The following is a 288358-nucleotide window of genomic DNA, read 5'->3' as shown; positions in this document are numbered from 1 at the left end:
GGAAGATCCTCTGGAGAAGGAAATGGCAACCCACTCCAGTACCTTTGCCTGGAAAATCCCATGGACGGAGGAGCCTGGTATGCTACATCCATGCGATCACAAAGAGTCAGACATGACTAGCGACTTCACTTTCCTTTCACTTAAGGCCTGATTAGGGCTTCCACAATGGCTCAGCAGTTTAGGAATCCATCTGCAAGGCAAAAGACACAGGAGTTGTAGGTTCAACCCCTGGTCAGGAAGAACCTCTGGAGAAGGAAATGGCAACCCACTCCAATATTCTTGCCTGGAAAATCCCAAGGACAGAGGAACCGAGTGGGCTACAGTCCAAAGGTTCGCAGTTCAGTTCAGTTCAGTTCATTTGCTCAGTCGTGTCTGACTCTTTGCGACCCCATGAATAGCAGCACGCCAGGCCTCCCTGTCCATCACCAACTCCCGGAGTTCACCCAGACTCACGTCCATCGAGTCAGTGATACCATCCAGCCATCTCATCCTCTGTCGTCCCCTTCTCCTCCTGCCCCCAATCCCTCCCAGCATCAGAGTCTTTTCCAATGAGTCAACTCTTCGCATGAGGTGGCCAAAGTACTGGAGTTTCAGCTTTAGCATCATTCCTTCCAAAGAACACCCAGGACTGATCTCCTTTAGAATGGACTGGTTGGATCTCCTTGCAGTCCAAGGGACTGCAAGATTCACAGAGTCAGTCACAATTGAGCAACTGAGCACAAGGCTCTGAGTAGTCAGATTTCAGCCTACTTTTTCTACTCATGTTGCCCCACTTTTGTGCTCACTTACTCCCCCTCAGCAGTATTGACCTCCTTTCACTTTCTTCCACTGCTGGGCCTTTGAACAGGCTGTTTCCTGTGTCTGAATGTTCCTTTCCCCCATCGTTTGCCTGGCTTTCTCCTCATCCAACCACTGACTCAAAGACATCTTCCTTATCCATCTTCTCTAGGTCCCCACCTTTCTTCCAGCCACCCTACCACTGATGATCATTTTCTGTCACACAGGACTATGCATCTCCTGTGTATAATTATCACTGGATATGCTAAATACTCTGTCTTCTTTCTAAACTAGCTAAAATTAATTGAATAATTATTTGTCAGCCAATTTCTGTGTATTTACATTTGTCAAACACTTGGATCTTTATTACACCAATATGAAGCAGGTGGCATAATTAAATGCTCTTAGGTCAAGAAACAGAGATTTACTGAAGTTAGTTTGCTTACCAATGCTTCAAAACCAGGTAGAGGGCCAGGATTTAAACTATGGAAGTCTTGATTCAGAGTCCATGCTCTTAATTGCAATTCTTATGACTCCCAACCCTCACATATCATTTATCACTCATAATTAAAAATAAAAATTTCAGGGATTACTGTACCTGTGTACATTATTTAATTGTATCCTTGTTTATTTATTTATTTAATGGCCATGCTGCACAGAATGCAGGATCTTAGTTCTCACCCCCTGCAGTGGAAGTGCAAAGTGTTAATCACTGGATGACCAGGGAAGTCCCTCACTGTAACCTTATTTAACACACATAAAATAATTCACAATATTGGCTAAAATATCCGTAGCTAGCTAACTACAGATAGTTACACATACACATGACTGTGTTGTTCAGTTGCTCGGTCATATCCAGCTCTTTGCAATCCCATGAACTGCACCATTCCAGGTTTCCCTGTCCTTCACCATCTCCTGGATCTTGCTCAAACTCATGTCCATTGAGTCTGGGATGACATCCAACCATCCCATCCTCTGCTGTCCCCTTCTCCTCCTGCCTTCAATCTTTCCCCGCATTAGGGTCTTTTTTAATAAGTTGGCTCTTCGCATCAGGTGGCCAAAGTATTGGAACTTCAGTTTCAGCATTAGTCTTTCCAATGAATATTCGGGGTTAATTTCCTTTAGGATTGACTGGTTTGATTGCCTTGCTGCCCAAGGGACTCTCAAGAGTCTTGTCCAACATCACAGTTCAAAAGTATAAGTTCTTTGATGCTCAACTATCTTTATGGTCCAACTCTCACATCCATACACAGCTACTGGAAAAACCATAGCTTTGAATAGACAGACCTTTGTCAGCAAAGTAATGTCTCTGCTTGTCAATATACTGTCTATGTTTGTCACGCCTTTTCTTCCAAAGAGCAAGTGTCTTTTAATTTCATAGCTGCAGTCACCATCTGCAGTGATTTTGTAGCCCAAGAAAATAAAGCCTATCACTGTTTCTGTTGTTTCCCATCTATTTGCCATGAAGTGATGAGACCAGGTGCAATATCTTTGTTTTGGAAATGTTGAGATTTAAGCAACTTTTTCACTCGCCTCATGTACCTTCATCAAGAAGCTCTTTAGATCCTCTTCACTTTCTGCCATAAGGTTGGTGTTATCTGCATATCTGAGGTTATTGATATTTCTCCCAGCAATCTTGATTCCAGCTTGTGCTTCATCCAGCCCAGCATTTCTCATGATGTACTCTACATGTAAATTAAATAAACAGGGTGATAATATACAGCCTTGATGTACTCTTTTCCCAATTTTGAACTAATCTGTTGTTCCATGTCTGGTTCTAACTGTTGCTTCTTGACCTGCATACAGGTTTTGCAGGAGGCAGGTAAGGTGGTCTGGTATTCCCAATACTTTAAAACTTTTCCACAGTTTGCTGTGATCCACACAGTCAAAGGCATTAGTGTAGTCAATGAAGCAGAAGTAGATGCTTTTCTGGAATTCTCTTGCTTTTTCTATGATTCAACAAATGTTGACAACTTGATGTCTGGTTTCTCTGCTTTTTATAAATCCAGCTTGAACATCTGGAAGTTCTCAGTTCATGTACTGTTGAAGCCTAGCTTGGAGAATTTTGAGCATTATTTTGCTAACATGTGAAATGGGTGTAATTGTATGCAAGTGTGAACATTCTTTGGCATTGACCTTCTTTGGGACTGGTATGAAAACTGACATTGCCCAGCCCTTTAGCCACTGCTGAGTTTTCCAAATTTGCTGGCATATTGAGTGCAGCACTTTCACAACATTAACTTTTAGTGTTTGAAATAGTTCAACTGGAATTCCATCCCCTCCACTAGCTTTGTCCATGGTAATACTTCCTAAGGCCCACTTGACTTCCCACTCCAAGATGTCTGGCTCTAGGTGAGTGATCACACCATCATGGTTGTCTGGGTCTTGAAGATCTTTTTTGTATAGTTCTTCTGTGTATTCTTGCCACCTCTTCTTAATATCTTCTGCTTCTGTTAGGTACATACTATTTCTGTCCTTTATTGTGCCCATCTTTACATGAAATGTTCCCTTGGTATGTAATTTTCTTGAAGAGATCTCTAGTCTTTCCCATTCTATTGTTTTTCTCTATTTATTTACCTTGTTCATTTAGGAAGGCTTTCTTATCTCTCCTTGCCATTCTTTGGAACTCTGCATTCAGATGGATATATCTTTCCTTTCCTTTTCTCCTTTGTTTTTTGCTTCTCTTCTTTTCTCAGCTGTTTGTAAGGCCTCCTCAGATAATCATTTTGCCTTTTTGCATTTCTTTTTCTTGGGGATGGTTTTGATCACCGAACCTCTGTCCATAGTTCTTCAGTCACTCTATCAGATCTAATCCCTTGAATCTATTTGTCACTTCCACTGTATAATCATAACAGATTTGATTTAGGTCATACCTGATTGGCCTAGTGGTTTTCCCTACTTTTTTCAATTTAAGTCTGAATTTTGCAATAACGAGTTCATGATCTGAGCCACAGTCATCTCCCAGTCTTGTTTTTGCTGACTTTATAGAGCTTTTTTTATCTTCAGCCTCAAATAATGTATTCAATTTGATTTCGGTATTGACCATCTGGTGATGTCCATGTGCAGTCTTCTCTTGTGTTGTTGGAAGAGGGTGTGTGCTATGACCAGTGCATTCTCTTGGCAAAGCTCTGTTAGCCTTTGCCCTGCTTCATTTTGTACTCCAAGGCCAAAATTGCCTGTTACTCCAGGTATCTCTTGACTTCCTACTTTTGCATTCCAGTCCCCTATGATGAAAAGGACATCTTTTTTTGGTGCTATTTCTAAAAGGTCTTATAGGTCTTCTTAGAACCGTTCACCTTCACCTTCTTCAGTATTAGTGGTTGGGGCATAGATTTGGATTACTGTGATAATGGATGATTTGCATTGGAAACGAACCGAGATCATTCTGTTGTTTTTGAGATTGCACCCAAGTACTGCATTTCTGACTCTTTGGTTGATTATGTTTATATAAAACATACCTATATATCAGGTACAGTGCTCTTCACATTAATACTCATAATCTAGAACTCAAAGTTAGGCTAAAAAGAAAGAAAAAGAACAGAATTCACTAAGGAGCTAAAACAACTGTAAACCCATAAGTGAATGTTCAGCCGTACTACTTATTTATGAAATAAGATGCCATTTCCAACCTCTCTAATTAGCAAGGATTAAAAACAAATAATACCCACTGCTGGCAGGCGTACAGGAAAAAGACTTTGTCATGTGTTAGTGGTGGGAGAGAAAAAAGTTTACAGCCTTGGGGCAATACAAATTTGGAAATATGTATCAAAGAATTGCAAGTTTGCCTTGCATTTGAATCAAAAAATCCAGTATTAGCAAATTAAAAAGTGAAAGTGAAAGTCACTCAGTCTTGTGTGACACTTTGTGATCCCATGGACTATATAGTCCATGGAATTCTCCTGGCCAGAATACTGGAGTGGATAGCCTTTCCCTTCTCCAGGGGATCTTCCCAACCCAGGGATCCAGCCCAGGTCTCCCACATTGCAGGTGGATTCTTCACCAGCAAAGCTACAAGGGAAGCCCAAATTAACTTAAAAAAAAGAAAGAAAGAAAAGTACAGAATCAGACTTTGAGATTTGGGCTGATAAATTTTTACTAGAGTTGCTTGTGTATATAAGCAAAAATAAAATGATGACAATGTAAATATCCAGTTATGTCAGTTAATCAACAAATATTTACTGTATAGCTACCATGTACAAGAGACTGGGTGACATGCTAGGGATGTGATAGTGAATGAGTAGATGGGAGCATGGTTCTTAACTTCTTAGAATGCAGTGCCTTGTGGGACTGATTAAAGACACACTGTTAAAGTCCACACTGGGGAGTGTTAATTAACTATGTTAATAACATTGTCATGAGGGCACCTGAAAGCAAGATTTTGGAGAATATTTATATAATGAATAAAGACCTATGAAAAAAAGAATGGTGGCAAAGCTAGATAGCAAATGAGTCTGATTTTGTGTAAAGTGGATAATGTACTGTATATCAATGTATAAAAAATGTATATAGGGGAAAAAAAAAGTAGATTAAAAAAAACACCAGAATTTTGTGTCTATTGCTAGGCAGTGGAATTAAGAAATTTTTCTTTATTTTCCTCAAATTTTTCCATACAAATATTTTATTGAGGGAAACACTAATATTAATACCAAAATTCCAGGGTAAAAAGATGGAAACAATTTTGTAATTATATGGTAATAGATGTTAACTAGACTTATTTCTTCCCCTGCTCATTGGCTGGCAACTCACCTCTCTCTGAATGTCACAAAAAGCATTACCTCTTGCTAAAATCACACCAGAGCCCCACTTCGCAGACATGATGAAGGGCTCACCTCCTGTGTCTGCCCCCCAGCTTCATAGCATCTACAGTGTTATGCCTCAATTTGAGGCAGTTTATTCTCCTGAAGTGCATGAAAGCACTGAGCTCATCCTTAACACTCAGAATTTATAGAACTAGTTAATTATTGGCTAACTGGTTAATTAATAATCAGAGACATAAAAGACTCAAAACAAGAAAGCTCGCAATGAATACAAAATAGCACATCATTAAAAGGGAGGCAGCCTTGCAGAATGGAAAAATGTTTGGTCTCATAAATTCAGTCACGCCTGGGTCACAAGCCTGTCCTTACCTCTTTATCTGTTGCAACCTTAGTTGTGTATACCCTTGGACTCTTAATGTCCTCCGAGGCAAATTAAATATGGAAAGATGGTGAAACTATTACAAGATAGTATGAATAAAAGTATTTGTCACATAGTAGGAGTTTAGGATAAACTAGTAGATTGCTACTCTCAAGTTTATACTTGACACAGGATATGGTTTATAGTCTTTTTTTCCCACTGTCTCTGTCTTTGATTTTTAACTTCTAACTTGATTCATTGACACTCTAATAGGATTTTTCAAGTCTGTGTCTCTGAAAGTCAGTGCTCTAAACTGACTTTCAAATTTAAAAATAAAGCAAACTTGATTTCAGAGGAAGTGTATACGTGTGTGTATGAGAGAGAGAGAGAGGGATTTCATTTGTTTACACCATAGGCTTTATTGTCAAAAAATATTTGGCTGAACCCAGGCTCCTTTGTTTATACAAGGAAACAGAGGGAGAAGGAAGAATATAGATAATTTACTTTTAATTACAAAACAGTTTTACAGACACTCTATTGAGCACTTTACATACAGTCTTTTAATTCTGACAGCAATGTCATAGGGAACTCATTGTGCTTCCTTGCTTTTTGCACAAGAGGAAATCCTGAAAGCTTAGAGAGGTTCAGAGTCATGTCCAAGGTTCTGAATTTGTCCGTATTAAAAACTGAATTCAAATTCAAGTCTGAGTCAAAAATCAATATTGAGAGAGGTGAAATGAGCTGTGATGTACAGGTCCTAACTTCCAAGCATTTGTGGTTCCTGGGCCAATTTAAATACCTTTGCAGCAGGAAAAAAAAAAAGAGTAGCATGTGACCCCATTCTCCACCCATCTGCTTACAATCCTGTTTGGAGACGTCACTTCCATCTGTAACCCACTGTGAAGGTACGTCATTAATGAGACCCTGAGAACAAACAGAAAAGGTGCTTCTTCTCATGGCTCTGCTACAAGCTGCCTAGTTGGGATTTATAAGTGGCTTTGATAAAATCTCTGCATGGCAAAGTCCTCATATTTATCTTGAACTCTTAAATAATGGCCACCCAAAGCCTTGAGGACTGAAGTAATAGAGGGCTGAAGATAGAGATCAAATACACCTCCACATTGCAGGTGTGTGTGTGAGAGAGAAAGAGAAAGAGAGAGCTTAAGCATGTTTATGTGTGTGTCGGGAGAGAGGCAGATGTTTACACAAATTAGGCTAATATGAAATTCTACAGCTTCAAGTAATGTCTGATTTTTATTAATTCAATCCCAAGGTGGATTAAGTTCAAGTAACCCTCCTAGTATCATTGAAGAGTCTTTCACAGTGTGCAGAATTTGGTGGTTTGTGTCTCTAGATGCCATCTTCATCCTAGTTGTTGAATCCATTGTATCACTTTCAGATGCCAGCAAAAATGGCACAGTTTCAGTTGAAAGCCATCACTCTCTCTTCTTTGGTGAGAATGTTGGAAAACAATGGTGATAACTACAATTTTGCCGGCTGCAACCCACCATCTTTGACTAGTAGCACATAGGTATGAAAAGACTTGTATTAATTAGATCTAATATCATCCAACCATCCAATGAGTTAGCTAGAATGACTTCATTTTGTAGCAGAGAGAAGAAATGCTCAGAAAATGGAGGTAACTCACTCTGGGTTGAAGTTTTAAGCCACAGCAGAGCCAGGATGTGACATGACACAGTTGTTTTCTGTAACAAGTCTTTCACCATTACTTAAAGTTTTTACCCACATACCTTTATTAAGATTTTTAAAAGTAAGATAAGTAGACTGAAACAGTATGTGTGCTAAGTCACTTCAGTCATATCCAACTCTGTGTGACCCTATGGACTGTCGCCCATGGGGTTCCTCGGTCCATGGGATTCTCCAGGCAAGAATACAGGAGTGGGTTACCATTTCCTACTCCAGGGGATCTTCCCACCCAGGGACCAAATCAACATCTCTTGCCTCTCCGTGACAGGCAGGTTCTTTACCACTAGTACCACCTGGAAAGCCCCAGACTGAAACAGCATGAACTATTAAATGGAGAGGCTAGATGACCACAAAGAAAAGAGAAAGCCTGTGCTGTTGTTCTTCAGTTGCTACGTCGTGTCCTACTCTTCGTGACTCCTCGGACTGCAGCCTTCCTAGCTCCCCTGTCCTGTTTCCCAGAATTTGCTCAGACTCAAGTCAATTGAGTTGATGATGCCATACAACAATCTCATCCTCTGTTGCCCCTTCTCTTTCTGCCCTCGATCTTTCCCAGCATCAGGGTCTTTTCCAGTGAGTCAGCTCTTCTCATCCGCTGGCCAAAGAACTGGAGCTTTAGCATCAGTCCTTCCAGTGAATATTCAGGACTGATTTCCTTTAGGATTGACTGGCTTGATCTCCTTGCTGTCCAAGGGACTCTCAAGAGTCTTCTCTAGCAGCAAAGGTCAAAAGCATCAATTCTTTGGAGCTCAGCCTTCTTTATGGTCCACCTCTCACATCTGTACATGACTACTGGAAAAACCATAGCTTCGACTAAAGCATGTGAGTACTGCTTAGATTGCCAACGAGAATTAAAGTGATGGTGTGTGTGATGATGGAAGTCATGACTGAAGGCAAGAATGCCCATGACGTAAGTAGAAAAGCCTGTGTTGATAGAGCTTGTAATTATTCTTGCCATCTCTCCCCCAAACCACCCAATTTGGTCCATGAACGTCACAATAATTACCTAGTCATTCAAACCAAAACTACAAGAGCCATCCTTAATTCCTCTTTTACTTTCCAGCCCACATCTAAGCCATCACCATCCACCACTAACACCCTGGCTAATAAACAATCATTCCTGACCTCCAAGACAACACAGTTTCCTTATCAGTCTCCTCATCTCCACGCCTGCCCTCTTGCCTCACTTTGCCCTCCGCGGAATTCTACAGCGAGATTCCTAACAGCTAAAAGCAGACTTATTTTCCTGTTTAAAAATCCTGCAATATAGTTGATGGTATGATACAACTTTTGTTCCTTTTAGGTTTAGTAATGACATTAAGAGTATGCCTAAAATGAGTTGTTGTTTTGTTTTTCTTTAAATAATATTTAAAATAGGACAATTTAGAGATGACATTTTCTACACCTGGGATTTGCTTTAGAGTCCTCTAGGGAGTGATGACAGTGGCTGGGACATTCATAGAGAAGATTGGCCTCAAAAGCTGGGTGATTAATTACATTAACACAGGGTAACTTTTAATAACTTAACTCTCCACACACAAAAAAATGTTAAAAAAAAAAACCTACTGATGGATTGTCTTTGAAACCAGAATTAAATAAAAATATCCCCCCATAGCCTACAATGTCATGTGTGATCTGACCGTGACCTGCTTCTCATGCCTCGTTATGCTCCTTTCTCCTTATTGTTCACTCTGCTCCAGATCCACTGACCTTTCTGGCCTTTGAAAATGCCAAGCCCTCCTTGTCTCAAAGGGCTTTGAACTTGCTCATCCTTCTGCTTAAGATTTTTTTCTCTGTTAACCTTGAGGTGGCTACTCCCTTTCAACATTATGTCTTAACTCAATGCAGCCTCCAAAGAATGTCTTTTCTGATCCCTCCAGAAAAGTTACACACTATACCCCTTTGCCTTGCCACTGTATTAGCCTTTTTTCTTCTTCTATATCATTTAAAACTACCTCAGAGTGTTGTTTTTTTTTAATGTGTAAAGTTTTTACACATTATTTTTTTTGTCTATCACATTATCTTTTAACTCCCTTCAAGGCAAGTAGTATTTTGTCCACTCAAATTGTCCAATATTACAAAACTTCCTAGTGCATAGTAGTTGTTCAGAACATGCTGGCTGAATATTTACATATTGGTTACAGTACTGCTCAAACTTAACACTCCTTGGTGATTTTATTAATTGTTGTCACAGTAAGTGGGCAGCACTACTGGCATTTAGGACCCAAGGAATCACAGATGCTAAAAGTCTTGTGGTGCATTCTGTCCAATGAGAAATTTTCTGCCCCAAATTCCAATAATGCTCTCACTGTAAAAACCTCAACTGGAGAAAGGCCATCAGGGATGGTGGTGTTGGGGGAAGTTTGACAGTGCAGAGAGTAGTATGACATGAATGGCTAGAGGAAAAACAGGACTAGGCTAGGACAGGCCTAGTAATTTAAATAATTTAAATTTTATTTTTAAAGAAGTTGCATTAGCCTTCTATTGGCTACCTAATGAATTACTCCAACTTAGCTACTTGGAACTCTCCAAGTTCATCATCCCACAGTTCTGTAGGCCAGAAGTCCACATGGACTAGGCTGGGTCCTCTGCTTAGGGATTTACAAGGCCAGAACAAGGTGCCACCTGGCAGGGTTTTTACCCGGAGGCTCTGGAGAGTGATCTGTCTCCAAGCTCCTTCAGGTTGTTGGCTGGATCCAGTTCTTTGTTGTAGAACCAAGACCTCTGTTTCTTTGTTGCTGTCAGCTGCGGGCCTGTCTTTTCTCCTGAGAGATACCCACTTGTTTTCTCCTTCCTTCCAAGTGACCACCTCCAGCAACAGGGGGTCAAGTCCCTCTCAGGCTTTGAATCACTCTGGTTCTCCTTCTGGCACAACCCTCTACCTCCACCTGGAAACATTTCTCTGTTTTTAAAGACTTACATAATTACATTGGAGCCACCTGGATAATCCAAGTTACCTCACTTTTAAAAACCTGTAATCTCAATTCTATCAGCACAGTTCCTTTTGCTATTGAAAATAGCATACTCATAGGTTCCAGGAATTAGGTCATGGACACCTTTGGTAAGGCATTCTGCCTACAACAGGAGTTATTGAACATTTCTAAAGAGGCAAATTAAATTACTCAAACCTGTTTAAATAAGCATTCCTTTCTCATGGCTATCTTTTAGCAACAGGCTTCCTTCTCCTCCAGGAACTATGGCAGAGATGCCTGCAGGGACTCTGCTGGGAAAGCCATTATAAGCCAGCAGCCACATGTCAAACCAAGTGGTGCTGCGGCCCCAGCTCCAAACAGAGCAGAGAGGAAGGGAGTGTGCCTGCTTCCACAAATGGTGGGGCTCAGCTGCGTCTCCATTTCTGGGAGAATTTACGAGTGGAGCACATGCCAGGGAGCATGGAGAGCTTCTCTCCCATAAGCAGATGCTGCTGATCCCCACACAGAAGCCACCTCACTTTCCAGCACTCCCAGACACTGCCTGCCAGATGGCCACAGCTGAATCCACAGCTGAATAGATATTTGCTGTTGGCACCAAATACACCTCAATGGGACTGGTTAAGGACCCGAGGTGGTATGGCAGGGCATCAAATACACACAAACAGTAGAAATGCTCAGGATGTGCCAGGTACTGTGCTAAGCACTTTGCAGGTGTTCTCAGGTCGATGGTGTGATTTTTATACCCCTTGTATACAAGGAGACTCCAAGGCTGGGAGACGTTGAGTAGCTTGCCAAAGATAACAGAATGTATAACCAGAACAGATAGAATTTAAATGGAGGTGAATATTATGTGATCATAGTCTCCAGAGTCTGTGATCTGTGACACTGCACTAGCTGTATCTGATATCCAGAGCCCTTTAGCCCTCGGCCCCAGACTCCACTGCATCCAACTTCACTTTGCTGCAGCTCACATAGCCCAAATCCTAGCAGCTGCCCTCTGATGAACCACCCTTATTTATAGGTCAGTGGCCCAGAATATTTTCCTCCTGTGGAATAGTGTGTAAAGCTTGAGGAGAGGAAAATTGACACTAACACCATAAAGGATAATTGTCATCATAAAAAGCTTAGAGAACTGAAGCCAAGTATAGAAATGACACCAGAAGAGGGATGCAAAATGAAAGGAAGTGTTGTGTGACTCAGGAGTCACCTTTGGAACACTGAGTACCCAGTGTGGAGTTACACATGAAGGGCAGATGTCATCATCCTGAGCATGTATTGAGTGGAATAAAACAGGAACTAAATTATACCCATTGCACAGATGATCTTTTTTAATTCTCACACTATCTTTACAGAAAAGTTTTTACTCCTTGTTTATAGGTGGAAAACTGAGGTTGAATGATGTCAAGTAACTATTTCAGGTATCATGACTGATAAAGGCAGTTCTGAGATTTGAATCCATGCAGTCTGACCTGAAAAACAATTTAAATTTCATGTTTTTTGTTCCAGAATGTCACAAGATATTTTTAAAGTTAGTTCTTTGGGTTGATCCACTCTGTTTTGGCACCACACTGCGACTGGTATGAATCAGGTGAGCATATGCTTCATGGAATGATGCCTACAGATTAAGAGATGTTCTACTTTCTACCTATCCTCCAGACTTAGGATGCATTTCATAAATGATTATTGAGTCAATTAATTGAATCAAGCTGTAAAAGTAAAGGCATGGGAGAGATAGTCTATTGTTGGATTGCCAAATCAGAAAGTCATGGTAAGCATAAAAAACACAATCTAAAGGGAAAGATGAGGTTATATCTCGAATTTAAGCTCTTAATCATGCCCAACATGCTATCTGGTGTTACCATGAGGGCACAAAATGTGACTTGGATCATTTTCTCCATAGGGCTATCAGGTGAATACTGCAGATGCCAGTGTGGTACCAACTCTGGACTCTATGGCCATTATCTCTCAGGTTGGCTCAGGACATGTTCAGGTATTTAAAAGGAAGAGAAACCTAGTGACTACTATAATGTGCAGGTTACAGAGATACATCTGACCAGGATGCATACCAATTACTGCCAACTGGGAATTTTTAAGAAACCCGCTATTTGTATAAATGGCCACAGATAATGAGCATTCTTCTTATATTGATATATTGGACACTAAACTTCTACCAAGACTGGCAAATTAAGCACATATGTATAAAGTTTTTTATATGAAAAATGAAGATAATGCACTCTCTTCACAGAGTTGTGGTAGTTAAAATACACTTAGAAATATGTCTGACAAGGAGGAAGTAGAATATATATGATTTGAATGAGTTAAAGGAATCACAAGTATTTACAAAGGAACACAATAGAGATGCATTAAAAGTTTGTTTTTTCCTCTCTTTTTCTTTTCAAATTATCAAGTGTTCCAGCTGGGCTTCCCTGGTAGCTCTGTTGGTAAAGAATCTGCCTGCAATGCAGGAAACCCTGGTTCAATTCCTGGGTCGGGAAGATCCGCTGGAGATGGGATAGGCTACCCACTCCAGTATTGTTGGGCTTCCCTTATGGCTCAGTTGGTAAAGAATCCTCCTGCAGTGTGAGAGCCCTGGGTTTGATCCCTGGGTTGGGAAGATCCCCTGGAGAAGGGAAAGGCTACCCACTCCAGTATTCTTGCCTGAAGAATTCCATGGACTGTATACTCCATGGGGTTGCAAAGAGTCGGACATGACTGAGCAACTTTCACTTTCACTAGCTGTCTTTCACCAGTTGCTATAGCTACTTGTTGAAACTTAGGGGCATAAAACTCATAGATAAAATGTTACAGATTAGGATGGGTTGCAGCTGGATGTTTCTGCTAAACAATATCCAGAACCTCATCTAGGGCTGGAATCCTCTAAAGTCTTCCTCGCTTACATATCTAGCTGATCTATCTACATCATATATGATTCTATTGATATATCACATATGATACCTAGAACTACGTCACAGTACCAACTACGGACTGAGTGTTTAGATGAAGCCATCAGAACAATCAGCCAGAACATCTACATAACTCTTCCTGTAGCCTGGGCTCCTTCACAGCATGGTGGCTGGATTCCATTGACAAGCATCCTGAGAGGAAGAAAAGTTGAAGCCATACTCTGTTCAGGGAATGATGAGAGCAGTTCATTCCCACTCAGATTCAAGAAAAAAGTGTACAATTCACAAAGTACACTTATCACTATGCTAATTATAACATAGAAAGGGTACTATAATCAAATAAATTAAACAGGGTAGGACATGATATTTGTTGTAAGATTTTTCAGAGCCTTTAATATTTTCCTCAAATCTTGTTTTGACTATGGACTTTGTTTTGCAAGATCACTGTAGAGGGCTAGAGGTCCCTAGACTATACTTTGAGGAACACTGAGATGGATCCATCATTCTTAATTTGTGTTTCTAAAGAATACAGTGTAATAGAGACAAGTAGTCTTTCCCCCAAAAGACTGAGAGGAAAAACAAAGGTTACTTACGCACTGTTACACGTCAGTCTCCTTATTTATGTCTCACTATTTCGGCATCTATTGCATCACCCTGTTCTAAGATATATTTTGAGTTTGCATCTTCCCAATCTTCCTTTTTAACAGTAACAATTTAACATTTATTAAGCTCATATCATGGGTTAGCCCCATGTCAAACACTTTGCATAATGGCTTCATTTAATTCTCTAAATGACCCTGAAATATCAGACCTATCCCCATTTTCTAGATATGAAACTGAGGCTCAAAATTTTAACAAATTCATCCAAGGTCATAGGTAAGTAGCAGAGGCAGGTTTTAAAATCAGGTCTCAAGAAATCTAGTGAACTATGCCAATACACAACAGTCCGGCATTTTTACTTCACAGCCACTTCTGTAAAAATTATGGGTGAGCCTTCACATGCACAGATTACTCATTAGTTAATTAGTGAGTGGTTAATCCATGTCCCAGCTCATACTGCACACCAGCTCCTGAGCCATTTTCAACTTTCTCACTGTGGACATTAAAACTGGATGATGATGAAATTGATGATGTTTGTGCTGCTATTGTTGATGATGATAATGGTGATAGTTTATTCATTGTTTTATTGTTATTTATTAGTATCACTTTATCATTGGCTATAGAATCTGACTTTTGGCATTTTTTCTAGCTTCAATTAGTGTTTTCTTTCTCATCTAAAACTGTAGGGTTTTAGATACCAATCTGACTTTTTAAAAAATTTTATTTATTTTTTATTGAAGGATAATTGCTTTACAGAATTTTGCTGTTTTCTGTTGAACCTCAACATGAATCGGCCATAGGTATATGTATATCCACTCCCTTTTGAGCCTCCCTCATATCTCCCTGCCCATCCCACCCCTCCTGGTTGATACAGAGCCCCTATTTGAGTTTCCTGAGCCAAACAGCAAATTCCCGTTGGCTATTTATTTTACATATGGTAGTGTAGGTTTCCGTGTTACTCTCTCCATACATCTCACCCTCTCCTCCCCTCTCCCCATGTCCATAAGTCTATTCTCTATGTCTGTTTCTCCATTGCTGCCCTGTAAGTAAATTCTTCAGTACTATTTTTCTAAATTCTGTATATATGTGTTAGAATATGATATTTATCTTTCTCTTTCTGATTTATTTCACTCTGTAAAATAAGTTCTAGGTTCATCCACCTCATTAGAGCTGACTCAAAGCCATCAAGTCTGACTTTTGATTCCAATCCCACAGCTATGTGACTTGAATTAGTCACCTTTCTGATATTGATGTCCCTTATATGTAATTCAAGTAGAATAAAATCAAAGCATTTTCAGAATAATATCTAAGGATTTTCCAAGGATTGAGATAATTTACTTTAATCACCTAACACAGTATCTGGCACATAGTTGCAAACTTAAGATTCTCAAATTTAGTTTCTACTATAATTGCTTTTGCCACCCATATTTGTTTGGCAATGATGTTAATCAATTCAGTTCAGTCGTGTCTGACTCTTTGCGACCCCATGGACTGCAACATGCCAGGCCTCCCTGTCCATCAGCAACTCCTGGAGTTTACTCGAACTCATGTCCACTGAGTCAGTGATGTCATCCAATGATCTCATCCTCTGTCATCCCTTTCTCCTCCCATCTTCAATCTTTCCCAGCATCAGGGTCTTTTTCAATGAGTCAGTTCTTCGTATCAGGTGGCCAAAGTATTGGAGTTTCAGCTTCAGCATCAGTCCTTCCAATGAATATTCAGGACTGATTTCCTTTAGGATGGACTGGTTGGATCTCCCTGCAGTCCAAGGAACTGTCCAGAGTCTTGTCCAACACCACAGTTCAAAAGCATCAATTCTTCAGCACTCAGCTTTCTTTATAGTCCAGTAATGTTAATGACCTTACCAAAACATTATGCTCTTTTGACTGCAAGATACCTACCAGTTTGGGATATTTTGTTACTTTAAAAATTTCCATCACTCATTATCAGAGAAATGCAAATCAAAACCACAATGAGGTACCATTTCACGCCAGTCAGAATGGCTATGATCCAAAAGTCTACAAGCGATAAATGCTGGAGAGGCTGTGGACAAAAGGGAACCCTCTTACAGTGTTGGTGGGAATGCAAACTAGTACAGCCACTATGGAGAACAGTGTGGAGATTCCTTAAAAAACTGGAAATAGAACTGCCTTATGACCCAGCAATCCCACTGCTGGGCATACCCACTGAGGAAAAGCAGAATTGAAAGAGACACGTGTACCCCAATGTTCATCACAGCACTGTTTATAATAGCCAGGACATGGAAGCAACCTAGATGTCCATCAACAGATGAATGGATAAGTAAGCTGTGGTACGTATACACAATGGAGTATTACTCAGCCATTAAAAAGAATACATTTGAATCAGTTCTAATGAGGTGGATGAAACTGGAGCCTATTATACAGAGTGAAGTAAGCCAGAAAGAAAAACACCAATACAGTATACTAATGCATATATATGGAATTTAGAAAGATGGTAACAATAACCCTGTATGCAAAACAGCAAAAGAGACACAGATGTATAGAACAGTCTTTTGGACTCTGTGGGAGAGGGAGAGGGTGGGATGATGTGGGAGAATGCAATTGAATCATGAATAATATCACATATGAAATGAATCGCCAGTCCAGGTTTGATGCATGATACTGGATGCTTGGGGTTGGTGCACTGGGATGACGCAGAGGGATGGTACTGGGAGGGAGGAGGGAGGGGGCTTCAGGATGGGGAACACGTGTATACCTGTGGTGGATTCATGTTGATGTATGGCAAAACCAATACAATATTGTAAAGTAATTAACCTCCAATTAAAATAAATTTATATTTAAAATAAATAAATAAAAGAACACTGGAGTGGGTTGTCACGCCCTTCTCTAGGTGATCTTTCTGACCCAGGGGAAAAAAAAAAGTTCCATAGTTGGGCAAACCAGTCTCATCTTTTGATTCCAAGTTATGATGCAAAATGCCTTAAATTACACCAGTGTTATGCACTTTCCCTCTTTGTAATCTTAAAGACTATAATCACAAATACATGCATATGAATACATATGGAAACATACAGACAAATATGTAGTATTGTATACAAACACATCAGCAGGGTGAGGGACACCTTTGATATATGCAGTTGTTTACATTTTGAATATATTATCAAAGCACTGAAATAATTTCTGAAGTTCTGAAACAGTGGTGCTGCTGGCAAATGAATCCCCACTTTATCTACTACTCTGTCCCAGGCTATAAAAAAACAGTATTATTCATTGATAATTTCTCACACTCTTTCCCGCTGCTAACAAAAATGGATACTTTCTTTAATCTAGAAAACACACTGTCTAGCATTGCTTGCTTCAATTGGCCAAGGGTTCCATATGATCAAAGTCACAGCCTGTAGGTGGACAGCTCCCATCTCTTTGCAAAAAGATTCAATGGTCTGTAATTTACAAGCTTACATCTACTGAGGCTTCAGTGCATTTAATTTCACTGGAGTATGGGCAGCAAGTAGAGTATATGCCCAAATATAAGTCGATCTTCTGTATTTCCACTGTGAAAATCCAAAAAGACATCAAGTTAAGTTATTGAATTATTAATTAGATTAAGATCCCTTTATCATTCAAATGAAACCTCAAACTTTCCTCTTCCTTCTTCAAAATCACTGTCTTTGTGTCATCTTAATACAGATTTTTTGAGCACATAATTTTCATTTCCATCAATGTCTAACTGTCAGAGATTTTGAGCTCTTAGAGGATGATGTCACTTGCTTCCTAGTAACCATTCCCATAATATGCCCTTCAGTTGCTTGTGTTTTTCCAGTCCTCCTATTAGCATGAATTTCTGACCTCTGTAATATAACTACTTACTCTATTTCTTTTTAAAAGTCTTCTTTAAGAGGTCTGTTTATAATAACATCTAAGCTTGTAATTGTGAGGAAAGAGCTCACAAGAGCTCAGAAATAATTGCTAAATTGTGTTAAATTCCCTTGCCTTTTTTGCTAATTTTTAACTGATTCTGCCAGTGACCTCTTTAAGCAAGCCAAACTAGTATTGATTGAGGTCCTTTCTGGCTAATGTGCAGTACTTTATTCAAGCTACAGTAATTGAGAAAGTGCTCTATAATGTGAGATGTTTTAATTGGACTCAAATATGAATCTTCTAGTAAGGTGAGGGTGATGTTTCTTGAGGGGAAGGAAAACATTGCTTCATATGTAAATACTTTTTTTCATTGCATAAATCTCACTATACTCACTCTGCCTTTAAAGAAGAAGAAGAATAAAAAATAATAATGTTTTGTGGCATTCTTTTGCTCTGAGCCTAGCCTCTATCTTTCTCAATGCTGTCCTATAGACAACTCATTTTGTAAGCTACTCTAAGACTGACTCTACTGTGTACATTCTTCTGTTTAGCATTTATTCTATGTAAGCATTGGGATAATTTTTTTTCTTTATTTTTCAAATACCACTAGATAGGTGTTCCCAACAAAGTATGAAGCAGGTATTTCTATTCTCTCTATTTTGAAGAAAAGAAAAACCTAGGCTTAGAGAAATTAAGTAACTTGCCAAATATCACACCTAATCAGTGGCAGAGTTGAGTCTCAACTTCATGTGTGTGTGCTAAGTTGCTTCGGTCATCTCAGATTCTTTGCAGCCCTTTGGACTGTAGCTCCTCTGCCCATTGGATTTTCCAGGCAAGAATACTGGAGTGGGTTGCCACACCCTCCTCCAGGGGATCTTCCTGACCCAAGGATCAAGCCAGCATCTCTTACATCTCCTGCATTAGCAGGTGGGTTCTTTACCACTAGCTCCTACTGGGAAGCCCCAAAATTCATGTGTGCCTGATTCCAAAAGTGTGTCTTTGTATTAAATATAGTATACATCAGATCAGATCAGATCAGTCACTCAGTCGTGTCCGACTCTTTGCAACCCCATGAATCGCAGCACGCCAGGCCTCCTTGTCCATCACCAACTCCCGGAGTTCACACAGACTCACGTCCATCGAGTCAGTGATGCCATCCAGCCATCTCATCCTGTGTCGTCCCCTTCTCCTCTTGCCCCCAGTCCCTCCCAGCATCAGAGTCTTTTCCAATGAGTCAACTCTTCACATGAGGTGGCCAAAGTACTGGTGTTTCAGCTTTAGCATCATTCCTTCCAAAGAAATCCCAGGGCTGATCTCCTTCAGAATGGACTGGTTGGATCTCCTTGCAGTCCAAGGGACTCTCAAGAGTCTTCTCCAACACCACAGTTCAAAGGCATCAATTCTTCAGCGCTCAGCTTTCTTCACAGTCCAACTTTCACATCCATACATGACCACTGGAAAAACCATAGCCTTGACTAGATGGACCTTTGTTGGCAAAGTAATGTCTCTGCTTTTGAATATGCTATCTAGGTTGGTCATAACTTTCCTTCCAAGGAGTAAGCGTCTTTTAAGGCAGTCCTGTCACATAGTTTTAGACATCTCTAGGAAACAGAAAGGTTGTTTTATAGTTAGTAAATGTATAATTCACTGGCCCCTAGTTTCTCTATTTCAAAAATCAAAAGATGACCCTGCAATTTCATTCCTAGTTTTGTAAATAAGAGAAATACAAATATATGTTCACACGAAAACTTGTACATAAATGCTCATTACAGCTTTATTCATAATGGCCTCAAACTAGAAACCACCATATATCTGCAAATATCCACTAATGTGTGAATTATTTTGCAAATTGTGTTACAATTCAATGAAATACTATTCAGAAATGAAAAGGAGAAAACTACCGATACATGTGACAGTATAGATGAATCTGAGAAGCATGTTGAACAAATGAAGCGAAGCACAAGAATATACAATGAATGATTAATTCCTTTTATATGCAGTTCAAGCATAGGGTAAACTCACCTATACGAACAAAAATCAGATCAGTCATTACCTTGGCTAGAGTTTGGGGTTGATTGCAAACAGGCCCTAAGGGAACTTCTCAGGATGATAGGAATATTCTGTACTTTGATTGTGGTTGTATACTTGTCAAAAATCTCTATAAAGTACATTTAAATGAGAATCTTTTATTTTATGTAAAATATAAAATATATCTCAAAATTGATTAAAAATTAAAGAAGGGGATTTATGATTAAAGCCAGAAATATTTGGGCATTAAAAATAAAAACTGGCTAATTTGAAGACAAAAGTATTGACAAAGGCAATAATGAAAAAATGAGAGACCTTGAAAATAGATGATTCAAGGGAAGAAGTGGACAGCCTTCAAATATTAGTCACAAGTTTATATGTAAGAGGGAAGAGGTTTGAACAAGCATTAAACATGGCAGAAGATGGAGATTTTGGTTCAACATAAGGAAACTGTTGTAACAATCATATTTGCCCAATGCAGTAGGCTGTCCTATGCAGTGGTAAATTCCAACAGAAGTGCTCAATAGAATTGGGATAAACAACTATAGACAATTTGAAACGACAAATTAGAAAACCTATAAATAAATGGAAAACCCAATTTCTTTCTAGCTATCTGTAAATTCCAGTTCAATTTAAAAAGCACACGTAAGCACACCTAATTGAAGGGCAGCTGTCCACATGCCAACATTTGGAATAGTTCATTAACTTAAAATATGCAGAAAATTGTTCTTAATTCTAAAAAAGCATTTGGGCCTCCTTATGAATGAAATATGTTTATCCCTTTACCTCCCCTTTAATGAGGTGTTTCAATTCATCATATTTCATGAAGTTCCTATTAAAAGTTGAGAAATTAGTTCTAAGGCATAAGGAATATATATATATATATTCACACACAAGAGTATCAATGCTAACTTAATTGCTGGGGAAAGGACCACATATATTACAACCACAGCAAGTATGTAACCAAAGAATCAGTTCAGTTCAGTTCAGTCACTCAGTCGTATCCGACTCTTTTCAACCCCATGGACTGCAACATGCGAGGCCTTCCTGACCACCAACTCCCGGAGTTTACTCAAACTCATGTCCATTGAATCAGTGATGTCATCCAACCATCTCATCCTCTGTCATTCCCTTCTCCTCCTGCCTTCAGTCTTTCCCAGCATCAGGGTCTTTTCCAATGAGTCAGTTCTTCCCATCAGGTGGCCAAAGTATTGGAGCTTCAGCTTCAGCATCAATCCTTCCAATGAATATTCAGGACTGATTTCCTTTAAGATGGACTCCTTGGATCTCCTTGCTGTCCAAGGGACTCTCAAGAGTCTTCTCCAATATCACAATTCAAAAGCATCTATTCTTTGGTGCTCAGCTTTCTTTATAGTCCATCTCTCACATCCATACATGACTACTGGAAAAACCATCCAGCTTTGACTAGGCAAAACTTTGTTGGCAAAGTAATGTCTCTGCTTTTTAATATGCTCTCTAAGTTGGTCATAACTTTTCTTCCAAGGAGCAAGCGTCTTTTAATTTCATGGCTGCGGTCACCATCTGCAGTGATTTTGGAGCCCAAAAAAATAGTCTGTCACTGTTTCCCCATCTATTTGCCATGAAGTGATGGGGCCAGATGCCATGATCTTAGTTTTCTGAATGTTGAGTTTTAAGCCAAGTGTTTCACTCTCCTCTTTCACTTTCATCAAAAGACTCTTTAGTTCTTCTTCACTTTCTGCCATAAGGGTAGTGCCATCCACATATCTGAGGTTATTGATATTTCTCCTGAACCAAAGAATAGCACATGCAAATTGCTCTGGTGAATGAAAGGCCTGCAAGAACCTAGCTTGCAGTTTCTGCCCTTTGGCTATCTCCACCAAGATATAAGAGGTAGATATAGCCAAAATCAACATGGTGTAACCCAACTGAATAGCTGCTCCAAAGAGCCTTCTCTTCTTGAAGATCTCTAAGAACAGCACTAATCTCTATGATCTAACATAGCCCTTCCTTGCCAAAAAAATACTTTGGTTTGATTTGATACTCTGGTTGGATCAGGGGCCTTTTCAGAGTCTTTTAAGTGAACTTCTCCACTATAATAGTTCTTATCTCACAGGCTGAGGCCCTAATGTATGGGTTGTGGAAACTTGCAAGAATGTCAATCTCATTATCCATTAGAGGACTAGGGAAAATGACCACAAGGTGGGTCCAAAATCAATGGACCCACCACCTACCATAAATCATATTTTGGACAAGACTTAATTTATTATTTGATTCCCAAATGACTTCACTTTTAAAAAGAGAAGCTATGATGATTCTTTGCTCAAAAGTTTCCTTGGCAAGTTTATAGACCTAGAACTCATTGACTGAAGAAATGACTAGGTCTCCAGAAGGAAGAACCCTGTAACAAGATGATAAGTATATACTGTAATAGTGTCTCCCCAAGAAACCAGTGAGTGTTAACTCAAATTCCTCATCCCAGGGTAATTAGTTCATTCTTTTCTCATCCTAAAGTGCCCTTCTTGAATGAATCAAATTGAGAAAAATTTGAAAGTCTCCAGAGAAAGGAGAACTGAAGAAGAATTTTGAAAGAAAAGACAAAGTAAAAATGCCTTTGATTTCAGCATAATATATTTTAATCAATTTTTACCCAAAATCGCAAGTGACTGTAGACGACTGGGAAAAGGGGACTACACAGGCAGTGCAAGGACAGATGAACAAAGACTCTAAATTGATATTGATACTCATAGATTTAAAGAATTCCACACCCCACTCCTTCCATCCACTGCATGGAAAGAGACTCCTGATTCATCCCCAGTCTCTAGCACCTCCTTCTGCACTACTTCTTCTAAAATACAAAGCAAACAAAAATGCTTTCTCCCTCATTAATATTCAGTTCTCAAACCACAGTATTGAAATTACTGATTTCTGACTTTTCATTCTAAAAGGCAAGTTTCTCACCCCATGGAGATCAACTCATTCTTCCCTCATCCTGAACACCCTTCTTGAATGAATCAAATTGTGAAAAACTTGAAAGTCTTCCAGAGAAAGGAGAACTGAAAAAGAATTTTGAAACAAAAGACAAAGTAAAAATGTCTTTGATTCCAAAATACTATGTTGTAACTAATTTTACCCAAAGTAGCAATATAATGCATAGGTTATACTATACATACATACATATATATATATATATATATATATATATATTTTTTTTTTTTTTAAATGACAAGGTAGGATCCTGCTACTCTCCTTATAAGACTATGGATAAGTCACTTAGTTTCTCCATGAAACTGTTTCCTCATCTGTTAAATTGTTTTTTAAAAGTTCAGTTCAGTTCAGTTCAGTCGATTAGTCATGTCCAACTCTTTGCAACCCCATGAACCACAGCACACCAGGCCTCCTTGTCCATCACCAACTCCCGGAGTTCACTCAAACTCACGTCCAACAAGTCGGTGATGCCATCCAGCCATCTCATCCTCTGTCATCCCCTTCTCCTCTTGCCCCCAATCCCTCCCAGCATCAGAGTCTTTTCCAATGAGTCAACTCTTCACATGAGGTGGCCAAAGTGGAGTTTCAGCTTTAGCATCATTCCTTCCAAAGAACACCCAGGACTGGTCTCCTTTAGAATGGACTGGTTGGATCTCCTTGCAGTCCAAGGGACTCTCAAGAGTCTTCTCCAACACCACAGTTCAAAAGCATCAATTCTTCAGTGATAGCTGTCTTCACAGTTCAACTCTCACATCCATACATAAGTTAGATAGATTCAATTACATGAAAGTTCCTTCCTTTCTCCAAACCACAACTGTTTCTATAAGATTTTAAAGAACTTCCTTCTGAAATGTTTGAAAATTTTTGAAGTCTCCAAATCAGTGTGATATTAATGAGTTTTCTTGCACATGGTTATACTTTATCCCCTTATAGCTACATGATGCAGTGAATTTTGTATTACTTTTGAATCTCTTCACATTTGAAACAACCTATATATTAAATCTTGACTTTTTCAAGATATTGTGCCATTAGGATTCAAAACAAAGTAATTTTCCTGCCAAGGAAAATTTCCTAATCCAATTTTTCTCCCTTTGTTATCTCATCTTTTCATCAGAGGCTCCATTCAGTCTGTTACAGAAATGAGGCAGTGCTTAGGGTTGCCCCCTTGCATGGAGTATGAAATCACTGGCCACTTTTTCCAATGTATTTGAACACAAAGACTTGGTATAAAGGTTAAGAATCCATGTTGATATTATCACTCGGGTAATCAAAGAAGTAATTACAAAATGCTCTTGGAAGACAGGCAGCATGATTCAGCCTTGGAAAAACAATTTATTTGCCTTTTTATTTAAAACACACACACACACACATTTGGCATGGGTCCATGATTAATTTAACATTTACTCAACATAGCAATGAAGGAAGACCTCTTTTTATTATACACAAGTTATTACAATCGAGTTGAGAAATGATTGCATATTTAAACATGTGATTATATCATAGTTCATATGCTGAATATATGAATTACTAATTAAGAGAATTATAATGCTTAGGGCTTAGCAAATACACTCCAGTAATATCTTTTTGTTTCAAATCCTTTGGCTGACTTGCTTCCCATAAATCCACAAAATCATTGGGCTGAAAGGAAGCACTCCAGAAATTTTTGAAGTGTGCTCTGTGGAACCCTAGGGTTCCCTAAGACTTACCCAAAGGAGACACAAGAAGGAAAAATAAGGCCAAGTAAGTGAAGTTTCAAGGCCTTTGACCTGCTTCAACTTGAGCAGCTCCTTTTTATAGAATTGGAAAGCTATTTCTGCTACTAAGGACTCTATTTTTTTTAATTTAGTTTTCTAAATATAAATCCTTGTGTCACATTCCCTCCACATGATTATCTCATCTCTGCATGAATCATTCAAGTGATAGGACTCCCTCAACTTTTGAGGCTATCAGCTCTATTTTCAGACGGATCTCATGAGGTCTTTTCTCATTTGAACAATGGTACGTATCCCTTCAGTGTACAATCTATACTTGAATGAATTGTTTGGAGATTTCCAATTGTGTGTGTAACAGGTTGTGTTTTCTAAGGAAGTGGCTCAGAGATAGAGATTAGTATACAGGGTGTTTATTAGCAATGTCCTTGGAATCAAGACTTGTGGAAGAATAATAGAGAACAGGGAAGAGAGAGGAATCCAGGTGAGATGCAGGTACAAAGCTCGCCTTACAAAGAGCTCTGGAGCTGAGGTGAACAGCCTCCTTGATTAAGAAAATTCAGAATTCAATTTTACACACTCTACTCCAACTCTTGCTATTGTTCCATGCTTGAGGGTTTTTTAGGAAATAGTCTTTTGTGTGTCTTACTAGGTTCAGCTCATGTAAAGCTGTGCTATGATGCAGCTTAATCCTAGCTACAGGTCTAGGGTCAAGGAGAGGAGTGAAGAAACACCCTGGGGACTGTTGTCATCTTTTGGAAGTGAGGTCTTTGAATCGCTGTCAAGGAAGGGGAATGTGCTGCTTTTTAAATAAGTAGGGATGTGTCACTTCTGCAGGCTCAGATGGTTCAGGGAAATGCAAGAAACCAAGAATTTCCTCAACTTAGATGTCCCTATCTGAGTTTTCTTTTCCAACGAAGGTTCTGACCCTTGCATAACAGATTTGCCTTGTATTTTTTTAAAAGAATTTATTTTTAGAGCAGCTTTAATTTCACAGCAAAATTAGTAAGAGGAAGGTAGAGATTGTCCCTATTCCCCTTACCCCAACACATTCCTATTTCTTCCCCATCAGCATTCCCACCAGAGGATGCATTTGTTACAACCAATGAAGCCATATTGACACATTATTACCCTAAGTCCATAGCTTACATTAGAGTTCTCTCTTGGCATTGTACACTCTGGGTCTTGACAAGTGTACAATGATACGTATCCAACACAATGACATGTATCCATCATTGTAGTATTGTACAGAATAAATTCACTGTCTTAAAGGTCCTCTGTGCTCTGCTTGTTTATCCTCCTGATCCCTGGACTCTGGCAAACACTGATCTTTTTACTGTCCCCATCATTTTGCACCAAACAATAAATGAGCTCATGTTGTTCCACATCCCTATCAGCATTTAGTATTCACAGTGAATTATGCTACAGACCGTTCTAATAGTTATGTAATAGTGTCTCTTTGTTTTAATTTTCTATTTCTTAGTGTATATGATATGGATCATTTTTTCATATCCTTATTTGACCTCTGTATATCTTCTTCAATGAGATATCTGTTAATATCCTTAGTCCATTTTTTAATCAGGTTGTTTGTTTTCTTATTGTTGAGTTTCAAGAATTTTCATGGTATATTTTGGACAACAGTCCTTTATCACATGTATCTTTTGCAAAATATTTTTTTCAATCTGTTTCTTAGCTTCTCATTCTCTTGACATTATCTTTTGCAAGAGAGAAAATTTCAATTTTAATGAAGTCCAGCTTATCAAATATTTCTTTCAAGGATCAGGTATTTAGTGTCATATCAAAAAAAAAAAAAAAAACAATAAAAGATCATCATCATACCCAAGGTCATCTAGTTTTTCTCTTCTAGGAGTTTTACCATTTTCCACTTTATATTTAGGTCTGTGGTTCCTTTTTAGTCAAGTTTTATGAAGAGTGTGAGGGTTTTGTTGTTGTTGTTTGTTTGCTTGCTTTTGCATGTAGATGTCCAGTTGTTCCAGCACTGTTGAAAGACTATCTTTACTCCATTTGAATGATTTAAGTAAACCAGTTGAATAAATCCTTGTCCCCTTATATGTTGCTTAGCTCTGCTGTTTTACTACAGAGGATGAAGACATTTTCCTATGCTGCCAAGGATACCCTCCGGCTTTCAACAGACTTTCAATTACCTATTAATCACTCTCAGCCTCTGCTATACTTGTTTAGAAAGAGAAAGGAAACTACTGTCTTCTGTTGTTCTTGTGGATATTATATCCCCCAGTTTACTCAAAGGGCCAACACACTGCAAGAGCTAATGCATTCTTTACTACCAGCATACAACCCCAATCCACCATGAGTAGAAGTTTAACAACTGGTCCATCACTTTGTACCAGGGGTTCTCTATGTTCTGCTTACTACTGAGAACTGCCTGTCATTGCCTGACAGGCAGCTAGGGATCTAAGTCCAACATGCTACCTTATCAACTGCTGTCTCACACCACCACTGGCACCAATTTTGCAGGTTTGTTTCTCCAGGAAGCCAGTTTTTGTTCAGGATTACTCTTGGCATCAACAGCTGTGAAAGGGAGAGGAAGGAAACCAGACTGGGCAGAGAGGGAAGTCAAGCTGAAATGCCAGTTTAATGACAACTTTGACCAATCTTATTAGATTTTTAGTTAAAATGGCCCATAAGAATCATCCCACACTGATCTGAAATAGACTAGTGTTTATATGCTCACTTGAGGGAGCCTTTGGATGTGAGCCACTCCAGGACAATGGGCAGAGGAGCTCCTAGTAGACATTGTGTTGGCTTTTTCTCACTTAGTCCTCACATTAAAAGTTTTCTTTTCATTTATCTATTAATTTATTCAAAACTTTAAATCTGTGAATCCATTTTATATAGAAAATAAATGCATATCAGAGAGAAAAATAACCCATTTGAGCTTATAGTTTCTGAAAGGAGTTGCTAATTCAGCTGAGTCCTGAAGGACAAGCAGCACACAACACTACCATTTCTGCACAAATATTGAACATATACTTCAAGCTTCACACATTGAAATTGAATCACTTCTCTTTCCTCATCCCAGTGATAATGACTCTGTCTACCAACTTTCGCTCAGGCTGACATCTCTGGAATGGCCCTTGATTACCATTATTCTTAAACTGCCCCACATCCAGTCCTTCATGAAATCATGTTGGCTCTACCTTTTACATACACAAGGAATCCAGCCATCTGTCATCATATCCCATGCCATCACCATGGATGAGGCAGCATCATCTCTCACTTGAACTGGTACAGGTCTTCCTGATTCTATTACTACAAGTTTCCCTGATTGTCTTTAATCTATTACCAATACATCAATTAGAGTGATGACTTTATTGTCAAAATCCTGCACTGGCTTCTTGTTTCACTTCAGTTCAGTTCAGTCGCTCAGTCGTGTCCAACTCTTTGTAACCCCATGAATCGCAGCACGCCAGGCCTCCCTGTCCATCACCAACTCCCAGAGTTCACTCAAACTCACGTCCATCAAGTCGGTGATGCCATCCAGCCATCTCATCCTCTGTCGTCCCCTTTTCCTCCTGCCCCCAATCCCTCCCAGCATCAGAGTCTTTTCCAATGAGTCAACTCTTTGCATGAGGTGGCCAAAGTACTGGAGTTTCAGCTTTAGCATCATTCCTTCCAAAGAACACCCAGGACTGGTCTCCTTTAGAATGGACTGATTGGATCTCCTTGCAGTCCAAGGGACTCTCAAGAGTCTTCTCCAACACCACAGTTCAAAGGCATCAATTCTTCGGCGCTCAGCTTTCTTCACAGTCCAACTCTCATATCCATACATGGCTACTGGAAAAACCATAGCCTTGACTAGACGGACCTTTGTTGGCAAAGTAATGTCTCTGCTTTTGAATATGCTATCTAGGTTGGTCTTAACTTTCCTTCCAAGGAGTAAGCGTCTTTTAATTTCATGGCTGCAGTCACCATCTGCAGTGATTTTGGAGCCCAAAAAAATAAAGTCTGACACTGTTTCCACTGTTTCTCTATCTATTTCCCATGAAGTGATGGGACCAGATGCCATGACCTTCATTTTCTGAATGTTGAGCTTTAAGCCAATTTTTTCACTCTCTTCTTTCACTTTCCTCAAGAGGCTCTTTAGTTTCTCTTCACTTTCTGCCATAAGTGTGGTGTCATCTGCATATCTGAGGTTATTGATATTTCTCCCGGCAATCTTGATTCTAGCTTGTGCTTCTTCCAGTCCAGCATTTCTCATGATGTACTCTGCATATAAGTTAAATAATCAGGGTGACAATATACAGCCTTGAGGTACTCCTTTTCCTATTTGGAACCAGTCTGCTGTTCCATGTCCAGTTCTAACTGTTGCTTCCTGACCTGTATACAGGAATCAGCGAACTAAAATGGACTAGAATGGGTGAATTTAACTCAGATGACCATTATATCTACTACTGCGGGTGGGAATCCCTTAGAAGAAATGAAGTAGCCATCATGGTCAACAAAAGAGTCCGAAATGCAGTACTTGGATGCAATCTCAAAAATGACAGAATGATCTCTGTTCATTTCCAAGGCAAACCATTCAATGTCACAGTAATCCAAGCCTATGCCCCAACCAGTAATGCTGAAGAAGCTGAAGTTGAACGGTTCTATGAAGACCTACAAGACCTTTTAGAACTAACACCCAAAAAAGATGTCCTTTTCATTATAGGGGACTAGAATGCAAAAGTAGGAAGTCAAGAAACACCTGGGGTAACAGGCAAATTTGGCCTTGTTTCACTTAGAGCACAATTTAAAACCCTCCCTATGGACTAGAAGTTTGAAATGATCTATATGTTTCTTTCTGTGTGACCTCACTGTCTAATACTCTTGTGCTTGTTCACTCTACTTCCAGCATACCTGTTAGTATATCACATATATGGATTGGCAATGAGAAATGAAACCAGTTCTGGATGGATCAGAGCAGAAAGAGCTTTGCATGATATAGCAAAATGACTGGACATTTTTCTTTTTGAAAGTAGTAGGAGATATGGAAGTATTTCAAACAAGAAAGTAAAATAATTAGAAACTTGCTTTGAAAGATAATTTGATAGCTCATATCAAAGATGGACCAAGGAAATGAAACACAGGAGACAAGAAAGAAAGATAGAGTTGTTCCAATAACACAGGTAAAAGAAGATAAAAGTCAGAAAAACAGTACCAGCAGCAGAGACAGGAGGAGACAATCAGAGCTTCAGGGATACTTAGAGTGATATGATAGATGGCCCTTGAAGTAACTGAATGTTTTGTACAAAAGATGAGTAAGAGGGATTTCCACGATCCTGGATAGCACAAATGGAAAGATATGGACACCATTCATTAGGATAAGCAATAAAGGAAAAGAAACAAATTAGAAAACAAGATGCTTTCTGTTAGGGATGTGTTGAATTGAATGTACCATCTTTTCCTGCAAATGAGATATTTTGGAAAGAAGTTAATCAGACAGTTGAAGTTATAGAACTGAAATTCAGGAGATAGATCAAAGCTGGGTATATAGATATTGGGAGTCAACTTAGAATAATAATTGAAATTAAAAATAGAAACTTGGTTAAGTCAATAGTCAAGTAGAAGTATAAGTAGCAGGTCACTCACTCAAAATTGACAAGAAGTTGTTGAAATTTGGAGTGCAATTGAGTTACCTTTAAAAAAAATTATTTCTTTTAATTGGAGGATAATTTGTTCACAATATTGTGGTGGTTTTTTCCATATATCAACATGGATCACCCACGGGTGCACATATGCCCCCCCCATCCTGAGCCCCCTCCCACCTCCCTCCCCACCTCATCCCTCTGGCTTGTCCCAGAGCACCAGCTTTGAATGCCCTGCTTCAAACATCAAACTTGCACTGGTCATCTCTTTTACATATGGTAATATACATGTTTCAAGGCTATTCTCTCAAATCATCACACCTTTGCCTTCTCCCACATAGTCTAAAAGTCTGTTCTTTACATCTATGTCTCTTTTGCTGCCTTGCATATAGTATCACTGTTACCATCTTTCTGAATTCCCTATATATGCATTAATATACTATATTGGTGTTTATCTTTCTGACTTACTTTACTCTGTATAGTAAGTTCCAATTTTATCCACCTCATTAGAACTGACTCAAGTGTGTTCTTTTTTATAGCTGAGTAGTATTCCATTGTGTATATGTACCACAGCTTTCTTATCCATTGGTCTGCTGATGGACATCTAGATTGCTTCCATGCCCTAGCTATTGTAAACAGTACTGCAATGAATATTGGGATACATGTGTCTCTTTCATTTCTGGTTTTCTTGGCGTGTATGCCCAACAGTGGGATTGCTGGGTCACATGGCAGTCCTATTTCCAGTCTTCTAAGGAATCTCCATGCTGTTCTCCATAGTGGATGTACCAGTTTGCATTCCCACCAACAGTGTAAGAGGGTTATCTTTTCTCCACACCCTCTCCAGCATTTATTGTTTGTAGACTTTTTGTTGGTGGCCATTCAAACTGGCATGAGATGATGCCTCATTGTGGTTTTGATTTGCATTTCTCTAATAAAGAGTGATGTTGAGCATCTTTTAATGTGTTTATTAGCCATGTGTATGTGTTATTTGGAGAAATGTCTGTTTAGTTCTTTGGCCCATTTTTTGATTGGGCTGTTCATTTTTCCCGTATTGAGCTGCATGAGATGCTTGTATATTTTGGAGATTAATTCTTTGTCAGTTGTTTTGTTTTCTCGCATTATGAAGGCTGCCTTTTTACCTTGCTTATAGTTTCCTTCATTGTGCAAAAGCTTTTAAGTTTAATTAGGTCCCATTTCTTTATTTTTGTTATTATTTCCATTACTCTGGGAGGTAGGTCATAGAGGATCTGGCTGTGATTTATGTCAGAGAATGCTCTGGCTATGTTGTCCTATAAGAGTTGTATAGTTTCTGGTCTTATATTTAGGTCTTTAATCCATTTTGGGTTTATTTTTGTGTATGGTGTTACAAAGTGTTCTAGTTTCATTCTTTTACATGTAGTTGATTGATTTTCCCAGCACTACTTGTTAAAGAGATTGTCTTTCCCAATTGTTTATTTTTGCCTCTTTTGTCAAAGATAAGGTGTCCATAGGTGTGTACATTTATCTCTGGGCTTTCTATTTTGTTCCTTTGATCTATATTTCTGTCTTTGTGCCAGTACCATACTGCATTGTTGACTGTAGCTTTGTAGTATAGTCTGAAGTCTGGCAAGTTGATTCCTCCAGTTCCATTCTTCTTTCTCCAGATTGCTTTGGCTATTCGAGGTTTTTTTGTGTTTCCATACAGACTATGAAATTATATGTTCTAGTTCTGTGAAAAATACCATTGGTAGCTTGATAGGGATTATGTCAAATCTATAGATTGCTTTGGGTAGTATACTCATTTTCACTATATTGATTCTTATAATCCACTAACATGCTACATTTCTCCATCTATTTGTGTCATCTTTGATTTCTTTCATCAGTATTTTATAGTTTTCCATATATAGGTCTTTTGTTTCTTTAGGTAAATTTATTCCTAAGTATACTTTTATTTTCATTGCAATGGTGAATGGGACTGTTTCCTTAATTTCTCTTTCTGGTTTTTTTGTTTTGTTTTTGTTTTTTTTTTTATTGTTAGTGTATAGGAATGTAAGGGATTTCTCTGTGTTAATTTTATATCCTGCAACTTTGCTATATTCATTGATTACCTCTAGTAATTTTCTGGTGGCATTTTAGGGTTTTCTATGTAAAGAATCATGTCATCTGCAAACAGTGAGAGTTTTACTTCTTCTTTTCCAATCTGGATTCCTTTTATTTCTTTTTCTTTTCTGATTGTTATGGCTAGGACTTCCAAAACTATGTCGAATAGTAGTGATGAGAGTGGGCATACTTGTCTTGTTCCTGATTCTAGAGGAAATGCTTTCAACTTTTTGCCTTCTCCAGGATAGGTGTTATCTCCTATCTGAATTTTTGGAAGAATACACCTGTGAAGCCATCTGGTCCTGGGCTTTTGTTTGTTGGAAGATTTTTGATTACGGTTTTGATTTCCATGCATGTGATGGGTCTGTTAAGATTTTCTATTTCTTCCTGGTTCAGTTTTGGAAGGTTACAGTTTTCTAAGAATTTGTCCATTTCTTCCAACTTGCCCATTTTATTGTCATATAATTGCTCATAGTAGTCCCTTTTGATCTTCTGTATTTCTGTGTTGTCTGTTGTGATTTCTTCATTTTCATTTCTAATTTTATTGATTTGGTTCTTTTCCCTTTTTTTTCTTGATGAGTCTGACTTATTTTTTACTTCTCCAGATGATTACCAGTAAACAAAGATGAAAGGAGCCATCTGGGGATCAATAGATAAGTATTATTTATATCCCAATAATTCTTAAAACATACTACTCTAAGAAAAGTTGGGTTTTCCTAAAACCCTACCAATGAATGTATCCTGCAAACTATATTGTCCATGCTACCTTGCTGATGAGCTGCTAGGTGTATTTGGTCAGTGGATAATAATGGTGGAAGATTAAGTGAGTGAGAAGTAAGAAAGAAGCAGAATTTTCTTCTGTCTTCTCTATGGTTGTGGGTGTTTTAAAACAATACCTGAGTATACTCAATGGTCTAGCATCTGAGTACCCCTTTCTCTATGGAATGAAACAAACCTGTCTTAGATTCTAGCTCCCACCAGATAGGAAAACTCTGGGTTTTGCTAATACTTTTCAGCTCTTCTATCACTTGTGTAACCACAAAGTCTGTATATATTAAGCTGTATTAAACTCTGAATTATCCAGTCTCTTTTCTTAACTTGATGTGACATTGATTCATATGTTTGAAAAACATATCTGGAAACTAAAGACAAAAAGTATAAAGGCTCCTACTAATCCTCTTTCTCAGACAGCAACCCTCAAATAACAAAGCGGGGGGTGCATTTTGACTATTTTTAACAGCTCTAACCTGTCATATGTATCAGTTGAATAGTGAGAAACTGGGAGAAGGGGATGGAGCGAACAGGTCTATTTCTCACCTGAGACTAGGGGCTTAAGTTGAGTCAATCACATCTGTGGGCAGAGAAAGAAAGCCACGAACTTCTTTTATAGGCTGAGAAATTACCCTCTAGTAAACAAAATCTAGGGTCTTGGCCATCTAACCAATCAAATAAGACAACATCAGAGTGAATAGAATAGTCCTGCATGTCTTCCTTTTGAAGGACTGAATCACAGGGAAAGAGGAGCACTCATGTGCTCATGCTCACCACACCATCTTTGAAGGAATGGAGGCTCCAGTGCCTTCCTTCTACTGAGGGCTATGGTCTGGAAAATTAATTCCTCCCTGAAAATAACTATGGATCCAGGAAAACTGGTGTGATTGAGTCCAGAGAAAAACTGAACTTCAATAAGAGGGAAAGATCAATAAGATTAAATGTTCCAGAAACCTCAAATTAAGCTAGCAATTGAAAATTAGTTATTGGATTCACCAACCAGGAGAGCTTTGATGAGTTTTAATGAGCAGTTTCAGAGTTATCATGGAGGCATTAACCAGACTTCAGTGACTTGGGAACTGAATAGTAAAGAAGTAATGCCAATGTGACTGGACAGTTCTTTTAAGAAGTTTAGCAGGAAAGGGTTTACAAGGGTGAAAAAGGAATGAAAAGATGAACAAGCAAGCCTTAAAAAGTAAAAATACTTATATGTGTTTACATGTTGATAAGAAAGACACCACAAAGAGAAAAATATTGAAAATAGAAGAAAAAGAGACTGCATTAGTGAAGCAGGATCACTCAAGGGTCAAGAGAAAATAGGATGGAAAATACAGTGGACAGATGAATCATGCAAGAAGCTTCTTTTTTGTCTTGAAACAATAAAATGAGAAGTAGAGATAAATATAGATGCACATCAATTTGTTGAACTCTTTTAAACATCTTAATAATTTTCCTTTTAAAATTAATTCACATGTATTATTGCTAGTCAAAGACCTTGATTAGAATACAAAATCAAAATAAAAAACAAAAACATTAAGATTAATGTTCTCTCACTGATATGATTACAGCCAAAGGACAAATATCCCCCACGTCCTCTGGTAGATGAAGCCATTTCCCCTTCCTGTTTCCCTGACTTTGCCCATCTCTATCATCTCTGCCAGTGATGGTAGTGCTGAATTAGCGTAGAACAAAGAAATTGTTTCAATGGCACATATAATAAACCAGCAGTTTCCATATGCATTATCATGGAATTACATGGAAAGACTACTTCATGAGATAAACAATATTAAATATTTTACTGCAAAATATATTGCATGTCTTGCTGTTGATTGCCTCAGGTGCAGTGTTCTCCACCACTAGCACTGCACTGCAGAAGATTCTTATTAGTGGCAAACACATGGGGCAGGAGTCATGTCTCTGTAGTGAAGTCATACAAACTGTGCCACTTCTACCTTCTGGGGTCTTTCTATGTGAAAACAATCCAGTGATGTCAGCAACCCCAGCTGTATTTCACTGGGTCTTAAACTCATTTCTAGGGATGCTGTAAAAGTGCTCATATGAAATGAATATGGTCCTGTCTTGTCAACCACCAGATTGGAAGTGATGACCTGAGCATAAAGGTTCTGCACCCATTATCAGAATCCCTCCTCTTCCTTACTCTCTTCTTCCAGGATCTCTATAAAGCTATTATTAAATGGAAAACATCTCAAGAAAGATGGCAATCTTGGAAATAACAAACCCAAGTTAATAAAATTCTTTCAGAGCACACTTAACTCTGAGCAATGAAACTGAATCTGGCTAAGGGATTATTCAGATACATATATAAAGTTTTTGACTTGGGCTATGGCAATGGCAACCCACTCCAGTACTCTTGCCTGGAAAATCCCATGGACCGAGGAGCCTGGTGGGCTGCAGTCCATGGAGTCGCTAAGAGTCGGACACGACTGAGCGACTTCACTTTCACTTTTCACTTTCATGCACTGGAGAAGGAAATGGCAACCCACTCCAGTGTTCTTGCCTGGAGAATCCCAGGGATGGGGGAACCTGGTGGGCTGCTGTCTATGGGGTTGCACGGAGTCAGACACGACTGAAGTGACTTAGCAGCAGCAGCAGCTGGCATCATGACAACGTATTTTCATGCTTTCTTCCATCAAAAATTTTAGTGACGATACCATCATAACTAGCTTGATCTGGTAGCTGGCATCATGGCTTTAAAATATCAACATTGAAAGACTCCTTTTATAACTTTTCTTAAAATATGGTCCATGGACCATTTGAGTTAGAGTAACTAAGGTAGTTTATTTTAACATAAACCCTTCTCTGGTCCTAAGAATAATATTCTCTGGAGAGAGAGCCCTGAAATCTGTTGTTTTAATAAACTCCCCAGGATTATTGTTTGAAATTATTCATTAGGCTTTAGTAATTCTTTAATCAGTTAACTTTTTTAGGCTTTAGTAAACTAATAAGTACTGTCTCAGAAATCCTCCACTCTGATATCCTCACTTTGCTGTCAAATTTTATTAAGAAATAACATACACAGAAAAGAACACAAAGTCATAAATTTTTAAAAAGTGAATGCATCTGCATAGCCAGTATTTATGTCAGAAAACAGTAATAAATCCGAACTCCTGAAGGCCCCATGTATCCCTTTCTAGCCACTGTGCCACTGGAAGACAACCATTCTCCTGACTTGTCACACTGTCAGTTTGCTTTACCTATTTTTGAACTTGATTTAAATGCAATCAAATAATGTATATTTGGAGGGTACTGGCTTCTCTCACTCAACATTATTTGGTGAGATTCATTTGCACTATCGTGTTTCATTGTACTTGTTGCTGATCTTTGCTATCCAGTATTCCATTGCATGAATATGCAACTTAACTATCCTTGCTATTGTACATAAATATTTTTGTTGGTTTGAGCTGTTCCAAAGACTGCTGCTATGAACACTTTTGTACATATCTCTTACCAACATATGTATGTATTTCTATATGTCTAAGGATTTGTAGTTGTTCACTCACTAAGTCATGTCAGACTCTTTGTGACCCCATGGACTGCAGCATACCAGGCTTCCCTGTCCTTCACTATCTCCCAGAATATGCTCAAATTCATGTCCACTGAGTAGGTGATGCTATATAACTATCTCATCCTCTGCCACCCCCTTATTCTTTTGCTTCAATCTTTCCCAGCATCAGGGTCTTCTTTTCCAATGAGTCAGCTCTTTGCATCACATGGCTAACATATTGCAGCTTCAGCTTCATCATCAGTCCTTCCAGTGAGTATTCAGGGTTGCTTTCCTTCAGGATTGACTCCTTTGATCTCCTTGAAGTGCAAGGGACTCTCAAGAGTCTTCTCCAACATCACATTTCAAAAACCTTCTTTATGATCCAACTCTCTCACATCTGTACATGACTACTGGAAAAACCATAGCTTTGACTATAAGGATCTTTTTAAGCACTGTGATATCTCTGCTTTTTAATATGCAGTCTAGGTTTGTCATAGCTTTCCTTCCAAGGAACAAGTATCTTTTAAACTCATGGCTGCAGTCACTGTCCACAGTGATTTTGGAACCCAAGAAGATACAATTTGTCACTGCTTTCACTTTTCCCCCTTCTGCTTGCCATGAAGTGATGGGACCAGATGCCATGATCTTAACTTTTTGAATGTTGAGTTTCAAGCCAGCTTTTCCACTCTCTACTTTCACCTTCAAGAGGCTGTTTAGTTCCTCTTCACTTTCTGCCATTAGAGTGCATATCTGGGGTTGTTGATATTTCTTACTGCAGTCTTGATTCCAGCAAAGGATTCATCCAGCCTGGCATTTCACATGATGTACTCTGCATAGAAGTTAAATAAGCAGGGTGAGAATATACAGCCTCATCATATTCCTTTCCCAATTTTGAACCAGTCTATTGTTCCATGTCTGGTTCTAACTGTTCCTTCTTGACCTGCATACAGGTTTCTCAGGAGACAAGTAAGGTGGTCTGGTATTCCCATCTCTTTAAGAATTTTCCACAGATTGTTGTGATCCACGCAGTCAAAGGCTTTGGCATAGTCAATGATGCAGAGATAGATGTTTTTCTGGAATTCCTTTGCTTTTTCTATGATCTAACACATGTTGACAATTTGGTCTCTGGTTCCTCTGCCTTTTCTAAACCCAGCTTGTACATCTGGAAGTTCTTGGTTCACCCACTCCTGAAGTCTAGCTTGAAGGATTTCAAGCATAACCTAACTAGCATGTAAAATGAGTGCAATTGTACGGTAATTCTTTGGCATTGCCCTCCTTTGGGATTAGAATGAAAACTGACCTTTCTCAGTCCTGTGGCCACTGCTGAGTTTTCCAAATTTTCTAACGTATTGAATGCAGCACATTAGCATCCTCATCTTTTGCTTATACCTCAGGGTAAAATGCTTATGCCTAGGGATAAATACAGCTAAATTCTAAGGCATTTTTTTCAGCTTTAGGGTTATTTTGTTGTGTTGTGTGTGTGTGTGTGTGTGTGTGTGTGTGTGTATTTCTTTCAAAGTGATTGCACCAAGTTTAGCACCAACCAGCAGGATACAAGTTCCAGTTCTACATCCTTCAGCCCCTCATTCAGTGTCATGTGTCCTTTTCCTAATACTCACTTACTTCATATTACTCATTCACCAATATTACACTGTGCTTTTAATTGGATTTCCCTAATGATAGTTAAGCACTGTTTCCTATGTTTATTGATTATTTCAATATCCACTTTTATGAATTCCTTATTCAAGCCTTTCACCCATTTTTAAAAACTGAGTTGCCATCTGACTTTTTTGCTTATTGTAGCAGTGCTTTCTACATTCTGAATTCAAGTCCATTGTTGGATATATGTGTTGTTAATATAGTCTCCGATCATATGGGTTGTTTCTTAACTCTTTAAAGGGTTATCTTTGAACAAAAATTCCTAATTTCAATGTGGATTAGTTTATTATGTATCATTTTCTATGTCTTTTCTAAGAATTGCTTGCCTTCCTCAAATTGATGATAATCTCCCACATTTTTTTGCCAAAGTTTTATTATTTGTTTAATCTTTTATATTGCAATGGGATAACTGGCTGGAATTGATTTTTTATTTGGTATGTTATGCAGGAGGTATCTCCTCTTATATAGAGAGAAAGAGATAGATAGATAGATATAGATATAGATAGATAGATACAGATATATAAAATGAAGAAAGGCTAAGATGGCCCCAAGATTGTCCATGTAGTACAAAAAGCAGCCAGATACCGTGTCACAACCCACCTTGCTACCTGCTTCCTTTTATTCATATGATTATAATTCTTAGTACCGATTCTCCAGGCAAAACAGCCTCACCAACTTATGGTTTTATTTAAGTTCTTATTTCCTGACCACCTTTCTGATCTCAACCACCTCCAATTCCCCTACTCCTTAACCTTCTTATCACATTCATGGCAAAACAGAGATAACAAAAGAAGCTAAGTCCTCTAACCTCTGGGCCATCTCTGCGATATATGGAGTACCATTTCTCCAGCAGGACTATAAATCATGATCCCTGGATACCCTGGTTCCATGCTAGTCTTGGTCAGTATTTAATTACCTAGACAAAACAAGAATTTCAACATCTTTAAAATGAAGGAGTAAGAATAAGATCCCCTGGAGAAGGGGATGGCTATCCACACCAGTATTCTTGCCTGGAGAATTCCATGGACTGAGGAGCCTGGTGAGTGATGAGCTACAGTCCATGGGGTCGCAAAGAGTCAGACACAATTGAGCGACTAACACACATACACACACACAAACACACACACACACACACACACACTGAAGGAATAGGCTGAGGTTGGCTCCAAATCTCCTTTCATTTCTATAAAGGAAAAAAAAATTATGATCCCATTAGTTTAGTTTCAAAATAGCCAGTCTCTCTGTAATTATGGCATTGTATGACACACTTTCTCCTTAATCATACACTGAAAAATAAGAATGTCTGGATATTATTAAAACTTAAGGACATTCTGTGAAAGCAACTAAAAGTATTTAAATTCTTGCAATCCATAAAAAGCATCTTATCTCCTTACTGCAGTTTGCCAAAGGATTTCCATTTTAAAACACAACTTCAGTCTGACACCTTCATTAAACACGCAGATGTGTTGTTTGATGTGTTTTTCCCTTCTAAAAAATCCCGGTTTCCAACCAGGTAGGAAAGACAGATTGAGAATGAGAGCAAAGAATGAGTTTTATTAATGATTGCTGCCTGTTTTTGTATACATATCTCAGTTCATATCCTGAGAAATTCTTTTTCACTCAATCCGTTTCTATTACAGTCCTGCATTGTGTTACCACCTCATTATCTGTCTGAGAGACTGATTCAAAGTGAGGTTTAACATGCTGAGCATTTGGACAGCAAAGAGCAAGAATTTTTTTTTTTTTTTTCTAGCAGGAAATTCCTGGGAGGTCCCTGGCCGCTTTCTTTTTATCGCTGACAAGTTGGTTTTGATATTTGAAAATGTAGAGATCAATACTGACTTAGCCGTCAAAATGACTTGATAGAAGAAACTCTCTAATACTGTGCCAGGAAAAATACCTCATATCTTTGAGACTCATGCTATAAACTTTGCAACAATTTCTGAGTGTCCCTCCATGGGAGGATCCCCTGGAATAACTTCAAAGATTTAAGGAAAGCATTTTTACCCAGTTCTAGACCAGACCCACTCATAACCCTCAGACCCAAGTCTAGACTTCATTGAATGTGGTATTAGAGATCCGTGAAATACTTTCTTTATTTTAAAAGACTGAAAGAGGATGGTACTTATGGGCAATCAGGCTGTTCAATGTAATTAAAATTCTACATCCCTTTACTATTGGAAAATTTTTTAACAAATTATTTTAGTTACTCTGGTTCTCTCACCCTGTTCAGAAGCTGTGATTGAAAGATAAGTACTAGAAATAAGAAAATAAAGAATGAATTAAATTAAATAACCCTGAGCAAATAAGGTTAGTTTAAAAATGAGTCCCCAGTGTTCTGTTCTAATGGTGGGAGTGATTACATGTGTCTGTGCATTTGTCAAAGCACATTCAGCTATATGTCCAAGAGTCCATTTTATAGTACATAAAAGTACAAATATATAAATATATATATCTTTTAAATTTCTTGATGTTTAATTGGAGGACAATTGCTTTACAATATTGTGATGGTTTCTGCCACATATCAACATGAATCAGCCATAGGTATGTGTATGTCCTATATGTATGTCCCCTCCGTCTTGAACGTCCCTCCCACCTCCCACCCCATCCCACCCCTCTAGATTGTCACAGAGCACCAGATTTGAGCTCCCTGAGTCATATAGCAAATTTCCACTGGCTGTCTAGTTTAACATATGGTAATGTTTCTGTTTTAATACTACTCTCTCAGTTTGTTCCCCAGTTCCTTCCCCTCATGTCCACAAGTCTGTCGTTGTATCTCTGTCTCTGTCTCTGTGGCCACCCTGCAGATAAGTTCATCAATACCATCTTTCTAGATTCCACATAGATGTGTTAATATACAATATTTGTCTTTCTCTTTCTGACTTACTTCACTCTATAATAGGCTCTAGGTTCATCCACCTCATTAAGGCTGAGTCAAATGCATTCCTTTTTATGGCTGAGTAATAATTCCATTGTATATACGTACCAGAACGTCTTCATTCATTCATCTGTCAGTGAACATCTAGGTTGGTTCCGTGTCCTATCTATTGTGAAGAGTGCTGCATTGAACCCTGAGGTACATGTGTCTTTTTCAATTTTGGTTTCCTCAGAGTGTATGCCCAGTAGTGAGATTGTTGGATCATATAGTAGTTTTATTCCTAGTTTTTTAAGGAATCTCCATACTGTTTCTCCATAATGGCTGTATCAGTTTACATTCCCACCAACAGTGAAAAAGGGCTCCCTTTTTTCCACACCCTCTCCCTTTTTTCCATACCCTCTCCAGCATTTATTGTTTGTAGATTTTTTTATGATGGCCATTCTGACCCATGTAAGGTGATACCTGATTGTAGTTTTGATTTGCATTTCTCTAATAATGAGTGATGTTGAGCATTTTTTCATATGTTTATTAGCCATCTGTGTGTCTTTTTTGGAGAAATGCCATTTAGGCATTTCTTCTGCCCACTTTTTGATTGTGTTGTTTGTTTTTCTGGTATTGACTACAATGAGCTGCTTGTATATTTTGGAGATTAACCCTTTGTCAGTTGTTTTATTTGCTATTATTTTCTCCCATTCTGTGTGTTGTCATAAAATTACAAACTTACATTTAAGTGAGTCCTTTCAAAACAAAGCAAGGGTAATGAATCATTCTCCTAGATGGAAGACAGAATGCTTCTAAGGTGACATGGTGGGGAGAGATATTGTCTTGACTGGGGCTAAGGTAGCTGAGGATCCTGATGGAAAGAGATGCACAAATGTGTTAGGGTCACCCCATCGGGGAGATACACTGACCATCGTCAGTCCTTGGGGAAGCCAAGGGAGACAGATAAGAAGCTAGAAACCAGAGGTGGAAACCTGAAGTGTCACAGCTGGTCCTTCAAGCAAAGGCGGTAGGGTGGAGATGGCCCAGAACATCATGGACACTGAGAACAGACATTGTCAAGTGGAAGCAGGAGACCTCAGATTTGAAACCTAGAATTCAGACCATAATGGGAAGCCAGGGCAGGTTTTACTGTATTCTATTTTTTTCTAATAATTTATTCAAGTAAAGGAGTTTTAGCCCCTGGCTCTGCACTAATAGCATTTTGAACTGGCTCCTTTTCTCTGGACTTCAATTTTCTCATTGCCAAAATGGGAAGACTGAGATGGGCCATCCTCTTGGTCCTTTCTAGTTGAGAACATCATGTGAATGAAAAATTTAAGTCAGAGTTTCTCTTCTGTAAGTTTTCTCCCAATGTACATGACACAAATATTGTTAATACAGGTGTCAAAGTCTCCTTTGTGATAGACAGAATACCTCCCGTGTGGTTTTGACCTTTCAGCCACTTAATTTCTATCTCTGGAGCAAGTAGAGGGTGTAGAAAACTAAGTAAGTTTAACGCAAATTATCTATGATTAGTTCTCAGCTTTTCACCCACGCCATTTTACTTGGTTAACCTTGGAAGTGGTGGGTAAGAAGTATAGACTTAGATGGGCTTTAGATATGTTGGACCCAGCTGATTATATGTTTATTAGAATTAGGCAGAGCTTTCTCACTGGTTAGGGGATGTGTGCCACAGGTATCCGTGTCCCTCGAGTATCCTCTTGATGTTGTGGGATGCTGAAAGAGCTTTTGATGGCTCTGGCTGTGCTTGTGCACCCTTCATCCTGGCCTGGCCAATCATAGTGCCCCATTCCTTCTTTCCTGATGCAAAGAGATTGGTCCAGGGGTAGACATTACCGTAAGCAAGGATAATCCATCTAAGATATAATCTTATCTTCAATAAGATTTAATATAGAAAACTGAGAGAAGAAGAGGGAAAGACAAAGAAGGAAATGAGGGGAGAGGAGAAGCAAAAAATAGAAAAAAGAAGAAGAGGAGAGAGAAAGACAGGAAAAGAGAAGGCAAGAGCTCTCTTCCTGATATGAAAAGCTTAAAGAATATTGAATGTAAGGAGCCACCAGGTCCATTTTTCTGCCCTTATAGACTGAATAAAGCTAATAAGAACAAACTAAAGACAGAGAGGAATAAAGAGAGGGAGAAGAGAAAGAACTCAGAAAATTATTATTACACTGAATTTTTAATTACATTACCTAATATACCTTTTTTTGTTGTTGTTGTTGGTCTGTTAATTTCCAGATTTTCTGTCACTTGTGGTAGTCCTACCAGTGCAGTGGATGGCACTTGATGCCCTGGGTGCATCATTACCCAAATCTTTCCTGTTTCTGAGATTTATACACAGATGAGGTACCTGATTTCATTCTAGGAGTCTACAATCAGAACACTCACCAGCTTCTGTTTCCAGCAAAATGGTAGAAAGATTATCATTATACCCACTGGGATGATGTGAGAAGAAATTTTACCACCTACATGTTGAACAAATGAGAGAAGAAAGTTACCATGTATGATGTGAATTACTGGGATCATGAGAAATTCAAAACAGAATATTCAGGCAAAACAGTGTCATAGCCTGGCACAGTAAATAAGCTAGCCTATTAGTTGACTACACATTCAAAAGGGACTTTGTGGGGAGATTATATGGAGACTGTAGAATAACTTTATTTTTAAAGTGTTATTTTTTTCAATAGTATAATCCCTCTTTCACATATGATAAACTGGAGATTTAGGAAATGTAGTAACTTGCCTCACTGGTAAGTGGCCACGTTCATAATTTTAATGAGACTTATCTCAATTTTAGCCAGTATATTCTTTACCATATCATTGCAGGATAGAAGAAGATAATTGCCAGTCAGAAAAATGTATTCCCTATTTATGATCTCAGTCTCATGAGGTAGATAGAAGCACTCTGGGGCATATCCATCCTAAATAACTCCTACTGTTTCCCTCAAGTTGTATCCCCTTGTATATCCATGCCTACAATGGGCAGACTTTATTTTTTCCCCTGACTGAGCCATGTGGCTTGCAGGATCTTAGTTCCCTGACCAGGGATGGAACCAGGGCCCTCATCACTGAGAGCCTCGAGTCCTAATCACCTGACCACCGGGAAATTCCCAAGCAAACATTAAGAAAGAGACTCTGGCATGTTCAATAGGGATTGAAGATACACAAAAGGAAGAAGAATGTACAGACTGGCCCTCCCCTGAGGAATGCACATTCTATTGGGGAAGACAATGGTGAACAAACATTTACAGTATGACATGACATGCTTCTGTGCAAGGCCAGAAGCACAGTCAGGAGCTAGGGAGCACAGGGCAAGTGACTCATGCTTCCTGGGGGTTTCAGGAAAGACTTCACAAAGGAAATTCTATTTGAGATGGACCTTGAAGGCACATGCAGAAAAAGGGAAACTTATGGACCTACTGTGTTAAAGAAGTATCTAACCTCTCTGTGGTGGGCAGCTATTTTTAATTTGTCCAACATACTATATTTCTCTCTCTCTCTCATCCCTATATTAATAAAAATGAAGGAAATGGCAATCCACTCCAGTATTCTTGCCTGGAGAATTCCATGGACAGAGAAGTCTGGTGGTGGGCTACAGTCCATGGGGTCGCAAATAGTTGGACATGACTGAGCAACTAACACACACTCACACACACACACACACACACACACAATACACCTCTTTAGAAAACCACCCTACTTTTTTCAGTCCAGAGGTTTTATTTGTCTCTAATCTCTGCCTAATAAATCAGAGTTAAGACAGTGATTCATTTAGAGATTGAGGCATGACCTACATTTGACCAAATAAGAATCACACTAGTAATTTTTGCATTAATTAGTTGTTAGAACATAAAGATTTCCTCAGAGCATCTTGTTATTTGGAAGGATGTCAGTCTACAGGGGCCATAGCTTGTGTGTATGTGAGGAGGACTTGCCTAAGAATGAAGTCAGCTTCAAAAGGACTAAGGAAAGAATTTTGATGACTTTTTTTAAGTACCCATAACTATCTATAACACATTTATACACCATAGGTAAATTAACCAAAAATTTCAAATGATAAATACTTCACACTAGTACAGTGAATGCTACTTAAGTAATATTTGCATTTTATCTGGGACCTTCCAAGTCACCTTCTTATGCCTATTAATAGTGGGAGGTTTCTATACATAGCACATATTCAAAAAGTATTTGTAAGTCAACTATATGTCAGTAAAATTTTTTAAAAAATCATTTGCTAGTCATATCATCAGCCATCAGCTGTGAGCCTGCTGGCATGAAATACTGGTATTGGCCTGGGGATATAGATAAATCACAGAGAGCCCTTCAAGAATAGAGATAGGCACAGAGCAATGAGAGAAAGAGACCAAAGAGGACAAGATGGTCGGATGGAATCACTAACTCAATGGACATGAGTTTGAGCAAACTCTGGGAGATGGTGAAGGACAGGGAAGCCCGGTGTGCTGCAATCCATGGGGTCAAGAAGAGTCAGACACAGCTGAGCAACTGAACAATAGTCAATGCAATGTCACATGAGAAGATAATATGAAGTTTAGTCATAGATGTTTTTTTTTTATTTTAATGCAAAAAAAAAGAAATAATCTTTCTGTGGGAGGAGAAAACAAGCTTCCTGCAGGAGACAAGAGAAACATTCCACGTTTCTGACAACGGAAAATGAAGCAAGAGTTCACAAGACAGGAAAATGGGATTAGAGCTTTCCAGAGACAGAATCAGTTTGTTCTCTAGGCAAAGCGTAACTAATAATGTGTTCAAGGAAGAGCAGGTTTTTCTGTAGTAGAAAAGCAAAGCGTGGATGGTGAGATTGGTCTGAAATGCATCTGAAAAACATATTGAGATTCAATGATAAATGTGTTTATGCTGCACCAATCAATTTCACCCTGTGAAAAATAGGAAGCCCAAAAAAAGAAAAGTATTTTTTTTTAAAGAACCAAATTGCTCAGATTTAAATTTTGAAAGATGCATCTGGTTGTAAGAGGGGAGATTTGATATTGTGTGAGGCAGAAATAGAATAGAAATAGGGATGTAAAAACAAGTGTTACTATAATAGACCAAGAGAGAGATGGTAGGGCAGACTGAATGAGGGAAGGGTACAAGAAGGAAAAAACCGGTAAGAAAGGATGACACAGTGCTCGATGAACAACTTGGGAGAGGTAATTTTACCTTTTTAATTTTTCTTGCAAATGCAGATCATTGTGTCAGGAAGTAGAGGGGCTCTAGGTGAACTTGACCCAAACACCTGCACATAGCAAACATTTCAGTGGCAGGCATTTCACCTACCTTTGGGGGATCCTACATCCGCCTTAATCAGAAGTCTTTCCTGCAGGCACTGCCCAGTGAGCTGGAGTTCTTTCACTGAAATAACATACCCAGAGCCCATCTAGCAGCCAGGCTCCACTGAGATTTTCAAAATGTAATTATCATCATCCTCAGTCAATGTACACCTATTACGCGCAAAGTACTGTATCACACGAGCCTCCTAAGTATTAGGGAGTTCTTACAACCATCCTATGAAATGAGCGGTATCATAATCTCCACTTTCCAAGTGAGAGAAATAAGGCTGAGTAAGTTCACATTCTGTTTTGTTTTCTTCTTCTATTTAAATCATCTTGCATGTATATATTAGACTCATTTTTTAAAATATCCTTCATATGTTTTCACACCCTTATATAATTTTGTAACAGGATTATTAGGCTTATACTAAATGGCTGTATCATCATTTACTCTGGAGGTATTTAAGTCACTCCTGTTTTTGTTTTTTTTTTTTTCCTGGTGTGGTAGATAATGCTGAGATAAACATTCTTATTTAATGCAAAAGAATGGATGGATCTCTGGTTATCCTTTGCAATGAATTCTTAGAAATAGATTTACTAACATGAACATGTCTTAGTCATAGTATCTTTCTCCAAATTTTGGAAAGAGTTTCTAAAAACAGCATTGCAGTTAAGTGATATTGTAGATTATCAGAGTTTTAAAACAAGGTTTGGAGAAAGAGCTGTTTAATTTAAAAAAAAAAAAAAAGCTGGTAATACAGTCAATTATATTTCTCACTAATTCAATTGGCCTTTTCCCCCCATCATCAGTGACAGACTTTATTTTCTTGGGCTCTAAAATCACTGCAGATGGTGACTGCAGCCATGAAATTAAAAGATAATTGTTCCTTGAAAGAAAAGCTATGACCAACCTAGACAGCATATAAAAAACAGAGACATTACTTTGCAGACAAAGGTCCATCTAGACAAAGCTATGGTTTTGCCACTAGTCATGTATGGATTGAGAGTTGGACCATAAAAAGACGGAGCACAGAAAAGTTGAGGCTTTTGAACTGTGGTGTTGGAGAAAACTTTTGAGAGTCCCTTGGACTGCAAGGAGATCCAACCAGTCCATCCTAAAGGAAATCAATTCTAAATATTCATTGGAAGGACTAAAGCTAATGCTAAAGCTGCAATACTTTGGCCACCTGATGCAAAGAGCCGACTCATTAGAAAAGACCCTGATGCTGGGAAAGATTGAAGCTGGGAGAAGGGGATGACAGAGGATGGATGGTTGGATAGCATCACTGACTCAGTGGACATGAGTTCCAGCCAGCTCAGGGAGATGGTAAAGGACAGGGAAGCCTGGTATGTTGCAGTCCAATGGGTCGCAAAGAGTCAGACATGACTGAGTGACTGAACAACAAAGCCCATCGCCACCTAATCATAATGCTGTCTTAAAGTGAATCCTATTCGAGCAACAGAACAATCCAACGTCATAAATCATTTATTACTGATTTATCACTTACTCCTTTTTTCTTATGCTATGAATTTTTATTATTTCAATATATTTTATTTGTTGACAATACATGTTTTAACTGTGAATGATAGTTTTGTAAATGATTTTTAGCAAGAAAATCACATAGCAATAGAAAGTCTCAAGATGTTCTCTCCATAGCATGAGCTACTTTCAAAATTGTTATTTCTATTTCTTCAAGAATAGATTATGTACTTAGAATGAGGTTAGATTTAAGGGATGAAGATTTGTCTTTAAACTTATTTGTATACCTTTGAAAAAAATAAAATAAACTTATTTTCTTAAAAAGTCAAACTCACAGAAACAGAGAGTAGAAAAGTGATTGCCAGGGGTAAGGGGTGGGGAGATAGGAATTGGTAAACAAATACAAATTTTCAGCTATAAGAATAAGATCTGAGTCTTATGTATAGCATGGTGACTACAGTTTATAACACTATATTGTATAATTGAAATTTGCTAAAAGGATAGAGCTTAAACATTATCACATACACAATAAAGTAAATATGTAAGATGATGAATATGTTAATTTGATGGGGAAATTCTTTCACAGTGTGTAAGTATATCAAATCATCATGTTGGGAATCTTAAGTAGCTTATTTTATTTGTCAGTTCAGTTCAGTCACTCAGTCATGTCCTACTCCTACTCTCCACTTTCACTTTCATCAAGAGGCTCTTTAGTTCTTCATCACTTTCTGCCACAAGGGTGGTGTCATCTGCATATCTGAGGTTAATGATATTTCTCCCGGCAATCTTGATTCCAGCTTGTGCTTCCTCAAGCCCAGCATTTCTCATGATGTACTCTGCATAGAAGTTAAATAAGCAGGGTGACAATATACAACCTTGAGGTACTCCTTTTCCTATCTGGAACCAGTCTGTTGTTCTATGTCCCGTTCTAACTGTTGCTTCCTGACCTGCATATAGGTTTCTCAAGAGGCAGGTCAGGTGGTCTGGTATTCCCATCTCTTTCAGAATTTCCCACAGTTTATTGTGATCCACACAGTCAAAGGCTTTGGCATAGTCAATAAAGCAGAAATAGGTGTTTTTCTGAAACTCTCTTTGTTTTTCGATGATCCAGCGGATATTGGCAATTTGATCTCTGGTTCCTCTGCCTTTCCTAAAACCAGCTTGAACATCTGGAAGTTCACGGTTCACGTATTGCTGAAGCCTGGCTTAGAGAACTTTGAGCATTACTTTACTAGCGTGTGAAATGAGTGCAATTGTGTGGTAGTTTGAGCATTCTTTGGCATTGCGTTTCTTTGGGATTGGAATGAAAACTGACCTTTTCCACTCCTGTGGCCACTGCTGAATTTTCCAAAATTGCTGGCATATTCAGTGCAGCACTTTCACAGCATCATCTTTCAGGATTTGAAATAGCTCAAATGGAATTCCATCACCTCCACTAGCTTTGTTTGTAGTGATGTTTTCTAAGGCCCACTTGACTTCACATTCCAGGATGTCTGGCTCTAGGTCAGTGATCACACCATCGTGATTATCTGGGTCATGAAGCTCTTTTTTGTACAGTTCTTCTGTGTATTCTTGCCACCTCTTAATATCTTCTGCTTGTGTTAGGTACATACCATTTCTGTCCTTTATCAAGCCCATCTTTGCATGAAATCTTCCCTTGGTATCTCTCATTTTTTGAAGAGATCTCTAGTCTTTCCCATTCTGTTGTTTTCCTCTATTTCTTTGCATTGATGGCTGAGGAAGGCTTTCTTATCTCTCCTTGATATTCTTTGGAACTCTGCATTCAGATGCTTATATCTTTCCTTTTCTCCTTTACTTTCCATTTCTCTTCTTTCCACAGCTATCTGTAAGGCCTCCTTAGACAGCCATTTGGCCTTTTTGCATTTCTTTTCCATGGGGATGGTCTTGATCCCTGTCTCCTGTACAATGTCACGAACCTCTGTCCATAGTTCATCAGGGACTCTGTCTATCAGATCTAGTCCCTTAAATCTATTTCTCACTTCTGCTGTATAATCATAAGGGATATGATTTAGGTCATACCTGAATGATCTAGTGGTTTTCCCTACTTTCTTCAATTTAAGTCTGAATTTGGCAATAAGGAGTTCATGATCTGAGCCACAGTCAGCTCCCGGTCTTGTTTTTGCCAACTGTATAGAGCTTCTCCATCTTTGGCTGCAAAGAATATAATCCATATGATTTCAGTGTTGACCATCTGGTGATGTCCATGTGTAGAGTCTTCTCTTGTTTTGTTGGAAGAAAGTGTTTGCTATGACCAGTGCGTTCTCTTAGCAAAACTCTATTAGCCTTTGCCCTGCTTCATTCCGTACTCCAAGGCCAAATTTGCCTGTTACTCCAGGTGTTTCTTGACCTCCTCCTTTTGCATTCCAGTCCCCTATAATGAAAAGGACATCTTTTTTGGGTGTTAGTTCTAAAAGGTCTTGTAGGTCTTCATAGAACCGTTCAACCTCAGCTTCTTCAGCATTACTGGTTGGGGCATAGACTTGGATTATTGTGATATTGAATGGTTTGCCTTGGAAACAAACACAGATCATTCTGTCATTTTTGAGATTGCATCCAAGTACTGCATTTTGGACTCTTTTGTTGACCATGATGGCTACTCCATTTCTCCTAAGGGATTCCTGCTCACAGTAGTAGATATAATGGTCATCCGAGTTAAATTCACCCATACCAGTCCATTTTAGTTCGCTGATTCCTAGAATATCGATGTTCACTCTTGCCATCTCCTGTTTGACCACTTCCAATTCTCAGTGATTCATGGACCTAACATTTAGGTTCCTATGCAATGTTTCTCTTTACAGCATCAGACCTTGCTTCTATCACCAGTCACATCCACAACTGGGTATTGTTTCTGCCTTGGCTCCATCCCTTCATTCTTTCTGGAGTTATTTCTCCACTGATCTCCAGTAGCATATTTGGTACCTAACAACCTGGGGAGTTCCTCTTTCAGTATCCTATCATTTTGCCTTTTCATACTGTTCATGGGGCTCTCAAGGCAAGAATACTGAAGTGGTTTGCCATTCCCTTCTCCAGTGGACCACATCCTGTCAGACCTCTCCACCATGACCCTTCTGTCTTGGGTGGCCCCACAAGGCATGGCTTAGTTTCATTGAGTTAGACCCCGTAGACTATACAGTCCATGGAATTCTCCAGGCCAGAATACTGGAGTGGGTAGCATTTCCCTTCTCCAGGAATTACAAGCATACCTTGGAGATATTTCAGGTTCAGTTGTGTGGGTCGCACAATAAAGCAAGTATCACAGTAAAAGGAGTCAAACAAATGTTGGTTTCCCAGTGCTTATAAAAGCTATGTTTACACTATGCTGTTCATGTTTACACTATACTGTAGTGTAAGTGTGTAATAGCATTTTGTCTAAACTAATTATCATCTGAGCCTTCATTGCATTGTAGTCAGAATAGCAAAGATCACTAATCACCAATCACTGTCACAAATATAATAATAGTGAAAAAGTTAGAAATATTGTGAGACTTGACAGAGTGTTACACAGAGACACAAAGTGAGCAAATGCTATTGGAAAAACGGTGCTGATAGACTTACCCAATGCAAGGTTGACACAAACCTTCAATTTGTAAAAAGTGCAGCATCTGCAACGCACAGTAAAGTGAAGCACAATAAAGCAAGGTATGCCTGGATATGAATATTAAAATAAAGTCCCATGTTTTCTTCCCATATTACCATAGATTTGCTTGACCTACCAAATGAATTCTGCCCCCATAGGAGGCTTCTTGGCTTCCATACGCTTTAAGGATGCTGGAAGGAATGAACTGTGCCACTGAGGCTGGTGCAGCCCCCACCAATAGCCTTGCTTTCTAGCCTCACAGCTCAGGAATGCATCCTTATTAAACCAGGCTCAGAAGCTCAATGTGTCTGCTTTGAGTCACTGAAAATTTTCCTGGAATATGACATCTGCAGTGTTAGGGAGAGCACAACTTTGTTGTGTGGCATTTAAACTTTCAGCAGGATCACAGAACATCTGTTATTTCAAGTTGGACTTGATTATTTTTTTTTTAACCGCCAGACTTTCAGACCATACAATACCAGCTTTCTTCAAATGTAACTCTTAAGTTCCTTTTATGGTAAAGTTTAATATGGTGAACATATGGAAGGTCTGAACGTCTGCCAAATGTTTTAAAAGACAAGGTTATAAATACCCCGGCAGCGAGCTTTGTTCCTTAATGTATGGCTCTGTTACTCAGAGTCAACGTGGAAGATAAATCAGAACATAGAGCTGGCTTGGGCATTAACTTGATATTTCTGGCAAGTGTTCATAGTATCTCATGAGAGAGAGAGAGAGAGAGTAGTGGTTGTTCTGAGGTAACATTAACAAAATGCAAAAAAAAAAAAAAATATATATATATATATAGCAAAGAGTGAAATTACAGCTTAACTAAAACATGTAAAATGTGAATGCACAGTCCAATTTTCTCACCGGAAAATTGAAGCATGAAGAGTCATCAGGAAGCCCATGGGACTGGATACTACACTATTTGCCTCTTTCCTCTAGGCTTGGAATAGATACCTCTTAATTTCCTGGGTAATGGATCCCCCCATCCCACCTCAAGCTCAGCTCTTCACTAATCCCCAGGACTCTATTCTCAAATGACCCTCTGCCCAAATTTGAGCTCATCCCCACCTGACTCAGCTCAAGACCCACCACGATCATTTCTCTGATTCTGGTCTTTCCCTAGAAATGGGGATTTGCTGACCTGCCCTTGCTCCTCCCAGTATCTGACATGGCTGGTCCCAGTTGTGGTTGGGCTAACAGTCAAAAGGGCCCTTACGAACTCCCACAACACAGGATGCACTATGTCAAGCCTGGGCCAAACACATCTTGGAGACGAAGCCTCTCAGGTGAATAAACCTCAGTATGGCATAAGGAAGGCTCTTTGCATGAACTTTTCAGGTCACTAGGATAATGTTGAATGGTCCATGTCCTTCTCACGTAAGTGCACTTAGTATCCTGAATGGTGAAATGTAGCTTCCAATGAGTCCAGAAACAGCCAAGACTGAGTGCATGTATGTGGCAGAATGTGATTAAGGGCAGAAAGCTAAAAAAGGTATCAAGAGAACTTCACTATTTTTTTCACTTCCTGGTTGAGAGGCATTTGTTCTTTTTTACATACCATCTAAGCCTGAATTTCCACATTTCTAAAAGGGGAGTCATAACAAACCTGACTTACTTAGAACATTAATATGAGTCTCACATGACATAGAGCCTGAAAAAGCTCAGAAGAGCCTAAAAAGTGCTCTCGTGCTTTGTATTTATGAGCTGAAGCTTTCTTGTGTAACAAAGAACCTTCAGCTCACAGTGGATTAGAAACACAGCTTCATCTCTCACACGTGATACCTGTTGTCTGTAGGTGTCTTGGCACTCTGCTCCAAGTGTCTGCTTCACTCCAGGATCTAGGGTATCTCTGCACCCAGAACTGTTTTCTGGTAGCTGAGGGGAAAAAAAAATAGTAGAACCCTAGGGAGGTTCTTGAACCCTTGTCTCCAATGTGGCATGTATCAAAGCTGATCATATTTTGTTAGCCAAAGCAAGTCATACTAAGAAACCCAACCCCAATTGGGTAGAGAAATATACATATCTCACAGGAAAACAAAAAATCTGCCCAAACTCTCTCGTTTCTGCCTTACCTGTAGCCCTTGACCAGCTATGATGAAGTAGCCTAGAAAGAAGGGACTCATCTGAAATTGAATACATAAGGATGGAATAGAGGATAGGTTTTAAGGAGACAGTTCGAGAGAGGAAAAAGACAATAAGGAATGAAAAGAGAGTAAAAAAAAGAGAGAATAAAACATCACACACAACACTTCTGTCCCAGAATTTGTGGAGGAGATGTTGTAATTAATAGCACACGGTTAGAGGTGCATTTTTAGTGAAAACAAGGGTTCACACACTTGGTCTATCAACAACTGTGACAACTTACATTAAACTCTGGGTCTCACTGAGCCTTGGTTGTGTGGGTGCATGCTAAATCACTTCAGTTGTGTCCAGCTCTTTACAACGCTATGGACAATGGCCTGCTAGGCTCCTCTTTCCATCGGGGTTCTCCAGGCAAGAATACTGGAGTGGGTTGCCATGCCCTCATCCAGGGGATCTTCCAGACCCAGAGATTGAACCCAAGTCTCTTATATCTCCTGCATTAGGCAGACTGGTTCTTTATCACTGGTGCCACCTGGGAAGCCCTGCACCTTGGTTACTTGGCTGTAAAATGAGACGCAGGTAGCCAAGTGCATCTCATAAATTTCAATGAGATAATTAGATATGGAAGTGTAAATCATAAACCTATCAGGCAGAAATAAATATTAAAGCAACATTTGGGGTGGAGAGGGGGCAATTTATTTGGTTTTGCTTATTCTAACAACAATCATGATAGAAAGACCCAGTAACAATCATTCTCTCCTCCCACCTACCCCGCCATCGACCACCACGTCATCCATACACATATACAACCTATATCTCCCTACACAAATGATTTAAAAAATTGAGACCTCCATAAAGATAACAAAAGCATTTGCTGAAAACAGCTGGCAGGTATCATAGTCCTGTTGATAATTACATAGATGTTATTTACCCTGCTTATTTAACTTCTATGCAGAGTACATCATGAGAAATGCTGGACTGGAAGAAACACAAGCTGGAATCAAGATTGCTGGGAGAAATATCAATAACCTCAGATATGCAGATGACACCACCTTTATGGCAGAAAGTGAAGAGGAACTCAAAAGCCTCTTGATGAAAGTGAAAGTGGAGAGTGAAAAAGTTGGCTTAAAGCTTAACATTCAGAAAACGAAGATCATGACATCTGGTCCCATCACTTCATGGGAAATAGATGGGGAAACAGTGGAAACAGTGTCAGGCTTTATTTTTTTGGACCCTAAAATCAGTGCAGATGGTGACTGCAGCCATGAAATTAAAAGACGCTTACTCCTTGGAAGGAAAGTTATGACCAACCTAGATAGCATATTCAAAAGCAGAGACATTACTTTGCCAACAAAGGTCCGTCTAGTCAAGGCTATGGTTTTTCCAGTAGTCATGTATGGATGTGAGAGTTGGACTGTGAAGAAGGCTGAGCGCTGAAGAATTGATGCCTTTGAACTGTGGTGTTGGAGAAGACTCTTGAGAGTCCCTTGGACTGCAAGGAGATCCAACCAGTCCATTCTGAAGGAGATCAGCCCTGGGATTTCTTTGGAAGGAATGATGGTAAAGCTGAAACTCCAGTACTTTGGCCACCTCATGCGAAGAGTTGACTCATTGGAAAAGACTCTGATGCTGGGAGGGATTGGGGGCAGGAGGAGAAGGGGATGACAGAGGATGAAATGGCTGGATGGCATCACTGACTCGATGGACATGAGGCTGGGTGAACTCTGGGAGTTGGTGATGGACAGGGAGGCCTGGCATGCTGCGATTCATGGGGTCGCAAAGAGTCAGACACAACTGAGCGACTGAACTGAACTGAACTGAATTATGGACCATATTCAGTATATGCACATTTCTTTCTGCAGAGCAGATGCGGGGAGGGAAACTCAGAAAACTGGCTGCACAAAGCTCAGGGATTTTTGGTTGTAAGCAATGGAAACAGAAGCTAAGCTTAAACTAGAAAACTTAACACTTTCTTAAGTTTGAACCTTCCTTCCATAATCAGAAAGGTTGTAGGTATACATGAACTGAGTCACAGGAGATGAAAAGATGCTGTCACACTTATTATCATCTTCATTACCCTCACCCTCCTTTCACAGTATTTTCCTCTCCCTCCTGTTCTTTCTCTCCCTACTCCTTCTTCAGCCTCCCTCCCCTCCCAATTCCCTTCCTCCATTACTTTTCTCTGTATCTCCATTTCTATTTATGAGTCTCATTCTCTACTGTTTCAGGTATGGTTTCTTCCTGGAGCTGGGAAAGTGGTCCTAGTTAGCAATGAACCCATATCCTTAAGTTTATAATGCACAAGGAAAAGTAGGTCTTTTACCCTCATGCTGCTGCTGCTGCTAAGTTGCTTCAGTCGTGTCCAACTCTGTGCAACCCCACAGATGGCTGCCCACTAGGCTCCCCCATCCCTGGGATTCTCCAGGCAAGAACACTGGAGTGGGTTGCCATTTCCTTCTCCAGTGCATGAAAGTGAAAAGTGAAAGTGAAGTCATGGAAGAATCTGCTTGAGTCCAATGGTCACCCTTCTATGCAACTTTGTGGACAGGCAAATGATGTAAGACAATGTGCTTGCAGGAAGCAGCATGCAAGATTATCCCCTGAGAAACAAACAGGGTGGTCCGGCACAGCTCTCACTGGAACAGGACAGACACAGCAACAGAACCCCCCTGAGGGCATCTACTATTTGTAGCTGTCATTGCTACTGTCCTCCCTATGACTAACAAGAATGTCTACACTTAACAGTCTTTAATGACTTCAGAGCAGCAACTGTCTACCTTGCCTACACTAATCAATTAATATGAGCTTTCCACCCCAAATCCCCAGGCTTTGAGGAACCCCAGGTTACAGTCTATCCGCACAAAGTTAGGAGAAGCCCATGATACACTTGGCACTGCTATTTGATGATGCCTACAGAGCATTACTGGAGAAGGCAATGGCACCCCACTCCAGCACTCTTGCCTGGAAAATCCCATGGACGGAGGAGCCTGGTAGGCTGCAGTCCATGAGGTTGTGAAGAGTCGGACACGACTGAGCGACTTCACTTTCACTTTTCACTTTCATGCATTGGAGAAGGAAATGGCAACCAACTCCAGGATTCTTGCCTGGAGAATCCCAGGGATGGGAGAGCCTGGTGGGCTGCCATCTATGGGGTCTCACAGTGTCGGACACGACTGAAGCAACTTAGCAGCAGCAGCAGCAACAGAGCATTACTCCTGAAGACTAATAAAAAATATCACTTTTTTTTTTCACTTCTCTTCTGCAATTCACTGGAATTACAGAAACAACTATTACAATTTTCTATCTACATTAAAAAATTAAATGCAAAATGAGTTAGGTTAGAGTGCAAGTGTTATGGTGAGAAAGTTATTTTTAAAATGCATCAGTGGCTCCCACACAGTGGGACCTTAATAAATGTTTAATAATGGCTATATTAGTTTACATCCTATAATTGTTTCTGCCATTAAAGTGCACTTCTACCTTCTAGAGGAAAATGACAAGTGAGAAGAGTTAAGATTTGGAAACAATATGCCATTAAGATGATATAAAGAACATTTTTTCCCCAGCCAGAACCAATAGCTCAGGGGTTTGAACTTTTTACTTTCTTCTTTAGTCACACATAGATTGTGTATGTAGAGACTATAGGATTCATCTAGTGGCATCCAGCACTATTTTATTCCTCTCTCTCCTAAGTGTTGTGATTTTGGAATAATCTGTGAGCAAACCAGTACACCAAACATTTTCAGAATGCCCCCAGCAAACAAATAAAGGTATCAAGTGATGTGGGCAATGCAGAGATGAAAGTGCTGAGAGTTCCTGAGAGATGGGAAGGAAAGATTTCTGTTGAATACAAAATATGTTGTAAAATTGTCTGATATGATTATTGTGTGTGTGCTGGTTTTATAAAGCCTGACATTCATACAAAATAACAGAAATCATGTTTTTTGAGGCACACTAGCAAGCATCCATTCAAATTAATTAATGCTCCATTTAAAACTTAATCACTTGGTAAGAACAACAAATTCTTACACAGTGTATTAGATAATCCATTAAATTCCTCATTCCAAAATATCTAATGTGTCATTGTTTTGTACTAACCTGCAGAGACAAGTAGTCAGCTAGCTCGTTCCTATCTTTCTTTTGTTCCTATTCTTTTAAAATAGCAACATAACTGACATTTTGAAAAACAAGTGCTAGGAATTATAAATAACCAAAGAAATAAGAAAAACTGGGGAGATATTTCACATTTTATCAAGCATTATTTACTACTACCCATCCTTTGAGTTGTTTTTTCCACTAAACTCAGATGTGTGATGTACCCTTCTGTTTCATTTTATATTATTGCAATCCCTAGAGTAACACATTCCCCTCTTTACTGGCAATTAAACTTTCTGAGCTACTATTCACAAGATATGAAATCAGACTTGATCTTCCAGTAGGGAAGATCCTGTGTTTGAAATATTTGATGTGTTTAAAGAACCATAAATAGTTCTTTGGGCTTCCCTGGTGGCTCAGTAGTAAAGAATATGCCTGCCAGTGCAGGAGGCATAGATAGGTTCAGTGTCTCAATTGGGAAGATCCCCTGGAGAAGGAAATGACAACCCACTGCAGTATTCTTGGCTGGAGAATCCCATGGACAGAAGGCTATAGGCCATGGGGTCACAAAAGAGTCAGATGTGACCTAGTAACTAAACAACAACAACAAAAAAATAGTTCTTTATATCTGGTTACATAGATATATCCTATGGGAAAACCCAAATGAACTTTTTCACCATCCAATATGTGTAGGTATCGAAGACAAGAATGATGGACGGCAGCTGGTGTCAGGGGTTTCCCTCATCATTTCATAATGTTAGCTGTGAGTGAACAATAGAGGATTCTAAGCATTGATGTAATCCAATATGTTTCTTAGAAATATCACTCCGGTGATTAGCCAATGGACAAGATGGACTAGACAAGATCACTTACAGCATTGAAAGAATGAATATAGGAAGATCAGTAGGGAGAAATTTTGGGAAAGCCCAAACCAGGCAGTAGTGGAGCAGACAGGGGATTTGAAATCCATCAAGGAGCAAACACTATTGGACTTATGGGACGATGGAGCATGGGGCTGGGGGATTCAAGTATGCTAAAGAAACAATTGGGTAGATAGATAGGATCTGGAATTACTTGTTTTCCCATCTCTTGTCAGAAATTCTTAAAAGGTGGTATGATCCCTGAGAAAATATATTCATGTGGAAGTTAAGAGAAGCCCACTGAAACCACACTGTTCATGGGAAACCAGGCCACCCAAATTCTTATTAATGGCAAAAGACGGGACCTGGTTATAAGCTTTTAAAAAAAAGAAAAGAAGGAAGGAAGATTCTGCCTTATTGTTCAAGAAATGTTTAATTATTGGCCCAAATAGAACCACCACTTTAGATTGAGGGGTGTGGAAGTTACCTATATATTACACTTAGAGTCAAAAAGACAGAACTTAATTTTGAGCAATAGTTATAAGGCTTATAGCCAAAACTTTATGTGATATGACTATTAAAGTACATTACATGGGTTTGCATGTTTAAGTCTTGCAACAATTATTTGAGACAGGTACTATTATTAGCTTGACTGGGGTTTGACTGAGTGACTTTCACATTCACATTAGGGATAAACCAATGAATTGCACATAAAAAATCTTACATCAAAAAAGTGGTTGTGAAGGGATAATTTATCACTGTAAACTCAGACTTAAGGTATGACTAAACACGAGTGTGCTAACCTTACGGATGTGAAGTCAGAGGGAAAACAAAGTGACAAAAGATGTACGTTAATTTTATTTCTACTTCAAACGTCTAGTTTGAAAACAGTGATCCAAGAATTTGGCACCTTGGGTTGGGTTTTTGACATGAGAAATTAAGAAATTATTGCAAAATACTCTTTAAAATCATTTTTACTTTATCATTTTTCTTTCAAATAGCAAATTCTTTTGGAGAAGGAAATGACAACCCACTCCAATACTCTTGCCTGGAAAATCCCATGGACGGAGGAGACTGGTAGGCTACAGTCCATGGAGTCACAAAGAGTCGGACATGACTGAATGACTTCACTTTCACTTTTCACTCTCATGCATTGGAGAAGGAAATGGCAACCCACTCCACTGTTCTTGCCTGGAGAATCCCAGGGACAGAGGAGCCTGGTGGGCTGCTGTCTATGGGGTTGTACAGGGTCGGACACGACTGAAGCAACTTAGCAGCAGCAGCAGCAGCAGTAAATTCTTTATGGAATAGTTTGTTGTTATTAATATTTATAATAATTGATCAATGATTCTTTGGTTTATAAACATCATATGGAGAAGTTGGGAGGACTAAATGCTGTATTTGATTGAATAAGTTTTCATGAAGATCTTTGAATAAGTTCTCATGAAGTTCTTACATATCTAGATTTTATATCTATAATGTATGTGATCATTGAAAGTTAACAATTTACAAAACCATACTAAAGAGCATAGCAAAGTCAAGAGACAAAAAGGTGAAGAATCTATATTTTTTTACATTTATTTTTAATTGGAGTATGATTGCTTTATGATGCCATGTCGGCTTCTTCCATACAACAAAGTGAGCCAGCCACGAGTATACACGTGCCCTCTCCCTCCGGAGCCTCCAGCCCACCCTCCACCCCATCCCACTCCTCTAGGTTGTCACAGGGCACTTGCTGAGCTCCGTGTGGTACACAGCAACTTCCTATTGCTCAGCTGCCAAGCTGTGTCCCACTCTTTGAGACCCCATGGACTGTGGCCTGCCAGGATCCTCTGTCCATGGGATTTCCCAAGAAAGAACACTGGAGTGAGTTGCCATTTCCATCTCCAGAACTTCCCATTAGCTATCTATTTTACATATGATAATGTGTATGTTTCAACACTACTCTCTCAACTAGTCCTACCCTCTCCTTCCCCACTGTGTCCAAAGTCAGTTTTCTATATGTGTCTCTGTTCCAGACCTGCAAATAGGTACCATTTTTATAGATTCCATAAATATGTGTTAATATGTATTTATTTTCCTCTGACTTATTTGTGTAACAGGTTCTAGGTTCATCCACCTCACTATAATTGACTCAAATGCATTCCTTTTTATGACTGAGTATGAAACTGCATTTGCTAACACGGCTAGCCATTTGTGAGACTCACCATGTCGATATTCATTTCACGCTGCCCTGATTATATCTAGCACTCTGTTTCTCTGAACCAAAATTTAGCCTCAGGATCCTTCTCAACATAGGACTTTAATTAGCCATTACTAACGAAGAAGACTCTTGAGAGTCCCTTGGACTGCAAGGAGATCCAACCAGTCCATCCTAAAGGAGATCAGTCCTGGGTGTTCATTGGAAAGACTGATGTTCAAGCTGAAACTCCAATACTTTGGCCACCTCATGCCAAGAGTTGACTCATTGGAAAAGACTCTGATGCTGGGATGGATTGGGGGCAGGAGGAGAAGGGGATGACAGAGGATGAGATGGCTGGATGGCATCACGGACTCGATGGACATGAGTTTGGGTAAACTCCGGGAGTTGGTAATGGACAGGGAGGCCTGGCATGCTGCGATTCATGGGGTCACAAAGAGTCGGACACAGCTGAGCGACTGAACTGAACTGAACTAGACAGAGTTTTGCCACATGAGATGAAACTTTGTTTCCATCCAAAGGATAAAATACCTATCCTATTGAAAATGACACAAACATGCTTCCATAAAGGTGTCTCACTTAGGTAAATGTGAACCTGTTTCTGCAAACTTTTAAGGAGAACAGCTGCCCCCATGTCCTGAAGAAGTGCTGGGGAAATTTTCTTCAGTCTTCTTTCCAGATGTAACCCTCTTAATAGCCTTTGTCCTGACTGTTAAAGACCTGAGAAAACTCTCTGCTGTGAAAATCTCCTTCAGAGACTGAAGATCTATTTATAGGCTGGGAGAATTAATAATAATTCTACTACCTAGGCAGTAGGTGTTTGTTAGATTTAAAAAAAAAAAGCCAGCATTCGCTTGTGTTAAAGGGTCAACAGAAAGACTTTAGGACCCACCACCTGAGCGCTTCTGGACTGCTGCTTCTCACACAGGCCCCATGATGCATTAGAAAGTCAGGAAAAGAAGCATCACACCTTTATTTGTCTCTGAGCTCAGAAAAGGTGGTGTGGAGCCTGAAAAGTGTCTAGAAATTAAAGCCAGGTAAATAGGTTTCATAAATTAGTTACAATAGTTGTTACTACCTCTTGGGGATTGTGTAGGTAACTATCAGCAAATGGCTGATGTTCTAAGACAGAAATCAAACATACCTCTCTGAAGGGATCATGGTGTCCTGAAGCTCCCTGAACGCCGCGACTTGACAGTAACGGTTGATGTGCTCAGTCGCTTCAGTCATGGCCCACACTGCGACCCCATGGACCGCAGCCCACCAGGCTCCTCTGTCCATGGATTTTCCCAGGCAAGAATACTGAAGTGGGTTGCCATGCCCTCCTCCAGGGGATCTTCCTAACCCAGGGATGGAACCCGAGTCTCTGGCGAGTTTCCTGCCTTGCAGGCGAACTCTTTACCTCTGAGTCACTGGGGAAGCCCCAGTAATGATTGATAACTTATCCAGAGTCAGAACAAGTCCATCCAGAAGGTGGGAGGAAGTGGTCTGCCGTGGACATCTAGTAAAGGATAGTCACAGAAACACATGCTGGCAACGTGTAGAAGTGTCTGTGTAAAGATGTCCAGGAGGTGAGTCTCAATGAAGTGAGGAGGAATCTTAATCAGAGATTGCTTTGCTTGAAATAGGGGAGGGGGGTAGAACAGCAATTCTAGAATTCAGTGACCTTCTTCAGATACATTCAGATAACATCTTTCAAGGAAATAACAATGTCCCTAAATCCCTAAATTATTTTTTCCCCCTTAAGTCCAACCTGTATATTTCAAAGCAGCTACTTTGAAACTAAAATATCTAATTATGAATAAAAGTCTACAGCTCACCTCTTGAAGAACTGCCCTGACTGGGTTGTTCTAGCAGCAAGAACAAATTCTTTTCATCAATAATCCTGTCTAAAAGCCAACATTTTATGCTGAGGAGGGCAGGAGCAGTTTGAATCCCACGAGAAACTTTTTTGACTTTAATTTTTAATTAAATCGTTTCTTGCCTGCAATAAAATAGTTTAGGGAAAGGTCATCCACAAAAAAAAAAAAAAAACATGATTTTAAAAGGAGCTGAGAGAATGAGAATAGGAGATGCTTAAAATCTTCTCTAATTTCCCACAATACTTTTAGAGAGTGATTCAATGTTTAATTAAAGGCAATCAGCATTTATTAAATGCATACATGTTGAAAATTCTGAGCTGGGGGTTTAATTTGCTACCATCTCAAAATACCCACAAGGTCTGATCCTAGCTTTATGTTGATTTTTTTTCAAGTGAGGAAACTAAATGTGGGTGGCATGAAGTAATGTACCCCTGGTTGTAGATCTGAAAATGGGAACATCTAAGACTAAAACCTCAGGTTTAGTAATTCAATATTATCTTTCTCAGCCATAATCTTTCTCAGTGAAGGAAAACACAAAAGAAACTTGAAAAAACACAACGCAAACACTTAGTAATATGTGCAGCCAGAATCTGATAGAAATTCAAATTTTCTGAACATTTTCCTCTGAAATATAACAATCAGTCCTGCCACTTTTCTTAAATTGGAAACTGTAATGCACTGGGTTAACAGTATTCTTCTTTTACTGATACTTGATACATCTTTTTCTCAGTAAATGTATTGTGTTTGAGCATATATGCATATGTGGGTGTATAATGTTTGCTTCTAAAACAAGAGGACTTCTGTATTATTCTCCTCAGATGCCCGTTCAAATTAGCCATAGGGGAAAAATTATAAAGTGATGAAATCACGCATTCATGCATACATTCTTTTATTGTCAACAGTACTGTGATCAGTTAACAAGGTAACACTGGTAAAAAAAAAATCATTTTGATTTTAAGTAGAATTACATCTCACTATTCTTCAGAAATGCAGAGAAACTTCACATTACTATGGATGGCATTTTTAGATTTTTAAGAACATAGCAGCCAATCATTCATTTCTCACCCCCGCCCCCCACCCCGCCTCTGGGGGAGAACTTTGTTGCACACTAGAAACTTATAAATCAAATTCCAAAGAAATTAAAATACTTATGGAACATAGGGAAAAGAACTACATAATTAAGTGGTTGTAGTGGTTTGGAGCACTTAGCAACCTGATAAACACTTAATATATTAATAAGATCGTCATTGTCTCTACTCCAGTGGGGTGCTCTGTGTGAATTGCTCTTATAAGCCAATCAAAATCACACTTATCCTTAGGAAATAAAAAATAGTAGCAATGCCTGAGACGCCTATAGTGTATTCATATTTTTAAGAGTTCACTGTTTCATTAGTCCTCACAAAAGCCCCAGGAACAGCAATAATTTTTCCTCTTTGGAGAAGAAGACAGAGAACCAGAGACTTATGCTGGCCGCCTAATTTGACTACTATAGTCAGTGGAAGAGCTTTGACTTACAATACGTTCATCTTCTGAGGCTAGAGTCACAACTTCCTACCACAGCTGCCCACAAAGAGCTCCAACAGTTTGATTACTTGAACCACTACTGGCCCATAGTGCTGTAGACTGCTTGCTCATTTCCTGACCAGACGTGGAAGTGCCTGCTCTGTGCCCAGGACAGTGCTGGACACTGGGCATGCCGCACTGAGCAAGCACGGTCACCGTGTACAGGGCCAGGTGAATATTAAACAAGGCAAAGCCTGATGATGGAAAGACGATCAGTTGAGCAAACCAGACAATGTATTTAGAGTGTGTACGGATCAGCAGGTTCTGGGCCAAAGAGACAGAAGGAGCAAGGCTCTTTGATATGAGTCCTATGAGCTGAGGATGGAGGAGTAGTGTCAGACTATAATAGGTCCATTAGGCCATCAGGATTTAGCATATCTCTAAAAGTCAGTATGAGGTGACTAAAGGGTCATAACACTGTGGGCAGAGAAAGGGTGATGTGATTACATAGTAGACTGACAATCTTAAGAAGAGTCTACGGAGTTGGGATCTCTGAAGGCAGCAAATGATATCTCCACCTTATTCTCAGCTAAAATAAGCAATACCAGATCAAATAATCAAACCTTTTATTTTTTCCTTTTTAAAAAGGTCTCATGGTGCAAAAAGGCTGGGGTAAGGCCGCAATATTTATTATCAGTCCACAAATACTTGGGATATAAAAAAAAAATTGTGTGTAATTTCAGGAGTGGAAATAATCTGAGAAAAGCCCAAGTCATAGCCCTTCCCCTTACGGGCAAGGAAACCAAGGGTCAGGAAGTGAGTTATCAGAATTCACAGAGCAAGTGAGAGTCAGGAGGGGCGTTTTCTTGGCTGCCTTAGCATTTTCCATTTCTAGGGAGATGTGAGCAAATTTCCAGGGGATTAATCTCCCCTCTTCATTCTGCACTGTTTGCAACCAAGATGCTACAGTACCTTTAGATAACAAAGAGTAACAGCTCTCAGTTGACTGGCAAATATCCATTTCAGAAGCAGTGGGGACATTAAATGCAGGAGGCACGTACACATTTATGCATTTTCCATATCAGAAAATGACCTTGTTAACTGTCATCTTCCCATTGAGCCATCTCCCTCAGCACAACATATATTAAATTTATGAATACAAGGTATAAATATAGTCACTAGCCATTCATTCAGCCAGCATGTATTAATCACTCGTGTGCATAGCACCATAATTCAATTAAATTCAATTCACATTTATAAGTATTTGGAAGGCAGCAAGAGGAAAGACTACCAAATACAATTTTGAATCACACCTTCAGTACTTCCTGAGGGAAATGTTAGGTGAGACATATAATAACCTCTGCAAGTCTCAGTTTCCTCCTCAGGAAAAGGAGGATAATAAATAATGACGTCATTGTGGATAGGAGCAAGTATATAAAGTCATTCTGCACCTAGTCCTTGCACATAAGTGCTTAATACATGTTTTCTAAGTGTACAAATGACTTAAAAACACTTTGGGCTTTTTTACTCTTCTGTTCTTGATTCTCTGTTTCTGCACAGATATTTTGGTATTTCTCTACTAGGAGACCACTTAGAACAGAAATTGTTCATTTGTTGGGTGCACCAAAAATGAACCCATTAGTGTTAAATTGACTCAAGGATTATGAAGTGAAATCAGAAAACTGGGTTCCATTTTGCCAGGACTTGGAACACTGTCCCATGCAGAGAGGAAACACCGCTCCTGTCTCAGGCACTTAAAGATTCTTCTAGACCCATTATATTCCCACCATAAAATGAAACTGATTAACGGCCATTTTAAAATTCCTTCCTGCCACACTGTGGTTTGGCCAGTGCATGAACTGCTAACTGGCTTCCCAGAGTCCCCGACTATTTCTGTGCACACAGAACTCAGCTCAGCTGGGGAAGCAGCAGTGCCTGATTACATTAGTCTTGAGTGCCAAGGACAGGATGGCAGAATCCATGAACTGCTGGGAGAGCCATTTGTGTACTGTATTTCTTTGACCATGTGGCTGTTTTCCCCATGTGTCAATTTCTGGTTAGAGTTTAGGATGTGCTTGACAGTGCTCACCTTCAAAATGAGGGAGATGGCTCATATTTGAAAACTGTCCTTACCATTTGATCTAATAGACACTCTCTTTATGTATTTAAATGTGAATAATTCTACTGCTTCGTGGTACACATACACAGACACGCGCACACACACACAAATATAAGTGCACTATGTACTTACACTGTACTTATAAAAATATGCAGATGGATATAGTTAAAAAGACATGGGGTTCAGAATCAGTTGAATTTGGAATTGATCCTACACTCAATCTCTTGCCAACTCCATGACTTTGAGCAAGTTATTTTGCCTCTCAGAGCAGGGCCAGGAGGAAGGTGGTGTCAGAGAGACACCTAGGGTGTACACTTTAAGAAGGCATACAAATCCCTGACAGTCTACCTCCTGGCATACTCATTTTGTATCCCAGGAGTCTTGTTTGCCCCACCATCATGCTGGCACTATCTTGGAGCTTCAGAATCTTATGAATCAAGACATGTAAAGCACTTACTGTACTACTTACCACAGACACCTAGTAAATGGTACCCTTTAACCAGAAACATTCACATATATGGGAGTGAGTGTGCCTGGTGCCATCAAAACCACACCCAGCTGTAGTGCCTGGCTCCCTTCCACGCTAGGGCAGAGTAGGTTCTATGACCACCAAGGGGTCATACCAGAAAGCAACTACTAATAACTTGGCAGGAATTTTGAGATACAGATTAAATAGCAACATGTGAAATTTCTGGGGCAGTCCTGGTAACCCAGTCCAGCCACACTCCTCATGGAACCATCAGACTAAAGCAAAGGAATACCAAAATAACATTTGGAATAGCTTTCCTGCTCATTTGAGTTAATTTTAGGGAACAAGTAAAATACAAAACCAAAGTAATATTCCACAATAGAGTCACTGTTCATTTCTGGGGTAGTTTTTTTCCTCTATTATTCACACTTGCACATAATTTGGCTTGCATTCCATTTAAAGATTTCCTTTTTTGCTGTTGTCTCTTACTAAAGATTGCATCAAGACTATTACTCCATGTCATTAAATGTTTTTACACTGCAATTGCTAATGGCTAAAACGAAGGCCATTTCATAGATGTAGCATGACTACTGGATTTTATAGTATTAGGTTTTGAATTTAGGTCTGAAACACATAATATTTTGATGACTATCTTGTACTCATTTATCAGACCACATGTTTGTTTATGTATTAATATTTGTCAATGGAATTATGCATCAAATGTCATGAACATGTTTAAGGCTTCTTAATACCAGATTTAATACCAGACCACCTGACCTGCCTCTTGAGAAACCTATATGCAGGTCAGGAAGCAACAGTTAGAACTGGACATGGCCCAGCCCTGCCTTCCGCTTCCGGTTGAGGGCGGGAGAATGCTGCTCTGTGCCGAAGTGCCTCAGTCCTGCCTAGAATGAAGCACATCAACTTGTCCTTTGCAGCATGTGGGTTTCTGGGCATTTAAAAAAAAAAAAAAAAAGAACTGGACATGGAACAACAGACTGGTTCCAAACAGGAAAAGGAATACGTCAAGGCTGTATATTGTCACCCTACTTATTTAACTTCTATGCAGAGCACACCATGAGAAACACTGGGCTGGAAGAAGCACAAACTGGAATCAAGATTGCCAGGAGAAATATCAATAACCTCAGATATGCAGATGACACCACCCATATGGCAGAAAGTGAAGAGGAACTCAAAAGCCTCTTGATGAAAGTGAAAGTGGAGAGGGAAAATCTTGGCTGAAAGCTCAACATTCAGAAAACGAAGATCATGGCATCTGGTTCCATCACGTCATGGGAAATAGATGGGGAAACAGTGGAAACTGTATCAGACTTTATTTTTTTGGGCTCCAAAATCACTGCAGATGGTGATTGCAGCCATGAAATTAAAAGACGCTTACTCCTTGGAAGGAAAGTTATGACCAACCTAGATAGCATATTCAAAAGCAGAGACATTACTTTGCCAACAAAGGTCCGTCTAGTCAAGGCTATGGTTTTTCCACTAGTCATGTATGGATGTGACAGTTGGACTGTGAAGAAGGCTGAGCACTGATGAATTGATGCTTTTGAACTGTGGTGTTGGAGAAGACTCTTGAGAGTCCCTTAGACTGCAAGGAGATCCAACCAGTCCATTCTAAAGGATATCAGTCCTGGATGTTCTTTGGAAGAAATGATGCTAAAGCTGAAACTCCAGTACTTTGGCCACCTCATGTGAAGAGTTGACTCATTGGAAAAGACTCTGATGCTGGGAGGGATTGGGGGCAGGAGGAAAAGGGGACGACAGAGGATGAGATGGCTGGATGGCATCACCGACTTGATGGACATGAGTTTGAGTGAACTCTGGGAGTTGGTGATGGACAGGGAGGCCTGGCGTGCTGCGATTCATGGGGTTGCAAAGAGTTGGACACGACTGAGCGACTAAATGGAACTGAACTGAACTGATGCAGATTGCTGGATGTCTTTCCAGGAAAGTTGTACCAATTTACATTACCCATAGCTGATGCTATAATGTATCACAAGAGGACATCTTCACTGTTCCATGGTTGGCAGTTGAGGGAACAGACTGAGTCTTAAACTATTTAGCCGGGGACAAACCTCCTACTTGTGATGACTCTTCTCCACTCAGCCACCAGCCTGTTTCCTTAGCCACTCTACTTGTGTCCCATCCCCACAGCTATAATGCCCCTTTGGTTCCAACAGAAAATCAGGCATCCGTCATAACTTTGCTACCTCATTCTTCTATAAAAGCAAACTACGGCATAAAAGAGTGAGTAGGCTGCGCTGGACACAAAGCAAGAGGAGGCACTGCAGAAAACTGACCTTCTGTGTCAAAGTACAGCTGGATAAAAGACAAGAAGTTTCTAGGAATTAGTTAAATATGTGAAAAAACATTTTGCACCTCAAAAAGTGAAAGTGGCTGAAAAGGTGGATCTGAGTCATTTATTTAAATTGCTTTTTACTCAGCACAATGTATTTTACTTTTTAAATTCTTATTGAAGTCTTGTGACACAGGCTATTATTACTCTCATATTAGGTGAGAAAATAAGTTCAAAGAAGTTCAGAGAAGTTCCATTCCCCCCACCCCCCACCCCCAGAAAAATCAACTAGTTAACCGCTTACCCTGGATTCAAACCAGCCTGACATCCATGGTTATCTTCTTTGTCTCAAAATGTACTTTGGCACCAGGCAAACTAATTTGGATAGTTGGACTTCATAAGTAAATATTTTTAATCTTTCTGATCTCAACATTGTTTTGAAGTGGTTGAGCTTGTCCAACTCTCTCTCTCTGAAAATAATGACTGGTGGTAACTCAGTGTTTCTGCTCTTCCAAGGCATTTTTCCAAGAACGTTACTTCTAAGAAGTCATTTAAACCTCAAACATCCCCTCAAGGTAGTTACCATCATTCTTCTCATCTTACAGTGAGGAGGAGGAGGCCCACAAAGGTTGAGAAATTGGCCTGTGGCTGTGCAGTGATTGAATGGTATAATTGAGCTTCTCTCCAGATCTTCATGATTATGTTCTGCTTCAGAGGTATTCCTGGCAACACCTTACATCCCACTGTTGACCCAGAGGTGGAATCTGCAAGAACCTCCTGGAATGCATTGAAAGCATAAAAGCAATGGGTAAAACCCCATAGGCAAGTGGTTTTAGACCTGGGACTTATCAGAGATTATCAAATAAGTATAAAAAGTCAGCTGCCTCTATATCATTTGCACCTAAAATGTATTCAAAATGACCGACCTTGGTGGTGCCTTGCCATCTTTCCTGTGCTGGGTTTCATGAGTCTGACCTTTAGACACATAATGCTGCCTGCATATCCATGCCCTACACCTGGCCCCTATTAGAGTGAGTACATGCTCAACATTAATTGCCTGAATAACTCCAACCGCAGAATGGCAGATGAATTTAAGCAGCCAACCATCCAACAAAGAAATTTCCATTAATATTCACAGAACTTAGAGTGCAGTAGAGCAAAGATTCAAATTGATGTTGGTTTTAATCTGGTGATGAATACATTCCTATACTTCTTAGCAGGGGTGCGGGAGGTTGGCAGTGTGTGCAGATGGGGACAATTTCTTCCTGCAACCAAAATACAGCGATTCCTTGTGCTCTAGTTTGGACACAGCCAAGTTCCATCTGCAATATGACCTTCAGATTCAGGTGAGAAGATTTTAACTCCTTTAAAGACCTGGGTAGTTCCACATGCCGCTGCAACATTTAAGTGGAGAGTAAAACATATGGTGCTTCTTCCAGATAGTTTTTCCTTGTTGAGCATATAGATGTTTCTGTATCTTCAAGTATCTGGCACCAAATAGCAGAAGAAAAATTCAGGTGATAGATTACATTTTTCCTTTTACATCCACACATTTTTGTGGGGCATGTGAAATGGTGTGCTGCAGGGATCTATTTCTGGTTTGAAGGAATAAACTAACCTACGAGTGTTTTCCTATTTTCTCCAGCCAAAACAGAAAATAGCCACACACCACACAATCTCAGGGCTTGATAATATATCTCACCCTGCCATGAAAAACTAGGCATATTATTTAGCAGAAAGAATAGAGGTTATTCGTAGGGTGGGGGAAGGGGAGGGACAGTGTTATTTCTTCATAACATGAAGAAGAACTTTGAAAATATTTGAGAAAAGGAATAGAGAATTTGGAAAGAACAAGGCTGAGGAATCACACGGATCTTCCATTTACCAACTGTGTGAAGTTGAGATAATTGCAAAACCACTCTGATCTGTGACTTGAATTTTAGGGAAAGCAAAATTCTATCAGTTGCTATAAGAAGATGCTATTAGGAGATGGCTTACACTGAGTCCTGAGTGGCTTATATTGACCCCTTCTTTTGTAACATTCTTCTAAGCTCTTTATATAAACTAATTCACTTTAGATACAAAATAACCCAATGAGATAGGAACTATCACTTTACAGATGGGGAAACTGAGCCTCAGAGAGATTGAGAGTTGGTTTATATAAATGACAGAACTGGGGTTTGATAAAAGGCAACTTGACCTTGAAATCAGCATTCTTAAATATTATACAACATTGCTCCCAGTATATCAGAAATGATTTATAAATGTCTGCCACCTCAGGATTATCTGTTGCAAAGTTGACCAAGTTCTCTGAACAAACTCTTCACAAACAGAATGCTCACAGGTGTAATCCCCAAGAGTGGCCCCAGGGTTTCAAACTTGAGTTCCAAATATTTCATATACATTTCATGTACCTTATGATTCACCTGTACATGAGGGAAAACACAGCACAGAAGTAAAGAACACGGGCTTTGGAGTCAGGTTGTTTGGGGATCTAAAGCCCATTTTGTTACCTAGTAACTGAGTAGTCCATGCACAGGCTTAATTTGTTTATCTGCTTGCTTTGTGGACTAATCAGTACTGTAAAAATAATACCATTAAAGTTCAACAAATATTACTGATTGGGACGATGGAGTCACAGTAGCAGTACAGAGTAGTAGAAATAATTGTAGTTGCAATGGTAATCCTAGTAGTAGAAAAATGGGTATATAAGGTTGCAAGGGCCACAATAACAATGTATGCAGTACTACAGACTGAGTGGCTTTAACAACAGAATTAATTTTCATCCATTTCCTCTGGATACTGTAGAGATCAAGGTGTTGTCAGGGTTGATTTATTCTGAGACCTCTCTCCTTACCTTGTAGATGGGTTTCCTCTCTCTGCATCTTCTGTGTGTGTGTGCGTCCTAAGCTTCTCTTTTTATAAGAGCACTGGTCATATCGGATTAGGACTATCCATATGACCTCAGTTTATCTTAATTACCTCTTTAACTACCCCTTCTCCAAATATAATCACATTCTGAGGTACTGGAGGTTGCTGCTACTGCTGCTGCTAAGTCGCTTCAGTCGTGTCCGACTCTGTGTGACCCCATAGACGGCAGCCCACCAGGCTCCTCCATCCCTGGGATTCTCCAGGCAAGAACACTGGAGTGGGTTGCCATTTCCTTCTCCAATGCATGAAAGTGAAAAGTGAAAGTGAAATCGCTCAGTCGTGTCTGACTCTTCGCAACCCCATGGACTGCAGCCCACCAGGCTCCTCCACCCATGGGATTTTCCAGGCAAGAGTACTGGAGTGGGTTGCCATTGCCTTCTCCGTCTGGAGGTTAGGACTGCAATATAGAAATTCTGGGAGGCACAATTCAGCCCATAATTTCAGGTCTTACACAAGCCAGTTTCCTGTAAGTCAAAAATCCTTCAGAATGGTTAACATTATGTAATTCAGGACACTCAACCTCAGAAGTAATGATTTAAGCAATTCAAATAAGACATCAGACAGGTGGCACTCCACCAAGGAAGCACCACAGAATGTGTGTTTTAATGATGATGAGGATGGGAGGATACTGGTATTTGAATGGTGGGAGGGTGTAAGAGAAACAGTCTTGTACAAGGAAAAATTATCATGCATTCTGTATGACTTTTGAAAGTCCCCCAGGTAAATTAGGTATATTGAAACCTCTTTATAATCATATGTACCTAGATTCTAGTCCATTTCTTGTGTAAACATGTAGAGTTTATCTCATTGCTTTAAAATGCACTGAATTTTTCAGAAATACAACTTCTGTGTAAATTGGGAAGGTAGATTTTTAAGATCTTACCAAGTCAATTATACTTCCATTAAAATAAAAATATTACAAAGACTTATTTACCTTTGGGGAAGTCATATTAGTTACAGAAATACCCTCTACTGATGTCTATACTGCCAATATGATATATCTGTTCAGTCTGCATTTTTGGCTATTCCATTCATGGTGATTTTATGTATGGATGTAGGTATCTTACTACTTCATTATCTTCTATAATGTCATGTCACACATTATAACTTAACTTATGGGAAAAAGTTATTAATATTATCACAGTAATACTTATAGGGAATAGTTATTACTTTATTATAATCTATCTATCATCTTTAATTTCTCTTCTGTATTATGATTAGGGCATTGTACCAATTTTATAAAATTTATGTAGATAATCTATATTATTTATGAATTGCATTTCAGGATGACAAAGGGAGTATTATAAAACATGTGTTATAAAAGGAGGCACTGGATCAATAAGATTTAAAATAACTACACTCATCAGTGCACCCAGGATTAGAAAGTCTACAGTGGCGAATGGGTTGAATATTGCACCCTGGAATTGAATCCAAATCATCAAAGCCAAAGGGGGAACTGAGTCTGAGAGAGACCAAGTGATTTGCCAAGGTCACAGAGCAAGAATTAGAATGTCTGTATTGTAGAAATGTTGGTGGTATTAGATCTCTGACTCTGAATGAGGTTTTCCACACTAGCTTTCCTGGTAACCCATGAGCATGCATAAAGGGCCTTTGGATTTGAAAAGGAAAGCTGAGTTTAACATCCAAAGCTTGAGCACCCTAATATGTCACTTCTATTGGTGGTTTTGTTTGTTCATGGCCCTAAATTAATTTCTCAAGTTTATTCACTCAGCTTGGAACTCTATGAAGGAAGAAGATAAAACACAGTAATTAGCTTATTGCCCTGCAATTATTGAAAACCTATGATGGCAGTCCCCATAGGAATCTCGCTTTGTGTTACACTCTTGGAAGAAAATGTTACTTTATGCATAGCTTAGTTTTGCTTATTTTATGGTGAACCACATGATTCTGCCAACAAACTAAGTTAGAACAGACAGAAGCACTCTCCTTTTAGCTTTAGATGAGCAAACTGCATCTCTTATCTTCACTACAATAATCCTGGTTCAGAGAAATATCTCTGTAAGTTTGAGCCATTGATTGACAAACCAAATTCTGTCAAAATCTGCAGCAATCCTCTACCACATAGATGATACAATTCAGATTCTCCGGAATGGCATTTGAGCCTGCCCTTATGATTTCCCCATTGATTCAGCCTCATCTCCCATCCTGTCTCCTCTAATCCAGGTCCAATCCAGCCACACATACAGTAGGAGATTCATTATCCATCATGGCCTCCCATATAGACTGTTTCCAATGCTGGGTTTCCTAGTCTACACAATATTAAATTTATCCTCAATATCAAAGACCCAGCTCACATGAGAAGCACTTCTGTTCATCATCTTTCTTCCCTTTCCCCTCATGTCTTCCCACCCTATCACATGTCACTTCAGAACATCATCAATGATGAGCCAATGTCTGTGGATCCCACCGAATCAAATTGTGAGTTTTTCAAAGGAAAATACTTTTCATATTTATCTTATAGCCCCAGAAATGAGGACAGTGTTTGGGACATTGCAGCTTGGTCCTATTCGGTGAATAGAATAACTGATGAGTATCCAGCGCAGAACGTTTGGCCTCCTTATAGAATCATGAGAGAGAAATGATACTCAAGAACTGGAAGCAGTTAATCAGAATACTGGTAGAAACTTGTAAAAAGTGGTTATTTCCTTAAAAGATATAGGCTGGTAAGTCAGCCTTGGTTCAGGTAACTGTTCATGAGTCTGGGGCAGAAGCATTCAGTAGAGACTTCTGGTGAGGCCATATGATGCTAGAGGGCCCTCCCTCTTCCTGCTGAAGCCACCGAGGCAGCCAGACACACTAAGAGGAGAAGAACCCTCTCATGAACAGCTGGCAAGAGGAGATATTGGTGCAAACTTTCTAGGGAGGAACGTATACATCTCTGTGTTCAGTTCAGTTCAGTTCAGTCACTCAGTCATGTCCTACTCTTTGCAACCCCATGAATTGCAGCACGCCAGGCCTCCCTGTCCATCACCATCTCCCAGAGTTCACTCAAACTCACTTCCATCGAGTCAGTGATGCCATCCAGCCATCTCATCCTCTGTTGTCCCCTTTTCCTCCTGCCCCCAATCCCTCCCAGCATCTGAGTCTTTTCCAATGAGTCAACTCTTCACATGAGGTGGCCAAAGTACTGGAGTTTCAGCTTTAGCATCATTCCTTCCAAAGAACATCCAGGACTGATATCCTTTAGAATGGACTGGTTGGATCTCCTTGCAGTCCAAGGGACTCTCAAGAGTCTTCTCCAACACCACAGTTCAAAAGCATCAATTCTTCGGCACTCAGCTTTCTTCACAGTCCAACTCTCACATCCATACATGATTAGTGGAAAAACCATAGCCTTGACTAGATGGACCTTTGTTGGCAAAGTAATGTATCTGCTTTTCAATATGCTATCTAGGTTGGTCATAACTTTTCTTCCAAGGAGTAAGCGTCTTTTAATTTCATGGCTGCAGTCACCATGTGCAGTGATTTTGGAGCCCAAAAAAATAAAGTCTGACACTGTTTCCACTGTTTCCCCATCTATTTCCCATGACGTGATGGAACCAGATGCCATGATCTTCGTTTTCTGAATGTTGAGCTTTAAGCCAACTTTTTCACTCTCCACTTTCACTTTCACCAAGAGGCTTTTTAGTTCCTCTTCACTTTCTGCCATAAGGGTGGTGTCATCTATGTAGAAAATTTTATTAATAAAGATATGAGCATATTCCTTCTAGAATTACTGATATGAGACACCAGTGAAGAAATTAAAAATTTTAAAGTAGGGGCTAATTCTAGTAAACCATGTGATGTCTACATGATGAAATATTGTGAATCATCAGACGCTTATTCCAAATGATAAGAATACCAACCACACAGCTAGACAATTTTAAACGTTAGCCATTTTCATTCCCATTATCAAGATATTTAAGATATATGGTTATTATCATCCCCAGTTTACAAAGAACCTAGAGTAAAACCAAACAAAAAACACGTTGTCTTGCTTAACATTACATGATTACGTAAAGCTGTGATTCAAACCAGATGTGCTGAATGAAAAAAAAATCTGTATTTTTCCCACTTTACTGAATTTCTTGTAATACTTTCAGTGACATGGAAAAATGTTCAGGCTATAGTGTTACATGACAAAGATGATTATAGATACATGCACTGATTTAAGACCATGAAGTAAAAAAAAAAAAAAAGGCGAGAGAGAGAAAGAGAAAGAAATAATAAAGTTGGAACTTGGCTATACACAACTTTTCTTTTCCTTTTATTTTTCCTGTTCTTCCTATTTATTCTATAATGAGCAGGCATTACTTATATAATGCAAATATGAAAATAATGTAGGATAAGGAAATATTCTAGTATTATTGTAGATATCAATTAAGATGGCATTCGCTTGTCATTTTCAGGCAGATCCTAGTGTACCCACTGAGCAAAACTAGGCAAGAGAGGGACTTTATCCTGGTCCCAGCAGGTCCTGCTGCATTTATAGCAGTATCACAGAACAGCATGGGTAGGAGAGATGGGGTGGTCAAGGTGACAAATGATCCAGTATGGTTGAAGGTAGTAGCAACCAAGAAATGCCATTAGACTTAGTGATTAGAAGGATACTGGCAGCACGTGCCATAGTCGGTGGGGTATCAGGCCCAGAGCCAGACCACAGGGTGTGAAATGAGGAAAATGTCAGCAGGTGTATGCCGCTTTCAATCAATGGGAGAGTAATAGCATGTCAATTGAAGTGTGCCCAAGTTTATGTGGAGCTTGCCCATTGTGATTCAACAGTCATTTTAAATTTCTCAACCGCAAATATTCATACACATTTGACGGGAGGTAGAAATTGTTGTTGGTTTTTTCCTAAAGAAAGGTCTAAGACTGAGCCATTTTGGATTGCCACCTGAATACTCTGCTAATTCCTGGAATAGAGTGTTTTCAATGGCCTCATCTTGAAAATGGGGTTGTCAATGCAATAGGAGTCTCGGTGTGGATTAACTGCTGATTTGAATCCTTGTGAACTAAACATTTTTGCTCTATGTAGCTTTCTAAGAAAAGAATACTACAGGAGAAGCAACTGCCATTAGCTCAGCCTGCCCTGGGAGAATTTAATGAAGAAAAGCAACCTGGGGAGAAAATAGCACTTTTTAGATACAACCCGGATACATCATTTTCACCGGCTTCCCCATCCTAACTTGTCTAAGCAGGATCCCTTTTTCTCCTGAGCCTGGCAAGGTTTTCCAATCCGCCATCCTTTCTTTAAGTGGCCGCCTACAATTTAACATATTTATTGGCATCCTCAAGTGAGCCTTCAACAGAACTGAGCCATTTAAGGGTTTGCCCTCATCTTATTATAAATTAGGTTTGAATATCTCTCAGTATGCACAACATTCCTCAGCTACCCAAGTTAGAACTCCTTATTAGACTAGGAAGAATTTGCGTTTTAATTAGTTTTAACTCTGGTGTACGAAGCCCACTGAGATTACTACACTTAGTAAAATTTAATTAACTTGACAAAAGATCCTAATTGTTTTCGTGCCACTGGTCCTTTGCAGGGCTAAAATTAACGCCCTCCAAATTAAGCGGCCACCACAAAGCTTCATTCTGACTGCCCTATATTGAAAAAAAATTCAAATTATAATTCATGGGAAGTTTTTGTTTGTCAGACACCAGGATTTGGGTGCAGAGGCAGAGATTTACAGCCCCCCTAGGAAGAGCTATCTAGGGGCAGGGATGGGAAGAGGGCAGCAGGAATGAGCCCCCCCCGCCCCCGACCACACACGCACACACACACACTCTCTCTCTCTCTCTCTCAACTTCATTCTTGTAGAAAGCTTTGTGGAAATGAGATGAGGAACATATTGATTTGTTCAACTCCTCAAAGACTGAAGCAGATATAATATATCATGTGAATTAATAATGAAGGCTTATAAGTAAAAAATGCTGAATGAATAAATATTCATTCATTCATTTAGGCCTCCAATATGCATTTCCCAAGTGCCTTTGGGGTCAGGTGCTCACAATGGAATACCTGACTGTAAGAACCTGGGCCTTTGCAGTGTCATTCTCAATGTGTAGCTTTCCTTTTTGTCTGCTCACTCCAGCTAATATCCTATCGCCTTCAAGACCAGCAACATTTTTTGCTTACTCCTTTGTGTTCCTCAAGTGTTTTATCTTCCTGTCCTCATAATGCTAACTGCATTGGAGTGATGTGTCCTGACACTGTGTGCTCCTGCTGTTGGCTTTTCTTTGTTTGTGGCAAAGGAGGTTTTAACCTAATCAATCTTGGACTTGGTACAAGAAAATCTTTGTATTTCAGTCTTCTCTTCAGAAGTGATAACAGCCGCTTGCTGGTGGAAGCTCTGAAGGATTGAATGAGAGCTTAATATAAAAAGAACAAGATTCAGCATAGAGTTGATGTTCAGTATTTCATTTTGAGTGTCACTCCTAAGAACCAAGTCAGTTCCCTCAACTCTGATCCTACTTGGCCTAACTTCACTGTATCCTTCCTTCGGACCACCATATAATTTGAGAACGCTCAGGCCTTATGATTAAGCCCATTTCATGGTATATTTTTGACCTGAGAACATTGTCATCATCATTATTACAACTTATTTAATGAACACAAGACTATGCCTGTTTCAAAAGTTGTATCCATTAAGTGTGGCTAAAATTTTTAAAAGAGTTAATAGTTAATATTGAGTATAAGCTTCAGCATTTCAAGAGGTCCTAGTTCTGCTTTGTTGCAGAATCAGGCCACTCTGCCACATGCTGGAATACGGTGGCGATGCCCAAGGCTGTACTTTCTTTGTTCTATTCTAACTTGCTGCCCTTACCAAATTAGCAAGGACTCTGAAAAAGTTCTTCCATTTCACCAGTTTTTTTCACTTCTTTTCTACATTTCTGAAAAGGCAGACTCCTCATTTTGTGTTTAGTAACATCCTCCTCCCACTCCAAAACATCCTTTTTGGAGCGCATCTTTCTTCTGCTGTTGCTGCCAATCACAAGTGTCACTAGTGGTAAAGAATCTGCTTGCCATTGAAAGAGACATAAGAAACTCATGTCTGATCCCTGGATTGGGAAAGGTATGGCAACAGACTCCTGGGGAATCCCATGGACAGAGGAGCCTAGCAGGCCACAGTCCATAGGGTCATAAAGAGTCAGACACAGCTGAAGCGACTTAGCCCGCAGGTATCCCAATCACAGTACTCCATCCTTCTGCGTGTACACATGTGAGCCAGGTCTGGGGCCGCTGCCCCAGCCCAGTGGCCGCAATGACTGCATAGTGATGAGTGTGTCAGCAGTCAGGACTGTGTACAGACAAGTTAAGCTCTCCATCTCCTTCAGGCTCAGAAGAATAGGCCAGTGAAAACCTGGAGTTGGCTATGCCTGGGACTCTCTTGTCCAGCCACACGGAGGATGCCTGACTAGGGAAGGAAAGATAAAGGGCCATCTACCGAGAAAATTAAAGCTAAGACATGTAGAAAGAGAGACCAAGAAGGAGAAGAGAACTGGAGAAAAGAGAGGAAGATGACAATAGCCCTAAAGTCACTGGAGACATTTAGCTCTGAACCTCAGACTTTCTCTTTATGTAAGAAAGTAAATCTTTCCCACCCCTCCCCTCCCACTCTCCTCTTTCCAACCCCCACCCCACCCCTTGCCCTAGGTTAGTTTGAGTTAAATTTCTTTTACTTACTACTGAAAGACTGGTTTTTTTAAAATATTTATTCACTTATTTGACTGTGCCAGGTCTTCGTTGCCACAGTCAGGGTCTTCCATCTTTAGTTGCAGCATGAGAATGCGTTGTTGCAGTGTATGGGATCTAGTTCCCTGACCAGGAATAGAACCCAGGCATTGGGAGCATGAAGTCTTAGCCACCGGACCATCAAGGAAGTCCCCCACTGAAAGACTTTTTCTCCATTCCTTTGTACCTTCCACCTCTTTATCATGCCTTCCTTCAAATCCTTTTCTTCAAGGAGGACATGAACAGCTCCAAAGATGAGGCTGCCACCAGTGCAGACATTTATGGGAACGCAGGTCAAATGCTGAGTGCCCATGAGGGTGCCACCCTTCACCCTGCCTCCAGGCTGTGTACATCCTGAGCACACCAGATGGCACGTTGTTTCAGGGACTTGCTCTGTGCTCACTGATGAATTCTGATGGGGTCAGCCTTAGAGAATCTCAGCCTCTTTCAGCACCAAGGCCTTTACAAATTTGAAGGACAGCCAGAAATAAATGAAGACTCTTCCAAATCACTGCACTGCAAACCACACATCAGACTTATGGCTCAGACAGGGGCTTTTTTCCTGCTGAAGCAGATAGACCTTCCTGGCAGTGTCCCCCCTACAAGATACAGTTCAACTTTGCACCACATTTTAAATGAACCGAAGTCATCTTTGTTATTCAAATACCATATATTTCTAAGGTCAACCATTAGCACAATATTTATGAACTTTGACAAGCCCACATTTTAGCACAGGGGAGAAATGTGTATGTGATTGATATCCACAGCCATATCCATAATTATATCTATACCTTTACCCGTTACCCATAGCCATAGCCATTATCTGTCTCTCTCCTTCTTGCTCTAAATTTCCCAGGGACCAGAGTGATAACATTTATATTATTATAAAGAAAATCATCCCTAACCTTGTTTAGTCAATCCACAGCTACTCTCACTCAACAAAACATTAATGAGCACCTACCATGTGCTGCTGAAAGGTGTCAGGAAACAAAGATAAGGGAGACAAGCCCCTGTTCTCAGTTTATACTGAACCCAGTCTGCCCTCCATGTCATACTCACATTTTGCACTTAAACTCTTTCTTCTTTCTTCAGTACCCACTGCTTCCTGATGTGTTTATCCACATTCCTCCCAAACTTTACAATCTTATGAAGTCATCTCTGATCTAGCCAATGTGGACACGGTTTCTTTTCTAGATTTTCATAGTTTATTAGCTGTCTGTCCCTTTGGAAATATAATACATTTGGTCATTTAGTAGTTATGTATGTGCATGTCATCTCTGCAAATAAATGATTCTATTATAGAAATATAGACATCTATGTATACATATGTGTGTATAGCACATAATACACAAAAGTGTGTGTGTGTGTATGCATCCTAGGAAGCTCCAACTCTAGTTACTGTGCTCAGTACCAAGTCTGACACATTGAAGGTGATTAAAGTAATAAAAGAATGTTCAGTGATCTTACAAATGACTGACTCAAATTCCCCATTGAGTGTAGAATCCGTCCCACTAAGAAATGCTCTTTAGAGACTCTTTAATGCCTCTCTGAGCTTGTTGTATTCCCCAACAAGAATGCTGAGGTGTGTTTGCACTGGACAGAATGAATTGCTTCCCTCTGACTCAAGCATCTGTTTGAGGGGTAAAATTAACAAGTTCCTGCAATGACCACCAAAAAGGATTATATTGATCTCTGAAATTGGCAGGCACATGTCCTACAGATGGAATATTCATTTAAGAAAATTATAAGGATCAATAGCTTAAAGGTTATCAAGAGAGATCACAGATTGTAATTTCAATATATGGCCTGCCACAAGCTAATGAAAAAGGAAAGGCCCCATTTGTCACATCCGGGTGATAAATCTCCCATGTGACTCTTTATTAAACTTAAACTCACACAAGCTGTCGGCAGCTGTGGCCTGGGCATCGTAAGCTGAGAGATGGGGTAAGGTTTACTCTGTTTAACAAAAGTACCATCCCAAAGGAAAGAAGTGAAGGCAGAAATGGTTAAAGGCATGAAGCACATGCCAAACTTGGCAAAACAGACTTTCACAAGTGCTATCAAGTCTCATACTCACAGGAGCCTCAGGGGGCAAACAATGTCATTCCTGCTTTTCAGATGGAAAAACAAAGTCCTCAAGGGTGGCAGGGCTTAGCACAGTCTGTGAATGCAAGCGGAGAAGGCAATGGCACCCCACTCCAGTACTCTTGCCTGGAAAATCCCATGGACGGAGGAACCAGGTAGGCTGCAGTCCATGGGGTTGTGAAGAGTCAGACACGACTGAGCGACTTCACTTTATTTTTTCACTTTCATGCCTTGGAGAAGGAAACGGCAACCCACTCCAGTGTTCTTGCCTGGAGAATCCCAGGGACGGGGGAGCCTGGTGGGCTGCCATCTATGGGGTCTCAGAGTCGGACATGACTGAAGCGACTTAGCAGCAGCATCAGCAGCAGCAGCATGGATGCAAGAGGAAACTGGGGTCAGAACCAGCATCTAACTGATTCTGGGGTCCAGAATCTTAGCACTAAGCCTTATAGAGCAAAGACTCCTCAGGACGGCATTCCAGAAAGATCATCTCAATCCCCAGCTGGATCCACCAATTTCCTCCAGGCTGACATTTGTTCTCCCAGCCTCAGTCCCTCCTCTATGAAGTGGGAATAAGATGTGTGAGAAAGGTATTTAAGTTCTGGAGGATTCTTGAAGCTTCTGCATGTCACACTTTGAAATGTCAGAGCATTTTATTTGTGTATTCAGATAAAATATTTTTACTGTAAAGATGAAGGTAATGTCACATATTGGAGAGAAGGCTTTTATTTTTTTTTAATTTTGTTATTCATCTATCTAATTCATTTATGATCTAATCCATGAACGTTAACACCAGCCCTGGGAATATAGCCCTCCTCCATCTCATGGAGATAGCAGAATTCATTTGGGATTCTTGGTTTCCCCAAAAATCCATGCTTAGGGTCCTATTCCACTCACTGTGAAATATACAGGCAAATCTCAGATCTAATCCCTCAAAAGTTTAGAACAAGAAAGGGAGATGGTATGAATATAGATATAGTATAGATATGAACGTTAATCACACACACACATTTCTCCCCCTGTGTTAAAATGTGTGTTTGTCAAAGTTCCTGAGGGCACAGAATAACATGCCTCCTGAATCAGAACCCTTAAGACTTAGGCAATGGAAACCAGTTTCCCTCTCTGAGGGTGTGTTGATGGCCCTAACACACTGTCTGGAGCTGCAGAACATTAAAAAATGGCAGATAAGAGACATACTGGGAGATGCTTTGGAGGAGGTCAAGGAGACAGAAGTCACACACTCAGGGCTCACTCTGTGGCAGGCCCCGTGCCAAGTGTGCTGCACGCAGCACTTGGTTGACATGTCCCGACATCATGAGGCAGGGCTGTGATTTTTGCAAGTGAGGCCACGGAAGCACAGAGAGTAGAATTCTCTTCAAGGGCACGACTGGGAGGATGGGGCCCTGGGGGATTGACATCACCACGGTGCCTCTGCAGCTGCAGAGTGCGTGGAGACATCCTGCCCTTACCCTCCAGGGATTCATTCCAGCAGACTGTATGGGTTTTTAATCCCTTGGGGATTTAGGAAGTGACCAGAGGAAATAACCAGCCATGGTAGATGAGAGGTGGGCATAGGGCCATTGGGTGTGCATCTCTGGACAGAGAGCCTGGAAGGAGGAGGGGCAGTGAGAGGCTCTGGCAGCCTGGCCACGACCTCGGAGGGGAAATGGGCTCTGCGCCAAGCCTTGTACTGCAACTCCCGCCTCCTGGGGCTAAGGCCACAGACCTTGCCCTAGGAGCACGGCAGTGCCGAAGAAAGGCCTTCTCCTCCTCTGGGCTCCTCTGTTGTTTCTGGATCCTTCACCACTTTTGAGCTCTCTGGCCACACTGGGAAGTCCCACTCCAGAAACAACCTGTGAAAGTTATTGCTCATCTTCTCTTCCCTTCTTTGCCCTCTGTGTTAGCCCTCCTGCATTTTTAAGATACTAAAATATTGTTTGTCACAGCATTTTCTTTAAATAATAAATTTATGGCAGCAAAATTGGAACAGCCTTCGAAGCACATTCTTTGAGATGAACTTGACGTGATGTATTACCACATGTAAAGCGGGAATTTCGCACACAAATGACTCACCAGGACCTGAAATGATTAGATACATATGAAAAAAAAACAAAAAACAAAAAACAGCAGTAATGCGAAAGGCAGGCCCCTCTCTGACCTTTGCTTCCCACAGTCAATACTAATCTTGTTTCTTTTTAATGACATCCATAGCTCTTGCCTAATGAAAAATTTCCCACTCTGAGTTTCTGTCAAAAGAATGCACAAGAATGATGCACGTGTCCACATCTGGGTACATACAGGAGTATTTGGGCTTCCCTGATGGCTCAGCAGGTGAAGAATCCATCTGCCAATGTAGGAGACATAGGAGATGTGCATTCAGTCCTTGGATCAGGAAGATCTCCTGGAGAAGGAAATGGCAACCCACTCCAGTATTCCCACCTGAAAAATCACATGGACGGAGGAGCTGGGTGGGCTACAGTCTATAGGCTCTCAAAGAGTTGACCCCGGCTGAGCAATTAAGCACACAGCCCAGAAATAAGGACAAGCCTTCATAATAGCACACACTTCTTTTTCAAAAGCTGATGGTAGCAATTCCCAATTTGTGTTTATCTCAAGGGCAGTAAAAAATTACAGCAAGTTGGCATAAAGAATATGATTCTTTGGCCCTGATTTAATAATACAGGGGCAACTTGAGAGGCATAGTTCTAAATTATCCTTTTAATTTATTTTAATACATTAATCAGCCATGGAAGGAAGTGAACGTAATTACCACACTTTTGGGGAGACCATACACTGTCTGCCAGTTGACACTTGAAAATAAAGGTGGCCCTCTTGAGCAAAATATGGTTCCTTAATTTTGTGCTATTGCATTTTAAGTCACCTTTGAGATTTTGTAATAGCCTATAATTGATTGTTTTAGTGAATTGCATCTTAATTGAAAAGTATAATGTCTAAAAGCTATTTTAATTAGCAGTTATAACTGCATTTAGCTGCTGCAGACCCAAAGAAAAGAAATAAAGAAATGAACAAATAAGTACATAAATGATTTGCCAGCTCTGTCTCATGGCAGTGTTCTATTTCAGAACATAGAGCTGTGAACTGGAGCTCCAAGGGTAGTTACAGAAAGACTAAAATCAGCACCTCTTATGTGACTTAAACTTCAGTCCACGAAAAAGTGTCTGATTTTTCACCCTAGCCATCATACCCCACTGAATTGTCTTCAGTCACTTACCCAACTGCTGTTTGAAAAACCAGGTCTTCTGGACAATGCTAATTTTAGATTTAGAATCATGGATTCTTTACATAGAATTAAAGGAGTATGCTTCACAAGGGATTTTTTTTTTCCTGTATCATTTGAGGGTGGGGAGGATGAAGACCTATAAAACTAATGCTTTAAATCTGCTTTCTAGAAATCTGATTTCCTTCAATATTGCAGTATTGAACAGGTCAGAAGTCACTCAACTCTACATTAAAATCTCTGCATTTACTATATGTAAATTGTGCCTCAATTTAAAATACACAAATATTAGGAGTACATAAACCTAATTTACCTAGATTTATGGCCTTCTTGGCTAGTTTAATGTGGCATTCAGTTCTAGTGGGGAAACAAAGCTAAAGGTTTTGTGCCAATTCATGTTTACAAAGATGATTATCATGTAGCACCTTCTATATCCAAGGCATGCGTTTTTAAATGAACCAAACAAAAATGTCTCCAATTTTGGGGGAAAAAAGTTCAGAAAACTTGCAAAACCAAGTGACATGGAATTGTACAACTTTAAGCCTCAGGGGAAAAAAACAGAAAGAAAAAAGAGAGAGGGGTGGGAGTATAAAACTGAACCTGTTTATAATATATTTAACCAGCCAATTACGCTGTTAGCCCACAATAGCAAATTTCTCTCCAAGTACTGCTTAGCTGTTTCTCCATTCGGGGCATTAATTTTCTTCCAATTTGCTACTGTTTCATAAAGTTTTGTCAATCATAAGCATTTTTTTAGAAGATTGAAATGGCAAGTTGATGGTTTACTCTAAAAGAGGCAAACACCAGGGAAAAAAACAGCTGCAGCATTTAAACATCGATAGAGAACAGCGAAGTAACGAAGGGGCAAGCATACAATTAAAGGGAAGGAAGTGCTCTCTCAGAATGAAATCCTGAAGTGGGGAGTTCTCTAATTTGTAAATCTATTGAGGATTGTTTAAACATGTTCCCTTTGATCAGTGAAAATCCTGGTGGCCATTTGCATTCCCTGTGAATGTCCCCAAACTGGTATCTGCAAGCTTAGCAGAGTTGAACACAAATGAAATCAAGGCAAACCCAAAACACTCGTGTGTGTGTCATTTCTGCAAAGATTTGAACATGAGCAAAAATGGTGTGGATCCTAAAAACAGTGAATTGAAAAAAATCAAAGAATGTTACAGGTGTCTTAGAAGAAAAAGAAAAAACATATGTATATATGTCTTGGAAGAATTCAAGTCCAGACTTCCCACATTGTCTTTTCTTTCTTTCTTTGAAATCTGTAGAAGGATAGAGTGAGACATGAAAGCAGAACACCAGTATTTAAATCTCTGCATTAGGAAGCTGGGCATATCCGAAATAGATCTGGGGAGAAGGGTGTGTCTGCCACAGAGAGTTTGCCACAAAAGGCTTTCCTTGCGCTTCACTCTCTTTGCTTATTCTGTATGCTTTAATTTACCAACTCTGTTACTGACATCATCAGATAGAAACACTCCTCTGGTATATGCTGCATATTTTCATTTTAAGTGATTTCTCTTGGCTTAACCCACACAACATTTTCAAACCTTTCTCATATTTCCCATCATTTGGTGGTGTGTGTGTGTGTGTGTGTGTGTGTGTGTGTGTGTGTGTGTGTATTCTTATTACCAGTGTTCTTTAGTTTGCTCTGTTCTGCTATGGTCTCTTGCTGCACTTCCAGTCTATAAATTCCACTGGGTTCCACTGTCATAAGCTGCCTTGGGTAAAAAACCTCGCCCTTCTTTTGCTCCTATCTTTGCACATCTCTTTGAAGGGACTTTTCCTAGTTTGATCATCTGATAATAAATCTACCCAAGTATAATACTAGTCACAGTAATGTCCATTCACCTCTTTGGAAGTGGCAGATGGATCAAATGAGTGGGTCAGGAAGAGACTTAGCAGACAGCTAGGAAAAGGTTCAGTTGGGCAAGATGGCTATAAACACTGATACCCAATGATTGGGGGTGTCCAGGGACCCCCCTCATCACAGGTAGGAAGCAAATGGAGAATGTGATACTATTTGCCCCCAGAAATCTGGGGCCTTCAGCTCTGACCTCTGTGCATAGCAAGAGCAACGCTTACTCTCTGTGATGAGGGGTAGATGGGAATCCAGGACCATGGGACATTTCTATTTATTTCTTTTAAGAAGAAATTTTAAAAGGAAAGGATTATCAGATGAGCAAAATTTCCCATTAAAACTGCAGATGAGTGAATGAAAAACTCTTACCTGGTGTTTCACAGCTGGGAAAACTGAAGAGAGATGCTCTAAATGACTAGGCTTCTGCTACACTTTACATTACATATGCACTCATCTATTATTGACAGACAAACAAAACCTTTTCCTTTTGAAGAAACACCCTATGCCAGTCCCTGTGCTAAGTGCTAGGACAAAGTGACAGAAAGGCATGGCCATGGCCCTCATAGAGTTTACAGGTTAGTAGAGGAAGCACTCATTAGAAACTAAGGTACGGGGGATTTGGTTTCGTTTTGGCCAGTGTGAGGAAAGCAGTTAATTGTGAGGTTCAAATTCAAATAGTTAAATTATTTTTCTGATTGTGGAAAAATGCGTGCTCATTCATAAAGGTGGCATCATACCATGTGAGCTGCTCCCTAAGCTGCTTGTATCACGGAACAACTGAAACCTGCAGAGCGTGTTTTCCAACATCAAGATAGGCTTCTATTTTCTGAAGGGCTGCTTGGTAGTTCATTGCACAAGTGAACCATTTCCCCTAGTTTTCAGTTATTTCTCCCTAAATCATAATACTCCTGTTTGCATCAGACTGTAAATAGGGTTCTTTGTGATTTTACTATGTGTTTTGGAAGCACATTAGACAAAATGTTTGAGAACATTTTATAAGCAATGAACACAACACAAACTGTTATTTTTCTGTTTCCTTACTATTTCAAGAATAGACTAGTATTTTGCTTCACAGAAATGGTGATCAAATCCTGGTTCTACCAACCAAATGGGGATTTTTGTCTTGTTTTATTTTTCTCTCTCTCTACTATATGCTGCTCCTCCTTAAAATCAGTATACTTACATCTCAGGGTTCTCCCAAGGACTAGGGCTATCAGTTCAGGCTAAATGCCTGGAATGTGAAACTGCTGATACATGTTAGGTGTGTTCATTGCTGTCACTGCACCACTCTGGGCTCTTGTCACCTCTAGTACAGTTTACTCCTACCTGGACTCTCTTTGACTAATCAGTCACTCCACACTGCAGAAAGGCCTGAAATGCTCATAAGTGCCTGTGTGTATGAATTCAACTAGTCTTCCAACAACCCATAGGAGGATACTATACCACCTTAGAGGCAGAGGGGCTCAGAGAAGTTAAGTAAATTGCCTAAGATCATTCTGTCTATAGGTAGTTCTCTAAGGTGGTATACAAACTAGGAGAAGGGAAAAGTTAAAGTTAACACTAAAGAGATAGGCAGAAGCCATATGACAATAAGCCAGTTTGTGCATTTCAATATAGAACATGAGTTCAAAGACCTCGGCTCCACTACAACTGCACATAATAGGATCCAAGTGGAAGAAATCATCACTGAGGGGCCGGCATGTTAAGACAGGAGTAGTATAGAGTGCCTGAGGCTCGCGGTCACGTCACCAAGGTTTGAACTGGCCTGACAACAGTGATAGCATCACTTACTACTTATTAAGCGTGTAAGATACAAGTCACTGTCAGAACTGGATCTAGAGTCAAGATCGAACACCAGGACTGCAGCGCTCACCACCTTTCTGAGTTATCCCTACGTGAACAGAAATGTTCAGTGTGGTCTCATTGATTAGACATTCCAGGAAGAGAAGAGAAGAAAACAAGCTCCTAGTCATTCCTGTTATCCACATTTTAATTCGTAGACATTTTCCGAAAAAAACAATAAAAAGAACAAAAATTATCTCCCCAAAGTATCCTTTGTCACAGAATTCTTTTAAGGAAGACAGGTGCTGATAGAATGCAGTCATATGTAACTGAGTAGCTTACTATGGAATAAAGGGAAGACTATATATTATGATAGACAGCAGCATGTGGAGGAAAATTCCATTGCCACGTGATAACTTCTGCTTAGATAATACATTAAAACCCTAAAAGAAGTCTCTAAGGAGTGTGGTCTGATGGGCTGGGGTAGAGGAAAGCCCAGCATAAATAGCCATTTATGTATGAGATCATACACCAGAGTTGCTTTCATAAAGACTGAAATGGCTAACCAGGAACCCACCTGACAGCAGAATGGAGTAGACCCTCCATAATGCATGTGTGTGAGAAGGGCTGATATCTCAAGGGGACCCCCATAATAAAGATGCTTATGTTGTTTCCGAGAAGGGTGATACTACCTTATGCTGGAGAACGCCTCAGTTACAGAAATTCAGATTTCCCACTTTACCCACACTCATTACTATCAAGAAATGCCCCCGTGTTTGATTGTGTTGAAAACTACTGGTTAGAGCTGGAATCAAATTATAAATTATTCTGATTTCTTGCATGATGCATACAAGTTGGCAGAGAAGCATTCCATTAAGTCTGAAATCACTTACTTAAAAGAAGATTCTAAAACAAATCAAAAGGATCATTTTACTCTGGTGTAGAATGGAGTACCATGTAATACTACACTCAGTTGTGTCCGACTCTTTGTGACCCCATGGACTACAGCATACCAGACTTCCCTGTCCACCATCTCCCAGAGCTTGCTCAAACTCATGTCCATTGAGTCGGTGATGCCATCCAACCATCTCACCCTCTGCCATTCTCTTCTCCTCCTGCCCTCAATCTTTCCCAGCATCAAGGTCTTTTCTAATGAGTCAGCTCTTCACATCAGGTGGCCAAAGTATTGGAACTTCAGCTTCAACATCAGTCCTTCTAATGAATATTCAGGATTGATTTCCTTTAGGATGGACTGGTTGGATCTCCTAGCAGTCCAAGGGACTCTCAAGAGTTTTCTCCAACACCATAGCTCAAAAGCATCGATTCTTCGCACTCAGCTTTCTTTACAGTCCAACTCTCACATCCATACATGACTACTGGAAAAACCATAGCTTTGACTAGACAGATCTTTGTTGGAAAAGTAATGTCTCTGCTTTTTAATAAGCTGTCTAGTTTGGTCATAACTTTTCTTCCAAGGAGCAAGTGTTTTCTAATTTCATGACTGCAATCATCATCTGCAGTGATTTTGAAGCCCTAATTCTGTCATTGTTTCCACTGTTTCCCCATCTATTTGCCATGAAGTGATGTGACCGGATGCCATGATGTTAGTTTTCTGAAGGTTGAGTTTCAAGCCAACCTTTTCACTCTCCTCTTTCACTTTCATCAAGAGGCTCTTTAGTTTCTCTTCGCTTTCTGCCATAAGGGTGGTGTCATCTGCATATCTGAGGCTACTAATATTTCTCCTGGCAATCTTGATTTCAGCTTGTGCTTCATCCAGTCCAGCATTTGTCATGATGTACTCTGCATATAAGTTAAATAAGCAGGGTGACAATATATAGCCTTGACGTACTCCTTTCCTGATTTGAAACCAGTCTGTTGTTCCATGTCCAGTTCTAACTGTTGCTTCTTGACCTGCATACAGATTTCTCAGGAGGCAGGTCAAGTGGTCTGGTGTTCCCATCTCTAGAAGAATTCTCCACAGTCTGCTGTGATCCATACAAAGGCTTTGGAATAGTCAATAAAGCAGTAGTAGACGGTTTTCTGGAACTCTCTTGCTTTTTCGATGATCCAGTGGATATTGACAATTTGATCTCTGCTTCCTCTGCCTTTTCTAAATCCAGCTTGAACATCTGGAAGTTCATGGTTCACGAAAAGGGAAGACCCATGCAATTGACAGTTATAATATAATGCAGTGTGATTAGCTCTATGATATTTTTGTTTGTCCACACAATATGATAAGAATGATACAGTTTATCTTAAAGTGCAAAGGATAAACGGAGACAAGATCACTCACAGGCCATGGAGCCACTGAGACTTTGGCTAGAATGGACCAACTCCTGAAGGTCAAGACAAGGATACACAAAGGAAGTGTTTTTAGCACAGATATATCACAAAACAGCTAGCAATTCTGAGAACACTCTCTGCTCTAAAATATGTTGCTTCCTGAAAACAGAAAAAAAACCTCACAAAAGCAGCATCTGCCTCTCAAGTTGTTGTAAAAGTACAAGGGAGCATATACAAGACCCAAGCAGTATGCCTCCTGCACAGTGTGTGACCACTGTCACTTTTTTCACTACTTACTCAGAATCCCTCAAACCACTAGGCCACCTCTGACCATGGTGACACTAACCCTATAAATGTGGATCTGTATTTAGAGAGAGCTAAGCTCTTGAATATCTTCCAACTCCTCTGACATTCTAAATATGTGAAAGGAAAATTCTACCAACAAGAATCCATTTTAGCCTTGCCGTTTAGACCTAATTATGTCACCATGTCAACTTAACATGTCCACCACTAAGAATTACTGAACTTCAAAAAGTGGCTTTCCTAAATACGTGACTCCTTTCTACTTCTCTCTTTATGTCAGTTTCATAAGTTCCGTTTCTATGAAATAGCACACCTCTCTATCTAGCTCATAAAACCAGCAGACACTTTAGTTGGAAAAAAAAAAAACTATCATTTGTGGCTTTTTATGATAGTTACTATCTTAATAATTAATAGCAAATCAATACTTATAGTCTGTTAATAAGTTTTAATTCTGGTTTGATGTAAGCTTTGAATCTGAATTAATGAATACCTCATTAATAAAATGGAATTAATATTAGTAATAACTATTGCTTCTAGCAGGTCAATACTGATAGATGCCAACAGATCCTACAATAATTTAACTAGATCCTTGAGACAGGATCTATTAGCATTTATCTAACAGACTTCAAAGCCTGTACTCAAGCATTGTGTGGCTCTTAATCCCAAATGCTTCCCCAAGAACTTGCATGTTCTCTGTTTGTCTCCTCCCCATAGCATCCTGGACCTGCGTGAGATACTCATGACAACTGCTCTTGTATCACTTATTCAGGAGGATGATACAATTTACCAGAGAGAGAAAGAGAGACAGACTTACAGAAACAGACAGTGAGAAAAAGAAGTGGAAGGTAGGGGCACCCAAAGATCTGAAGGTGTCCTCACTCTACTACTATGTTGAGAATGCTGGCATTTCACTAGCAAAGTTCCTCTCACAGTTAAGAACTCACTGATCATAAAAAGGAGGCAACTTACCTTTCTACGTAGAATAATACAGCCACTTAAGTCTGCAGGAAACCTTTCTAAACCACTTGAAAAACATGAAGAATTAGGTGTCCGACCCCATAGACCTACTTTCGGACTTCCTCTGAAGTCTGAAGAAAAAACAGTGTTCCACTCTATGGAAGAATTGTATTCCCTAATGGTGCCCTTGGCCAAGCTTGTATGAAGATTACTACCATCACTGTAACAGATTTGAGACTAAAATATAGAACATTGATTCTAAAATATCATGGGGAGAAAGCTGGGAAATGGCAAAAGGGGAAGAAAGCCCTAGCTTCTTAGATTTTGAAGGGCCCTTGAAAATCACACGGATCTACACCATGACCTTGAATCCTCCATTGCTTTCAAGGCAATTACCCAACACTTTCTTAAAACCTCCAGATGCAGGAAATTCCATTACCTGCCAAGATAGTGCATGTGCTTTTTTTCTGACATTGCTAAAAGTTCTTGCCCCTATTTAGATGAAGTTCCAACCACACCCAGAATAAGTGCTGTCCCTCTCAATCATGATACACATTAAATAAGACAAGGGGGTGTCACCCTCCCTCCCCTAACCCCCTAAGTATTCTCTGAAGTGAAGAGGCTGGGCCTCAACTATTTCTGGGAGAAGAGATTCATTGCAGAGTTAAGGTAAGAGAAGCTGTCAGGAAACAGACTGAAAAGAATAGTACTTTATCACATCTTGAAGGAAGAGAAATACATCCCAAGTCTTTTGTGGTTTTTTGGATGCAAAAGCAGCTCTAGTTCCTAATATGATTTGTCAGCCCAGGACTGATATTACATCAGGGTGATTTTCCTTACAGGCATGTAATAATGAGAGGAAACAGGCATTATTCATAGGAATCACTGTGCTTATATGGAATACTGTTCCTCCAAAAAGCCCATGCATTTAAACTCTTTTCTTCCTGTGCCTGCCTTTCTGGTCTCCACACATAAATGTTTAATTCTCCTTCTTGTCATCAATCAGTTCACTGCTTTGGGAAGGGTCTGTGGATAAAAGCCACTGGGTGAGGTCTGCCTGGATCTCCTGATGCACTCAAGGCACCGAGAGCTTCTAAAGAGCTGGTGTCAGGATGGGGCCCTTGATGAATGATTCCCTGGGACATTCTGACACCCCTGCAGGGATGGGGGAGATAAGAGCCCAGACAAGATTGCCAGAAAGCCCTGCTTTAGAGGAGTGAGGTCAAGGTCAAAGACATCAGCAAGTCCACCACAAATCCAAGGCCAAAGTTTCCTCTGGGGCAGCAGTGTTTGCCTGCAAGGCCAGGAAGAGAGCAAAAGATCACATTATGGTACTCAGAGGCAAGTGGGAGATAAGACAGATGGAGTTAAAGGGGAGAGCAGAGACAAGAGGAAAACTCCACAAATAAGTGAGGCAGAAGGCGCCCAGGGATTTGTACTGGAATGTGTGATTCCATCTATCAGAGGAAGGACTGTTTTGTGTCACTAGCCTTTGGGTCTGCTCACTCGGGGGGAGGGGTGGTCATCTGCTTAATGCAGGAACATCTCAAAGTATAGGACTTTTTTTTAAATTGAAGCTCTAAATTTTTAAGAGCTGGAAACAATATTCTCCCTGGCATGTGTTCTTAACCAAGGAAGGTGGCTCTGGTCTCTCACTTCAAGAGACCATCTCAGGCCAGGAACAGTCGCTGTCACAGACAAACTCAACACATGATCCACTCCCAGAAGAGAAGGAACGAGAATTTGGTCTCCTTGAGTTTATCCCCTGAATATTTAACCTCCACTGGCCGCACCCCATCCTTCTCCCCATGCTGCTTGAGCCTAGGGCTTTGTCTCTCTCAGCTTGGATTATCACAGGAGGCCTCTGCTTGGCTCCATGGCATGTGTCCTATTATCCTCAAGTTAGTCTCTAATAAGAGTGATCCACACCAATCACAACAGTGTGTGTGTGGTGGGAAGTGGGGTGTTTGGGGAGAAGGAGAGAAAGGTTAGCATCCAGTGAGTATTCTTTAAGCGTGAACCAGTTTAAAAATATGTATGTGTGTGTATTGTTGTTGTTCAGTCACTCAGTTGTGTCCGGCTCTTTGCGACCCCATGGACTACAGCATCTGAGGCCTCCTTGTCCTTCACCACTTCTAGGAGCTTGCTCGAACTCATGCCCATCAAGTCAGTGATGCCATCCAACCATCTCATCCTCTGATGTCACCTTCTCCTCCTGCCTTCAGTCTTTCCCAGCACCAGGGTCTTTTCCAATGAGTTAGTTCTTTGCATCAGGTGGCCAAAGCATTGGCACTTCAGCTTCAGCATCAGTCCTTCCAATCAATATTCAGGATTGATTTCCTTTAGGATTGACTAGTTTTATCTCCTTGCAGTCCAAGGGACCCTCAAGAGTCTTCTCTGGAAGCACAGTTCAGAAGCATCTCTTCTTGGGTGCTCAGCTTTCTTAATGGTCCAACTCTCACATCCATACATGACTACCAGAAAAACCATAGATTTGACTATAGGGACTTTTAGCGTTAGAGTAATGTCTCTGTTTTTTAATATGCTGTCTAGGTCTGTCATAGCTTTTCTTCCAAGGAGCAAGTGTCTTTTAATTTCATGGCTGAAGTCACCATCTGCAGTGATTTTTGAGCCCCCCAATATAAATTCTGTCCTGTTTCCATTGTTTTCCCATTTATTTGCCATGAAGTGATGGGACTGGATGCCATGATCTTAGGTTTTTGCATGTTGAGTTTTAAGCCAGGTTTTTCACTCTCCTCTTTCACCTTCATCAAGAGACTCTAGTTCTTCTTCACTTTCTGCCATAAGGGTGCTGTCATCTGCATATCTGAGGTTATTGATATTTCTCAATCTTGATTCCAGCTTGCGCTTCATCCAGTCCAGCATTTCTCATGATATACTCTGTATATAAGTTAAATAAGCAGGGTGGCAATATACAGCCTTGATGTACTCCTTTCCCTATTTTGAACTAATCCATTGTTTTATATCTGGTTCTAATTGTTGCTTCTTGACCTACATACAGGTTTCATGGGAGGTAGGTAAGGTAGTCTGGTATTCCCATGTCTTTAAGAATTTTCATGCATATGAACACATAGCTGTGTGTAAACATGTATACATTTATTTATTTATTTCCTTATTTATGTATATAAATAAATAAATATGTGTTGATATAGACATATACCATGGAGATCCAACCAGTCCCCCCTAAAGAAATCAGTCCTAAATATTCATTGGAAGGACTGATGCTGAAGCTTAAACTCCAATACTTTGGCCATCTGATGTGAAGAAGACTCATTGGAAAAACCCTGATGCTGGGAAAGATTGAAGGCAGAAGGAGAAGGGGATGACAGAGGATGAGATGGTTGGATGGTATCACCAACTTAATGGGCATGAGTTTGAGTAAACTTCAGGAGGTGGTGATGAACAGGGAGGCCTGGTGTGCTGCAGTCCATGGGGTCGAAAAAAGTTCAACATGACTGAGTGAATGAACTGAACTCAACTGATAGACGTACAGAGAATAGTATCTATCCGGCTGCCTAACTATCACTTGAATGCACGTTGTGACTATAACATAGACCCTTTATGCCATAATTCTTAGACATCTAGTGGAAAAAAATGTCCTGGTTATAGAATTTCTTAAAGGTCCCTCCTGGCTATATATTTCTCTGGCATTTGTCTGTTTGAAATTGTGTCACTTGTCAGAGGGAAAAAATGTTGACCGTGAACTTTATTGTCCAAGGACTATAACTTGAAGCAATATCTGTCCATTCATTCATTCATCATTCAGTAATTATTGAGGTACAGACTAGGCACTGTATGATAATCTGGAGTTAAAATGATCAGAAGAGTTTAGTGTCTGCCCAAGAGGCTCAAAGTTTATTGGAAGAGATAGGCAAATAGAAGGGTAGATTTCAATACACTGATAATTTTTGGTAGCAAAGCAGTGCTCCAAATACTTTTTATCCACCTCCTCAAACGGAACATATCTTCTTGTATATGCCAAATAAGATATGGAAATCAGAGACTGATATTAAGATGTGGTTTTTCTCAAACAAACAAAAAAAAAAGCCCTTACAAAATTATAGCAACAGATAGTTTAAACTAAACAATTAAATATTTCTTGACCTTGCTTTTGAACATTTTGGTTTTTTTTTTTTTTTTTTTGGCCATGTGGTCACCGTCTCAGCTGAGCATCCCTCAGTGCTAGACAGTCCTATGAAGGTAGCAAAGTCAGCTGCATTTTGAGTGTTTTGAGCTCCCTAATCAAAGACCAAGAGACAGTAAGAAGACACAAGGAGTAATATAAAAGCTTAAGGGAACAAGTGTATAATGTTTTACTGTCCCATGGAGCCCCACTGCATGGGAAGTAGTGAGGGAACTTCTGATACATCCTATGGGAGAAGCAGCACAGACCACAGCCACGTCATCCTGAGATCCTGCTGCTTCTGGCTGGAGAAGAACCACTGGGTCCCACCCCTGAGGGGCGAAAGCAAGGAAGGAGAGGCAGGAGCTATTCGCACATAAGAGGAAGACACCAATGACTCCCTCATGGAACTCTTAACTTGCTTGGATTGGAAAGAAAAGATGGTCAAGAGCCAAATGAAATCAGAATCATGATAAGAAATAGCTGAAACTGAAGGTTTAGTTTCATCATCTATAAATAGTGACAATAATACACACCTCTTGCCAACCAGGTGCAAAGGTGAAATGATGACATTTATAAAGCCCAGTATGGCACCCCACTCAGGTACTCTTACCTGGAAAATCCCATGGACAGAGGGGCCTGGTGGGCTGCAGTCCATGGGGTCACTAGGAGTCGGTCACGACTGAGCGACTTCACTTTCACTTTTCTCTTTCATGCATTGGAGAAGGCAATGGCAACCCACTCCAGTGTTCTTGCCTGGAGAATCCCAGGGACGGGGGAGCCTGGCTGGCTGCCATTTATGGGGTCGCACAGAGTCAGACATGACTGAAGCAACTTAGCAGCAGCAGCAGCAGCAGCATGAAGCCCAGTATCCCCTACTTACTGCAAAGAATTAAAGTCTGGTGACTGGCAGCCCAGCATTCTCTCTGTGAGCATGCTCTTACCCTGTCTGTCTTGAATGATCTTGATGACATTCCCCCGCATTCATCTTCGATGAGTCCTGGAGGCCCAGACTCCTTCCTTCTGATGCACATTGTCTCACTGAAGCAGAAGATACCCCAGTTCTTTCCATCCCAGCCTCTCCTTCCCTAAATGTGGAAACCAGCCAAGAATGGAGGAGCCCTGATCCCTGGGGAGTTCTGAGGGAAGCTGAGCCAATACCCAGTCAGTTATCAGACAAGAAGCACAGCAGACAAGCTTTCTCTTCCCAGGAGACCAAAGCTCACCAGCAAAAGGGATTCCAAGAAGGAAATGCAAAGCCTCGAATTAGACACTTGGCTGCCTCAGGCATCCTCACTGCCTTGCAGTATACTTGAACACCTGTCACTCCTTCCAAAAGTACAGCTGAGAGCCTTCTGCTGTTGTTGTTATGAATAGAGAGTCTGAAGAATCTGGGGGCAGTACAGCAATGGAAATGAGAAATTAAGATTCTGAAAAGCAACAGGGTATGGTTGGGAGAAGCACAGATACTCTGAACATGAAAGGAAAAAGCACATTGGACAATAAGCCTATAAATTAGTCTTAAGTTTAGGGTAATCAAGTGCATGAAAATTTAAAAGACATAATTTGACTATTAGTTTGGCAAATTGAATGAACAAATGAATAGAGAGATGATACCTAGTAGTGGAAAGTATTTTGGAAACTAGAACCTTAATGCATTGTATAGGAATAAAACCAGGCCACCTTACTTATCAGTGACAGGCTTGACAAAATTTTAAACGTGCTCTGTGCCCATTGGGCTTCCCAGGTGGCTCAGTGGGTAAAGAATCCATCTGCAATGCAGGAGACATAGTCAGATGCAGGTTTGATCCCTGGGTCTGGAAGATCCCCTGGAGGAGGGCATGGCAACCCACTCCAGTATTCTTGCCTGGAGTAATCCCATGAACAGAGGAGCCTGGCAGGCTACAGTCCATAGGATCACAAAAAAAGTTGGACACAACTGAAGCTATCAAGCACTCATGTGTGCTTGTGCCCATCAACCCCAGAAATTTATACTAAATGAATCACTGGGTAAATATACTGAAGAAATATTTATGCTTCTTCTTTACTCACATTCTACTTCCAGAATGTTTCTGACACTGCTGGTACCCAAATACATAGAGGTGGGTAGGGTAATTCCATACCAAATAATTCTCAGACATTAGCAGGGGCCTTACAATTTTATTCAAATCAGATACTATCTACCTGGAGATAGCACCAGAACCCACAGTTCAAGGACTCGGTCCCACAAGACTGCCCCCACTTCCAGTCACTAGTCTAGGTTGTCAGCTGTGCTTCTGACCAGCTGGCTATTATTCAGAGTTCCCCACAACCCCTTTTTGAGTTTGATAATTTGCTAGTGTAACACACGGCATTCAGTAAAACAGTTTATTTACTAAATTATGGGTTATTATAAAAGGATACAACTCAAGAACAACCAGAGGAAGAAATGCCTAGGGCAAGGTATGTAGGAAGGGATACAGAGTGTCCATGCTCTCCCTGGATATGTCATATTCCAGGTATCTTCATGTGTTCATCAGCTCTAAAGCTCTCTGAACTTGTACATAAGGGACTTATCTGAAGATTTTACTATGTACATATAATGTGAGTACCATTGGCTATTGGTGATTGATTGAATCAATCTCCAGCCTCTTTCCCCTCTCAGAAGGTCTAGACTGGACTAAAAACTTCCAACCCTTTAATCAGCTGGTTCCTTTGGCAACAAGCCCCCATCCTGTAGTTATCTAGGGGTGTTCCAAAAATCACCTCATTAACATAAATTCACGTGTCATTGAAAGGGAATTGTTGTAAATAACAGAAAACACCCATTCCACCTTTCTGGATCTGAAGTTATTTCAGGAACCCATGAATAAAACCAAATCATAGAATAAAAGATACCCTTTCACTCTAATCGCTTATTTACCTACTAACTAAATAACAGAGATTATTCTAAGGAATTTACATGCTTCATCTCATTTGAGCCTCGCAACTTCTCCAAGGGCAGATATGATTAAATATTATTATTATAATTCATATGGAACGGTATACAAGTCAGGCAACTTCATTATCCTTTCTCACACAATTAAGTTTTTTAATTAAAAAATTTAGCGAGCAAACAGAAACATTTTAAATGATATCTTGGGATTTTTTTATTAATATAGGAAAAACCAAAAATACAGAATTTGATAGGAAAACATACCATTAAAATTTTATACATAATACAATCTTAACTATAAAAAGTTCATGTAAAGTCATGCATAAGGAGATTGGTGAAAAGAATGCAGCAAAAAATTTGTAGTTGTTTCTTTGAGCTGTGAATTATGATGATACTCAGTTTTATGTTCTTCCTTTAAAACTTCAACATGAACCTGAATTAATTTGAGAGTAACATTTCATAACTATAGGTCATATGCTCAGATAAAATACTAATTTTTAAAGAGTATAAGCATAAGTGTTTAAATAAATACATTAAATATGTGAGTAAATAGTAGTACACAGTTTCTTTTACTCAGTTTTACTGAGGCCTGAGATAGTCTGGTCTTGTTTCTATTCCTGTTTAGGATAGAAAATGAAAAAGAAAAGGAAAGAAATACAAAACAATGTATTCCTGGAATGCTATAAAAAACCAAAACCAGGGTTTTGCTAAATGCTAAATGCTAAAATGCCTTTTTGACATAGGATCTTAATCTTGTCTCCATGTTATAATCACTTGGTGAACTTTATAGCTTACAGAAGCCCAATCTTCAACACCAAGTAATTCTGATTTAATTGGTGGGATATGAGACCCAGAAATCTGTGTTTTTTTCTTAAACCTTCCTAATTGCTACTGGAACTTCTCTGGTAGCTCAGATGGTAAAGAATCTACCATCAATGCAGTAGACCTGGTTTGATTCCTGGGTCAGGAAGATCCCCAGGAGAAGGGATAGGCTACCCACTCCAGTATTCTTGGGCTTCCCTGGTGTCTCGGATAGTAAAGAATCCACCTGCAATGCGGCAGACCTGGGTTCAATCCCTGGGTTGGGAAGATCCCCTGGAGGGACTGATGTATAGCCATGGCTGAAAATCATTAGGTTGCATCCTTTAAATTCCAAAGGCTGTTTCCAAAGCCTGTGACAAGAATTTCAGAGTGTAGGTGTTGGAAATATTGCCCCAAGCCTCCCTCCATACAGATACAGTCAATGGCTTGACCTAAGCCTATTTCTGAACCAGACACTATTGTAAATTTTCTTCTATCTTCTCCTCCATTTTCCTTTTCAAGTTGCAGACAATGCTTCAAAGGGTATCTTAAGATTTTAGATGTTTTTCTAATCCTTTACAACATACTCTTTTTTTTTTTTTTTTGAGATATAATTGACACTGTGTCTAACTTGAAGTTGTGCAATGTTTAGATTTGATACATTCATATATTGTAATATGATTAGCACAGTAGCCTTCAGTTTAGTGCAGTCACTCAGTCGTGTCTGGCTCTTTGCAACCCCACAGACTGCAGCACACCAGGCCTCCCTGTCCATCACCAACTACCGGAGCTTATTCAAACTCGTGTCCATCAAGTCGGTGATGCCATCTTGTCATCTCATCCTTTGTCATCCCCTCCTCCTCCCACCTTCAATCTTTCCCAGAATCAGGGTCTTTTCAAACAAGTCAGTTCTTCACATCAGGTGGCCAAAGTATTGGAGTTTCAGCTTTGCATCAGTCCTTCCAATGAATATTCAGGACTGAGTTTTGTTAGGATTGACTGGTCAGCTCTCCTTGCAATCCAAGGGACTCTCAAGAGTCTTCTCCAACATCACAGTTCAAAAGCATCAATTCTTTGGCACTCAGTTTTCTTTATAGTCCAACTCTCACATCCATACGTGACTACTGGAAAAACCATAGCCTTGACTAGAATGGCCTTTGTTGGCAAAGTAATGTCTCTGCTTTTCAATATGCTGTCTAGGTTGGTTATAACTTTTCTTCCAAAGAGCAACTATCTTTTCATTTCATGGCTGCAGTCACCATCTGCAGTGATTTTGGAGCCCAAGACAATAAATTCTCTCACTATTTTCATTGTTTCCCCATCTATTTCCCATGAAACGATGGAACTGGATGTCATGATCTTAGTTTTCTGAATGTTGAGTTTTAAGCCAACTGTTTCACTCTCCTCTTTCACTTTCATCAAGACGCACTTTAGTTCTTTTTCAATTTCTGCCATAAGGATGGTGTCATCTGCATATCTGAGGTTATTGGTATTTCTCCCAGCAATCTTGATTCCAGCTTGTGCTTCTTCCAGCCTGGCAATTCCAAGGCAAACCATTCAATATCACAGTAATCCAAGTCAGTAATGCTGAAGAAGCTGAAGTTGAATGGTTCTAAGACCTACAAGACCTTCTAGAACTAACAACCATAAAAGATCTCCTTTTCATTATAGGGAACTGGAATGAAAAAGGAGGAAGTCAAGAGATACCTGGAGTAACAGGCAACTTTGGCCTTGGAGTACAAAACGAAGCAGGTCAAAGGCCAACAGAGTTTTGCCAAGAGAACGCAGTGGTCATAGCAAATACCCTCTTCCACCAACACAAGTGAAGTCTCTACACATGGACATCACCAGATGGTCAACACCGAAATAGATTGATTATATTCTTTGCAGCTAAAGATGGAGAAGCTCTATACAGTCAGCAAAAACAAGACCAGGAGCTGACTGTGGCTCAGATCATGAATTCCTTATTGCCAAATTCAGACTTAAATTAAAGAAAGTAGGGAAAACCACTAGACCATTCAGGTATGACCAATATCAAATCCCTTATGATTATACAGTGGAAGTGAGAAATAGATTCAAGGGATTAGACCTGATAGAGTGCCTGAAAAACTATGGACTGAGGTTCGTGACATTATACAGGAAGCAGTGATCAAGACCATCCCCAAGAAAAAGAAATGCAAAAAGGCAAAATGGTTGTCTGAGGAGGCCTTACAAGTAGCTGAGAAAAGAACAGATGCTAAAGGCAAAGAAGAGGAAAGATATAATCATTTGAATGCAGAGTTCCAAAGAATAGTAAGGAGAGATAAGAAAGCCTTCCTCTGTGACCCATGAAAAGAAATAGAGAAAAACAATAGAATGAGGGAGACTAGAGATCTCTTCAAGAAAATTAGAGATACCAAGGGAACATGTCATGTAAAGATGGGCACAATAAAGGACAGAAACACTATGGATCTAACAGAAGCAGAAGATATTAAGAGGTGGCAAGAATACACAGAACTATACAAAAAAGATCTTCATGACCCAGATAACCACAATTGTATGATCACTCACCTAGAGCCAGACATCCTGGAATGCGAAGTCAAGTGGGCCTTAGGAAGCATCACTATGAACAAAGCTAGTGGAGGTGATGGAATTCCCCTGAGCTATTTCAAATCCTAAAAGATGATGCTGTGAAAGTGTTACACTAAATATGCCAGCAAGTTTGGAAAGCTCAGCAGTGGCCACAGGACTGGAAAAGATCAGTTTTCATTCCAATCCCAAAGAAAGGCAATGCCAAAGAATGTTCAAGCCAGCACACAATTGCACTAATCTCACATGATAGGAAAGTAATGCTCAAAATTCTCCAAATCAGGCTTCAACAGTACATGAACCATGACCTTCCAGATGTTCAAGCTGGATTTAGAAGAGGCAGAGGAACCAGAGATCAAATTGCCAACATCTGCTGGATCATCAAAAAAGCAACAGACTTCCAGAAAAACATCTACTTCTGCTTTCTTGACTGTGCCAGAGCCTTTGACTGTGTGGATCACTACTGTGGAAAATTCTGAAAGAGATGGGAATACCAGACCACCTGACCTGCCTCCGAAGAAATCTGTATGCAGGTCAAGAAGCAACAGTTAGAACTGGACATGGAACAACAGACTGGTTCCAAATCAGGAAAGGAGTACATCAAGGCTATATATTGTCACCGTAGCCTTAACTACTAGCTAACACTTTCATCATGTCACATAATTATCACTGCATTTTGTGGTGAGAACATTTAAGATCTAGTCTCTTAGCAACTTTGAAGTATATAAGACAGTATTGTTGACCATAATCACAATGCTCTGCTTTAGATCTATAGAACTTATGCATCTTCTGATTATATTTGTATACCCTTTGGTCAACGTTTCCCCAGTCCCCCCACCCCACAGCCCCTGGAAACTGCCTTTCTCTGTTTCTACAAGTTTAGGTTCTTCAGATTCTGCTTATGTAGTATCTGTTTATCTCACTTAGTATAATGTCCTCAGCATCTATCCATGTTGACATAAGTAGCAAGATTTCCATCTTTCTCATGGTTAAATAATATCCCATTCACATCTTCTTTGTTCTTTCATCCATTTAGGTAGTTTATATAGCTTGACTATTGTGAATAATGCTATAATCAACATGGGATGAAAATGTCTTTTTGATACTGTTTTCATTACCTTTGAGATTACTGGACAACATGATAATTCTTCTTTTACTTTTTTGGGAAACCCCCATACTATATTTCATGGTGTCTGAATTTCACAGTGCCTACATATCTCAGTTGGTAAAGAATCCACCTGCAATGTGGGAGACTTGGATCCGATCCCTGGGTTGGGAAGATCTCCTGCAGAAAGGGAAAGGTTACCCACTCCAGTATTCTGGCCTGGAGAATTCCACGAACTGTACAGTCCATGGGATCGCAAAGAGTCGGACAAGACTGAGAGACTTTCACTTTCACATTCCGACCAACAGAGCACAAGGATTTGTTTTTCTTCATATCCTTGGCAACAGTACTTATTATTTCAAGTCTTCTTGATAACAGCCATTCTGACAGGTGTGAGGTTATAGTTCATTGGGGTTTTGAAGTGCATTTTTTTGATCATTAATGATGTTGAGCATCTTTTCATGTTCCTGTTGGCCATTTATATGTCTCCTTTAGAAAAACGTCCACGCAGTTTTTGTGCTCATTTTTTAATAAGATTGTTTTTCAGTATTGAATTGTATGAGTTCTTTATATATTTTGGATATTAACCATTTATCAAGCACATTGTTTGCTCTTGAATAACTTCCCTAATCCTCTGGAGGAGGAAATGGCAACCCACCCCAGTATTCTTGCCTGGAAAATCCCATGCACAGAGGAGCCTGGTGGGCTATGTCCATGGGGCCACAAAGAGTTGGACACGACTGAGTGACTGAGCACATGCAACTTACCTCATATTAATTCTTTGGTTAGTTCTTTTAACAAGCTTGAATATTTTCATGACTCTGGATATTTTATATATTAAAGTCCAAAAAGGTTTCTATCAATTTCCATGCCTTCCCATAGCATGAGTTTGCTAGTTCATCACAAGTAAATGCCAAATTACTCCATTTTTCAGTTTTTTATTTTATAGCAAATGAAAACATTCCATCTGTGTCCTCATTTTTGACCATAGACTGTTCTTCCCTACTTGAGAATTTTTCTGTACCAATGTATATTACCATCTGGGATTGATTTTATTACCAATATGTGTACATTCTATAGGTGTTTCAGATATCAACTTTATTGATGATTTAAAGCCTTTTTTTTTTCTTCTGAATCTCACTTAATTTTTTTGTTTCTTTTACTTTACAGCAGAGAACATTTTCATTTTATGAGAGATAAAACTGTGGATTTTTCCTTTAAGATACTATCACTTCAAAATGCATACATAGTTTATCATAAAGTGTCGATTTTTATTTTTTGTGCTCAGATTATCTGTTAGTCTTTTATCCATTAAGAATTTATATTAGCACATAGATGTAAAGGATTTGTTGAAATTTTATCCCTTCAAAAATTAACTAATTTTACAAATATCATTTATAAAATGGTCCCTGCTTTCTAATTATATAATGCCATGTTGAAGTCATATGGGTACCTACACAAACAGGTTTTCCCTTCTGTCTCATCAATTCATTTGTCTGATTTTGTACAAGCACCATGCTGTATTATGTTTTTGCTGCTGTATAATATAGTTTTATACCTAAAAGAGAAGGCAATGGCATCCCACTCCAGTACTCTTGCCTGGAAAATCCCATGGACGGAGGAGCCTGGTAGGCTGCAGTCCATGGGATCCCTAAGACTCGGACACAACTGAGCGACTTCACTTTCACTTTTCACTTTCATGCATTGGAAAAGGAAATGGCAACCCATTCCAGTGTTCTTGCCTGGAGAATCCCAGGGATGGGGGAGCCTGGTGGGCTGCCGTCTATGGGGTCGCACAGAGTCGGACACGACTGAAGCAACTTAGCAGCAGCAGCAGCATACCTAGAAGAGCTAGTATTTGCCATTTCATTAAGCCATTAATCGACATGTATATGCCCCTAAATATTTTATAATAATTTTATTTTGCTGCTGGCATTTCCTTTTGATGTTTTATTTAGGATTAATAAAATATATGCATTAACTTATAGACTAAAGACATGTTAAGCAAATGGCTTTTTTGAACACTCAGTGAAATTTTCTAATACTCACATTGGGAATCAAAGAAAAAGATGATTACTAATTACTAATACTCACATAGGGAATCAAAGAAAAAGATGATTACTTTGTCTGCATGCGTGCATGCTAAGTCACTTCAGTCGCGTCCAACTCTTTGCCACGCTATGGACTGTAGCTGGCCAGGCACTTTGTGTCTCTGCTGAGGACTTAATTTTGATACTGCTCCCTTAGAACTGAGTTTCTTACCTCCCAGAGGTCTGAGTGTTATGGAGAAAAATCACAAGATTTTCATTTCTACTTTCTGACAGAGACACTAAACGAACAGAGCAATAACAAATCTATGACTGGCACTGGATTTAGATTTTCCCTGCAAACAAAGCATGCAGTGCCATGCTGAGGTTGGATGTGTACTCTTGCCTCATAAAAGAAAAGGGTCGAGGCAATTACACAGGGCAGTCACGTTGAGGTGCCAGCCTTTTTCCTGCTCAGTTCAAATATTACTGCTTTTAAATGTCAGCATATCACCATTGTAAGCATGTGTACTTATTAAAACTTCTTCCTGAGCCATTTCAGGTGGACACCTTGGAACATGGTATGTGTTTAAAATGTTAATCACAACTCCAGAACAGTGAAGCTTGGATTGGAGCTGAATTGTCTAGGAGATAATGAAATTTAATTAACGTCCTTCCATAGGCATGCTGCAGTGTTAGGCATGTTCAGTTCCCATGAGGGTGGGATGTTTTTAAATTCCCATTTCACAGATGATGAAATTAAGTTTCAGACGTTGGGAATTGAAGTGAGTCTCAAAGGACACCCAAGTCACTGCCCCAGCCTTTCCTTGCTCATGGGCATTGTCAATATCTTGCTAACATTGCAGAGAAGCCTTGTTGAATACACACGTCTGTACACCTCTGAGGATATTAGCTCATGCCTCTTCCTCCAAAGCGAGCTCAGTCCATTCCGGTCTGACTGTTTAAAAACAAACAGAACAACACGCTTGATACCAAACCACAACTAATTTCCTGACCCTTTCTGACCTGAAACTTTATTTGTGTCTACTATAGTCAAGGAAGAAAATTCTTCTCTCTATTCACATGTGACTCAGAGGCAACTCAGGGGCCAAGTCATTCCCAATGAGTGACAAACTCAGCATTTGTGAGATGAAGAAACTGGCCCCTGTTCTGATGTCTGTTAGGAACTCAGAGTGCCCTGTCTCCTTTTCTAAAGACCACCTCCTTCATCCTAGGGATATCAAGGACACCTGTTTCCCCTCTCCAAATGTCAAGACTCACAAAAAGCCCCTGGACCTCACCCTGAGCCCAGGGAGGAAAAAAAAAATGTGTCCTCAACATCCATTTCTGAGATCTCTGTGTTCTAGGAACATGTAACCTTTCCTCTTCCTATAAAGTAGAGGGAAGTCAGAATTTTACACCATTGTTCTTTTCTCCTTTGGAACCTCTCAGATGATAGTTTTTCAATGTCTTGTTTGATTCACCCTGTAGTCCCTCAGAAAATGTGTGGGTGACTTGTCCCTTGCCTGGTCTTCCTGAAATCTCATTTCTCTCTGCTCTGCTTTAGAGAGGAGATGGAGACCAGGTCATTTCTGGTTATGCCCTCTAATGAAGGCCTGGAGTAACAGCATCAGGGTAGGGGATTTGATGTCAGGAATGATCAACGTCCAATCAGTATGAAATTATTTTCTGACTCCAGCTGACCACGCACTTTTCTTTGCCGCTGCAACTTCATTAAATGGAGGAGTGAATTTCCAACAAGTAAAGGTCAACATTTCCATTCGGGCATTCAAACATCTCCAAGATGGGTTTGAGGCTTTAGTGTTCTATTGATTCAGCCATCCCCATGCTGAGCATAGAACTTTGCCCGGAATAGATGGGCTGTGTCAATCAAGGCTTACCAGTGGGGCTATTTATTTTCCCTTTGATTCACAGGGCTATCAAATATTGAAGTTGAAGGGGATGGAGGTAATTCTGCTTTGGTATAAATGTGCAAATGGGGCTTTATTTTCACAACTGTTACATTACTGAAACTAAAATTCATGAAGAACACTTTGAAATGGCAAGGCTTTCTCCTGCAAGCATTTGATTTATGTTTAGCAAATATCCACTGAATATAAAAAAACTCCAAAGCAGGGATCTCCAGAGGAGACAACTGAATCTGTCTAAAAGAAGCTATCATAATTAGGTGGCATAGAAATATAAAGCACTTTTGATCAGGGAAGAGGCAGTCGGTGATTTGGAATATAACAGAGACTGGTGGCATTTGTACATGCAGAGATGAAGGATACTCTCCTGCTGGAAGAAATAGTAGTAGCTTACCTAAACGATAAAAATACTCACAGCAACTTCTTTAGTTTTATACTTTTTTGTGTACTTCTATGGTGTGTAGTTGCATCCTGTAATGCTTTTATTTTAAAAAGCTATTTTTATACTACACTTGTAAGCTTCTTCTCTCAATATTGTAAGCTATATGATAGATGTTGTTTATCAATTATTTTTATGAACCCTGTATTTGGGAGCTTTTTTCCAGGTTTTCTCCTTCTAACCTCCATAAGATGAAATTTGCACTCTGAGTGGTTCATCCCCACTCCCCCCACCCCACACACACACACTTAAGATTCAGGTTTTCTGGAACCTTGGAAATTCTTTGTTCTCCAAGTCTGCCTCTGTCTTTCCATTCCCAATTAACGGGCTTTAATTTCAAGCATATTCAATTAGCAGTGAATATATCAAATCAACACTAAAGAAAATGATTCAATCACTGATAATCATACCCCTCTACCCAAAGGTTACTTATAACCCTTCAGATAAAATGCCTGCCCTTTACTTTGTAAGCATGCCCACATCTCCAGCATCTTTACATCTCTAGCATTTGGCTAATTGATTTCATAGATTTTATATTTTATTTTATTTTATTTTTGGTAAAGAGAAGGATCAATTTCTCCCTCTTTACTATCTTCTCTTTTGAACTTTTCTTTAGAGATGTTCAAATTCTGACTTTCCTGAACCAGAATTTAATGCCTATGTTTAATGTAAAATATATATGCCATCTCTTTAAAAAAAAGTATGAATAACCATTGACTATATAGGATAATTGAGATATTACTAAGTCTACATATGTGTAAGTTCTGTAGCAGGAGAAAAGCCTGAGCAGGGTAAGTCATATCCCTGTGGTGTTGCTGTGTGACATGAGTTACAATGGCCACAGCTCCTTCTACCCTTTGTGTTTGGAGACTGGCTGTGCAGAATGCAATCATGAGCTCATCTTGACTGGTCCCCAAGGTGATGCTTCAGGCGTGCCTAGGAGCAGGTCCTCTGGCCTTTTCCTCACCTCGTCATCTAGCTACCTCAACTCACTCTCTAGCAGTGACCCTGAAGAAGTCCCCACTTGTCTAGGAAAAGCTGTGCATTGATGGTGACTCTGTGCATGCCTCCACTCTGTGTTCATGTCCTCTGGTCCTAGAGGAACCCCTTCCCTGGGACTTACCTAAGGCTGCAGAGACATGGCCGGCAAGGTGCATGAAGGTTTTGCTGAAGATCTGCTTATAGCAGAGAGGACAGACTATTCTGCCCCTCCTTGGAACACAGACTGCACTCAATGCCTCTACAGAAATCAGACTTTCTCATCCTGGTTCTTTTCCTAGTCAAGATGACTTCTTCCAAGGGTGATTGATAGCTAGAGTCCCCGTTCCCTTTAAGAAACACTCTCCCCACCCAATATCCCCAGCACCTGCTCTAGGAGACCCCCATGAGACCCCATCTCAGCACACAGACACTTATTTCTCAGGATACGAGTTACTCAGTCTCTCATATCCCCATGTGTGAGATGACCTCAATGTATGCCAATTCTCTTTAGTCTCTCCTTCCTAAAGGCTTTAGAAAATCTTGATGCCAATAGTTTCCTCACCATGACCAAAGAAAGCACAGTCCTTGCACAATAAATCAGTTCATTCAATTCATCCTGTCTCTCCACAGTAATATGCAGCTCATCTTTCTTCTTGATTCCATTCTTTTCATATCATCATGGACTTTGGAGATAGAGATTAAATTCAGCAAACATTGTGTGAGTATCTGTGATGAAACTGAGCTTGAGTGAGCACGGTGGTTAGGACTAATTTTAAGAAGAGAGGTCAGAGGAAAGGTTCTGAATATCTTCAAGGAGAAGAGTAGCCTGTTTTAACTGGAGTATGTGAGGGGATGTCATGGAGGTAGTAGCATAAGAGTTGGCTCTAGAATAAAGGTGATTATCCAAGAACAAGCACCCACTTATTATTCAGGTAGATGCCAGGAATATTCTCTATTTGTATATCACTGATATGGTGATGTTTCCTTTCACCTGACACTACAAGCCTGATACCCAACAGCTCTTTCCATCAATTCTTACCTAGAGACTCTGGCATACTTTCTCTGTGTCGTAATATTTATCTTTCTAAGAACTCCCATACACTGCATGGAAATGTAAATTGATTTGGAAGTCTCGCAAAGCAATTTGGCGTTAATGGATTGAGAGTCTTAAAAATGTTCACAGAGGGTTATTATGAGCCAGCAATTCCACTTTCAGAAATCCATCCAAATGAAATAACCTAAGACATAGGGGAAAATAAACATGCCTAAATATATTTGCAGAAATATATTTATCACACCATAGTTTCCCATCCTGTTGATATAATAAAAAACCTAAATAGATAATAAAAGAAAGTATTAAATGATAACCCATCTATATGATGGACTGTTATGCAGCCATTAAAATAGTGCTAATGAAAAATTGGTAACAAAAAATACATGTGATATACTTTAGGAGAAAGATGTAAGGTGAAGAAATGTGCATGGGATATGATCATGATCATGCAAAACTTGCATCTGAAACAGGCTAGAAGCAAATAAGTAGAGTGGGGGAAAGGAAAAGCTCTAAAATGTTCCCAGCTGGATTCTGTATGGATTGTTCTCAACTTTTCTTTCTACTTTACTGAATATTCTCGATACTCTTGAATGGACAGGCATCCTTTTTTTTTTAATGTATAATATCTACAGTCGATTTTTAAAAGGCACCTCTTCATCAAAAAGTTTCTCTTGTTCTTGCCAGGCTATGTTTTGTACACAGGCACACAGCCCAGATGTCTCCACTTGCCTCCCTTCATTATCAGGCTTGAGTGCTCATAAATTTCACGTTTGAGGCTTCTCAGCCCACACACGCAACATCAGTCACTGGGGCCAACTCGCTCCCTCCCTGGTAGGGGTCATTTCCACCCAGCCCACCCACAGAGCACAGAGAGTCTGGCTACTTTAATATACAATAAACATACATATTTCTGTAACTTGTCTAATGTTCTTGACCCCTGCATTGTACTAAAGAGAAAATTCCAACTTGTTTGATACAAACTTTGGTCTTGATTAAGCTCTTAGTCCTATCTGTCTCTCTCCATTGTCATGAGTTTGGTGTCCCATAAATGTCAATATCAGCTCCTTTTGGAAGGTCTCTGCAACTGACACTCCAAGCCTTCAGTTATCTTAGTAAAGGTGCACAGGTGTTTATTTCCATAAACACCTGAAATTCATGTTTAGCAAAGCCAGTGCATTCCTCCCACCTCCAATGGACTCTTTCTCACATTTTGTAATGACATGTTCATTGTCCCACGTCTTCCGCTGCCCACGGCTCTCATCTACGCCTGATCATCCAGCCTGAGATTTAGTGCAAGTAAGGAAGTGAGACTGCTTAGTAACCTCCTCCACAGTTTGGTCTGCTGCTAAAACATACATTATCTGATGCTGGTCACTTTCTTGTCTCTTTCTCGCTACCTTTGTTTTTCTTCCCTCCTTCCAGAAGAACTACAGCATGGGCAATTTTGCTGTGTGCAATTAATCAATAATCAGACATGCATTGAGGGCCTGCCGTATGCAAAGTGTAGTGCCAGCTCCATGGGAAAGTCAGAGAAAGAAAAATGGGTATCCCTACCTTCAGAGACTGAGTTGTCTAGTGAAGGAGATAAGATAGGTTTGGTTAGCATGTACACCTAAGGCATAACATGTAAGTGATACAGAAGGAAGGAAAGAAAGAAGGAAGGAAACTAATGTTGATTAAGGCCCTTTCATGTGCTAGGCCGGTAAAAATCCGCTACAGAGAAATAAAGCCAAAACTTTGAAAGAACTCCATAAATATTCACAACTGTATTTGTCTTCATAGAAAGAGCAGAAAGATAAATGCACACTCAGTGTGTGGGGGGAGGGATGAATTTGTAGCAGAGTTTCAAAAATCCAAGCTTAAGAGATATAAGTTTGTATAGATAAAATTAAAGTGATAAAATAAGCAAATAGAGATGGCATGTGGACAAAACATTCACTCATTCCCTCATTTGATATATTACACACTTGTTATGGGACAAAAATAATTCTAGGATTTCTAAAATGGTGGAATAAGGAGGCTGGTGGATAGTTTCCCCAGCAAAAGAATAATTTAACTCATGGAAATTATAAAAAATAAAAACAGATTGCCTAAGGTATCTGGAAATCGTCCCAAGGACATATTCAAATGAAGAAATATGTATTTAAGAAAATTTACTAAGTTTCAATATGTAAAACAAGAGTCCGTAGCATCTGAGCTAGGACCTGCTCCCTTTCCTCCTAGCCCCGTGTCACAAAAACTCTACCCTGGGCACTCTACTCTGGAGTCAAGAAGACAGAGTTTCCTTCTTCCCCAGCTCATGATGTGGGGCTACTGGTCTACCCATGATAGGCAGGCTACCTCTGGTTTTTATCCCTCACCCCTATGTCACAGGGGCTCTATTCTCTATTTCAATTATCCCTCATTCCTAAGGGGAAAGAATGCTTTTAGCCCCAGCCCTCCATCAATTCCTCCCCATCACCTCTGCCCCAGCTCATTCATAGAGAGGAGCGGCTATGCTGAAGAGGCAACTGAGAAGACTGTGAACTTCTGCTTCCACATAGTGCCCAATAATAAAGCACTGATATCACTCATGGAAGAGTGGGTTCCATCCCCAGTTCCATCCACATTTCCCCTGTGACCTGGAGAAAAGCAGGTCACAGGACGAAGGCTTTACACTCTGCTTCCTTACCTATGAGTGCTGTGGTCTGAATGTTTGTGTTTGTCCCAAACTCATAGTCCTGAACCTCAAAGATGATGGTTTTCCTGGGTGGGGCCTTTGGGAGGTACTTAAGTCACAAGGGCATAAAAGAGGCTTCAGAGAGACACCTTCCACCATATGAGAACACAGTTAGAAGATACTGGCTATGAAACAGGAAGATGGTCTTTACCCAACCATGCTGGCACCCAGATCTTAGACTTTCAGCCTCCAGAACTGTAAGAAGTAAATGGTGTTGTTGATAAGACATCCATTTGGTTCCATTATAGCTGCCCAAAAGGACTAAGACAGTAGATGTTGTGGAGAACAAATGAGATCTTGGTGGAGAGTAGCTCTATTGTAGAAACAAAATGGCAGAGTCAACAGAAGTTTAATAGAGAGAACCAAGGAAACAGAAAAGAACATAAGCAAAGCATTATTTGATATAATTCACAGCAATATTTTCCACAGTCAGCTTCCCAAAGCAAAAGAAAAGCAAAAAATTAACAAATAAACTTACAAGCTTTTGCACAGCAGAGGAAACCATAAACGAAACAAAAAGCCTATAGAATGAAAGAAAATATTTGTGAATGATGTGACCTAAAAGAGATTAATTTCCAAAATATGCAGACAGCTCAAAAAGCTCAATTTAAAAAACAAAAACAAAACACAACAACCCAATCAAAAAAGATGGGCAAAAGATCTAAATAGATATTTCTCCAAAGAAGACATACCTATGATCAACAGGAACATGGAAAGATGCTCACCAATCCTGATTATTGGAGAAATGCAAATAAAAATTGTAACGAGGTATCACTTCACACCAGTCAGAGGCCATCATTAAGAGCTCTAAAAATAATAAATGCTGGAGAGAGTGTGGAGAAAAGGGAACCCTCCTACACTGTAAGATGGGAATGTAAATTGGTGCAGCCCCTATGGAAAACAGTATGGAGGTTACTTTAAAAACTAAAAATGGAGTTACCACATGATCCAGAAATTCCACTCCTGGGCATATATCCAGAGAAAACCATAATTTGAGAAGATACATGCACCCCAATGTTCATAGCAGCAGTGTTTACAATCCAAGACATGGAAGCCCCCTAAGACATAATCTATTTAGCCGGGATACTCACTTGAATAATTTGTTTCATCACACAACTTTCTAAGTTCAGCTGTATCCTCTCCTCTGGAATTATTCCGTGTTGTTAAGGCTCTAAAAGTTCTGCTCTGGTCACAAAGCAAAGTCCCCAACCCTACCAGAAAAAAAAATGTATTTTCTTAAGTTTAAGTGAAGTAGCAACTAAGGTGTGAGAGGGCAGGCACTGGTTGGAAACCCCTCGTTTCTGCCCACAGCAGGAACGAACAAGACCGTTTGGGGCAAGTCTGCTAGCCTGGAGTGGAAGTGCAGGCACAGATGATGGGAATACACTTACACAGCTGTATGAAGAGACACAGTTGGCTTCCTGCACCCCCACAAATGCCAGATGGGCCTAGGAGTGACTAATAAGGATATACCAGGGAAATAGCCCTTCTCATATTCGAACTGAAGAAGATCTCTCTAACCACCAGAGGTTTGGCACCAACACCTCCAGCCGTCCAATTCCCCTCTTTGAGCATTTGAGTGAATTCTTCTCCAAGAAGGGTTGGCTATCTGTTGCTTAGACTACTAAGCAGATGGAGTGTAGTTTATAGTTCAATCAGGAATCCAAATTAAAGTCGTTGGCTTGTTCTTAATGGGATTAATGGGAGTTGATGAATTCATCCTGGCAGCTTGAGAAGCTGCCTGGTTTTGGCATTAAGCCCACCCTGTGTTAAGTACACATAGGTATGCCAAGTGGCAAGATCCCCTTCTGGGATTTCGGATCTGGACCAGGAAGCCTGCTGGCAGGATGGCACAAGATGAAGATGCTCTTGTTTATTAAAGCCCCAACATTTTGTATCCTAATACAATTATTTTTTTCATTTATTTTATTTAGGTGTAAGTTATATGCAGTAAAATTCATACTTTAAAGAGCAGAGTTCTGCTAGGCTTGATAAATATAGACAGTCACATAACTACCACCATAATTTAGATATAGAAGAAAATTCCTCCATTTTTCTTTATAGTTGACTTCTCCCCCACCCCCAACTCTTGGCAAACACTGGTCTACATACTGTTCCTACAGTTTTGTCTTTGAAAAAAGGTCTCAGAAATGGGAGCATGTAATATGTAACCTTTGAAGCTGGCTTCTTTCACTGAGCATAAATGCTTTTGAAATCTACCCATGTATTTAACCCTATCAACAGTTCATTCTTTTTGTTTGATGTACCACAGTTTATCCATTCCCAGTCATTTTTATTTTACATGGTTAAACACTGAAGAGTAGGTGTACCTCACTTTATGAAAAATTGCTGAAAGGTTTTCTAAATTGGTTGTAATATATTACACACACCAGCAAGGTGTGAGAATTCCAGCTGGCCCATGTTCTTACCAACACTTGGTTTTTTGTTGTTGTTTTCGTTGGTTTTATGTTAACCCGTTCTGAGAGGTGTCTAGTGGTAGTTTTCCTGTGGCTTCAATTTGTATTTCTTCAGTGACTAATATATTAAGCACCTTTTCATGTGTTTATTGGCCATCTACACATTTCCCTTACTTTAAAAGAAAAGCTGGATTTTCTTAAAACGGGGCTATATCAAAATATTCATTGTAACATTCAGAATTATAGGTGTCTAGGCCTATTACACCCAAACCCAACCCTAATATTCTTGGATTTGGTAAGAGTATTTAGAAATGAAAAGAAAAAAAAAAAAAAAAAGAAGAAGGACCTTTAGATTTTAGTCTAAATCCCTAACAATCAATGTATAAGCAATAACCCTAACCTGTAATTCTATAATATCCCTGTAAATACCACCAGTAATGGAAAGCTTATTTTCCAAAGACATACATTCCGTAGTCCTTCTTTACACTGAGAACAATGTTTTTATTGCTGTTACTCCCACCCCCTGTCCCACCTGGAGGAAACCTAACCCCATCCCATAGGATAATCCTTGGGATTATTGTCAGTCCTAAACATACCCAGACGGGTCTGTTTTGTAGACTAACAGGACTGTACCTTTGGCCTTCATTCCTGTGAAATGGTTTTAAGATCCTTTATCACTTAGATATCAATTTGTTAGTGCTTTATGACAACTGGGATTTTCATATCTAGAAAAAATTCTATAGTTGTGATGTGACCGGGGCAGACAGATATCTATCATTCCCCCCTTTATTCTGTTGAACAAATAAAGGACTGTCCTTGGAATATAAAATGATTATTAAGAGAAGATTTTTGTTTTAGCTCTGCTGGTTCTTCGTTGCAGTCCACAGGCTCTTTGCTTCTGTGTGTGGGCTTTCTCTAGTTGCTGCGAGTGGGAGCCGCTCCCTAGCTGTGGTGCGTGGGCTCCTCTTTGTGGTGTGGTCTCTTGTTGCAGAGCACGGCCTCTAGGGTGCACGCTGAGTAGTTGTGGCACACAGGCTTAGTTGTCCCATGGCATGTAGGGTCCTAGTTCCCAGACTGGGGATTGAACTGGTGTCCCCTGCATTGGCAGGCAGATTCTTATCCACTGTACCACCAGGGCGGTCCCCAGAGAAGACATTAATGCCACACTGAAAGCTCTGAGTGGGCTGGCTAGGATAATACCTGCAGTGACTCTAGTCACACCTTTTGTCTGCTCAACACAACTAGTGTCCTCCTTCCTCTTGTATCACTTTTCTCCAAGAGATCTGCTCCATATGGTACAATGGAGGCTGCTTTTTTTCCCATTCCCACTCTTGTTTAATATGTCGTAGCATTTACTGTGTCACCATGTTACCTAGACATTTTAACCACTTTTGATAGCTGTATATTAATTCATTGAGAGACTGTGCCATAATTCTTAGCTCATATCACATGCTAGACATTTAATTTGCCTCTGATACCACTGATGACTCTTGTGAATACACACATGCATGTATTTTTTTCTGTATTTGGGTGACATTCCTGGGTAGATTCTCAGAGGTAGAATGACTGCTCCTATGACATTTGGGGTTAGGGTAAGTTCAGTTGCTCCATTGTGTCTGACTCTTTACGACTCCAAGGACTGCAGCACGCCAGACTTCCCTGTCTATCACCAACTCCCAGAGCTTGCACAAGCTCATGGCCATCGAGATGGTGATGCCATCCAACCATCTCATCCTCTGATGTCACCTTCTCCTCCTGCCTTCAATCTTTCCCAGCATCAGGGTCTTTTCCAATGAGTCAGTTATTCGCATTAGGTGGCCGAAGTGTTGGAGCTTCAACTTCAGCATCAGTCCTTCCAATGAATATTGAGGACTAATTTCCTTTAGGATTGACTAGTTTGATCTCCTTGCAGTCCAAGGGACTCTCAAGAGTCTTCTCCAACTCCATAGTTCAAAAGCATCAATTCTTGGGCACTCAGCTTTCTTTAAGGTCCAGGTCTCAAATCCATACATGACTACTGGAAAAACCATAGCTTTGACTATATGGACCTTTGTCAGTAAAGTAATGTCTCTGCATTTTAATATGCTATCTAGGTTTGTCATAGCTTTTCTTCCAAGGAGCAAGTGTCTTTTACTTTCATGGCTGCAGTCACCATCTGCAGTGATTTGGGTACCCAAGAAAATAAAGTCTGTTACTGTTTCCATTGTTTCCCCATCTATTTGCCATGAAGTGATGGGACTGGATGCCATCATCTTTGTTTTTTGAATGCTGAGTTTAAAACCAGCTTTTTCACTCTTCTCTTTTACTTATATCAGGAGGCTCTTTAGTTCCTCTTTGCTTTCTGCCATAAGGGTGGTGTCATCTGCATATCTGAGGTTATTGATATTTCACTTGTGATTCATCCATCCTGGCATTTTGCATGATGTACTCTGCATATAAGTTAAATAAGCAAGGTGACAGCATACAGTCTTGACGTACTCCTTTCCCAGTTTGGGTTAGGGTACAAATTGCCAAATTGATTACTGATTTATACTTCTGTCATCAAAACACCAGTGTGTTTGTTTCTATGAATTCTTGCCAGGACAAGCACTATAATTTTAGTTGTTTTTGCTTGTTTTTATGTTGGTTTCATTGAAATACAGTGGTTTAAACGCTACTTTAGTTTAGTATGTTTGTTTGTTTACTTGTCAATGATGCTATATACATGATTTTTTTGGTTTATTGCTGGTCGGTGAAGTTACTCTTTTGTGGTTTGCTCATAATCTTTACTCATTTATCTATTAGTACTTTACTGATGATTTGAGTTATCTGTATGTTAAAGATGGGATCCCTTTACCTGCTGTATTTCATGGAAATATTTTCCCTCTCTCTCTTTGCCTTTCTAGTTCGGTTATCTTTGCGCTAACTGTTCCGACTGCTTGAAATGCTCTTACACCACATGTCTGCGTGATTAGCTATGCCTCCCCTTCACGGCTGTACTCAAATAACAGCTTCTCACTGAGAACTTCTCTGGTCACACCATTTAAAATTTGAATAGCTTCTCTTCCACTCGACAATTCTTTTCCACTTTCACTGGCTTATTTTTTTCCTCCTTACCACTTTTTACTATACAGCTATATATAACTTTAATTATAGCTATAAATATTTATATATAGTATTATGTGTTACTCATGTGTCATGCTTACTGCCTGCCCTCTCCCATTGCTAAAATGAAATAGTAGTATACTTTTGCTAAATATTAATCAAACCTGAGTCTCCTTATAGTCTCCATCCCACTCTATTAAAAAGAAAAAAAAAAAAAAAGCTGACAAAATGTTTTGTGCCAAGAATACTGGAGCGGGTAGCCTATCCCTTCTCCAGGAGATCTTCCCAATCCAGGAATTGAACTGGGGTCCTCTGCATTTCAGGCAGATTCTTTACCAGCTGAACTACCAGGGAAGCCCATTAAAAGAAAAAAAGTTGCCAGAATGTTTTGTACCTCTAGCCTCAAGGATATTTGCCCTGGAGAAAGCAGACATAGCCTGAAGTCAAATAGCTTTTCAAACTGTTTTATGAAAGATTAAACCCAATGAGGAAATAATAACAGTGGGAGGGGAGACATTTAAGCTTCCACCTCTGGTCTCAACGAAGACAAAAAGGTGTGATACTCATCTGATGGGACTGACCCACAAAACCCAGAGGTACCTGCTGAGACTACATTGAAGTAGAGATTACAGACTATACCTCCATTTTTCAGAAGGTTTCCAGACTCGAGTGCAACCCCAAACAGAAAGTTGAGGGGCAATAAAGCCTGGGGTGGAATTCATCCAGTTTGGCAGATTGGACATGCCCCCATAGATTAAATAGACTTAAAAGAAAAAAAAAAAAAATGGACAGTGGTATTCTTTGCAGTACCAAGGCTGCAGTCTGAGATTAAAAACCTATACAGTTTCCCAGTCAGAGTTGGTTGCAGCTCAACCCACTTTGAGCTGCACGCATCAAAGCAAAGCAATAGAATGTATGTACTCCAGGTAGGATGTTTTGCCCACTGACCCCTGACCCGAAAGGGACTTTTTCAACCAACTGTGGCAGGCTTGTGGGGACCTGAAGGAAATATATGAACAGGATACAGAGTAAGACAAGAATTTGATGGTGATTTTCAAGAAACTGGGTTTGGGGCCTCCTTTGGGCAGGATTGCTGTCATACCCTGGTCAGTAGTAATGGCAAGAGGAGTCTCAGACCTCTTGTTTTCCAATCTCTGTTTACTTAATGGGGAGTCCTGTGGGTTATGAAATGACTCACTTCAGATGGTTTTTTATTTTCGGTCACATCCTACAGGCTCCATTCCAGACCTGCTGAGTCAGTTTCCAACAGGATCCCAAGTTAGTTCACATGCACATTCAATTTGTAGACGTGTAGGCCTAGACTGGTGCCTACAGAAGGCTTCTCTAGGCAAGCATTAGAGTTCAGGGCTGAAGTATATCCCCCGAGGCACTGGCCTTGGGTGGAGAATATAAGAGAGCTCTGAAAATTCAATTCTCAAGATAAAAAAATTTAAGGCAAACTTTTTTTTTTTTTTTTTTGGAGAGTCAAAATTAGTCCAAAAAATACAAGATGAAGAAAATATCAACTCTCTAAATAAAGGCAAAATTGGTATTACTAATTTTTCTTTTCCTTCTGGCTCCAATATTGCTAGATAAAGCACTGCTTTAAAAAATACAGATGTGTAAGTACCACCCTATTCTAAAACAATTGGTCTTGTATGAGGGCAAGATATTAGTAGACAGGGGAGAAATTTTCCTCTACCCTTCTAGATTCTTCTAGTTGGTCTAAGAGTCAAATTGATGTTAGACATATTAACAGGAGAAAAGCAAACATTTAATAACATGTATATGTGGAAGAGACCCAGGAAAATGGAGAAATGTGTCAAAATGGCTGAAACCCTCATCCTTAAATACTATCTTTAGCTAAAAACAAAAGAGGATATCGGGGTCCTTCAAAGGGGAAGAACACAATTCACCTGGAGATGAAATAGCAAATGTTTGGTTAAAAAAAAAGGTTTGCTGGGCTCTGTGGAGGCAGTGGGACACAGAGAAGAATTTTAACAAGCAGACTCTGCCGGGTTCCTCCTGTCTACATACCTTGTTCATAGTATGCTATGCTATGCTAAGTCACTTAAGTCGTGTCCGACTCTGTGCAACCCCGTAGACGGCAGCCCACCAGGCTCCCCCGTCCCTGGGATTCTCCAGGCAAGGACACTGGAGTGGGTTACCGTTTCCTTCTCCAATGCATGAAAGTGAAAAGTGAAAGTGAAGTCACTCAGTCCTGTCCGACTCTTCCCAACCCCATGGACTGCAGCCTACCAGGCTCCTCCGTCCATGGGATTTTCCAGGCAAGCGTACTGGAGTGGGTTGCCATTGCCTTCTCTGAGGACCTCAATTCTTTCATCCATAAATAGCCAGTGTTGCCCAAACTCTCAGGAGACCACTGAAATATCCCTTCTTTCCCCATCCTCTGCCCAGTCAACATATTTGAGTAATATGTACTATTTACATAATATACATTTATCTTTAAATAACTCATTGTTTATCTAAACAGATGTATTTTTAAAGGTTTATGCACCCAGATCCAGAGGGGAAGGGATTGGATTTTCCCCACCAGCAAGTAATTACTGGGTACAAACGATATCCTATAGTGTTAGTGTTAGTTGCTCAGTCATATCTGACTCTTTTTTGACCCCATGGACCATAGTCTGCCAGGCTCCTTTGGCTGTGAGATTCTCTAGACAAGAATACTGGAGTAGGTAGCCATTTCCTTCTCCAAGGGACCTTCTCAACCCAGGGATTGAACCCGTATCACCCACATTGCAGGCAGATTCTTTTCTGTCTGAGCCACCAGGGAAGCCCAGATATCCTATAAGTCAGTTTAGTTTTGACACTGTTATGGAGGTGGTGTTGTTACCAAACCATGGGACTGAGGGAGGAAAGGAACAGGCCGAGCTGACTCCATCTTGAAAAAGAAGGAAACTCCATCTTGCACTTCCAGTGAGCTTTGGACCATGTGCCTAGTAGCCATGGGGATAACATACCTACAGCCAAACTGGCCTCCCAGACTGATAAACACCAGACTATACCAAGATTTCCCATCGCCAAAAAGAATGTGATAATCCCCTATGTAGTCAGTCACCTTTGTAATCTTTATGGCACCCATTGGTGTAGGCTACAATGTGTAACCCGCTGACCCTTCTGATTATGAATCATGGCTGTAACCTGATTGTATCTCCCTTTAACACTTTCCAGGCTAGATTTAAGGAATTTGGGGATGTGGGCTTTCACAAAAACTGGTCAGGGTCCTTGGCTAAGAAGAGACTCTGCCTTGTGCCCACTGGTGTACTAAACTGCGCTCTACTATCTGCACTGTCCTTCTGAGTGCGTTTGTTTCCTGGAGTGGGTGGCTGAGCACTCAGGCCTTGAGACTATCGCCCCTCCCCTGCCCTATCCCAGATGCCAGTCAAAAGTCCAAATTGTCACTTGTGCTTACCACTGACTGACTAGAGATCGGTGGTTCCAACCACCCCTTCCTTGGGTTTGATTAATTTGCTAGAGAAGTTCATGGAACTCAGAGAAACATTTTAGTTACTAGATAACTGGTTCATTATAAAAGGAAATAACTCAGGAACAATCAGATGGAAGAGTTGCAGAGGCCAATGTAAAGGGAAGGGGCATGGAGCTTCCATGTTCTGCAGCACCACTCTCCCGAAATGTCACATGTTCACCAACCCGGAAGCTCACAGAGCCCTCTGCTTTTGAGTTTACAGAGACTTCATCACATAAATATGGCTGGTTAAATCATTGGCAATTAAATCTGTTGTGGTTGACCTCTCTCCCCTCCCTGGATGGTCAGCAATCAGCCCCTGGAACCTTAGGTGTGTTCAAAAAGTCACCTAGTTAACACTACAAAAGATACATCTATCTCTCTACACTAAAGGGGTTCTAGTGGTTTTAGGCTTCCTTGGTGACTCAGAGATAAAAGATTCCACCTGCAATGCAGGAGACACCAATTTTATCCCTGGGTGGGGAAGATGTCTTGGAAAAGGAAATGGCAACCCACTCCAGTATTCTTGCCTGGGCAATCCCATGGACAGAGGTGCCTGGTGGGCTACAGTCCCTGGGGTCAAAAAAGAGTCAGACACGACTGAGCAATTAACACTGCATTACTACAAAGGGGAAAGTGGATTCCAAGCAGAGGAGAATTGTGTTTATTTTATCAGTTTACTATTTTAAAAGAAGACGCTATTCTCTCTTTAGTATTGCTGCTGCTGCTGCTGCTGCTAAGTTGCTTCAGTCATGTCTGACTCTGTGCGACCCCATAGACGGAAACCCACCAGGCTCCCCCGTCCCTGGGATTCTCCAGACAAGAACATTGGAGTGGGTTGCCATTTCCTTCTCCAATGCATGAAAGTGAAAAGTGAAAGTGAAGTCGCTCAGTCGTGTCCGACTCTTTGCGACCCCATGGACTGCAGCCTACCAGGCTCCTCTGTCCATGGGATTTTCCAGGCAAGAGTACTGGAGTGGGGTGCCATCGCCTTCTCCGTTAGTATTGCTAATGACATGTAAATAAACCTTTTCTTCCAACCACCAGAGAAATGTAGAAATGCACATTCAAACTTGGAAAACAATGGACAAGGATGGACTATTCCTCATAGCCTCCACTTGAAAATGAGTCCAGTTGACACTCTGCATTGGCGGGTTCTGCATCCGCAGATTCAACCACACAGATGGGTTTGTTTTTTTTTTTAATTCCAGAAAACTCTAAAATGTGAAATTTAATTTGCTGCAGGTCAGCAACTATTCACATAGTATTTACATTGTATTTACAGCAATTTACATAACATTGACATTGAATTAGGTATTATAAATGATATAGAGTTGATGTAAAGTAGACAGGAGGATGTGCTTGGGTTATAAGAAAATACTCTGCCATTTTATATAAAGGACTTGAGTATCTGCAACAAAGTTGAGAGGCGAGTCTGGGAGAACCCGTGGGACCACAGTCCTTACACAGTAAATTGCAGTATCCATTTCTTAGAGTCAGTTTAAAGCCTACCCTAAGGCTACCAGATCAAAGTCTTCAAAAGAAAAACCAAATCTCTCTTGACTTCACTTTGGATCAGAGGTCACCTCTTGCAGATGCTACAAAGATCAATTTATGGTAGAAAACAGCCCAAATAACATCAGAAACAACAATAAAATCTCTCATTTGTGCAGCAAGTCATACATTAATTTTCCTATTCTAGATCAGTCATTCCTAGACTTCTTGGAGGAATGCCAGACAGACTACATATCCCCACTGTATAAAAAAAAAATGAGACCCACAGACGGTAAGTAGAGTTCCAGGGCTAGGAAGTCACACAGATTGTCAGATGACGCTTCAGTGATCTGCTCTGTGCATCCAGGCCCAATTTGATCTGACTGTATGCTGGGTAAATATCCAGTCATGTCAAATCTAAATCCCAAGCATTATTAATGGTACTATCAAAATAGTACCATTTTGATGGAGGCGGAGTGGAGGCAAGGTACCCAGAGGAATCCCCATATACACATTTCCAGTAGTTTAAAATGCTATAATACCTAGGTCATAAAATGAAGAACTTATTTTCCTTTGCCCATTCATCCTTATATTCCTGCCCCAAACATTTGCTCAGCACCTGTCCTGGGCTAGGGATCCAAAGAGAGAGAGAGAAAAAAAGGTGGGTCTCCCACTGATCTAGTTTGCTTGGTCACCATCATCAAACTAACCACCTCTTCACTAATTTATCTGAGAAAACATTTTGAAAATTGTATTTCCAAGCACTATTATTTCATTCACATCCCAGTTAGTGTTTGGAGGAAAAAAAAGGAAGAAAATTACCATAGCATGAAATAATTTCCAATTTCCTGAGTGCTAAATGAAGTAAAAATTGTGGTTAAATTAAACTCATCAGGATTGCTATTAAAAAAAAAGTATTCTAATAAAATTATATGTCTTCAAATCTAAATATTTTCAGAGTTATGTCTATTAAAAAGGATTCCCATTGTTTGAACAAATGAGCAAAGATATATCAAATATGAAATGCACTGTATTAAACATGTCAAAGTTTGTGCAGTTCTTGACAACCTCATCCCAATTTCATGTATCACTTGATACATAATTTCTACCTAATTAAACACAATTCATAATCAGGTCAATTTATTTATTGTTTTCTAATGAAACATTTAAAATCTATTTTACCTGGTGCTTTACCAATGTGCTATACATTGTAGTCAAACAGCTGAATTCATCGATCAAGTAATTAGCCTTATTATATATATATGTAAAGGTATAACATATACACGGACTGCATATATTATAAGTAGCCTGGCATGCTGCAGTCCATGGGGTCACAAAGAGTCAGACCCGACTAAGCGACTGAACAACAACGACTCTATACATATATTTGGTGGTAGTAACCTCTGCCTGTCCTAAGCTATGGAATGCCAGGCTATGTTCTACTGTTGGCTCAGGCTAGAATGATGAGACAGTGAATTGATTTTGAAGAGGAAAAAGGAGGTATAAAGAAGAAAATTCTTCCCTTACATTGTTCAGCAACCTAGGACTGAGAAAAGGTTACTCATCCTAATAATATAATTGCTACCTTATTTAAAGCATTTGCCCTGTTCTAGAATCTGAGTGGCTCTAGAAATATGAGCTCATTTATTCATTACCACCACAGGCCATGTTATTTTTTGCATTGCACATTTGTAGAAAAAGGCATTCAGAGAGGTCAGTGTACCTGGCCAAAGTCACACAGCTAGTAAGTGCTGGAGCCAGGCTTTACACACAGTGGTGCAATGAATGCCCACCCAACAAGGCTGGGTAGTATACAGCTTTTACTCTTGAGCTGAAGATTTGAGGTTTGTGAGGTTTGAGCCTTAGACTTGTGTTGCCTCTGTGAGCCTGTGAGAGATGATCATGTGCCAGCCATCAGCTGATTCAAGTGGCAAATAACTGTAAAATCACATGTAAAAATGTATCACGACACCTGGAATGAAGAATGCTCCGTGATCCTAAAAATGATCAGCCGAGTTAGTCTGCAAGATGAAAATTCAATTCTTCCTCCCAGTCTACTGGGGCCTGACAAAGACTCTAGACATTGACCTTTTCCCGCCAGCACGGTTTTATTGCAACGAAGAGGATGAAATATCAAACTTCTCTGTGAAACATTTTACAAACAGCTATGACATGCCTTATCAGTTTCTTTTATATCTGATTTTCAACAGCCATCTTGTAAAAAGACTTCAAACCCCAGCAGAAAGAATTCACAATCCTGTCTCATGAATCACTTTGGACTTGGAAGGCAGGCTAGGCATTCAGAGCTGTGACTGGATCCAGTTGTCCAGCTCTGTGGTGAATGGCAGCTCAAAGGACCGTCCATCCCAAGTTCTTACTGCCAAGCCTGAGCTAAGTCACTGATGATGAGGAATAGCTATCACGGTTAGCTCTTTAAAGGATAAGCCCTTGACACCAGGTGGGAGAAACAGGATCCATTCTTATCCGGCTCTGACAATCACTTCCTGTGTATGTGTTGAAGAGATGTTTAGCCTCTCTGGTCTAGTAAGGTGAGGATCATAGCATAACCTTTGTCTTCTCATAGGAATCAGTGTCGTGTATCTAGTACACATTCTCACACAGTACAGGCTCAAAAAAAAAAAGCCTCATTAATTGAAGAAAAAATTAATGCATTAATTAATATCCCCTTCTTATTTTCAAAGCATTTGACATACATGAATAAGGTTTATGCCTACTAATTATCCTTATTAATAAAACTAAAGCCAGCATTACTCTTCAACACCAGAGGGACTTACATTACTATCAAAACACTCCTTTATAGTTGGGAGAGAGCAGTGAAACCCAATTAGACATACAGTCACTCCTGAGACTTCACCCCCTTGATAAGGCTTACTCCGCATGCCCAGCCCTACTTCTCTAGTGAGCTAAATGGCTCACCATATTTCTCATTACCTAGTTCCACTTAGCTGCCACAGAAGCACCTGCGATTTACAAGTCCAACCCAAACTTAATTCAACTTCTTTGCCCCCACACCACTTCTCCTTTTAGATTCTCAGTCTCAGATACCAAGATCACAATCCACTCAATTTCTCAGGTAAAGAAAGCTTAGTATCACACAGGCATTCTCTAATCAGTCATCAAATCCCAATCAGTCTGCCTTATTGGGTACCATCATCCATTCAAGTATTGATTGCACAATGCAAAGGACTGGGCATAAAATAGGAAGACAAAACCTCTACCCCCTTGAGGTTTACATTCTGGAGGGGCATTCAGAATCACAGACAAAAGAAAAGCCAATAAGCAAAATAAGTTTACAGAGTTCTAATCGAGACAAAGGAGACCAACAGAGGATGAACCACTTTAGATGGAAAGGGGGGCACATTTTGTCTGTATGAGGAAGTAATAGATGGCCAGGGTGGTTGGATCACAGTGCACTGATAGGAGAATGGAGGAAGGTCAAGTTGGTGAGATTTGCAAGGCACTAGTCATGTAAAGCAATATTTAAGACTTTGGAAAGCCAGTGAAGAGGTTTAAGGTATGAAGTCAGGTGGTCTGAGTTGGGTGTTTGTATCCCTCTGGCTTCTTTGTGGAGAAGCTGGGAGCAGATCAATTTAAGAGGCTATTTCCATCCTCCAGGTCAGAGATGATGATGGGCTAGGCCAAGTTGACAGCAGTGCAGAAGCAGCAAAGCCTTGCCTCTTTTCCATCACCAGTTTACCGAATTACTTTAGAATACTTATGTCACATTTTGACATTCATAAAAAGCCTCCTGACATGCCTCTAGGTCTATATGACCCTAATGTGTCCACACTGCCTGCCAGATAGATTTCAATACTCTTCTCAGAGATCCCAACTCACCCCTTGCTGTCCTCCAGAGGCTCTCAAAGAGATGAAGGACGTTGCATAATCAGCCAGGAGCAATTTCAAATACTGTTGACCAGGTCCCATCTGATTCACAAGGCCATCCTCTCCGGGCAGCCTGAGTGTGTAATTTTTAATAAGGTCTCCAAGAAATGTAGATCATCTGCTCTCTTACTTTCCCCATCATGCCAGAAACACTGGCTCATAAAATGCGACTTAGCAAACACAAGGTCTATCCAGAAAGTTCCTCCACTCAGTCAGCATCTCACTGTTTTCTGTTAGGCCTTTGATTTGTTTCCTTCCCTCGACCCTTAAGGATAGGAAATAGCCAGATGCATTGTCTGGAGAGGCAGGTGGGCACAGAGGTAAACAGGTGATTAACAGGATAGGTATTTTGGAACAAGTCTGCAAAGACTAGAAGATATCAAGGAAGCTTCTTCATTCTGTATCCTTGAGAAACTACTACAGGGTCTACAAAATACGTTTTGATGAGTGAATGAATGACGGATGGAATAGTACCTACCACTGAAGGACAAGAAGAATGAAGCAGGGCCCTTTCTTGAGCTGAATCCATGTCATAATGCAGAGATTCCTTTATATCGAAATAAGGGAGGACCACTTAAACTAAAGCTTGCTTTTAAGGGAATATGTTCCAAATGAAAAAGGACTCCACTAGTCAGGAAAGACACTTTATTTGAGAGCTTCTAAGAGGGTTCTACAAACAATAGAGGCTTAAAGCGAAAAAGAAGATAAAAAGGAAAAAAAATGAAAAACAAGTATTTTAACTATTGAAAAAGTAAACAGCCTTTTAAAAAAAATTTAAACACAAAAATGTGAAAATGTAGTCAAATCTAATCCAAATACATTCCTAGAAAAAAGGATCATCCACAGTGACGGGGTTACTTACAGCTGTATACTTGTTTAAGTGCTATTCATTTTCCTTTTGAATTATTTCTTCACTTCAAATTCAATTGGAGATCTGTGCAAACCTAGCAAAATATTCTTTGGATTACAAAAACTATATAAAAAAATGAACAAAACTTGTCATTTTGGAAGTATTGAGAGTGTGCAATCCTTCACTGAAATGAAAGATTCCAAAGTGACATCGTCCACAGAATTTATTCCATTGAAGTGTTCAGACAGTTTGATTCAAATGCAAAGGAATGTGGAAGTGAGCACTTCATCAAAACATTTCTCTTTGTATGCATTTTGACTGAGTCATAAAAATAGTCTGTAGCAGGATATCAAGAAATTGCTTGAAACAAACTCCCACAATAAAGTTTAAAAAAAGAGAAGATAATCTAAAAATTATCTGCAATCCAAGAGAAAGCATGTGCCCTGTGTCTAGGGGAAAGAGAAAAAGCACTTCCAGCACAGCGTGACTGGCGTGTTCTTCCCCCAAGTATTGCTATGTTTTGACCTTTGGCCCTACAGAGCAGGTGAAGTATCTTTCACAGAAGTCCCAACCCCTAGACAGCAAGATGGGACCGCAGGAGACTGCAGGCATCCCTGCATCAGAATCCCACCGTGGTCCCTGTCCTCATTCAGAGCTTATGGCCCAAAGCATATTTTAAAACAAAGGTTCAGAAATGAATTGCTCTTTCTTTGATCAAACTTTGAAATGCCACATTTTAAAAGGAGTTACAATTATAAAAGGAAAAAGAAACAGTTTCAACTGTCAGAGTCATTATGATAGCCTGGCAAGATCAAAGTAAGGAAAAATAGAATAACACTGGAGGTCTGATCTGATAACTACACGTGGCAAATGTGTATTTTTTACTCTTCACCCCCGCCAACCCCCAAATGCTCGGTATGGGGCAATAACATCCACATCTTGAACTTTAGAGTTCTAATAGATTCATTCCCACATGGATTCATTTCTCATAAGCATCAAATTACTGATATACAAGATAAGTCCGTATTATATAACAAGTATTGCAAAATCATAGACTGACCTAGATCTTTAGCATCCTTCTTTGATAGAAGATGTGTATGAAGAAAACCTAAGAAGCTAACACCAAGAATGTACAAAAAGGCTTTACACAATGTTACAGAATCTTGTCTGAAAAAAAAATTTGTAAAACATATCCAATTTTAAATAAACAATAAAATCAGCAGACTATAACAGATCATAAATAGGGTTATGAAAAGATCACAAATATCTTAAATTAGAATTATAAATGGGTAATTAGAAATACTTAATTGTTTTCAATGTTAAGAATCAAACCCAGAATTAAAAAAGAATCTTTTTATTTCAAAGGTTGCTTCTTATATTGAAGCTCATATTAAAGCAACAGTACAATGTTCATAAAATATAAGTGTGATGCCGTAACATTTCTTACATGTCAGAATACTGATATTCGTATGTATACTAAAATAAGAACTTTAAAATTGTACAAATAGATACATTAAAAATGACATAGAAATAGGGCGCCTCTCACTGAAACAAGACAGTTATATCTGGCACATATTAGTTTAAGATGAAAGTAGAAGCAAAAAGATTTACAAGAATCAGCAGTAACAAGATTGATGCTCAAGAGACATAATTGTACATTGTATTGTACATACATTGTATGGGTTTAAGCTGGCTGAATATTATATATTTCAAGTTTAAAAATGCACTACATATAGAGTGTCCATAGTTTAAGGCGAAATTACAGCTCAGAACTGTTGTCCTTTCTAATTTTGTGGAAGCATCTTTGACAGATTAAAAACAAAAAGAAGAAAAAAAAAGAGTTCATTGTTCATGACACATAAACAATTTCCCTTCATTGTGAGTTCACCATTAAGACTTCCCCTTCTCTTAAATATTTTGTATGCCAAGTGGTTTTTCTCTAGCCAAGTTGATAAACAACTTCAATATTTGCCTTTTTGTGAGAAAAGGTACTTCACAGTATTTACCACTTTGATGTCCTTGCAGTTTTATTAAATGTATCCTCTCTGTAAAACTTTGCTTGTTTTAAATGAGCCTTTCCTTGATTTAAAAAAATACCTGTTTACATATCTTCTAGATTCCTCAGAACGCCAGACACAGTTCTTAAGGCCAAATTTGTATCGTTATTGTTAAGAGTCGTCATCAAAAGTGTCTTTGGAACCGTACAAGTCCGCTAGTTTCTTAAACCGAGGGCCCCAGTTCTGTAGGTAGTCATAGTCCAAGTCTGAATCTGTGGTAGCCGACTCTAAGGAGCTCAGGGACCCAGCCACGGAGCCCCTGCCTTCGTAACCATAGATCTGGATGGAGTCATACGGAGGGGCAGTCGGGTCATTATCCGCCTCCTGTATTCTCGTGTTGATGAAGTCATCCACATCCACGCTGTTGGGCGCTGGCCGCAGCCCAGGTCTAGGCATGTACTGATACTCAGGCTTGATGTCTTTGCGAGGGATAAATCCATTGATACCATCAGGGTTCTGGAGGGTGGCGATATCAAAGGCTTCTGTGTCTTCTTCCCCACCGCCCTCGTCATCATAGGTGATGATGTTCTCACGGACATCTTCTTCCTCGAAGACGATGAGTGGTTCTTTCTTTTGCCTTCTCAGGGTCACGAACAACACTACAATAACTACAGGGAAAGACAAAGAAAGGAAGCAAAGGTTAAGTCCAGTCTTCTGGGGTTCTCTTCCCAGGGGAACTCTGCTTACCTTAAAGCATGGCGTACACAGGCTTCAGAACAGGGACCAGTCTATGAAATGAGTGCTTTACCTAGAATCCTCAAAGATTTGCAAAAGCTACCTGTCTCTTCCTCTGCAAAAACACTGCCAGGAAAATATTATCATCCAAACAAAGTGGCAAGTTGGAACTATGGTGAGCTTTTTACAAATCAATCTGATACTATTTGGAAGTCATTTCCCAAAGAATTAGGAAGATTCTAAATATGTCTGTCCGTCTGCAGCCTCTTAAATGTGGGTTATGCCTGTCTCTTTTTGCAAAGGAAGGCAGCTGCCTCTCCAAAGTTTACAAATGAGGACACGAGAGACTTGAGGTGCTGTTCTAAAAGAGGTTGCAAGAGCTCTGAGGTGAGGCCAGCACTGAACCCACTACACCTTTATAAGAAACTGAATCATAAGCATGGCTAGACTCTCTTCAGACCACCATATAGAAGAGAGGTAGCTTATAAAGACCCCCAACAGACAAATGACAAATTTTCTCTATTTGTTTGAACAGAAAACAGTGTCAGCTGAAACTCCAGATGAAACCAGTTATTGTCTCTTCTCCGAGAGAGGGGATTCCACCAAACTCAGGCCATCTAGGTAAGTGAGCAGAGTTGCTTACAAAGAAAGCTCAGCCACTGCTTCATTCCTCTGGCAATCCCCCCCACTTCCCCGTAAGAGGCTTCTACAGTCTTTCATTGGAACACATGGGCTTCCCTGGTGGCTCAGTGGTACAGAATCCACCTGCCAGTACAGGAGACATGGGTCGGGAGGATACCTTGGAAAAAGAAATGGCAACCCACTCCAGTATTCTTGCCTGGAAAACCCCATAGAGAGAGGAGCCTGGCATGGGGTCACATGGTGTCTATGGGGTCATAAAAGAGTTAGTCACCACTTAGCAACCAAACAACAGCAACTACATACTCAGCAAGACTGCAGAAAATGTTTGTGACTGAACTTGGCAAGTGACCTTACAGCCTCTTTGGATCCACCATCACTGTGAGATGTAGAATGAGGGTGTGCACTTGCCTAGACTCTGAATGACTTCCAGTGCTCACTAGGCAGTTTTTCCCCTGTGCCTAGTTCCTAACAACACCTTTACCAGGATCACTCCTTTCCACTTTCTTTGCTTGGATAATTTTTAATCTTTCATCACAAAAATCCTTCCTCATATCCCATTCTGATGCCAGACAGGACTGCTGGTATCCATTCTATGTATCCACCTGGCCATCACCATGACACGTGTTACCCTGTTCACACATCTGCCTCTCCCACTCGATGATGAACTTTTCAGAACATTTCTGTTTTCTGTCCCCTCTGCTTGGACTATCCATCCATCCCAGCCCCTTTCCTCGGATGGAACACTCAGCATCTGATAGGTGTGTTACATCCTCCAGGAAGATGTCTCTACCTTCCCACTCAATGTCAGGCACTTTCTACTCTTGTGCCCCCACTGCCTGTTATGTTCATATCCCCAACATGGTGCTCACCATGTGCCTCTGTATTTATCTGCTCATGCCTATTTTCCTCAATAGATGATAAACTTTTTGATCACTGAAATCTTGTATAATTCTTCTCTTTATCCCTCTGGGCTGAACCAGGGCCTGGTATCCTGAAAATACTCATTAACTATTTGCTGAATTCAACTTGTTGGCTCTTCCCTATGCATCGAGGATCCATTAATTCATTCAGTAGACAACTAACCATGATGGAACAAGTATATATTGATGTCTGACATACTTAGATTTGAATCCTGACTTTTTTGTCATGCATGAGTTCTGAGACTTTGGAACTACTGATGCAATCTTCCTGAGGCTTTCCTGCTATTACAGAGTAAACTATAGATGGGACGACGTGCGGAAGAGGGGCACCAAACTCAGCGGGCAAGTGCAGGGAAAGCTTCTCCCAGGTCCCTCCGAGCTGGGGCATATACCCAGATATTACATATGACATCTGGGGTGGGGGGTGGCGGGGAGCCAAGATCCAGCTTCAGCCGGGCCAATGTTCATCCAGTTCCTTGAGTCCTCCATAGACCGTCTTTGACGTCACAATTACTCTTTCTACCTCTAACTCTTCTCATTCTTCTTGTAAGGCAAATGGTTGTTCATATGCTATATCTCTGCCTAAATTGCTCTCCTGAAAAATATTCTGATGTTCTACCTGGGCCTCTGTTGATGCCCCCAGATGTATTCTGCTAGCAGTCTGGTGATGCCAGCAGTTTGCTCAATACAAAGTTCCCCCAACTCTGCTCTAATGCTTGTTTAGTCACCTGCTCCCCCCCGCCATACCCTGAAATAGAGGAGCAGGCAGATACCACTTCTCTTTTTGTCCCAACTTGCACCCACAGTATATAGCACATATAACTTGGGAAATATACGTGTGCCAAGGATGGGCATCTGGTTGAAAGGCCCTTCCCACGGGTGCCCGGGGAGATCCCTTACCCAGGAGAATGACGATGCAGGCAAGGATGGCGATCAGCGCCCCGGTGCTCAGGCCGGCGTTCAGGATGTAGGCTTCTGCGTTGCAGGACAGCAGCGCCCCATTCACGTCACACCCACAGACTTTGATGGTGAGGGTGTTGGTGCTGCTCATGGGAGGGATCCCGCCGTCACTGATCACGATGGGCAGGAGGTACAAGTCCTGCTTCTGCCGACTGAACCCTCCACGCCGGGCATACACCCCCGCGGTATTATCTGTGGGAAGAGGGGAGACAAGGCTCACTTGGAGAGCAAGGCCAGGAAGTCACAGCCTTCACCCTGCTCCATTCAGCTTGGCTGATCTGAGCGTGCTCTTCTCACCACCAAGGCTAACAACCAGAACCGCCCCACTTGTTCTTTAGTCTAGACATCTATAGAAGCCGCTGCCACTTGGCATGACAAAGATCCCTGAGTTTTGTCCCATCTGGAAACAAAATTCAGAAATTGGCTCTTTTTTATTTTGTCAATATGAATGCTTTCAGTGGCTGGGCACCATTTTCTGTTTGAGTGTGTGTCCTTTTCCTCAAATACAAGGACGTATGGGCTTCATTGTATCCTTAGTGAATGATACAATTAAATAGGCGAGTGTGCACTTTCCCAACTTCACGACAAGCCTTTGGCCAGTTTTTGTTAGTTTTTTGAGAGATTTCTAATCCACTCTCAAATCTTGCCCAAACTACGAACCCACTCATAAGTCCTAAAGGGAAATGTTATCTTTAAAATGAAAATATTTTATAAACCTAGCAGCAGGTTTACAGTTTCTCCAAAATTCAAGAAACATCAGCCACCCAGTTGAAAATATCATTCCTGCTTAAAACAATGATGTTTTCTCTGTTGCTTACACAACACAGCCCACGTCTACACAGTGGATCACCAGATAGTTCCCTGATCTAGATTTACCTTGCCTTCCAGCCTCACGCCTGCTGTTTCCCGCACACCCAGTTCAGCCTGCTGTGCAGAACTTAATGATCGTTCCCCAGCACACCATATTCTTTGTACGCCTTGACTTTGACCCTTTGCTTTAAAATGCCCTCCGATCCACCCAAAGTTCCTTTAATCATGACAAGTGAGTTTCTCAAGCCTCAAAACTGAATCCAAAGTCTTCTTTCTAGACCTCTCCCCCCATCTCCGTTGGGACCCAGCACGCTGTACATTCCTATAAAAATCAGTCTCCCACTCTTCTGTCATTATTTGTTGGCATAAAATACTTGGTTCTCCCCTAGACTGTGGACTTCTGGAAAACAGGGGCTGTTATCTGCTTCATCTCAGTCCCTCCAGTGCTGGACACACAGCAGACATTCAACAAATATTTGTTGAACAAATGTCGTAACCATGTTTTGGGAAAGGTTTCACCCAAGTTCCAGATGTTGGTTTTCATGTATTTCTCAATCTTTTGTAACCTATTCCCAAATGCTTCCTCATCATGTTTTCTGCATATCTCTACCCGCCAAAAAGATTTTTTCTAGACCATATGCTCTGCGCTTGGAAAATATTGCTATTATAAAACAGTGGAAGTTTTGAATATGCTCCATCAAATTACACTGACACACACACACACACACACACACTCAATATGGCATGCCTCATTTTGTGAGGTTGGAATCAGTAATTTATAGCAAGGTTATGACCAAGATGATGGCCCATTGCTTTGAATGAATTGATAGTACCATGAATTAGCTCTTGTGGTAGGAAAAATTATCCTAGAACCTAAAAGCTGAATTCATATGTTTAGGTTAAAGAAATTGTAACATAGTCTGTGTGAGGTAAAAAAAAAAAAAAAAATCTATACCAGGTTCAGTCTCATTTAGGACTGAATAGATATTTTGAGTATTGCAGAAGCTAAGGTGTGTGCGCTGGCTGGTTTTTGGCAAATCTTATTAATGACAGATCTTCTGCCCTTTGCTGCCAATCTCTCAATCAAAACAGGGCAGAACTGCCAGCCCTCTTCTCTATATTTTCTGAAGTTTGTGTGATTAGCATATATTGCTCTTATCACTGGAGAAAAATTATATGTACTACGAAAAATCATGATTTTTTTTAAAAGCTGGTCAAATAGAATGTAAACTTAACATTCCATTTGCTGACTGTTCTTTCCTATTGTAGGCTATACCATTGTTCTATGCTTAACAAACACAAAAAAACTGACATATATACATAAATTACTTCAAATGTTATTTTTTCCTTCTCATAATTTTATTTGAATTCAAGTAAGACTTTCACAAATTAAATGTTAAAACATTTACTGTATTTTAATGATCTGAAATATCACAAATGCCATGCCATCATGAATAAAAATAAATATGAAAAAATTTATGAAGAAATTAATTAAATTGCTTGGTCAAATATACCTCTCTGATATGAATGACACCCCCAAGAGATGTCATCTATTGAGTCCCATCCTGTTACCCATGGAGAAGTTTGGTGGGAACGTGACCTGAGTGTTTTTATTTTTCTTTAAACCTGTGGAGGCCATGGCTTAAAAATCTACTCTTCAGTGTGCAATCCATGCAAAACTGTACCTCCAGATGACAGCAGGCTGGCTTACACATGGAGGTAATTGAAAATCAAACACTAGTGGAAAACATGTATCTGAGCAGGACACCAGCCTGTGAATTCAAGATGTTTCATATTCCGAACAGCTGAGTCCTCTCAGACACACTGAGACTATGAAATGAAAGCTCATCAAAGGACCCAGCTGACTGAATCGTTTATTGTCTCTGAGTGATTCATCAGTAGAATCTCAAGAACTTTTAAAAAATGTTTCACATATGGATTTTAAGATTAGTTTGAGAGGTGGAAAATAAATGGACTGAATGTCTGTTCCTCGGCATGGTCCAAACACATGTTTTAGAAGGAGTCATTTGTCCTGCCAGAGCCTTACTTGTTCACCTTTAAAGTGAGGACACAAGTTGATAGCAAGCATGCCTCATGGGGTTCCGATTAGTAGTAACAGTTGCTCAGTCATGTCCAACTTTTTGTGACCCCACGGACCCCGCCAGTCTCCTCTGTCCATGGGATTTTCCAGGCAAGAATACTGGAGTGGATTGCCATTCCCTTCTCCAGAGGATCTTTCTGACCCAGGAATTGAACCATGGTCTCCTGCATTGCAGGAGAACTCTTAACCCTGTGAGCTACAGGGAAGACCTGGGGTTGCGATTAGGACCAAATAATAAAAACCTCTGGTTGTGCTCTGGGCTGTGCTTCCAGGAAGCTCAGGAATCCTTCTATAGGAAAACCCGGCACCAGAATCCAGGTCCTCCAGAGCTCGTGAACTGGTGCGGAGTAGGATATGGCATAGTTAGACGAGAAGCATGTCTAACCAGACTAGCTTGGCACTTAGGTGGTTGCTGTTGCTTGAATGCATACAATATCCCCCCTTTAGATCTAGACATCAGCACCAATGGGGGGATGGTGCTGCAGGGAGGGCCATATTGGAGGAGACAGCACCATGTCTGTGATGGTCTTTCTTGTTGTCCACTCTGGTCACTGATCCTTTATGAACAAGAAGAACCACTATAGGCAGGGAGTCCATGAAAAACAACTCGAGCAAAATACATGGAAAATGAAACTGACAATAATAATAAAACCTCTGTAGGAAATCATTTTTGTATCCTAGGTTTGGCTACAGATTCTCTCATTATTTTAATTAGCCAGCTACTCTATATCCATCTTTGAGAGGGTCCCCTCAATTTGGACATACACATTTCTGAGATGTACGGGTCACACAAGAAAAAAAATAAGAGCTTCTGTAAGACATATTTTCAGGGAAGTGTCAAATTGATTCCATGGTTAATAAGACGAGGCAGAAAATGACAAATGTTCTATCAATTTTTAAGTTTTCATCAAGAGATTTCTCAAATCCTTCTCCTTTATTACTGTTGTTGTTAAGTCACTAAGCCGTGTCCAACTCTTTGCCACCCCATGGACTGCAGGCCCCTGTATCCTGCTGTCTCCTGGCGTTTGCTCGTATTCACGTCCATTGAGTCAGTGATGCTATCTAAACATCCCCTCTGCCACCCTCTTCTTTTGCCTTCAGTCTTTTCTAATGAGTCAGCTCTTCACATCAGGTGGGCAAAGTATTCTCTTTTATAAAGCTTCCAAAGAGCAAATCTCAGTATTTGGGGTTCAACAGATCTGGGTTTGAATCATGACTCTTCTACATATTAATTGCCTGACATTTGGACATATTAGGTAAATGTCTTAAGTTGCTATATTCTCATCCAGGAAATTAATAGTTTTTAGGGTTAAATTTGATTCCATTCATAAAGGCATTTAGCACAGTGCCAGGCTGTTGCAGATGACCAGTAAATATCAATTCTTTTTTGGAAGTTCTCCTCTTTGTGCAGTAGACTAATGAGGAAGAGAAACATATTGGCAAAGAGAGGAAAGTGAATTCTTAGAAATGTCATTGCAGCCTTGAATGCAATTGCCTACAGAGAAGGGCGCTTCCTTCAGAGGTGGGAAGATAGTTCATGCTCTTCAGTTCTGGGTAAGGTATTTCCCATGGTAAGAAAATGTTTTTCAATCACCTTGGTGTTTCATCCTGACACCTTATATTCTTCTCCCTGTCCACAAACATGGAAGCCTTTCCTTTCCACCACCCCCCCCCCGCCATCTTAGGCAAAAACTTGCAAATGAGGTCATTAATTACTAGTATATGTCTTGTACAAACTGTAGTATTTCTATTAATGGTAAATAAGTTCAGGTTTCAAATTTTTATGTCTACAACCTAGACTCCTAACTGGATGCTATTTTTATCTGCATACTTTGTGATTACTTTAACAAAAGGTAAAAGTTCTTCATAATGATGGTCTCCATGGTACCGGTTTGGAGATACAAACGTAAGGGCCATGATGATGATATCACCCAAGGGAGGGATATATACAAAGGATATTAAAAGGGAAAATTATGATAGGGAAGCAGCCTTTGATACGTCAACTGCACTGGGTGCCAGTCTTGTATTAGCCAAAAGAAAAACAACCAGGGCAAAATGGCAAACTCAGTCGTGTCTGACTCTGTGACCCCATGGACTATAGCCTTTCAGACTCCTCTGTCCATGGGATTTTCCAGGCAAGAATACTGAGTGGGTTGCCATTTCCTTCTCCAGGGGATCTTCCCGACCCAGGGATCGAACCTGGGTTTCCCGCACTGCAGGGAGACTACCATCTGAGCCACCAGGGAAGCCATATATGGGCATAGCAACCTGAAAAGAGGAATCACTGCAGCAAAGGATTTAGTACTTTCTGCTCTCATCATGATGTCAGAAGAGAGGCTTGGCCTAAAGTGAGAGAATAGTGCCCTAAAGAGCATCTTAAGACACTCTTCCTTACCACTTCTTTTCCTCTGTCCCTCTCTGCTCCAAAGCTAAAGATCCCCCTACTGATCAACTTGATCAGAGATGTTAATACTTAGCCTGTGCAGACAGACACTGTCTGCATCCTACTAGAGCCCATCTCTTGAGACTGCAAAAGATCTAGGCCAAGCCTTGCTCTTATTTAATTCACTTCTGACCTAAATCTACCTAATTTACCCTTTCTGCTCCAACCTTAGCAACAAACTAAATCCATCCACCCCATTAAAAGCTTCCACACACTTGAAGACAGTTATGCAGTCCCTAGCAGAATAATCATGACGTGATTATGTTCCTCTACTCTTGCCTGGAAAATCCCATGGATGGAGGAGCCTGGTAGGCTGCAGTCCATGGGGTCGCTAAGAGTCAGGCACGACTGAGCGACTTCACTTTCACTTTTCACCTTCATGCATTGGAGAAGGAAATGGCAACCCACTCCAGTGTTCTTGCCTGGAGAATCCCAGGGACGGGGGAGCCTGGTGGGCTGTCGTCTATGGGGTTGCTCAGAGTCAGACACAACTGAAGTGACTTAGCAGCAGCAGCAGGGTCTTTTCTACTTTCCTTATATATGTGGCAATAGCTCTATCAGGATAATGAAAAAAAAAAAAAATATATATATATATATAAAGTGTGTCCCAAAAGTATTTAGTGAAGCTTCAAACTTTTAAAATTTCAGAAAGACACATGCTACAGAATTATTGTACAAAAGACATCATTGAAAAGTTTAGTTATTTAGAGTTTTTGGTACCCATTTACATTTGTGATTTTTGAAAAAATAATTTTAATTTTTGATAGCAGTATTTGTGACACCTTGAATCTGAGGGAGGGACTGAAATAATAGAAATTTCAAATAATGTTTTTAAAGTTTGTAGCACTAACTTTCTGAGATGACTAATGCTTAAAGGTAAACTTAATAGTTTCTGTATATATCTTTTATTGTCTTTCTAAACACTGTATAAGCCACCTATCTACCTGTAGTCATTGCTCATATTGAATATTTCACAATCTATGGCAACTATTTGAATGTGTGTCTTCTCCAATGGACAGTAACATCCTTGAAGGCAAGAACCTTGCTTATTCATCTTTGTTTGGTCAGCAGTGTTTTGTGAGCTAGAAAATTAAACAGTTGAAGGAGGTTTCTGTCATTACATTCAGCATCCATCTGGCTTTTCCACACAGTCAGATTTTACTGACTTAATAGCTTGCCATCAGTTTCCAGACTGCCTATCTTCTCCCACTTTGTACTTTTGAACCCAACTTGATCATCACTGCCTCTATCTATATTATAGATTTTGTTCCTGGAAAATATCATCTCTTTATCTCATAATTTTTTCTTATTATTTTTGGTGAGTCAGATTTAATTAAGTAACATTTATTGAGCTGCTAATATGTGCAAAACTTATTCTTTGTTACTTTCACCTACTTAACCCCAAAGAAATTTTGAACTATGTGCAACATTTCTCTTCCCATAGCATTTCCAGAAACATACACACCTTCAAAAACAAACCAGTATCCAGATGTAAAAAGAAATCTATTATTTTTCTAAAATTTTGGAATGATGGAAATGCTACAGTGAGGTAAATTCTATGAGACTAGCCTTAAAATATTAATGTAGAAAATAGTTTGATCCAAGACTCAGAAGGCTATGTATCCCCTGTAAATGAAGGCCTACATCTTACAGAGGAAGGGGGATTATGATCTTTTAATTTTATCTCTGATACTGAGATTCAAAATTCAAAACACTACAAATAACACGGGAATAACTGCCTATGTGCGTGTATATATGCACATAGATTTGATGCTTTTGAACTGTGGTGTTGGAGAAAACTCTTGAGAGTCCCTTGGACAGCAAGGAGATCAAACCAGTCAATCCTAAAGGAAATCAGTCCTGAATATTCATTGGAAGGACTGATGCTGAAGCTGAAGCTCCAATGTTTTGGCCACCTGATGCAAAGAGCTGACTCATTGGAAAAGACCCTAATGCTGGGAAAGATTGAAGCCAGGAGGAGAAGGGGATGACAGAGGATGAGATGGTTGGATGGCATCACTGACTTGATGGACACAAGTTTGAGCAAGGAGTTGGTGATGGACAAGGAGGCTTGGCATGCCACAGTCCATGGGGTCACGAAGAGTTGGATATGACTGACCTGGGCTGAACTGACCTGATGTGTATAGGAGCATCTAAGTGTGCGCTCTTTGTTGGTGTCAACAGACTTTTCAGGTTGTAGTTTATCACATTCCTGAGAATCAACTCTCCTTCCACTTTTGTTAGAGGATAATTTTCTCTTGGTGATAGAGAGGGAGAAAGGAACGTATTTCCTGGTTTTAGAAAAGGAAAACTACCAAGGAATTCAGTGGGAGATAAACATTTAGGGTCTTTTAATGAGTTGAGAAATCCCAAGGGTTAAGTCACTGACCAGAGTGAACCTTGAAAGAATAATGTATCTAATTCACCAAAAACCTATTTCTCCTTCTTTAAGGTTGAGGAGGGGGTGGGTTTCCAGACAAATTGTGTTCTGTGTTGGACAAACCACAGCAGTGAATTTCAGGCAGAAAAGGAACATAATTATTTATACAGTGAAAATGTCAGGGCATTAAAAGCCATCTGCCATTTTGATCTGCCAACAGAGAATCTTCCATATTGAAGCAATTAAGGGGGGAAAAGTCCCACAGAAATCTGTTTAATTATCTTTAAATTATAAAAGTGAAAAGCTAGAAGCATATTTGGATGTTTTTTGGTGCTGCTCATCAGAAAAAGAATTGTCATTCGTTTAGACCAAAAAAAAAAAAAAAGAAGAAAGAAAGAAAGATGTTTGCCAGTTGGTCTAATCAGGATGAATCTGTCTTGGCTATCTTTCCTTACCCAGCCAAACCTGCTTTCCATACAAACTTTTTTTGTTCTATTTTTAAAAATATTTTTAATTAATTTATTTTTTATTGAAGGATAATTGCTTTACAGGATTTTGCTCTTTTTTTGTCAAACCTCAACATGAATCACCCATAGGCATACATATGTCCCCTCCGTTTTGAAGCTCCCTCCCATCTTCCTCCCCATCCCCCTAGGTTGATGCAGAGCTCCTGTTTGAGTTTCCTGAGCCATGCAGCAAATTCCCATTGGCTCTCTATTTTACATATGGTAATGTAAGTTTCCATGTTACTCTTTCCATATATCTCACCCTCTCCTCCCCTCTCCCTATGTCCATAAGTCTATTCTCTATGTCTGTTTCTCTCCACTGTTGCCCTGTAAATAAATTCTTCAGTACCATTTTTCTAGATTCCATATATATGTGTTAGAATATGGTATTTATCTTTCTCTTTCTGACTCACTTCACTCTGTATAATAGGTCCTAGGTTCATCCACCTCATTAGAACTGACTCAAATGCATTCCTTTTTATGGCTGAGTAATATTCCATTGTGTCTATATACCACAATTCTTTACCCATTCATCTGTCGATGGACATCTGGTTGCTTCCATGTTCTAGCTATTGAAATAGTGCTGCAATGAACAATGAGATACATGTGTCTCTTTCAATTTTCGTTTCCTTGAGGTATATGCCTAGGAGTGGGATTGCTGGGTCATATGGTGCTTTTATTCCTAGTTGTTCTATTTTTTTTAATTTGATTTAATTTGATTTTTTAGCAGTTTAAACTTAACTCTGAATGTATCATGTATCAGAACTCATTTGATCTGCAACTTGGTGCATATTAGATAATATACTTACAAATTTAATACATTTGAAAGTCATCTCTTCCTGGATCCAGACCTTAGATGTCCAATATCACTTTGTGCAATAATATATGATGAAAGGATAAAGGGATGGAAGGGGTGGCTGATCTGGTACTGACTCCTTCAGAACTTTCCAACAGAGAAAGAAGGGTTGTCTTTTTTAGCCTGGAGCTTATCTCATAACATAATCATTTTTCCACAATAATAAATAAGCCCCAAAATGACTGAAGCACATTGCATGTCTTTCTATCTACTTTTTCCACTTTAATTCATGCATTTGGTCAACCCACTTTTTTTTTTAAGTTTTGGGATGCCAGAGCTCATATTCTAATGGGAGAGAGACAGAGAAACGTATGCTTAGAACGCAGAGTGATTAAAAAACACTAGAGGTTAGTGCAGTGTTCCTGGAGCACAGAGGATGTAGCATCCAGGGATGGGCTGGGATGCCCAACAGAGCTTCACCTAAGAGACTTCATTTACTACGCGACTTGAAAGAGGAGGTATAATAGGCAGGGACGGGGATACATTTCCACAGAACAAAAGCATGGGCATGTGAGAACACAGCGTATTTGGGAAAATAAAGATGGTTTGAAGTTTCTGGAGCATGGTTTACAGTAACAAGAGAAAGGAGATGATAGACCCAAAGTTTATGGGAAGTAGGTCATATCATTTCTTGCTCACTAGGCTATAAAGTTTCAGTTAAAGCCATAGGAAATGGAGACCCATAGGAGAATTTAAAAAAGAAAGACATTATCAGTGGGGGCAAGTTAAGTTACATGGGGGCACGAGTAGAGTCAGCCTGTTTGGAGGCCGCCGTGATGGTTACAGCTCCTCTGCAGGAGGTCATGGACAGTCACTACCAAAATCACCTGTGCTTTCACGAAACAGCTAACTTTGCTGCATGTGCTTTAGGAATCTCCTGATACATGGGACTATATCTCACTCGCTGCTACAGCCAACATTTAATCTTTAACCCTTGCTCTTTCCTCTACATTTTATCATTATGTGGAATAGAGGTTTGGAAATTAGAAATATGAAGTTCAAAATCAGGATATTTCAATTTAATGTATCAATTAGGTCAGGGGTCAAAATCATACTATCTTATTATTAGTATCCAAAAATTGTGTTAAAAACTGAACATCTGTTTTTTAAAATAAAATTAAAATGGAAAGGAAGCTTCCTAAAATACACACAACACAAATCTTAATTTTAATCTAACAATCAATATTATGCTTAACAATAAAACTCTAGAAATAATATACCCATTAAATTAACAAGTAAAGCCATTATTATTGCTATTATTTAACACATAAAGCACAAATCTACGCAGTTTGTCAAAAAAACCCAATTTTTTTTTAAAAAAGATGAAGCAAATTGTCATTATTTAATTTTTATGTAGTTGTTTCCCTAGAAAACCTAGGAAAATAGCTGAGAAGTTATATTAATAACTTCTCAGTGTCCAATAATAAATGAACTAAGTAAAATAGCTATAGTTTATACTAAAAATTGTCACTTAGAAAATATACATAATTTTAAAAATCTATCCTAGGACAGCATCCAAAATATAAAGTAGCTAGTCATTATCTTAATAAGAAATACTAAGAACAAAAATGAAGAAAACTATAAAATATCCCTTATGGTAATTAAAAAGAGAACAGATTCAGTGGAAACTCAGATCATACTTCTGGATAGGAAGAATACTTTAAAATTCTTAGTTTTTAAATTAATCTGTAAATTTAAGGTAAACACAACAAAATTCATGAAGATACTTATCAAGCACCTAAAAAAGTTCTAAATTATATCTGGAGGAACAAAGAAACCAAAATCTAAGGAAGAGTAATAAAAGGAAAACAATGTGGACAAATTTTAGATTTTAACATAATATGTGTGAAACCATTAATGAAAAATATGATGCTTTCATGAGAGTAACTAGAATAGGAAATGTTGATAATCTATAAAATTTAGCAGTATGTAATGCAGGTGAAAATAAGGATGGTGTTACAAAGAAGCTAGAAATGACTATTTCTTAAATAACATTTTAAAAATGGCCAACAAAGGGAGCCTGTGTATTTATCTCATAAGGATAAAAGGTTGGAATGGGAAATGTGATATATAAGAGAGAAGCTAAGTGAATATTGATGTCAATTTTTCATGAGGCAAATCTTGCTAAGAATAATATTACACAGAAAAACTGAAAGGTCATGTACACACTGCTATATTTAAAATGGATAGCCAACAAAAACCTATTGTGCAGCACATGGAACTCTGCTCAGTGACATGTGCCAGCCTGGATGGAAGCGGGGTTTGGGGGAGAATGAATACACGTATATGTATGGCTGAATCTCTTCATCATTCACCTGAAGCTGTCACAACACTGTCAATTGGCTACACCCCAATACAAAATGGTTTTGGTCTTAAAAAATTAAAACGAAAAAAAAAACTTAAAAAACACACAGCATAAACAGGACTGAAAGAACATTGAAACAGTGGGGAGATTATGCAGTAGGTATGATAAGACATGCTATCAAGGTTATGCTCAAAATTCTCTATGCAGAGCTTCAGCAGTATGTGAACCAAGAACTTCCAGATGTACAAGCTGGGTTTAGAAAAGGCAAAGGAACCAGAGATCCAATTGCCAATATTCCTTGGATCATAGAGAAAGCAAGGGAATTCCAGAAAAACATCTACTTCTGTTTCATTGACTATGTGAAAGTCTTTGACTGTGTGGATCACAACAAACTGTGGAAAATTATTAAAGAGATGGGAATATCAGACCACCTTACTGCCTCCTCTGAAACCTGTATGCAGGTCAGGAAGCAACGGTTAGAACTGGACATGCAACAACAGATTGGTTCAAAATTGGGAAAGGAGTGAGGCGAGGCTGTATATTGTCACCCTGCTCACTTAATTTATATGAAGAGTACATCATGTGAAATGCCAGGCTGGGTGAAGCATAAGCTGGAATCAAGATTGCTGGGAGAAATATCAACAACCTCAGATGATACCACTCTAATGCCAGAAAGTGAAGAGGAACTAAAGAGCCTCTTGATGAGGGTGAAAGAGGAGAGTGAAATAGCTGGCACAGCATCTGATCCCAACACTTCATGGCAAACAGAAGTGGAGAAAGTGGAAACAGTGACAGATTTTCTTTTCTTGGGCTCCAAAATCACTGTGGAGGATGACTGCAGTCATGAAAGTAAAAGACGCTTGCTCCTTGGAAGGGAAGCTATGACAATGACAGACCTTAGAGAGCATATTATAAAGCAAAGACATCACTTTACGGAGGGTGAGATGGTTGGATGGCATTTCAATGGACGTGAGTTTGAGCTAACTCCAGGAGATGGTGAGAGACAGCGAGGACTGGTGTGCTGCCGTCCATGGGGTCACAAAGAGTCAGACAGGACTGAGCAACTGAACAAGAAAAGTGTGTGAAAAGAATGTGCTTGCCCAACAATAGTCAATTGATATCATATACCCTCATAATGAGGTCAGGAGGTTATTTAGGAAAAATATGTTGACGTAAGTATAATGATGCTAAAAAATGCACATCATGTATTATTATGTAGGGAAAAAAGGGAACATTATTTTATGGCTGCCTTTTTTTAAAGATCAAAATATATGCCAAGAAAACAGCTAGAAGGCTATAAAAATTAGCAGTGATTATTTTTAGATTGTATATTACCAAGTTATTTTATTATTTCTAAGTTTATTTCTGCTTGTTTGTATTTTCTAATTTTCATACAAGGAATATGTGTTAATTATGCAGTAGAATAAAATTATAAAATTTGTCCTTCACAAATATATTTTACTATAATTTCCATGGCTGATTAAAATTACAGTTTGTCCTTTTCTCTTCATACTTTCCCTGGAATCCTAGATTGATGAATTGAATTTTAGATCTTTTTCTCTTCAAAATACTGTTGTTATTTGATTACGGGGTAAACAAAGATTTTTTAAACAATAATTCCAAAATCAGAAATTAGAAGAGACGCAAGCTCTATATTCATAACGTACAGTGTTACTACACCTGACAGAACTCAGTAAACACGCAAGCATTCTAGGTCAATTTATTTCTTGGCAGGGTGACCTTAGGCAAGTCTCTGAATCTTCTGACTTTTCATATTCCTTCCTCATCTAGGAAATGGGGACAAAAATATCCAAAATGCCTACTTTCTGGGGCTGTTTAGGAATTAAATGGCGATTAGAAAGCTTTATAAACCAATGAAGAGCTACATACACGAGAGGTGCTATTCTCAGTATTTTTTTCTTTGTGCTTTTCTTATTCATTACATGTTCCTCATGTTTTTAAAAGGTGCCATTAAGTCTAGTATTTTCAAACTAAATGCATCTCAAAGCCTGGGTGGATCAGCTCTTCATCTCCCCAAACAGCACCACTCTTGATATTAATAGCCAAAGATGGACTCGGATGTCGAAGAGTTACCAGTGCTCTACTTCCCGGCTCCCTGCTGAGTTGTCTTTGAAGCTCCCGTGCTGTAGAACGGAGTAAGATAAAATATGAAATAAAAGGCTCCTGTGTATTAAGATGGCTTCCCCTCTTATATTTTTAAAGAGGCCGAATGCTTCCACGGAGTTTAGGCAAACACAATCCTGATTATTTACATGGCATAATGGAGGTAAACACTCAAGGAGAGAGAAAGCTGATGCTTTTACTCAGCATGCTATAAACCATTATCTCATGTTTTCTATGGAAAACAGTCTCAGCCGGGAAATTTGGTAACTCAGTAGGCTATTAATAGGATGTGGAATGTGATTACTCTTTTTGGATTACTTCAATATGTAATTACTTTTAGGAGCTGGTAGAAAGAAACTCTATTAAATGATAATTATAGGACTGTATTTGCTTTAAGGTTTTGTAATAGTTCTAAACATGGGATTTTTCATTAACTGTTTGCCATAGTTAATAAAGGCATTTTTCTTAAAAAGTAGCAATTCCGTGCAAAAGTGGGGGCTCCACATAGAATTAGTTTCTTACAGGAAAGGGCAGGGGAAACAAATCATGCAGTAGGTTGGCTTCTCCATGGTAATATAATCTCCTTTAACATATAGATGGCATCCCCAAAGTACTGACAAAGTGAACTATTTATAGTCGGACACAACTGAGCGACTTAACAGCAGCAGCATCAGAGAACAATAGGTCTTAGTATAATGCTTTCAGAGGGTTAATAGCAACTAAATATTAAAGAACACATAAAATGAAGACAAGGCAGGTGATGGAGGTGAAGTTGGCACAATAAGAAAAGCCTAGAAACACCAGCTGTTTCAGGAGGTGTCCAGTGATAAATAGGGATGTTGCCAGGAATACATCCAGGAGTGAGACCTCAGATATAAACTGGGGATTATATGAATACACAGATATAAGGATCATAATGAAATGCTCAAATCAGCCCCAGAAGTAATAATAAAGTACCATATCCCTTCAAATCCAAGGAGCATGGGAAGCACTTCTCTGCTTTAATAATTTACCCAGGAGGGCACAATGGTTCAAGCTGTCACCTCTAGCCTTCTGAAAGTCCAGGTTTAAAATCTAGGTCTCGCTCCCACGTGGCTGACTTACTTAATGGCCTGTCCCTCATTTTCCTCATCTTCAAAATGGGAATGATACTAATTCTTACTGTTGAGAAAATTTAACAGAGTGCAGGAAGGATCTTGGCATGGTGTTTAGAACATAGTTTGTCGTGATGGTTGTTTAGTCACTAAGTCATGTCCGGCTCTTTGCGACCCCATGGACTGTAGCCCACCAGGCCCCTTTGTCCAGGGGATTTCCCAGGCAAGAACACTACAGTGAGTTGCCATCTCCCCATCCAGAGTGTCTTCTCGACCCAGGGAACGAGCCTACATTTCCTGCATTACAGATAGATTCCTTATCCCCGAGTCACTGGGGAAGCCCCTAGAACATACTAACTGGTATTTATAATATTGATAACACTGATAACGGTGATGGGGAAAGTAATAATAATTAGTTTAATTGAAGAAGCTATAAGCCTGATCTCAGTCACCAAGAAATCAATATATAACCTCCCACATAGCTAGCATGTATCTAATGAAAAGGTGTGAAGAAGGACCACATGTCCTTCTTTTATTCCTATATTGAATCACAGCATTTGTCTTCCTGTTTTTACACTTGCATTGTCACAGGCTTATAGGAGCAGGTGCAGATGAAAATAGTCTGGAGAGGAGTCAAGAAACTTATTTTTTGATCTTGGCTCTGCTGCCAGCTTTGTCTAGGGACTGAACTGTTTGGGCCTACACAACAACGTCGAAAAACAACTACTGCAAACAATTTGCAAGTCTAGAATCTCCTTGACTAATGAAATAAGAAGTAGAAATCACATCAAATCTTGCCATGTTTACAGCAGAGATACTAATGCCCTTCAGGCAATAATTCTACAGCCACCTTTAGGTATCAAGCTCTGTACCCAACCATACTACAATAAAACTGTGCTGGAAAGGGAAAGACAGCTGAAAGATTACATTGCCTTACAAAGTTGAACTAATCTCTTTTAATGCTTTTCTTGATATCAATATTCATAAAGCCATACTGTCCCCAAAGGGTTTATCAACCTCTTAAAAAAAATAAATGAAGTTGTTTGCATATTGACCCTGTAAGCATCCCCGCTTGGTTTCCTCAGCACTTCATGAATATCAAAGCCAACAACAACAACAAAGAGTAAAATAAAAATAGACTCACTTATTCCTATGCACCAAATGAGCCCGTGTCTCAAAATAAAGGTGGCGTTATTATTTCTTGTTTGTTCTTCAACAGAAAGGCATTATTAAGATTAGGGGGAAATACTTGTGCTCTGCAATACAAAAGCCATTTGTTTTCCATTTCTACTTCTCTGAACACACAGGAACCTTGGTACGAACCTCTGTTGTCTCTGACTGTGAAATTTGGATTGTGAATGATTTCAGGGGGTAGGCTGAAGATAAATCTTGGTCCATTGGCTGTGTCATCCTTGTCATCTGCACTAATTGTAACAATTGGCTGAAAGAGAAAGGTGGCCCATAAATAAATCATGCTAACATTGACACATCATTTATTTAAAAATTCCTGTCTGGCTAAGAAGCCTGATTTTAATTAGAGAACTTAGCTCCTGAGCTAAACCAGGGCTCTGAAGCCTTCTTGGGCAGTTGGGAAGTTTCTCCAAGGGATGCTCTCAAAAGCAAACTCTGGTCCTAAATGATTGCTCCTAGCCAGGGCAGGGCAGCATTACCTGGTTGGAATGTGGCTTGGTCTGGTCACTCTCACAGATGAAGCCTTCATAGGGGGCAGCAAACTTGGGAGCATTGTCATTAACGTCAAGGACCCTAATGGCCACAGGGACTTTGGCTTCCTGATGCCGGTTGTCTGGAAGGAGAGAATTCAGATGGTAAACATGTGCAAGGGAAGAATCCATGTTGCTCCAAGGTTACTCTCAGGAAAGAGTGAGCTCCAGCTTCACTCAGGCCCTGCAGGCAAATGCACTGTTGGCACTAAAGTCACCTAAACCCCAAAGCATGCCAAGTCCAACGTGCGGGTGATGTCCTAGAATAAAGGCTATCATTAGACCGGTAGGAAATAACACCACTTTTCCCTTTCTGCTGAGGTTTAATTCCAAAGGCTTATAGTGTAGCCTGGCTCCCCAGAGTGTAGTCCAACAACAGCAGTTCTCAAAGGAGGGTTCCAGGACAGCATCAAACGATATGGGAATTTGTTAGAAATGAAAATTCTCAAACCCAACCCAAGACCTGAGTTAGAAGCTCTGAGGGTGGGGTCCAGAGATCTTTGTTACAACAAGCCCTTCATGATAATCCACTGCATGATCAAGTTTGAGAATCTCTGGTCCTCGACTCTTTGCGACCCCATGGACTGTAGCCGCCAGGCTCCTTGTTCATGAAACTGTCAGGAAAGAATACTGGAGTGGGTTGCCATTCCCTTTTCCAGGGAATCTTCCTGACCCAGGGATCGATCCTGGGTCTCCTGCACTGCAGACAGATTCTTTACAATCTAAGCTACCAGGGAAGCCCCCATAGGTAAACAAAAACCCATAAATCTTGGCTCTAAGGATTCTGCTGCTCTGGGTTTAAACAAAACTGAGGATAAAGTGGGGAATCTTTTGGTGGTGGTGAAGAGTTTCAAGCTGCTACAGGCTATCAGCTCATGTGCCAAGCCTGTACCCAGTTCTGCCAAAGAAAATGAAAACAACTCTATTTGCTTACATGTCTTTCTAGATAGATGACCAAAAATAAATTTTAAAGACTGAAAAATATATTTGACTGGAAAAAAAAAAAAAAAAGCTTGTTCTATCTCAGCTATCTACTATTTTCCAGAATATAGAGAGTCTGAAGGAATACTATTTGGCAAAGTAGAATCAAAACCCTTAGGATAATACTTACGGATTTCTGCTGCAAAAACTGATATGTTGAGCCAGGCAGTTTCTTCTCTATCCAAAGGTTTTGTAGTTTTAATAAAACCATCCTCTGGATTAATAGTGAAAAACCTGTCCAGGTCAGTATGACGATCGATTGAATACCTAAGCAGAATGCAAGTGAGGCAATTAGACTGAGATATTCCAAGCAGCTTAATATTGGAATATTTTCTCCATGCTATATTTAAAGCAACTTTTTCAATGACTTGCTTGAGCTAGATTTTCTTTTTAATCAAATTTACTTTTCAAACTCCGTACATGAATCTTTTATAGAAATCATTTTGCCACATTGGAATTCTTTATTCAGGACAATGAATGAAAGAGCTGTTTAGCATATTTGATTGAGAAACAGAATAACATGCTGCATATTTGATTGAGAAATGGAATAACAGGCTGCATATTTCTTCATATTTACTACAATCATCCACCATCTGAATATTTATGAACCTGCATTTGGGAAGCGGGTTTACCTTGCTCCCAAACTACTCAAATAGTCACAAGTGTATGGAACTTCTGCCAGATTTTTGCATATGAAATATTAAATACTTTTAAGTTTACCTAAAGTTATCATCAAAGATCATTCACAGTCTAGAAAAAAATCAGTTTTCTCCATACTTAAAGGAAAATGATAACTACAGTTTGAGTAAATGTATTCAATGTATTTGGTTTTAGCGGTTCTCCAGGTAGCTTGGTTCTGAATTCCTTTGTGAAATATGTAAAGCAGGCTTGGCCATTCATTTGTAGAGCATCCTCCCCACACTTTAATGACCCCCTACTAAGCCTAACACCATAGTTGGAAGGTTTCAGCTACTCCAGTCCACTAGAAAATTTGCTTTTTTCTAAAATAAGACAGAGTAATTTCTAGAATATTACAGGGCAAGGTGAGGTAGAATATGGTCAAGAGGAATGGTCTTTACTGAGGTGTAGTAAGGTAAAATAACTTGCCCAGGATAATGTACTAGAGCTGCTAAGCTGCTAAGTCGCTTCAGTCTCGTCCAACTCTGTGCAACCCCATGGACTGCAGCCCACCAGGCTTCTCCATCCATGGGATTCTCCAGGCAAGAACACTGTAGTGGGTTGCCATTTCTTTCTCCAATGCATGAAAGTGGAAAGTGAAAGTGAAGTCACTCAGTCATGTCCAACTCTTAGTGACCCCATGGACTACAGCCTACCAGGCTCCTCCATCCATGGGATTTTCCAGGCAACAGTACTGGAGTGGGGTGCCATTGCCTTCTCCCAATGTACTAGAGACGCGGCTCTAATAAGTGTTGACAGTTGTCCATTGACTTCCATGGGGGACTGGATCCAGGATCCCTGAGGATACCAAAACCCATGGATGCTCAAGTCTCTTATATAAAATGGTGTAATATGTGCATATAACCAACACATATCTTCCTGTACACTTTAAATTATCTCTGGATTACTAAAATACTTAATATAATGTAAATGCTATGTAAGTAGTTGCTGGTGTTCCACAAATCAAGTTATGCTTTTTGGAACCTTTCTGGGCTTTTTTCCTGCAAAATATTTTGGATCTGCAGTTGATTGAATCCATCAATATGGAACCCATCAATGCAGAATCCATGGCTAAAGACGGCCAGCTGTACATATGTCTAAAGGCATTCACTGAGAGCCATACAACCAAATAATATTACAAAGAGATAGCAAATACCCTGGGTGTCACAGAGTTTAATCTCTTCAATTTATAAATGATGGGATTTGCAAATGACCTATCTCCTGGTTTCTGGGGAGCCAATATTAGAACCTGGATCTTCCACTTCTAGATCATGTTATTTCCAAGAAAGAGGAAATAAGTATGGAGGAGCACTTCATAAAACATAAAACATGAGCTCATCCATGATACCGTTGACTTCACAGCTCCCTATGGGAATGGAATGATGAGTCCCCTTCCCCGGTGATAAAACAGAAGATAAACTACCACACACCTCATAAATGTCAGTAGAAGCTCAGTGATTGAGCTGACTGAACCCTAAGTAGAGCTCTATGTGAAAAAAAGAGAAAGAAATAACGTATTTTCCCTGACTCCAGGGAGTTTACTATCTACTTGACATGACAAGACAGGCTCATGGGAAGAAAGATAATTAACAAAGTGTTATTCTATACAAGTGGAGCACATGGATTTTGGTTTTGTAAAGTCCTAGGTACAAGTTCATGTCCCCACTGTATATACATCAAGTGATATTGGAGAAGCCACTTAAGTTCTTTAAATCTCAGCTTACTTATCATTTAAACTAGAATATTAATAGTTCCCAACTCTCAGGTCTTCTGTGAGGATGACATGAAACAACAGATGTTGAAGATGTACAACCCAGTGCCTCACAGAGTCAACAGAACAACAAATACAGCTGCTATGATTTTTGCTGTTGTCACCGCTAATGCGCACTGGGTAGACCATGGAAGCTCTCGAATGTCAGTCTACAGAGTATGACTTTCATCCAGTGAAAAAATCACGAAGGGCTTTCGATCAGAGGAAAAACAGACTGAATCAGACCATCAGGATGATGAACACGATACGGGGGGCAAGGTGGGCTGAGCTAGTGAGAGTGGGGGAAGGAGCAGTGGAAACTTAAGGAGTTGATGTACTTTTTAAGGAATATGAGGTGATAAGAGAGTTCGGTGTAGGAGTGACAGAGGGAATGAAAGGCCATGTGATAAAGACAGAACCAGTAAGATTGAGTTGATATTTGGGGATCTGTGGGAAGCTGGGAGAGTCCTAGAGAATTTTTAGCATGAGTGTCACAGAGAGGGAGGCACTGGGAAATACTAAAACAAAGTCAACTTAGCAGGAAGGAGAGACTTAAATTCTACTAGGGCTACGCTGCCATGCCAGAGAGGAAAGATTCAAGTCTATCATAGGTTTCACAAAGTTACGAGAAGAGCTGATCTTCTTCTTCGTCTTCTTTTTAAAGTATGTCACAAGAAGCATAGGCTCAAAAATATCTTTCTAATGAATGAGCGAGGGAAGGGAAAAGGAAGTGGGTAAAAATGCACAGCAGATAGCAGAAAAAGTACAGAATTAGAGTCAGGGAGAAAGATCAGTCTAGAGGTAGAAAATCTGGAGCATTAACTCAATTTAAACAGCAGAATGGAATGAAACTATAAATAAATGGACACAGGGAGAAAGAAAACCTGAGGTCAAAGGTTGAGTCTCAGGGAGTCCCCAGTGACTGGGCTGGGATGGAAAACTAGCAAAGACACCACGTATGTCTGAGGCATGAAGAGGTTACTGGCAATGAAGCTAAGACGAAAGAATATTTTAGGAAGGCAATGGTAAAGAAAGGGTCTCTAATGCTACAGAGTCTGAGAAGAAAGATTTGCAAAAATTTCTAAGCAGCTAAGAGTTTGGGTGACACTATAAGGCCCTACCTGTATGTCCAAGGACACAAATGCCCTTAAAGGTAAAAATAAGCACTCAGGAAAGTAGGCAGTCTGGCTAGAAAGCTTACCGAATAAAAAACTTTAAAAGTTTTTCTATGAACTGTTTGGTAGTTCTAACAACTAGGACCTGAGTGGTTGAGGGAAGTTGGTTCAAGGGCAGTAATGAGCATCTTTGGATAATTATAGACATGAACAATGCCTTCATTCATTCATTTCATTCAAATGAAAATATGACCCAAATAACCAATCACAGATGTGGATCCCCAGAAATAATGAGGTGCCAAGGAAATGAGCGGTTGTTCATGTGTTTTTACGTCACCACTTCTAAAATGCTACTGCTGCTAAGTCGCTTCAGGTGTGTCCAACTCTGTGCGACCCTGTAGCCCACCAGGCTCCCCCATCCCTGGGATTCTCCAGGCAAGAACACTGGAGTGGGTTGCCATTTCCTTTTCCAATGCATGAAAGTGAAAAGTGAAAGTGAAGTCGCTCAGTCGTGCCTGACTCTTAGCGACCCCATGGACTGCAGCCTACCAGGCTCCTCTGTCCATGGGATTTTCCAGGCAAAAGTACTGGAGTGGGATGCCATTGCCTTCTCCGAAAATGCTGCTAATGTACCTCAATATCCTAGGGCAGAGCTAATTAGTTTAAAATTAACACCATGAAAATTTTTGAGTAGTTTAAAGGTGCTATCAAGCTCCTCAGATCAGATCAGTCACTCAGTCGTGTCCGACTTTTTGCAACCCCATGAATTGCAGCACCCCAGGCCTCCCTGTCCAACACCAACTCCCGGAGTTCACTGAGACTCACGTCCATCAAGTCAGTGATGCCATCCAGCCATCTCATCCTCTGTTGTCCCCTTCTCCTCCTGCCCCCAATCCCTCCCAGCATCAGGGTCTTTTCCAATGAGTCAACTCTTCGCGTGAGGTGGCCAAAGTACTGGAGTTTCAGCTTGAGCATCATTCCTTCCAAAGAAATCCCAGGGCTGATCTCCTTCAGAATGGACTGGTTGGATCTCCTTGCAGTCCAAGGGACTCTCAAGAGTCTTCTCCAACACCACAGCTCAAAAGCATCAATTCTTCGGCGCTCAGCCTTCTTCACAGTCCAACTCTCACATCCATACATGACCACTGGAAAAACCATAGCCTTGACTAGACGGACCTTTGTTGGCAAAGTAACATCTCTGCTTTTCAATATGCTATCTAGGTTGGTCATAACTTTCCTTCCAAGGAGTAAGCGTCTTTTAATTTCATGGCTGCAGTCACCATCTGCAGTGATTTTGGAGCCCAAAAAAGTAAAGTCTGACACTGTTTCCACTGTTTCCCCATCTATTTCCTATGAAGTGGTGGGACCGGATGCCATGATCTTCGTTCTCTGAATGTTGAGCTTTAAGCCAACTTTTTCACTCTCCACTTTTACTTTCATCAAGAGGCTTTTTAGTTCCTCTTCACTTTCTACCATAAGGGTGGTATCATCTGCATATCTGAGGTTATTGATATTTCTCCCGGCAATCTTGATTCCAGCTTGTGCCTCTTCCAGTCCAGCGTTTCTCATGATGTACTCTGCATATAAGTTAAATAAGCAGGGTGATAATATACAGGCTTGACATACTCCTTTTCCTATTTGGAACCAATCTGTTGTTCCATGTCCAGTTCTAACTGTTGCTTCCTGACCTGCATACAGATTTCTCAAGAGGCAGGTCAGGTGGTCTGGTATTCCCATCTCTTTCAGATTTTCCCACAGTTTATTGTGATCCACACAGTCAAAGGCTTTGGCATAGTCAATAAAGCAGAAATAGATGTTTTTCTGGAACTCTCTTGCTTTTTCCATGATCCAGCAGATGTTGGCAATTTGATCTCTGGTTCCTCTTCCTTTTCTAAAACCAGCTTGAACATCAGGAAGTTCACGGTTCATATATTACTGAAGCCTTGCTTGGAGAATTTTGAGCATTACTTTACTAGCATGTGAGATGAGTGCAATTGTGCGGTAGTTTGAGCATTCTTTGGCATTGCCTTTCTTTGGGATTGGAATGAACACTGACCTTTTCCAGTCGTTACGTAATGTATCTTCTTGCATACAGAGCACAGTACTCAAACTTTCCTGGGAAATCTTTCCATTAGTGCCTGCTCAGCCAGAGTAAACCACCCAAGGCAGATACGGATTAAAATCCAGTCTCCAATACTGACTGGTCATGTAACTTTGAGCAATTCACGTCAGTACTTTGAGCTCCAGTATTTCCATCTATTGGATCCTAAAGTGATCACTGTCTCAAGGTTGTTTGAGGATTAACTTCTATAACTTAGCGCAGGGTTGTCTGGAGCCAAGAAAACTGTCTTCGTTTCTCTGCCTTTAAAAACTGTCTGCCTTTAAAGACTTAAAGGCAACTGAACAACATTTACATTTGGACTTCCTTCTGCTCTGTCAGCATTTTTTTTTTTTTTTGGTATAAATAGAAAAACTCCACTGTCTGTGATTTTTTTTTTCATATTCAGATATATTTACTTTTCTTCCCAGCTTTATTGAGATATGATTAATAATAAAAAAAAATCTGTATTTAATGTCTAACAACATGATGTTTCAAAATAAGTATACCTTGTGTAATGATTACCATGATCAAACTAATTAACATATTCATTGCCTCCTCGAATAGTTACTATTCTTGTGTGTGTTTGTGCCTGTGTGTGGGGGCAAGAACACTTAAGATCTACTCTCTTTGTAAATGTCAAGTCCACAATACATTATTATTAACTATAGTTACCATGCTGGTCAATATCCCCCCCATTTCCCCTATTCTCTAGATCCTGGCAACCACTGTTCTACTCTGTTTCTATCAATTAGACTTTTTTAGATGCCACATAGGAGTAACATGCTATATCTTATGTCTTTCTGAGTCCAGCTTATTTCATTTAGCAGTTGTTGTTGTTGTTTAGTTGCTAAATTATGTTCAACTCTTGGCTACCCCATGGACTGCAGCATGCCAGGCTTCCTTATCCTTCACTATCTCCTGGAGTTTTCTCAAACTCATGTCCATTGAGTTAGTAATGCAATCTAACCATCTCATCCTCTGCCACCTCCTCCTTTTGCCTTCAATCTTTCCCAGCGTCAGGGTCTTTTTCAGTGAGTCATTTATTTGCATCAGATGGCCAAAGTATTGGAGCTTCAGCTTCAGCATCAGTCCTTCCAATGAATATTCAGGGTTGATTTCCTTTAGGACTGACTGGTTTGATCTCCTTGCTGTCCAAGGGACTCTCAAGACTTCTCCAGCACCACAATTTGAAAGCATCAATTCTTCAGCATTCAGCCTTCTTTATGGTCCTGCTCTCACATCCATACAGGACTACTGGAAAAACCAAAGCTTTGACTATATAGACCTTTGTCATTTAGCATAGTATTTATTCATCATTTAGCATCAGATCAGATCAAATCAGTCGCTCAGTCGTGTCCGACTCTTTGCAACCCCATGAATTGGAGCACGCCAGGCCTCCCTGTCCATCACCAACTCCTGGAGTTCACCCAAACTCACGTCCATCAAGTCAGTGATGCCATCCAGCCATCTCATCCTCTGTCATCCCCTTCTCCTCTTGCCCCCAATCCCTCCCAGCATCAGTCTTTTCCAATGAGTCAACTCTTCGCATGAGGTGGCCAAAGTACTGGAGTTTATCCCCAAAATACACATATGTTATCACCATTGGCAGAATTTTCTTTCTTCAGGCTAAATAATATTCTATTATATAGATATATCATGATTTCTTTGTCCATTCATCTGTCGATGGAAATTTAGATTACTTCCATAGCCTGTCTATCATGAATAACACTGCAGTGAATATGGGAGTTCAGGTATCTGTTCAAGATACAGCTGTTATGGAAAGCAGTATAGAGGTTCCTCAAAATGCAGACGGTGGCTTGTTCTGTGGGCTGTAACTTATCAACCCATGACCTAGACAGACATATCCCTGGCCCTCTTTGAGTATGCCAATGGCAACACAGTGTAAGCTGTCACTGCGATGCAGCATGGTAAGAGCTGTGAGGTAGAAGCTGCATCCGATCTATCTTAGGGTGCCTAGGAGAACTCCTAGAGGACATGACACCTAAGTGGAGATGGGAAAAATGAGTACCATGTTGTAAGCTGGAAAGGATGAGGGAGAGAGCTCCAACCAGGAGGAAGAACATACAAAAGTCAGGAACTAGAAAAGGAGAGGAAATAGCCTAGTCTAGCTGCAACTGAGAGTCTGGTGAGAAGGGAGAGGAAGAAAGCAGAGAGACCAGCAGTAACTGAGGGGTGGGGCTTGAAGAAGAGCTTAAGCTGAGTGAGAGACTTGACATTATTTTGGACTATGAGACAATGAGAAACAATTTGATCAGTGACTTTTTTGTTGTTGTTGTTTAACTGAAGCACGATATGATGTTTGGATCTTGCTACAGGATGATGGAAAGGTAGGTGGTAGTCTGGGGGTAGGGAGACCATGAGCAGGCAGAGGAAGGAATCTAAGCAAGAACAGAATTAAGGGAGTGGCCACGGAAGTACAAACACCTGCTAGAATCCAGGGCAGGTTTCAGACAACTTTCCATTCCTGCCCTATATAGACATGCCTTGACTGTATAACTCAAGCTTCCTTCTGGTCAGCTTCTTTCTCAACACTGTCTCATCTTCATCATCAGTCTCATTGGTTATTAGCTCAGGTTGGGGAGACAGGGGAGGCAGGGTTCTGTTTTCTAGTTTTCTTTTCTAAGTCACAAAAATGTATTCATGATAAGAAAAGCACTTTAAATTTGAGGGTCACTTTATTGTCTCTTCAAAATGTTCAGCAGTTAGATAGACAGGGCTTGCTTTCTGAGCCCCCTGATCACTGTCTGGGTTCTTTGGTTAAGTCACTTTGTCCTGCAGAACCCTGTTTTTGTCTCAGCTTAAGGAATAATAATTCCTATAAAATAATGTTGACAGGATAAATTAATTTATGTATCTGATTCCCCTTAGTGAAGTAACGGGAACATAGAAAGGTATTCAATAAATTAGAATTACAGTTATTATTTTACAACCATTATTTATACTTCACCACAATTCTCTGAGACAGACAGGTGAAGATAAGGGTTATATCACCTAGTATAACCAGGAAATCTGCTCCAGAAATTATGGAGCCTGAATGAGTCTATCCAAATAACTGGAGTAGAATTTTCATGTCTCCTAAGTCTTCATCTTGTTTACATTGAATGATATCTTGGACCCTTCTTGAGACTGAAGGATGTGGCTCCTGTAGGGCTTTCCTAAAACCTCTTGCCTCTAGAATTCCCCATCCAGACTTTAAAAATAAGTTTATCTGTACCTTATTGGGCTGTTGGCAGCATCAGGGTCTTTGGCATGCACTCTCCCCACCACAGTGCCAGGGGCTGCATTTTCTTGGACTTCGTGGATATAACTTGGGGCCAAGAACATAGGGGGCTCATCAGCATCTTCTACTGCAATCTTGACTGTCACGGTGTCCTTGAAAGGCCCATTGCTGATGAACTTTGGGTCAATGTGCACGTTGGCTGCCTCTACCTTCAAGCTGTATGCTCTTTTGGTTTCAAAATCTACAGGCTGGCAAAAAAGAAGAGAAGATTGACAACCAATTCCTTGAAAGAATAATGGAAAAGAAAGACCTGATTGTTTTTATAGGGCAGCGTGAATAGTTGTTCAAAGAGAGAAAATCAGTGTCTATTCAATATCCAATTACCTGAGCCATTTGGTCAGAAAATCAGACAAATCAATTGTTAAAACTTGGAATGTGTTTAATGGGTAATTCTAGGAGCACGGCAGACTCCGAAGGACCCCATCATCTAAAATGAACCACATTATCTGAACACACTAAGGCTTCCCAATTCAGTCACTAAAATCACTTAAGGAAAGGAATTAAAACATTACAAAAATAAATGTTGTAGCCCATTCTGAAAAGTACTAAGAATCTTGGTAATAAAAATACTCAATGAATTTTAGAGAAAAAAGCAATGTCTTGTTAGATGACTCTCCCCTCTACCCATACACACTCTGGCTTAATCATATTAACAGTCTCATTTTTAAACTTTTTGACCACAGAGCATTTCTCAAAGTCTAGAAACCTTACCAGCAGTGGTCCATAATCTGACTTAACAGATTACGGACCAACTTAACATGGTTTATGGGTAATTTGAGTGGGTGGGTTTTTTGAATGACATTATCCTCATTACTGATACTATTATCCTTTTTCCAATTCTTTCATTCTCAAACACATCAAGGACATCTCAGTACTAATTTTTAACATACCTGTTATGCTTCCTACTCAGTACTAATTTTTAACATACCTGTTATGCTTCCTAATCTCCCTTTTGAAAGATTACGATAGAACTCTCTAGCTAGAATGGAATGACATCACTTTGTTTGGACTGAATTCATTTTTTAGGTTACTTCCTATTTATGGCAAGTGATATAGGACAGTGTGAGTACTTCCCAGTTACAAGAATGTATATTTGTACAGAAGTCCATTGAGAGAAAAACAATTATAAATAATATAGGTTTTACACACATGTGAAAAAAAAATGAAGTAACATTTGAATGGCTGTCATTATTAAGAAACTGATAGTAAGCACTCCCACATTCTGAAGGAGGGGTGGTTCTGTGAATCAGTCAGCAACGGGTGCAAAGTAAAATCACAGAGGAGAAACAAGCCTTCCTGCCCGGAAACCGAACTTTCTAATTAGCACTCTGAATGATGCTGAACTCCCAAATGTTTGCAAAGAGTTGGGTCTTTTAAGGCTAGCATCTGCCTGCCATGTTGCTATCATCCGCCTAGTTTTATTTTGAATGGGCATGTAATCATAGGGCTTAGTCCTAACCTAATTCTACAGAATTCTAACTGAGGATGGTTCCAGTTTCAGGAAGGTTAGAAGCATTCAACACCCTTGAAACTTTTCTCGCCAGATTCAGAGAACACTCCCTTTTCTTGAAGCAAAATCTGTCCCCAGCTGTTCCAGGTTCCCCAGCAGTCTCTTTGTCCTTCACTGGGTTACTGAACAGCAGGAAGGAAGGGTATTTATAGGCTGAAGGTGTGAGACTGCTGCAATCCTTCAAAAATCTCTGTGATTATTAGACAAAATCAAAAACCTGAATATGATAGTTCTGAGACCAGGCAAGAAGAAATTTTCTTCTCTCAGGTAATCTATCGATTCACCTGGTAACAGAATGTTTTGAACTTGACTTAGGTACACGCCTAAGGACCCAGAGCACTGTTTCCACTGGAAAACCTTGTTAATGTTAAAGTTGGTATAGTATAGTTTGACTGGTACCTGCTGAATCTAGAGCAATTCTCCCCAGATCTTTGCAAATGCTTGTCTGGAATGCCCTTTCTAGTTTGGTGAAACTTTACTGTCGTCTGGTGGTCATCCCAGGCTTATGAAATCCTCCCCATCTCCCCCAGACAGATTGGTCTGGCCCCTTAATTGCCCATCTGCAGTCCCTTGTCCCCCACCCCTGCTGGGTGAGGAGCATCCCAAAGAACTATACGCAGCTGCGTTGATCTTTGCTGACCTCTGCCTCCCCAGCACCCAGGAATGACTATACCAAGTGATAGTATGCACCAATCACTGTGGCTGAAAGGAAAGCAGAGTTGATGGATGGACAACATTTAAGCATCTGCCTCTAATTTATTCCCTGCCTCCTTCCAAAAGAGATTTAAGGTAGTTTCCCTATCCATGTTATGAGTAGTTGAAATGAAGCTATATGAAGCAACATACTACATAAGCCATAAAAATCTCAATACTCCCGAGTTTACTAATCCCACCTCTAAAAATCCTGCCTGAGGGATTAATTCAACATAAAACCAAAACACACAGTATTCAAAAATGCATGATGTTGTTTAGACATCATTGAGGGGTTATATTTAATCCTGGGAAACATACACACAAAACACCAAATCCAACTGTGAGATTTTATTAAGGAAATAATGGTCCATCAATAGGATGGGATGTTATGTAGTCATTAAAAATGATTATGTATATTATATAACAGCATGTAAGACATTTATGATGTGCTATTAAGTTAACACATCTGATTACTCAATGACTGCAACTGTGTTAAATGTTACACATCCACATCTATATATACGTGGACAGAGAACATAAAGAAATAATCAGGCATGCATGAGTGCATGCTAAGTCACTTCAGTTGTGTCTGACTCTGTGACCCCATGGACTGTAGACTACCAGATTCCTTTGTCCAGGGGATTCTCCAGGCAAGAATACTGGAGAGGGTTTCCATTCCTCCTCCAGGGGATCTTCCAAACCCAGGATTGAACCCACGTCTCCTGTGGCTTCTGCATTGTAGGCACTCTGTTTTTTTTTTTAACCACTGAGCCACTGGGGAAGCCATAATCAGGCATAAAAGTGGCTTTATTAAAATTGTTATTTTAAAAATATTTAAAATGCCTTCTAATGCTGCTCTCTCACTGCTTTACAAGGAGTTTATTTGTTTGAAAGCGAATACCTCAGAGACCATGAAGAGATCTCTCAGTGATAACTGGGAATCCCATTCAGTCAAAGCTGTTGCAGCATCGGATTTTTCTAAGTCCACCAAGCCACCTACAGGTCTCATTTTTACTTTGCACTGGTTCTTCTTCAGCTAGTCACACAGAGATCATCTCAATATGCTGAAGGCAGCTCCTCCGTTTCTCTCTCTCTTTTATAAGCCTGACACTTACTCTGTCTCACACAGGGTATTCAAGAAATATTTATTATTTTCTAAGCTATTCAGTACAAGAAAGTGAAAGTGTTAGTCACTCAGGTCCAACTCTTTGTGACCCCATAGGCTAGAGCCCTTCAGGCTTCTTTTCTGTCCATGAAATTCTCCAGGCAAGAATACTGGAGTGGGTAGCCTTTCCCTTCTCTAGTGGAACTTCCCAACCTAGGCATTGAACCCGGGGTCTCCTGCACTGCAGGCAGATTCTTCACCGTCTAAGCCACCAGGGAAGCCCATTCAATACATGAGTAACTCCTAAGTAACTCTTAAATTCTTTACGTTTATCTCTTCTGCCTTCTTCCAGTCTTTGTAATTTCTCTCTTGAATTCTAGCAAGATTTTTTCAACTGGTCCCACTGTATCCATCTCAAAACCCTCAAGACTGAACTCACTCAAGTTTCTTAAATGTGTCCTGTTTTCATCAAGACCAGTCCTTCAGGCACTAGTGTTCTCTGACCCTTCTCTCCTTATCCACTTGATAAATTCCTACTCACCTATGAAGACGTAGCTCTAGAACTGCTCCCTGTAAGTGGTCATCCATGACCCATATTCATAGACACTATCACGTGTTATCACAGTTGCTTCTCAACCAGGAAGTGATTTTGCCGTACCTCACCCCAGGGAATATTAGGCTTTGTCTGGAGCTATATTTTATCATCACAGCTGGTGGGGCTGGGTGTGTGCTTTCTGACATCAAGTAAGGAGAGATCAGGATGTTGCTAAACACCATACAATGCACAGAACTGCCCCCTACATCAAAGAAGTCTCTGTCCTGTTAAAAATCTCAAGGGTCAGAAACACCCTCTCTATTTTAATTGTCTTTTTTGCTTAACTGTCCTGTTAAATTCTGATCTCCCTGTGACCAGAACTCTGTTTCTTCAATTTTAGATGTCCAGCCTCTCACAAAGGGCCTGCCTGACAAATAATAAAAACTCAATCACTCTTGGTAGAAAAATAAGTTGAATGAATTAAGAAACAAGTGAAAAAAAAAACAACTATATTAGAGAATATTTTTAAAAGGCAAAAATAGTTTGGTGGGTCTCTCGACATCTTTTTATATTATTAAATAATATATAATGCTTCCATCAATTTACTCTATTAAATTCACCTCTCAATATTTTTTTTTCCTCCTGGACAGTTAGAACTTTATGCTATAAGTTTAAGGAAATGTTCTTTTACAAATGAAAGAACATCCTACTGTTTTCAACCTAAACATCAGTGCTTTATGGAAGATTATTCCTTTGCCTGAAATAAACACATTGAATTGGGGGGAAATGTGCAAATTAATCATATGCAGAGAGCTCATTTGCAATGTGTTAGTCCCATGGGGTGACTTAAATGTTTCAGATTTTAGAGACACAGTGTGTGTTCATACCCTGAATACACTGAAAACAGGTGACAACCTTAGCATAACCAACTACCCAATTATTTGAACAGCCAAGGATGCGGGCAGGAATCGTTGATGTCACTGCTTGTATGTCAGTGTCAGGCAGGAGGGATAGTCATATTAATTAACAAAGCAAGTTGACAGCTCTATGCTACAGGCCAATTCACACAGCTACTTTTCCAGAGGAGAAACCAGAGGGAGTGATTATCCCAGCCCCTTGTGGCTGGTGATTAGGCTTCGGAAACTATACCATTCATCATCACTAATGTTGATTTTTCCATATATCCAAAGTTTACCCAACTTCCATACTCTTTCACGACAGAGTCACTCCTACTTTCTTTGTCTTTGGGTCCCCTCATATTTCTCCCAAACCCAACAACGTTGCTTTCATATGTTGTGAAAAGTGGGCTTCTGAGAACACATCTCTCCCTGCTCCCTTTACTAAAAGATTCCTCCCAGGAATCTCCCTCCCATCCCACCCTTGCCTCCTCTCCAGCAGCTAAACTCTTTATTGGTTCTTGAAATTAATTTTTTCATCAGTGTTCAAGTCCAATCTTTCCCATCATACCAAGGAGCTTAATCTTCAGGCTACAAAATCAAGTTGAAAATGAATGTTTGATTAAAACCAAGGTAATTCCATCATCCAATTCAGATTTGATACTCCTTATACTTTAATGATGGAGAGATATTGATTTCTCAAGTGGTAAATCGGTGTGGGGGGGGTGGTAATCGTTTTACTAGAATATACACTGAAAGCAAAACCAATCTGGCTCTCTTTTATAAAACCTTTTTGGTCCAGCTATTTCCAAAATGCCTTAAGTGGAAAGATGTTTTAGAATACATTAATTTTGAATTCCATGTCTTTAAATTGCTAGCTGTGTGATTACAACAGGATTAAATTATTTAACCTGTCTGAGCCCCAGCCTCCTCCTAATTAAACTAAGGTATCATTGCCCACAGGGATACTACCATCTATTTTATATGATTTTCATCATATACCAAACAAAGGTTAGTATGAGTCACAGGCTGTCTCTGGCCAATATTTAGAATTGAATAAATTAAAAAAACAAAATAAGAATAAACAATAAGCTCATCTTTGTAGTGAATTAATCCCAGGAACACATTTTTAGCAACAATTTAGCTGACTATGAGGGAAGATCCATTATTTTTGTTTCTCAGGCTCAGTTCTGAGAGAAAATTGAGCAGAGGGTTTGGTTCACGTTTCATAGAAGGCCTAATAATGTAACAGACCTTGGATGTTTGAGATGGGAAAAGTTCTGGAGAATCTATATTAATAGACTCAGCTTGGCAGATCCAACGAGGAAACCTCATGCATGCTGAGGGCTGCTCCAAAATCTAGATTTATCTAAACATCTTTCTTTCCCTGAGGAAACTGTGCCAAGGCATACAAGAACTAATCAGTAATCTCAAGGCAAGTATTATCACCCCCTCTCTTTCTTCCAGTTTTACTGAGATATAATTGACATACAGTACTGTATAAGCTTAAGATATACAGTATAAAATCTGACTTTCATACATCATGAAATCATTACCACAGTAAGTTTAGTGAACATTCATCATCTCATATAGATACAAAAGAAAAAGCAAAAATTTCTTTTTGATGAAAACTCTTAAGGATTTACTCACTGAACAACTTTCATGTATAACATTCAGCAGTATTAATTATATCCCTAATACTTATTCGTCTTATAAATGGGAGTTTTTCCCTTTTGACTGCCTTCATCCAACTTCCCCTTTCCCCATCCTCCACCTCTGATAACCATACATCTGATCTCTTTGTCCATGAGTCTGTTTTTTGGTTGGTTTTTGAAGAATAATTGACCTACAGTACCATGCTAGTTCCTGGTGTACAACACAGTGATTTGATATTTGTATACATTTCAAAATGGCAAGTCTGATTGTCATCTGTCACAATAGCAAGATATTACATTATTATTGACTATAGTCCCCAAGTTATATAAAAACTATCAATCTCAGGTAGGCATCATCAGTCCCTTCTGCCAGCTCCCTCTGGAATATAGTTCTGTTCTCTCCCAAAAGCTCAAAGCTCAGCTGCAAAGTCTGAGGTCCAGCCCTCAGTTGTCCATATTCTCAGTTTTTAGCCTTCAACTCTTTGTTTCCTGCAGCCTTGTCCTGGCAAAGCAGGCCACACTGCTGCCACATCTGACTCCTCACCCTAACTCACCTTTTTCAGTTTCACCACGCCCTCCTGTGTTTCATAGTCCGTTGTGATTTCAAACAATTCCATCCCATCTCCATCAACAATATTGTACGTGACTAAGCCATTCTCTCCAATGTCTGGATCTTTAGCCTTCACTCTTCCCACTTCCTCCCCTGGGACAGCTGCTTCTGACACAGACATCTGGTATACGCCTAGAAGAAGAAGATATCTATTTTTATTTTCCCTTTTATTTGGCAGCTGTAAGACTTTAGATTTCATTGAATCCCAATAAATTTCTCAAAGGGTTTGACACTGAGCTTCCTATTGATTGAAAACATGAAAAGAAGTGAATGGATGCAAGGAAGATCCCACACAGCTTGCTTGTCAAAGAAATGTTTTCTGTAAAGAATGATGAAATAATATCAGGGTCCAGGGTGGTAGGGTGGGGGCATCTGCCACATGTGAGAAAGGAAAACAATGCCCAGTTACATTTCCCATCAGGAACTGATGGAGGCCCATGCATATCTTCACACATTCAAAAAAAATCAAAACCTCTCTTCACGTCTTTGGAATGGCCCAGAGTTCATTCTCAGGCTCACATATGGCACTCCCAGGTGCCCAGAAAGAGAATGTCTTCTCTGTTTAAAAGCCTTCTGTAGCTCCATATTTATTTTAAAGTCAAATGCAAATTTTGTCTTTCAAGGTCATGATCCTTCCAGCTCTATATTTGACTCTCTTCTTACTTTACCTCCTTCACCATTAGATGAATGAATATCTTATATGGAAAGGTTTCTCACAGTGTGACATTTCCACATAGATTTAATATGTATTGGGAACCTACTATATGCTGAGCACTGTCCTAGCCTTTGGGAACTCAGTAGTAAATGAAAGAGTCAAGATTCTTCCCTCCTTCTACAGAGAAAAAAAAATCATATGTATATATACTCTGATATCATTGCTAAGAAGGAGAAAAATACAGTAAGGGACAAAGGATAATGAAAGTGTATAAGTGTGACTGTGTATAAGTGTATGTTGTGTGTGAGTGTGTTCATGTGAGTGTGTGTGAATATCTCCTGAAAGGACTGGGCCGGATAAATCATGTAAATATCTGGGGATGAAAGTACAAACAAAGCAAACAGCAAATTGCAAAAACCCTAAAGTGAAAACAGTGAATATATACAGAAGAGTAAGACCACAGGTGTGATTGCAGCCTTCTGGTAGGAAATCAGTGTAAATGGGCTGGGGCCTAACTGTGCACAAAGGGCACTGCAGGAGCCGGAAAAGATGTCCGAGTTTCTTTAAAAACGTGTAGGAAGTTGCTGAAAGGTTTCATTACAGAAATAAGACTTGAGATCATCTCAATTGTATCATCAGAATTAAAAAAATATTCTCTGCGAAACAACGTAGAGAAGCAAGGGTTGGATATCTCTGCCTCTGTCACCGCCAAACCTAGTAGTTTGGGACAAGCTACTTAAGCAATTTAAGCTTTAGTTTCTCCTTACGTGGATTTTATCAATTTTCATACTCTGTGTACATTTATCTATATTGTTTGGCTGTGACTGCTTTCTGTTCAGACCCATATTCAACTTAAACACACCATGTCCTCCATGATAAAGCACAAGTAGGAGATGGGAGTCTCTGTAGATAATTACCAATTTACATCAAGGTTTAGAAAAACTTGCTCTCAGGTAATTTTCTCTAAATCTCATTCAAGTCCACAGCTATAAAACTGGTTATCTTCACAGCAGTGATGTACCTTCACTCTATGCCGGCAGGTGAGCAAGGACATTGATCACCGCCTGCTAATAGCCCCGCATGGTCCTTTCCATCCAGCATCCATACCAGACAGTTTCAGAGTGTGGATAATGGAGCATGCAGCTTCTTAGAGTGCTCTATGAGGCTTAAGCTTATTGGGGATGCTGAATCTTGTGCCTGACCAAGCAAAGTAATCTTCATCTCTTTGGGGACTTTATGAGAATTGGCTGTCACCCTGTAATCCTCCACCTTAATGTCTCCCTTCCAGAGATTGTTGTCTTTGAATTCCTTTGAGTGACCATGGTCCTTTCTGGGACCATACTTGGTGGCCTTCCCTGTTTTCTCATTTGTAAAAAGTGCCATCTCTCTGGCAATAAACTCATAGGCTCTACCAGCTAATCTAATAAAGAAGCTTTCATGCTGAACTCCCCATGATCTATCAGCACCAGCATCATTATGGTTATACTGTACCTCTGTCTATACCTGCACTTTACACATAACCAGATTTGTGTTCAAAATCTGGCTATGCTGTAATTCTTCAGGCAACTTACAGCACCTTCCATGGAACCCAGTTTTATCTGTGAAATAGAGGCTCTCATAGAGATTTGCAATAGTAGTAACTATTCATTGAAAGGTTGTAGTTGTTGTAATTATGATTGTTAATAATGACCTTTCAAATTATTTTTCTTTTATTTCCTGCTGCAATCCTATTAATTTTGTAGGACCATAATCACCTAGATTATAACAATGGCTAACCTTTGTTGAGAGCTTATGCCAGACATCATTGTAAGATTCTACAGTAGCTCATGTAGTTCTAACAATATCCAACTAATTTAAATGTTTTTTTTAAATATTTATTTGTCTATTTTGCTCTGCTGGGTCTTAGCTGCAGCACGCAAGATCTTGGCACATGGACTCTCTAGCTGTGGCTCGGGCTCAGTAGTTGCAGCACGTGGGCCCAGTTTCCCCAGAGCATGTAGGATCCTAATGCCCCGACCAGGGATTGAACCTGTGTCTCCTGCACTGCAAGACAAATTCTTAATCACTGGACCACCGGGGGAGTCCCAGTATCCTATTAACTGAGTCTTGTGGAAGATTTTATTTTGCAAAAATAGTCCAAACAGTATCTCCCAACCCATATGCTTCTCTTTCAAAGAGGCTTTAACAGTCCTTCCCTTGAAAGGTGGGGTCTGTAAGAACTCCACTTAAATTTGAGCAGTCTTATGACTACAGTGGAAATGATGCTATGTGATTTCTGAAGCTCGGTTACAACAGGCAATACAGTTTCTACTTGGTGTCCTTGGGGCTCTTCTCACTTTCAGAACCCATCCAAGCCACTCCTTGGAGAGGCTGACACGGACGGGAAGCAACAGCTGACATTAACTTGCCAGCCTCGTGACTGAACCAGCTTGGAAGTGGATCTTCTAGCCTCAGTCAAACTCTGCCAACTGATGCTGTGAAACAGAAACAAGCTGCCTCTTTCAGGTTTTGCCCACATTTCAGACTCATGACAAAATAAACAATTATTATTGTTTTAAAGCACAAGATCCGAAGTAGTTTGTTAGGTAGCAATAGAGAACTGATCCAGCTACGATTACATATTCAGGTTAGAAATGAGAACACTGAGGCAGAAAAGTTAATTAATTACTACATCACATTATGAGTGCCTAGCAAAATGGATTTTTCTCTTTCCAGGGTTGTGAAACATTCCATGCCTTTCTCCCACTTTCTCCCACTACCTCTCCTCCACTTAAGATTTCTGTTGTTATTACTGCTGTCTTCTGTGTTTTGTTTTTTTTTTTATCAAGAATGTTATAAAGAGCCTCCGTTACTCTAGATTCCTTCTGGAAAGTTGAGTATAGCAGGGATGGGTCAGAGAAGAGAGTTGGCTGTGGCACCATTGGAAAGTGAAAACCAAGCCCGCTGACTTACTCTGCGGAAACTTTGGTGGGTTGTCGTTGACGTCGGTCAGTGTGATCGTCACTTTGGTTGTCCCTGAGAGTCCACCCATGTGTCCACCCATGTCCTTGGCCTGGATCACCACATGGTACTCCTCCTTGGCTTCCCTATCCATGTTGGGAAGGGCAGTTCTGATGATACCTGGACAGGCGAGCAGGGAACACCACAGATCTTCATTAATTACATTATAACAAGAAAGGTCTAGGCACAGGAAGCAGAGATGAATAAAACAGCAGCTGTCCGCACAGAAGAGTCACTCCAACATATTTATCATCAAAAGTAGCCATACTTGGAGCATCATATAGACATATTTTCCAGCAAACTGCCATCGTTATTAATGTAGCATTAAAATTTTATGTTTTATATGTTGTACTATAAATGCAAATTATAATCTCATCCTTCTCAGGTATAACAATTAAAGATGCTAAAGACTGATACATTTGAGGACCCACTACATGAGCATCCATAGCATAAACCCATGCTTCTGGACTGTCAGCAGAATCCTTTGACTATCAATGCCTGCATATAATTCTTAGAAACATTACTCTGGTCTATTTTAAGTTAAAAGTAAATGGCAATACACTAAAATGTTAATATTAGCTTTTTAAGTGTATAACAAATGGGTTAGAAATATACACAATGCTTATGTCAACTCTAGTTGTTTACTATCACCTATCACTGACAAGGATACATTAATAATTAAATTCTACATGATCTCTGTATATTAGTGCATTACTCGTGTGGAAACCATGTTCCCTTAAAATCTTTTGGGAACACGTGCAAGCTTTTTCTGTCTGTAGATGTAGCAACATTTACACTGGAAATCTAAGAGAGTGTCGTGGAAGCTTTAAGCCCTTATCCTTTTCTGACCCCGATGTTTGTATTTTTTTCAGCAATATTCTTCAACTCGCTGAGCCTCGTTTTCTTGTCTGTTAAATAATTTGGTAGGTTCAAATTTGTCCTTCCTAACATGAGTCCTTGAGATAACGAATATTGCAACTAGAGTCCCTCCAGCAATTTTAGTATCTCAAAAACTTAGATGCAATTCCACATTTATGCTTGGCAAAATTAATTGGTAAATGCCTTTGATGAAATCATAGCAAGTAGCCCCCTAAATTGTGATCCAAAGCATAGTGTCTACAAACAAATGATCACATAGGTAAGTGGAAATTATATTCGGTAAGCAGGCAAAATATCTGATTGGCAGGCTATGCAATATAATATTATACACACACACACACATATATGCATATATTTGATAAATTTCAACTGTATTAATATAAGTGGATTTTTTGTAAATATTTTGCAAACATATGGGGGTATATTGTGGAAAAAAGAAGGGAGTTTGAGGTATAATACTGTGGACTGACAGTTTCATGGGATTTTAGTGTTTATTCTAATAAAAGGATCCTAGAATCAAATTTGGTACACATGGAGTGAAATATTTGGTGTAGGTTTTGGCTGGCATATTCGTTCACTCTTTTTGTTTGCTATTTGTTTTCTGTAAGGATTTGCAGAACCTCCTTTTTGGATGTTAATGCCTGTTGGGAACCTCGAAGCTCAGCAGAGGAGGTGGGGATGTGCCACCTCCCAGACATACCTGAGCCTCATCAGTTCCCACCCCCACCACCCCCAACCCTGCACAGAGGTCTTCAAGCTTTGAGAGCTGCCAGTTTTTAAAAGTCCTCAAGTCCTATGGTCTCTTAATTTGGATCCACAGTTGAATTTTATGATAAAACATATTTGAAGATACATTTTTAAGTTGAAGTTGAGTTTTAAGAACTGATATCAAGAGGAAAGTTGCAGTCTAGGATTATATTTATTGCTGTGACATGGCGCAATACAAACAAAAGCAGTCACAAGTATAATTCATTGGGTGCTAACTACAGGCCAGGCCATGTGCAGTATGTGACATGCTGCAATACAAATAAAAGCAGTCATAAGCATAGTTCATTGAATGTTTACTACAGGCCAGGCAATGCACAGTGTCTACACTGCACAATAGTCTTGTTAGGTGGCCCATTTTATATTTTAGAAAACTGAGACTCTAAAAGGTTTCAGCCAGCAGGCCTGGACTCCTTATTTACAATGTGTCACAAATCACAACGCCATTCCATGGTACCTGTCTGTGCTTCTACTGAAAAGTAGGGTTGTCCTTCCAGGATGCTGTACACTAACTTGGCACTGTTTCCATAGGTGGGGTCATCTGCGTCTGAAGCTGTCACCTGGATCACTGACGTTCCTTAAAAGTGAAATATTCATTAGAGACAATCCCTCCGCTTTTCAAATTATATGCTAGTTTGCAAATTTTGTCTTAAGATTAAAAACTAACGAGAGCCCCAATATGCTTTGATTTTCCAGACTGAGATGCAAAAGTAATTTCCCTTCCTCCCCCCTCCCTTTTTAATCCCCATAGTTTAAAAATGAACTTTCTATATTCATAGTGCATCCTGCTATGCTTAGTAGTTAAAATAATAATGTGAACATTATTGCAAAAACATTCTAAGGCCCATGCAACTGGAATGTTCAGTATATGAAATAATTAAATAAAAATCTTCCCAAAGAGTATAATAAAGGATAATTAATGATGAATTGCTTTTCATGAAAGGACAGAGTGCAGTCTTCCATCTGTAGCAGAGCAATAAATACATCATTTTATTGCTGCTTTGCATGTAATAAAATGGCTGCTAATACTACATTTTAATTAATTTATGGCCATAAATATTGTACAGAATGTTGTTCCCTACTGGCATGAAAATTGCATCTTCCCACCTGCAATGGGTCTGGTAGTCACACAACAGAAATCACCAGTAGACATCTGGTGAGATCTAAGGCCAGCAATTGCGAGCCACAGTGGAAAGAAACCAGGGAATTGAAAGAAGCGGGGATTCTGTTTTTCGTAGGAAAACCCTTTATTCCTTTACGGTTCAGAATGGGGCAGGGGAGATGGTCAAGGGAGAGAGCTGGTAATTATAGAATCCCTCTGTGCCAAGCACTGTTTGGGGCATGTTCCAAGTATTCCGCCCCTCTGCTAGGTGCTTTCTACGTTCATTGTGCTTGTGAGGTACTGAGTATGACAGGTAGGAAGTTCTGCAGGCTGTTTTGCAAAGTGGCCACTGTCAGAGTCAGGATTCTAACCTCTACCCAGCAAACAACCAAGCCCAAGTTCTTTCCGTGACAGTTTCAACCGAGGAGCCAGGTTCCATGTGAGAGGCAAGGCAGCCCGTTTATACAGCCCGTCAGCCCTCTGATCTACAAGTTCGCTGGTGATTTTCACACAGTGTAAGAACAAATTTTACTTTTTAAAAAAATTCTGTAATTCATTTTTTCATACAAACAACTTTTGGGGGAGGATTCATCCCACAAAACTAGGTACTATTCTAAATCATGGACAATTGTAATGGCATTAATAAGCTCTATTTTCTATTTTCATGGTAGAGCTTGTGAAAGTATTATTTTTTATGCTTAATTTGCTTCAAGAAATCCACTAAGTTCATTAAAACTCTTTGTATTTTACATCTATGTTTATTTAACCCTCATCAGAGTTTACATTATCCTCATGTTATAGATGACAAAATGAAAACTGAGAAAGATGTAAGCTGTTGTCTGGGTTGACCTGGTTGGTCAGAGGTACAGCCATGATTCCAATCCAGTACTGTCTGACAGCAGACAACTCTCATAGGCCACGATGCAAAGTCTGATATTAATCCTTAAGCACTAAGCTGCCCCAAGACATGGGGTCAATGAAAATTCCCCTGGAGCATCCTTTTTGATGACTGGCCTTCTCCCCCTGGCTCAGCTGCTGACACTGTTGTCCTCATTTAATGATTTCTTTGATGTCTGCTGCTTCTCATTAAAAGTCCCCAGGTGACTACTGAGAAACTAAAGAATTGGGCAAGGCAAAGACAAGACAGAATAGGCCCAGGTGAGTTTTTATAAAGTATGAGAAGGGTTTCACGTTAGTTGGAGGAGAAGAGGGCTTTTTTTTTTTTTTTTTTTTTTTTGCACCACAAGCTGTATATGCCAAGTGGAAGGAGTAGTTTTTTAAATCTTTATTTGGCTGCCCCCAGTCTTAGGTGCTTCATGCAGGACCTGTCGTTGCGGTGTGCAGACTCTCTGGTTGCGGCTCATAGGTTTAGTTGCTCCAAGGCATGTGGGATATGAGTTCCCTGACCAGTGATTGAACCCACATCCCCTGCATTGCAAGGCAGATTCTTAACCACTGGACCACCAGGGAAGTCCCGAGGGGTAGGGTTTTAGAGTTACTTCTGTACCTAACTTTCTTGGGCAAATTGATTCTCAGTCTCAGTGCTTGGTTTTCTCATCTGTAAAACGGGCAGTTAGGCCCTGATGATCCTTAAGCTCATCAGAACTTTAAATCTCTGATTTCATAACCATACTTACTCCCTGATCAGAACAGCCCTGGTCACTGTCTGAAAAGCAAACCCTTCTTAATATGAGGCATGCTTCCAAAAAGCAAGCACAACAACCTGCATTCTACAAAGTCAAACAAGCATTATTGCCAGGAGAATTGTCCACTAACAATGTTAGGTGTCTGTATGCATGATGAAAGACATGGCTGCTTCTGAATTATTCTAACAGATGGTGGCACAGTGTCATGGTGAGGTGTATATCCTGGATCCACTTAATAGCTCAGATGACCTTGAATAAATTATAATTAACTTGTTTCTAGCTTTGGTTTCCCATTTACAAAATATGTCAAATAGGACCTACCTCATTGCAAAGATGAGTCACTGAAAAGATTAAATGCAACAGGGCATGTAAATCATTAATGAGCACTGTGCTGACATGCGGCAAACTCTGCCGCTATTACTTACTGAACACCAACATGCGCTAGTGACCAGATGTCTATTATTTATAATCCTACATGAGTCGAAACTTTTAGTCCCATTTTACAGAGGAGAAACTCAGGCTAAGAGAACAGATGGAACTGATTCCAAGTCAAAAGGTTAACAAGCACCAGGGCCAGGATGACCTGAGTTCCATCACATTTTTCCTATTCTTCTATGCCTCCTCATCTTTTGTAAGGTTACAGTTTAAAACGTCAGGGCAATTTGAAATATCTGAAACTTCAACTATATACATGAAATGTTTTTTGTTTGTTATTTTGAACATAGAAGCTACAGCATAAATCCTACATCCCGACTTGGGAGAATGGGCAGCAGCCCACCCACCCGCAGAGACAGCACACCCACCCGCAGAGACAGCACGCCTGCAGGTGGAGCAGGTCCGTCCCCCCTCCCTTACGTACCCACGTTGGATCTCTCGGGCACGTTGGCGTGATAGGTCTCGTGTAAGAACTCAGGAGGGTTGTCATTAATGTCCTGGACCTTGACAATGAATTCCGACGGTGGCTCCAGGGGCCGGTTGGTGTCCCTGTCCACCGCCTGAGCCATCAGCGTGTACTGGGCTCTCTCCTCTCGGTCCAATGTCTTGGTGGCATGAATGTTCCCTGATTTGTCATCAATCACAAAAATGGTTCCGGCTCCTTCACCTGAGAGAATGTATTTAATGTTCCCATCACCAGAGTCAATATCGGAATGAAGCTAGGAAAAGAGAAATGGAGACTTGTAATTCCATGACGGATGCTCTGGGGAGGTAGAGACACACTCACATGCTGTTTGCTAGAATACACTGTTTACATGCAGACATACACACACACTGAGAAGGAGACACTCTCAACCCATTTACAAATGAAGAAATGTAATCTTAGAGAAGATGTCTTGGCTAAGGGCACATATGGGGAGCAGTGAAGCCAGAGTCCAGAAGATTTGAATTTTAAGATTCATGCTTTCCGTCTCCCTTTCCTATTACATATGCACACATATGAAACACATATAATACACATTAGTAGAGCTATTTTGAATGAAATATATGCATATTATAGAAAGTAAAAGACACACATTTGAGCAAGAAGTAAATCTTGTAAGTTCTGATTGCCACGCCTTCATTTTCCCTGTAAAAGACAGCTCTTGTTATCAGTGTCTCATGAGTCCTCTAAGACATATTCTATGCATATGCCGGACTATTTATACAAATACATGTGCTCCGGTTTATTTTTACACAATAAAGTGCACTGTGCACACACCACTCTCAACTCTGTTTTCCTACCACAGTAAATTCAGAGGACCCTTCCAAACTGGTATATATGTATTGATCTCATCCATTGTATAGAGGTCATTATTTCAGTCTTCTTCCAAAGGACACTAAGGTTCCAAAGGACGCCAGGCTTTTGTTACCGCAAACAATTCACTGATCAGGATTTCTGGATGACCTGCTGTGTGGCACAGAAAGTATGAGGCTCTGGGGATGGACTCTGCCTGGAGGACCTCCCCCATTCTCATAAGCACGGAGTGCGTGGAGAGGGCGGATAGACATGCAGCTTCTTAGACTAAAGAAAGACTAGTTCCTTGAGATTTTCCCCTCCTTTGACAAAGCCCAGCAAAATGATGGAACTCACCTAAATCCACACTTGGCAGGGCCAGGAAGTCATCCAGGTCACCGGACCACCCACTTGTGCCTTCTGCCTTACTCTGCTGTGTTTTGTAACATGGAACTCCCCTAAAGACCACACCCAACTTTCCCATAGCAATGAAGTCTTTACTGTACTTTGTTGTCCAACCTAAATTTCTGCAGCTATCATCTTAATCTGAGTTCTTCTGCCCTCATTTTACCCTTTATGGGAAAAGATAAGCATTACTTTCACTGTTCTCATAGGCTTCAAGAATAGGCAGGTGGATAAAAAGCCCTTGGTTCTACCTACTACCTAAGAAAACCTAGTGTAAACTAAAAAGCTTTATTCTCAGGGAAGTAATAATGATAATAATACTTATTACTTAAAATTATTATCTTAATGTTTATTATAGTGCCATTTTAATATTATTATTAATGTGATTTTAATTATTATTATTATCATGAAACCAAGACCTAGAAAGCTTGCCCAGAATCACAAAGCAGGATAGAATACATTGCTTTTTAAATTTTTTTGCATTGCTTCAATTTTCCCCAAAATATCTAATGGATTTGCATTGCCTCAGTGAAACACCAATTATTTCAGCACAGAGGGATACCTGTAGGTACAAATTACATTTTGATTTTAGTCTATAGTGCTTATTAGGGGGAAAAAAATACTTTCCTTCAGAACTTGTTATTCATGACAAGCTATGTGTTGTCATGAAATTATGGCTAAACACTTCTTATGAATAATGCAGTTTATAACATACAAAGTTATCTGAATATACAGAAGCTCCAAAGGATGACTCAAATTGCCCCAATCTTCATACAAGTTTCCACAGTAGAGGCAGACAGTCTTCTGGCTGTCCTCCTAACCCCCCATAATTGTTTATATTTGTTTGTTTTCTCTGCCTCAGACTTGGCAAAAGTCAGGAGCTCAGCCATGACTGTGGAATATGGAACAAGGAAGTCAATGCAACACTTCCTTTAATGGGAGTCTAGACAAGGAATGTTTCTAGGGACCTTTATATATTACATATGAATTTGGGAAGACTCTTGGGAATTAAATTTCATGATCAACCAAGTAACTGAAACATTTAAATATAGTGCTCATTTATATTTTTTATCTTGTTTTCAGAGTTCAAAGTTGGATATAAATTCCCTTTTGCCCTCTCCAACAACAACTAACCACACAACTAACAATGACATTTATTAGTTTGGACACAAAAAGCAGTTTGGAAACCCATTCAGTTCTATCAAGGGATCAGTTGCTGAGGCAGACACAGCCAATTCCTAACTCCCAAGACTGAGGCCATCCCCTCAGCAGAGCATAGCATGATGCAGACTCTGCTCCCTGCAGATCTAAAAGTCCATAGTTTGCCAAATTCCACATTTTCAGAACATCCTGCTGCTGCTGCTGCTAAGTCGCTTCAGTCATGTCCGACTCTGTGCGACCCCATAGACGGCAGCTCACCAGGCTCCCCCGTACCTGGGATTCTCCAGGCAAGAACACTGGGGTGGGTTGCCATTTCCTTCTCCAATGCATGAAAGTGAAAAGTGAAAGGGAAGTTGCTCAGTCGTGTCCGACTCTTCGCGATCCCATGGACTGCAGCCTACCAGGCTCCTCCATCCATGGGATTTTCCAGGCAAGAGTACTGGAGTGGGGTGCCATGGCCTTCTCCATCAGAACATCCTAAATCACTCAATTTCAAATGACACCAAATCAAGGTTTTTAGGGAACAAGTCATCTAGTCTAATCCTCCTATTCATGGAGAACTAGAGATCAGCATTATCTCAAAGGGAAGTTCCATAGGCTCTAACCACTTTCTTTCTTTTTCTTTCTTTCCCCATCCAATCTGACATCTGGTTCATTCTCACATGCCTAGATTTTCCCCTCCTCTTGTATCTGCCGCTGCCTTTTAGTAGATACAACACCTGCTTGCTCCATAGAGATGCCCTCTAGGTCCTGTGTCTTTTGCCCTCCCCACCCTAACACACACCCTGCTCCCTACGGAGAAAGTCCCTGTGGCCAAAGTTCTATTTTCTCAGAACAATTCACAGACACTCTCCACATTGTTCAAGCCACACAGCTCCTGCTGTGGCTCAAGTCTCTTCTTCCTCTCTGGGCATAGAGACTATCTCCTTGATGGAAGGAATTCTATGTGCCAATCATTTCCCTGTGCTCCATTTCTCAAGGGTACTTCTACTTTGGGTGTGATCTTTCCATTTTGGATATAAATGATGAAACTGCTCTGGTACGTCTCTTCAGAAAGACCCTTTTCCAACCCTTAACAATATTATCAGGACACTAATATGAACCTCTTCCAAAGATGTCAATTCCATAAATATGGAATGGTAGTTCCATGTTAAGCAGCAACTAAGATAACTTCATTGGAATCTATGAGGCTCAGAAATGAGAACCCCACAAATCTGCTCTTATCCCTCTCCCCTTTCACTAGATAACTCCTGCTCATCTTTCAGGTCACAAGTTATTACTATCGTCTCCATGAAGCTTCCCTTCATGCTTCCTAAACTTTGCCACGTAAATTCATAATCACTTTTAGTGAATTTCTTTATTATTCTACTCCTTATCTTAGTTTTTTTTTTTTTTAATTGCTTAGATAAGTGTCTCTTTTTCCACTAGCCCCTGAACTCTTTGGGGCCAGGGACTATTCTACTGCAGTTTACCATTTGCCTCCCTCTTACCTTCACATAGCAGGCTTTCTGCTCTTATGTGTTATGTATCTGAAAGATGGCTGTATGTTTTACCACAAGTGATAGCTGGCAGTCAGTTTTTCAAACATATTTTGTTATTTTGTTTGTTTTTATTTTGGGTTTTGAAATGTGGCTGCACGGCTTGCAGGATCTCAGGTCCCCTATTAGGGACTGAACCAAATCCCCCATCAGGGGCTCCTCAGGGAAGGTGCCAAGTCCTAACCCCTAGATCACCAGGGAACACGCCCTCAAACATATTTTGGGCTCTTTCTACCCTTGCACTTTTGGAGGGGATACTCAGAGAATGCAGGATTTCTCAGTAGTACTAGGACTCTCAAGCCTTCTGAAATGGGGTTTTCCATCCCTGAGCCCAACTGGATAGAATCCCACCCATTCCCATGACGCATCCATTCATCTTGTCAAATATTCACAGAGGTGTCCCCAGAAGTGGGCTTTGGTGTCAGAACCTGGGGATACAAAATTGAACCAGTTCCTGATGGAAGTGGCTCAGGGTCCAGTGAGGGAGACAGAGGGATACACAGACGTGTGTACTACAGGGAAAGAGCCATGATGAAAATAGTACAGAGCATTATAAGAACACAAAGGAAGGCATCCTCGCTGGGGTTTGGACGTCGTGGGGGAAATGCCCCCAGTTGGAGAATGGTTAAATAAATAATCATCATTTCTATTCAAGAGACTACTGGGTAGCCATTAAAAACATAGTTTTTAGGGTATAATATCAAGTGGAAACAGAAGTGTTCTTAACATGGATGCCTAGGAATTAAAAAAAAAAAAAAAAAAGCTGGAAGGATGAATGAATAGGATGTGGTGGATTTTAGTGATGATCAGACCACTGCTACCTTCCCTCCCAGATTTTTGTTTTGCCAGGACCCCTGTCCGGAGAGGGTGGGGAGTGAGAAGTGAGCATGCAGTTAGAGCAGCCTTACCCTGCCCACGAGCACAGGGTCGGGTCCCGTGTATTCCTCTATCACGAAGAACTGGTTCCAGACCCAACCCCTCTTGGAGCGCTGCAGCACCTGGCCCTCCTTGCCCTTCTCGTGGTGCCCATGGAACGAGGGTCGCAGGTGGCTCCTCCGGTCCGTGGCGAAGGCCTGGCTGTGGCACAGCATGCCCAGGCACACCAGGGCGGCTTGTAAACAGTAGTTCTCCTTCATTTTTGGTTACGTGGTAGGCACAGGAGAATGCGGCTGTCACCCCGTCCGCCGACCGTGCGGCTGCCTGGCGGATGGCGGCCTCCCCAGACGCGTCACGCAGACCTCACTCGGGCTGGAAGGTCTCTCCTCGCCGAGCACATCACGTCAGGGCTGCCCACGTCCCTGGTCGGCCTCTGCAGGGAGCAGGAAAGGTCAGATTAGTCACAGGTTCCATCCCCACTTCCATTCTATTCTGTAAACACTGACCCACGCTGGACGCCGTGAGGGCTTTGCGCTGGGTACTGAGGAGGCAGATGCCAGTGAGAAATAGTCTCCAGGCTCTAGCCAGTTCACCACGCAGAATAAGATAAAGGTACAGGAAGAAACCCCTCAAAGTCTATATGAGGATAAAACGTGTGTGCTGTGGAGTCCAGCTGCCCAAGTCTGAGAGTCAGTTTTACCAGTTACTTAGCTCTGGGTTTAGGGTAAGCCAACACTGAGCCCAGTGTGCTCATTTATGAAATGGGCCGGGGAATCCTACTCAGTAAAAGGTACAGATCTGAGTCATAGCCCTAAGTCTCTTAGCCCAGACCTCCTATGTGGTCAGCACTTCATATTTATCTGTTATTATTATATTAATGATCGTGGGACTTCCCCTGGTGGCTCAGATGGTAAAGCGTCTGCCTACAATGTGGGAGCCCCGGGTTCAAACCCTGGGTTGGGAAGATCCCCTGCAGAAGGAAATGGCAACCCACTCTAGTATTCTTGCCTGGAAAATCCCATGGACGGAGGAGCCTGGTGGGCTGACAGTCCATGGGGTCGCAGAGTCTCAGACATGACTGAGCGACTTCACTTTCTTTCTTTTCATTATATTAATGATAATGATCATTCTTGGCTGTGTTTTTGTAGTAGGGAGGCCTAGGGCACTATGGGCATTCCACAGAGGAACACATAGTTGATGGGGATTGAGAATGGAGATGGCAGAGAGTGGGGACTGTTAAGGAAGACTTCCAGAAGGATGGGATGGAAGGGCTCGACTGTCAGATGAGTTACTGTGATAAGAGTGGGATGGATCGGATGTCCAGGTAGAAGGAACGGCGTGCCCCAAAGCACAGAGCTGTTCACAAGCACAGTACCTCCCGAGACTGTTCAGCTTACTGGATGGTATTATGGAAGGAGGAAGCCAGCAATGACTCCTAAGATATGAGAGGTCAAGGCAGACCCTGAGATGGTCAGTGATGGCCACTAAAACATTTGTCATTGAAATAATGGGTCAAATTTGCATTGTTGGGTCAATATAGTGTCAATTCAATAAGCACAATTTGCTTTTGTCTGGTCACATGTCCACCCAAGAAGATGAAAATCCTACCTTAACCTGACAGTCTTTCTAAGCATACTCTGTGGGCTCCCTTCAACAAAGAAAAACAAAATAAAACAGCATTCCCCACCAACTGGTCCAAAGGTCATGTTCCTGGCACTCGGCCATAACTCCGCTGCTCATCGACAGTAAGGATGAACCACTAACACATTTCCATGCCTCTATGGTTTCTCCCCTATAGTCACTCTAGTCCTCTCTCCAGCACTCAGGTTCTTCTCTCTGATCTTTAACTCCTGCCTCAGGTTTCTTGGCTTCTTTATGGGACTGTCTTTCTGGTGCCAGAAACTTATTCTTCCCCAAGGAACTTCTAGTCCTCATTCTCCTGTCTTAGAATCCCACACCTTCTTTTGAACAATCATCATCTCCTCTTGCAACACCTCTCAGACACAAGTTGGAGCCTGAGTTCCCAGAACCAGACAGTCCTCACTACCACCCTTACCTGTAACCTGAGGGGCTCTCAGAAAGTTGCTGGGCATGGAGGCTGCAACTATATTTCAACCCCCATGGGTCTAAATGAAATTGGTGAGCTTCTTCTTTTTTTTTTTAATTGAGAGGTATAGTTGATTTACAATTGTGTCCATTTCAGGTGTATCGCAAAGCAATTCAGTTATATGTAGCTGTGTGTGCACATATTAATGTTCTTTTTCATATTATTTTCCCTTATAAGCTATTATAAAACTGAATATAGTTCCCTGTGCTATACAGTAGGTCCTTGTTAGTTTATCTATTTTATATATAGTAGTGTGCCTATGTTAATCCCAAACTCCTAATTTATCTCCCTCACTCCATTTCTCCTTTAAGGGAACTCCATTTCCCCTATAAGGGGAAGAAACTATAAATTTGTTTTCTGTGCCTGTGGGTGTATTTCTGTACAGTAAGTAAGTTCATTTGTATCATTTATTTTAGATTCCACATATAAGCAGTATCATGAGGTCTGTCTTTCTCTGTCTGCTTTACTTCACTTGGTATGATAATCTCTAGGCCCAACCATGTTGCAGCAAAGGGCTTTATTTTATTCTTTTTAATGGCCAAGTAGTATTCCATTTATATGCCACATCTTCTTTATTTCTCTGTCTCTGGACGTTTCTTTAGGTTGCTTCCAAGTCTTGGGTATTGTAAATAGTGCTACAATGAACACTGGGGTTCAGGTATCTTTTCAGTGATGGTTTTCTCCAGATATAGGCCCAGGAATAGGATTGCAGGTAGTCTTATTTTTTGTTTTTTAAGGAACTTCCATACTGTTCTCCATAGTAGCTGTACCAGTGAAATTGGTAAGATTCTTGAATGTTGTATGAATAAAAACCATCACCTAATTCTTTGCTATCTGATTTGGACAAAGTGGTTGGATGGGGAGAGAGGTGAACAGAAAGGAGACAGTATGCATCTTGGCAGAGTGGAATATATCTAGATTTGGAGGTTGGGTTGACCTGAACTGAAATATCATTGTATACTTCAGTCTGGGTGGCCTTGCGCACATTGGCCAGGCACTCTGAGGCTTCAAGGTCTAATCTGAACAACGGGGATGACGAGAACTGGTGCACACATGTGGGGCTAAAGACAGAGAGAGAACTGGGCACACACTGGGTCTCCTCCTCTCTTTCCAGAGCTCCACAGTCCAAGTCTGTGGGCCTCACTCAGCAGAAGGAAGTGCTCTGATCTGCAGGTGGAGATGCCCTGAAGACAGGGGTGAAGTGCTTTCTCTAAGAGAGGAATTGAGGAATAAGAGTTACATGGAGATACCAGAGCCATCTGTCCTTAGAAGTCTCAGAAATAAGGGAACTGGTGGAATTCTACTTTGCTGGTGAACAACTCCTTTTCTTCTGAGGCTCTTTCATTTCACTGACCCAAGCCTTTCTGATGCTTTGTATGTAATATGGCAAAATGGTATCTGGAGAAGTCACACATGTACAGTAATTCCAAGTATCCATCACTGCCCTGAATACTATTTTGTGATGTATTATGTAAGTCCCTTTTCAAGGAATAAGGACTTCAGTATTTGTTGTAGACAGACTCCAGGATATGTTAAAGGCTGTGTAGAAACGAGAGAAAGATTCAGGAGGCAGTGTGGTCACTTAACAGCTTCTCCCGCGACTTGGGCATATCAATACTACATCAAATTCTGCTTCTTGTAAAGCAAACTGACTGCATGGAAGGGACCAGGAGGAGTTAAATCCTATAGTGAGGTAATGTGAAGTCATAGGAAGATGCCTGCATTTAAGTCAGAAAGCCAAAGATATGATTAAGCATCTTCCACTTTGCTCGCGGTGGGGCATGCCTCAGCTCCGAGAGTGGCAGCTGTGCCTCATTCTCTGTAAAGGGAAGCCATTGGGTGACATTTTCTACAGGTGGTTTCCAGGTTCACATTCTCATTTGGGTGAAAGATTTTGGAGGCATTTCTGATTCATAGCACCATCTCCTTACTAGACTGGTTGCTTCTTAATGGTTGGGATGATATCTTATTCACAACTGGGTGGCCAGTGCCTGAGCAGGACACCAGTAAAAGCTAAATATATGATTTGAACCCCATACTTCAAGTACAAACTTGATAATGCCTCCATAGAATCTCAAGAGGAAGAAATAGAAAAGTAAAAGCATATGGTGCAACAAGATCTCTGCCCATTTCACACCACACCAAGTATTAAGTGTTCATTCACACAGTGATAAATTATTCTTGCATATACTGTGAAGAGTATTTGAAATAAAGGGTTTAATTAAAGTTGATATTTCTGCACCTCTTTCTTCTGGCTGCCATTTTGCTGTAAAGCACAATTATTTCTGACACTAAATGTGTTGAAACTAGATGACAACTTTTTTTTTCTTTATAAAAAATTTCTAGATTGATACTAACAGACTTAAGTTTTCATGTGACCAATAAAGGATAAATGTCACCCTTTGTTAAAAAGGTGATACATTTCACCCTTTGTTAAAAAGGTGAAATTATCTATTTTCTTCTGTTGGAAAGAATAGCAAGATCAACTTGCTTTTAAAAGTAGTTCCTTGAAACCATTATTTATAAGTGCTTATATGACTGTGTGTATTATATAAAGTTATTTTAATGGTAAATCTCAGGTATGTTAAGATGAATTTTTAAGACATTGTTTTTTAATTCAATTTTGGAATGAAAATTTACTGAGCAAAATCTTTTTCTAGCCATTGCTCTAAAATCTTTATAAATAGTAACTCATCTATTAATTTCTATAACAAACTTATGAATGGGGGACTGTGAATATTCTTATTTTAAAGGATGGAAACTAAGATCTGGGTAGGTTAAGCAATTTATGCAAAGTTATGCTTCTGATAAATCACAGCACTGAGTCTGAGCCCATGACAGCTGGCTCTGGAGTCTGTCTTTAACCAGTGAGCAATACCGGCTGTCACCACTTGTTGGCTTCTGAGGTTCGTAAGGGAATGATATGGACACTGTGACAGAAATAGAAACCCAGATGCAGTGAACCAATAGGAGAACTAGGTGTATGCTCATAATATGATTATGATGAAAATGGTAATAACAGTTAACATTTGCCCAGTCTTATTGTTTGCCTGGGCTTCCCTGGTGGCACAGATGGTAAAGAATCTGCCTGCAAAGTGGGAGACCTGGATTCGATCCCTGGATTGGGAAGATCCCCTGGGGAAGGGAATGGCAACCCACTCCAGCATTCCTGCCTGGAGAATCCCATGGACAGAGGAGCTTGGAGGGCTACAGTCCATGGGGTCACAAAGAGTTAGCCATGGCTGAGTGACTAACACTTTCACTTTCACCTCTTTCATTGTTTGGCTATCATTCTTCCAAGTGCTTTCAATGAGTTGAGTCATAAATGTTCATAATAACTCTACACTGCAGTATTATTGTAATCCCCATTTTACAGATAGGTAGTCTGAGGCATACGAACATGAAGTAAGTTGCTCATAGTTACAGAGACAGCAAGTGGAGGAGCTGAGATATGAATACTGGATGGTTAGTTCCAAGACCTGCATTGTTATCCCCCACAATGCACGTGATATTGCCTCTCTAAGAGAAGACAGGAGGCCACATATATACACATATCATAAGACAACAGTCTCACGATGAAAACAATTTAAGTTTTGGTGGTAGGGGGTAATATGGTAACTAAAATGTTAAAACCAAACCAGAAAGAGGAAGATAAAACATTTTATAGCAGTGATCAAAGTGAAGATGAATAGGAAGTAATTATATCTGTTATCTGATTCTATGGTACCAGTATATACCAATATAACCAGGTTATATAAACAGTTGGCCAGTTAACAGTATAACCAGTTAACCAGTATACAGGTTATAACAAGTCCTTGAATAGTATAACCAGATCCTTGAACAGCACCACTACACAAAAGTAAATCTTTGACTTCTTATTTTTAAACACAGTTTCAGAATTTTCAAATGTATAGGTTAAAAAGATGTGTTCAGAAAGATTATTATTAGTATTATTTAGAAATTCTTCTAAAATCTAGAGATCTGGTTGATATATGCAGTGGTACAGAGTTTGCAGGAATCATGCATAAAAACAGGGGACAGCCCTCCTAAGAAGATCTTGACATTGGCAACAACTAGGGAAATATATCAATGTTCTAATTGGTTTTAATAAAGACCCCCCCCCACAAGGCAGTTCTTGAACAGTCCTATTAAAGCACTTTCTAGCAGTATGCCAGAAATGTCTAAGCATTGAAGTTCTACTAAAACATATAGGAGGACTTTATGATAGAAGCATATTGCTTGGAAGGAAAAATAAATGTTGTTGAAAGTCACAGAAGTAATAACACGACAGGAAAATGGATTTGCAAAACCACCAGCTCTTAAGTGGAAGGCTCGCCCCTCTATCTTGAGAGCAGATAGCCCGTCATGAGCTACCGCGCCTTGAGCATAAAACTCTCTCGCTGTGCTTGCTTTTGTCTCCGTAAAAGAAAATGACATAGACGGGTGTTTAAGTATATTTGGACTCCTGCTGGAAATTGTTATCGGGTAGAGAAAGAAAGACGAAAGCGCTTAGCACAAAGCAAGCGGCTTTGGTTTTTAGCGTTCTCCTCCCCCACGGAGCTGGAAAGATCAGACGGCTGACCTGTTCTTTTCATTTCCAGGGAGTTAATTTACAGTTAAAGGCAGGTTATCATTACATTAAGAATATTACTGAGCCCACCAGAGCTCAAAACCTTATTCTGCAAGTGCTCTGTCCTCCTGTCAGGAGCTCAGGGGCTCTGGTCCCCACTGCAACAAACACAGCTTTGTAACCAATCGGATTCCATTATGCAAATTAATTCAAGCATATTTTATTCCCAGTTCAGATCTCATCACTCAGCACTGAGCTGGTCTCTAGTTTCAAATCAAATCACAGGAATTATGCCATGTCTGTGGAAATCACAGAGAATGGGGACAGGAAGTAGTACAGGAACCACTGAATCACATTTCTTCCCCCATTTCTACACTTGGAGCAAAGCATAAGCTTGTAGTAGTAATCACTTCTGCTTAGGTGCAAAATACACAGCAGAGATGCAAAAATAGGCATTGCATATGTTACTCTATCTCCAATACCAAATTCAAATGTTAAAATAGGAAGCAAATGGGGCCCCTTATCAATGACCATGATGTTCTATAAGGGCAAGTGGAATGTTTAAAACCGCTCCAATGTAAATGTGATTCTCTGCTTCTAGAGATAGAGAACCACAGGAGTGTCAGCTTTGAAAGTGAAAAGATCACTCCCTGCCTGGTGTTGGGAAGGCCCGGGTCCAAATCACTCATCACTTGTGGGAGATATAAAATTAGGTAATGAGAGCTGGAATTATCCTCGATGAGGTACTTGCTTTTTCTGTACTGCGGGGCAGTATACTCAGGGCTTGGTGTACCGCATTTAATTGCATTTCCACTACAACTATATGTAAATATCACCCATGATATTATCTGCAAGGAAACCAAGGCTCTAGGCAATTAAATAAATTACTCAAGGGTACACCCTGAAACACTGGTAAGGCTGCACTTCAAATTCAAATTTATATGACGGCAAAACCCATGCTCTGGCAATACCTGGCTCCCAAACACTAAGATCTTCAACACATGGAGAGGCAGGATCCATTTCCAAGGATGATCTAAACTCCATATAGTATTTGACATTGAAAAGAACTTTTGTTAGAGGTGAATTTCATTTATTTTAAGTATGTACAATCAGCTTTTATATTCTTAGGCCACAGAGTATCACAGAAATCCAGCTTAAGTCCCCAGACCTCAAACACACAGAATCCCTCGCTGATTATTTATTTATCTTTTCAAGTAACTAAATCATCTCCAAATCATAAGATGACTAAATGCAATGTGTGCTGTGAAGAACTTATTATTTTTGCTCTACTCAATCCTTAAGATCGTCTTTTCCTCACTGTAATATTTTTAAATGTTAATCATTAAGATGAATGAAATACATTGACCCATACAGGAAATAACATTGTCACCAGTGTTATCTTGGGCTATGAATAAACATCCCATATGAATGTGTGGAAAGAGAGCGATCTTATTTTCCATTTTTCTTTTGCATGAGTGAAAGTATCAGAGGGAAGATCAGGGCAAAAATGGTAATGATAAACAGATCCTCAACATAATGTAATGTCATTGGTGGTATCAAAGGCCTATGTGTAAATCCCTCTTTGTCTCAGAGCTGTGAAAAATCTATATATAAAGTTTTCTTTATTTGCTGGTTCCTTCAATCAGCAGTAACTTTTCTCAGTGTCACACCTGAGTTGGTCTCTGGAGAAACATAGCTGCAATGCGTCTCTGATCTGTAGAAGACTCAAATGATGGTGAGACAGTTGTCTGAGCAGATAGATGATGGTATGCCATGACACGTGCAGACAGGACTGGGTATCAGAACACAGAGGCATCAGTGGCCACTCTCTGCAGATGAATCTGTAACATATCCCTTCTGCCTTTTGGAACTTGCCTACTCCTGCCTCTTCCAAGTGTTAACAAATATGTATATTAACAATCTCCCACATCTGGAATTTCTGCTCTCACCCTGAGCCATGGCTGATTGAACCACATGTAGTCCGGTGACACAACCAGACCATAAACCAACCACAGATTGCTTCAAACTGTGAAACCTGGTCAAAATGATAACCTGGGTGAGTTAGATTCACTGGGGAACTGGAATGAAAGGAAACAGAACCATTTGCCAGTTAGTAAGGGAGCTGAAATCCCATGGACAGAGGAGCCTGGTGAGCTACAGTCCATGGGGTTGCAAAGAGTCAGACACGACCTAGTGTCTAAACAACAAAGGGAGCTGAAACAGAAAGGTCAAGAGGCATATAGGCGATGGAATAGCAACAAAGTGATATCTGATGGCCAATGTTTTGGTAAAATCAAGGTATGAACAAGGTATGAGAAACCAAACAGAAACAAGCATGGCCTCTGTCCCTCAGCCAGGTAAATGGCAGAATGCATGGCCCTTCCTGGTCTCTGAAGATTTTGGCAATCAAGGACTGCCCTCCGGCTGCTGTCTCCATGGGGCCCAGCCTTAATGATAGTCCGTTTCGGAATTTCTGTGAGGTTCTTTGCACTGCCTCCCCATGCATAGGTAACATTAAGCCCCTTGTACATGAGCCACCTTGGGTGCTTTTTTATCATCAAACAGCAAACCTAGTAAACTATAATAATCCAGAGGAAAAGTTAGGTGGTTCTTCCTCTGGTAGAGGGTGAAGTAATATAGCTATGGAGATCATTTGTTCAGATGTACAAAATGCCTTTTTTTTTCTCTCTCTCTGAATTCCCAAGGCATGTTGAGCAATAGGGAGAAAGTGAAGTCGTTCGGTTGTGTCCGACTCTTTTGCGACCCCGTGGACTGTAGCCTACCAGGCTTCTCTGTCCATGGGATTTTCCAGGCAAGAGTACCTGAGCGGGTTGCCATTTCCTTCTCCGGGGATCTTTCCAACCCAGGGATTGAACCCAGGTCTCCCGCGTTGCAGGAGACACTTTACCCTCTGAGCAATAGGGAGAGCTCTAGAATAAAAGTCAAGACAGTTTTGTTGCAGGAAAGGTTCTGCCACTGAACAGTTGTGTAACCTTAGAAAAGACACTTTTCATTTGGGACTAAGTTTCCCCTGCTATAAACTGGTAACAACCTATGAAGGGTCTTCCACATCTACAGGAGCCTGTGAGTCTGTGCTGGGCTGCGACAGAGCAACTTTCCTGGGGTGGAGAGAGGTGAAGATCTCTTTAGAAGGTTTAGAAGGTCTGGATCCCACTGTGCTGGCAGGACTGCTCCACACACAAGTCCAGGAGGCCCCACTTACATCAGATAGAATGTGAATGGTGCCGGCCATGCAGAGCCCTGATAATGTGACAGGCCTGGAAACCCAGCCTCAGGGATCCAGACTTCACCTGAGGGACAGTGGGCATCATTAAAAACTCTGGTCAGGAGATTGCTGGAGCCCGAGCTGTCAGAGGTATGCAGGATAAACCAGCGTGAGAAATGGCATTTCTAACAAAATGGTTGAGAGCATGGGCTCAGGAGTCTGATGGGGTTAGAGGACTACAGCTCAAGAGTTTCTACTCACTAGCTGTGTGACTCAGCCTCTGTGAGTTTTCACGCTGCCTTACTGAAAATGCGAAAAACACGAGGACAGTTCTTAACAGGGGAGATCTAAAATGAAATGAGATGGTTCCCAGAGAGAGCTCTGTGTAGTACTTGACACTGGCTGGCACACAGAAAGTGATAAAGAGGGTACATTAGGAGTTCTGTCCCTTGAACAAGAAGACATAAATATGGACTGTAAGCCCTGGATGCATGAATGTGACGCGTAATATACATACAGCAGCATGCCATACAGTACAAGCCTTACAAAGGGCTCCAGGAGGCTGTCCATTAAAGGACATAAACACAATAACACTTACAACAGGACTGCTGAGTGCACTGACGCTGCTACGTGAGTCCAGGGAGACTCCTGGAGTCACTGCAGTAGTTCAGGTGAGAGGTAGTATGGTTCTGAACTAGAAAATAAGGCCCACATGGAGGCAAAGGGGACTTTCTAGAAACCACGCAGGTGTGAAGGGCTCTGGGACCTGGACAGGTTGAGGATAAAGGATGAGATTGCAGTCTGAGCAGAGAGAGAGAAGACAGCAGTGCTGTTCCTGGCCTCAACAGAAGAACAGACTGGTTTGGGGATAACAAGCATGAGTTTGGTTTTAAACATATTAAGCTTGTAAAGCCAGTGGATTGATGCTCAAGCGGCGAGCTAAGTCCAAGTTCGGTTTCCAAGTATTTCCGAAAGCAGGTACTGTCAACGTCAGCATTTCTGTTTCAAGTTTGGACACCTTGTTGCCTTAATCAATCCTAGAATCTCAGAACTGGGGGAAGCCCTAGGTAGACTTTCCACTATTAGTCCTTATTCCACAGACAAATGGGAAACTGAGATACAGAAGTGAGAAGCAACTTGCAAAATAGGAGACAACATGAACAAAACCTGAAAGCCCTCGCTGCACAGAGGGAAAATGCAGGGGGAAGAACAAGTATCAACAGTGAAAGGAAATTTTTATAGCATCTACCGTGCCCTTTCCTCACAAAACCCGGCTTAAAAGCAACCCTCCTTTTCAAAAGATTTCTATGGAAACAGCCAGTCCAGGTTCCATAAGGGAACAGACAGTCAGAAATAAGGACCTGGGAGCTCTTTAAAGATGATCTGTGGAGAACTGGAAGAGGAAAAACAATCTACATATTCTCACTCGACTGTGACATCCTGCAGAGAGCCACTGTCCACAAAGTCTGTTTCTTAAGCACAAACAATAAGAGGAGGAATTATCCCAAGGTGGCCTTAATAACTGACAAGGGCCTGATGTGGTTTTTCTGAAATAATTACTAAGGCGAGGAGAGAGAGTGCCTCCAATCAGCACCTCCAAGAGCCTTTAGAATTCTGAGAAGGCCAGCCTGTGACCCCAATCCACCTCAGTCCGTGTGCATCCGTCCAGCTTAATCAGCCACCAAACCGGAGTGAGGAAAGCACAGACTCAAGCTGCTTCCAATTATCAGAGGCACAATTTTTTTTTTTTTTATCGCAGCGTGGGTGGGCTGTTCTGGAGGTCTCTTTCCAATGGACCTCCTCAAACTATGCTATCATGCTAAGAGTAGACTAAACTCTGCCATGTTTTTAAATGGCTTTTTATTATTATTATTTTTTTGTATCTTTATATACCCCATAGAGGGTCCCCCTCCTTGTTCTCAGAAAGCAGACACCAACAATAGCCTCATAATGATTGCATTGTGGTTCCAACTAATCCAATCTCTGAAACCCACTTCTTTCTTTTCAAGTGCATTAATGTCATTTATCAAAAGGAAGGGGATTTTTTTGAAAAAAAGTTAAGCATAAAAGAAAAGTAATGGGATACAGCAAACTAGTCAAGTGCCTTGTACAGACGTGCACGGAGCATTTTCTGAAGCATATACCCAACGCTCAGACAGGCAGGACTTTTAAGTGTCTTTTGTGGGTCTCAGATAATGTGGTTCACTTAATTAGATTTTCTATAATCCCAGGTTAATCCTATTGTGAATTACAGACGTGAGTTCACTTGCCTGGCAGAAACATCTACTGCTACAAATGCATTTCTGGAAAAAATATATACCTTACTTATAATTCATTAGCAGAGTCATTTTTGCAAAGACACCTACTTCATTTTCTCCCTCCACCAGGTAGAAGAAACCCTTTCCCATTCCTTTGGATCACAATGTCCTTTAAAACAATTTAATTATGTCTTCCTTTTACCTAAGTACTTCCCCGGTGGCTCAAGACGGTAAAGCGTCTACCTACAATGCGAAAGACCCAGGTTCAATCCCTGGGTGGGGAGGATCTCCTGGAGAAGGAAATGGCAACCCACTCCAGTATTCTTGCCTGGAAAATCCCACGAACAGAGAAGCCTGGAGGGCTACAGTCCATGGGGTCGCAAAGAGTCGGTCACGACTGAGCGACTTCACTTCTTTTCTTTTTTCCCTAGGATTAAGTTCCCTACGAGTTGGGGACACAACAGTTAACTTCTCACTGAATACCTTGCCCCTGACTACAGTGATGTATATGCTGACATGAGGGCCCAGGAGGCCTTCTGTCCCTCGTGGAACTTAAAATATAGACTAGTGTCTCTAGAACTTGACTGCATATTAGAATTAACCAAGAATGGGGGAAAAGTGAAAGTGAAAGTCACTCAGTCATGTCTGACTCTTTGTGACCCCTCTGACTGTATAGTCCATGGAATTCTCCAGGCCAGAATACTGGAGTGGGTAGCCTTTCCCTTCTCCAGGGGATCTTCCCAACCCAGGGATTGAACCCAGGTCTCCTGCATTGCAGGTGGATTTGTTACCATCTGAGCCACCAGGGTAGCTTGGGATTGGGGAGGGGGGTGTCTTAAAAATCCCATTGCCAAGGCCTTACTCTAAACTAATTAAAAGCAAAGAAACTAGCAATCAATATTTTTTGAAGTTCCCTGGGTGGTTCCAGTGTACATTCAAGATGAGAACCACTCGTCAAGAGTAATACTATCCAATATGGTAGCAATCTAGACACATATAGCTTTTTAAATTTAACTTCATGTAAATTAAGTGAAGGGCGTTCCCAGGGGCTCAGCAGTAAAAGATCTGCTTGCAATGCAGGACTCCTAGGAGACACAGGCTCAATCCCTGGGTCGGGAAGATCCCCTGGAAGAGGGCATGCAACCCACTCCAGTATTCTCACCTGGAGAATCTCCTGGACAGAGGAATCTGGTGGGCTATAGTCCATGGGGTCACAAAGTCAGACAGGACTGAAGCGCCTTAGCACACAAATTATATAAATGTTAAAATTTACTTCCTCCATGCCCTAGTCCCATTTCAAGTGTTCAATGGTGATTTCAGTCATCAAAAAAAAAAAAAGTTCTGTTATTCATCAGTGCTGGTCTTGGACACTAAAACATCCTCATCTGAAGCAGAAATGTCTGTTCCCTGAATGAAGGTGGACAAAGAACACTGCATTTAAAGACCTGCCATGAACTCACTGCCTAATTCCTATCATCTAGACCTCAGTTTTCCTCTCTGTGAAACAAAGGGCTGAGTAAGCTGGTGAATCTCTACGTGACATTAGCAGAATGCCTGAGAAAAACCAAGGGACAGGGTTACAATGGGTGGGGCCACTGAGCCAACTGGCCCCTTGTGAGCGCGCAGGCTTTACCCAGGACCGACTCTTCGACCCCATGGACTATAGGCACCAGGCTCCTCTGTCCATGGGATTGACCAGGCAAGAATACTGGAATGGGTTGCCATGCCCTCCTCCAGGGGAACTTCCCAACCCTGGGATCAAACCTGCAACTCCTGAGACTCCTGCGCTGCAGGTAGATTTTATACTGCTGAGCCACGTGAACTGGCCCCATACTCCACAGGAAACAGAACATCCAGCTAAACTGGCCAAAATGTTTCCTTGAAAAGCAGTTCAACTGCATTACAAAAAAACAAAGGAAAAAAAAAAAAGAAACCACTTCTGAGATCTTCATGCTTCACAGAACTTGCTGTCTCAGTCCAGGGATGGTTAGTAAATTCCTGCTTCAGTGCCCATAATCTCCCGGTTCAGGAAGGAGGTCCAGGCTTAGGAAACTGTGGGACCACTGACAACCGACAACTCACTTCACCTCTCTGAATCTGTTTTCTGTTATGAAAAGGAGGGCGAAGGATGCATGACCTCCCTGGCTCCCAAGTTAATCTGAGGGTCGAATAAGATAATGGTTTGGGAAGCTCTTTGTCAAAGCATAATGTGGGCTACATGGGTGAAGACAAGCCTGGTGAAACGCTGAGAGCAGTGGCAACATCTATTTTTTTGAGTAATTTTTTAAAGTTTTGGCTTTTAGCCTTCAGTGGCGTGGATTGTAGATGAATGTAAATGACTTGTTTTTGTGACTTCACTCCTTTTCTCTGATAGGGATATAAAATCTTTCAGATGCTGCAATGGACATGGGCATCCTTTCTGTTTGCCCCCAGACCCAATGGGATTCTATAGTGGTGACTTGTGAGAACACTGTCCTCCTTGTCTAGGGGATGGTGTGTGTGTTGGGGAAAGTGGGATGGCTGATTCCCACAAGGAAAGGTGTGACAGTGTATTAGGGCCCCCAGACTCAATAGGGATACAGACCAGAAGTCCGTCTGCAGAATCTAAGGGTCTTTCAGTTATCCTTGATATGGATGAGTATAGAGTGATCATGGGGAATGTGGACAAAGATGCCAAATGCTCATCACAGGAGAGGGCTGGCTCCCTTAACTGGATGAGTTCTGGGAGGCCACCTTAGCAGATCCTTTATTCACCATTTAACCTCCGTTTGAAAGAGCCCCATCCCTGGAAAAGAGGCGCATGGCATTACTGTTACAAAGTTATCATCTACAAACTAGCTGCTGTGTTTCTGAGAACCTACTATGGGATAGGTGCTTTACTAGGTGCTATACGTAGATTCTTTACAGCCTCTCTCTCCCAAGCACCTTTGAGAGTTTTGTATTACTGCCTCCTTTGCCTAGATATGGAAGCAAGGGCTAGGGGCACTTCATTTTCAGAGCATTCTGAAACCTGCAGTGGAATTTGAAGCCATATATGGCCCGTTTGGAAGCTCTTATCTTTCTGCCTTTGATGATGAACTTCTCTACAATTCTTCTCTGAAGGTCTTAATTTTTCCTTCCAGGGATGTTCAGAGTTCAGTGAAATCTCATTCCACATGGCAACCATTTGATAAATATTTGTAGGATTTCCACAGTTGTTAAATGCTACAAACTTAGGTGAAACATATTCTTTGCTCTCAAGGAACTCAGGTTACTATCTTTTTAGAGTGTGCATTCCCTCTAAGAGTCTTGCAATTAATTCTCCACTTTGAACAGTACCAGTCTGTTAACATTTCCTTAGAGCAACTGCCCCAGCCCTTCCCTAGATGTTCTCCAGCCTGCCCCGCTCTTCAGAACAGTCCTCGAAGGAATGAATCATGATTTCCAAACTCCCCTCTCTCTCTCACACACAACATTTTCCACTTTAGAACAAAATTTTGCTCTACACCCTTCACTGCCTCAGCCTCAAAGAAGGTGCTAATGAGTAATAAGATACAAGCGGCACAGGGAACTAACTGTAGGAAGACAGCCAGACAATAAATACCTTCCAACAAAAGGAACGAGCCCAACAACATGAGACAGCTCCGTGAGATCTCACGTGCTAACATCGTTGAAAAGATTAGGTATGTCGCTCTTGGAAGGAGGGATTATGCTTTGATGGAGGCAAGTCCCACACATCAATGGTTCACCCAAGGACATTCAAGGTGAGACCCAGACGTATGCCTTCCTCTCAGACAGGAAGACCATCACAGTACCCACACCGCAAAGGAGATTCAATTCAGTTTTTAACAGCAAATGGAAACATGGTGGGTATGGGGATGACAATAAGTTTTTTAAAAAATAAAATTACATAAACAAATAAAAGTGTAAAAACTTTCATCAGTATATAGAGCACCATGGTGACATTTCCCCAGACATGCATGACAGCTCCCCAGGGGAAGCATGTGCAGCAGGGGACGGGCACTGCCCTTGCTCTCAAGAGTCTTACATCCTTTAAGCAAGTACCTCTTTCCAAAAAGATGTTATTGGAAGGGAAACTTGCAATCCTTGATAATGTAAAAAGGGTGCTTCAGTGTCACCCAGTAAGGGGATGTGCCTTTGGACCAGAGCTGCCCCAATCTCACAAGGAGTAGATGAAGACAGAACAACAAACCAGTTATTGTATAAGTCATGAACTTTACCATCAAGGACTTAGTTAAGCCTTCCCTGAAAAATATCCATAACAGAGATGCCCACTCTTGCCTCTCAAGGATGGCTGCCCAGAGGGTCATAGAAACATGGCCTCATCTCCTCATTCAGTGTGCTCCTATGAATGTGAATCCAACCATGACATTGGGTATCCCAGACTGGGGCCCTCTGCATCCCCAACATTTAAGTTCCCATCCTCCATCTCTTCTATGTATAGATATTTTAAGATCTAAATTCCAGCAACCTAATAATGCTCACCCAGAACTTATAAGTTGGGTGTATGTTTGTGGGGGGGAAAGGTGGGGAATGAAGATTCAGAATTTGAAAGCTAGTTGATTTGACAAATACACCTATTCAGAAAACACCAACAACCCCAGATCAAGTCAGCTCATTTAAATGAACAGTAGAGATAAACATTCAGAGAGGTCAAAATACACTCAGGATGGCACAGCCGCTTTACCAAGAAAGGAGATAGGACCTAGATCTGGAAACAAATCGGTAGAATTTTGAAAGGCAGAAAATGGAAGGACGGTACTGTAGCCTGTTTCTTATTCCTCCTCCAAAGACATGCTCTCCACAACAGGAGCTGATGGGAAACCCACTGCCTAGTCCTCACCGTGACTGTTGCTCTGCTGATGTGCCCAGCTGGACTGCCTAGAGCTTTGAGGTTCTACCTAGGCGATGCTAGGTTTTTCTCTCTGGGGTCTGCCCCCTGCCTCTGACATTTTACTTCTTGGGGTCTCCCTTCTATTTGCGCAGAGGAGACAACAAATGATGCTGCCTCCTGCCTGTATCTGCTGTGTATCTCTGCCAAGGACTATGCTTCTTTCCCGGATTTATACCCTTTAGACCAACCCATGGCAAGGACTCTGGGGTCCTGGGGTCTTATTACTTCCTATTCCATTAAAGTTGTTCTAGCTAATGGCTCCAACCAAACACACACACACACACACACACACACACACACACACACACCTGTGTCTCCCCTTCCCACCCTTCCCCACCCTGCCGCCTGAGGCCTTCCCACCAGGCCTGGTGACAGAGTTTTTGCACCTTGCTGCTGTTTCACCCTACAGGGAGTGAACTGAACCTTCAGCTGCTACAAAATTTAAATCTTTGTCTTCTGTCAGATTTCACCAGCTTGCACATCCTCTTCAACAGATGGTCAATCTTCAGTGCTTGGGTAATACCTTCCCACTGAAGAGGAAAAGTTTAAGTGTTACACAGGATACAGCCTGGCAACTATGTTTCCACAGAAAGAGGGAATCTGCTTTTCAGATTGTTTCCAGATTGAAAAGTGACTCTTAACCATAAAATGAGCAGAGGAGTATAGGTTTCTTGAGGGTGAGGAGGGGATGGAGGTTTCACTATGAGAAAACCCACAGTGAAATATCAGTGATATCTAAACCAAAAGCCAGAAAAAAATTTTTCCGGGGTCATAAGAAAAAGCAGGCAGACATTTTGTTGAACATACTTAAAAGAAGCCGTCTCCTTCAAATCGGTACAAGTCACAGACTTGGCGCTGAGTTTGCACTTTGAGCAGATACATTTTTCCCCCTGCAAAGAGTAAGGAAGACCTTAATACAAAGACGTGATTTTTTTTTTTTCCCAGTGAAGTCATCTTGGAACAAAAAAGCATGACAAAGAGGAGAAACTCAGATTACAGCAGAAGAGTGACAGTTATTTCACTTATGACTGGTTAAAGAATTTTAAATCAGTTCCTTAGTAAGCATGGAGAACTGGAGTTTATTTTGGAGACAACGAGACATCATGTATACTGGCTAAATGGATGGCTTCAGAGGAAATTGTTTGCCAATATGCTATTGTATGACTCTGGTTATCCTCAGTACAGTTCCTTTCTCAACATCTCGCATAACAGAAAACAGCATTTTTTAAAAGAGAGAACCTAGCCTCAATGCGCACACACCTGGCATGTGCAGTCAGGCTTGTGGGCTGAAATGACGAAACCATGTTGCAATTACCCTCGAGGAAACTGTTTTAATATGGCTCACTTCTACTGAGTTGGATTGTGTGTTGAAACAACTCTTTACTAAAATGGGCAGATTTCTAGGAATAATCATCACAAATTTGCAAAAAGCAATGTGTGTCAGAGTAGAAAAATTTCCAGTTGCAATCACATGATTTAGGAATGAATACTGGTTTAGGACTCAGAAAATCTGCCTGTTTCCAACTTTGTCATGCTGATGTGAGGCCTATCAAATCATAATGGGCAGGTGATTAAATTTAATGAAAAGTAGAGGAGCTCCGGGCTTCCCAAGTGGTGCTACTGGTTTAAAAAAAAAAAAAAATCACTTGCCAATGCAGGAGATAGAAGGGATTCAGGTTGGATCCCTGGGTCGGAAAGGTCCCCTGGAGGAGGGAAAGGCAACCCTCTCCAGTATTCTTGCCTGGAGAATCCTGTGGACAGAAAAGCCTGGTGGGCTACTGTCCATGGGTCAGACACAACTGAAGCAACTTAAAACATACACACACAGAGGAGCTAGACTTAGCAAATGAAAATACAGGACGTCTAAATAAATTTGAGTTTCAAAGGAACAACTATTTTTAGTTCAAGCATGTCTTACACAATGTTGGGGGATATAGTTATACTAAAACATGTCTTTGTTTATCTGAAATTCAAGTTTAACTGGAAGCCCAGTATTTTGTCTAAAAAAGCCGAAACATTTGTATAAATAAAGAACCAGACTAGGTAAGCCAATCTTCAAGCTTCAAATTATTTTTATCCTAAATCCCCAAATCATCTTATCTTCAAATACCTTTTCTGTGAACTCATTACACTCCTGCCCACAGAAGCAACATCACAGACTGGGCAGAAAAGATTGCATTTGGGGAAATGTTGACAGTTTGGGAACTTTTAACAACAGCGTAACTGAGGTCAGAGAAATCCAAAGCAGGAATTTAGATTTCCCCAGAGAAGGTAGAATAGGCCATCAGATATTGACAGGTGACCTACAATGTAGAAAGCCTAAGGATGAAAGGATTATCTATAGCGCTAATTGATTGAGGAATTAGGAATAATGTTCTCTTTCATCCTCTGACTTGACACTGGCTCTGAGGAAACAACCCAGTACCTAGGTCTGAGAGTCAAGATCATTTATAGTAGGAACATGTACCATGCCAGATTAGCAGGCAACTTCCAAGGTCATTTTCAGAAGGCAGCATTCATGGATCCCTATTCTTTCACACACACACACACACATTAATAAAAATGAATTAGCCAAAAATGCCCTCAGCATGAACTGGGAAACCAGTGTTGAGTCAAGCAGAGGGAATAACAAGAGGATGTTGTCATGGTCCTCCAGTCACCGAGTGTCTCGTGGTGGTGGCACACTGGGCAGCAGCCTAGAAAATTGGGAAATAGGATGTGGAAGGAGCTTTGCTGGGGATATGAGAGAGCAGAAAGAGTTCATAGGAGACTCACGTAAATGAGGGCATGAGGATGAGGTTGGGCAGAGAAGACTTACTTGATAAAGCAGAATTAAGTCTTGAAATATATGAATGAATCAGATGTTCAGGGTTGGACCAGTAGGAATAAAAATCTATGGCATGAAATTAGATGCTGTCTTTGGGTAACAGTAGGAACAACGAAGGAGAAGAAAATGGCAACCCACTCCAGTGTTCTTGCCTGGAGAATCCCAGGGACAGGGGAGCCTGGTGGGCTGCCGTCTATGGGGTCGCACAGAGTCGGACACAACTGAAGTGACTTAGCAGCAGCAGCAGCAGGAACAATGAAAGCACAGGGTCTGCTCAAGAGGAGGAAGCGGGTGAGGCAGCAGAGGTGGGCACAAGGCAGACCACAAGCAAAAATAATCGCTAATTACTATAATACTAATAGCATTTACTCTTTGGCCAGTGCAGGTGAAGGAGATGCTTGGCTTCATATCTATACTGCAGCAGTGCAAAGAGGGAAAGTCAGCAGTGAGTCAGTTGACTATGCAAAAATAGCCAAATGTCCAACGCTGTGGTTCTTCTCTGTCAACATAAATGGGTGTCTGCTTCAATTATTCATTTTCCATCTGGATGCATTAAGACCTGAGAACTCAGAAGCAGCAGAGTGCCCAACACTCAGATTTAAGGTGAGTGTGTTATGGCCATGGGGAGAAAAGAAAACCAAAAAAGCAACCAACTCTGCTCCACCCTTCAAGGATTGGTGGGTGGGGGAAGGGAAGGAGAACAAAGGGAAAGGCGCATAATATTGTATCCCTTGCCTACGAAGATATTAGACGTCAAGCTAGAAGCATGAATGATGCTTGAATTCCTTACAGTCTTGTGATGTAGGGATAACTATTCCTACTTGACAGATGAAACAAAGAATCACAGAACTTCAGTTTCCCAAGTTCTGTCGCCAGATAAAATGGCATAACTTCCATTTCACCCCAACTACAGGAAATAAGCTCAAATACATGTGTTCAGCATTCTACCAATCCCCAACAAAATCAGCCAAAGAAAAGTGGCTCATGATATAACAGAGGTGGTGCCCGTGCAAAGAAGGAGATTCATTTCATTCTGATTTTCCCTGATCTGCTCTGTATGTATCAAATCAGAGCCCTCTTTGCAAAATTAAGGGCCTTAGTTATCTTTCCATTCAGTCGGAGTGGCATTATACTTGCACGCAGACGTTCCTAGCTAAGCGGAGGAATATCAAGTTTTTACAAAATCATTCATCAAGAGGTGAGACCTAACCCTGATTAGCGTTTCAATAAGAAGCCTAAGACTAAATAGAGACTAAGCAGACGATCACAACGGCAATTAGGCATCTTCTAGACAGCCAAGCTTTTCCTCAGACCAAACGACTAAGAGCAAATGAGAAATTTTTTTTCCTATCTCTCTTTTTTTTTTTCCCCCCTGCTGTGAAATGAACTGCCTTAAATAACTGATGAGGTGACAGCAAATCCGTTAAAGAAAACATTTGTCCATTAAGTGAGGCTTAATTAAACAGAGCACAGGCAAATCGTTCTTCCATCTAATAAGTGGTACGCTATGGCTAAAATCATCCTATTTTCAGTGCTTGGTCTGGGAGGCCTGTGATGACACCCCACCAGTAAACTAGGGGAAAACACACACACAGAGACTTTGAAGAAATCACATGCCACGCTGCAAAGCAATGGATGAATTGGAGATGTGCATGTGCAAATGAAGTTAATCAAATATTAGTATTTTTCTCTGGTTACTCTCTCTAGATTTTCTCAGAATAATGAAGCTTATCCCCAGGGCAAGGGGGCTGCAGGGAGGGAGGTGTCTTGTTGTCTAGTTAGTAAGTCGTGTCCAACTCTTTGAGACCCCCTGGACTGCAGCCCACCAGTTTCGTTTGTCCATGGGATTTCCCAGGCAAGAATACTGGAGTGGGTTGTCATTTCCTTTTCCAGGGGATCTTCCCAACCCAATGATGGAACCTGCATCTCCTGCATTGCAGGCAGATTCTTTGCCACTAACATTCACTTATCTGCTAAGATGAGCCATTTGGAATTACTGATAAAAGGGCTTAGCTGTAGGACTGTGAGTGTCTAGGACTGAAATTCTCTAAGAGTGCATCATCAATGCTCCATGACAATGGGGGTCATATGTGTTTTGTTCATCATCCTATCTCCAGTCGGTAGCTTGATATTGGGCACATGGGCAGCAGTCAATGAATACTTGTTGACTGAGTTTGTGAGAAAAAGACTCGGAGTGGACACATTTGTGTCTTAAGTGGTAACCCTAGAAATAAGCTTGGAGGTGTTATAGCCCAAACTGTGTTTCTCTAACAAAGGCTTGACTCCTGACTCCCAGGAACTGTGAAGGAAAGGTGATTGTATTTGCAAACAGGGTCTTTGCAGATGATCAAGTTAAGATGTTGATAAAGTCATCAGGATAGTCTCTCATAAGGATCATCTTCCTTATTAGAAGAGGACATTAGGATTCTGGGAAACACCATCAATAAGCCAAAAACTGCCCAAGGCCACCAGAAGCTAGGAGAAAGTGGGGCACAGAGTCTCCCTGCCAGGCCTCAAGAAGAAGCACACTCTGCCAGCACATTGATTTTGGACTTTGGGGCTCCCAAACTGTGAAGCAATACATTTCTGTTGTTTAAGCCACCCAGCTTGTGCTACAAGCTGCTAAGCTACCAGGGAAGTCCTGAGGGACTGTCTAAGTCCTCCACATTACCGCACTAGGTAATGTCCAGAGCTTTCAGATCATTATCTTATTTACTCTTCACAGCCACTCATGAGGTAAGAATACTATCCATAATTTACAAATGAGGAAAGTGAGGTTCAGGAGTCCTTTGGTGATTCTGGGCAAAGTCACAAAGCACAGCAGTGGCTGGTGTTCAAACCCAGTGGAATCCCAGAGCTGCCCCCGCTGACCATCGTGCTCCACTGCTTGCTGGCATCTGAAGTGTTGCCCCTGCTAGAATGCTGCTGGCACTGAGCAGTTACTGACAGTTCAGCGGTACTGAAGACTGCAGTGTCAAATCCATCTGCTCATAGTTTATAGCCACACACTTAAAGAGGCATAAATGCTTTCTGAATAGCACTGGTTCTCCTCCTTAATTTTCTGCATTGTTTATAAGATGCCTGGAGTAGAGCAATCACAATAATAATTCATATTTAGAGCACTTTGTAACTTACAAAGGGCTTTCACACACATTAGCTCGTGTTACTCATCATCCAACAAAAGTAAGGGTTATTATTATCACCCTCGTTTAATTGATGGAGAGTGAAAGGATAAGTCAGACTCTTTAATGTGCACAGACACCAGTGAAGGTGAAGGCTGCTATCTGCGAGTAGGGCTTAGGCTGAAAATCCTGCTCCAAGAAACGAAAGAATTTCCCTGAGGGCGAACAGAGTTTTCAAAATCAGCTCCCAATTGGCCTTCTTCTCATCCAAGACAGAGCTGATTAACAGCAGCCGGTGATAAGGGGGCTCACAATCCCAGGGTGCTTACTCCATGCTGAATATCGAGCCCTGCACTCTGCATGCATGCTTCATTTTGATAATCTGCACACAACTCTGAGGGTTTATACTACTGTTCTCCCCATTTTATAGGGCTTCCCTGGGGGCTCAGACGGTAAAGAATCTGCCTGCAATGCAGTAGACCCGGGTTTGATCCCTGGGTTGGGAATACCCCTTGGGGAAGGGAATGGCTACACATTCCAGTATTCTTGCCTGGAGTATTCCATGGACAGAGGAACCTGGAGAAGACCCTTGAGAGTCCTTGGACTCCCAGAAGATCAAATCAGTCAATCCTAAAGGAAATCAACCCTGAATATTCATTGGAAAGACTGATGCTGAAGCTCCAATACTTTGCCTACCTGATGTGAAGAGCCAATTCATTGGAAAAGACTCTGATGCTGGGAAAGATGGAGGACAGGAGGAGAAGGGGGCGGCAGAGGATGAGATTGTTGGATGGCATCACTGACTCAATGGACAGGAGTTTGAGCAAACTTTGAGAGCTAATGAAGGACAGGGAAGCCTGGCATGCTGCAGTCCATGGGATCACAAAGAGTCAGACACAAGTTAGCAAAACAACCCCATTTTATAGGTGAAAACATGGAAACTCTGAAAGGTAAAATGACTCACCGAAGGTCACATAACTAATACCACCCTGACCATCTGACCTTAGAGGCCTGGCTTTTAACAATTCAACTTTAAGGATTGCTCAATTAGTATAGCCTTTCTTGTAAAGAGAAAAAATAACAAAACATAGGATCTGTTTTCTTTTTTCCCACCCCCAGAGCCTTCTGACTTTCACTGCACTTTGCACCAGGTCGGATTCAAGGCTAGATCTGTGTTTGATTCAAGTGTTGGCTTCATTCTGCTCAGGACTCTTACAGGCACTGGGTCTGATACTTCACCCACTTGGAAGGTGCCTGCTGTGTTCCTCCTCTGTACAGACTGTGGTTTTCAACTAAGGAGTTTAATTCTGTGTAAACACCTGAATAAAAGTGGAAGTCACTCAGTCATGTCCAACTCTGTGTGACCCCATGGACTATATAGTCCATGTAATTCTCCAGGCCAGAATACTGGAGTGGGTAACCTTTCCCGTCTCTAGGGGATCTTCCCAACCCAGGGATCAAACCCAGGTCTTCCGCACTGCAGGTGGATTCTTTACCAGCTGAGCCACAAGGGAAGCCCAAGAATACTGTAATGGGTAGCCTTTTCTTCCTCCAGGGGATCTTTCTGACCCAGGAATCAAACTGGGGTCTCCTGCATTGCTGGCAGATTCTTTACCAACTGTGCTATCAGGGAAGCCCAACACCTGAATGCATGCATCCAAATGTCCTTATGGAGACAGCTTCTGAGTCACAGAAGACACACAGACCCACCTCATCAAAGGCACAAGTCACAGCTCACCACAATCCCCACTAAGTGGCAGGACCTCCTCACTGCCTGCACCCCTCTTATCTCTGGATGACTCTGACAAACTTCCAGTACTCTCCCAAGACAGCTTCCAATGTGTGCGGGGAAGTGAGCTCTGAAGGCTACGTGGGTCCCTCAGATGTGGGGTCTCAACTTGTTTGCAAACTCCCATCACTCAACTTCACCTAAAATAACTCGGAAAAAAGGGATCTGAGGTAGGAAGACAGAAGGCTGAAAAGGAGACAACAGGGCCGATGGAGATGTTTTTCTCAGGGAGTTTGGGTAAAAGGAAATGATGGAGTGAAATATACCGCGGCCTTGGCTTTCTGACCATTAGGGAGGGAGAGTGGAGACCACCGGGGCTGACCGAGTCGCCTCACAGAGTGCGATGCGCATCCGGGAAAGTGGACCACCCGGGCTGAAGCAGGCTCCCTGCTACAGCTAAGAAGCCCCGTTTCTGGAATTTGAAGTATTCATTCAGTTTCCTTCTTCTCCAGTCACTTGCCAGCTGTGAGGCCTCAGGCAAATTAGTCAGTCTTTCTAAGGCTCTGTTTTCTCATTTGAAAAAGGAAGATAAAACGCTCCCCCTACCCGGGCCAAGTGATGGGCATTCAGTGATATAAAGAGAGCACCCTTACATGTCTGACACCTACTAGGCATCCTCCTCTTTCTGCTTTCTTCCTCCTCAACACTGTATCCATGACTGATGTATCTTCTAAATAGAAGAATTCACCACCACCACCCTCACCTTAGGCGTGGAAGCCTGAGCTCAGATCCTCACTTGTCTGGGATCCAGTCATTACAGAAAGCGCCCAGTGCCAGGCTCCTGTCTACCCCATCATGTGGCCCAACCTGAGCCAGGAGCACCCAGTCAGCAACCCTCCTGAAGGCTCATGAAAGGCAGGAGAAGACGAGAGCTGTTTTTATTGCTGTTGTTTTGCAATGTGCCGTTTTCTCTGAGAAGCCAGGGAACATCCCTTAACATCAACCTGCACCTTTGCGGGTTCACGTGTGACCATTTCTTATAGTCTATAGATTTTCAGCAGAAGAGCTGCTGAACCCCAGAGCTCCTGAGCCAAGCCCCTCCTCCTAACCTCAGTGTGCAAATAAGAAAGGGGACACTTAGAAAGAGGTGAAATTTGGCCAGGCTAACACAGTTGGAGGGAGCATTGTTCAGACAGAACTGTCTCTGCAGACTGGCTTCCTTCCAGGGCTGAGATGAGTGGAAGCCTCCAGTCACTGCCAAACAAGGCCACTGTCCCTGCCAGCATGCAGAGCAGGGCAGTTACAACTGTGGCCGTCCCTAGCTGTCTCTGGGAGGTATGCAAGCAAATGTCATTATCAGTGATTCTGAGCAGGAGAAGACACACTTAGTGAGTCACTCCTATGAGCTGGGAATCGTGCTCAGTGTTTTACACGCATTATCTCATTCGATCCTTGCACTTGCCCTCTGAGTACAAACAATGCTCCGGTTTCACAAAAATGTCCACGTGCTAATTCTCAGAACCTAGGAATGCATTGAGTTGTATAGAAAAGAGGACTCTGCAGAAGTGGTTAAAGTAAAGGTCTTGAGATGGGCATAGCATCCTGGATTATTCACGTGGACTCAATGTAATCAAAAGAGTCCTTATAAAAGAGAGGCAGGAAGGACAGAGACAGAAAGAGAATGGGTTAGAGGAGCAGAGGATGAGGTGATGAACTCTGAAGACAGAGGAAGAGCCCACGAGCCGAAGTATGCAAGAGGCCTCCCCCGATCCGATAAAGACAAGAAACGAGATTCTCCCCTCGGATCTCCAGAAGGAACGCAGTCCTATCAACATTTCGATTCTAGCCCTCAGGACCCATGCTGGGCTGCTGATCTCTAAAATTGTAAGACAATAAAGTTGGGTTGTTTTAAGCCACTAGGTTTGTGGCAGTTTGTTACAGCAGCAACAGGAATCTATACACCCTTTTAACAGATGAGAAAGTGGGTGCTTTGTGGAGTTAAAGCTCTTGGCAGAAGTCGCAGTTGTCAGTTCACAAGGGAACTGAGATGATGTGTGGCTGGGGGGAAGGGGGAGGCCATCACTCCTGCTCCTCTTACTGAGCTGCATCTTGCTGGGGAAGGAGGAAGAATGCACAGTCTCACAATTTAATCATGCAAGTCCTTCTTCAACCCTGGAAGACAGTCTGTTTTGTTTCCATTAAAAACAGAAACAAAGAATCATGAGCACAGGAGAGAGTCACTGATCTGTTCAAAGTCACAGTTAGAGGAATACGCGAAATTCCAACCCAGGTCCCTTTAGTGACACCACTCCCACTCCCACCCCCCACCCCGCCCCTGACCCAGGCACTGCTGTCCTGTATCTTCTGGGACACTTTAATTGGCACTACCCTTCTGCAAAGAGGAGCACCCCATCCATGGGAACTAATTTTGCTACCTTCACAGGCTAACACTCAGGCCAGTTCAAGAGCGCGCCAGCCCTCCAGGGTAAGCCTGCGTGCACGTGCTATACAAACCTGACTATGATCTGGATTCCATCAACCACTGCAGATTTCTGTCTACATGGACCTGAATCTGGAAATACCTGGATATTTGGAACTGTATAGACTCGACACTACCATCACCTCCACCCTGAGTCCTGTTGAGGAAGCCCTCTTCACGTGACAGGCATTGTTCTAAGTGCTTTAGAGGTAATACCTCCATCCACTGTCACAAAATCCCTACAGAGTAGATGCTGATCATCGGGCGATTACAATAATCACCCCACTGTTGACCACATTTGACAAATTAGTAAAGAGGCACCCAGAGCAGTCACTTTCCAGCACGAAACAAGATTAGAACCCGAGCATTCCCAGCCCTGAGTCAGGCCACCAGTCCAGACCCTTCGATGAGAGGAAAAAAGCAAACCCTCTGAAACAGACAGGGGTATATTTCAGGAAGTACTAATCTTTTATTTTTAAAAAATTCTTTTAACTTCTTTAAAAGCTAAGAAAACTGTAATGAAATTGGGAAAGAGGATTCTTCTGCTTGACAAAGGCACTCATTTCCTAAAGCTCAGCTCCTTTTTACTCTGCAAAGATCTTATTTTATTTACGCATCCTGAACGCAGCTGAACAGTGGGGACTGCCGGGATGTGAGCTCTGGCGGGAGATCGCAAACAGAGCTTTTGTTTTGATCTCACTCCTTAGGTTAATGCCTCGTGATTCCCCCACCAGCTGTTTCCCAGGATGCTGTTTATTCCAGTGTCTGCTGGGGGAGAAAATATCCCCGTGAAAGTAAATGCAGTGCAGCAGTATTTACAAATCCCAAGTCAGGTTTCCATCCTGTCCAACAGGATGAGAATGAGAGCCATTATTTACACTAGTAAGCTGAGAATGACATCAAAAGCTCTCTTATGAACTGCAGGGGAGATAATGATGTAAGTGACTTTAATCTAGACATGTGCTTTACAATGGAAATGTGTATCTGCTCTTTCCAAAGAACAGCACTGACTTCTACGTTACACTCACACGACACCCAATTCCAGGCCTTGTTTCTAAATATCTGTGGATCCCACATCTCTATGGTTTCACTTAGAAACTCTGCTTGCACTGGAGAAACAGGATGCATATCCAGGTCCAGGGAGAGACAGAGCCCTAAGTGGAGGTGGAAGCACCCTGAATGCCTAGAGAAGAGAAGCCAGTGTTCTTTATGCGGACTGGAAAGCAGATGTGATCTCCTTCTTCTTAGACACACCCCACCTCCACAGATGCAGGCACACCTGTACCCATCACTCTCATAGGGATGCCGTAAGAACAGACGAGAGAAAAGAGAGGCGAGGGTGCTCTGCAGAGGGAAGTCACTGTTACCGTGTTATTTGTGTTATTTGTCATTTGTGTTATTGTTACATTCCAGGGGCTGGTTTTTTTCTGGGCACCGGCAGTGTGGTAGGGAAAGCATCTAAACACTGGAGCCAAGAAGGGCTAGAAGTGAAGTCGTGGCCTGAATATTTACTGTGGCTTCATGGGCAAAGGACAAACTGATCTGACTCTTCATTTGCTCATCTGAAAAATGGGTATGTGCTTCCTTCCTATCCAAGCTAGTCTGTCTCACCCCTTCTTTCTTTCGGAACTATGCCCAACTCTCTCTGAACGTATACAAGATTTACTGAAATTTAACACTTAAAAAATAAGAGATTTCCTGAGATATAATTCACATAAAGTATACCCTTGTAAAGAATATATAGTTCAGTGTTTTTAGTAAATCTTCCAAGTTGTACATCAATCCACATATATCTATTTCTAGAACATTTCATCAATTCCCAAAAACAAAATTATAGCCACTAGCAGCTATTATATTTAGAATAAAGTTTCCTATTTAACATCCTGTTCTTCCTCAAGGTGTAAAAACTCTTCACCAACGTCCACAATGAATTACTCCTCAACTTACAGTCAGCACCAAAGCGTTAGGCATTTGATGTACACCCCTCTGGCGCTTCCAGGTTGACAGCGGAAATCTGCCCAGCCTGCCCAAATTGATGGTATGTTCTTGGAGTGCAAAGGCCGTGTTGCCTGCACTCTCTTTCCCCCAGCAGCTCCGCTCAGGGATGAACACACATGTAGGCGCTCGGTAAATGCCTGGCTCCCGACCGACTGACCAGTCGCCGCTTCTTCAGAAGACCAGCACGTTTGTCATCTGTCTGCCTCTCTGAACGCCAATGCCTCCACAAGCTGTCATGTTCCATGATTATTCTCCCCAAAGCATGTGCTGTTAATTTTTCATCTTAATGAACTGTCCAGTCGAGTTTAGCAATGGGAATAGTGATAGAGGCACAATAAAAATGGCTTATTTTGCTATTGTCAGAAACCTTCTCCCCACAACACCGGCACATAATTGAAATAAAAATATCTCAACAGCTACAAACATCATTTGTCAAGAATAAAGTGGGGTTTAAGTGCTATTTCAAAAATTCATACTACAGGCTTCATAAACACGGATTATTGGAACATTCTTCCAATTGATATCCGCTCAAGCATTTAAGTGCTTGGCTATTATTCTATGTTTGCTTGAGTGAAACCACTTTGGGTACCAAGCTACATGTCAGCCCCAATTTTCCAGAGTATTACAGATGCACATTCTTTCCTGGCGGGAGAAGGGTCAGGCAAGCCAGCGCAGGCCCGAAAGGCCTGTGTTAATGCACAGATGCACATGCGGGAAAGCCATTATGCAGCTGTTGGCATCCTCAGAGTGGAGTGCTCTGGGAACCGGTGTCACTCAAATCTGAATGATGGCCCAGGAGGAGCCCAGAGGGGGAGAGAGAGAATATGAGGAATAGAGGAGAGAGGCTTGAAGATTCTGAACAAGCCAGCGATATGGAGAGGCCCACACTCCAGCCCTCGGCCCCACGCGATTTTCTAAGGCCGGCAACCCACCATCATCTTCCTGCCGACCCATAAAAGAGACGTTCAAGAATTAGGTATCGGCTGAAGTCATTCAGTCAGGGACTATTTACTGAGCTACAATTAGCCTGGACCACACTGCTCCTGATGTTGAGGATATAGGGGTGGGCAAGGCAGGCCACATCTCTGAACCTCAGGGGGCTTAGACTCTCACGGGGGAACACAGAAAATAAACAAGTAAACCATGAAGGGAACTAGACATGATATTCACACATTATGATGACTCCTGTGAGGGATAAGACAGCAGGATGAAGTAACGAATAACAAAGCAGTGGGTATGGCTTTACAGGTGGTGATGTCAGGAAAGACCCTAAACAATGAAGAATCAGGGGTATGAAGAGACTGAGACTGAGGGAAGAGAAAGGGCCAAGGCCCCAAGGCTCCTCCATTAGACAGAGTGCCTGGAGTCCACAATATTTCTAGGGGCTCAAGGAACGTTTCAGTTTCTTTTCAAGTCGGAAGAAAAACTGATCTTTGAGGGTGAAGATTATATTCATCTTCATACCGAAGCAGTCATAAATACAGTATTTAATTTTTTCTTTTAATAGAAAAAAAAGAGTTCATAAAGGCAAAGATGCCCCAGGCCCATGAAGACATATCAAGATCCCTAAGGAACCAAGGACTCCAGTCCAGAACCCCAGCTGGAAGATAGGGTCCTTCTCAACCTCTTCAGACAAATGGAGCCTGAGAAGGAGAACCAGCCCAAGAGCATGGAGGGTCAAGCATCATGATATGCGGGACTCACAGTAACATGGTACGGATGGAGAGTTAACTGGGAGGAGGGAATGAGGTTTCAGGAGATGGGAGGGGGTGGGGGCTGGATCCTGCCTTAGGAGCCAGGCAGAGGACCCTGCAGTTTATCCTGCTAAGGGCCACAAACTTCTGAAGCTTGGGGCTTTTCACTGAAAGGAACTCAATACAATTTAGGCTTTAGAAAAACCCATCCTTCTGAAGCTCGGCAGAAAAGGACTGGGGAAGAGATCAGGGAGCCGGATGTGCTCCCATGAACCCAGTCACAGTTACCCTGGCCCTTCCCATGTGAGCACAGGCTGCTCCCTGCCACTGTGGGGCCCAGCACAAGCCCTGGACAGGAGTGTGGCCATGCAAGCATCCAAGGCCTTTTCTTTGCCCAAAGCATGATGTAAATGGTTTAGGGGCAATGAATAACAATTCTCCTGAGTCCATTTCTCAAGCGGAAATTCTGAAGAGAGATTGGGAGTGTCGAGAGGTCCAAAATAGCATCAGTTATGGACAGAAATGTGATCCGTAAGGAAACTTGCTAGACATTCCTTTAGAGAGGTTCCTTCTCACCAGTCCTTGCAAGTGTGTGGCCAAACTTTTAAACATCCGTTTTCTTTCAACAAAAATGGTTGCTATGACAACCTAACATCATTTCCAGTGGTGTTTAGAGACTAAAATTCAGAGCCTCCTGAGAAGATGAACTCACTGGCCCCTCCACGGTTTTTCTGAAGCTTGCACACAGAGGTGCCTGCCAGGTGTCCAGCTGCAGCCTTCTAGATCCTCAGCAGACACAATTAGTTGGTGGCAGATTTTGTCCTGTTACCCTTCCTTCTCCGCTCTCTCAAACTGCCTTGAGCTCTGAGTCCCCCCACAGGGCGCAGGGTAATTTGGGTTAGTAGCCTCCAGAGGAAACGATGAGTCTCTGGCTTAGAAAGCATGTGGAGCTGGGAGGGCTGTCAGGCAGTGGCCTGATTTTTGTCCTGAAACATTCTGGGAGCAGCTGAACCTTCCTAATGGACCCAACTGAAGGAAACAGGTAGACTTAGAAGAGGGTCGGGGAGCCCCATCACTGGCACATGATTCCATGAGAACAGGAAGTGCAGTGAGTCACAGATGCACATATGGATTTAGCACAGGGCTTCCCAGATGGCTCAGTGGTAAAGAATCCACCCGCCAATGCAGGAGACGCAGGTTCAATCCCTGGGTCAGGAAGATCTCCTGAAGGAGGAAATGGCTACCCACTCCAGTATTCTTGCCTGGAAAATCCCATGGACAGAGGAGCCTGGCGGGCTATAGTCCATGGGGTCACAAAAGAGTCGGATATGACTGAGCAACTGAGCGACAACAAGCAGTCAGTAAATGCATCTGATGTATGAATGAATCAGTTACTGAATGGCCAGGAAGTCATTCCCTGGAGATTTCACCCCACCCCTCTCAGGTCCACCTGTTTTCTTCAGGCCACATTCATCTATCACCCTATAGACAATGAGCATCCAGCCTGCACAGAGCATGCCTAGGTCTTGGCACAAAGCATGAAAGAATGTCACGGTGTCTTTCAAGAACTATTTGACGAGTGAATGAATGAACCCCTGAAAACAATCCCCCTGGGCCCAGAGCACTTGACTGCAAAACCATATATTATTCCGTCTTCTTGGATTACTTACCGTCTGTCACAGTATTCAAAGTCCCTCTCACATGGAGTACAAACTATTTCTTGCCATGAAATGCACAGAGGAAATGCACAGATAAACCTGAGCAGCTCAAGCACTTTGATCTTTAAAAGGAGGGAATCCTACACCAGCCTTTGAGATGCCGTGTTGACTCCAACAAGCAAAAAAGAAAAGGCACACTATCTAAATGAGTGGTTGTCGGAAATGAAGTGATTAGATTTCAACAGGACTGTCTGCTCCCACCCTGGACCCCTGGGTCCTGAAGGCAAGTGTGCAGAGAGTGCAATCACCTGGCCGAGACTCCAGTGCTCAGTGAGATGGGAACTGATCCTTTCCCAAAGATGAGCATCAGAGGGGCAGTCCATGGCCGAAAGAAGGGCCCTTCCTGCTGTCTCCATCCTGAGGGTGCATTTGCTGTTTCTGGAATATCAGGGAAAATGACACAGACAGGAATGTGTTCTTGGTTTCAAGTACATCTTGGTCATCTTACTAAATAAGTGCTGGGGGGAAATAGGAAGCTCACCAAAGTATCTGGGTAACTGATGTCAAGCTGTATCTCGGTCAGGCATTAAATTCATACAGTTGTTGCGTGGAACGTGAGTAATATGATTTCTTTAAAAAATCAATGACTCTAGATGAAAGGTTTATAGGAATTAATTGTACTATCAATATTTTTGCAGCTTTTCTGTAGGTTTGAAATGTTTTAAAACTTCAAGAAAGTTTAAAATCAGAGAACAAGCAACAAAAACAAGGGGGACTATTTAAAGTTCTCTTTTTTATTAAAATATAAAGTGCGGAACAGTGTACATTCTAGTGCTTACAGCTGGATGCCGCCAGTGTATCCAAATGCGCAGGAAACAAGTACATGGGTGTGTGTGGCTGTAGCTTCATGACTGCTTGGAAACTCTGAATGGTCACATTAGAAAACTGAACCTAGAAGTTGCCTCCACAAAAGGAGGGAGGGACTAGAAATAGGATTGAAGGATACTTAATTTTCTGTAGACTTTGTAACTGTCTTGTCTATTTATATTTATAATTATATATATATATATATATCTTTATATGTATCTTTGAGTGTATATATATTGGCATGTATATATATATATATATATATATATATATATATGTATATATATATATATAGTTGGGCTTCCCTGGTAGCTCAGTTGCTCAGTTGGTAAAGAGTCCACCTGCAATGCAGGAAACCCCTGGGTTTGATTCCTGGGTCAGGACACCTGCTGGAGAAGGGATAAGCTACCCACTCCAGTATTTTGGCCTGGAATTCCATGGACTGTATAGCTCATGGGGTTGCAAAGAGTTGGACACGACTGAGCGACTTCCACTTTCGCTATATATAAACAAACTACCTAGTCAGGAAAATTTTGGCTCAAGAACCTCTGCGCTGTTCTCTTTGTTTAAAAAATCCTTCATGATTGTCTCCTGGTAAATTCTGACTTATGCTTCATATCTCAACCCACAAGTCACCTCTTCCCTGAAGCCTTTGCTGATTTCCTCTATCAGATTCCATCCCTCTGTGCTCCTACAAACCCATGGAGCTACCTCCAAAAAACTCTACACCATGGTTATTGTCTGCTGGCCTGTCTCCATCAGAAGAAGGGGTGCTCTTTAAAGACATGGCTTTGATACAACTGTTGTGTAGATACATGTGCATCGGGTTCATTTGTTGTGGCTGCATTTAGTCCACGGCCTAAAACAGGAATGCTTTCCAAGAGATGATTTATGAATGAACACACTTGGGATTCTTTTTTCCTCTCCCCATGGGTTATCTCTCACGCAGTACACACATTCAGCAGCACACTGCTGTATTAGCCAGAAGCACTTGGCCCACATGGAGATTTAGGACATGACCACCAAAAGAACTGTAATATAACCCCACCCTCCAACTTGGTTAAGATCAGAAAGCATGATACCAAAGAATCAGAAGAGACACACTGGGGGCACTACGGCGTGGAGGCCCCGACTCTACAGAGTTCACTGTATGGCCCTCGACAAGCTCATTAACCTCTCCAAACCTCAGCATCCTCATCATAAAAGAAGCAGGATGACGGCACATACCAAAGCACTGGTGATGTCACACAAGACAATGAACGTAAATCATGTAGCCCAGTGTTTGCATACGGGCATCTCATTAAATCAGGAGGGTCTCTGCATTGTGTTCATCCGTCCTAAAATAAAGCAAGATCAGAGAACCACAACTTCGGTTGAAGTTTGTCCTTTCAGTACTGATTCTGGCAAAGGTAGGACATTTCCACTGCCTGGCACACGGGAGCTTCCTAGCTCTTGGTCGATCACATTAGTGACAGTCACACGGTACACACTGAAGATCTGCAAAGGAGTCAGCAAGTGAACTGACTGTCTGTTTATGATTCTCATGGCACCGGCTACAGACAGAAACTTGGCCTCTTTCTCCACAGTGGCCTACATCCCAAAATAGGAAATGCCTTCACAGACAGACCCAGCAGGCAGAGGGGGTTAGGAGGCAGGCTGCCAACATTTCAAACTGTCAGGGACAGGGCAGAGCCTGGAGGATGCTCCAGCACAGGTGAGTTGCCCAGGCCCCAGGAAGCTTTTCAGGATTGATTTTTATGCGAATGAAAGAGAATCAGTGACCTGTGAGGAGCAGCCCCTGCTGAGTAATCAGTCGGGAGGGTCTCAGTGTGTGTACACTTTTCATGAGTCTAAGAGCAAATATTTTTCACTTTAAGACTTTCGATCTGTGCCCCACTGCCCTACTAAAAGCTCAGTGAGGTAGCGCGGCCGGGAAGCTCTGTCCTGTAGCGGCTTAGGTCACCCCTCCCCTGCTCCGGGAAGATGCCTGAGTCAGTCAGATGTCCCAAGAACAGAAGTTCAAGTGGACTTCCCTAGAAGTCAGCTGGAGAGCTGCTCCTGTAAGTCCAAACCACTTCACCACCATTTGTGAAACGTGTTTCTCTCTCTCTCTACACAACCCCCATATCCCTTTTTTCTCTTCCTATCAGGATTCTGGGTACTTTATACGGAGCTCCTTGACTGTAAGCTCCTTGAAGAAAGTGAAAGCTACTTTATCCCTGCCTGTGTCCCAGTACATCATAAGCACCTGTTTAAGAAATGCTGGCATCATGAATGGATTGAGGATCAAGAATCTGGGTCTTAAGCCAAAGTTGTAGGTTAGTTTCATTTTGTTCTTCCAAAACCTTATAGTGTGATCATGAATAAACCCTTTCCTCTCTCTAGGCAAAAAAAAAAAAAAATCCTCTGTCTAAAACAAGAAGATTGTTCTGAAAGATCAAAGGACTGTTAAGGACTGTTCCATCTGTACTATGCTGTGTTTTTTTAAGGGTGCTGCAAACATCAGAATAGTTTACCTTCCTGTCCTTGGAATAAAAGCGATGCAGAACTCTTCGAAACAGGCTGTTCTTAATTTCAAAGTGGAAGAAAAAAACCTAAATAATTTCCTAGACGAGAAATTAAATTGAAGTACTTTCTATTTAACTTCTGACTCTGTTTCACTGTTACCTCATTCTAATTGTCAATATTATTGAGAAAAATAGAAAATGTCAGTCGCATGTCCTATTGAAAAATTCGAAGGGCTGCTGAAATGAAGACACCTATTTGGCTTCACAGAAATGAGATGATCGTCATTCACAGGCATTTTCCACAGGAGGGATGCGTTTCCTCTGCTGAGCCAGGCTTCAGAGCACAATATGCTAATGTGAGAGGAGCCAACTATATAATTTCCAAATCATATTGATACATTTGCAGGGAAGTATGGCCCTGCTTCCACTACGAGTGTTTTCATTTAGTGGTTTATTCCCATGACAAATGTCGACCAGAACATGAGAGAAGGAGATGGGGTAGGGCTCTCCAAATTGAAATTTTGTCCCCAAACAAACCCACATTAAAACATGAGTGAAAAACATCTGGAAAATCACCAAATATTTACATGTCCCAGTCACAGGGGCTGACCATCTAAGTAAAAATAGTTGGTGTGGACTGCCGAAAAAGTCTTCAGCCTGCCATAAAGGACATGTCTTTTGTCCATAATGGACCAGATTCACTCACGGGGAAAACAAAAGAGAGGAGTGCTCAAAGATAAAAGCTCTGGCTAAAGTCAAACTTCCAAAGATAAAAAAAGTACGGCAATATGGCTACAGGCAACTTATCTTTTCTAAAATTCAGTTTTCTCATTTATAGAATCTTTGGATATTAATAGTGCCTATCACAGTAGGTTTTTGCAAAGATTAAGGGAAGTGATACCTTTAAAGACCTTATGTTCCTGACATAGCATAAGCACTCAATACCTGTTAGCTGCCAGTGCTGTGACTTTTCTCTGTGTGGTAACATCAGGCTCCCTTTCTTATCTTAAAGTCTCTATTCATATGTTTAGTAAATATTTATTGAGAACCTACTTGGGGCCAGAATAGTGCTTACAACCAGGAACCCGGTGGTCCCAAAATAAAGCCAATCCTCAAGAACCTCCAGGTCTAGCTAGGAAGACAGACACCTAAACAGTGGGAATCATAGTAAATGGTATAATCTTGATGACTAAAGCCCAGGAGACACCCATAGCTCAGTCTTCAGCAATTAGAAAGAAATCCTTACAGGTAGTGAGGTCCAAGTGAAGTTATAAAATGAGTAAAAGCTAGCTTGTGAGGAAAGGGAGCTCACTGGGCTCTGTGAAATAAAGGTTGTGCCTTACAGTAGACCTAGAGTGGATGAGTACAGTGAAGGCTAGGTGTGCAGAGACAACAGCTGAGTGGGGGTCTAAACAGCACAACAGTGGGCCCATTACTAGAGGGTCCTGAAAGCTTGAAAAGGAATTCAGATGCCTCAAAGGGAAAGGATTAGTAGCAAAGTAACATACTATCTGGATTTAGGGACACTGTTCAGGATATGTATGAAAGATGGATCGTGCTGGAGTTGACAGAGCGAAAAGTAACCCTGGAAGCATAAAGATCTGTGAGGTGGCAACTGCAGCAAAATCTTGGAGAAAGGGATTCTGGCTTGCATTTGATGGAGGCAATGTGGGTAGACAGAATAAAGTGTTTCAGAGATAATCAGAGAGCAAACCAATCGGAATCAATTACTCCTGGAGATAAGAGGCTAGGAGGTATATAGGATGCATCATGTTTCAGATTCAGTGAGTTTTGATGCTGGCACTGAAATGTGGCACACAGGACAAGGCAAAGGCTTAGGGGGAGAGGTCATGACTTGCATTTGGCCTCTGCATCTAGGTCACTTGGTGGACACTCACAGCGAGATGAGCCACTGACACACGCAAGGGTGAGTTCTACGATGGGACCGTGTGGCAAGTCATGCTGCTAGAATTAATTCTTAAAGTTTCATCGGAATATTTCAACATCCTATAAAAATAGCTTCAGTTCCTAGTGACCCGATAAAGGAGGTAAATGTATTCATAGAATCCTAAAACTTATGGACCATTAGTTACTCTGGACCCAACCACCTTTGTGGCCCAGAGAAGAGTTTGTTAACCCAGGGGCACACAGACAGTGAATGATAGAGCCAGGTTTGGAGCTCAAGTCAGTCTCCCAGCTTAGGATCTAGTGCTCTGTCTTTTGAGAGCTAAAAGATTCAGCCTCCTAGCAATCTCTTTTCCTTGAGGGATATAAGCCACCTTGTACACATTTAAAGAATTCTTTTCAAAAGAAGAAAAGGGGATAAAGAACAACATGGTAGTCGTGTTAGTCTCTCCAGCCAAGTTTTTGCTATGGAATTATATAATCCCTTTAGTTCCTTCTATCTCCTATCAACCTTCTATGGTCCAAAAAGAAAAACACCCAAAACAAAAAACTATTATCATCTTCGTACAGGCACATAATAGGTGCCCCCTAAAGATAACCCAATAATAACAGGAATAATCACATTCCTCAAGGCCCAGGATAACTTCCCTGTCAAATTCTACTTGGGATCTGTGAGGGCAGGCACATTTGCGGGATGGTCCTGGAAACCATCATTTCTGTCCCCGCAAATAAAGTAATGATACACTCAGTAACGCTGGTCCATCTTACCTTCTTCACCCATTGGATACTTGCTGCCAGTTTCTGTAACACAAAACTCCACCCATCTGATTGGTCATTCAACAAATGGCAACCGGAAGGATCGTCAGGAGACCTCTGAGCCGAATACACAGCGATTTCTGCAAAAAGTGAAAGGATCATTAGTAACCTGGAGGTGACATGAATCAACAGAATGATACTCTCCTAAACGCTGGGGGTACACAGTTGCACAGGACACGCTTTTCTCTTTGACAATAAGGGTCCATGTATACAGTGAGAGATGTAAATAAATGACCACAATGTTGTGCAAAGTGGGAAAAACTTGTCATGAGGTACCACAGGATGGTTTGATGAATGTTATGCATTCGGTTCTTTGATAACAAAGATAAAAGCAGTCATGTATCCAACGTCATGAACTATTCTACATACTTCACACGTATTTGCTCTAGCACAAACGACAAACCTGTGGGGGAGATAGGAAATCGTAGACTCAGTGGCTGATAGAATCCACATTTTACTGGCCTCCAAAGCTAGTTTCCTCCCTTCTAAAGAGAGAAGCACCATCCTGGTGCTGTCAAATCCTGGTGGAGTGACAGACTCAAGGGCAAAGAGTGACAGCGGTGGCAGTCGTGACAGGAGATGTCATCCCCACGCTGGCAGAGCAGAGCACTGGGCTGACAGAGCTGCGATTCTTTATCAGGACTACATTCCTCTGTGTTCCCCCTCCTGCTCCACATCACATTCTGAAGTTTCTGTGTGTGGGGGCTGTGTTCTGCCTGGATGCTGGTCTGATTCATCTTCATATCTCCTGAAGTGTCTACCACTTTTCCTAGCCCAGAGCAGCTGTTCAATGTATATTTGCTGAATGAATGAAGAGAGGAATATGGAGTGTCTGAACAGCTGCCGTCTTCAAAAAACCAAGGCACTGAACCAAGGAAGGTGCCGCTGGCATAACTTCCCAAACACGACAGCAGAAAGGAGTTCTTGAATGTCCTTCCTCTCTAGAACATCTACTTTCGAGGATCAACCCGGGCTGCACTAAGGGCTTAAACAGCTTCTTACTTTGACTTTGTGTCGTGTCTGACTTTTTTGCAACCCCATAAACTGCAGACCGCCAGGCTCCTCTTCCCATGGGGATTCTCCAGGCAAGAATACTGGAGTAGGTTACCATGCCCTTCTCCGGGGTATCTTCCCGACCCAGGGATCGAATCCAGGCTCTCCTGCATTGCAGGTGGTTTCTTTACCATCTGAGCCACCAGGGACGCCCACTTTGACTCTATTATCCTTCATTCTCCCAGACCCACTTTTCCTTGTTTCATCTTGGCTCTACCTATCAACTCTTCACATACAATGCCTTTTCCAAAACAACAGGGACAACAGCAACATGGGAAAACCCATCTGCACAGGGCTGAGGATGGACTGTACATCTACTGAAATCTGTTCACAGCACCTTAATTTGGTGACTGTAGCAAGAACAGCAGAACTGTCCTGTGCATGCGTGCTCAGTCCATCAGACTCTGCAACCCCATGGACTGTAGCCCGCCAGGTTCTTCTGTTCAAGGGCTTGTCCAGGCAAGAATACTAGAGTGGGTTGCCATGCCCTCCTCCAGGGCATGTTCCCAACCCAGGGATAGAACCTGTATCTCCTTTGGCTCCTACCATGTGTGCTATTTCCACGATGTCAACAATGGAGCAGGGCTGGGGTCATTCCCAGATGTACCTGGAGTCATGGAGAAAAAGCCACAGGGGAAGGACCTGTTCATAACCCCAGAGGAAGGACCCAGCTCGCAACCATGTCACAGCCACTCTCCAACAGCCCTCCCTGGATGAACCACATGCCCAGAGAACCATACCCTTCTGTGATCCCCTTCCATGTGACTCCAAATTGCCCTGGGGTAACCAATGAAATATCAATAACCTCAGATATGCAGATGACACCACACTTAGGGCAGAAAGTGAAGAACTAAAGAGTCTCTTGATGAAAGTGAAAGAGGAGAGTGAAAAAGTTGGCTTAAAACTCAACATTCAGAAAACTAAGATCACGGCATCTGGTCCCATCACTTCATGGGAAATAGATGGGGAAACAGTGACAGATTTTATTTTTTTGGTCTCCAAAATCACTGCAGATGGTGACTGCAGCCATGAAATTAAAAGACACTTGCTCCCTGGAAGAAAAGTTATGACCAACCTAGACAGCATAGTAAAAAGCAGAGACATTACTTTGCCAACAAAGGTCCATCTAGTCAAAGCTATGATTTTTCCAGTAGTCATGTATGGATGTGAGAGTTGGGCTATAAAGAAAGCTGAGCACCAAAGAACTGATGCTTTTGAGCTGTGGTGTTGGAGAAGATTCTTGAGAGTCCCTTGGACAGCAAGTAGTTCCAACCAGTCCATCCTAAAGGAAGTCAGTCCTGAATATTCATTGGAGGGATGATGCTGAAGCTGAAACTCCAATACTCTGGCCACCTGATGGGAAGAACTGACTCATTTGAAAAGACCCTGATGCTGGGAAAGATTGAAGGCAGGAGGAGAAGGGGTTGGACAGAGGATGAGATGGTTGGATGGCATCACTAACTCAATGGACACGAGTTTGAGTAAGCTCTGGGAGTTGGTGATGGCCAGAGAGGCCTGGCATGCTGCAGTCCATGGGGTTACAAAGAGTAGGACATGACTGAACTGAACTGAGCCAATGAAACATAGCAAAAGAGATACTATTAATATATGATTTCAGAAGCTGAGTTCTAAAAACCTGGTAACCTGTCTTGTGTTCTTAGAAAGGTTGCTCTAAGAGAAGTCAGCTGCCATGTCTGGAGTCTGAATGCTCTAGATCCCCATGCTGAGAGGAAGCTCCAGCTAGCCATGTGGAGAAGGTGCACAGATAGCGAGAGAAATGCCCAGCCATCCCCAGCTGCTGTGGGCATCTAAGCTGAAGAGTCAAGTGGTGAGTGAAGATGCCATCTTAGACATCAAACCCACCTGGACCTTCACGTGACTCCAGCCATCTGACTTTACACCATGAGACCCCAAGCAACAACTGCCCAGATGAGTTCACTCAGTTGTAAGAGGTAAGGATAGACAGTTGTTAAAAGACACTAAATTTGGGGATGGTATGTTACCCAGAAATGGATAAATAGAACACCATGAACAGGATGGAACAGGCATTTGGTGCTGTCCTTACCAATATATTCTCTTTAAATGCGTATAACCACACTGGGTAGCATGAACCCATCAGGGTTCATCTCACCCCAACCCCTAAAAAGATCAAACTTTTGCCCTGGGCATCTAGCCCATAACACCCACAGTGGGATCAGAATCCAGCAGCACTGACTTCAGAGCCTGTGTTTCCTGTGTTTTTCTCCTGCTGTCTCCAATCAGTTCATGACACGTCTATATCCGTGGCCAGTGTGTTTTCAAAACTTTAGTTGTTATCTATAAAAATGAATTGAACGCCCACTTTGCCTTGCATTCTCTAGTTAGTGTCAGTCGCTCAGTCGTGTCCGACTCTTTGTGACCGCATGGACTGTAGCCACCCAGGCTCCTCTGTCCATGAGATTCTGCAGGCAAGAATACTGGATTGGGTTGCCATTTCCTTCTCCAGGGGCTCTTCCCTGTAAAATATCTCATATAAAACTCCTCTCACCCAAAGCCTGCACTGATCATTAAGAGCTTTGGAAGGAAAGCAAAAATAAATGGGTAAGTTGTCTATGAATTCTGATTACTGCAAACTTTTGAGAAAGAGAGGATTTAGGTTCTATGGACAATGTTGCATATAATTACACTGTGTTTCTTAGAGGAAAAAAAATAAACAGAAAAAAATCTAAGTTGTTTTTGTACTTTTTCAGAGATGATGGGGGGAAAAGAAGAGTTGACTGGGTCTGAGAGGGCTGGGCAGTGTACTAGAGAGCCGGGCAGTGTACTAGAGGGCTGGGCAGTGTACTAGAGACGTTCTCTTTTTGCACTGTTGGTGTTCTGGGTTGGAATGTTCATTTCCCTGCCTGTCCCCCACATCTCATGACTCTCCAAGACCTGGAATCATGTATTCCCTTCTGTGACAGGGAAATACAACCCGGCGCTGCAGCACCCACTCCTACCTACTCTCAGGGCACCGTCCTTTGGTCCCCCAAGTCCTGTGTACCATCATGGGCCCTCTTCACCTACTGCCCTGCCCTCTACCAGCCCCTCCCATTGCCGTGCTTGGCCACCCACACTGAGCCTCTTAGAATCAGACTCTCCACACCATCTACTAGTTCAGAGAGATTGAGAAACAGGAAAAAGAAATCCATGAAGCCAAGGGTGTAAACTGGGATGGAGAACATACTTGGCACGGGTATCAAAATCGAGGAGGAAACTCGGCGGTGGAGGCAGATTTCCTTCGCTGCACTCTGACCATATGGAAGGCTTGGTACACACAGGGCCACATCCTCCCCTCTGACTCCTGAGTCAAACTGCCATCCCTCTCTTAAGGTTTCTGCTCCAGATCAAATGCCCAGCTCCTAGCTCTCCATGTGTGGGTCTTCTTCTAGAATGTGGGCTCAGCCAGGCCAGGTGTGTTCCTGGATCATTGTCAACAGCACCCCACCACCACCAACAACATATAGTGCTGGGGGGGAGGGTAAGCGCTGAAAGCATACGTGAGTTAGATTAAAAGAGTCTCCACCCCACGTACTCCATCAGCGCCTGCTTCAGGATCCTCAAGTCACTTACTGTGTGTAAGTATGCCACAGCAGTGGTGGGTATAAAAGGGGAAGAACTGCCACTGAGTGGGGGAGGGTTGCCAACGGATAGAGTGACAGCTCCATTTTACAGGTGAAGAAACAGGCTGAGTGGTAAACATCCAAACGTATAGTGCAATGAAGCAACAGATCAAATCGCTAAAAAAAATCCACTCCGTTCCCGCCAGCTTTAAGAATCCATGACAAGACCTACTTGCCAGGGTAAATCATGCCTGTTCCTTTGAAAAGTGATCGTTCATTTCTACTTTTTGGTCTAACAACACAACAGTCAATCTGAGATATTTTGGTAGGGAACTGAGTAATACGAACTATGATTAAATACATTATTATTGAATAAATAAAATATCAGCTTTTTGAAACTTTTATTAGGCAAAGAATTCAAGCAAAGGCCATATCCTTTCCTGGTGGTCTAGGAATACCAGGCTGTGCTGCTGATGCTGCTGTGTGTTCTTGCTCTTCAGGCAGGAGAAGGGGCAGAGGAAGTTGAGACTGGGTGTCTGTAGGTGGGGGCTATTTCCTTGTACAGGGGTCACATGTTCCTGACATTGTGGAAGGGATGAATAAACCAAAACAATACTCAGCACTGGGTGTTTTTCTTTCCTTTTATCACCCAAGTTCCAAAGCCACATGATGAAGCATATTTTGTAAGATAGACAGGTTTGCAGATTATGATTTTTTAAAAATGAGGGAAGAAGTAAGTTATTAAATGTGAGGGGACAGGACTTAAAATACAGGCTTTGCCTCTTCCAAGCTAATTTGACTTTGGCAAGAACTCTTTGAGCCTCACTTTCTTCACTATAAAATGGGGATATCAATAATTTTTGTGGGATTATTGATTATCGTAAAGAATAGTGAGAATAAATACCTCACTTAGAATAGACAGTTGATAATTAGTAGCTGCAATTACAAAAACACGTAGGTTATGCTTTTTCAATTGTGTATGATTAAATCGCTTTACCTTCCATTGTATATTTGCTATTTACAGAGCTCTATGGTAGGTGGATAACTTTCATATATTTGTTGTCGTTGTTCAGTTGCTAAATTATATCTGATTCTTTGCAACCCCACGGACTGTAGCACACCAGCCTTCCCTGTCCTTCACTCTCTCCTGGAGTATGCCCAAACTTATGTCCTTTGAGTTGGTGATGCCATCCAACCATCTCATTCTTTGTTGCCCCCTTCTCCTCCTGCCCTCAAACTTTGCCAGCATCAGGGTTTTTCCCCACTGTGTCTGTTCTTCGAATCAGGTGGCCAATGTCTTGGAGCTTTGGCTTAAGCATCAGTCCTTCCAATGAATATTCAGCCTTGATTTCCTTTAGGATTGACTGGTTTGATCTCCTTGCTGTCCAAGGGACTCTAAAGAGTCTTCTCCAGCACCATAATTCACACACATCACTTCTTCGGCACTCAGCCTTCTTTATGGTCCAACTGTCACATCTGTATGGGACTATATTTGCATACATTAATACATACTCATGGAATATATAATTACTATTCATCCATAAGCATTTTCCACCCCATTCCTTTTCATATGAGGAACTGAATTCTCAGAGAAGTTCAGGGACCCCTCAGAGTTCAAAGGCTCAGCTGAGATCTCTGTTCCATATGACGTTAAAGGCTGCCAGCTGCCCACAGCTCAGGGCTCCCTGCAAACTCGCCATGGCCGGCTACTTGCTGCTTGTGTGGGATGATGCCCAACGTCTGGCTGTAATTACAAGGAAACATCCATAGAGTTCCTGGGCTCCAAATGGATTTGACACAGTGGCCCTTTAAATCAAACTCTTAACACGATTATCTTGATTTCTCTTTGGTAGTTTTTCTAAGTAAGCCATGCCTTTAGAGGCCCCTAATACAAAGTGACAACCTTTGCCGTTTTCCAAACCACCGATGGACTGGCGTAGAGAGGGCCCATTGTCACCATGGTAATTACCGCACAATACCTGACGGCCAATGGACAGTCAGGAGGCGCAGGCAGCAGCTGAATCCGGCATTGTCCGGGCCCGATAAAAAGATTAGAAGCCCTGAAAAGCCGGGGAGCAGGATCTCACAGCTCTTTCGCTGGGCCCTGAAAGGCCCATTGTGCTGTCACCATAAATTCTGGGTTCCCCGGGCACTTGACAACTGAAGCCAGGGACAATAGAATTCTTGTGTCCAACAAAACACTCCTTGTCCAGTGTCAGTCTTATCAGCCACATTTACAAATGTCTTTCGTTGTACCCAAATAATTCCCTATTAGAAGGGCTATTGGGAGCAGAACTAAATAAATATTCACAGCCTTTGTAATATCTTTGGGAAATGAATAAACAAACAGTCTCCTAGCATATGAGCAAACCTCCTCCTACTCTACATTTTATCCCTATTTCTTGCCCAAATGATGGAGTTTCTCTTTCTACCCTTTACCATATTAACAAGTGCAATAGAGGATGCTCCAGTTTTACTTGTACCTACTACATAGCCCCAATATATATAGCCTTGGTGCCTCTACATGCATTTTTCCTTTAATTAATCTTCCCGACAGCACTGGTCGGGGCTTGTTTTATTCTGTTCCTACCTCCTAAAAGAGAAAGGAATCAAACCTCAGAGAAGTTAAATAACTTGCCCAAGATAACAAAGCTAATTAGCAGTAGAATAAGAATTCAAATCCACACTTCCCATGCTCCCAAGGATCTGCCTTCCCACTTCGCCATGACTTCTCTACTGAATAAAAAAGGAATACAATGTCAGAGAAAGAGGAAAAGCTAAACACATCCACTATAAAAGTCACATACATACATGAGTCTATTGTTATAGAACCTGGGAGCACTTAGAAAGAAAATGAAAAGCCTTTCTCCAAGAGAATATATACATATATATTTTGCCCTAAAATAGCAGCAAGTTTATTTTTAAGTTTTGGGGGGCCATGGTGAAGAGGAGATGGAAAGCAAATAAAAATAAATATAATCTAGCTTCAGTACTCTTGCCTGGAAAATCCCATAGACAGAGGAGCCTGGTGGTCTACAGTCCATGAGGTCCTTAGGAGTCAGACACGACTGAGCGACTTCACTTTCACTTTTCACTTTCATGCATTGGAGAAGGAAATGGCAACCCACTCCAGTGTTTTTGCCTGGAGAATCCCAGAGACGGGGGAGCCTGGTGGGCTGCCCTCTATGGGGTTGCACAGAGTCGGACACGACTGAAGCAACTTAGCAGCGGCAGCAGCAGCCTCAGGAGAATCTTGGGGATGTCCATCAGATCAACTGGAAAAGTTGTAGAAAGCATTGCTGGGGTAAACAAAGCAAGCCGGGCACACGTGATCACACCTGTCTCAGAACAATATCTGCTCCTTCTTCTGAAGTTTATTTAGCTTGTCTCCTTGTCGTGAATGAACAAACATCCAACATTTGACAGTAATGCACATGACAAAACAGAAACCTCCTTGGACAGCAATCTTAGTATTTTATTTTTGGTTGCACTGGGTCTTCATTGCTGCTTGGAGGGCTTTCTCTAGTTGTGGCAAGCAGCAGCTGCTCTCTAGCTGTGGTTCATAGGCTTCTCCTTGTGGTAGCTTCTCTTGCGCAGTGCAGGCTCTAGGGCGAGTGTGCTTCATTAACTGTGGTTCCCAGGCTCTAAGCACGGCCTTAGGAGTTGTGGTGCACGAGTTTACTTGCCTTAAGGCGTGGGGATCATCCCAGACCAGGGATGGAACCCGTGTCCCCTGCATTGGCAGGTGGATTCTGAACCACTGAACCACTAGGGAAGCCTGAAGAGCAATCTTTACGTAATGATTCTGAGAATATTTAAACTGTAAACAGTTCCCTACCAGGTGAAGAAACATCCACACTGCGCAACACAGCTGACACAATTCTCCCTGGTCTGTCCCAGCTTTACCTCCTGCCCAGGTAGGGCCTGCTATTCCCAGCAGGCTATGTACCTCCATTCCTCCCCGCACATACTGTTCCCTCAGCTGAATTCCCCTCCCATTCATTGCTGGTATAACTGTGGTGGAACTTTCCCTGCTCCCTGTTGCAGACTTGGGCGTGCAGATTCCCTTGGTATACCCTATTACGTCTTGATTTCTCCCACGGGTAGAGTTCTTTGTTATTATGGCTGTCTGCCTCTTCCAACATTGCATCCAAGAAAGCTTTGAGATCCTAGAAGACAGAAATCAAGTCTTACACTCATTTTCTGTCTGTCCTGGGTCAGCCTGCTAACCCTCTAAAGGGCTTGGCCTATGGAAGAAATGCAGAAAATGTAGAGGTGAAATAGAGAACCACCATAAAAGTGTTTAGTTTTTAAATTTTAGACCACTGAAAACCTATTGCTTTCTTACCTACCTGATGGTAAAATTCATAATCTTTTAAGGACAATAATAAGACACTCCCTTGGCCCAAATTACTGAGCCTTGATAACAGCTATGTGGAGCTGTTCAGTTTGTTTTCTAAAATAGTTAAGATCAGTAAAATGGACTATCATTTTGTACGCAATTGGCTATTAACAACACTGGGTAACCAATAGGTACTTCCTTAGTGACTGACAGTAAATCCATGTGTTTGTACAAGTACTGAGTTTGAAAAAGTGTGATCAATACTTCCCAAATACTTTCGAAGCCAAGTGAAGCACTTAATCATCTCCGAGGACTCGAGGGTATGGTTACAGTCACGTACACGTGATGCTAGCTCTTTCAGCTCTCCCGCACCCCCTGGAGCTGGGGAGCACCCAGACACACCGTAATCCAAACAGCTAAGACGATTTCTAACAGTTACTGAGAGCTCACAAAGTGCCAGGCCCTGGGCTATCATGTAGAATTTAATCCCATAACCGTCCTATATGTCAGGTGCTATTTTATTTCATAACCAGGAATCGAGGCACAGAAAGGCTGAATAAAGTTGCCCCTTATTCAAAAAGTCACTAAACAACAAAGCCATGATTGGGACACAAGCAGTTTGAACCTATGGCAATCCATCCAACCACAACATTCAACTATTTTCTTCAGACATAAATTAGGGCACTGATTTAGGGAAATAATGAAGTGATTGAAAAAATAAAAAATAAAAAGATCAAGGACTACTACATCACCTTACTAGGCTACTGAAGTATCCAGAGAGAGAGAGAGAGAACAGACATTGATGAAGCACCACCCCCCAAATGAAATGATGAACAGCAAAGACCTCTGACCATGACCCGAGGCCTGAAACAGTAGTTTCATCAAATCTGAGCAGCCTCCATACAGCCAAGAAAGCCACTTATTTGCAAATGTCTTGGTCTTTACACACACGCACATACATGGCCATACACACTCTCTGAGAGTTTTTGCTACGTGCACTTCTCACTTTCCTGCATTGGAGAAGGCAATGGCAACCCACTCCAGTGTTCTTGCCTGGAGAATCCCAGGGACGGAGGAGCCTGGTGGGCTGCCGTCTATGGGGTCGCACAGAGTCGGATGCAACTGAAGCAACTTAGCAGCAGCAGCAGCAGAAACAGTCACAGTCTCAGACTTCTCTTAGGAAGAAGAGCAAACTGCACTGGCCATAGCAATATGGCTGATATATGATGTAGTAGGAGAGGGTTCTCTCTTGAGCCCAAGGCTTCTCAAAAGTAAATAGGAGTGTCCTTCTGCAATGTAAAATTAAGAAAAAGAAAATGCCATTTTGTTATTCATCTCTTCTTAGACACTTACTCTGAAGATACAAGCTGTACAAATTCAAAGTGTCGACAAGCTCCACAAGGTCAGGAATCATGAATGTTTTCTTCTTTATTGTAAATCAGGTGGACAGAGGCATAAACTAATGCTCCCAAGTGATTTCTGAACAAATGATCAAAAATAAATAAAGAAGTAAGTCCCTAACACCAAAGTCCCACCTGTGCACAGGTGCAAAGAAGGCCCACTGTCGGTGGTGACTTGCAGTTTTTCTTTAGGAATAAATATGAATTTGGCCACAGAGAGACTATATGAGACAGCAGGCTAGTCTAGTGGGCACTCTGCATCCTTATCACACCTCACTAAGTATGCTGGATTCATTCAGGGTCGGCAGGGGAAGTGGGCCATTAAAAGGTTTCAGCTATACTTTGCTGCACTTTATTGGTAGAATAATATTCTCCACTGTGTGCATCAATTTTGAGATTCTTAAAGAATGGCATGCCAATATCAAGAATCTAATATCCTCATAAGAAGCATTTTCTAGGCTGTTCCCCCTGGACTTCCCTCCCAGGCAGAAGTACACACACATACACACACACACACACACACACACACCATCGTCCATTTCTTTCTTTTCATCTTTAAAAAGAAATTCTTCAAATAACAAGTGAAGGCTACTTTTACCAACTTCAATGATAAGAACTGAAACTGAAGATAAAATGGCATTGATCACAGTTGTGTAGAGTTGGGTCATCTTATTAGACTGAGCTTAGATCATTAATGTGGAAGTGACAGGCAAATGGCCTTTCTGTACTCAAATCAGAGGCTCTGTGAGGTCTTCCACTGTGCTGGGTGCGTGCTAAGTCACTTCCGTTGTGTCTGAGTCTTTGTGATTCTATGGAACATAATCTGTCAGCCTCCTCTGTCCACTGGATTCTGCAAGCAAGAATACTGGAGTAGATGGCCATGCCCTCCCCCAGGGGATCTTTCCAACTCAGGGATCAAACCCACATCTCTTGTGTCTCCTGCATGGGCAGGCTAGTTCTTTATCACTATCGCCACCTGGGAAGCCCCTTCCACCGTAATGTTCACTTGCTAAATCGCTATCTTAAGGTTTCAGCCGAGAAAATCAGGCTGAATTTTGAAACAGGGTTTCTGTATGCTTTCCAGGCTTTGATATCTTCAGTTATCTGATACTGTAAGTGTGTGAGTTACACACACACACACACTATGAACATGCTGATTTCTTACTTCTTAAAATATTTAAACCACATTCCATATCCAGCAACTTATACATTTTGACCCGGGGCACTGGACTGGATTTGATGGTCAGTAAGGTTCTTTCTTGTTCTGAGTCTACAAAATTCTGCAGTTGAAGCAATCAGTTCCCCAGCTAACAGCAGCCCAGCTCCTTCCAACAGAGTTCTGACCACAGTTGGGAAAATACTGAGCTAGAAGATCTCTAGGCTCTTTCCCTCCCTGATAGTCACTCTGAGTCTTTGATTTCATGGGGCAAACCTGATACCAGGATGAAGCCATCTTTAAGAGGACACTGCATATGCAGGAGACCATGAGGGCAAACAAAGTCTTCCTTTAGCTCTCGGGGAGACATGTAAACACAGCCAGATTTCACAGCCCCTGACAAGATGGTCTGGTTACCTCAGGGACAGCCAGGAACCAGACCAAGTAGGTGTGTCACCCAGCAAGCAGCAAGAGGGTAGGGAGGCCATGCTGTGGATTAGACAGACCCTGGAAAGAAGCGCAGCCCCTGCTGGGGTAGGAAATAGCGGCCCTGCCTGTTGGCATTTGGGACTTGACTCCTCACCAGCTCCATGACTAAGGGTTGTTTCCTTATCTGTAAAACAGGCATCTCAACACCCTTCGGAACCTCTGGTGGTGAGGGCAAATGAGTTAATACATGCAAAGTACACTATTATTTTCTGGGACAAATTAATTGTTCACTAAATGTTAGTCCACATCATCATGATCAAAAATCTATCACATTTCTGTTACACCGACTCTATGTAAAGATGAACAATTAGTGCAATGCCTGACACAATAGGGGCCCAACAAATTACTGTTATTATTATTGCCATTAAATGACAATGAATCAGGAAGTGGAGAAGTACCTTTTCAATTATCTTTCTGTCCTGATCTCAGCAAAAGTAATGTCTCTACTTGCGGTGATCCCTGAACAAATATCTCTTTTAACTGAGAAGGTAGTCTCAGGTTCAGAGTAGACTGACTATATTGTTTCCTTTTTATTTTATTTAGTTGAAGGCTACCTTCTATTTAGGAGGGCTTCCTAGGTGGTGATCATGGTAAAGAACCTGGCTGCCAATGCAGGAGACAAGAGACATGGGTTCAATCCCTGGGTTGGGAAGATCCCCTGGAGGAGGGCATGGCAACCCACTCCAGAATACTGCCTGGAGAATCCCATGGACAGAGGAGCCTGGCGGGCTACAGTCCATAGGGTCGCAAAGAACTGGACATGAATGAAGCGACCTAGCACTCAGCAGCACTCAGCATTTCTATTTAGGATGGCGGCTTCCCTTGTGGCTCAGATAGTAAAGAATCTGCAATGCAGGGAACCCAGGTTTAATCACTGGGTCAGAAAGGTCCCCTGTAGAAGGGCAGAGCAACCCACTGCAGTACTTTCGCCTGGAAAATCCTATGGACAAGAGGAGCCTGGTGGGCTATAGTCTATGGGATCCCAAAGAGTGGGACAGGACTGAGCATTTAACACTTTCTATTCATGATGAGGTACTAGTTTGCCATTGATGATAAATGATATAATTTTCTTCAAAAATATTGAAGAAAAGCAGAATGAGCCAAAAGAAAATATGAAGTAAATAGCAATGAGGGTGAAGACCAGATATTCACACCAGATTTGTGAAGACCAGCATGAATGACTGACTGAAATTGGTGGTGGGGGGCCCTAGAAGGAGAGACCGAGGCCCCAAGTAGGAGGTGGTAAGGCGCAGGGCCCACGAAGACCCTGCCCCCAGCATCCCATGGTTTCTCTGCAGGAGCCTCAGAGTGACCAGAGTGACCCCTCAGATCCTGTGCATGAGGGGACTGCAAGGAATGACCATGGCTCCCTTGCAAGAGTAGAGACAGAATGACAAGGAAGAGACAAACCTCAGTCCCTACCTGGTGGTGGAGGCGAGAGCTAGAGTCCAGAAATCTCCAGGAACATAGGTCTTCCTGGAGAAGAAACTAGGTTGTAAACTCACTGGACACAGAATCCACCCTGCCTCTCTTTAGAATTCCTGTCACACATCTTAGGTACACCCTGTTTTATCCCAAAGGGGACCTAAGGCTGCCTGCGAGGAGGCCTACAGCACAGAAAACATGTAGTATTGCTTCACACGATAAAAGCGAGAAGAGGAGAAATGGCAGCATAGAATAACTTGAACGAAGGTTCACAGGCAGAGCTCTGGCTAAGAACTCATACACTCGCCCAGGCTGCACCACACATGGGGACGGAAACCACGTTCAGGTGCAGGGCCACGAGCCCACGAAAGGAGAGCCCGTCCTCAGATCACAGTCATTCCAGACACTGAGGCCAGACAGTTATTTACCCCATTGGTTCTCACATGGACGACCCTGCCTCAGGCAACGAGCAACATCCTGAGAGTAAACACAGTGGAGCTGGAATTATTTGGCAGCTTAGAGCAGAGCGGGTGTGGAGGACACGCAGAGTCTCTAGCAGGTGAGGGAAGGAAGGGGTTGTGGGAGGATGCCGGCAGCACCTCTCTCCCTGGAGGATGTGAGGGCCCGTCCATCCTGCACAGGCTGGTACAGTCCTACTCTGCACTGTGAGTCGGCTTCTGCCGCTCCTGGTTTCAAAGAATAGAAGTCCTCCTTGGGTTGGCCTCTTCTGGCTGTTGCAAGCAAGATGGCTTTCTTCGAGGGCCTGTGCTTACATGGATCACCACATGAATTAGAAAATGGAGAAATGTACCACAGAGAGGCTGAGTTAATGCACCCCGGCCCCTAACTTACAGGGCTTCAAACCCTGGCGATCTGACTTTCATTCTTACCCCACTCTGACCCCACAGAACGCCCTGCATGAGCGAGCTCAGCCAACTTTCGGCCTCACCAGGGGCAGCTCCTTCCAGGAACTGATCGTTTTTGGCCCCACCTACCATATGATCTCACCCTTCTCGACCTTCGATCCCACTTTTGTCTTGCATAGAATGCATTAAACTCTTTTCATCTTTTTAAACTTTTCTTTGTCCTCCAAGGCCCTAACAAAATGATGACCTCGTGATAATTCACCTTCCTTTCCCACCTCTACACACACACATACACACCAGCTCCTTAGGGCATCATCACTACCAACCATTCAACCCGACCCCCACTGCTTCTTGAGCATCTACTATGTGTCAGATCCTGCTCAGGACACTATAGTCCAAACATCAGGGCTGCTATCTCTGCAGAGCTTATATCCAGTGGCAGAGTTAGGAAGCGAGCATAAAAAATAAACAGCAAACAATTAATGATGAGTGACATAAAAAATTTTAAATGGTTAATGAAACAGAATGGATCACGTCTTTTTCTTGGGACCCTTTTAAATCAACTGTGATGCTCAACCAGTATTTGATGGAATGAGAGGCAATATCGAGGGCTTCTCAGGTGGCGCTAGTGGTAAAGGACCCGCCTCCCAATGCAGAAGACATAAGAGACACGGGTTCAATCCCTGGGTTGGGAAGATTCCCTGCAGGAGGGCATGACAATCCACTCCAGTATTCTTGCCTGGAGAATCCCATGGGCTACAGAGAATCCTTGTGGGCTACAGTCCATTAGGTCACATTTCAGACACAACTGAAATGACTTAGCATGCAGGCACGGGGCAATATCGACTGCTCACAATCTTTATCAGCCATTCTGGCCTTACGCCCTAGGGTACCTCGTTGTTTTAGGGAACCATTACATTTACCTGCCACCCCCCATCCCTGTGAACTTACAGAGAGCAGAAGCTCTGCATCCCTTAAATCTCCTGTAGCACCTAGTGTATAATTATCTGCATTTGTTATAAACTTTAAGCACAGAGACGCAGACTTGAAGGTTGAAGGTCATTACAAATCTCAGGATGTAAGAGCCAACTGGAAACTCAGTGGTGCTCTAATCCAGCGATTCTTCTAACTGTGTTTAGCAGAGACTAGGAAATTCCCAGATTCCCCAGAGGCTACTGACGGGGCTGTGGTGGGTGAGGGCAGCGTGGGTGGGTGGGGTTCTGGGATCCCCACATCTTCCTCTTCTCTGTTTAATCCACGGGAGCTCTGTTTTGTCCATTTTATACATAGCAGGGGTGAGAGTAAGGGTTTTTTTAAAATTAATTTATTTAATTGGAGGCTAATTACTTTACAATATTGTGGTGGTTTTTGCTATATCTTGACATGAATCAGCTATGGGTGTACAAGAGAGTAAGGTTTTATTCACAAAAATCTGCAGGAAATTCACAGAATCACAAGGGGGAAAATAGAAAATTATTTCTATTTGTATGCTCATTAGAGCATACAACAGACAGATGACTAGGCAGCCAGAGAGAACATATATGTGAACAGGTTAGATATTACATAGGACGCAACGGGTACACGCAGGAAGAGGAAACAGGAGGGTATCACAACAGTAATGCGTGTGCATTCAAGGGAGGCAGACGTCTTCCTAGCCCCACGATCCCCTCACTACAAGGCTTTCTTCTCTACAGCTCTCACCATTCATTCCTTCACTTATTCAATAATAACGTGTCGAGTAGTTCTATGTGCCAGTCTTTTTGCAGACATAAACACTAGTATTGAGGACCAAGTTAAGGTGGGACAGAAAGGAACGGGGAGGGAGGGGGAAGAAGGAAAGGAGGAAGCAAATGTGGATGGTATGGTAGCTGCAGGGTGAGTGGGGGTCCTGACATCTCCTGCCTCCCTCTCGTCCCCAGCACACAGACACCCATGGCTTATCCAAAGCAAACACCGAGTTACAGGGGAGGCGGGAGGGCGAGAAGGGAGAGAGCTCCCAAAATAAGATAGGACGAAAAGAAAGGAGAAATGGCAGCTTACTTGGATCTACTAGACTGTCTATTTTTAGTGGCCTAAAGACAATCCCCTCCATGACCCCGCTGGATTACAATGCAAACAGAATTAGCCTCCCGACCTTCTCTTCCAGGTCAGCTCATCACCAGGTCACTTCTGCAGCCACATCCCCTCAAACCCCATAGCCTCCTACAAGGACGACTTCTAACACATTTGAACTGAACGTGAGTGGATGGATTTATTTCAGCCATTTTCTGCCTTTCTAATTGTTTCTCCTGAAGAAGTTTGAAGACCAAGTTGGCTTTCCTAAGTACTCAGCTTTCACTGTTTATTGCTTTGGTTGTTTTGGCTGCCAGTTAAAATGCTACCCATTTTCAGAAATGAGGAAAATGCTTCTGGCAATTAGGAAGGATGCTTGCTTCTAATGGCATTTTAACATTCTAAATTATTAAAAATAGAGAAAAGGACCAAAAAATTCTGATATTGGCCAGTTCTCGGCTTCTCTGTGAATGTTTCAAGTGTTCCTTTTTTCATTAAGGAAACAGAGCACTTGAGCTTTTAACAAGCTGGCTGATATGGAATAACTGACTTGAAGTACAGGACCTTCTAGGTATGGCAAATCTTTTCTAATCCTATTCTATTTCACCCAGATTCTCAATAATAACTATATCTTTCTGCTCACCTAAAGCCAAAATTGCCTTGTTGTAATAGGACGATTTTAAAGTAAGACACAGTACACACCCTGCATGAAATTGCAGTCCTTCCCCAAACTGAAATTATGCGAATTGTAAAGCAATGTGGAAGAACATGTTGGAATTTTTCAACACGGTTCATTATGAAACAAAATCTTCACTCCAATTACGATGATGTAAAAATATTCTTGAGTACTGGAAAGGAGGAGAAAAATAAGGACAATTTATGAGTCAGAGTGGAGGAACCGTGGGTGGTTTTTCCCCTCTCTTCTTCCTCACTTCTTATATAATGTAAAAAAAAAAGATATTATCTGTCTTAGACATAAATTTGCAATTGTATAAAGTCTCATTAGGCAACTGGCAGCATCTCTCTTGCACAGAAGATAACATGAGGTGGCCACACCCAAAGGGAACCAGGAGCCTGATACTGAAATCCCTCCATCAATTTCCCGTAGAACCAAAAAAAAAAAAAAAAAAAAAATTCTGCCGAGAGATACCAAAAGAACCAGCCAATTTATTCCAAAATAGAAACAGGAAAATAGTTTATGATGCTAAATGACTGAATCATCAAAGTGTCCAATTAAATATTGATATCATCAATTTGGTTCTAAAGTACCCTTTGGTGTGGGAGGATGCAAGAAGGGAGTTCAACAAGTACCAAAAAGGTAGCACGATTGGATTATCCCTGGAGGCCCCCCTTCATTTCATCCAGTTCCTTCATCCAACACGCACCTACTGACCACCTAGGTGGATGTGGGGCTGTATTGGAGACTGGGAACAGAGGGGTGGACAAACTTAGACTCCACCCTTAATGAGCCCATGTCCTCCTCTAATGCTGGCTGCTCTTACCGCCAGCCTGAAGAGAATTACCCAGAAGACCTCTTGAGAGAACAGATGAGCCAGTAACAAGGAAATGTGCTGTGAGCAACACGTCAGGGGTCCTGAGTACATGTCCAGACTCTGAGGCTGTGTGACCACAGGCAAACCCCTTTGCTACTCTGTTTCCTCATCTAAGCAGGAGGTGAGTAAGCTGAATGTCTTAGGAAGCCTGCAGCTCCATTTATTCTATGAGGCAACACACTCATCTGTACTTAGGGTTTTCAGAGACCTCAAACTTAAGTACAAACAGAGACTTCAAACAATCATGTTTTATATATTTGAAAGTTGCCAAGAGAGTAGATCTTAAAAGTTCTCATCACAAGAACAAAATATGTAACTATGTGAAGCGATCCATGTTAACTGAGTGTGGTGATCATTTTGTGGTGTATCTATATATCAAATCATTATATGGTGCACCCTGGGCTAGGACAGCGTTATATTTCAATTATATCTCAGAAAAAGGGGGAGGGAGAACCCTAAACCAGAAACACTAGAACATGGAGAAAACATACGGCACTCTCGTGCCCATGAAAGCAAACACCTACCCAGTAGGGAAGAGAAGGAAGGAATTCAGGGAGTTAGTGATTGTAATATCCATGGAAAAGTTTTAGAGTATTGCAATCCTGAGTTCAAATCCTCTGCTTTGTGATTAAATGTGACTTGGAGTGAATGACTCAACTCTGTAACTCTGTCAGTTGCCTGATGTGAAAAGTGGTGTGTCAAATGCCTACCTCACTGGAGTGCTCTGAGCAGGAAACGGGGTGGTATACTCAAGGAAACTGGTGCCACTCTGGACACACAGAGGGAGCTCAATCAACTCTACCCCAAGTTAAAATGATGAGTTAACAAGAACAGAATATACTGGAAACTCCCACTAAGACTGATTCGTGTTCCCTTTTCTATTCCCAGCACCTGGCATAGGTCAGCCACAGAGAAGGTGCTGGGTGAATAAATAAATGTTAAGGCTGATTAACTCATACTGATTGGAAACTCTGATTGGCAATTATGTATATACGATTAATTAAAAATGAGAACACAGATCGGTTATTACTTTATAACTGCAGTTTGTTGGAGAGGGGGGAAGTATCTTTCAAAATGTGAGATAAAACGGTGCTGAAAAGGTCACAGACCCCGGGATGCACCAACAAAACCAACCTCCCACATGGCTTCTGAGATCAGCAGAGGCAGACGCCAAAGGCATGAGTCACGGCCCAGCAATGAGGCAACCGGGACCCGCTGGAAGCGTGTGCTGTCCCAGTAACCGTCCCGAATGAGCTCTTCACTCATTGAACACACAGTTCAAAAGGTCCTTTGAGTAACGCCATGGTGCCCTTTGGCAGAAGAGAGGCAAACAGAGCTGACACCAAGAGCAGAAAATGTGAGCACCCTTGCTCACGAGAAAGTGCTCCAAGTAGAAAATGAAAGGAGATGGATGCAGGGAAAACAGCAAGCCTGTTAACAATACCCTGATACACAGCACAGGACTGCTCCCATAAGCAAAGCACCAGCATAGCAACGAGGAACATGCCAGCCTGCATTCAGGTAGCTGCACAACACACACACACACACACACACACACACAGGCGTACATGAATCCACACACATGCATCACACATGTATCCACATGCACAAATACACACCTCAGGAAGTAGAAAGGATTCTAAAATGAGTCCACTTTGAATCACAGTGAACCAGCCTTTATGATCCGTTTATTATGATGAGCGAGGGCGAATGTAGTGGCTCCCTACTTACAGGGAGCCTGTAAGTAGGTCAGGCACCAATTGGTAGTCAACTCCACAGGCCCAGGAAGGTTTAATGAGCAGGAGACCAGACAAAGACAAAGATGGAAGGAGTGCCCCAAGTGCATGTCCCCAGGCACCACAATCTGGCAACGGGTCCCAGCTCACACCAGCTCTCTCACCGATGGGCCAGAACAAACTTCCCTAAACTCCTAAAATAGGATCAACAGTTCAGGCTGAGCCTCGGGCCCTGGCTCTGACAGCAGGAGCGCCCAAGCCGGAATTAAAAACCAACCTCAAATCAGCTGGAGGTCGGGAGTAGCAGGTACAGAAAAAGCGCACATCGTACAGAGCGGTCCGGAGGGGACAGCTGCGATAGCCCGGGCGGGGCGTAAATAAAACCCGCACTAAGCTTGTGTCCGCCAGAGCCTGTTCCCTTTGCCGGGATCCCTGTGCCATCATTCCCGTCCCACGTCCGGGCCAGCCACTGCGGCCGGCACCTGCACGGGAGCTGGCTGATGGAGAGGCCAGGCGCGTTAAATTCAGTGCCTACTCACTGCACCATCGCAGAGGTCACCGCGCAGGCGCTGGCCGCCTAGAGTCTTCCTTGAGAGGCGGGAGCCGGCCGCGACAGTCCATCTCCAAGGTACCTTCCCTCCTCGATCCCAGGGCACCTCCCACGGGGACTCCAGAGGCTGAAGGGCCGTGAGAGGGTGCGGCCCAGCTCTGTACTGGACAGTGGGGAGCGGCGACTGGCCCGGGCAGCCAGAGAGGCGGCCACTATCCCTGGCACCGCCGGCAGCCTTGTGAATAAACCACTGTGGCGAGACACACACCCACTGCTAATGAGTCCCACACAGACGCCAGCCAGGAAGGCCGGAGCAAGCAAAGACAGGGGCGGGGCAGGGCCACCGGGGGGGCCCACCTGGGCTCACAGGTGCGGCCAGCATGGCAGGGGAGACTGAAACATGTGTCCTCCCCTCCAAGGAAAAGCATCTTTGCCCCGCCCCACTCCTGGCCTAATTAAAAAGAAAATGGCAGCCAAAATTTTAGGCACATTTTTGAAAGGCAACTACTATCGTCTATTGCTCTTGTTTCATTGTTTTAAAGAGCGTTTTAACATAAAAAATGTAAAAAGGGACAGATTTTCCAGGCTAAAAAGACACTTGGCAATCTAATACTTGAACACTGAAGGAAAAGAAACCTGCATAAATTTGCTTTAGAACTTTGAATACCATGTAAATTCATCTCCCTACCCCCCCCCCACCCCGACACTATTTTCTTTGTAGATTTGTTAAGTAGTAAGGAGAGCAAGGAGAAGGCAATGGCACCCCACTCCAGTACTCCTGCCTGGAAAATTCCATGGACTGAGGAGCCTGGTGGGCTGCAGTCCATGGGGTCACTAAGAGTCAGACACGACTGAGCAACTTCACTTTCACTTTTCACTTTCATGCATTGGAGAAGGAAATGGCAACCCAGTCTAGTGTTCTTGCCTGGAGAATCCCAGGGACAGGGGAGCCAGGGGGCTGCCGTCTATGGGGTCGCAGAGTCGGACACAACTGAAGCGACTTAGCAGCAGCAGCAGGAGAGCAAGCTCTGGAGCAAGTTGTCTGGATCTGAATTCAACCCCTGCTAGTTACTACTAACTGGACAACCTCAGACAAGCTGCCTTATCCTCTGTACCCCTCCATCTCTTCATCTCTAAAGTGGAAATAAAAATGGAACCTCTCTCATAGGGTTCCTGTATAGATGAAATAAGTTCATTCATGGAAGGCATTTAGCATATTGCAAGCCCTAGATGAACCTTACCTACTACTTTGATCGTTATCAGCATCATTAGTATGATCTATGTTCAGGAGTCAAACTGAACTCGGAGTTTAAATGTTTGGGTTATAATAGTCCATTCTTTGTGTATAATCACAGTTATGGAAAATCCAATAATATAGAGGTATGCAGACCAAAATAGAAACAACTCAATGCAATTTCACAAGAAATCAAAGCTCCCAGAACTTCTCTAGCCTTTTCTCCCACCCTCTCTCCCAAGGATCTAGAAGGGAGAAGACTGAGGATGTCCAGGTACCTTTAATTTAAATATGTATATGTATTTAAAATATTGTATTAAATATTGCTCACATTGATCACTGCATTTGGAGCAAACTTTAGACCCTGCTGAGTGACCCACTCACTTCATCCTGGCCCTGGTCTTGGCTGGGAGGTACTGGGCAAGTCACATTAATTATAGGAACAAAGGATATTATTAAAATGCAGATTCTCCTCCAGTAAGTGTGGGGAGAGGACTGAGACCTCCTGAGGCTGCTGAGCTTGGGACATGGGGAAGAGGAAGTAAACACCTGAGCTTCATTTCCGTGTGTCTCTTCGATGCCATGGTTATTTTCAGACAACCTGGAAATTCTTGCATTATTCATAGGAACCGCTGTTGTAAAATCTGAAGCTAAGTCCTCGGACCCAGAGGCAGGGAACACTCATTGTTTTGTTCTAAATCAAACAAACAGAATAAAGCAAATACACACTGACTCCCAGTGACTGCCCTTTGGGGCGTTCATTTAAGTTTCTCTTCCCCTGGTTCCTCTGCCTGGATGTGGAAGCAGGGACAGGAATGTCACAGAGGACAGGACAGGGCTGTGCATCAGTTAGCACTGCAAAAACACCAAGGCTCCAAAGGGATTAAGTTGTGATAAGCATAATAAAACAGCGCTTGTTCAACATACCCACATTAACTGTCTTTCAATGCCCTGCAGTAAAACTCCAGGGAGGGACAGGAATACAGCTGGTTTGGACTTAGTAACCTGGGGTTCAGGAAAGCCTGGCATGCTGCAGTCCCTGGGGTCGCAGACATGACTGAGTGCTGAATGAACAACAACCTGGGTTCAGAGGACCGTCCCCTCACATGTTAGCCCTGTGACCTCGGGCATGTGACTTAACCTCTCTGAACCTTCTTTTTTATTTGGAAAGTGACCCTAACAGTGTCTACCTTACAGGATTGTTGCAGTGAGATAATTCATATAGATTTATGCATGATACATGAAGAATAACATTACCTTTCCTGAAGTCCAAAAAAAGCACCCAAGCACATAAACATTAGTAAGACGCTCCCATGGACATACCCTTGTGATTTTCACCTCTGTTTCCAAGCCCAAGCCTTCCTCAGAGTGTGTGTGTTCCAAATAATATTCTTCCTAACTGTTATACAAAATAATGCAGAACTTATTGTGGTGATATTAAAGTGTCTTCCATCCTGGGGTGGAAGAAACGGTTAATATTCTTTATTAAAATGCTGATGCCTGGGAATATCCCTTCAAAAGGAAGAAAGCACCCCTAACCACACACGCACACGCTTACCATTCTCCTCCCTCACATCTCACACCCTCGAGCACAGAGCACTGTGTCCTACACATGGTGGATCCTGGCAAACATGAGCAGACTGACTCGACAGAAGGATAAGCTTGCCTGCCTGGTGATCTGCTCCTCTCTCCACCATTTGGGGGTGTGTACTGCCAGACTGGTCTGCCAGCCTGACTTGACTAAAGGGATGGAGGGAGAGAGGACTGGAAGAAATGGCTGTCAGCCATGCCTTCAGTTTTCACCAAGGTCTGGAACAGAATATCAGACAAGCTTGCTTGTCTCTGAATGAGACATAACAACTCAGGACGGGGATTATAAGAATCCACATGTGACAGTGGCCACTCAGACAACACTGTCCAAAAGCCCTCACCCGCTCTCCATGTCGGGGGAGGGGGACTCTTCATCAAATCCTACTTATGGGACCATCTGTGTCCCTGCCCATGTAAACAAGCCCCTCAGCTCTCATTCAAGCGTGGCTGCAAATTTCCCTCTTCTGGACACTTGCTCCAGGCTGTGGGCCACTGCAAAGAACCTTTCTTCCTTCAGGGATTTCTGTGTCTAAACAGGATTTATGATGATCCTTTGGCAAGGATCTTTGAATCACTGGCTTTCACAGTATAGCCAAAAGGGTATTTCAGGAGAATCTACCTCTAACAAGAAATATAGCCCTACAGATCTATCTCTTTTGATGGAACAGGCACAGCCGTATCCTCCCATGATACTGTCCCTGGACAAAGTGCTACTGAAAAGCCAGTGAAACCACATGGCATCGAATGGAACAGCTCTGTCCCAAATAGCTGTGTGACCCCGGGGCAGCCACTGAACTTCTCTGAACAAGCAATCTTGTCTATAAAATGGAAATGGTTAGGTCTTCTTCACAGAGCTGTCACCAAGGTTAAATTGTGGCAGTGAGATCATTCATAAACACATACTTTAATATGACACGTGAACAATAACATTATCTTTCCCAAAGTCCAAAAAAAAAGCACCCAAGAAGTTGAACATGAATAAGAAACTCCCTGGATATACACATATTTGTCATTTTCTCCTGGTGTAATTGAGCACTTGGTTTACCCCACACCTAGTTCATGGTGGGGGCGGGGAGGGAGCTTTGAATGTGTGTATGTGTGTGTGCTCAGTTCTGACCCTATGAGACCCTACGGACTGTAGCCCACAAGGTACTTCTGTCCATGGGATTTTCCAGGCAAGAATATTGGACTGGGTTGCTATTTCCTCCTCCCCAGGATCTTCCTGACCCAGGGATTGAACCCTGCATCTCCTGCATTGGCAGGTGGATTCTTTACCACTGAGTCACCAGGGCAGCAGTACCTAATATTTTCCGTAAAGGAGGTATGCCAAGAAAGAAGGGGCATTGACTGACTGCCTAGAGCTCTGCCTTTGAGAAAGGCTGTGAGTCTCAGGTCCTCAGCAGGATGAGATTAGTGCTCCTGTGCCTCCGAGCTTTTGCCAACAAGATGCCTTCCCCTGGAGGTGCAGTAAATTGTCTTTCAGATAGAGGAGCACAAATTCTGCCTCACCACTCCAGCACTTATTAAGCTCAAATTTCGTTTGTACCAATTCTAGACAATTTTCTTTGATTTATCTCCTACAAACCCCTCTTCCAACTCCTGCACCCCAGCTTGAAAGGCGTGGCTGTCTTCACTTGTTCTTTTCTCTTTTTACAGGGTGATGCAAACAGACCGAAAAAGAGAACTGTCCTTCTCTGGGGCTCACTGAGCTGTTTTTCCACCTGCAGAAGCCATCAATAACCTCCGTCAGTGGCTCACAGCCTGGGAAAATGAAGGATGGGTGGAGAAATAAGAAAGGGAGATGACTAGCTCCCTGTGATCCAGCTCATTCTGGGAGAGCGTGGTATTTCTAATCCTGCAGACATTTGGGAAGAGAAGTCTGGTCAACCCTGTTTCTTAAGGGGCAACTAAGCCTCAAGAGAGTCTAATCAATCTCCAACAGGCATCTAAGGGGTATCAGGGGCATAAATGTGATGCAGACCTGCCTGACTGCACATTCCATGCACTTTCCATAATTCCAGGTTATTTCTAAGTGGAAAAAAATATCCCCAAGGTTCTTATTCCTCAGCAAACACCCTATGCAAAGGTCATGATGAAGCCAAGACACCAGCAGGTGTAACTTCTGACTCTACCATCCCAATATATGAAAACCTGAAAATCACTTAATCTCTTTAAATGTCAGTTTAAGAAAAAATGTGTATAAGCACTTTTGTTGATGGTTACACAGGGGTAAAATGAGGTGATGGGGCAAAGAGCCTGGCATGATATAGAAGCTCATTACATGTGTGTACTTTCTTCCTTGGCTCCAGAAGAAAATATTTGTTACCATAAGGTGCCTGTGGCAGAAACGTGAAAATTTAATGTAAAAAGGATAATTAATAACAATGAAACTGAAGCTATCGCATAGGCTAATTATACACATGGTACTCGAATGCAGAAACACAATGCCAGCAGAGAAAAGAAAGGAAAAATAAAATTAGCAAATGCTCCATCTCACGCCCAACATATCCTAACACGTTTCTCACAGTCAAGACAATGAAAAAGTGAATTATGAGGTACCATAAAAGGAACTGTACAGGTTTTTGCAATCAACACAGTATGCTTAAAGGGGGAAATCCTTTTAAATATTAAGTCATTGCACAGCTATAAAACTCAGCAATATCAAGTTTCCCAAGCATTTGATGGGATCGATTGATAAAACGGCTTTAACATTATATCATTCACTATTCTGTTCATCTTCAAGACTTTGCAGCATCTTACCTCTTCGTATCAAGGATAAAGCCGACTCTTTCCAAATATTTTCGCTTCAATTCATGTTAGCCAGAAATGCATCTGTACGTTCTCTGTGTGCTTAACACCCACATTCACACCATTCACAGACATGGAAACACAGAGACATTTAGTTCAAGTGCTTCTGAAGCAGAAGGCGGCAATTATGTTGATCCTCTGATTCTCGGACTATGATCACTGGCTTGAGAAAACCCCACCCCTCCCCCAGGAGATACATCATCACTGAAGGCAAAATCATGGCATCGTCTGTTCATTCTTCTGGAAATCTCGTCCATATCTATATCTAGATATAAATACAGATATATATTCTGACAAAATATAAAAGTCAAAGAAACGTCCCCAACACTGAGAGTGAAATCAAGAGAGCTAAATTGTGTGATGGTGTTTGTCTACAAGACCTTGCAGTTTCTTGCCCTCACTCTGCTGTTTCCATGTGTAGAAAAACAATTCACAGATCCCTACTAGGGAGTAAATACACATGTATTTATTGAGCTCAAAACCTCTGCCTTCTGCTTGAGACATGTGATACATTAGCATTCCTGATGGGAACAGGAGCATTTATGATAGCAGTGGGACAGAATGTGAAAGAAAGTGAAAGTGAAGTCACTCAGTTGTGTCCAACTCTTTGTGACTCCATGGACTGTAGCCTACCAGGCTCCTCTGTCCATGGAATTTTCCAGGCAAGACTACTGGAGTGGGTTGCCATTTCCTTCTCCAGGGGATCATCCCAACCCAGGGATCGAACCTGGGTCTCCCACACTGCAGGCAGACACTTAACCATCTGAGCCATCAGGGACAGAATATCTTTAGTATTAGCATCAGCAACAACACTGTCCCTTAGTATCCAAGGGGGATTGATTCCCCTGGCCTGCTGCTGCTGCTGCTAAGTCACTTCAGTCGTGTCGAACTCTGCGACCCCATAGACGGCAGCCCACCAGGCTCCCCTGTCCCTGGGATTCTCCAGGCAAGAACACTGGAGTGGGTTGCCATTTCCTTCTCCAGCGCATGAAAGTGAAAAGTGAAAGTGAAGTCGCTCAGTCGTGTCCTACTCTTAGCGACCCCATGGACTGCAATCTACCAGGCTCCTCCGTCCATGGGATTTTCCAGGCAAGAGTACTGGAGTGGGGTGCCATCGCCTTCTCCGTCCCCTGGCCTACAGATACCAAAATCCGTGGATACTCCAGTTCCTTACATAAAATGGTGCAATCTTGACATATAATCTACATACATCCTTCTATATACTTCAAATCATCTCTAGATTATTTATAATAATATAATGTAAATGCTATGTAAATAGTGGCTGGCATGCAGCAAATTCAAGTTTTGCTTTTTGGAAGTTTCTGGAATTTTCCTCCAAGTATTTTTGATCTGCAGTTGTTTGAATCCATGGATGCAGAACCTGTGGATACAGAGGGCTAACTGTATTTCATATTATACTATGACTGTAATAAGGCATTGAGAGTCCCCAAAGGAAACCATGGACTCTCCGATTAAAATACAATTTAAAAAATGCCCTGTCACACTGTAAGAAACAGATATTTTCTTCTAGAACTTCCCAGAAACTTTATAGGATGGTGTTATCAGTCTGAAAACGTACAGAATTCTAGTCTAATAATCATTTTGATGAACAGCCCATCAGGCATTTATCAGGTGCTGCTTCCTCTAGGACTTTGCACTGGTGATCATGAGGCAGGTAACAGCAGATGCTTCCATGATGGGATCCAGAAATCAGTCACTCAGAAGAGTTCAGAGCCTCTTAGCACAGGGCAGAAACTGAAGGAATAAAGCCAAACTAACATTTGGGAAATCTGTGGCAGCTGACTGCCTGACCTCAAACAATGTGTTATTCAGCCATTTTTTGTCTCCAAGCTGAACAAGTTTCAAAACGAACACCCACATGTGTGTTAAAAGTGACATTACTCCAGCCCAATATGCCTACATTATTCCTAAACTAGGCGTGGTCTGAGTCATGCAAAGTTACAAAAGTAGGCCACTGCATGAATTCTGACAGAGCCTTTCACTTGCAGAGGGATGGTAACGTCATTCAGGTAGACACTCCAACTGAGCATGATTTATTTACTAGTTGCTGGGGGTACCGAGGCGTATACAATAGGTCTCTTCACTGTCTGCACAAAGTCTACAGTCTATTAATAATTAGTGATCATTAATAGATAACCAGGAGGAAAGAACTGCTGCTGTAGGAACAGTTGGTCAGGAATAGCCTCCCCAACATATTTATTAAAGACGAGGAAGACTTGAAGGACGAGAAGAGTTAACCGTGGTAGTGGTGGGGAGAAGAGTATTTTTAAGTATGGTAATTTTTTGAACTACCATTTTTTTTTAGTCCTCCCCAAGATGTTTTCTGAAAAGTAATTGTACATGCTTTTACTTTGTGTTATGAAATGTATCTTACTCTGTGTATGCATGCGTGTCTTCCCCAATCGGCATTCAGCTCCAAGTCTTCCAGACTCGGCGATTACATTCTGACGCTTAAACTCCTTTGTGCATGGTCTGAAAGTGGAAAGCCTTTCACAGCCTGGCATCTCTCACCTTTCTTGATTCAGCTGAGTCCTGTGCCCTGCAGAGTGCGTGGTCCCGTCACACCAGATCACCTCCATCCCTTCAGCCTTCCAGGTGTGTTTATGCTTCTGTCATCTGCACAACACGCACTCCTGAAGGGCCTGAAACAACCTTTCCCTTTTCCGCAGGGCAAATTATGTCTCAGTCTTTAAAACCCACCTCTTTTCTCCAGCTTTCGCTGCCCGACTCATCAAGTGGAATTAATTTATCAATCTCCTGTAAACCTCTCTTTCCTTTGTGTAATTCTTGACTCACATTGCATTATGATTATCAATTCATTTCTTAGGTTTTATTTATTGATATTTTTGTAATTACCAAATAATGCGTGCCTGTGAAGTCACTTTAGTCATGTCCAACTCTTGGCAACACTCTGGACTGTAGCCCGCCAGGTTCCTCTGTCCATGGAATTCTCCAGGCAAGAATACTGGAGTGGGTTGCCATTGCCTTCTCCAGGGGATCAACCCGTGGGTTCGATCCCTGGGGATCAACCCGGGGACTGAACCTGAGTTTCTTATGTCTCCTGCATTGGCAAGGTTCATTACCACTAGCACCACCTGGGAAACCCACCAGAGAATGCATATTTAGTGTCAAAATTTTGAGAAATAAAATGTATAAATGAGAAAATAAATATTTCCTTCCACTATCCCCCCCTTATTAAACACAAGTGAAAGCTTTCTTCTACTGCACCTGACCTCAGCACTTCTAAAGATTCTTCAGGAACTCTGCTATTAAAGGTAACTGCTATTGCCAGTTAGGATGTTCAACAAACTATGTAACCATTCAACATCCTACTCGTGGACTATTTGGTAGTTTTAATTTTTTCTTATTATAAATAACAAGGCAGCAAACAATTGTGCATTAATCTCTGTCTATATACCTGTGTATTCTATTAGAAGAAATGCTTACAAGTAACATTACTGGTACAAAAGAGGTTCTATTTTAAAGCTCTATGTACACACTGTGGATTATTCTCCAGAAAAGATGTTTCAATTAACACACCACAAGTAGGGTGGAAATGCCCATTACACTCCCCTGTCCCTTCTTGGTAGCAACTGCTCCACCCATATATATTTTTTAAAAGGTGCAAATGCAATGTTGCTTGAGTTTCTCTTTCTTTAAATAGCAAACACAGTTGAATTTTTCATGTGAGAGTTTGTGTGTATGTGTGTGTACCATCACACGTACAATTCTGGGAGTTGTATGATTAGGGGTGATGGTATTTTTTTCTTATCCCTTTGCAAGAGTTCTTCATTCAAATATTAAAATACTTCTTTAGATCATATCAATTTTGAGTATTTCCCAGATTTGCTCTTGGGTCAAAATTTTGCTTGTGATATCTTTGATGTACAAAAGTTGGCAGTTTAACCTGTCCATTCTTTACCCTGTGATTTTTTCCTTTACGATTGTTTCTTCACATGCCTTGCTCCCTGATGTACCATGACCTCCATTAGGACAAGTGTCCTACTTTATGCATCTTTTTGTCTCCAGCATTTTATGGAATGACAGAGTCCAGGACATAATCAACCCATAAATCATTGCCAGATAGAATTGTATTTTCTTAGTAAAACTCGTCCCTCAAATGATTTGCTATTATGTAGGAAAGTGCACATGTTTACAATTTATATATACTGAGTATATTTCGTATTGAATATACATTTATAATTTATACTGAATATATATCATATTGGATAATACTGCACATATATGCACCTCTCTATATTCACTTCTCTATTATTTCTCTTAAATACTTAAAATTGGTATGAAAATTTAATGGCATTGCAAGGATGAGCACTCAGTGTAACGGTAGTGCTAGGATGGGTCACACAAGATAGGGAGGGTGAGTGTCCGCTATCGACTGCAATATAATAGAGCCGATCTAAATTGTGGATGACTTTGTCTATCGGAGTAGACTGGTGTTTGCCAGATAAAACCCCAGAACGTCCCCAAAGGGAGCCTGGGCATGTATTTTGGATTCTCTAAATCACACAATCTTATCACTCAAATATCTTCACCCTGAATATATTCGTAAATAAAACCTAAAATCAATTCGTGTTGAAAACGTAGATGTGACTTGTAGTGTGAATACAAAATAAGTTCAAATAAATGTCACAGAAAGCCTACATAGCATTCCCGAGAGTGAGGGGAGCAAAGGAGATGGTGGTGCTGGTGACCCACTCTGGTCCACGCACCACACCCAGGGCTTCCTCAGTGCTGCTGCTCATTTCAGTCTGAGTTCAGCTCCCAGACTCTCCCCTTCCCTTCCCACCTGGGCAACATTCCACTCAGAGGCTGTGGACAGGAGGTCCCCACCCCCTGCAGGAAACCACAGGGCTGCTTGTCCACCCACATCCTTTTCAGGAAGGTTCAGCTTCCTGGGCTGTGCCAGCTTACATGCCTCCCAGTGGCATCCAGACATCTGGCCAGGTTCCCAGCTGCACTGAGCTCTGGGTGACAGCTAGGAAACTCACCCTTTAGTAGGTAATAGCTATGTAGACAGGAATAGGCAGGAACGCGGACCTCTCCCAGTGTGCTCTGCTGCCAGTAGGATGGTGTAGACCAGTGAGCCCCTCATCATAAAAGGGGGAACAGCTAGAAACAAGTCCCAGGCAGTGTCTGAGCAGAGGTGAGGAGCATGCAGACTGCAGCACTGGACAGTCACAGAGCCACACTGGTTTCCCCTTTGCCCCAACATCCACATCCAAAACCCGAGTTTTTCCTTGTGTGCATCCATGCCAGTTGCTCCGTCATGTCCGACTCTTTCAGACCCCATGAACTGCAACCTGCTTGGCTCCCTGTCCGTGGAATTCTCCAGGCAAGAATACTGGAGTGGATAGCCATCCTCTTTTCCAGGGGATCTTCCAGACCCAGGGATCGAACTAGATCTTCTGTACTGCAGTCGGATTCTTTACTGCCTGAGCCACAAGACAAGCCGCCTTCTTTTTCTTGCCTCAATCCAAATGTGAAATAAAAAGTCCAGATTCAACTAAATTCCAGGAAAAACAGGCCCTCTGGGAGGAAAGAACCATTTGATAATAAACTTCTAGCATCACCTTCTTATAACCATTTATTTAGTCAATCATTTATCCATCCATTCATTCAAAACTTAAGCACCCAATTAAAAGCAGGCTGTACAGGGGATATTAGAATGGATTTTGGCACTAGGGAGGTCTGAATTTAGTCAAGAGTCAACCATGTCGGCTTGAAGGTTTGGGCAGGCCCCTTAACTGCTGTAAACCTCCTCTTCCCTGCCACACAGGGTAGGAGCACTGCAGGGGGGTCAAATGAGAGGGCACACAAGGGCACATGTAGTAAGCATGGCCCAGACGACTGCTCCCTAAACAGGAGGTACTTTTTAAAATTTTTTTCTTTTTACATTTTTTTGGCCGCATCATGAGGCATGTGGGATCTTAGTTCCCCAGGGATCAAATCTGTACCCCCCGCCTTGGAAGTCTTAACCACTGGAGTGCTAGAGAAGTCCCTAGAAGATCCTCTTTTAACAGGAAAGAACACCATACATGTGTTTTGAACGTATCTCTCATGAGCACTGCTCCAAATGACTTGATCCTTAAAAACAGGTCCCTGAGAGCTTACTGTTTCTATTTTGACAAGTAAGACACCAAAGCCTCTGAACTTTGAGGATCCACTTGAATCACCCAGCAGCAACTTCTCATAATTGGAGTTTGGGTCCAGGTTTGTCTCACTGCCAAGCCTGTGCTCTTTCCAAGGTACCTGGCTTCGTGGTTCAAATCTTGGCATCGAGATGCAGAAAGAGAGAGAGGACATAGGGACCAATCGTGACCAATGATCATGCCCAACATGGTGTGTCTGACACTGAGCCCGAGCATCACAGTGGCACCAGCTGATCTTACAGGCCAGGCCAGGGGTCACTCTAGGTCCTGACTCATTTGATAAGTTGGGCCTTAAAAGCTGAGTCGTTGGCATCACCAACTCAATGAACATGAGTTTGAGCAAGCTCTGGGAGTTGGAGATGGACAGGGACGCCTGGTGTACTGTAGTCCTTGGGGTCACAAAGAGTCGGACACGACTGAGGGACTGAACTGAATGGAACTGAAAAGCTGAGACGGGTATGTCTAAATGGTAAGAATGGTAAAGGCTGGCTAATGGTGAAAGACATCCCAGGACAATGGAAAATCCAGGACAATGGAAATCCCACACCTTTCCCACACAAGCCATAATGGCAACTGAATTGTAGCTGAGGCAGGCTTCTCTTCATACAAAGATTCCCATAAATCAATGGCAAGGCGATTACAGAACTGGAATATCAACACCCTCAGCCCCCTTAGGCACTGGGTGCCAGTGGTCACTAGCATCATGGAAAGAAATTACAGACTCTGTGTGCCTCCGGGGGGGTTTCACACCTAGAAAGTAGTCTTAGCAATGAACAAAATAAACACAAAAATTGAATCTGGGTGTGATTAAGATTCATCCAAGATCCAGTTTTCAGAAGATTAAGAGGACAGAGCCAAACTCCAGAGCAATGGTTCTCAACTGGTAGCAGTTTTAGCCCCAAGGGACACTGAGCAGTATCTAGAGACATCTTTGGTTGTCACAACTGGCAAGGGGCTGCTGTGGGCATCTAATGAGTAGAGGGAAGCTGCTAAACATCCTAGGATGCACAGGACAACACCCCCAAGAAAAAAATTATCCTTCTCCACATATCAATAATGCTGAGGCTGAGAAACCCTGTATCATAGGATAAATGATTCCATTTCTTCAGTGACAGGGAATGATGGAAGCACCTACAGACGGAAGTAAATGGAGAAGGACTATCTAAAGATAAAACAAGGAAAACAGGCAAAACTAAATTGCAGTGTCTGGAGATGAGATGGCGATCACCATACAAGTCAGAAAAGCAGTCACACTTCTGCAGAGGGACTGCCAGGTAAGTTTCTCCCTCCCCCTGGGGAGTGATGGTTTAGAGGTCCTCTCTTTGGACAGTACACTCAGCTGCACAGCTGTCTTTGTGTTTTCTCTATTATAGCTAACAGGAACAGAGTTTAAAATTATATTAACAACAAAATTAAAAAGCTTTTCTTTTCTCACTTTGGCTAGGAGTTAATTGGCTTATAGCTACAGAATTTTTTTTTAAAGCATCACTTATTCATCCAAGTGCATAATTTCTTTCTCCATGTTTCCCACAGGTACTTAAAACCTTGTTTCTAACCTTGCCCACCCCTGTTGCTTATTTCTAGAGAACACCAAAGTCACACAGCGGGCTGAAGCAGCAAGTAGAATAATCAAGCATGGGTGCCCTGAGGTCCGGAGAAGGCAATGGCACCCCACTCCAGTACTCTTGCCTGGAAAACCCCATGGATGGAGGAGCCTGGAAGGCTGCAGTCCATGGGGTCGCTGAGGGTCAGACATGACTGAGTGACTTCACTTTGACTTTTCACTTTCATGCGCTAGAGAAGGAAATGGCAACCCACTCCAGTGTTCTTGCCTGGAGAATCCCAGGGACGGGGGAGCGTGGTAGGCTGCCGTCTATGGGGTCGCACAGAGTCGGACACGACTGAAGTGACTCAACAGCAGCAGCCCTGAGGTCAGATAACCCAAACTGTCACTCCATTCCACCATAGTTTACCCAAGCTCTCTGACTTGGGTCCCTTCTCTGTAAAACAAGGTAAGTAACTCTACCTTCCTCATGGAGTTGTTGGGAGCATCAGAAGAAGGATTTTGTTCAAGATAATAAGCATAATTACCATAAACAATATTATCGTAGACAAAATAACTTACAGTATATAACTAGATTCTGAAAATATTTAGCTCTTTAAAAACTGAGCCTTGATTAATCATATACATGTCTATTCAGCGAGTGCTGAACATGTGCTGAAACCCTCTGAGGCTGAGGACACAGACAGGTCCAGTCTCTGCCCTTCATCTTTCATAGGAAGACCTGAGATTCCATTGCTGCAAAGATTCACTCAGTTCTGTTTTATTACTGAAACTCACCACTTTTAGGTCCTACAATTACTTCCAATTTAAAATGAGGGAAGAAAAGGTCAGAAAACTGCAATGCATATCCATGGTTACAGGTCTTCTAACATTCTTTGGGCACTTGCTGATTACCGGGCCCTCAGCAAAGCCCTTTTCACTTGCTGCCTGAGTTAATGCTCAGAATCGCCATGTGAAAGAAAGGAACTCTCATTATATCTTTTTCAGATATGAAAAAGTAAGGCTGCCAGATAATCTTGAGTGTTCCCAAAAGCTGCACAGCTGGTACATGTGAATACCCAGATTCAGCTGAACCAGCTTCAACTTAGGAGCCCGTCTTTTAATATCAAACCCAGTGGGTCTTGTCAGACTAGCTGGGGGCTACTTTTAAAAGATCAAACTATTCCCTTCTTGGTAGGACCATTCTCTGTTTTAAAGGCATCACGTCATTTGCCTAGACATTGATTCTAAAATCTCTTCTGCATCTTTAAGTCTGTGAGCTTCTCTAAAAGAAACTGTGTTCTGAAGGAAAGCCCTGTCTCATGCTTTACAAAAATCACATAGGTGAACACTTTTCATAAACGAAGCATGCAGCTAGTGCAAGGAGCCTGGGAACCCACACTCTAGACCGGTGGTTCTCAAACCTTATGAATCTTCAGAATGCACCCCACCCCACACGTATTCCTGACTCAGAAAGTCCCCAAGTGGATCATCCTAAATGCATTTCTAATACCACCCCAGTGATATGGATGCTGCACATTTTCTTTAATTTTATTTTTTTAAATTTTTGAGCCGCACTGTGCAGTATATGGGATCTTAGTTCCCCAACCAGGGATCGAGCCCATGCCTCTTGCAGTGGAGGAGTAGTCTTAACCACAAGATCACCAAGGAAGTCCCCCAGGGAGCACATTTTGAAAGTCAAGTCTTAGACTCATTCCTGCTGGTGTGGGAATACTAGAATGCTTATTCTCCCTTTCTGAGTATCCATGTGCCTCTGTCAAGATAGCCTTTAGAAGTAAAGAATGAGATAGTGGGGGTGGGTGCTTTCTGAAAATGGACAAGCGCTAATGCAGGTCTTCTCAAATTTTCCAAAGCTTCACCATCATCTGGAGACTTATTAAAAATAGAGCTTCTCAGAGCCTACACCCCATCCAGCCACACAAGGCCTGGCTTAGAGCCCTAGAAGCTTCTTTTGAAACAAGGTCCCCAGAAACGTAGAAGGAGAGGGTGTGTAAACTCTTGTAAAATAGACAAGTCCCAGGGCTTTTAAGGAAATAGGTCCTAAGACTTTTCACTCTGAAGGCCAGGGTTTGGCCTCGATATTGGGCATCCCACAGAACTATATGCTCTTAGATATTCCATGACAGAGAGAAAGAGAAAGTCCATTTAATTTGTGTGTGTGTGTGTGTGTGAAAACTTCTAAGTCAAATATTTGACTTTAGGACCTTCAGAGTGAATTTTGAATGAGAAAAATATGGTATCATTTGAGATGAAAGGAAGCTCTAGACCAGCACACTCTGGAATCTTTTGACTGAGAGCAGGCTTCAGAGTTAGGTGTGAATTGGAAATGTCCTGGAAGATAGGTATGGGGTGATCAGAGCTATTACATTTTGCACCTGACACAGGATCGCTTCCTCCAACAATGACAGCGGTGCAGCCCAAGCAATTTCAACATGTTAATCACTTTCCCTTTCTTTCAGAATCCAGGGAATTTAGTGTAATTCTTCATACCTTCCCTTAGGAATTACGAAGTGTCAGCTACCATAGAGACTCTGCAAGTGGCTTTGTATAAGAAATGTTTGCAGCAATTCAGAGGACTGTGTAATTGAGTTAACAAGTTGCAAGAAATACGTTTACATCCTGGATTGGAACCGATGGCCTGACCAGGAGAAGGTATCAAGCAGCACGGGCTGGCGTATTAATGCCAATCATTCACCACACGCTGCTGTAGTGAGCAAATTCTGAATTCCAGGCTCTTAACACTTTTGATTATAACTGATACAAAGAATGGAAATTAAAAACCCCACTGTTGGCTAAAGGTAAAAGGGAGGATTTATTTAAATTGATTGCATTCAGTGAATTGATTGTGATATAACATGTCCCAAGTGATATCTCAGGGATGATACGCTATTACAATGACTGAGAAAGTGAAATGATAATGGATTTTGCCGATCCTGTTTAACTGGGTCCTCCTCACAGGTAAGGACTATCTTTGGATCACAGCTGAATCTATTCTAAAGTATGCCACACATGTATCCTTTGATAGCACCAAGATGCCTCTGTGTGAGGCCAACTCACTTTGATCTTTTCAAACCATCCTTTTACTAATTTTTAACAGTAATGCATTTTCATGGAAGGACATTTTTAAAATGCAGAGGTTTAAAACAAATTCAAGTTGACTGAATAAACAAACAAATGACTGAAAAATGAACTACTGATAATTTTATCACCCAATGATAATCATTATTACTTTCATCCAGTTTATTATTGATACCTAATTATTTTAGCCATGCTTTTTAAAATTTAGTTTTCAAAGTAGAGATTGCAGTTTGCATGCAATTTTTATTACTCATCTTCTGATAAAACTATATCACATTTCCATAGTATTTCCCATATTATTAAAAATATCCTCATATATGTAACAAATGACTTCTCAAATCTAAATTGTATGAACTGTTACTATTTAAAGATTTCCTCCTAGGGCTAGTCATTTAGCATGTTTTCACTTTTGACTCCAATAAAAAAAAAATGTAGTGAGCAATTTTTAACAGCTTTATTGAGGTATGATTTACAGACCTTAAGAAATCATCTGCAAGAACCTTTCTGTGTGACTCGATCTTTTGTGTTTCAGAGTGTTTCATATGTCTAGATATCCAGAAGTAAAACAGTTAAGACAAAGGGTCAGTATATGTTTAAGCTCAAGAAACACTTTGCCAAATGCCCTCCAGTATTAACTGATACTCCCATCAGCAAATTATTAGAGTGCTCATCTTATTCTACCCTGGTCAGCATGAGCAGTAGTAGTATTATTTAAGGTCCTGTCACTTTTAATGAAAAAGTCAGGATGTCATCATATAGTTCAAAAATGGAAAATGCATTTAGGAATTTTCATTTTCACTTTTGATATACTTTGCTTTTGTCCTAGTCTGTTTAGGTTTTTTTTAGTTAATTTTTTGGGGAAGTATAGTTGCGTTACAATGCTGTGTTAGTTTCTGCAGTGAAGTCAATCAGTTACACGTATATGTGTGTGTGCTCAGTCACTTCAGTTGAGTCCAACTCTTTGCGACCCAATGGACTGTAGCCCACCTGTCCATGGAATTATCCAGGCAAGAATACTGGTGTGGCTTGCCATGCCCTCCTCCAGGGCATCTTTCCGACCCAGGATTGAACCCACATCTCCTGTATTTCCTGCACTGTAGGCAGATTCTTTATCCACTGAGCCACCTGGGAAGTATACATCCCCCCTTTTATAGATTTTCTTCCATTCGGTTCCCCACAGAACACTAAGTAGAGTTTCCTGTCCTCTACAGTATGTTCTCTTTAGCTATCCTTTAGCTAGTTTTCTGTAACATGGTATTCACATGGGCTTCGCTTATTGAACTTCTTGGTAATAATTAATGCTGAGTGATAATAAGAGTAAGTTGCATGCAACCCAGGTAGCAACTTTACCTAAGCAAAGAGACATCAACTCCATCTCTGGGATCCCAGTCATGAGCTGTATTACCCTCACTAAGGATTTAACCTCTCAGCATCATCTTCCTTACTACTAGAAAACAGAAGATGATCAAACGAAGTTTGCAGACACTTAACCAGACAACTAAAACATCTCCAAGTCATTGCCTGGGACAAGGAGTCTCATTTTTAAGAAGATATGTTACATTTATTTAATATATACCTAGAATCAAATTCTTTATAAAAGTCATAGTTTGCTTTCAAAAAGTGTCTGCCTGGGCATGCCAAACATTAATAATACTCTGTGTCTGAAGAACACAAAATGATTTCTAAATGTTCTTCTAGCCCTGCTAAAATTTTGTTCTTAAAACTATCAAAGAATGGCAAAATAACTAATTATTCCTGAATTACTCTCATGACTTATTCCATTCTCTTGAGGCATGCTGTGATTAAAAAAATGAAGAATTTGTAACTGTTAGTTATCAGCATTTCATGTAACTTTTGATTCAAGTAACAAATAGCATTTCAGCTCTATGTATTCATTATGCCACTAAATTGCAAAGGAAAGAAGCCAATTCTAATGAATTGTAACCATCGTTTCCTTTGCATATTACATATTAGAAGTGGGTAGCACTTTAAATTATGGTACACAAAACAGCATATAATTAATTCTGAATAAAAGATAATGTATTCTTGCTAAATACGAGTTATTTTAAAATCTCTTAATGAAGAACTAAGCATATGCTGTGCTGCACTGTGAAAATGTTTAGCATATGTCGTTAGAGCCAACATTTTGCATTTATTATTATATTTATTTTCAATAATAATATATTATTTTAAGTGAACACACACAAAAAAAACGTAATCACCAACATTCCAAATGTGGAAAATATATGCAAATTATAGGAAACTTTTTGGCTCCCCAGAAGTTGTCACTAAATAACTTTTTGATGGCATGGTGCGATTGCAATTTGCAATAGAATAAGAAAAATGGAAGAGACTGTTACTTTTAAATCACAGAACATATGCACAATGAATTTTAAAATTCAGATATGGAGATAAACATTTCTATTCTGAAATTGACATGTTCTGAGTTTTCATGGAACAGCAATGCTTAAATCTAGACCTTAAGTTCCATCTGATTTAGTATTGAGTTTATAAATCCCTTTGTGACATTGTGCTTCTGGTTTTAAAAGAAAGCATCCTGAAGTTACTCTCTTATGTACACTGAGCTTCTAATTGAGCATGATTATCACTATAAACACCACCACCATCAGCACCAAAACAACACTGAATCCTGGGCCATATCCTTTCTGCCTTACTCTCCCCACTTGTACCATGATGATGTCTAATGACCCTATAAACTAGCCACATGACCACAGACAAACCACCCCTCCTAACTAAGCCTTAGCGCTCTCAGCTCTAAAATGGCTATGCTGAGGTCCTTTTTATCTCCAATAAGATCTGCCCTTTCTTTCAGCTCTTCCCTGAGTGCCAACAGAAACAGATAATAAAACCAGATTTTCTAAACTCATATGCTTTCTACTCTCGCTTCATTTAAATTTGCAGTGGGGCAGGGCGGGATGTGGACAGTAGAAATGAACTGTGAGATGGCAAAAGCTTAGAATTTAAAACAAAATGTAAAGTTTATTTTTAAATTCAAGGTTCAGCTTCTGTTCCAGAGGAATAATGACTAATTCATCAGAAACAGACTGAACTTGAAGGAACCACTCTTCCATCCTTCTCCAAACACCCCAAGTTTGGAGTGGCTTTCAATGTATTTCTTTCTCAAGTACTAATGTACAGTAATGAAAAACTGAACATGGTAAAACTTTAAAAGAAAATAAAGTAATTCATCACACCTCCCCTATATAACGGCCACTGGTATTTCAGGATGATACCTTTCCATCCTCCAGCGTGTGCGTGTAGGAAGTTGAAATCACACCGAGCCGATAATTCAATGGCATACTTTGCTCTTCTTAACATTTGATTCTAAGCATATGTCCATGTAGTTACGTCTTCTTTGTGAACGCTTCCAGTGACAATTACAGCCCACCATAAAAATACACCATAATTTTACAGATCGCCTCTTTTGTAGATATTTAAGCACTGTTTTCCTTTTTTTTTTTTTTTTGCTGTTGTTGCTATGATGAATATTTTGTGCATCTAACTGTTAGCACTTTAAGCTACTTTAGTATTAATTCCCCAAAATGTGAAATGAATATTGTAAAAATCTCAGCAGAAATAATATCATTACTCCAAAATAACTGTAGCAGCTTATTTTTTTTCCCACTTAAACACTCCTCCTGAGCATTTTCTGTGATCTGTTTTGATCCTATCTCAGCTAACCAGCACCATTACCAATGTCCTAAGTGTCCCATATCCCTTCCCTCTACCAATGTTACAGTGCAAGAGAGATTTTTATTTCTATATACCTCCTCCTCCTCAAGACTAAGCCCTTCTGCAGGAAGATTCTAGATGACTAGGCATCCTAGCCCCAGTCCCTTGCTTAAAGTCAGGCGCATAGTAGTTGTCCAATAAACATTCACTAAATTAATGCACCTTGAAAATTACTTATGGAGTCCCATCCTTGTCCCACAGCTATCAAAGCGTCTCTTGCCCAAGATACAAAGATCTTTTTCTACTTATTTTTTCCTTTATTTATATCCTGGCACATTCCACAGAGAATTTAGGGCAGGAGACCTCTCTCTAAATCAGTTCTGTCATCTTATGCTACTGCTGAGATGAATTTGCAAAGGACACTGCTATTCTTTCAAATGTCATTTTAACTGTTTGGTTTGCAAGGAGGAAAAGGAGCGTCAGAACATGTCTTTTCCTCAGAGATGTCTTCCTCACTGTACGTGTGTGAGTATGTGTGTGTGTGCGTGTACACATCGATATGTAAATGCATATGTGCTGTGCATGCAGCTTTCTGTTTGTGCTTGGGCTTACTGTTGTACTGTTAAAGGCACTGGTCTCTTCACAGGGCTCTTTGAAAGAAATTCTACTGGCATCAGTTTCAAGGAAAATTTTGTCTCACCTGGAAACAAATGCATTTTTCCTTTGTGGTGGTTGTCTAACTCTTGGTGTTTCTCCAGCTGCTTTGGTTACCAGGAAACAATGCCATACTTCATAAATTACAGTGTGTTTCCCAGTGAAGTTCCTTGCTCCACTTTATAACCTTACTTTTTCTCTCCCCTCATCCTCATTTCTTTTAAACTTAATTTTTTTGAAATTTTATTGCAGAGCTGGTGTTTATGAAGGCCATTTCAACTTGTCTTAAGAACAGGAACAGCCATAAATAAATAGAAAAAGTAAATAAACCATACTGTCTGAGCTCTTCACCTGACCAACCTCCAGGAATCGGGTCACCTTTCTCCTGGCTGCCTGCCCAGAGCTTTAAACCCTAACACACAGTAATTCCTTATGAAAGCAGAGTTGGTCCTCACGGTCATCCAAGGAGCATATACTCAAAGAACAGACTTCTAGCTAATTAATATTGCTTTCAGTTACTCAACATTTAGGAGACCTTTTTATGGTTTTAAACGTGTTGCATTACAGCCTGTATAGAACACACTGAAATTACCAATTTAATGACAGCTTCCTCCTCCAGACTACCAGCACTTTGATATGAGACTATGATAGCTTTACCTCGGTGTGCCTAGTACTAAGCACTGTGGCTATGAATCTTTTTGTATATAAATGGATGTTTGTTAAAATAGCTTATGTGTGCACGTGTGTTTGTCCACATACATGCACATATCTCTGCATGAATGTATCTGTATTGCCTTCCACTGCACAAGTGTCTCTCAAGCTAATCTCACCAGAACCTACGAGGCAGTGTGTTTTTACCTCTTGTGCAGTTAAGTCACAGAGGCACTCACGTGGCTCTTACACAGCACAGTCAGGCTCTGAGTCCAGGCTGGCTTTACTCCTAGCTCTGACAGCCTGCTGCACTGCTTCTCCGTGTGACGTCACAGTGAGTTGCAAGGCGGAATCACAACTAGTGTGTTGTATACAAAGGTATCTCCAAACATGGAAGACTGATGAGCTCTAGGTAGCTGGGCATGGCTAACCGTACTCTCATGCTGTTAGGAAAAATACCGCATTTTACATTCCTTCACACTCATTATGCATTTTTATAACTAGACTGCACCAGCTAAAATATAGGTTTTAGAAAAAAAAGATGTAGTTACTACATGTGACGGTCAGTTTTATGTGTCAGCTTGGTTAGGTTGTAGTCTCCAGCTATGTGTCAAACACTAATTGAGGTATTGCAGTAAAGGTATTTTGTGGGTTTTTTTTTTTTCAAACTTTAAGCTTTTTATTTTGTATTGGGGTATAGCCAATTAATAATCTGGTAATTTCAGGAAGGAGCAAAGGGACTCACCATACATATACATATATCCATTATCCTTCAAACACCCCTCCCATCCAGGCTGGCACATACCACTGAGTAGAGTCCCATGTGCTGTACAAGAGGTCCCTGTTGGTTATCCGTTTTGAATATAGCAGTGTGTACATGACCTTCCCAAACTCCCTAACTATCCCTTTCCTCTGGGAACCATAAGTTCATTTTCTAAGTCTGTGAGTCTCTATTTTGTAAGTAAGTTCATTTGCATCATTTATTTTCAGATTTCACATATAACGGATGTTATATGATATTTCCTTCTCTGACTTACTTCATTCAGTATGACATTCTCTAGGTCCGTCTATGGCGCTACAAATGGCATTATTTCATTCTTTTTAATAGCTGAGCAATATTCCTTTGTGTATATATGTACCACATCTTCTTTATCCATTCCTCTGTCCATGGACATTTAGGTTGCTTCCATATCTTGGCTATTGTAAACAGAGCTGTAGTGAACATTGGGGTGCATGCATACTTTCGGATCATGTTTTTCTCCAGATATAAGCCCAGGAGTGGGACTGCAGGGTCATATGGTAGCTCTATTTTTTTAGTTTTTTAAGGACCCTCCATACTGTTCTCCATAGTGGCTATAAGGCATTTAGTTGATGTAATTAAAGTCTAGAATTAATTTTCTATAAGTAAGGAAGATTATCCTAGATAATCTGGATGGGCTTGATTCGACCAGTTGAAAGGCTTTAAGAGGAGAATGGAAGCTTCCTGATGAAGAGAAGCACAGTGTGTGCTCACACCCCACAGCACCTGTCTGCCCGTCCTGCCCACCTGCCCTGTGGGTTTCAGACACGCTTCGCCAACCTTCACAATAGCTTAAGTCAATTCCTCTCAATAAATCTCTTAATATATGTATATCCTATTGATTCTGTTCCCCTCATAGAATCCTGGCTGAGGCTTTATGTGTACATCAATATTTACAGATGGGAAACTACAGAAGATTTCAGATGCAAAGAAATGGAGAGGGTTATGCAATCTCCATTATGCAACAGCCAAGGACACATTTTAACTCCCCCGAAAGACAGCTGTTGCCTTACCCGTATTCAAAGGCCAAATTTCAGATTCCTTAAGAAAACCTAAGAAACACTGAATTTAAGGAAGCTGGATTAAAGGAGCAACCAGGGTGTCTCCAGCAGAATGGCATTTATTGGTGATAGCCAAGATGGGTGGACAAGCGCTGTGTTTAATGACCTTTGAGTGAACAATCCCCTGTACTTCCACTAACAGTTAACCCCTCTTATGAAGGCAGAAGTTCAAATTTAATGTAAATGTATTTTGGTAACATGGATATTTAGTTGCTTTTTTTATGTTGTCAGCAGTGAAAATCTAATAACTTTCTCCCTCAAAGCAATCCTGCAAATGTGCGTGGGCTATATTCTTCCAGGCATCATCTCAAAGCTTCTTTCCATTACTCAGAGGAACTATATTCTAATAAATGTATCCATTTCAACCATTTACTTGAGCAAACTTGTTCTACCCATTCATCCACCTCTCAGAACCCCAAAGAGATGTGTACCACCTTCCCAACACATCACTGCTAAGACAGACCATCCCGGGCATGAAAGCTAGGGAGAAGATGTAGAGATGAGGAGAGGCAGGCATGGATTCAAGTGCTGTGACAAAGAGGCCCAGAGTCCACTCCTGGCCGAGCCCTGACCTCACCTCTGTTGCTGATCAAGCTCCTTTACCTCTCTGGGGCTGACCTTCAACATGAAGGGGACCCAAATCTCAGGACAAGTGTCAGGATTCCCAGTAATCATTCATGAAAAATCTCAGCCATGATACTGATGTCTTGTCCTCCTCTTCTCCCTCCCCTCCTTTTCACTTTTCTTCTTCTTTTATCTGTTTTCCTTCTTCCCTTCTACTCATTGCTTTGCAGGCCTCCAATAATGGTAACTAACCTCGCAATCATCTTCCTCATTTTCATCAGCTGCAGTCCTCAGCCAGATGGGCAGAGTGGCTGTCATTCTCAAACATCAGTCACTTCTTAACCCATCCCACAGATATGTTTACTGATGGCACTCATCACTACTGAAAATACTTTGTTTACTTGTTTATATTTTATTGTCTTTTCCCTCAAACTAAAATATAAGGCCCATTAGAGTAGAAACTATGTCTGTTTTGTCCATCCTTTCTTTTATCTCCAGCCTGACTATCACTGTATCATGAATACTTGCTAAATGTATGGAACTGATGGGTGACACATCTTTAATCTAATGTATTTTGCTTTTACTCACAGGTAGCCCACAATGCAAGGTCTGAAGCGTGCATCAACATTAGCTCGCTTGTACTTCGGGAAGCCAGGATTACCTCTGGTTGGAGGTAAAATGGCTCTGTCTTGGCCTGCCCCTTTCTATGGATACCTCTGTTAGACCCAGCTCTGGGGTGGAAACTTGGGAGAGCTACAGTGGAGGCAGGAATTGTTAAAGAAGGGGTCTCAGGAAGTTGTGGTTCAAAAGGTGCCAAGACAGACAAGTGGCCATGAGCCCATCTCCTGGGCCTCTCTTGTCTCCCTCTGCCTGGGTCTTGCACAAGCATGTTCACATATGTGTGTGACCACGTGGCTCAAGCACCACACTGCATCTCCCTGCAGTTCATACTTTACATGAAACCCTCTCTAATCCTCACATGAATGTGATTTCCTGGATAAACTTGTCATTGGAAGCAACTGGGTTTGCTGAGTTATCACATCTTTTGGGTTAGCTTTGGACCTGTCTGTCTGCAACCTGCTCAGGGCTTATTTAGGATGTAAATACTTATTTTAAAGGACTGTGTATCAAAGGTGAATAAACACAACCTTAAGTTAAAGTTATAAATTCACCAGTACCAGGGGTTATCAGGATCCTTATGCTGATATTATTAACATTTCACCATCGTATCATCACCATCATGTGGTTACAGTATTGTAGGAAGAGCCCTGGAGAAGGAGACAAATCTGTGAAGTCTAAATTCAAGTTCTGCATCTTGCCAGCTGTGCAATGATAAGCATGTTATGTAATCTCAGCCTTTAGTTTCTTAGCCTGAAAATAAGGGTGAAAGCACAAGGTTGTTTTGGGAATAAAATCAGATAACATAATAACATACCTTACAGAGTACCTCCCTCACCCACAGGTGTTTAACATTTTTTGTTGTATACATTATCCTTTGAAAAATTAAGACCTGTTCTATCTACACAGTATCCATTAGCTACAAGTGACTACTGAGCTCTTAAAATGTGTCTAGTTCCAACTGAGATGTGTTTTATATATATAATACTCTGCTGCTGCTGCTAAGTTGCTTCAGTCGTGTCCGACTCTGTGAGATCCCATAGATGGCAGCCCACTAGGCTCCCCCGTCCCTGGGATTCTCCAGGCAAGAACACGGGAGTGGGTTGCCATTTCCTTCTCCAATGCATGAAAGTGAAAGTGAAGTCGCTCAGTCATGTCCAACTCTTCTCGACCCCATGGACTGCAGCCTACCAGGCTCCTCCGTCCATGGGATTTTCCAGGCAAGAGTACTGGAGTGGGGTGCCATCGCCTTCTCCGGTATAATACTCAGGAGGTTTCAAAGATTCAGTATGAAAAAAAGAATGAGAAATATCACATCAGTCATTTTATATTAATTAAACATCATAATATTTTGGCTACATTGGCTTAAATAAAATACATTATTAAAATTGCCACATATTTCCTTTTCACTGTTTTAATTGGACTTCTAGAACATTTTTAATTTCATCTGTGGCTTACATTGGTGGCCTGTGTTACTCGTCTATTGAAGAGCATGGGCATGGATAGAACTATCATTCCTGAAATTTCAATGATAAACATACAAAAGCTCAAAAACAAAGGATTTCCGGGAGAAAATTGAGTTCTTAACATCCTCAGAGCTATGCAAATATGATTCATACTGAGAAAGAGAGCATTATGTCAATTTTTTTTAAAGAAAGTACAGCATGAAACCTTCATAGACAATAGAAAACTAGTTCCCATCAAATTCAGATTAGAGTTTGGGGCGGAAGAGAGAAACAATAACACTTATCGAACTTTAGTAGAGGGAATGGAAAGGAACAAATGGATTTTAAGTACTTGAACTTGGATACAAATTCCACAGTGTTACTCACTTGCCATATAACCCAAGGCAAGAGTGTGTAAACTCACAGTGCCTCCGCTGCCTCTCTGCAGAACGGAAATAATAATACACTTCTCATTCATAGGCTTATCAGCTACCAAGGACTAAGTGCTCATTTGGATCTCTGTAGATACTCTGGTCAATGCAATGGTGCAGATGAGGAAACCGACAAACACACAAATTCATAAGGTATATACCCATGGCCAGACAGCTAAAAAATAAAAAACAGTAGCAGCGAAATCTCAGCCTTCTTAGTCTGAACCCCCTCCACATGTGAGCTTTTACTCACTCCTCTAAACCGAGATCAGACTTTCACCGTTGTCACGAGAACTGAGGCAGACAGTGGACTTACACTGTCAAGACCAGCAAGGAAGGCGGCATGTTTTCATTGTTGTGAAGGCAGGACAGAGCACGGAGAGGATACTGCATGTAAATCACTCTGTGCCCATTAGCTCAGAGACATATATATATACTGGAGTGGGCTGCCATTTCATTCTCCAGGGGCTCTTCCTGACCCAGGGATTGAACCCGAAAGAGACCCAAAAAGAGGCGGAACCTACGTTGACTGTAGAAACTCAGAAGTATGCTGCAAAAATTATTGAGTGCTTTGGATAAATAACATTCAGAAGCTAACTTATGAAATATGAAGCCAGAAGATTTGTGGCCCCACAGATAAAAGATTTAAAACCCGTCTCTACATGTTCAATGCAATGAGTGCATCTTCCCAGTTCTTTCCTGAACTGCACTGCACCCCCAGGCTCACCTTTGTAAGTACAGCATCCCATCACTATCTTTATTCAAGGTGAAGAAACAGGGATTGTAAGAGTTGAACAGGACTTAGCCACTGAACTACCACCACGAATGTCACAGAGACTGAACTATTTACATCAAGGGTTGCTTTGTCTTGTTTTTTGTAAGAGACCCACCAGGGCAGTGGGAATAAGGCTGAGGGGGAGCCAAGTACAGTGGGAGATGAGGGAATACTCATAGCTGGAGTGAGTCACTGCCAGGAATGGTCCCGAGGAGGTCCCCCGAGGGTGTAGCTGGCTCCAGCACACTGGATGACCTCCATCTACATGCCCACATGTCACCACTCGGACAGACATGGAGGAATGGTCACACCTCAGTAACTAGCCAACCTGGCACCTCTGCAAGAGTCATGATTATTTCCGACAAACTCATTTCTTTTTTCAATTTGATATGAAAATTAAAGTCGTATTAGCACAATTTCTTGCATTCGAGAGCATGTGAACAGCATTCTCAACGCTCTCCTGTAGCAAGCCCAACATATCCCTGAAAGGAGGCGCAACAAGGCAGGTAAAGTTACTGTTTCCAAAACAGCTCTCTTTTCCATCCAAATAGGCCCCTCACGGGGACGTGTGATCAGTGGACCAAGCCAATATGATGAATGTAACTTTCTCAGAGAAGGAAAACCATCTTCAGAAGAAATATTCATCAAATCATTTCCCATGCAAATACAAAAACAGGGGAAACAATACCAGAGGTAGTATCAATATCTTCAACTTAGGCAAAGATAGGCAATCTTTGAAAAGGGATGCTATTTCCATGAAATTAATTCATATTCTTGCCCAAAAAGCTTTTCTTACTTCATTTTTTTTTTTTTTTTGGAAGCATTGCTTTAAATGAGGCAGGAGACACGTTTTGGCGGCTCTTTGCCAGAAAGTGAAAGTGAAAGTGAAGTCCCTCAGTCCTGTCCAACTCTTTGCGACCCCATGGAGCCTACCAGGCTCCGTGATCCATGGGATTTTCCAGGCAAAAATACTGGAGTGGGCTGCCATTTAGCTGAGAACTAAATTCTGAGTCCCCAGTAGCCCACCACCCATTTGGTATTAATTGTCCCAGTGAAAATCTTAAGTCCAGGAGCTGGGTTCAGAGGAGAAAAATACAAGTATTCTCTGGGTCAAGTAGAGTGACTGACTTTTTTTTTTTTAACTTTTCAAACAGATCTCAGCTGATCTCCCAGATCCCTCCTGTGTGGGAAGCAATCTTCCATTGGAACCTTCTTACTCTACATAAGAGGAAACAAATCCAGACAAAGGAAGCACGTTCCCTCTTGTCCAAAGGTGAGTTGACGAACAAATTACGGACTAGAAAAAAAGATGGGTCAAGGGGAATACAGATGAGAATGCTCCAAGGATATGAGAACAGATAAAGAAACACAAAACACAGAGACCCTGTGGACTTCGTCTCTTTGAACAAGATTTTGCCAGGTTGGTGTTTGCGATTGCATTTGTTTTCCCATCCTAGCTTGGAGTGTCAAATCTGATGCCTCTTTGAGTCCTCTTCAAATCCTGTGTAGATGATTCTTTTATCTCTCAGAAACCTGGGTCCTTATTAATATGCATGATGGCAGCTGCAATTTGACTTTGCTATCTTCTCCCACCTTTGCTATCAGAAAGCGGAGCGGGCCCATTGATGGGCTTACACGTCTTCTCTCAACACCTCCTAGAAATACACTGTGAACCCTGAGTGTCAAATAAATGTTCTGATGTGACACCCTTGGTGGCATCTTCCTTTCAGCTATGCCAGGGCTGGACGGGAACCAAAATATCAAGAGAGAACGTGGATCGTGGAATCACAGCTTCTTTCCTGCTTCAGTTCAGTTCAGTCGCTCAGTCATATCTGACTCTCTGCGACCCCATGAATCACAGCACACCAGGCCTCCCTGTCCATCACCAACTCCTGGAGTTCACTGAGACTCATGTCCATCGAGTCAGTGATGCCATCCAGCCATCTCATCCTCTGTCATCCCCTTCTCCTCCTGCCCCCAATCCCTCCCAGCATCAGAGTCTTTTCCAATGAGTCAACTCTTCGCATGAGGTGGCCAAAGTACTGGAGTTTCAGCTTTAGCATCATTCCTTCCAAAGAAATCCCAGGGCTGATCTCCTTCAGAATGCACTGGTTGGATCTCCTTGCAGTCCAAGGGACTCTCAAGAGTCTTCTCCAACACCACAGTTCAAAAGCATCAATTCTTCGGCCCTCAGCCTTCTGCACAGTCCAACTCTCACATCCATACATGACCACAGGAAAAACCATAGCCTTGACTAGACAAACCTTTGTTGGCAAAGTAATGTCTCTGCTTTTGAATATGCTATCTAGGTTGTTCATAACTTTCCTTCCAAGGAGTAAGTGTCTTTTAATTTCATGGCTGCAGTCACCATCTGCAGTGATTTTGGAAACCAAAAAAGTAAAGTCTGACACTGTTTGCACTGTTTCCCCATCTATTTCCCATGAAGTGATGGGACCGGATGCCGTGATCTTCGTTTTCTGAATGTTGAGCTTTAAGCCAACTTTTTCACTCTCCACTTTCACTTTCATCAAGAGGCTTTTTAGTTCCTCTTCACTTTCTGCCATAAGGGTGGTGTCATCTGCATATCTGAGGTTATTGATATTTCTCTCAGCAATCTTGATTCCAGCTTGTGCTTCTTCCAGTCCAGCATTTCTCATGATGTACTCTGCATATAAGTTAAATAAGCAGGGTGACAATATACAGCCTTGACGTACTCCTTTTCCTATTTGGAACCAGTCTGTTGTTCCATGCTTAACACATCTTTTAAAATATCTAAGTCATGAGCACATGACATTAGACATAATATTCGGTGTCATCTTTAAATCAGCCTGGGCGGAGAAAAAGCCAAGAACCCGGCAATTTGGGATATATTAGAAAAGTCTCAGGAAAAGCTTTCTGGTTCTTTCATGTCCTGAGTTCAAATGCTTATCAGTGTGAAGTTGGGGCTTCTATTCATGGAGTTTATTGCTAAGATTCAACGAGATAATCTCTAGAAGGCTCAGTCCCAGGCACTCAGTAAGCACTTCACAGAGCATCCACCCCCATTCCTCACTGACAGCCAGGAGCAAGTTTCATGAACCTATCCTGGAAGCCTCTTAAATCGGTCCTGTGATAACAGAGCAGTGAAGAATGCAAAATCTTCCTGTTTGAATCCCCAGTTGCCCCCTTACCAGATGTATAACGCTGGGGAAAGTTGTTCGACTACCCTGAGTCTTGGTGTCCATGTTTTATAAATGGGGATAATTATAGCTTCCAACTCATTAAGGTTGTAGGGAGGATGGATTGAGATAATTTGTAGGAAAGGCTGAGCACTGTGTGTGCAGCCAGTAAAGGCTCAGTACATATCTGCGATTCTACTAATAAAAATGCTGCCGCCTAGTCCCAGCTTCCTGCCAGTCTTCCTGTTTAGAGTCTCTGCCCCTTGCTACTATCAGTTCTTCTCAATGTTGGTCCAGATATCATTTAATAAAGTATTGAACACAGCCTCCCCACCACCACCGCTCTAAACTGGCAAAGGCTCCTTAGGACCTGGGGAATGAAGTCCAAAGTCCTAAATTTGATACGCAACATACTTCACAGAGTCCCAAACTCACCACCCTGCGTGTGCACTCTGCTCACACAAATCATCTGTGCATTTCCACCCTGGCATTTTTGTCCACATGGAGGGCACCTTTTCCAGAATGCTGAGATTCAATGGTCAGAAGGCACCACGCCAGGTGATTTGTGGAAGAAGGTTTGAGAGCCAGACCATTTTAGAGCTGGAAAGTACCCAACAGGCCACTTTACAGATGAGGAAACTGAGGTTAAGTGGCTTGCCCAAGGCCACACAGCTATTTATCAGAATGCCAGGGTTTCACCAGGCTGGTCTGCCTGGAAGGAGGGAACCACAGGACAGCCTATTAGGGAAAAATCTGTCGGCAATTGGCCGCAGGCTTGCCTGCGGAATGGAGGCAGGAATGGAGATCTTTCTCCATTCATGAGAAATGAGACAGAAGCTAAGCGCCAATAAGAAAAGCACACAAGGTATGCCTCTCTCTAAGTGAAAGCCAGGTCCCTCCCGGGCTTGCGATGCGGGCACGGCAGGAGGGGGTTGCTGGGATGAGGGCAGCTGAGATTATTCGGCAGGCTCCATCCCTCACTTCAAAGACATGTTCTCTCAGGCTGTATTAGTCTCCTGACTAATGCTCCCAAACGCACCGTGGAGATTTGCTGAAGCTAAGATTCTCTGAGGTTTGCAAGGAGGAACGGTGATGAATAAAACACAAGAATCGCCAATGCATTTCTTCGAAGGCGAGTGTGCCCAGTTCTAACTGCTAAATTGCAATTTCCACTCTAAGATAATAATACTAATAGTGACACTTCATTTATATAGTGCTTCTTAAGTTCCCGAGAATAATAATGAAAATGAAAACTACATCTTATACTACAGCTATGTCTATATATGAAACATATACTGGAGTGAGACAGTTCAAGAGCCAACTCCCTTCCCTATTGGGTTATTTTAGGACAAAGTGTTGTGGACTGGAATTGTTTGCATAAGGTACTCCTTTTTCGATTTGGATTTGGAATTTAAACACAGTTTTGCTGCTATTGTCAAAGAAATATTGTTTTAAAAGCCTTTAAATATGTTGTTAAATATTTAAAACCTTTAAACATTCATGCTTCCATAAGTTAGACACTGGAAAGATGCTAACTATTGATACAGCTGCCCAACCAGCCTCACCTGAATTTGGTTAGTCCTTCTTGGTTTGTGGTCTGGATTTATGTCCATGGTGACCAGTTGGGGAGTGCCACATAGAAATTGAGAGGCATGGCTCCAAGAGCTCTGCATGGCACAGTTGATGCCTGGGTCAGGTCTGGGCAAGGGGCACCATTAATACAAAATCAAGCCATTCAGTGGTTTAACTACCAGGCCCAGCAGACAGGCCAGCAAGTCTTAGATGCTTAGAAACCCTGACCTTGCCCTGAAGGCTCCACTCCCTAGAAGTGTGATTCAGATTCCTTTCAACAAGGGTTGGACTGCCCTGGGATGACAAGGGGCCAACAGCAGAGGAAGCTTTTCTTTCTTTGCTGCCCCATCCCCAACTCTCCCTGCTTTAAGCACTGCCATCCAATCCTGGGGCCAACACGGGGGCCAGGGAGCTGGGAGGGTGTGGGAGCTGCCCCCTACCCCTAGAACCTGGGATGTGATGAAGTCATTTGTGGTGAGGAGGGGCATCCTTTGTGCTCCCATCAATGCCTGGAAAGCCTGCATGTATTTGATCCTGGCTTCTCCAAGATGTTTGGCTCTGAATTCAGACTAGTCTTTTCTATCTGGCTGCCCTTAGATTAGGAATACAATCTGGACTCTCGTCCCTGAATCTGGCCTTAGTCTCCTCTGCATAATACTTTTGGGGGGAATTTTGCATTGGCTCCAGAGCCAGCATCCATGGGCCACTTTCCCACACAACCTGCCCTGTTCTTTCCAAGAGACCGTTTGCCATCCACATGCCTAACAGTTGTGTCGTTTGCCATAGCTGCTTGTGTAAATTCCACTTCATCTACTGAGCCGTATCACTTAGCTTCCACCCAGGTTCTGATATCCTGCCCAGTTCTTGCTCAACCCAAATCGGACCATCCAATGTTTAATAAAGGTTTCCTCTGCTCTCTCCTCACACCTGAACATCTAACCATCTATCCACATTCTATTCAGCATTTGAGAGGAACCCAAAAGCCAGATCTCCCCTCACCATTGCAGTGCATAAGTTTTCTTGCAGCAGTCTTGCAAGGATATCCAGGGCTATGAAGCCTTTTTGGGTTTATCAGTTCAAAGCAACTCTGAGTAGCACATGGCTTGCAGGAAGACTAGAGAAGTGGTCAGGAACATCAGGTGCCCCGACAGTCAGAACCACAGACCAGATCCTGCCACAAACCTGGAGGAGGGCATGGAAACCCATTCCAGTATTCTTGCCTGGAGAATTCCATGGACAGAGGAGCCTGGCAGGTCCATGGTGGGTCCATGGGGTTGCAAAGAGTCAGATACAACGAGCGACTAAGCACAGCACACAGCACAGAGGGCACTGCCACGGTCCCCACTGAACATGGGTAGTGACAGCTTTCCCTTCCACTCTGGTTACTCCTGGATGTTGGATGATGCAGCAGCCACTCCACAGTGACCAGAGTGGATTCTTTATGGTCAGCATCCATGGGCTACTTCATGGCCAGGGCTTCTGTGTGTGCTTGTGTGGGTGTGCACACACACACAGGCACATAAGTGTAAGATACTGATTCCAAGTTTAAAACACACTGGGAAGTAGGTGCTGAGTCATCCTTCCACCTTCCAGGAAAGAGAGGACAGAGACTCTGGCCCTTGAAGCCTGTGGAGTAGAAAGAAGGCAGTCTTTCTACAGAGAGTCTTATTGTGGGTTATCTCCAAACTTAGGAAGGTGATGTGGGTGCTATGAAGCCACACAAACAAGCAAACAAAATGGCAACTATGCATTACCAGGAATGAGTAACATGAAGAATATTGTATTCCAGGGCACGTGTGCGTGCCAAGTCACTTCAGTTGTGTTCGACTCTTCACAACCCTATGACTATAGCCCACCAGGCTCCTCTGTCCTTGGGATTCTCCAGGCAAGAATACTGGAGTGGGTTGCCATGCCCTCCTCCCAGGGATTTCCCAACCCAAGGATTGAACCCACATGTCGTATGTCTCCTGCACTGGTGGGCGGGTTCTTTACCCACTAGCACCACCTGGGTAGAATCACTCAAAAGGAGTGTCTTCTGTGGTTAACAAGGTGCTGTCCCTGCGTCTATCAGTTTTGCTGTTTTTCATAAGAAAGGTAGGTATGTAAGTAAACCAAAATATTGCATGGTTATAGGGATGACAGATATTCTGCACAAGAGACTAAAGGTTTAAATTTAAAAACATTTTGGGAATCAGTGGATCCAGACTATTGGTATGTAATGTAACAGAGATAATAAAAACAGCAACCTCATTCAGTGTACTCTTTAAACACTTTCATATATTAATATCATTTAATATCAGAACCACACCTGCAAGGTTGGTATTATTAACCCAGTGTTACCGATGAGGACATCGAGAGACAGATACGGTGGCTTGCACAGCCAGGAAGCAGCAGGGCCAAGCTTTGAAGCCAGGCAGCCTGACGCCCTCACACTGCTGAAGGTGCCGTATTATGTCTTCTGTGTACAGGGACAGGTGGGAAAATGGGGCTTAACAGCAGCACACCAGGAAAAACAAAGAAATAAACTGTGGAGCATAAGTCCTCTGGGTGATGTGGCTGGCAATAAAAGCTAATGTAGCCTCGGGCTGCAATAAAAGAAGCGCAGAGGGAGTTGATAGTCTAAGCTGCCTCTAGATTTCTGTGCTCAGTCCCGCTGTCCGAGGAGGGCAAAAAGGAGACAAGTGTCCATTCTGGAGATGGGAGACAGAGACGGCATCCTGGAAGACCACTCAGATACTGAACAGCTGCAACGGGGAGGGAGAATTCTGTCTATCCCTCGTTGACATCAAAGGCTCATACCCAAGAGTACAACCTCTGGGGACACAGAGTTTGGATCAACCCAAAGGAAGTGTTTCTAAATGTGGAAGTCCCTAATGCCTTGGTGGTCTGTGCCCAGGGGTGAGGAGCTCCCTGTGACTAGTGATGCCCTGGCTATCACTGGCACACGGAGCCAGGACTGGAGGGCCTGGTGGCATGATGTGTTCCTCCAGTTGGTCTCTTGGGTCCCTTCCCCCCGTGCAGGAGTGCAATGTTTTTTTTCCCCTTCCCCAAACCATCCTTGATCACTGAACTGCATGTGGCTTGTCTTTACTGTGGTCCTCCTTGCTTCTACTTCCTTTGGGCACTGACTGTACGCAGCCTTGAGATTTGAGTATGTTCTTCACCAGCGATGTTGTCAGCTCTCTGAGGAAAGGCCCTGTGATTTGAGCATTTCAGTGTTCCTAGCCCAGGCCTTTCATTAAAGTAGGGGACAATGAAATGAGTTTCAGATGGAGTGCAAACCAAACCCTGCCAGCGGGCCCTGTGAAAGCTTAGGGGTGGCAAAGTGGTGATGCCATTCTTACTGTTAGTTATGGAAACTCGGAATAGAGATATTAGTGGTAGATATCTATAAAGTAGGACAGAGCTGAAGGGTGAAATCAAATGGTACATACTGCAAAATATTACCAAATGACATTGGATTGGCTAACCATGACTTCAAAATATTAAAGATTCATACAAAGTTCCGTATTTAGATGTTACAACTTAACTGCCAAATAATATTATAGGGTGAATCTTTTTTATATATATACTTGAACTAGTGATATGTTTTAAATCATAATCAGGCCACAGGTATATCAACTCTAAAAAAATAAATAAAAAGGCTTTTGCTTTTAGATAGTGGTAAGAGATAGGATTAAGAGCCAAGACCACCCACTTCTTATTCCACCTGCTGCTAGATCAGCATGTGATATTAGGCGAGTCGTGGTTCTTCTATGGGCCCCTGGACCCTCATCTCTGAAAGATTGTTGATGACAATAGCCAACAGCTCAGTTAAGTGACTTCAGACACCTGATTCCTGAGAATTCTGCTTTAAAGTGAGATGTCCAATTTTCATTACAGGAAACAGGAGGTCCAGTCACTCTACAGTGGTTAGACCACAATAGGGACTCTGATTTAAAATGCCACATGTTTAGGGGGGACAATGATGAAACAGAATGGAAGCAGACATGAGAGATGAGGATGGTGAGAGGTCTGTAATCTCATCAGGTTAGCTGAAGCCCTGAATGGCAGAGCACCCTGACGCAGGTTAAGCTGGCTGTCGGATGCCTGGCTTTTAATCTCAGCTTTGCCAATTAACAGTGATGGAACCCTGGAAATTTCTGGGTTTTTTTTTTCCTCTATAAGATGCTAGCAATAATCTTAACCAGCTCATAGGTTGCTGCAGATAATTCTCACGTTATAGAATGTCCTTAGCATAGTGCCTGAGTCTAGCTTAGTGCTCAATACATGATGGATTTTAACTGTTATCAGATGCCATTTTCCAGTATTTGTAGGGCTTTCAGAAGGAAAAAGTGCCAGGGAGCAGGGCAAAGAGACTACTGGGAGAAAGTTACAGCAGAAGATATCTTAGCTCCTTATATGATGGGATATTTTAATGAACAGAGTTAATGAGTCGCCTCTGGTGTCATGGGTTTCCTGAGATGTCGTTAGCAGGCTGTCATCAGGACATTTAGGAAGCTGCAGGATCAATGACAAGCAGAAACCCTGCAGAGAGGCGAGTTGGACCGTAAGATCTCAGAGGCTCCTTTAATGGACAACATCTGGGAGCTTGTAGGGGCACAGGGTCGAGCCGTCAACTCAGCTCTGTCCCGCTGCTCTTCTCCAGGAAGCCGAGGAGGCCGGGATTGCAACACACGTCACACATGACAGGGAGCTGCTGGCCTTGGAGTCAGAACGGGCTTGGACACCTGCCTTTGCTTCCTCCAGCCTGCGGAGCTAGGACGAGTGTCTCAAATCCTCCTGGGGGTCATTCTCCCGATTTGTAAAGTGGAGATGACAGTACCTTCCTCACAGGGCGACTGCACACAATACAGGAGGTACCTGGAGCACGGTCCTATCTCATCAAGGTGGCCCTCTCCCCTGGCCCTTTCCAGGCAAACACAGGCAGCGAGTGCCTCGCTCTCATGGTGCCACGTACTCAGGAGGGAAGGCAGGAGGGCCTGGGGTAGGGACAGATGACACAGGAAAGCTGCAGATGGAGCACAGCAGGGCAACCTGGAAGGACTAGGAGCTTTGGAAGCTGCAGCCTGATGGTGACACTGGGGTGAGAACAGCTGGAATGCCATGGAGGGCTACATGGGGGCAGGGATTCCTGTTATCTTTAATCCAATGCCAAATCACTGTGCTTCTGCCTGGGCCTGAGGAAGACCACAGACAGGGCAAGCGCTTCTTCGAGCCGCAGTCTTTCCAGGAGTCAGACTGTCACAGCTCATCCTCCTGAAAACCCCAAACTACATTTATCTGAAAAACAAACAGGAATATTCTGGAAAATGGTGACAATTTATCAAGAGACTAATTATCATTTCAGCTAGTCTGGAATAGTAATGAGTCCCTTTTAAAAAGAGGCAGACCTTGTGATGAATATCTCAACATCACAGGCTTAGCCAACTTTCCCAGTAAGATATAACTTCAGGGCAACTTTCCACAGCAGCCCGTATGTAAAAATTAGCAGGGGAAAATGCAAAGGTATCGAGGAGGCAGGCACTTTTCAAAAGCCATAATTATCTCTAAAATCTTGACTGCCTCTTGAATATTTTAAATGGAAGAGGGATGTATCACTTAAACTTCTGCAATATATTTTTTTTAAAAAGGCAGGTTCTAATAAACAATTCATCACTAATTGGGAGGGCCCTCAAGCCAAAGGGAAAGTTTAGTGCAGGATTTTGGCCAAATGATCATGGGGAAGAACTTCTACCTGCTATGGTTAATCTATAAAAGTGAAGCCCAGGTCTCTTTCTCAGAGGACAAAAAGTCTCAAGCAGTTACTGAGAACTCATGAACCAGACATTGTACCCAATTCTTCCGTTATTTTATAGCAATGCCAGGACATGGATATTATGACTAGATCCATTTTTACAGATGAGGTAGCTGAGTCTGAGAGAAGTTACTTAGCTCAGTCTTGGGTTCCTACTTTGCAAGCGGTGGAGCTGGAACCGAGAAGAATCAGACTGCTGGGCATGGCTGGAACCAGGGTGAGTCAGGTGGGGCTCCGTCCGTGGGCACCAAATGTAAGGGGGTGCCAATAAACTCAGTTGCAGTTACTGCTAAGGCACTTCATCGTGTCCGACTCTTTTCAACCCCATGGACTGTAGCCCACCAGGCTCCTCTGTCCACGGGATTCTCTAGGCAAGAATACTGGAGTGGCTTACCATGCCCTCCTCCAGGGCATCTTCCAGATTCAGGGATCAAACCTGCGTCTCTGATGTCTCCTGCTTTAGCAGGCAGGTTCTTTACCACTTGCACCACCTGGGAAACCCCCAAAACTCAGTAAATCAAGATAAATAGTATTTTTAGGAAACATTTCAAAAATCAAGATCACTAGGGGAAAAAACTCCATGATGAGCAAAATACCAACATTTTAAATACAGTCGGGATCTAAGTCTGCACTTGCCTGTCTTTACCTCACTCTCCTCACCCAGATCTTGGCCTGATTGCTCGGCAATACCAACTCGGAGTCTGAATAGGTGGTCCAGGCCTCAGGAATGATGGAAATAGGGCTGACTGTTCGGTATGTGACAACTGGTAACACACACCCAGAGATCACGGTGGGGGTGAATGCACTGTAATTAGATACGCTCTGTCTGTCCCAGCCTTCATCCGTGCTTGTTCTTCCTGAGAATCCATGGCCAGGATGTTGCTCTGAACTCCCACTCCTCCCACCGGTGGAGCCTAATGACGGCTGAGAAGAGATCTCTGTGTGTCTTAAACTAAATCCAGGGCAGGGCTTCCACTGCTCCAGTTTCCGAGTCAGGTGGTCATCGTGGTGGAGAAGACGCTGCATCCGAAGACATTTTCTTCAGGGAAAAGTGAACATGGAGAAGTAATCTTAATTTGTGAAATCATGCCAGCACAGAGGACCGTGTCAGGAGGATTTCTGGCAAATAAAGAAGTTCATGGAGGAAGTGAGGGTTTTTCTTCAACTGGAACAACCAGGGGAAAGGCAGGAAAAGGCAGTGCTTATTCACAGGATCCTTTGACAAGTATTCAGTGCCAGAAGGCAAGAGAATAAGGCTCTGGCCACTGTTTACCGTGGCCTGTGGGGCTGTTTATGCCAGCTTTCTGGATTCGGCACCTCGCATGGTCTAAATGAGTGAAAAAAGAGAGGAAAGAAGAGAGAGACACCAGAGCCTGACCTGCCATGAGAAAGGGCATCCGTAGTCTCTCCCACACTCTCTTCTCCCCCCTCCTCTTTCTTCCTTTCTTCTCTCTTAAACTCCCATCTCATTTAACATCCTGCGTACTAGCTTCTCGCCTGAGCAAAAACCTTGACCATAGAAACTCTGAGAACAATGCTTTATCTCAATAAGCATCTCAGAACTCTGCAACAGTCAGACGACTAATTAAACCAAATAACAGTGAAATTTTGCCTCCAGTTCTAACAAACGTGCATTATTCACAAGCACTTAGAATGTAAAAGTGCCTTCCTGTTTAAAGTTAAATAAACTGTCCGGGCGGTAAGTGAGCTTTGGTTTACAAAACACTTTGTCTTACTTTCAACTGAGTTACTTAATACTCCCTCCCATGATCCATTTCCATTGATTCCTCCTTCATCAACTGCTCATGCATTCCAACATACTCAGAGCTGCAAAGAACTCCACTGCTGATTCACCAGGGAGGCGACTATATTCAGTTTTAAAGAAAAAAAGAAAGATACAAATAAGAATCCACTTAAGCCAGTAATTTTTTTAAAATAGAGCTTTCCTCTTAATTATAATATAGCATCAGGGTTTTTTTTTTTGTCTCATTCTTCTTCTAAATTCATAATGATACTATCAAACAGTAACAAATATAAATTTGTGCAGCCTGGAATATGCAATTTAATCATAAGCAGTAATTTCCATATCACAGAGGAGGGAAAAAAAAGTCAGATGATTAAACTCCAGTGCATGAGGACCAATCTTGAATTAAATTTTACTCTGCTAAAGTTAGGTTTTGTACAGCAATATCAAGAATGGTTTAAAGGTAATAGTAAAACATTGACTGTTATATTAAAACTCCATGCCCCAAAGTATTTACCAAAGATCAAACTGCTGTTCTTTTTTGCAAATTAAAAATGCCTTGCAGACATCTTCAAAACCTCTTGAAAGAATAGGCAATGTTATCACAGCAATCTCACTAATATTTCCCTTCTTATACTCCTTCCCTCCCCCCTCGGAGTCTGAAATGTTGCTTTTTTTGCAGGAAAAAAAAAAAAAAGAACCAGAAAACCCTCCAGATCACTGCCTCAGTGAGAACTGACCTTGTTTATTATACAGTCCAGCCCCCCTCATCTCCTGCTCAGAGGATTTCAAGATTCAGATTTTGCAACTTTCTAGTAAACTCCAAGGTGGGAAGAAGAGACTGAAGGTAACGGGATCCACGGACTAGAAAGATGTTAATCCTGACAAACTGCTGAAGCAGTAGCCTGAACCACAGCTAGATTGAATTCGGTCTCTCCTGAGAGGTGCAGACAAGGCCGGTGGTAACAAAACTGCTTTTCATGGTGCCCTCAAAAGCAGATGGGCCCCAGGCACACAGCTGGAGCAGGGCGCCATTGCCCTCTAGTGGCCAGACATGCAATCTTCCGCGAAGGAACCCATTTCCAGAGACGCACAAGGCTCTCAATGTCAGGGTAAAATTATAGCAGAAGATGTCTAATTATCCTCCTCAAGTGTTTTCTTTAGTTCTTCTTTGCCCATAGAGGAGGCTGTGGATGGCTATCATAGTAATACTGATGGAAACCTCACTGTTACTCATACTGGTACAATAGAATTTGTCCAACTTTCTCCAGCTTTTAAAAAAAATCTTTTTTTTTAACCAGACCTGTTGATGTTTTTCCCCTAGTCCCTTGAATCACACACACACACACACACACACACACACACACACACAGGACCAAATACATTTACATATTTCAGGGGCAATAACTTTGAACCAAAAAGACTGACAACTACAGTGGCTGGTAAATCTAGGACAGGGGTTCCTGACGTATCAGGTAACTTTGTATGAAACAATGACCAATTGCATAAGGGGGGAAATATCCCAAGCACATTTCAGTCTCTTTAATCACTTGCTGGTGAATTTACACAATAGTGAGATTTTCTAGTGAGGAAAAAAAAATGTACAAGATAGTAGTTATTCTGCAAATTTGACAGTTAAAAAAAAAAAAAAAGGTTGGTTACCCTCTTTTAAACTCTTTAGACCACTGTCTTATCATTATTATTTAATGATAAAGTATTCCTATGATCAAAGTGAAAGAAATCAATATTGAAAATAAACAAAATGATCATGTTTCTGGAACATCTGCCTACATAAATGTGTAGAAAATGAAGGCAGAGTAAAATCAGATTTGCAGATCTCCTTTAGATGGTTCCGAAAATAGCTTTGAATATCACAGATCAAAGTTTATGTTAACTGTCAACTTCATAAGTCACAGACGTTCACAGGCAAGGTTCTGAGACACACTAGGCTCAAGGGAGTGTAGCTCTGGCATTGTAAATCAAGCTTTGAGGTCAAAGTCATGGCATTTCCCATATGAGGATCCCCAAACCAGAATCTTTACAAAGCAGCCGTGTAATTCTATTCAAAGTGGAAGAAAAACCATGAATTATGAAGACAAGTGCATTAAAGGAGCATGAAATTGATCCGTATTCCCCCAAATCACGGCATGGCTCTCCAACCCTGCCCCCACCCCTTTTCAAGAACAAACATACACACACATCCACAGCCACCACTGCAAAGAGGAACCTTGAGTTCTGGGTCAAAAAAAAAAAACAGTTGTAACTTAAAAAAAAATTCTCAAATTAACAAAAGATTACATCTTAATTGAAAACAGAATTTGCATTTCTAGTAATTTTACTGTCTAGCCTTCAGATAAGAATGCAGAACATAATGAAAGTTCTGAAGTGCTATCAAGATGGTCCACTGCTTCAATTAGAGCTACTTCCAAAGCCTATTTTTCTAGTAAGCAGTAAGCTCAGTTTGAGTAAACCCACATGCCTGGGCCTCAACAGATTATCCTATCTCAGTCCTCCCAATGCAGTTCCCTCCCCCAAGGGTTGGGGGGGGGGGGTGTTGTTTTGTTTTTCCCTAACTACGTAATAAAATAACCAACTTATACAGACTCCAAAACAACATGGAAAAAAAGACCATAATAATAATTATGAATAAGAAAATGTGACTGCAAGACATTTTAAATGTATTAATTTGCATTGTTTCAAAAACAGCATGTAGAGCTAATTCTCACTCAAGGAAACTTTCCTGTCCTCTCAGATGCTTTTCCTTGGTCTGTACTTGAAAACTACTCACATTCCATTGTACTAGGCAGGATTTCAGTCTTGCAGAAAGGTTTGAATTTTAGGGCCCACTGGCCAACTCTGAAACTTTGAATCAGAGCTCATGACTAAGGAACTTCAGTGAGCAGGAGCTTCAGGGTCCCACAGGCCTTGGCCCCAACCCTCTGTCTCTTTGTTTTGCAACTTTTATTCCTTTGTTCTGCTGGACTAAGACCAGGCTCTCCTGCAGCTGGGGTTTGGGCAGATTACTTCTGGATTCTGCTGTCTGCATCTCTGTATTTGTAGGAAAAAGAATTCCAGGATTAATGAAATGAAGGTCAGCCTCGTCTCCTCTCTCTCATCGTATTAGACTCTAGCTCTCGGAGCCCCGCGTGGCAAATGTGCTGATGCGATGATGCTGGCGGATCTACGACCCCTTCCCCGGGAAATCCAGACACCCCGCAAAATCATCGATGCCTGCCGCAAGCCCAAGTGATAAAGACATCGACCCGTGTCCTCTCACCAGATTAATCATTGTGGCTTCCCAGTGATTAAACTGAAAACTTACTCTGCCTCATATAAAAACGATAGGAATGATCGGAAGAGGAAAACAAGGCACGATTTCAGAGCCACCCGACAAAGATTTGTTTAGGGAGGGAAGACTTTACAGGCATGTCTATACCTTCATGCAGCAGGGTTTTAGAAACAACCTTCCACCCCCACCCCTTAGGAACGACCCGTCGCCATGCAGAGGTGGCGTTATTAAACGATGAGAAGATGCAATTTCTTAATAGCAGTGCGATGGCCCGTGAAATCCCTGCTGCATTATCAGCAAAGCAACAGGGCTTTTCTTTTTCAAGCATTTAGAAAACCTTTCACGCGGGAGAAGAAGGCGTGCGGACACCACCGCTCCCTACCCCACCCCATCCCCACTTCCACCCTCACCCCCAGAAAACGAGGAAGAGGCCTTGGCAAGAAAGGGATGAAGAAGCGCGACCCGGGAGGTGGGGAGGTGACGCTCTCTGACCCCACTTTCTCTGGGGACTCTTTTCTTCACAGCACCAGGCGGGCCTCCTATAGCTACACCCGGGTGTAGGGGGAGAGGGTTGGTCTCCTCGCCGCCCCCACATCCTGCGGGTTTCTCCAGGCTCCTCACTCGCCGCTAGGGTTCGGGGCAAAGATGAGGGAGGGAGGCCATGCGCGCGGAGCTGGAAAGGCTCGGCGCACTTCGGAAGGAGGCGCAGGCTGCGGGGAAGGCTCGCTTCGCAAAGTTAACGTTGACCTGGGCAGGCTGCGCCAAGCCTCAGCCAGAGCGAGCCCGAGTCTGAGCCGCTCACGTATCGCCCCTGAAGCTGGCGGGAGCTGACACACTTCCCCCGGAGACCCCCGAAGACACTCTGGCTTGAAGGCTGGAGCGCGCACCGCAGTCAGCAGCCCCCCCGAGCCGCAGTCAGCGGACCCAAACCCACGCTCTGAAAGTGCGGGGAAATCGCCGACCCGAGCTGGGTTCCTGCCGTTTTCCGGGGCTTCCCCGGCGATCTCGATGGAGGAACTGAGTCCCCGGGAGCGCCCGGTCGGGATAGAGGAGGAAGGGGTAGGGACCCTGCAGAGCACGGTCACGTCGTCGCTTTCGGAAAGAGGCGCAGCGCCGGCGGGAGGGCGGGCGGGCACCGCGCTGGGGGCGACTTTCCCCGGGAGACCTGACCGGGGGCGGTCGGCGCGTCCGGGGCGCAGCTCTGCAGCTTCCAGCTCCAGCCGGGTGTAAAGCCCCTCTCTCGAGGCCTCGGCGCAGACCCGCTCAGAGACCGGAGCTGCGGGGAGAGACTGGAGCGCACATCTGGCGCCTCTGTCCCCTGAGCTGCCCGCGCCCACAACTGGCTCCCTTCTTCCTTTTCGATTTTTAAACAAATCTTCTCTTAACCTCCGCCCTCCCCAGTCCGCTTAGCATTTGTGAAACCTTGTCGAGTCAGTCCTCCACCCCCCACCCCGCTCGCCAGACATTCTCATCCAGAGATGAGCCCCCCCGCACCCACCCCAAAGAAGCCCCATCCAGGCGAGAGGAAGGCACTGGCGGCGCGCCTCACCTGGGGCCCCGGAGGGTGGGCGCGGGATGCCGGCCGTCGGTCCCTGGCGCAAGGCGAGCGCAGCGGTGTCAGCCCCGGCCCGTGTCCGGGTCCCATTCACAAGTCGGCGGCGGCTGCGAGCGGCCCCCGCGGCATCTGCTCGCTACGCTCCCCTCGGCTGGCGGCGGCCGCGGAATGAGCCGCCGAGCGCGCTAGTGGCAGGAATGAGAAACCGGGGGGAGGTGGCGGGCGGGCGGGGGTAGGGGGGGCGGAGAAGGAGGGAGGCCGCCGCTGGGAGGGAAGGAAAGGGCGGGGGGGCGGAGAGGAGCTGAGGCCGCAAGACGCGGCTAGCTCGGCCTCGCGTAGGCTGCGGGGGCCGGCCCGTCCGCGCCCCTCCCCCCAGGGACCCCCGGGATGTCAGCCCGGGGATTCGTGGCCACCCCCCTACCCCGCTCTGGGTCGCCGCACTCCGGATCCCCTGGGTCTCAGATGGAGTCTGGAGCGGCTGAAGTTGGGCTCCAGGGACGCACAGCCAATCAGGGAGGGCGGCAGAGGAAAGCTGGGGAGGGCGCCGGGGCCCCTCTTTCCTCCTTCGCCCAAATCCGCTCCAGCTGGTCAGGCTGGGCCCTGGCCCAGGAGGCTTGGGTGGTGGGTAGGGGGAAAAGCATCGCCCAAGTCGGGTAGGCAATCGGGAACTGTTCCTCCTCACTCCACCACCCCACGTTCCAAAGATCCCTCCACGTCGGCGGCTTCTGCCCTGCCCCCTCTCTCCATCCCTAGCAAACTCTGCTAAGGGTGCGGATGGTGAAACCTGGAGGAGGGAGACTTTGGACTCGGGAAGAGCCACGTCTCCTTCTCTCCCAGGTCTCCCTCCCGCTACCCATCTCCAAAGCCTAGTGTGCGTAAGGGTAACGGGGCCGGGGAGGGGGCCAGGATCGCTTAACCAGGGTCGGCCCGGCCCCCGCCCGCACGAAGGGTCACTTGTTGCCTCAGGCCCCTTCGCTGCGCCCCCCACCCCAGGCTCCGTGGAGAGTGCGGTTCTGCGGGAGACCCGGCCTAAGGATTCAGTGCCCGCATCCTTCCTGAGTCCTGCCCTATACCCCTCTAAGAAGACGCCTTGGAAGAAGGGGCCCCGGGCCTGCTTCCTGCCCTTGTGGAGTCGCCGGGAGAAAACGTTGGCCGGGCCTGGGCTTCGGAATCACGCCAGGGACTGGGCGGGGCGCTCGTGCCTCGGGGAACGGTATTGGGACCCGCACACGCTGCCGTCCCTAGGGAGGAAGGGGGACAACTGTGACCGGAGGGGGACCCCTGGCCGGAGCAAGTTTCTCGAGTGGGAGGTGGCAGAAAAAGCTGAGGTGGAGGGAAGATGAAGCAGCAAAAGGATAACTGGAATCCCAGGAGGGACAACGATGAGGACCGAAAAGGAGTGACGGGCTCTCCAAGAAGAGGGAGGGGGCGAGAGGGGTGCAGTCGGGCCGAGGAATTAACATTAAAAGAGGTCGAAAAAGGAAGAGAGCGCCTCGGACAGCGCGCGAACGGGGAACTGAATTGGAGAGGTGGCGGGACCGAGGGGGGCGACCAAAGCCCGCCCCCGGGCTCCTCGCCCTGGGCTCCCGAGTCCGCGTAGCACAAGGAGCCTCGGCGTTCGCACGCGGCGCCCGGGATGCGCGCGGGGGCTGGCGGCGGGGCGGGGCCATCCGGTACCACGCCCTCGACCACCGGGCGCCCGCGGGCTCCTCGGCGATTCCGGGATTCCAGAGGCGCCGGAGGTCGCCCCCGCCCGCGTCCAGGGCAGAGCCGCCGAGTCCTTCGCTCTCCGTTTCCCGGTGGCCCTTAAACTGCTGGTTCCTGGGCTGGGGGTGAGGCCGCTGAGTTTGCCATTTCTCATTTCTTTTGCTCTTAAGTGCACCCCCCTCCCCTTTACTTCCCGAAGGTTGCAAGGAGACAGGGCTCAGGGCGCCAGGTACCCGCTCTCGCCGCACAGGTGCCCACGCGACGCCCGCGTGAGGCTCAGGAGGCGGAACGCTTTCCGGGAGCGCAGTAGCGGGCCGCGGTGCCTGTCTCTTCTCCCTCCTCAGATTGGTCCCTTACCCCACGGAGCCCCTTCCACACCCTACCTGCGTCCTGTCTTGGCGTCTCTGGTCCTGTCTGTTCACCTTCCACTTCTGCGTTCTAAGCCCTAAAACCTGGAATGTCTCCTAGGCCTCGGCCAAGGTCCCCACCCTCTAACGGGGCAGAGCACGGTGATGGGGGCTCTCAGTTCCAGGGCAGGAGGGAAGAGGGGCCCGCTCTCCCTCAGAGATACGTGCGTTTGGCTCTTTGTCTCCTGACTGTGGTCTGAATTTTCTTATGCTTTCCTCGCAAGTGGGAACAGGAAGGGAATGTGTAGGACTCATCGGTCTAATTGCAGGTATACAAAAATGTCGAGGATCATTCACGATGGTTAGGACATGACTTGATCCGTGAGAAAAGTCATTATTTCCATTTTGGAGGTACAACCAAGGATGGGCCTCGTCACATGTGACCTGACGTTATCCGGAATATATCCTTTGCCTTTGTTTCAGAATTCGTCAAGCAACAGCAGTTTGGTGGTGGTGGTGGTGAGATTTTTTTTTTAGACCAGGGGTCCCATGGTCCATGGCCTGTTAGGAACCAGGCAGCAGAACAGGAGGTGAGCAGCAGACTGGGACTGGGGAGAGAACCAAGCTTCACCTGCCACTTCACAGTTGCTCCCCATCTCTGGCATAACCAGCCAGTCCCTGCTCTCGCTGACCCCGCCCCCCGCCGTGGAAATATGTGTTCCATAAAACGGCCCCTGGTGCCACAGAGGTTTCGGACTCTTCTGTGAATGATCACATATTGGGTTTTAAAAAGTATGTTAAAAATCGGTTGGTAGATTTTTACTGACATTGCACACCTGAATCAGACAGAACTCCGTGTATAAGGGCTGTCAGTATTCCTTTGCGCAAACCAGCAGTTTTATGCCTGGGTATCTACTTAAGACAACTAGAAATTGATGTCAGCCCACACACATGTACCTGAATAGCAGAATTAGCCATTATAGCCCAAAGCTGGAAACTGTCCAAGTGTCCATCTACTAGTGAGTGAATAAATAAAATGTGGTATATCCATATAATGGAATAGTATTTGGCATTAAAAAGAAAATAAATACAGCTGCATGTTACAACATGAATGAACCTAAAAAACATGTGAAGAGCCAGAGGCAGAAACCCTATATTTTCTGATTCCATTTATATGAAATGTTCCAAAAAGGAAAATTTATAATAGAGACAGAAAGCAGATCAGTGGTTGTCCCAAGGGTGTGAATAAAAACTGATGAAAATGGGCTTGAGGGAACTGTGTTGGATGATGAAAATGTTCTAAAATTGGATGATGATGATGGTTGCACAAATCTATACATTTACTAAAATTCATTGAGTCACAATCAAAAAGAAAGGCAAAAATTTTATTTTACACCTTTATTCCCAGAGTATCTATGACCTGCAGCTGAGCCCCAGGGGGAAACTTTTTGCAAGGCAGTTTTCTAGAGAAATGTAAAAAAAAAAAAAAAAAAAAGCTAGTTCTTGTGGAAAGATAACCATGCTTCTATTCAGCGAGTTCTATTTTGGCAAATGCTTTGGAGAATCTTATAAGTGTTAAAGCAAGTTAATTTCCCCCTTTCACTCTTAAGTGATTAATTCCTGAGAACCAGAGTTAGGCATTCCAGTTCGTGACATTTTAAACACACCTACACATAGGCACAGTACAAAGTGCACATTTCCGAGGGGATTTTTTTATGACTATGTTAGGTTCTGTCTTAGAAATCCATATCAAGCTCTTGGGTGGAGTATTGTGTGATTACAGTTTGGATTAAAAAAGGAAAAGAGAAAAAAAAAAAAGAAACCTCTTTTTTGACAGTTTAAATTAAAAGGTTCGGTTCATCCAGGCAGCCGAAAGTTTGGGTGTTTATCTTAACTTGCCTCACCTTTCCTTCACCTTGTTCTTCACAGGAGGAAGCCAGGGTTCATAGTTGCTCTGGAGGCAGGATTAAACAGTCCCCTCTGCTTCCTGACTCTTCCAATCCAGACAGAGATGAGGCTCAAATGGGCCTTTTCTTGTCTTTGTCCTTGTCAGCAAGAAGCTGATAATTTCCTGTTGGTTCCTTCATCAAAGGTACCAGGCTGTCGTCCCTTTGATGTGTCTGTCCTCAGACTCTGAAGATAGCCAGACCCTGCTGAGTCAGTTCCTTGTTTTCACTTAGAAGCCCTAGGCTACCCCAGGCCTTCTCAAAGCTTCCTGCTCTAGAGACAGCCTTTGGTAAATGGTATAAAAAGAGAGGCAAGATCCAAATAGGGAGATGGCGTTATCACCTTGTGGTAGGCTCCCATTATGCCTTCCCCAGGCAGAGGGAGTATGCTGAGGAAGACTGAACAGGTATGCCTTTTCCGAACCGGACGTTTTAGATGGAGATTCTCACAGCTGAGCCCACAGAGATAGGTGGGGAGACTGCAGGCCTTGGATCTGAGTCTGATTCTTGCTTTTGCTGTTTTCTAGTAAGTTTCTGTGAGATTCAGTTTACAGTTCCATAAAATAGGGTTTGGTATCTGTGCCTGGATTGTTGCAGGGATTAAACGTGCCCATATACCTACAGCAGTGAGCACTGTGCTTCAAGCAGGGGCTCAATAGATGGAAGTTATTAATTATTATTATTAATTACGAGGTCTGATTATTATCACACCTTAAATCACCTGGGCAAGAAAGAAGTCATGTTATAGTTATGAATTATAACAATGTGGAGTTTCATCTTATCATAAATGATACTAATAATAAAACTTTTGGTCAAGAATATTTAGCAGTTCAGAATTAACTGACACTGTGAGGCCTGTCATGGGTCATATAGATCAGATGTGCCAACCTTGGGGGCCAGGCCCTGGATTC

At 41.7% G+C, this 288358-nt stretch overlaps 1 protein-coding gene across 3 annotated transcripts; it reads right to left on the bottom strand.

Annotated features, from left to right (window-relative positions):
* Positions 1-129392: 129392 nt before the first annotated feature.
* Positions 129393-283911, bottom strand: CDH11 (cadherin 11). Of its 3 annotated transcripts, none has more exons than XM_027516388.1 (13): positions 283442-283911; positions 218926-219053; positions 180349-180749; positions 175485-175779; positions 172335-172454; positions 170186-170353; positions 166523-166710; positions 159509-159762; positions 150760-150896; positions 149598-149731; positions 149251-149368; positions 133249-133500; positions 129393-130719 (listed from the first exon to the last, which is right to left on the bottom strand). In XM_027516388.1, exons 3-13 carry the CDS (start codon positions 180574-180576, stop codon positions 130223-130225), a joined length of 2391 nt encoding a protein of 796 aa, XP_027372189.1. In that variant the 5' UTR covers positions 180577-180749; positions 218926-219053; positions 283442-283911; the 3' UTR covers positions 129393-130222. The 3 variants fall into 3 exon arrangements, with proteins under 3 accessions (XP_027372189.1, XP_027372190.1, XP_027372191.1); XM_027516389.1 differs by lacking the exon at positions 283442-283911 and adding an exon at positions 239166-239228; XM_027516390.1 differs by lacking the exon at positions 283442-283911 and adding an exon at positions 219377-219499.
* Between the last annotated feature and the right edge of the window lie 4447 nt (positions 283912-288358).

The sequence above is a fragment of the Bos indicus x Bos taurus genome, chromosome 18 (assembly GCF_003369695.1).
Source record: "Bos indicus x Bos taurus breed Angus x Brahman F1 hybrid chromosome 18, Bos_hybrid_MaternalHap_v2.0, whole genome shotgun sequence".
In the NCBI taxonomy this organism is placed as follows: Eukaryota; Metazoa; Chordata; class Mammalia; order Artiodactyla; family Bovidae; genus Bos; species Bos indicus x Bos taurus.
This window is presented reverse-complemented; position numbering and strand designations above follow the sequence as displayed.

Excerpts from the sequence above, each read along its gene's own strand:
- CDH11 (XM_027516388.1), bottom strand. The coding sequence starts at position 180,576 with ATGAAGGAGAACTACTGTTTACAAGCCGCCCTGGTGTGCCTGGGCATG. Across the intron at positions 175,780-180,348 it reads ACCCTGTGCTCGTGGGCAGG|CTTCATTCCGATATTGACTC; the intron begins GTAAGGCTGCTC and ends CTCTTTTCCTAG. Across the intron at positions 149,732-150,759 it reads AGTTTTTGCAGCAGAAATCC|ACAACCGGCATCAGGAAGCC; the intron begins GTAAGTATTATC and ends CTCTCCTTCCAG.